This window comes from Saccostrea echinata, unplaced genomic scaffold (assembly GCF_033153115.1).
Source record: "Saccostrea echinata isolate AGI-Se365-2 ecotype Australia unplaced genomic scaffold, CSIRO_AGI_Sech_v1 ptg000054l, whole genome shotgun sequence".
In the NCBI taxonomy this organism is placed as follows: domain Eukaryota; kingdom Metazoa; phylum Mollusca; class Bivalvia; order Ostreida; family Ostreidae; genus Saccostrea; species Saccostrea echinata.
This window is the reverse complement of record NW_026889803.1, coordinates 40,844,377-41,088,137: the sequence shown is the minus strand read 5'-3', so window position 1 is coordinate 41,088,137 and position 243,761 is coordinate 40,844,377. Positions and strand designations below refer to the sequence as shown.

General features: G+C 34.2%; 6 protein-coding genes and 1 pseudogene across 6 annotated transcripts; 4 read left to right on the top strand and 3 right to left on the bottom strand.

Annotated features, from left to right (window-relative positions):
* The first annotated feature begins 34,156 nt into the window (after window positions 1-34,156).
* On the top strand, window positions 34,157-40,901 carry LOC133171985 (uncharacterized). The gene is made up of 3 exons (XM_061306778.1): window positions 34,157-34,353; window positions 35,400-35,743; window positions 39,890-40,901. Exons 1-3 carry the CDS (start codon window positions 34,211-34,213, stop codon window positions 40,294-40,296), a joined length of 894 nt encoding a protein of 297 aa, XP_061162762.1. The 5' UTR covers window positions 34,157-34,210; the 3' UTR covers window positions 40,297-40,901.
* Window positions 40,902-49,949: 9,048 nt separating this feature from the next.
* LOC133204879 (uncharacterized) lies at window positions 49,950-52,291 on the top strand. Its single transcript, XM_061340623.1, has 4 exons — window positions 49,950-49,986; window positions 51,353-51,563; window positions 51,690-52,037; window positions 52,199-52,291. Exons 1-4 carry the CDS (start codon window positions 49,950-49,952, stop codon window positions 52,281-52,283), a joined length of 681 nt encoding a protein of 226 aa, XP_061196607.1. The 3' UTR covers window positions 52,284-52,291.
* Window positions 52,292-54,404: 2,113 nt separating this feature from the next.
* Window positions 54,405-175,655, bottom strand: LOC133171988 (uncharacterized). Its single transcript, XM_061306781.1, has 256 exons — window positions 175,494-175,655; window positions 172,237-172,327; window positions 171,044-171,077; window positions 170,613-170,745; window positions 170,460-170,520; window positions 170,240-170,346; window positions 170,067-170,149; window positions 169,886-169,944; window positions 169,050-169,171; window positions 168,778-168,868; window positions 168,540-168,648; window positions 168,268-168,442; window positions 167,761-167,950; window positions 167,339-167,547; window positions 166,763-166,881; window positions 166,441-166,637; window positions 166,209-166,354; window positions 165,851-166,027; window positions 165,329-165,487; window positions 164,946-165,088; window positions 164,740-164,810; window positions 164,474-164,634; window positions 164,086-164,252; window positions 163,790-163,979; window positions 163,483-163,635; window positions 163,086-163,262; window positions 162,460-162,607; window positions 162,265-162,375; window positions 161,809-161,960; window positions 161,513-161,651; window positions 158,614-158,832; window positions 158,349-158,418; window positions 158,009-158,172; window positions 157,746-157,873; window positions 157,486-157,627; window positions 157,079-157,318; window positions 156,901-156,943; window positions 156,639-156,790; window positions 156,368-156,459; window positions 156,233-156,278; window positions 155,707-155,958; window positions 155,300-155,354; window positions 155,049-155,218; window positions 154,728-154,901; window positions 154,277-154,492; window positions 154,093-154,138; window positions 153,847-153,995; window positions 152,805-152,978; window positions 152,336-152,551; window positions 152,171-152,213; window positions 151,864-152,024; window positions 151,413-151,589; window positions 150,979-151,188; window positions 150,822-150,864; window positions 150,456-150,619; window positions 149,760-149,933; window positions 149,241-149,523; window positions 148,756-148,919; window positions 148,441-148,602; window positions 148,108-148,326; window positions 147,744-147,786; window positions 147,487-147,644; window positions 146,353-146,541; window positions 145,728-145,952; window positions 145,543-145,585; window positions 145,263-145,420; window positions 144,780-144,953; window positions 144,259-144,468; window positions 143,966-144,008; window positions 142,244-142,413; window positions 141,811-141,990; window positions 140,991-141,212; window positions 140,845-140,887; window positions 139,009-139,169; window positions 136,672-136,851; window positions 136,187-136,442; window positions 135,922-136,091; window positions 135,534-135,707; window positions 135,179-135,428; window positions 134,705-134,865; window positions 134,404-134,574; window positions 132,811-133,063; window positions 132,294-132,460; window positions 131,974-132,147; window positions 131,543-131,804; window positions 131,201-131,364; window positions 130,818-130,991; window positions 130,395-130,656; window positions 130,132-130,304; window positions 129,868-130,050; window positions 129,349-129,604; window positions 128,970-129,133; window positions 128,365-128,538; window positions 127,979-128,231; window positions 127,618-127,781; window positions 127,210-127,386; window positions 126,731-126,992; window positions 126,361-126,530; window positions 125,848-126,021; window positions 125,393-125,651; window positions 125,094-125,257; window positions 124,138-124,314; window positions 123,776-123,988; window positions 123,596-123,638; window positions 123,348-123,511; window positions 122,999-123,169; window positions 122,616-122,880; window positions 122,360-122,523; window positions 122,077-122,247; window positions 121,653-121,871; window positions 121,509-121,551; window positions 121,042-121,214; window positions 120,439-120,612; window positions 120,011-120,220; window positions 119,856-119,898; window positions 118,249-118,412; window positions 116,903-117,076; window positions 116,378-116,593; window positions 116,238-116,280; window positions 115,926-116,089; window positions 115,667-115,837; window positions 115,192-115,404; window positions 114,966-115,008; window positions 114,657-114,820; window positions 114,288-114,458; window positions 113,676-113,894; window positions 113,505-113,547; window positions 113,176-113,333; window positions 112,710-112,883; window positions 112,340-112,549; window positions 112,108-112,150; window positions 111,848-112,020; window positions 111,556-111,735; window positions 110,890-111,096; window positions 110,761-110,803; window positions 110,512-110,666; window positions 110,182-110,391; window positions 109,807-110,034; window positions 109,659-109,701; window positions 109,387-109,544; window positions 108,983-109,150; window positions 108,541-108,753; window positions 108,382-108,424; window positions 108,055-108,209; window positions 107,523-107,711; window positions 106,783-106,995; window positions 103,850-103,892; window positions 103,492-103,652; window positions 103,083-103,259; window positions 102,595-102,804; window positions 102,407-102,449; window positions 101,638-101,792; window positions 101,274-101,483; window positions 100,890-101,117; window positions 100,713-100,755; window positions 100,452-100,609; window positions 100,097-100,264; window positions 99,590-99,802; window positions 99,434-99,476; window positions 99,186-99,343; window positions 98,897-99,085; window positions 98,573-98,785; window positions 98,052-98,094; window positions 97,707-97,867; window positions 97,403-97,579; window positions 96,353-96,574; window positions 96,154-96,196; window positions 95,852-96,003; window positions 95,543-95,713; window positions 95,180-95,392; window positions 95,055-95,097; window positions 94,710-94,864; window positions 94,415-94,597; window positions 94,082-94,300; window positions 93,872-93,914; window positions 93,586-93,746; window positions 93,237-93,413; window positions 92,852-93,070; window positions 92,674-92,716; window positions 92,376-92,530; window positions 92,044-92,226; window positions 91,336-91,551; window positions 91,074-91,116; window positions 90,762-90,925; window positions 89,415-89,591; window positions 88,886-89,110; window positions 86,633-86,675; window positions 86,377-86,531; window positions 86,208-86,267; window positions 85,877-86,086; window positions 85,508-85,724; window positions 85,208-85,310; window positions 84,901-85,054; window positions 84,425-84,654; window positions 83,973-84,138; window positions 83,623-83,848; window positions 83,316-83,523; window positions 82,951-83,148; window positions 82,425-82,728; window positions 81,320-81,558; window positions 80,765-80,954; window positions 80,379-80,597; window positions 80,027-80,212; window positions 79,659-79,839; window positions 79,372-79,538; window positions 79,076-79,203; window positions 78,675-78,927; window positions 78,241-78,412; window positions 77,794-78,034; window positions 77,553-77,670; window positions 77,291-77,463; window positions 76,976-77,135; window positions 76,411-76,605; window positions 75,870-76,121; window positions 75,572-75,731; window positions 75,131-75,366; window positions 74,891-75,021; window positions 74,507-74,660; window positions 74,164-74,385; window positions 73,468-73,561; window positions 73,260-73,377; window positions 72,868-73,016; window positions 72,600-72,733; window positions 72,206-72,478; window positions 71,643-71,933; window positions 71,320-71,471; window positions 71,084-71,225; window positions 70,843-70,946; window positions 70,423-70,629; window positions 69,905-70,079; window positions 69,405-69,688; window positions 69,065-69,217; window positions 68,707-68,923; window positions 68,451-68,614; window positions 67,933-68,241; window positions 67,475-67,643; window positions 67,036-67,247; window positions 65,745-65,931; window positions 63,292-63,459; window positions 61,641-62,045; window positions 61,258-61,408; window positions 60,959-61,101; window positions 60,589-60,686; window positions 60,269-60,443; window positions 59,940-60,051; window positions 59,621-59,828; window positions 59,214-59,417; window positions 58,815-59,037; window positions 58,262-58,565; window positions 58,141-58,161; window positions 57,883-57,956; window positions 57,724-57,764; window positions 57,097-57,129; window positions 56,474-56,512; window positions 56,333-56,356; window positions 54,405-55,394 (listed from the first exon to the last, which is right to left on the bottom strand). The coding sequence occupies exons 1-256, from the start codon at window positions 175,653-175,655 to the stop codon at window positions 54,663-54,665; spliced, it is 41,712 nt and encodes a 13,903-aa protein (XP_061162765.1). The 3' UTR covers window positions 54,405-54,662.
* A 4,989-nt stretch (window positions 175,656-180,644) lies between these two features.
* Window positions 180,645-183,649, bottom strand: LOC133205410 (uncharacterized). Its single transcript, XM_061341221.1, has 3 exons — window positions 183,587-183,649; window positions 183,266-183,395; window positions 180,645-181,139 (listed from the first exon to the last, which is right to left on the bottom strand). The coding sequence occupies exons 2-3, from the start codon at window positions 183,362-183,364 to the stop codon at window positions 180,765-180,767; spliced, it is 474 nt and encodes a 157-aa protein (XP_061197205.1). The 5' UTR covers window positions 183,365-183,395; window positions 183,587-183,649; the 3' UTR covers window positions 180,645-180,764.
* Window positions 183,650-188,635: 4,986 nt separating this feature from the next.
* Window positions 188,636-191,333, top strand: LOC133205409 (uncharacterized; annotated as a pseudogene).
* On the top strand, window positions 191,196-192,486 carry LOC133204878 (uncharacterized). Its single transcript, XM_061340622.1, has 3 exons — window positions 191,196-191,358; window positions 191,488-191,616; window positions 191,717-192,486. The coding sequence occupies exons 1-3, from the start codon at window positions 191,196-191,198 to the stop codon at window positions 192,484-192,486; spliced, it is 1,062 nt and encodes a 353-aa protein (XP_061196606.1).
* Window positions 192,487-205,523: 13,037 nt separating this feature from the next.
* Window positions 205,524-214,453, bottom strand: LOC133171886 (fibropellin-1-like). Its single transcript, XM_061306677.1, has 5 exons — window positions 214,364-214,453; window positions 207,030-207,138; window positions 206,852-206,947; window positions 205,869-205,985; window positions 205,524-205,785 (listed from the first exon to the last, which is right to left on the bottom strand). The coding sequence occupies exons 2-5, from the start codon at window positions 207,127-207,129 to the stop codon at window positions 205,718-205,720; spliced, it is 381 nt and encodes a 126-aa protein (XP_061162661.1). The 5' UTR covers window positions 207,130-207,138; window positions 214,364-214,453; the 3' UTR covers window positions 205,524-205,717.
* Between the last annotated feature and the right edge of the window lie 29,308 nt (window positions 214,454-243,761).

Here is a 243,761-nt window from a genome sequence, read left to right as displayed (position 1 = left end):
GGCGTTCGCTTCGTGATCGGGAGGCCCGGGTTCGATTCTCGTTCGCCGCGCTGTGTCAAACCTAAGACGTAAACATAGGTAGTGACTGTTCTTTCGCCAAGCGCCCGGCACTAGAAGTGAAAGTCACGGGTCTTTCGGATGAGACTTTAAAAACCGAGGTCCCGTTGGCACGATAAAGAGCCCTCACTGCTCAATGGCCCCGAGTGCCGAGTAAAGGTCCTTCACCGGCAAATGGTGACGTCACTATATGAGTGAAAAATTATCGAATGGGACGTTAAACAACATACAACCAACCAACCATTCGGCCTAGTGAAGCCGAAATTTTCTGGGGGGGGGGGGGGGGTGAACTTCGGTATGTTGGAAACTTCTACACTTTTGACACCATGTTTGGATGGCTTGGTTCATTAAATATTACTCCGAGTTCAAACAAACATGTTTATTCAATATGGCGCTTAAACTACACAAGAAAGTTCACATCAACTCGTACATTAAAAGGTTATACATCAACTGGATAGTTTGCACGATAATATATTTTCTAAATTTGAGGAAATTTGATTGTCAGGGCTCGAAATAATTGATGGCCCGCTGGTCTGGGGCCAGTAAAATCTTAATCCATGCTAGTACATTGTTAAAAGCATGTGCCCTTTGGGTCAGTTTTTTTATGCACATCAGAATCATAGGCACTCCTCAGCTTAATTCTAAAAAATATATATCTACTATACTATAAACATAACAAGGCATGAAACTAGCCTCCATGTTGGATTCCGCTTAGGGGCACTTTCTGACTTCTGAATTTCTCGCCCAAGTCGGACTTTTCTCAGACATCGGAAGCTGTCATTTATTGAAAGCAAATCAAATCAGGTTGAATCTTGCAGTACGTTCGTCGCATATCACGCGTTTTCTCACATTTCTCTGCAAACCCGGCCTTCAACTCGACATTTAGCTATATCGACGACGTATTGTCAATTAACAATGGTTATTTCTATTCTCATGTCGATACGATATATCCCGATGAGCTTTAAACAAGAGATACCACAGATTCTGACACATCTGTTTCATATTTATGTATTTTACTAGAAAAAGACGTTAATGGGAATCTAACAGCCAAGCTTTATGATAAACGTGATGACTTCAACTTTTTAATCGTCAACTTCCCTTACTTATGCAGCAATATACCTTCATCACCTGCATACGGGGTTTATATCTCTCGGTTGATTCGATACGCAAGAGCATGCTTTACGTATGAACAATTTCTAAAACGAGATAAGTTATTGACAAACAAGTTGATGAAACAAGAATATCCGCAGTCTCATTTTGTAAGTTCTGTGGTCGATACAATGACCTTGTCAGCAGCAAATATAATTTATCATTAAATCAAATGCTGAGTTACGTTTTTCATACTAATTGCGAGGCCATTATTTATACACTGAATTGTCGACGGATTTTTCCGTTATTTCCCGATCATGACAAGGAGCACACGGCGGGTGTGAGCGGTCTGCAGGGGATTCTCACTCCTCCATGGCACCTGACCCCACCTCTGATGTTTTAGAGGTCCATGTTTGCTCTGCTTCAAAATTTGTATTGTTTAATGGACTTTTGAGCTTGAATACTTCATGTTCTTATATCTCATCAAAACAATAAAAAATAATAACGCCTTATTTCCTCCTTTTCTAACACAACCCCAAGCAGATTGGCCGCTGCTGTGGCCAATAAGATAATGAGTTTCTGGTTAGAACGAAGGCGCGAAAGAGAGATGGTACAGAACAGATCTACCTGATATTGTGCGGACTGTGCAATCGCCTTGTTTGTCGGATTCGCTTGCTGCAGAGTGGCAATGGTCTCTTGATTGTATATGAAGGATTTCTGGTACCTATAAACAATTTCTTTCATTTTTGAAAGAATAGGACGTAAAACAACATACAATCAATTATTCAATTTTTTTGACGGTCACGGTACCTCAGTCGGTAGAGTGCTCGCTTCGTGATCGATAAATAATGGGTAACAACTGTTCCTTCACCAAGCGCTCGGCACTTTGAAGTGAAAGTTGCGGGTCCTTCGGATAAGACTTTAAAAACCGAGGCCCCGTGTCACAGTAAGCGTTAACCCGATAAAGAACCCTCACTGCTCAATGGCCCTAAGTGCCGAGTAAAGGTTTAAAGAAGATGGGCGAACAAGGCGAGCGAAGTGCCTATAGTGCGACAAACATGAAGGTGAAAAATTAATTATAACAAAATTTTCTTTGATATTTCACCTAACACTAAAGTATACTTTATATAAAATCTCCAAATTTTGCAGATCTCACAAAGATTGAAATTATTTGCCTATGAAATAGCATAAGGGCAAGGATCAGCTATTTGTAAATAATAACGGCCGTCACAGTGAAAAAAATTGTGTCAATATTTTTACACTTTTTGTAGTTGAAAACATCTATATTTACATCTTCCTTCATGAATTTAAAAAGAAAAGATAGTTGCGTTTTTATTTTTTAAGAAAATCGCATCCAAATACAGGTGATCAAAAAGTGACGGGCGTTATGTTGACACAGTTAATGCGAATTTTGAAGGTTTTTTCGCCCTTCTTGAAACGTTAAAAAAACCACCACATGCATGAATCTGACCACACTTTCACTTGGAATGAATTATACACCTTTTTATGACCTATCTGTAAAATAAATAAGGCACAATTAATCGTGACGGAGGTGACGTCAAATTCTCTTGCTGTAGCATTTTCATCATTCTTACTTTCTGCAAAGAAATCGTGTTTTCGGTGTTTTTTTCACTACATGAGGAAATAAAACTAGTTTTTCATTTTAAAAAAGCAGAATAAGGTACATTACTTCTTCCTTTAACTATTTTTTATCCTGTTTAATAAACGGATGTTATATTTGACCTTTTGACAAAAATGGATTTTACAAATTGACAAACTAAGGTTTGCTAGTTACGGAGGTTACATTGACGCTGATTTTTAAAGTATCTCGTAAGTTTTCTTAAGAATACACATGATTTCATACATGCAATGAAGTTTGTGTGTCAAATATCTACATCCAAACATTCTGCTAATACTATAATTAAAACTACTGCAAGTACTTTCATGAGTTTTTTAAGCACTGTGACGGATGTTGCAATATAACGTCCGTTACGGTTTTTCATGATAGTTACATTTTAACTCTCTACGGGCTTTGTAATTTTTATTTAGTAAATTTATTATTTGTTCTTCATTAATCAGTTTACATACAACTGAAGTTTACTGATAAAATTTTATCTTTAATAACATAATAAGAAAAAAAATTGGTATCAGCACAGATTAAGAATAGTCAAATCATAACAGGCAATCATCCAAGAAAATCAATAAGGAACTGGTAGCATGGCATCTGAAAAGAAAATAAATAATTTTTTTAAAAAGCAAAACAGCGAAAAATATGTCCATAAAATTTCTATGTTACATAATCGAATCATTGTGCTTCAGAAGTTAAGGTTTGACATTGTTTTCTGTCAAACTGTCACATCCGTATATTTTATGTTAGTCAAAATATAACTGCCGAACTCTATGATCGTAATAGTTCTAGAAAAATGCTTAACATTTGTGTCAAACAATAACAATTATAGATTTCAACACATTGGAGAACAAGGCTTGTCCATTTTATCATTAAATATTATATAAATCTTATTTAGTTATTAGCATGACGCCTGTTATCTACTAAGAAATGTTGACCGACAATACAAACTCATCCACTTTGCCTCCTTTTTTTGTATCATGGTCACTTTTGATGACGTATTCTGCAAATGTGTGGTAAAACTAATAGAAAAAACGAACTGGTTCTATATATCTCATATGCAAGTCATTTTACGCCCTAGATTACGGACGTTACGAATTTGACCGACACCTGTGTACCTTTGCTAAATTTGCGATAATTTAGTATTTAAATCCTTTACGCAGACGTTGTTGGAAAGTTAAACCTAACATAAAATATTCGTATATTTTCTATACAGTTACATACATTTCAATGTTTAAAGTCAACCCATCATGTTGACCGACACTCATAACGTCCGTTATACATATTCAAGGCTATTTTTCTCGGGCTACTGATAACCAATTGTAATTATTTTTATCTATAATTGTAAGGTAAACATCTATCTTTTAGAATAGTCATACATAAAAAAGTATTATTTTAAGTTTTTTTTTTTAAATGCATTTTTGACACATAGGTTGGGAAATCTCTTATAAGCATGCGCAAAAGTTGGACAATTTTACACAAATTCGGTAATATTAATTTTATTTCTTAAAATAAAAAGATTAAATTGTTCATTCTTTCTCTTTTATATTACAGAAGTATAAATACAACTTTCTGAATTGCAAAAAATACATATTCTTCTTGATTTCAATTTCAAAAGTGACGGCCGTTATTATTTACAAATAGCTGATCCTTGCCCATACACACACTAAAAAGGGCAAAAAGGATAATTTTCTCATACTTTAACACAAATTTTCGATATGAGTGAGTCTTCGCTCCATTGTGTTGAAAGTTTATCCTCAAAGTTTGCGTAAAAAATATACATTTTCTGGTTAACAAAAACATGGAGCAAAGACCCACTATGCCTTAAAAATACACTTTGATGACACAACATTCGCATCATCCGAGAAATACTTGAAGTCCATTTAGTCGAGGGTCATATCACAAACATGATTTAAATGCCACCATTCATCAGGATCTGTATAGCGTAGTGGTTATCGTGTTAGTCTCAAAGGAAAATGATACTCAGGATTTATATTGCTAGGGTTCGAACCCCACGAATACCACATGATTTTTAATAACAGAATAATTTTTGCCGAAAAAGTTCGAATCTCGGCCGCGACTGACCTAAGTCGATAAAAAGTAGGTAGCAACTGTTCCTTTGCGAGGCACTTTGAAGTGAAGGTTGCGAGTCCTTTGGATGAGACCTTAAAAAGCGGGGCCTCGTGTCACGGTAGGCGTTGGCACGATAAAGATCCCTCACTGCTCAATGACCCTGAATGCCGAGTAAAGGTCTAAATTTGAAGCCCTTCACCGACATATGGTGACGTCTTTATAAGAGTGAAAAATTCTCGAATGGGACGTAAAACAACATACAATCAATCAATCATGTATTTACAATCAATCAATCTTTTTGCTGCAGTTGTTGATCTTTGATGATTTATGATGTCCTTGTATTTTTTTCCTTGGCAGGTGTTAGGGCATTTTCTAATTTGTATTTGGTTCTGTTGTTAGAAGGCACACCTGTTAAAGACATATTGAAGATGTTTAGGGGAGATACATGCTTGCTATGAGAGGTTAACCAGGATATCTTTTTCCTGCACCAGTGATATCTCCTATATGTTATGTAATCTTTTGTGTTTTTGTACGTTATATTGCATAATGGATTTGAATATTTAAAACCTGTACATTAAGTAACCTGTAACCCTACATTAAGTTGACAAAACTGTCAATTCTTAACTTAATCGACATTTTTTCATCTTAATGTACTATTACAGGTAACTTAATGTACAGGTTTTAAATATTCAAATCTATCATGCTATATAAATGTTAAAAGGAAGAAATATACATAAAATGAAATTATTTTCTGGAGTTCAACAGTAATGAAAATAAGCAAATTAATTTTTAATTTAACATGTTTTAAACACAACTACACATAAATTGTATGTTGTTTTACGTCACATTCGAGAATGTTTCACTCATGTTGAGACGTCACCATATACCGATGAAGGGCTTCAAATTTTGACCTTTGAGGGATCTTAATCGTGCCAACGCTTGCCGTGACACGGGACCTCGGGTTTTAAGGTCTCATCCGAAAGACCCGAAACTTTCGCTTCAAAGTGTCGAGCGCATGGCGAAGGAACAGTTGCTACCCATTTTTTATCGACTTAGGTCAGTCGCGGCCGAGATTCCAACTCACGACCTCCCGATCACGGAGCGAGCCAATTACGCATAAATATCAAACAGTTGTATAATATATCATCTTTGGAGATGACAAATCCAATGCAAAAAACGCATGATATCCTGATGCATAATAATTTCACAACATGCACATCCAGAAGGTTTTTTTATTTATAAACAAGCGTCTAATCCTTTTCACAAAATTTGTACATGCTAGATCCATTCCATGAATATTTTAAATATATATCCAACAACAATTCAAAATTTAAAAGAGTTTTCTCTGAAATTAGCTGTTCGTCAATCCCAGCTTTATACAAGCGGGTCGCTGCTGTTGCTCTCAAAGAGTGATTCGCATAGTGCCCCTTAAATCTTACTCGTTCACAAAGATTTGCAATAGTTTTCGTCAAAACTTGAACGCCGACTGGAGAATCTGCATACCAGGTTTCGGCTTGTGCGTACTTCAGAGCATTTACCATTCTTCAGCCAGTATTTTGAGTTAGAAATATACTTTCTCCATCCGATGAGGACATCTTCACTCATAAAGCTTTACATGGGAAGTAGTACTAAATCAAGTGAGCTGTCATTCAAATCTACAAAAATACATGTTAGATACCAATGTTTGATTTTTCATGTGTATGTGAATTTTTTACCGAGAGAAATGCGACCCATTTGAAGTTTTAAAATAAATCTGCAAAATCGATTGAAAATTCCGGAAAACTTGAAACCGTTATAGGTTTTAGCCGTTACGGTGAAAAAGCTAGCATCCGGTTTGACCAAAACAGCCTACCTCTGCATTGATCAAGTATAGTAGATAGATAAACCACAAATAATTTATATGAAAACGATGTTTTATTTTTAAGGAAATTCATAGGCCATATAAGGAACTTTCTGACTCAAGCTCTTTATCTGGCCATGTCAATTAATGTCAGATGTTCATTCACACCTAAATATACACGCGTAGCTGCTGTAGTCCACAAAGAATGGTTTGAGAAGAAGCCTTGAAACCCTGCCATCCTACACAACTTGGCAACAGTGTGCTGCAATGGGTGAATACTGACGGGGGCGTCGTCATACTATGTTTCTGGTGTGAAAAATTTCCATAGAAGCATATAAAAGGCTGATGACTTCCCGTCCTTGGGTCTGTTAAGAAAAAGGTTTTAAAGTTATTATAATACATACAGTGTCCAGACAAACTGAAGTTTTTGATTTTTGCGTCATTTCCGAATGTATGCCCATAGACTTCAATGTAAAATTCAAGGTGAAATTTATTTGATAATAATCAAAATTTTGTAAATTCCTTTGGTGGAGTATTTTTATTTAATAACACCTTCAAATGCTACCATGATTAAAAATATCGGACCATTCATTTATTAGATACAAAATATGGTTGTTATACATTGAATACCTTAAAGATGAATTTATAAATATATGCATGTAAATATTATAAATGGACTACAGTGTAGGTATACATAGTGTACTGATAATTTACCATGTTTACATATATTTTTCGTATTTTATCTTGCTAACGGTTCAAACAAAAAGGTTGAATATTCAACTTCATGCAGATAAAGTCAGTGATTTGGTCGTTCATAATGCAGAAAATCCAGTTTGCATACATTTTAGTAAGATTAACGTAAACAGCTGATCAGCCATTGTCGCATATGACGTATCATGGTCACGTGATCGCTATCTAATTAACTTGGATTTTTAACTGAGGGTTTTTTATTTTAATCAATAATGTTTGATTACCGCGTTATCTCCACAATAAAAACACGAATTTTATAAACTATGATCATAAGGGACATAATACACTTTTAAATTCAAGTAATTGAGAAACATGGGACAAGTCCTTTAAAGGTTACCTGAGATTAATAAAGTTTTGTACAGGTATACAATGCATCTATCTGGGCTTCTTAGATTTTCTTAAGAATTAACAAATAAGCTCGAGTAAAACAAATTAAACACGACGAAAAAACAAGTATCACTAAAAGTTGACATGAAAAGTTTATCTCCTATAGAACTATTTAATTAACATGTCAGACAAACAGTATTATCATCCTTTCGAATTATTGGGCAAATGAGGCAATCTGATAAACATATGATATGATAAACATATGATAAACAATCTGAGCACATATGATAAACTTCATATGAATCTCTAGAAGCAGCACATAAACTTTCCAAAATACTCCATAATCTGGAAAGTGGTTCCGTTGTTTTAAAAAATTTTCGACTGAATATTTGCTCGCCTTTCTCGATACCTTATGATGTCCCGATAGGGCCATTTGAAAAAAAGTGTAACAGCGCGTAATTAGTAACAACGCACCGTCGCGTTGAGAACAACGCGCTTGCATGTTGTCACTTCGCGCTGGCGCGTGTTATTAAGGCACTGTTACACTTTTGCCAACGGCCCTATCAGAACAACATATAGCACCTTTCTCAAATTGTTTTTCCTTTTCCAGCAAAGGACTGATAATGAAATCAGGATACATGTCCAAGATTTTTGGCTTGAGAGTTTTGTCACTAGAGTACCTAGAAAAATAGGGACGACAAAATTGTCTCAAATCCTCATCGAATATTTCTCCTTTGAAATCGCTTTTAATATCAAACCTTCATAAACTTCCTTGGTTTTACATGTTACACATTGGTTTGTTCTAGAGCTACTTTCGATTTCTCTACTTCCTGTGACGAATTTAATGGATTCCGAGCCAGACTTCTGGGAATTCTGAGTAGATGCTCTAGAATCATTTGCTATCTGAATTTGGAAAACCTCTTCCTTTAAATTAGTTTCAAAACAGAATTTAATATAAAAATATATTAATTGTACCTACTATTTCAACTTGTTGAAAACATAAGTATTTTCTGCTGCGTAGAATAAACATGTTCAAGTTTCTAACTCTTTTTACTTAAACACCTGTTTGCCTTAAAAACTAAACTACATATATTAAACATGCCTTGTACATGGAATGCTATTATTGACACATCTCAATTATCACTTGAGTATAAATATATTATTAAATTTGTAATTTCTACAATGATTGGTTTTTTTCATTATGAATAAAAAATTTTAATTTGCACCTTATAATTTTTTTTTATTTTTAAACATGTAATAAATCTTATATTTTTATAACATTTAATTAATATATAAATAATAAGTATTGAAAAATAATTATTAAACCAAAAAATACATAGTTGTCAATTATTTTTCATTGTCTTCAGATTTTTTTTATCAAAAAGGACACTGACTTGTCTAAACATCAGACGATATATTGGTACCATTTGAGAAAATTCATCAAAACAAACTTTTACTTTTAATTCATTATCGTGCAAGTAAAATGAAAAAAAACACGAAGAAAACAAGCCAAACAGGACAGGTAATACCATACCACTACCATAATACACCTATCTAGATGTGTTAACTACGATGGTTTCTTAGAATAAAGAAAAATACATATCAAGTTTCAACTTTAGGGGGTGGGTGGGTTATTAGTTTAATGTTTTTATATGTACGTCACAATTTATAGTACGTACAAAGAAATATACCGCAGTGTTTTGTGATTACTAAAAAATGACTCATTAGTATGAGAAAAGATCTCGTAGACACGAGAAAATTATATTATCTCATAATTACGAGTAAATTATCTTGTAACTATGAGAAAATTATCTTGTAACCTCGAGAAAAAACATTTGGGTATAGAACCGAGTTGCACAAACTACGCAGCCTATTTAGGACCTATCTTTTGAATTCTATATAACGAACTGTCGAATTTGTTAAAACGACAAGTTCGACAATTTGGGCCTACAGAAAAGTGATTATGAATTCGATATAACGAATTGTCGAATTCGTTTTTAAAAAATTTAATTTGTTACGGGTCCAAAACTATATAAAAAAAAATAATGCAATCTTTAAATAATCTTCTTTACACCTGGACAACAAGCAGTCAAATTGTTGGCATGATTGTAATAAGCACTGAGCCACAAAATTCATGGCCGCAGGGTCACGGGTTCTGAGATAGGATGGGGCTCTACGTAGTCATCATATAGTAAAAATGCATTATTTTTTGGAAAATCTTCTCTCCCCTGAGTTTTATTTTATTTATGTTAATGGATCCTTTACAGTGTTGCATTTTTCTTAGGTGACCATTAAGGCCATTGAGCCTCTTGTATATTTATTTAGAGAATGCTTTATGAAACTCATAATGTTATTAAATGCCATGCATAATTAATGTATTCTGTAAAACTGTGTAAAAGCATCATTATTAAAGACGAAAAACTAATATTTCGCCTTCCCAATCTCTGTTTTCTCCACCCTCAGCAGTTCAAATGTGTATATAATTTCTTTCCGACTAAGTCGTTTGGTTCGAATCTGCTTTGCTACATGTATGTACTTCTTCTTAATTTTAAGAGATTTTCCTGTAATGTAAGAGATTTTCCTGTAATTTATGAACATAAAAAAATCTTTCCTTCGGATGAAAACTGGAGCAATTCTTTCGTTTTTTTTTTATTATAAAAACTTTTTTGTGTATGTTGAGTTGCTTTTTATTGCATCTACTTTCTCCTTTGTGGTTTTTAGTTTTTCCAATTCCTTCCTGATTTTACCCTCACTCTTTCTTCCTGTCCTCTGTTGCTAATTATTAACTTGTTTTCTTGTCTTTCTTCTCCGAGCCTCTTCTTTTAAAATCTGTTTGTTTTCTGAAAAGTTCTTGTTTCTGTCTGTCTCTCTGCATAAAAATAATATTCATAATATGTTATTGTTATTTCGAATCATTACCTCTCAGCCAATCTTCTGTTTTGGTACACGTACATATAATACAACTTTCGATGCGATTCAAAGGTGATGTAGAAACCGCGTTCAATGTAAAATCTAGCTGTCTCATGAGTCTTTCAAGGCAGATGTTATTTGTATTACATGATTGGCATTCTTGTTATTCACTTCAACTAATATAAAATACTTCCCTCCAGTTAAAAAAATCGCTAAAGAGTTTAGTAACTTTGCTGTTTAAAAAATTACACAGATACTTTATAAAAACACATGTAAGATCATCATTTCGTGAAGTTTTCGGTAAAAAATCAAAAACGTCGTCATAAAAATAGACAATAAAAAAGTGAACTTTATTATTCAAAGCTAAAGAACAAGGTACGGTTTCAATACAAATCTTGCCCTGTGTTTTTCTTAAAAATGAAAGTGATGTAAAAAATTAAAACTCATGCTTTTTGAATTATTGAAATTCCATGCAGAAAGATCATACAAATCTTTTTTCTCACATGACCTTCCAAATACTAATTGTGACGTCATAAACTTGTGCATTTTCCCGTATTTTCTTAAAAAGTTGCAGAAGACACCAATTTTCAATGGAATTTTCTTTCAGATAACATTGTCCACAGGCATCGCCCACAAAGATTTTGAGATATGTGATTTTTCAAAGAATTTTAAACAACATATCTAAAAATTAACGTGGGCGACGGCTGTGGACACTATTTTCTTAAAGAAAATAACCCTTGAAATGGGTCATTTTGAGGCTTTTTCTAATTAAAATAGAGAAATGCATCAAATTAATGACGTCATATATCCAGAATGGTACTCCATCATTCTATATTCTTTCCTGATTTATTACAGTCATATACTCAACTAATATTTAAGCCAGTTTCAAAACTTTTTGAAAACATTAAATTTTTAGGGCACAATAAAGCTAAAACCATACCTTCTTCTTTGAATTTTCTATAAAGAAAATGTCTCTGAAATAGGGAACCCATATCTTAAATGTTTCCAATTTCTGTTGCTTTTAAAAATTAGGTTCTGTGATGATTTTGCATAAAATCCTAAGTGATCTTAATAGAGTTAAAAATGTTTTGTTCTGCAAACATAATACAATAAATTCTGAATAAAAGTGTAAGAACTTTTCAAAGAATAAATATACTGTAATATAAGGTTGTGCATAAAAAATATCTGCAGCATTATAAAACATGGCATCTTTAATGTTGACAATGGGAATGTTTGGAACACAATGGTTTTTCATGTAAACTTGTGATACTTTGGAATTACCTGTCCCATATTTTTGTCCCCCGCTTTCACTGAAAGTGGGGGATATTAATTTGGGTCTGTCTGTCCGTCCGTCCGTCTGTATTTCTGTCTGTCTGTAACACTTTCGTTTCCTCGCGATATCTCGAGAACCCTTTGAGCTTTCGCAATGAAATTTTGCATAGCAACTCCCTATGGCCTAAAGAAGAACCCTATTGATTTTGAGGTCAAAGGTCAAGGTCATAAATTCTGTCTGTTTTAACACTATCGTTTCCGCGCGATATCTAGAATCCTTTGAGCTTTTGCAATGAAATTCTACATAACAACTCCCCCTAAGGAAGACCCCTATAGATTTTGAGGTCAAAGTTCAAGGTCGTAAATTCATACATTCCGTCTGTATGTAACACTTTCGTTTCTGGGCGATATCTCAAGAAGCTTTTGCAATGAAATTTTATACTATAACTCCTTTATGGCCTCTCTCGCCCCTCTCAAAGTGTCCCGCCCCGTTTATTTGTTATTATTGTATTAAAAGTCGTTTGGCACTGTTTTACCAATGGGGCATTTGGAGAGTTATTACGTATAATACAAGTTGTCGGCGGACTTTATATTCTCTTTACATCTAAAAGAACAGTTTAGTAAAGGCTAAATTAGACACCCATGTATTGTGTAAAATTTTGACAATATCGAACGTGAATATAAACATTATATGTGACCTAATGTTTACGTTTGCATTTAATTTGCTGTACGATCAAGTGACTCCGTGGTCTAGGGGTATGATTCTTGCTTAGCAAGTGAGAGGTCCCGGGTTCAAATCCCGGACGATCCTTTTTTTTTTTTTAATTTTTTTTTGATTTACTAAATGATAGTATTCAACATGTGAAATGAAAAAAGTTAGGCTTCTGGCTTGTACAAACTCATAAAATCATTATTACAGTGTGATATAAATATTCTATATTAAAGGAATCTTTTATACACATATTAAAGAATAAGCAATAAAATCTTTATATCCATATTGGCATTTTTTAAATTTGCATCAATATACATGTATACATTTAATAATTATACAAATCCGGGGGAGTGGGGGGGGGAGTTCCCCCCGAACTGGGTACAGTCCACTAATTGTTTTCCCATAGGCGGCAATGTTAACGTTTCTTCACATAGCAATGTCCCTAATTTTCGTTCAGCAGTGAGTGACCCCTCAAATCAAAGCAAATCAAGTTGTCTTTCCTTGGTTAAAATCTCGAGGTGGCATGTCAGATTCGTTTTCCGGCAAAATGCGTCTGTCTGCGTTAACCTCTGAAAATGAAAGTGAAAGTAGGGGAATTCCAGACTTCTCACTGGTGTTATAATACATAAAATAATTCTGCTGATCTTATTGATAAATTACATCTGCCAAGCTTTTTTGCAAGGGAACATACTCCTTATCATTAAGTATGAGGCTCAGTTTAATACATTATCACAGTTTTTTTTATTCAGGTCTGCAAATTAAGGAACTTGTAATTTTTTCTGCACTACTTTCTTCCCCTACCAATTCTAAAAATAATTAGAGGTATGTACCCAACTGCGCATGCTCTTCTTTTTTCCCTAAGCGGGGGACACAAATTCTCTGAATTAGCTTGTTTAAAATGATTTATTTCCATTCTAATATGCATGCATCGTCTGGAATTAAAATTCGTATTAAATTCATTTAAATAATTGATTGATTAAGATTGTTTGTATGTTGTTTTACGTCCCATTCGAGAATTTTTCACTCATATAGAGACGTCAACATATACCGGTGAAGGATTCAAATTAAGACCTTTACTCGGCACACACCTCCATTGAGCAGTGAATTATCTTTATCGTGCCAACGCCTGCCATGACTCAGGGCCACAGTTTTTTAAGGTCTCAACCGAAGGACCCCCGCAACTCTCACTTCTCATTTCTTAGTGCCAAGCGCTTGGAGAGGGAGCAGTTATTGCCTATTTTCATTGACTTAGGTCAGTCGCGGCCGGGTCTCAAACCCAGGACCTTCCGATCAGGGAGCGAGCGCTCTACCGAATGAGTTACCGTGACGGTCTCATTACGTACAATCAGCAGAATTTGATAAAACGGGACATTTCATTCTGAGTACTCATTTACACTTACTGTAGGCATTCAATGACAAAAACAAATGCAAAAATTCCTGACACAAGACGAGGAAGAAAAATTGCTCCAGTATGACCATATCGATCTTGCATAGCTGTGGAAGGAATTCAGAGTAAATCTATGTCATTGAGAAAAGCTGCAAAACATTCAATGTTCCAAAATCCACAATAAATGACAAAATTATACGAAAAAGTGACATAGAATCAAGCATAGGAAGAGGACCATCTCTCCCTGAAAAGAAATTGAAGGGAAAATCGTAGAAAAAAAGTGGTAGAGCCATCAAAACGGGAGATGTGGATTTTGCAAAACTTTTTCAGAGAACAGCCCTATTATATAAACGTATAAGGGTTTCGGCTTTCAGAAACGGGGGATAGTGGTGGATGGAGTTTAAAAAGAGGCACCCAGTGATAACAATTAGAAAGCCGGAAAAACTAGGAAATGTTCGGCCTAGGAAGATAAACCAAACTGTTGTTAACAAATATATGGCAGATTTGAGTAAAAAAAATGCTGAGCTGAATCTTGAAAATAAATCCCATTTTATTTGAAATTGCGACGAAACGGGCAAGCAGTTTCAACATAACCCTATTAAAGTAATTGCTGAAAAGGGTCCAGAAATGTTGTTATCAGAGTGTCGGAAAACCGAACTAATATTACTATCATGGCTTGTGTTAATAATGCAGGGGGAAAATTGGTACCCATGATCATCGTAAATGGCAAAACATCAGCGTCCCTACATGGGTTGAATGTCACGGAGGCTCCAACTGGTACTAGTACCATTTTTGCATATGAAGAAAATGGCAGGATTAATAAGGAGTTAGGCGAAAATGGATTAGAGAGGTTTGTTTAAATTGTGGTTCAGAGCGCCCCCAGCTTTCGATACTAGAAGGCCATTCTTCTCATCAAAGTCTAAAGTTGCTAGAATTAGCTTTACACGAGAGAATTGAGATATTATGCTTACCACCACATACAACAGGTTGGGACCAATCTCCCAAATGGGATGAAATATCCTAAACGGGTTATTATGACCCAAACGGGCTATAAGAAAATATCCCGTACAGGGTATAGACCGCAGTATTTTTTATCTGACAAAAGAGAGAACAGTTTCCGCAAGATGCCCATTACAGCGGTAAAAAATAACATTTCTAACTTGTAGTCTAAATGAAAATTTATATGGTTTTCATCCCTAATTATCAGCGTAAGTTATTTTTCTATAAGACGAACCACGTGTTGTGCAAAATGACCTTCACATGTATCATGAAAACTGGCCTTAATGTCCCTATATTAAAATAAGTGGTTGTGATTTTCTTCAACAATCAACCTTGGAAGACATCTTGAAACAATGAGTTCTCGCGATATCAAATTAAACAATCAGAAAATGATTATGATCTTTTGTGTGCTTCAATTTTGGAGTGAATGTATGGAGCACCATAAGAGCTTACATTGTGAATAAAGGAATATAAAATGTACCTATTTGACGTATTTTGGACATTTACCCTCCCATTAAATAAATATTTAAATTTTGTGCATAATTTGTAAACTATTTCATATATCCAATTTACATTTAAAATGAATATTTTTTTAGAGAGAAAACGCAAAAGTCGAAATTTTTAGAATAGTCAGGAAAGAAGAGGAAGTCTGTAACCTCAAAAAGTTAGGTCAAAGAGAGTGTCATACACATTCTGTTAAATAAAAGAACACTATAGATATTTGAATATGTTTTTATGCATGTATTTGCGCACCATACAACCTGGATAGAATTTAAAAAACAGTATCTAATTGGATAGGATTTGATCACATGATTATGCACTGTTCCATATGGCAGACAATGATAAGTTTTTCGACAAATAAGATTACCTGAGGTATTTTTTTAACTTTAAAAAATATTGAAACTGAAATTCCTATCGTAAATTAACAAGAGACATACAGTCCACCTGCTCTACCTTTATTTACGCAACGTTTCAGGGTGTGACAGCGTACATTTCAGTTGTCTTTTGTATATTAAGATTCCAATGTGCAATCTTGATCCCTTGCAATGAAGCGTATTTTGGAATTTCTTGTAAAAAATTTAAAATCAAAATTTACATAACCTGTTTGGGATATTTACATATAGCCTGTTTGGGTTATAATAACCCGTTTGGGATATTTTATCCCATTTGGGAGATTGGTCCCAACCTGTACAAGTCATGCTCTTCAGCCTCTTGATCGGTCTGTTTTTGCCCCATTCAATACTACCCACGACCGTTCACGGTAGCTCAGTCGGTAGAGCGCTCGCTCCGTGGTCGGGAGGTCGGGAGTTCGAATCTCGGCCGCGACTGACCTAAGTCGATAAAAAATGGGTAGCAGCTGTTCCTTCGATATGCGCTCGGCACTTAGAAGTGAAAGTTGCGGGTCCTTCGGATGAGACCTTAAAAACCGAGGCCCCATGTCACGGCAGGCGTTGGCACGATAAAGATCCCTCACTGCTCAATGGCCCTAAGTGCCGATAAAGGTAAAAATTTGAAGCCCTTCACCGGTATATGGTGACGTCTCTATATGAGTGAAAAATCGAATTGGACCTAAAACAACATATAATCAATCAATCAATCATTATTCATATACAGCGGACAGGCTAGCTTAAAATGTAATTCTTCTTTTGAAATTGAAGTACAGTAACGAAACTCTTTCACACCTAGGAAGAATTTCATTTTTACCATACATTAATTTTTCTTTCGTATCTGCTTGTTTCTACCCGTAAGCAATGCTAACTAATTCTGAATTTGTGAGAATTACCCGAATGTCCCGGTTTTTCAAATTCAGATATTTTTTTTCAAAATCGGATTACCTTTATACTTAAAATATGTACTTATTTACCACATCCTTGCAAAAAGCAGGCACGGATATGTTCCCAAGAGTTTAAAAATTATTGTGTTATTGGTTTTTTGTACAATTTAAATTTCTTTTCACTTATTTTTTGCAAAGTGACAAATTCACCGTGTACAGGAGCACATATGGGGTTTCGGTTACGTATCATACTTTGGGGTTTCAACTCCGAAGCGGCGTTTTCTTGCATGAGGCAAGTGTATTTGTAAAAATCCTTTGCTAATGAATTCTTAGGGGGCAAACGACATGTGCACGCGTTGTTTTGTTTGTTTGTTGTTTAACGTCCCTCTCGAGAATTTTTCACTCAAATGGAGACGCCACCACTTGCCGGTGGAGAGCTGCAAATTTTGAACTATGCTCGGCACTCAGGGCCATTGAGCAGTGAGGGATCTTTTTCGTGCCAGCACCTACCCACGGGACCTCGGTTTATACGGTCTCATCCGAAGGACCGGTCTCCACGTCCCACAGTGGGATTCGAACCCGCGACGTAAGGATCTCCTTACTCCGCGCGACTCTAGAGCAGACGCTCTTACCACTGCGCCACGCGGGCGACTGTGCAAGTTGTAAGAATGTATTAGCTTCCAATTTAGTGCAATAGCCTGTTTGAAAGTGTTATGGATTGTGCTAACACTCCTGGACAGTACAGCCGGCTAAGAAAAGTTACGGCTTCGCTGACAGTCTCCGCGTTTTATTTAAAAAACACACAGACGTTTTAAACCCTATTTAAGGGTGATAGATGAGAAATGATACAGAAAAAAACAATATATGTAAAAAAAAAAATTCTTTTATCAATCTTAATTTCTGTTAAAAATGTAAACGTCTGTGGCCAAATTCTGATGTGCTAAACGGGATATCAACTCAAGGGTTTTTTGTATGTTGTAATCCCAGTTTTCTCTTTAAGAATATGGATTCCTAGTCCATCCATCATGAAGATGTAGAAGGTTGAAGGTTTGTTTGTCACCTGTGAGCAAAGACATACAAATATTAATCCTCGCTCAAGAGGCACGTTGCTTCTCATACACAAGTAAATAATTTTCCCTGTAGCACAGTTGGAAAGGAGTTTTCGATGCTGTATTTGTTATTTCGCACGAGATGCATGAACCGCATACAATTATGCTTTGTTTCAAATGCGGGGATTCGTTTTCCTCTCTTGCGTACTTAAACAATCATATGCGAAACTCCCACTAGGAGAAAAAGATTACATGTCAACTTTGTGTCCATAAATTTAAAGACAATTACGCATTAAACAGACACATGAGATTTCATGAATCAGCAAAGCAGTGTTTGACATGTTTTGGTTACTTTAAAAATTTGGAGGAGCACATGAAAACATTCAAGAGTGATAAAAGACCAAAAACAGTTCAATGTGATATTTGTAACAAGTTCTTCCTTTCCAAACTCTATTTAAGACAACATATGAAAAATAAGCATCATCCAAAAACTCCACGCTTGTCTTTGTGGTAAAAGGTATAAATATAAATGTTCTTTTAGAAGACACCAGAAAAACTGTGATTTGACTGCAAATCTTGAATTACCAGTAGACTGCAATTGTTCATAAATAGTGAAGTGTGTTATTGATCTTTTTTTATTCTACTGATGTGTTGACTCCCTTGTAACTCATGTGACATATTTTTTCGTAGCTTTATGTTGCCTTTGTAATATTTTAGTTTGCGTGCAAAGTTTGCTGATAAATGTTTTGTCTATCATTCTCTAGCTCATTTTTGTCTTCACAATATTATCTCAAAATTATCTTAAGGTAGGCTTCCTCTCAAATAATTTAGGCAATTACTTCAATATTGCTTTATGCCTCGACTCATATACCTTGTTTTATAGTCTGCTAAGTAAGTTATTGTTTTGATGTACCACTACTAGAAGAAAAGATACACTCTTAGATATTTTATTTGTCATTTCATGCCAATATTTGATCACTTTCATTAAATTTTATAAGAATTTTTTGTCGTGTTTAATCAATCGAGTATATATGGAACCATACCCAAACTTTACTCTGGATTGATTGATTGATTGTGTATTGTTTTACGTCCCATTCGAGAATTTTTCACTCATATAGAGACGTCACCATATACCGGTGAAGGGCTTCAAATTTTGACCTTTACTCGGCACTCAGGGCCATTGAGCAGTGAGGGATCTTTATCGTGCCAACGCCTGCCGTGACACGGGGCCTCGGTTTTTAAGGTCTCATCCGAAGGACCCGCAACTTTCACTTCAAAGTGCCGAGCGCATGGCGAAGGAACAGTTGCTACCTATTTTTTATCGACTTAGGTCTGTCGCGGCCGAGATTCGAACTCACGACCTCCCGATCACGGAGCGAGCGCTCTACCAACTGAGCTACCGTGAACGGTAACTTTACTCTGGATGATTTTACATGAATAAATAGCAAATTTAACAATCCATATACATATAATACATCTGCTAAAATAAAACATCCCAAAGCTTTAAGTAATGTTTATTTAGCATGCACACGTGCAGGAAAGTTTTATGCTACATTTTCACTCATCTGTTATTACTATTCCAAGTCTTTTAGTGGGAAGAACATTTGATTCGTTCTTGTCTCAAAATTGTCTCATGAATGCTCTAGAAGAGCTCTCTGGAAGGTTCAAAAGGTCCTGAAATAGCTTCAAATTTTATGCACAGCCTTGATTTTTTGCTTTCCTTTGTGTCAAAATGGTGATCTCTGTAATATTGATTTAATAAGAAAAATGTGATTAATCAAATAATATGATGTGCATAACAGTAATTTGATACAGAAATACTGACCTTGGCACGATACTAGAAGGCGTCTGTAGTTCATATAAACAAGTTTCAGACCCAATATTATCGGATTCTCCTTTATGGCGGGAAACACGAAGTCAACCAAATGCAGAGGAATTATTGTAAGACAATCAATTATATTGGTCGTTTTCCGCATTGCAAACGCGCGCACGTGGATGCATGTGCATGATTATCTGGATAAATTCCACTTGATTTGGATGTGCGCATGTTAAATCTTCTACAATATAAAGGATGCAAACGAAGTACTATGATTAAACCATTAACAAGGACAATAAAACTGTATAAAGATATATTACCTTTGTGGATTTGACTTGCAGGTCATAATTTCAACAGCATTTGATATAAGCCTTGGGAAATTTCTTGCTTTGATGGATACCTGGGGATTTTGCTACATAGCTTGCAGCTAGTTAGAATAATCTAACTGTTTCTCGGGACAAGCCCTCACCACAGTTAGAATACGTCCCATATACTTGCAATGTAGCAAATCGGAGTGGATCCACTCCGAAATGATTTCGAAGAATACAAAAGGAGTTGCACTGAAAATAACTACCAAATTAATCATATCAAACCTTTTTGAGATTGTGTATGCCTTTTATCCTAAAAAATAATCCATATAAATACGAAAATCCAACTCATTTTCTCAACGTTTCTTCCTCGCTTCAAATTTAATGCTATGTTGACATTCGGAACTCTCTGGATTGTTCATAGAAAATGCACAGAGTTCGAGTTATCGCCCGTGTTTATTTTGCAACATTGCCAATACACGGAACGAATTCTATCGTTAAACCGGGTCCGTAGGACAATATCATTTTAACGATAGAACGTTCCATCTAAACTTGCAGCATTCCGACTATGGTTTCTGCTGCAAGACTTCCTACTGAGTGAATATTGTACGAATATGTTAATGCATGCATTTGTATTTTATTGTCAATATCTATTAGAATCCCTTCAAATGTCACACATGGCACACCCTTGAAATAAATTGTATTGGGAGGAAAAGGGGAAAATCGACATCATCAAGCAGGTATTTTCGGAAAGTAAGCTTTTTTATCCTATCAGCTGGAGTATAACAGGCATCATACCAATCTATTTTTAATAAAATTTGCCTCCTGGATGTATCCCTTTTCATATACATCTTTGCACTTCATAAGAAAAGTGAGTGCGTGCATTAGGGACGCTTTGCTTATCAACGATATCATCGACAAGCGGCACGAACAAAGCTGTCTCACCTAACATTGCACAGACTTTCCGTGCAACTTCAAGGATATTTTTTAACACGTCCTGACTCGAAGGTGAGTTAGATTGTGTTAACAGTCAAGACTTGCACAACAGTGTACCAATATTCTTTAGGCGCTCCGGATAGGAATACCAAAATGGAATTTTTTCATGTAATCCCTCTATTGAGGTTGATTTGAATGGAGCATTCAAGTTCCCTTTCTTCAAAAATATGTTGACGAAAAGCTGCACATAAAGTCATTTATGGGTATGATTTCTTTTTTATATACACTGCAATACAAGAATTCTTAGAGATACCACACACACACACACACACACAAAGACCAGGGGCCACATTGCTCACCGGAGCACTGGCTAGGAAAAAGCAGAAGTCAGTTCAATCTTGAAAAGTTTAAATATAAAAGTGGTTCCGGGGAGGGGGGATTTGATAGATTGATTGATTGTATGTTGTTTAACGTCCCTCTGGAGAAATTTTCACTCATATGGAGACGCCACCACTTGCCGGTGGAGAGCTGCAAGTTTTGTCCTATACTCGGCACTTACGGCCATTGATCAGTGAGGGGCCTTTTTGTGCCAGCACCTACTGCGACACGGGGCCTCGGTTTATACGGTCTCATCCGAAGGACCGGTCTCCACGTCCCACAGTGGGATTCGAACCCGCGATGTAAGGATCAACTCCTTCATTCGCGACTCTAGAGCAGACGCTCTAACCACTGCGCCACGCGGGCGACGAGGGGGGATTTGAACTAACTTGAATCTATACTTCATGGGGATGCTTTTGAATTAATATAACACCTAAAAACTTAAGAAGAAAATTTTCATTGCTGTATCCTTTGTATGCCTTTGTATAACTATGATCCCCTGTTATTACCCCTCTATTCTCCTGGGGGGGAGGGGGTCATGATTTAAACAAAACTTGAGAATGCTTCCATTTAAATATGACTTATCATAGCTTTGCTGTCGCAGATAAGTTAAGGCTAGGTATTATAGGCATTTCTATGCAAATAAAAAAATTAAAATACCTAAGGACTATATCAATTATACAGAGAAAGTTAAAACTTCTTGTCTAATACATACTTGGTACCCACGACATGAGATAGCCAGTACACATTATGACGTCATATGATGTCATTGTTCTTTACTACACAAGATTATAATGGGCATCAACAAAAATGCTTCGGCGCAAGGGCATTCTCTATTTCATTTAACTGAAATAAGGTATAATTAGAAGCAAAATATTCCAAAGATTGCTGGTATTGCTGCACAAATATCAACAGCTTAGTTGTATAATTTCTACAGACGAATTTCACATTTACGGAAGTTATTTCCCTTTGCGGGGTCAATCTGGTGTCAACCGGCGTAAGACACTGTTTTCCCTCTATAACATTAGCAACTTTTTGGGGCAATATCTCGCAAATTAAATCTGTTTGAATATGTTTATTGTGTTTTTTATGTTGCCCCATATTAAGGGTTTGGTTTTGTGTGCAGCCAAGTGAGACTCACTATAAATAAAAACCTTAATATCTCAAAAATTAAGCCTTGCTAACACTTGAAATCTGGTCCATGTCATCTTCATAATGAAAACAATCTCTGGGTATATGCAGCTTAATTGACACTTGCAGCAGTTTGCAGCTATGAAGTGCACAATACACCTGCAGGACTGCGCAGCCACAGGTTTTAGTAGTGCACCAAAAAATCCAAAAAAATATGAAGTAGTTAAACCAATTAAGTGGCTACAACTATTTGTGAAGAATATTGTTTTAAATGTAAACTCACTACAATAGGTACATTTCTTTAAATGCATATTTGTTAGTTAAACAAGAAAATGTTAGCCATGAAAGTAGTCCCAACCACATGGCAATGTGTTAAAAATAGAATTAAAGAGACTCACTGTTGATCTAAAAATAGCACTTTATATGAAAGCCCAGATGTATCTAAAGTATTACTCTATGGTGTGTACAAAACACAGGGAAATTAATGTCAGAAAAATAATTTTCTTCTTAAAAAATATGCCAAATGAGATGTTAAAAATCTGCAGGGGTAATGAAAGTGTGCAATTAAATAAGAGGCCTGGCCCATAACGTTCACTTGAGTCACCTTGGTGTTCTTCAGATTTCTAAGACATTCTTACCCCCCTTAATTCTCATAAAAACAAATTTGAGCCAATATTGTGGCCCCACCCTGGGGTCATAAGGCCATGTCTAATCCAAAACTGATTCAACAACATGAGGATATTTCATTATCAATATGCCTAACATGGCTTATATGTTTTCTGAAGTTTTTTTTCCACATGTATACATGCATTTCCCAATTTATATATAAAATTTGATTTCAAATTTATTTGAAGAAGAAAAAAATTGGAAAAAAAAAATAAAAATAGGGAATATTTTAATATTATTATAATATTAGGTCTGGCCAATGATTTAGACCAACTTGAATCTTCACTTCTTGAGGATGCTTGCATTAAATTATGAGTAAATCATTACCTCGTTGTTCATTAAAGGACAATTTTTTCCTATCTATTCCCATGTAAAACTTTGATACCCCTATTTTAGGGTTAAGTTTATATGGATGACAGATGGACAGACACCAGAGACTCTTTGATCAGAAAAGTTCAATAGAGCCTCTGCTCAGATGAGCTAAAATGACTAAAATGTCTTTGATTATTGTAAAAAAAGTCACCAAGAAGAACAAAAGAAAAGGATGATAAATGAACTTTTTTAAATTCTTAATCACTTCCAGGATATTATATTTCTATTATCATGTTAATCAGCATATGCAAGTTTGACCAATTTTTGTGAAAGTTTATTTAAAGGTATAAGGTATAATTTTATAAATAAGCTTCAATTCTAACAATATAACTCTAAATAACTCTCTAAGATATTCGAGACCTGTGTTCTAAGCATGGGATTCACAAGAGTGACTTTAAAACATTTTCTGCATTTAATGCACTTAACAATAAATTAGATAAAAAATTATTATAATATCCTATATCAAGATCCCAAAATGTTCTTCATTGTAAACTCGGGGAAAGGTAAAATATGTATTTTTGTTTGTGGTCATCATATGTTCTTTTTCAATGATGTTTGGAAAGTTCAATGCATTTGTACATAACCATGAGATCAGAAATATTAACTTTCTCAAATCATATCGTATGAAACTAAATCACAGTCTTCACATGTTGCTGATATTTTCTTCAACACTGCTTTCCAAAAGATTAACTGTTGAGACAAACCAACATGGACCAAAACCTCTGTCATTTGAATAATCTCCTTAACTTTGAAATCTGTAAAATATTAAATATAAATAATTTATAACATACATGTACCACCAAAAAACCAATACTGTCGATCACTCTCAAAGAAGGAACTTGAATTGAAAGTGAAATCTTTACATCATGACTAAGTAAAAAGTATGCAAAGATAGACATGTATATTTCAGGGTCAAAGGCTACACAGCCCTCAGCAATGATGGTCACATCGTAAATGTTGGTCAACACTGATTGTTACATTGAATATATCTCATTTTAATTTATGACTGTGTAGATCAGAGTAGTTCAATCTATATAGAGATGAATGAGGTCAACCATAAATAAGATCAAGGTAAACCCAAGTGATGGTCATGTCATCCTGCCTTGGGAAGTAGATGAAACAAGCATATATTAAGATCATAATTAAATAAAGCAAACAAGTATCGGTACAAAATCTAAAGGTTAAATGACAAGGTAAGGTTTTGATGACAGAATTTTAAAAACCTGATATGATGACATGTGTGTTAGAAAGCTACAAGAAGATGATCAGAAACAGTTCCTTCCAAAAGAGATTGAAGTTTTCAATTATTTAAAAATATCCTCTGATGCAACTTTTCTTTTTTCAGTCACTGTTAACCTAACATTTGTTGTATATCGTTAAAGTCAACTTCAATATAAACGATTATTTTTATTGGTTTATAACGTGACATCACACATAAGGTTTGATTATTCATGATTACGATACTTTATTCATTCAAGCAGCCACGGGTAGGAGAAAGCTGAAAGCGGACTCCAACCATGGCTTGATACAATGTGATGGACACATACACAAATTCACTTTTAAACAAGATCTTTCTTTTCATTCAACCGCATATATATTTCTCATCATAAAAATTGTACATTCTTTCATTCTGTACACATAGAATAACATCTGAATCCAATCATACAAAATGAAAATGACTAGTCAGCTCACTGTGATTATAACACCTACCTTATACTCTTATACACGTGTATTAAATTAAAAGAATCATTTCATTGTGATATAAAACTCACCTTACAGTGGAGGTTCTTGGGAGGGCTCCAACACAGGTATCACATGAAATGCAGAAATTAGCAGTCCAGAGAAAATATCTGAGCAGTGTTCTTTTTTGTGAAACAAGGCATTCTGTAAACATGGTAAACATAGTTATAATAAATTTTAGGGAAAGAGTTCAAAAAACAATTCTTTTAAATCTAGTCATAGATATTAATATTAGTCTTTGTTGAAGGGTGTCAGTATTTTAACTGAATTGTATTTATTTCCTGAAACTGTGTCCAATAAAACTTTTTTTTCTCTGAGACTTTATAAGATTAGAGTTTTGCTTCAATCTCGAGAACATCAATAAATGCGATTTTGAATTTGATTATTGTTTGTTGTCTTCATATTTCATTGAAAGTCCCTTCCATTTTTTTGTTTAAGCATTGTAACCTCAATGTGTCAAACTATCAGATTCTATTTTTTTTAATTGGTCCCATCAGGATAGAAATAACAAAGTTTGCCTGTACCATTAAATGCAGGTCCTCAAAAAAAAAAAAATAAATAAATAAATAAATAAATAAATAAATAACTTTTGAGATAAAGATGTGGCTGCATATACATTCATTTTTTTCTTCTATTTTATAGAAAAATCTTAGAGGTTTCTACAAGAATAATATGGTATTTATGGATCAATATGAAGACTTAACCCTTAGTAATTTTTCAATTTTGCTACACTCTTCATTTGATGAACAATTTACATACCAAGCAATAACCAACATAGCCAAATTTAGTTGACATCATTGAAAATTTTTATCATTTAATTTACTTTTCCCCATGAGAACTACTTATATTGCACTAATATAATCTGCAAGTTAGAATGACCAAGTCCAAAATGATGTTTTGTATACATACTACATGTATGTATAAAATAATGTGAATATTATTTATATATATGTAAATAATTAATAATACTTGCATCTCTTTTACAAAAAGTAAAACAAAAAAGCAATAAAATTTGAATAACAAAATTTTGATTTACAAATAACACAACTGATTTACCATATATATATGTACTACGTAGAGCCACATCACTTAGCCGTCATTGGACATTTAACTTGGTGTTTCTGAGGCTCAATGAAGGATCTTACACAAAAATCGCTCATTAATGAAAACAAAATTTAGTTATTTACTCCACTCATAATTTTTGAAACCCTGTTTTTAAATGAACTATGTTTTGATACAATGTCGAATACTTTTAGTATTTTGAAACATAGTAACATTTATTAGAGGAACTTTATATATACCAAATTGTGGTCTGCAAGAAACACGTGGAAATTCTCGGATCCTTCGTATAACGTTTAACCTGTTTAAAATTAATGTGCATCAGATCGCAGGCGTTGTCATACTCAAAATGTATTACTGATACTAGGAGTTATATTATTTATCTGAGATAAGGCTCATAATTCACAATAAACACAACAGATCGACTTACCAGCTCCTACTTTCACTTTAGCCGAATATCGCATGACAGACCTCAAATATAAACTACGTAGAGTGAATATAGTTCTTAATTTTCGTGCAATATTTTCCAATATTATAGGACATTGTCCTACATCTGTATGATTGATATGCTTATTTAATAAAAAGTAATTAATAGCCTTACCTGCAAAAGAAATAACAGACGTTAACTTCAGTCGGAACTGCTAAAACTGGGCGCGTATTAATTTGTCTGGTCTATTGTAAAATCAAAGACGGAGCATTCCCTGATATGATGTAAACATCGATGTTACTTTTATAATAAATAATATTAAACATTTCGATCGATACATTCTAATAGCTGGAGAAGTTTTACGGGATATCTCTCTAACTGCTTTGTGTAATTGGGGTACTAGAGACATCAGATAACAGAAATAGTCAGTAGGTTTCAATACCGGAATGGCAGCCCACAGATTTCGCATGGCGGACATGCCTAGTTGATGAAAAACATACAGTTATGGAAAAAGTACGCACAGAATTGCTAGAAACGAAATAAGTTGCACCCATGACGTTCAACTATCTGCAATTATACAACAAATGTCGTGTAATTGATTTGTTAGACCTGTAGCTGTGCAGTTCTGCAAGTGTAATATGCACATTATTGCTGCAAGACACTGCAAGTGACAACCAAACTGTATACATGTCAAGACAGCTTTCCCATGGTAGGTGTCATAGGTCAGTTTTCAAGAGTAAGCAAGAAGTATTTATTAAGATATTGAGATTTTTATTTCATACGAGTTTCACTTGGATGAACACAAAACCGAACCCTTAAGGTAATTCAGGAACAGGTCAAAATTGTCCGATTCCGTTTGAAGATTGAAAATATTTAACAGGTAAGTTACAAAAGACAGTTTTAATTTGAATCAGAGTAAAAATGTACAGTCCAGTATAAGTTTCCTCAAATTCAGATCAAATGAGAAAATACCTAGGATTTGTGCAGCAGTTTCATAAATCTATAGAATATCCTCCTTAGCATTTACCATTATACAATTTTTATGTAAAATTAAATAGGGTAATCCCTTTCGCCGAAGCCGTTTTGTTGATGTGTTTTATTACCTCCAGTAGATACGAACAATGACGTCAAATTATGACGTCATATATGTACTGGCTATAACATACGGTGGGTACTAAGTATGCATAAGAAAATAATTCGAAACTCTCTGAATAATAAATATACCTCTTATTCGTTTTTATTAGCTCATTTGCATAGAAACGCCTATACCTATCCTTAACTCACATGCGAAGATTTTTAAAGATTTTTTCCCTATGTATTCCTAAGAAAAACTTTGACCGCCCATTGTGGCCCCACCTACCCTTGGGGGTCATGATTTGAACAAATTTAAACCTACACTACCTGGGGATGCTTCCATATAAATATGACCAATCATGGTTTTGCTGTTCTTGAGAAGAAGATTTTTAAAGATTTCCTATGTAAAACTTTGATCGCCCATTGTGGCCCCACTCTATCCCTGGTGGTCATGATTTGAACAAACTTGAATCTAAAACTTGAATCTACACTAACTTGGATGCTTCCATATAAATATGACCAATCATGGATTTGCTGCTCTTGAGAAGATTTTTATGCCCCCGGATCGACTGAAAGATCCCGAGGGTATATTGTTTTTGTCCTGTCTGTCTGTCTGTTTGTCTTTCTGTCTGTTGTCAACTTTAACCTAGCCCATAACTATTGCGCTGTCAAGGGTAAGGCTTTAATATTTGACATGAGTGTTCATTATGACAAGACGTTTCATTGGTACAGAAATTTTTGATCATGTGACCTCAGCTGTGACCTTTGACCTACATTTGAAAAAAATTTAACATTGGCCATAACTATTGGACCGTAGTCTACGTCCCACTCCAGAATTGTGTTACCATCGAGGGCATAGTGTTTCACAAACACATCTTGTTAAAGATTTTTCCTATATATTACTATGTAAAAATTTGATCTCCCATTTTGGCCCCACCCTACCACCGGGGGTCAAGATTTGAACAAACTTGAATCTACACTCCCTGGGGATGTTTCGATATAAATATGACCAATCATGGCTTTGCTGCTCTTGAGAAGATTTTAAAGATTTTTTCCTCTATATTACTATGTAAAAATTTGATCCCCCATTGTGGCTCTACCCTACCCCAAGGGGTATGTAAAGGTTTCCTATAAGTTTCAACTTTTTTTGACCCAGTGGTTCTTGAGAAGATTTTTATTTGTTTGTTTGTTTATTGTTGAACGTCTTTTTCGGGAATTTTTCACTCATATGGAGAATCCACCACTTGCCGGTGGAGAGCTGCAAATTTTACCTATACTCGGCACTTAGGGCCATTGAGCAAAGGGGGATCTTTTTCCTGCCAGCACCTACTGCTACACAGGACCTCGGTTTATACGGTCTCATCCGTCTTCTTCGTCGTCGTCTTTGTCGCACGCGTAGCACAGTGGTTAGAGCGTTCGTTCTAGAGTCGCGGAGTAAAGAGTTGATCCTTACGTCGAGAATTCGAATCCCACTGTGGGACGTAGAGACCAGTCCTTCGGATGAGACCGTATAAACCGAGGTCCCATGTCGCAGTATGTGCTGGCACGAAAAAGATCCCTTACTGCTCAATGGCCCTAAGTGCTGAGTATAGGTCTAAATTTGCAGCTCTCCACTGACAAGTGATGGCGTCTCCATATGAGTGAAAAATTCTCAAGAGGGAGGTTAAACAATAAACAAACAAACAAAAAACACATCTGTAACTTCTAAAAGGGATGGTTTTGATATATTTGTTTATGACTCCTTGTACAGTATATCACTTCCACCATCACAATCTGAAATAATTATCCCATTGCATGAAATGTCATTTTTAATGTTAAGCGCAATCATTTCCGCGGACAAAACTTGTAGATCTATCATTATTTCTGGTTGCTTGGCAAGTTGACTGATAACAGTTTCTGGAACCCAGTAAGTCTGAAGTTCAGTCTCCAATGAGTTCTCTTCGTCGGATGTTTCATTTTCATCTTTGTTATTGTCCTTTTTCTTTCTAGTATTTCTTTTCCAATCTTCTTTTTTCCATGGTGTCTGTATTGCATCATTCTTGCAACTTCAAGTCCTCATTTTGATAACTTTTGAACATTTACCTGACACAGAGGGCCTTCCGAGGTATTGAAATTTATCATGCCTATTTTTTGAACTGATATATTATTGTAAGGGCCTTTCCATCAGTACATTGTGACATCATCTGGATCCATTGTCCATCTGTTGATAAACTCAATACACGGATACCATTCTCATGGCACTTCTCTGCAATTACATAGTTTGTCTCGTAATGATATGCTAATAAATGAGTCACGCAACAGATGTTGCAGTTGAACCACAGTACATCAAACAAAAGTCAACAATTTGGCACGAACTGCATGAGACAAAGTGCTCACTATACCGGCAGCACCCTTCATTCTGCTATTGGTTTACGGGGATTAAAACAACAAAGATTGCATATCAGGATTATTATTTTTTTTTTTTTTTGAAAATGGGGGAATCTTTTACTGAAGAGAATTGATTGTATGTTGTTTTACGTCCCATTCGAGAATTTTTTTTGACCTTTACTTGGCACTCAGGGCCATTGAGCAGTGAGGGATCTTTATCGTGCCAACGCCTGCCGTGACACGGGGCCTCGGGTTTTTCAGGTCTCATCCGAAGGACCCGCAACTTTCACTTAAGTGCCGAGCGCATGGCGAAGGAACAATTGCTACCCATTTTTTATTTTTTATCGACTTAGGTCACTCACGACCTCCCGATCACGGAGCGAGCGCTTACTGAAGAGGAAAGGAAAAGATTAGATTATGGAAATGAACACGAGAAAGATGAATTGGTAAAGTTTTGCCCACATATTTTCCTAATCCAATTTTTATAAAAGAAGGCTGCTACATCATAACTGGCAATCAAACTGATGTACTTGGAGTTGTATCATCGGATAGTAGCATTGGAGAGGTGCAGAGAAACGAAAAAGGCGCGACTGAGAAAATCGGAAAGATATATGCTGAAGAGGTAAAATGCCCATATCCTTCAAAAGATCGCCTGCCTGTACATTATACTTTACCACAATACTATGTCTGCCAGTGTTTCGCAGAAATGCATACCTTGAACACAGACTGTCTGCTCTATGTCTCATATTTAATGGAATCTTCCACTGTTTTTAAAATGCTGTTTGATGCACACCTGTGGAATGAAATCAAAAAATGTAGCCAACGAAATTAATGATGTATCGGAATCATCAACATCTTGTAATGCGCTTTTCACAAATATGTAGCAGGAGTCCCTCTAGTTGTCGCCAGCCATTTTCTAAGTCATTCCATTCCCATTCTGCCTCTCAGCAATCTCTCTGCAGTCCTTCAACCGAGAACCAAGAATTTTAACAGCTTCTTTCAAATTTATTACCAGTGTTTTCTTTAATGACTCATTAAGTGACAAAATTTCCTCCAGTCCATTCCTTCATTATAAAGATCACAAGTTGATCTAAGAACATTGCTTGCAAATCTAAATAAAACTTTTTTTTCCTAAAGTTAGATCATTTTCAAATGTAAACATATCTACGTCTCCGCACTTTGCATCAATACCAGAAGAAACCCTTTTGACATCTGCACAAAGCATAAACTCTTTGTCTTTCCCAGACTTAAAAATGATCAAAAAAGGCAATAATACTCCAGGTTGTATGGATTTTGGAATTTCAATATCGCCAATGTTGAAATTCGAGATAGTATCCATGCTGGGAACAGCAAAATTGATACAAACTGATGAATTTGAATCAGTGTCGTTTTTCATCCTACTTATAAAATAAAGAAAGCGTCCAGGAAAAAACCTGTATCCAGCTTTCCGAAAAGTTTTAGAGACACTTGAATATTTTATGAAGGAATTGTCTTTTAATGATAAAAAGTGAACAGTATCTAGCACAGTCTCAGGGAAATTTTTTAAAGAGTGAACTGATTTCTCCATATCCAGAAAAGTACTGATGTCATTGTCTAAATTGTGTTCCTTTTAATATAGAATCATAAAGTCTTTAATGTTCTCTTTAAAAACTTTTTCAAAGGGAGACATCGCCGAAGGCAATAGAGAGTCTTTTTTCCACTGATTTCAACCCAAAACACACCATGGGAGACACACACATCTTGCTCTCTTCGGAGTTCTCACTTTTACTGGTGTAAGTAAAGGCCCCCTTAAATAAAATGCGCAGTTTAATATACCGTTTCTATCTTGTCTCTTTCATTTAGGCTTTGAAAGCCAACGATTACCTTTTTTCTAACCATTGTGTCCTTTAATCACCTGAAAGGATAAAGAAAATTGAAAAAAGCTCCTGAGTTGAAACCCCCTTTGCTAACAAACTTCGAAACCCCTTTTAGTTTAGGCACATCAGAATTTGGCCACAAAAGTTTACATTTCTAACAGAAATTAAGATTGTTAAAAGAAAAAAATGTTTACATATATTGTTTTTGTATCATTATCTATCATCCTTAAAAAGTTTTTTTTTAAATAAAAATCAGAGATTGTCAGAGAAACCGTAACTTTTCTGAGCCGGCTGAACTGTCCAGGAGTGTTAGCAAAATCCAGAACACTTTCAAACAGACTATTGCACTAAATTGGAAGCTAATACATTCTTTCAAACCGTGCACTTGTCGTTTGCCCCCTAAGAATTTATTAGCAAAGAGTTTTTACAAATATACCTGCCTCATGCAAGAAAACACCGCTTCGGAGTTGAAACCCAATATGATACGTAACTGAAACTCCATAATTGTGCCCCTATACACGGTGAAATTTAATATGTAATTTTTCACTGCAGAATGATATATTGGAGTACCAATCACTGTTAATGGTGTTAGACTGCTTGCACTCAAAGCTGTCTCTAATATAGGTTAAAAGGTGTGTGTTCTAGTCTATACCAGTACATAAACATTTGCTTTAGCATATCAATATATACATGTACACAAAAGTTAAAATTAAATGTTTTAATTTAACTTTATTTTACATGATTTACTTTATTTATTTTCAACTAATAGTACCTTTCCTTTGGGTGTTAGAAAATATAGTTATACACACGCTGAGTATATATATATATATATATATATATATATATATATATATATATATATATATATATATATATATAGGAAAACAGAGACTTGAATTAGCAGGGACTTCAAAATGACTGAAATATACAAGACTGAGGTGGTTCGGGAGGGTTGAGGTTCAGTTCTAATCATCAGGGCTGCCTTTCAACAGAGCTGCTTTTCCACAGAGTTTGCACGGCTTTATTAAATTTCTTGGATTGCCGTGGAATATCAGGAATATTCAATGAAAATATGTCACGGCGACCAAAGCGTTTCAACGGAGCACCCGCGGCGTGCTACTGCAGTATTACCGACTGTAATCCCGCTGAGTGCTCATAACTTGCTAGGTGTTGTCACTTCGCGTTCACGGCGTACACAGTTATTTTATTTGCGCTGACTGCGTGGAGAAGACGTTCTTTCGACAAAGTGACATCTCAAAGGACTCCGAGAGGTCTCTGTGCAAACGCCGTCGACTGTACCACTATGTCAATACTGCGATTATTTGCGTACATAAGCGCTGATGGAGACCTTACCACGCTGTACTGGTGACCCTACGGCGTATCTACTGCGTGTTTATCTGAACGCACACAGCCATGGCGCGTATTTTGTGCAGGCACAAAGTGCGCGCCATTGCATGGCGTTCTAGGCGATCCCATCGAGTTCTTGCTGCGCTGTCGTAGACTCTACTGCACTTAACTCGGCGTTTTGCTTTTGTCACTGATACTGCGGAATCGCTGTAGGGACGCAGCCCTGTTGCGACGGGGTTTTTCCTACCTTCTGAGAGAACAATATATACATTGTAAATTTAGACTTTAATTTCAAAGATCATTGCTATCTAGTCGTAAAGTATCAAGTCTTTGCTCGAGCTTCTCTAAGTACATGTACATAAAATTATTCTAGGGGGACACTTGTCTCCACTGCGTTTTATTGGCCAGTGGAAGTCGTATTAGAACAGTTGATAGAATAACGCTTTTAGCAGAGTGAAAATGCACATATAATTAAAAACAACATTAAAAAAAGAGAGAAAAAATTATACTGGTAAATAACAGCTGACCATTTTGAGTACGTGTATATTATCTTGTAATTACGAGAACCTTTCTCGTAATTACGAGATTTTTTTCTAAATGATTACGAGATAATAATCTCCTAATTACGAGATAGAAGAGTGTTATTTATTTTCTCTTATTTGATACTTAAAGGTTTTTTTCTTAGATTGAGTAAAAAAAAATAATTCTTCCGCCTTCCGATTTTAATGTCCTTTCCACATCATTCATCAGATAAGTATCCGCACTAACATTTCACTTAGTACGCCGATCCTTCTACTTCGATAAGAAGGAAAAATAAATCCTCGTTATTAATAGACCTGTAAAACGGCGGAGAAGGAAGTTATCAAAATGACCATCAAAAGTCTGGCTCTACTCGTCTGTGTATTCCGTGCGTTTGGAAGTAACTGGTTGTCAATTGACCATGATCAGTGTTACTCCAGCAACGCTGAGTTCAAAACTCTTATCGACAAAAACCGGCACCAACTCATAAGGTAACGCTTTCCAATTTAACCCACGAGAAATGAAATGAAATATATTTTCCCTTATTGATTAAACTGGAACTTACATGTATGTCTAAGGTGCTGCTATCAACTACAGGTACTTGCCAGAGGTACAAGTTGGTTGGAAATTCCAGTGGATTCGTAAATTGTATATGGATAGGGTCATTTTATGCACTAAGTGAATCTACAAATTGTAGCTCATTGGTTTAAATTTCAATTTTTCTTTCAATGATTTGAAGTGGAAAAAGGTTTTTTAACTGTTGTAGACCTAAGTAAAGTATATCACTGAATATATTTACATAGGTGAAACATTCTAATGAATATCATGTATCGTTAATGCACAGTCACAAGATATACATTTAGGTTGATGTTCCCTGTTTAGCAGAAATGAATGGGTAAACTTAACTTTGAATGTCCGATATGTATTTTTGTCCCCCGCTTTCACTGAAAGTGGGGGATATTAATTTGGGTCTGTCTGTCCGTCCGTCCGTCTGTATTTCTGTCTGTCTGTAACACTTTCGTTTCCGCGCGATATCTCGAGAACCCTTTGAGCTTTCGCAATGAAATTTTGCATAGCAACTCCCTATGGCCTAAAGAAGAATTCTATTGATTTTGAGGTCAAAAGGTCAAGGTAATAAATTCTGTCTGTTTTAACACTTTCGTTTCCGCGCGGTATCTCGCGAATTTGTTTGAGACGTAAAACATTGAAAATATATTTTATTTCGAACAGGTATATTTTGACAAGCAAAAAACTTTCCAAATATATGATTCATGTAGTTTTAAAATATTTGGAAAATTTAGTATAAGGAGTATGGTATATCTGTTTATTTATTATTATTTGGTTCTGTGTTTTTGCTCATTTCATCCGGAATCTAATACTATTTTACTAGTATTATTAGTATTTTAATTAGGAAATATAAATCGACTTTTGAATTCTGAAATGCTCAAAGGTGATGTTGGCTTTGCATTAAACTGCGTTTGTGAAAATGATTCTTTTATCTTAAAAAAAGTAAATAACATTGTTTTTCCTTATTCAGATACAATGAAAAAATCGCCGAATTACAAAACGAAACAGCGTCGAAAATCAACACTGAAGATGTAGCTATGGTGCAAGCCAATGCAAAAAGATTGGAGGAAATTCAGAATAAAGCAAAGAATTCCCTTCTAAGTAAGCGAAAAAAGACAAGTGAGCAGAAGGAACAGTTAGGGAAACTGTCCCAGCAGATGGAATCATTGACCGGAAATATCAGCAGATTAGAGAGAGTGATGTCTGCCAGATCTGTGGCACAGTTCAAACGTGAGGAAAGAGTTAAAGGTCTTCTGAATCAGATTAGAGCAGTGCGCCAAAACAACACAAATCTAGGGCTAATGATTTTAAGAGGTAAAAATCATTTAAGGATTTTTTTTATCGACTAAGTAATGCCTAATTTAACATAATGTAATCCTCTAAAATTAGAAAATAAAATTGTAATATATCTATCCACTGTATTGTGTAAATTTTCGCCTCCGTTTTATATTCGCTCCTTTCGCTCTGGACACGTGGGCGAATATAAGACGGGGCGAATTCAAAGAAAACAGTAGAACTGTGACTGGGCGAATTCAAAACGGGGCAAAATTGTTTGCGAGTGTGAAAGGGCGAAAATAACACGGGGCGAAAATAACCCTGTATACAGTATTTCATCTCTCTCTCTCTTTGTATCTGAGTTCAGTTCAGGATGTTTATTGAGTATTACAGGCCTAAGTACAATCAATAAAATGATGTACCTATAATACATATACAGATCAGGCTCACTAATTAAAACTTAAACAGTGTGGGAACACATCAATTATGATTCATCAATTGTCACATATTACATTTTCAATGAACTTTTTCCTCGCTTTAGGGAATATAGCAGAGAATTATAGAGAAATATCATTACTGAATGTTATTAGTAAAATTTTCACAAAAATATTGAATAAAAGCTTGACATGTTAGACAAAATACGGAGGAGTGTTGTTTGAACGACAATCTGGTTTTAGACAGGCGCGCTCTATTATTGATAATTGCTTTGTTCTCCATGCGTGTTTACAGAAATACATAAGTAAAGTAAAGGTAGAAATATTGCTTCTTCATGGATTTCTCAAAAGCTTTTGACTGTGTACAACATAGTGGTTTATTGTATACATTATTGAAGCAAGGGGTCGGTACAAAAATTTTATTGATTTTAAAGTCAATATATTCCCAATAATATCATGTATTGGAAATCAAAAAGCCATATACATGTGCATTGACGAGGCTTCTCCTAATATTATGCAATTACTTTTTGCAGATGATGTTGTAAATTTTGCAGATACAGTTATCAATTTACAAAATCAAATTAAAGTATTAGAAAAAAATTGAGAATTTTTTTTTTTTTTTTTTGATGGAAAAGAAATTTATTTAAATTCTCCCATTTTACAAATATCTAGGATTATATTTTGCAATTCCCTAAGATAACATAAATCTTTGTAGCTGAAATTCATAAATGTTCAGATCCTCTTCTGCATCTGTTTTCCTGTAAGTATTTAATGCACAGTTTTTTCTTGCCTTGGATTCTTCACAGTCTTTATCCAACCATTTAGGCTGGTCAAGTTGTACGGGTTTCTTTACCCACATACTGTGATATATGTTTATCTGTCATTAACTGTACAGCATTGTTCTCATTGCTATTTCTTAAACTTGTATCTAAGGAACATAAACATTCTTCTACATAATCCGAGTCAAAGTCTTCAATAAAGCCTGATCTTTTTTCATCCTTCCATCAAAATCTTTCAATGTCAGTTCCACTTGGTTCTTTATTTTTGTTCACTAATTTTTTGGATGCTTTAGGGATGCAAATCATCGGAAAATGGTCCAATACATCTAATTCTTTCACTATAAAATCTTTCAAAAAGGAAAATAACTCGGCAGACAAAAAAGACAAACAAGCTAATTCAGAGAATTCGTATCCCCCGCTTAGGGAAAAAAAGAAGAGCATGCGCAGTTCGGGGGGGGGGGATAGGGGGTCACACTGCCCCCTGTATTTGTAGAATTATTAAATGTATATATGTATATTGAAGCAAACTTAAAATATGCCAATATGGATATAAAGATTTCATTGCTTCTTCTTTAATATGTGTATAGAAGATATTTATTTTTAACTGTAGGAGTAGCGTTTTGAAAAATTGTTTACAGACAGACAGACAGACGGACGGACGACGGACACCTTACTATCGCATAAGCTCTTTTGATCTCTGACCAGGAGAGCTAAAAAACGGGGCGGGACACTTTGAGAGGGGTGAGAGAGGCCACAGGGAGTTATGGTATAAAATTTCATTGCAAAAGCTTCTTGAGATATCGCCCGGAAACAAAAGTGTTACACACAGACGTAATGTATAAATTTACGACCTTGAACTCTGACCTTTTGACCTCAAAATCAATAGAGGTCTTCCTTAGGCCACAGGGAGTTGTTATGTAAAATTTCATTGCAAAAGCTCAAAGGATTCTCGAGATATCGCGTGGAAACGAAAGTGTTAAAACAGACAGAATTTACGACCTTGAACTCTGACCTTTTGACCTCAAAATCAATAGAGGTCTTCCTTAGACCACAGGGAGTTGTTATGTAAAATTTCATTGCAAAAGCTCAAAGGGTTCTCGAGATATCGCGTGGAAACGAAAGTGTTAAAACAGACAGAATTTATGACCTTGACCTTTTGACCTCAAAATCAATAGGGTTCTTCTTTAGGCCATAGGGAGTTGCTATGCAAAATTTCATTGCGAAAGCTCAAAGGGTTCTTGTATTTTTTACCCATTTTTATTGTCCCCCGCTTTCACTGAAAGTGGGGGATATTAATTTGGGTCTGTCTGTCCGTCCGTCCGTCTGTATTTCTGTCTGTCTGTAACACTTTCGTTTCCGCGCGATATCTCGAGAACCCTTTGAGCTTTCGCAATGAAATTTTGCATAGCAACTCCCTATCGCCTAAAGAAGAACCCTATTGATTTTGAGGTCAAAAGGTCGAAGGTCAAGGTCATAACTTCATAAATTCCGTCTGTTTTAACACTTTCGTTTCCGCGCGATATCTCGCGAATTCTTTGAGCTTTTCTAATGAAATTTTACATGACAACACCCTGTGGCCTAAGGAAGACCTCTATAAATTTTGAGGTCAAAAGGTCAAAGTTCAAGGTCATAAATTCATAAATTCCGTCTGTGTGTAACACTTTTGTTTCCGGGCCATATCTCAAGAAGCTTTTGAGCTTTTGCAATGAAATTTTATTCCATAACTCCCTATAGCCTCTCTCGCCCCTCTCGAAGTGTCCCACCCCTATACAGAAAATGATAAATATCCTACGGACCCGGGTTAACGATAGAATGCGTTTCGTGTATTGTCAATGTAGCAGAAGAAAATACGGGAGATAACTCTAACTCAGTTCATTTACTATGAAAATCCCGAGAGTTCCAAATGTCAACATGGTGTGCAAATTTGAAGCGAGTAAAAAACGTTGGTGACAAAGTGTTGAATTCTTCCATAATATGGATTAAATTTTTAGATGAAAGGTATTTACAGTCTCAAAAAGGTTTGTTATGATTAATTTGACTGTTATTTTCAATGCAACTTCATTAATTTTCTCCAAAATCGTTTCGGAGCGATTCTGCAATTTTCTGCTACATTACGGGTATATGGGGGCATTCTAACTGTGGTGAGGGTCATCCCGAGACACAGTTAGATTATTCTAACTACGCACCCCGTTTTTTATTTTATTTATTTATTGTATTAAAAGTCGTTTAGCACAGGGCATGTGGAGTGTTATTACGTATAATACAGGTTGTCGGCGGACTTTATATTCTAATTACATATATTAGAACTGTTTAGTAAAGGCTAAATTAGACACCATGTATTGATTAAAATTTTGACAATATCGAACGTGAAAATAAACATTATATGTGACTTAATGTTTGCATTTAATTTATTGTATATTCAAGTGCCTCTGTGGTCTAGTGGTATGATGCTCGCTTATGAAAAGAGAGGCCCGGGTTCAATCCCCGGACGATTCTCTCTCTTTTTTTTTAAATGTTTTTTTTTCTTTTTTTTTGGATTTACTAAATGATACTATTCAACATGTGAAATGAAAAAGTTATGATGTCTGGCGTGTACAAACTCATAAAATCATTATTACAGTGTGATAAATATTCTGTATATATTAAAAAGAATCTTCTATGTACACATATTAAAGAATAGGCAATCAAATCTTTAAATCCATATTGGCTTTTTTTAAATTTAAATTTGCTTCAATATACATGTATACATTTAATAATTCTACAAATACATGGGGGCAGTGTGACCCCCTCCTCCCCCCCCCCCCCCCCCCCCGAACAGCGCATGCTCTTCTTTTTTCCCTAAGCGGGGGACACAAATTCTCTGAATTAGCTTGTTTTTACAAAATTTCAATTTCTCGATCTTACATAATTTGCGATCTCTTGTGAAGTTCTTTTATATATATATATATATAATTTCATTTTATCCAATTCAGAATCAAATCTACAAACGTCAGCAGGCTTCACAATTCAAACAAATAGTGAAATGACTCTACAGGATCGAGAAATGCTGGTTTTTCCAACCATTCTTTACAGGAGTGAAGATGGACTCGATGTCTCGAGCTCGATTCTAACGACCACTTACTCCGGTGTTTACTTATTTCACATCACTGTCTGCTCCCAGGGCCCGGGTTTAATAGCCAGGGCGGTGGTTTGCAAGAACTACAGTCACCGTTGGGTAGGGTTTGCCTACGCTGAGGACAGTAATAACTCGGAATGTGGAAGCAACACGGTGGTGGTTCAGGTACGGAAAGGAGACAGATTCTGGGTGCGATCACACAAAAAGTCGTATTTCTCCTCTGGAAGTAGCTTTAGTGCTTCATTGGTTCACAGAACTGAGTGAAACATTCCAGGATGTGAACGAAATATCTGCCTAAACTAAATACATATTTGTTGTGTAATCGCCGAGAGTGTCAGCAAGAAAATTTATAGTTTTCTAGTTGAATTTTAGGAAACTTTTCAACGATCTTGCGATTAGGACAATCTGTTAAAGTTTATATAGTGTCGTTCCGCTTGAATATATTCCTTTTAGGGTAAGAAAGCGAGGCTGACACTAGCTGCAACGGAACGGGACGAAGAAATGAGAATGCTGATGTACAACCGCTCTCTTGCAATTGTCTCCCTCTCTTTGGAAGTCAGATAATCAGTTTTTTTAGAGAGTGAATGACCTTATCAGAATACCATTTATAACAATTGTTTTTTTTTTCATTTATGTAGCATTGATTTGAAAAAGTGTAAAACAAAGATTAACCTCTTAATTATGAAAAAGAGAGTCATCAATGATGTACTGGAGTATATTGTCTCTTTTAACAAAAGTCTCCGGTGAAATTGTGGCTCTAGATATACTGGTTGTACCTTAAATCATTCTTGGAAGGAATGTGAACATGGACCTGTAACATTTTTTTTTATTAAGTATCTCTCCTTTTAAATTAAAGTCAAATGTAAGGCTCTCGTGTTTATATATGACTAATAGGAGGAGACCATTACAGCTATCAAGTCTATTTGTAAGTGAGATAATGACTCAGTTCTAACATTTATAAGAGTTCTAACATTTATAGTGTCCTTGACTCATTAGTGCGTGGTCTTTAAATTATGAGATGTTATCTTGTTAATGTTTTCCAACTATTAATGCCTTGTTAATGTCTCCCACGTATTAATGAAGTTTCAGCTAAGCTTACATCTTACAAACACAATCGCCTTGCTGACTATCATCATGGACGGAGGGAGGAATAGATATACATGTTTAAGACATGGGACCCCCCTAAAAGGGGGGCGGAACCGAAGACATAGGAAATTCCCATCGGTATTTTATAAAAATCAAATTCAATGTTTGAAGGTTTTTGATGCAATTTATCTACCGGGGTACAAAAAAAAACCCATCAAGATTACTCCTTGGGTTAAAACGAAGGGGAATACTGTTATTGAGCGGTTTTAACAAGGCTTGCATAAATCTAATAAAACCTGACAATCAGTAATTTTCCGTGAAACCTATATTAACAACTAATATAACGAGAAAGTCGACACGAAAATGTAATTTGAAGTGCAATATTTTTTCTTGTTAAAGTTAGTCAAACGTGGTCTAGTTGTATTTTTACTCACATTTAGAAGATCGATATATTTTTCAATAAAATAACAGGGAAACCTATATTCAAATGTAAAGATTGTGCACATAGAAATGGCCAATTTTGCCAGTCTTTTGATATAAACATGTATATTATAGCCCAATACTTTCAATCTAAATCAAAATATAGAATACTGTATAAATTTTCCATCAAGTATTTATTGATATTAACTGATATATGAGATAAAAATTCGCTAGGATTGACTTTAATTTTCCTTTCTTATTGATACATTGATGTAAGCTCAAATGTGTGTTCAGCAGCTCCATGTATAAATGAAAACGTAAACGTCAGCGGGCTATATAATTTTTGTCTGCAATGGTAACAACCGTTAATTATGTTTATTAATATTAACAGAGAGACATTTTATTGTTTATATTTAATCGTTTAAAGTAAGTTTAAGTACGTAAATCGGTGCATCGTGTTATACACTGTATTTCATTATAAAAAATGGAATAAACATTATCCATGAAACTCTTAGTCTATATACAATTGTATCTTCTAGACCTGCACCCCAGTCAAGAAAAAACGGTTCTAACTACAGTTAAGCGTTAATTGATTGATTAAAAGAGGTTTTCATAACAAAATTGAGGAATATTAAGTGGAGTATATATAATACCATGAGACTGATTTCATGAATTTATACTATTTGAAATTATTCAATACTTCTTATCAGCTATTTCATGTTATATATTTGCGTGAGTCCTCCCACGCACCATTTAGTAAATGGCGTCGAAGGTCACCTGCAGTACTGTCTTGTCATCTCGATTAACTAGTATTTTGTTAACAAGTACTAGAAATAATACTCTAGCTTTGTCTATCTGTCACACTATCTTGTAAATTTTGACTTTATTGGGTGACAGTAAATAAAAAATTTACATTTGTCATGTTGTAAATTTTGTATTAACTGCCACCAGGTAAATTCAAAATTTACAACATGACATTTCTCAAACTATTCTTACATTTTAAAAGCAGAAGAGTAGCAAATCTATCTTTCGAAATAGAACAGAACAGAACAGAACATTTATTTTCTAATTTAGAGCCCATAACAGACAAGTTTGAAATTATTACAATAATAAAGAAAAGATATGCCAATGGATAGTATAACAATTTGTAAATGACATTGCTCATTTCAACAATAATATTGCACTATTTCAGTTAAAGGGAATACTATATATAAAAGTGTATGGCTACTACTACATGTTATCATTTATGAATTTGCCCACAGAATTAAGAGTTTCTTTGTCTTCAGTATTGAGTAACCAAAAAAGTTTTTGTTCATCGTCTAATGCAGAGAAATTTGGAAATTTACTTTTAATTGACTGGAAAATTTCTTTTCTTTGATGATCATATTTTTTACGTGTTATCAAAAAATGAGTTTCATTATCTACACTGTTAGAATTACATCTATTGCATAATCGATCTTCTCGAGGGATGTTGGTCAATCTTCCCACTTCAATTTGCAATCTGTGACAAGAAATTCTTAATTTACATAGAGATTTTCTGTGATGAAAATTTTTAACTACTGATAAATAATTCTCATAACCCCAATTTTGTTTGAGTTTTACATATGTGCTTAATTTACCATCGCTATAACTTTGTTGACTTGTATACCAATTTTTTTTTTTTTTTTTTTTTTTTTTTTTTTTTACATAATAATCTAATAAGGTTTTATGACAGAGTGACTTAAATTTATGCTTCCCATAACAAATTACTTCATCTTTGATAATCAGTATATTTCTTAATTTCTGTATAAATGCCAACAATGAATTCTTGCCATGTACAAGAAGTTTTTTACTACATTCATATGCATCTTTAAGTAAAGGAAATTCTATGGACAAATTTTCAAATCTATACCAACATTTGATTAACAATTTGACAATATCATAATGCAGGGGGAACCTTCCCAATTCAGACAATACTGCAAAATTTGTACTTTTCTTATGAACACCTAGAATATATTTACAGAATTTAAGGTGTATTCTTTCACAAAGTAGATTTCTGAAACAGTCTTCAACTTTTGGCATTTTAGGAATCTTTTAGTATTGATATTACTTTTACCACACACCTCTGCATTATACAAAAGAATTGGTTCAATAGTAGAGTCAAATATATGTATACTCGTTTTAATCCAAGGATTCAAATTAATAAAATCATTTCTCAATTTATAATATGCTTTTAACGCCTTTTTATAAAGCTCTGATCTTGCTACATGAAAACTTCCAGATCCAGTTAGGTGGACTCCAAGATATTTGTACCTAGATACACAGTCTATCCTATTATTTTGAAACATTAGTTTTTGCGTAAAATTACGACCAGCTTTATTAAAGATCATGACTTTAGTTTTTTTGAATGTTTACCTTTAAACACCAATCAGAGCAATACTTTTCAAGTTTAGAAAGTCTTACTTGTATACTTTTAGCTGATGATGATAAAATAACAATGTCATCTGCATACATTAAACAGATAACAGTTTTTGTCTGAAGTGATACTTCATCATACATGAATCTAAATATGATGGAAAATCATTTATAAATATTTTAAATAAAGAAGGGCTCAAGTTATCCCTTTGACGGACACCTATAGCAATTGGAAATGGATCCGAGAAGAACCTTCCAATTATCACACATGTCTGACTATTCTTATATATATTACTTATAATATTATAAAATTTAGATCCAACATTCATGTGAAGTAATTTGAGCTTTAATCCTGTGTGGATAACGCTGTCAAACAACTGAAACAACTATTAAAGAGCTTATGTATACAAGAGAGTAATTAGGACTGACTATGTTTTAACATATCATTAGATATCAAATCAAGCCCCTTGGCTTTTCCATATTTTAAATTTGCTATTGCATCTACAATTTCCTTATATGAAATCTTGAAATCCAGTTCATTAAAGGATGGATTTTTCTCCATGTTAGCCAAAATTAAATCTAGCTCTTGTATCCTTGATTTAAAAGAGTTATCACAAACAGAATGAAGATTGCGAAAATGATTTACCCACCTTTCAGAATCTATGTTTGCGGCAGAATTGTCTTTATTATCATCTTTTAGGTCATTAATTAATTTCCAATATTGTTTTGGTTGTTTATTTTGAAGTGCATCAAGTTGATTTAGAATGAAGTTTTGGAAATTTTTACGCTTAAATTTTCTTAATTTATTGTACTCTCTAAGAAGTCTATAGTAATGATTCTTAACAACTGGATCCTTTGGAAATATGCTATAAATTTTTCCATGCGCAATCAATCTACGGCGCATTGTTTGCAAGTCTGAATCAAACCACTTTTTATTTTTGTGCTTTTTAATATTCTTACTTTTATGACCTGGCTTATTTAATGACATGTTAGCAACAGTTATGATAATGTCATTGAATTCTTCTGCCTTTTTCTCGATATCAGTGTAAGTAGATTCTGTAATAAAAGAATCCAAAAAAGACTTGATTTTTTCTTGTATCCTATCTGAACTTAGAGCCATTTGAAATTTAATAGGGGAATCTAAATTCCATTTAAAATTTTGAGGGGCGGGACGCAAGGTTCTGGCATTAGTAGCATTTGAATTAATTTCCTGAAATTTTGCTAAAACTTCCCATGATATTTTACAGTGATAACCAGAAAGAGTTGGGATAAAATTCGATACCCTAAAATATAGAATTTGTTTAACTAAGTGTTCACTTGCAACAAGGTAGTCAACTGTGCTTTGACCATGTGTGTTAAAACATGTGTAATCACAAAAATATCCCCCATACATCTACCATTAATAATTCTCAAATGATTACTAATACAAAAATCAATCAATTCTTTACCTCTTTCATTTAAAATGACATCACGATTACTACGTTTACAAAAATTATCATCAACCTTACATGTTTTACAAAGAGGAAGGTACCTTACATCATCATGTTCTATAAAATCATCTGATGAAGCAGTGCGTGCATTCATATCCCCACAAATCATAATTTCCCCCTTATTCTTAAACTTATTAACATCTTTCTCAATAATTTCAATAACATCATAATTTAACTTTTGAAAGTAAGTTGAATTGGAATGTGGAATGTAACATGCACAAAGATAAATATCATTTTGAAGATTAAAAAACCCTTTTTCTATCTTAATCCACTGAAAATCTTTCTGGGTACCTGGTAATAACTTAATATGTTCCTTAATACAGTTTTTACGAAAAATGCCCATTCCCCCATAAAATCTTCCATTTGCAGACATGTCCCTATATACAGGGAAGTATGTAAAACCATCAATAAAAAGATTGGTATTTTACCCAACATGTGTTTCACTTAATATAATAATATCATAGTTTTTCACCTCCTTCGAAAATAATTTGTCATTTAGTTTATTCTCACCCTGTGTAAAAATCCCTCCAACATTCCAATAACAAATTTTTATGCTATTTTTATACATATACTTGTCCATTTTGGACCCTTAACTGTATTCTACTGTGATAAAAATACAAATAAAGAAAATTAATAAAGTTATAATTTTAAGGTTCACCAGTTTCAGATCTATAGAACAACTTTGAATTACATTTAATCACCCTTGTGTTGATGGCCCTTTCCATGTTCAACGAAAATAGTTCGGACTTTTTCTAATTATCGTCCTGGTACTGATGATTCCAGCTTAAACTGCTCCTATAGTAATTGTTACGGTTAATCGCCTGGAAATGCTTTTCCTGGTTGTTGTAGCTCGACCTATTTCGATACTTATTTGTATATCCCTTGGAGTTGTTGCCGATTTTTAATACGGTGTGTATTGCTCTCTTCATGTTGGACGCTAATATGGATGTTCCCTTCGGAGACAGGTGAAATTTGTCATTGGTATTCAGTAGTTCGATTGTAGGTAGGTGTCCATGCCACATGTTTTCGTTGTCAGGAATATGAACTCCAGGATACTCCATGTAGTCTCTCTTTATTATCCCATCCAGGATCTCACAGTTTGCCTTGTGTAAGGAGTTGTCTTCTCTTGGTATGGTTAGAGATATATGATGGTGTGAACGTCTTTCCACTTAAGTTCAATAACCTCAACCACCCCTTGTAGTTTCTCGGCACATTTTTCAGGACTAATATTTCTAACATCATTTGTTAGAGAGTGAAGAACTACTACATCAGGTATGCACGAAGAGTTAATGATAACATTCTTTGTTTCATCCAGAGTAAAAGCTGTTACTTTAGTAACGTTTACGTCTGATGTAAGTTTATCCTCTTTTATGCCATTCACGTTAGAAGTACCTATTAACAGGGCCATTGGTTTTTTAGCTCACCTGAGCCAAAGGCTCAAGTGAGCTTTTCTGATCACTTTTTGTCCGTCGTCCGTCTGTCCGTCCGTCCGTCTGTAAACTTTTCACATTTTCGACTTCTTCTCAAGAACCACTGGGCCAAATTCAACCAAACTTGCCACAAAGTATCATTGGGTGAAGGGGATTCAAGTTTGTTCAAATGAAAGGCCACGCCCTCTTTCGAGGGGAGATAATTAGGAATTAGTGAAAAAATAATGGCATCATTTAAAAATCTTCTTCTCAAGAACCACTGGGCCAGGAAAGATGAAACTTATGTGGAAACATCCTCAGGTAGTGTAAATTCAAGTTTGTTCAAATCATGACCCCCAGGGGTAGGGTGGGGCCACAATGGGGGATCAAAGTTTTACAAAGAAATATATATAGGAAAATATCTTTAAAAATCTTCTTCTTTAGAACAGCAAAGCCATGATTGGTCATATTTATATGGAAGCATCCTCAGGTAGTGTAGATTCAAGTTTGTTCAAATCATGACCCCCGGGGGTAGGGTGGGGCCACAATGAGGGATCAAAGTTTTACATAGAAATATATAGGAAAAAATATTTTTAAAAATCTTCTTCTTAAGAACAGCAAAGCCATGATTGGTCATATTTATATGGAAGCATCCTCAGGTAGTGCAGATTCAAGTTTGTTCAAATCATGACCCCCGGGGGTAGGGTGGGGCCACAATGAGGGATCAAAGTTTTACATAGAAATATATAGGAAAAAATATTTTTAAAAATCTTCTTCTTAAGAACAGCAAAGCCATGATTGGTCATATTTATATGGAAGCATCCTCAGGTAGTGCAGATTCAAGTTTGTTCAAATCATGACCCCCGGGGGTAGGGTGGGGCCACAATGAGGGATCAAAGTTTTACATAGAAATATATAGGAAAATATCTTTAAAAATCTTCTTCTTTAGAACAGCAAAGCCATGATTGGTCATATTTATATGGAAGCATCCTCAGGTAGTGCAGATTCAAGTTTGTTCAAATCATGACCCCCGGGGGTACGGTGGGGCCACAATGAGGGATCAAAGTTTTACATAGAAATATATAGGAAAATATCTTTAAAAATCTTCTTCTTTAGAACAGCAAAGCCATGATTGGTCATATTTATATGGAGGCATCCTCAGGTAGTTTAGGTTCAAGTTTGTTCAAATCATGACCCCCGGGGGTAGGGTGGGGCCACAATGGGGGATCAAATTTTTACATAGAAATATATAGGAAAATATCTTTAAAAATCTTCTTCTTAAGAACAGCAAAGCCATGATTGGTCATATTTATATGGAAGCATCCTCAGGTAGTGCAGATTCAAGTTTGTTCAAATCATGACCCCCGGGGGTACGGTGGGGCCACAATGAGGGATCAAAGTTTTACATAGAAATATATAGGAAAATATCTTTAAAAATCTTCTTCTTTAGAACAGCAAAGCCATGATTGGTCATATTTATATGGAGGCATCCTCAGGTAGTTTAGGTTCAAGTTTGTTCAAATCATGACCCCCGGGGGTAGGGTGGGGCCACAATGGGGGATCAAATTTTTACATAGAAATATATAGGAAAATATCTTTAAAAATCTTCTTCTTTAGAACAGCAAAGCCATGATTGGTCATATTTATATGGAAGCATCCTCAGGTAGTGCAGATTCAAGTTTGTTCAAATCATGACCCCCGGGGGTAAGGTGGGGCCACAATGGGGGATCAAAGTTTTACATAGAAATATATAGGAAAATATTTAAAAAAATCTTCTTCTTAAGAACAGAAAAGCCATGATTGGTCATATTTATATGGAAGCATCCTCAGGTAGTGCAGATTAAAATTTATTCAAATCATGACCCCCGGGGGTAGGGTGGGGCCACAATGGGGGATCAAAGTTTTACATAGAAATATACAGGAAAAAATCTTTTTCTCAAGAACAGAAAAGCCATGATTAGTAAAATTGATATGGAGGCATCCTTGGGTAGTGTAGAATGAAATTTGTTCAAATGAGAGACCCCGGGGGTAGGGTGGGGCCACAATGGGGGATCAAATGTTTACAAATGAATATATGGGAAAAAATCTTCTGCTCATGAACAGCAGTGCCATTTGTTATATTGATATGAAAGCATCATCAGGTAGTTTAAGATTCAACCCCCCCCCCCCCCCCCCGGTTAACTTTTCAATTCTTAACTGATTTTTGCTTTTCTTCCCCTAGCCAATGTGCTCAGGTGAGCGATGTGGCCCATGGGCCTCTTGTTATTCTTCCCAGCATTGACTACCAGGTCTGTCATCTCTTTTGCCCTGCTGGTTTCAGTGTCCTTTCCACCACTCATGAACATGCTAGAGAGCTGAGATTTAAGGGACAAAATTTCATTGAACTGGTTATCAACATTTGTTCTTAGTGATTTATTTTCATCCATGAGTTGATCATTTTCCTCATTTTTTGTGTTAAGTTTTTCAGACAAGTGTTCATTTTCATGTTTCAAATTCTTGACTTCTCTTCTCAATGTCTCATCCATGGTGTTGTTTCTTGCTTTTTCTGCTTTCAGCAGGGATTCCAATCTCGCATTTTCTACTGTTAAGTTGTATTTATCTGTGCGTGTCTGATATAATTGTTTTTCAATATCAGCTATACGAGACTGAAGTTTATCTGAGTTTGTGTCATTGGTCTGCTTATCCTTCAAAGATTTCATTGTATTGAACTGGGTCTGCAAAGAATATGATTGACCTGTATATGTGCAATTAGGTTTCAGAGTTTTCACTCTCATCTTAGGGCAAATCGGGTGGGGATGGGGGTGGGCGTTTCTCAAAAATCTGGTTTCCAGAAGTCCTCTTACATCGATATCTTAAGCTTTAAGTTTTAATTTGTCATCTCAACCAAAATATTCTTTGCACATATACATACACGTACATTACGTTATTATTTTTCTAAGATTATTGTAGAAAAATACCAAAATTCGTAAAGGAAAAATATCGTGTTTTCCTTTTTCCTATCATCACAATTTTCCAGTAATAAGGACAAGGTTTTGTTCTTAAGATAAAAGGTCAAGGGTTATATTATATGCTCCGTGATAACCAATTGTGCGGCTATCTCATCTCCTGCTTAGATATCATGTATTTTTTTGCAGTCACAATTCTCGTCCCAGCTGGTAAGTTTGAACATATATCCACAAGATTCTCTTGTATAATAGTGAAATATTAATTGTACAAAGCTGTTTTGATTACGTATGTCGTGTACAGAATTTGAAACCGAACCTACAGAATTTGTACACTTATGGTAGCTTCAAATGCGCCTCGTTTTTATCTTCATTTCACTTGGTATAACTTGGTAGATTTAAATCTACTGCTAAATATTTATGTTATGTATTGTTTTGTATTCTCGAGGCCCTGCCTATATACTTTTAAAATCTTAGCATTTAGAAGGATCCTATCAATTGAAGATTGAAATCTTGGAGGAAACAGAAATTTCGTATGCTTGTCTTGAAAATTTTCAAGGCCTGGTCTACTCCTAATTTCAGCAACCAGGGTGATTTTTAAGTCCATTCATTTTTATGCGGTTAAAGCGATCTGTCCTAAAAATAAAAATCTGAATGATACAATTTGTAATATTAAAATATTCTTAAATTACACCAAGATAAAGTAACTGAATACAGTGATTTCTGTTCGCTAATCCTACATCATATTTGAACATATTTTATCCTGCATGCCCATTGAAGAAATGTGGTTGGTACATGTACCCCATTATACAACTACTTGTACTAGTAGAATATCAAGTTGGGAAAATACGGACCAAAATAGCTTTAGCGACTCGGATTAAATTTTGCTTCCCTTAGGGGAAAAACCAGGAAACTTTAGAATAGAATCCAATTTTTTGCTCTCTGTTTTTATGCCTGGGTAACCCGGTTGGACAATGCATGAGCATGTGTTAAATTTCAAAATGCGCAAGGAATTTTTTGACACTAAAATATGCAACAACGAACTTTACATCTATAACTAGTATTCAAAGTGTATGTTAGCAGGCAAATGGGTGTGCACATTGCAAGGTAGCAAATTAATTTCTGCGTTTTCAATTTCTGCTGTTGCATTATATCGCAAAAATTGTTTACGGGATAGGAACACCAGATTTTAAGAATTTGGTAAAACACTGCCATGTTTACGTTTTATATATTCATTTAAAGACATTTTGATCAGAGGTGCATGAGAACTGGTACTAAGCTCTACTATCTTGTAGTCTTAGTAAACTATTTTTCAAATCCTTTTTATTTCATACATTCGTGAGCTTAATTCTTTTACTTTTTTAGAATATAGAGTAAGAAGTTATGAAATAACATTAAACCAGGTTGACTGACATAAGCACCACTTATCAGTTTTTTACGTATAAAATATTTGAATTAATAATGAAGATTTTACGATTGTAATTTTTGCGGATTTGTCCCATCCGCAAAAATTGAACAACCGCAGAAAATACCAGTTATACGATATTTCTATCAGTAGCAGTAACTCAATGTATTGTAGTCATTTTGGCCAAGGCGCCTGGTCATGATCATGGACATAACCATGGTTACGTGACAGACAATCCGTTACATATCAACAACGAGATCCAAGATCTCAACATTCACTTTGGAACTCACTTCTGTCTTGATCTTTTGGTGGTTGACTGTCATCTTCACAATACAACTAACGATGAACAGATCTGCGGGACAGACGGTCACACATATGCGAATCAGTAAGCAAAATTCTTACCGATATATTTTTCTTTTTTTTCACCAAAAATCCATAACAATAAAATATTAATTTTCTAAACATTATTGTAAAGGTAAATCTAAATAAATTAAAACTGGCATATTTGCAGCTGCGAATTTGCTCACGCCATGTGCATGTTCTCTCATCTGCGAGTAAAGAGCCATGGTCCTTGCAATAGTGCAACCCGACCACCAACAACTGTGGCTTCTGGATCAACCATGCCACCAGCCACTACCTCGATGCCACCAGCCACTACCATGATGCCCACAGACACCACAACAATCATGACAAACGCCCCAACAGTGGAAATGACTACACCAGCGATGTCCACAACCACAACACAGAGCCAAGAGACAGTGCTTTTCCAACAAGTTTTCTGTAGAAACAAAGATTTTATCCATTGTCCAACAACCGTAACACCAACCTGTGCTTCAAATGGCATGATGTTCAACAGCGGGTAAAACTGGGGTTTTTTATTTTCCAAATTACTTAATGAAATAAAAGCTATCAAAAGTCAAAAATTAATAATTAAAGACGAACATCATATTAAAGTTCATTCAATATATATCTTTATCTATCTGTCTGTCTATCTATCTCACACAGATGTGTTTATTTCAGATGCGAATTCTCCAAGGCCAAATGTGCTGATATTACGCTGACTCAGGTTGATGTTAGCATGTGTTCAACTCCAGTTGTTGGATAAAGACATAAAAAATGCTTATATCAACTTCTGTTTAGTATATACATAAACATGCAGAAAGATCTTCATTTTAAACGCGTAAATTAGGTAAATCTCCACAAGAACCAAACCACCCTTTCTTGTTGTTGTCAAAAGGTGTTTATTAGGTTCCAAACAAATAGACAGTTTTAACGTGAATTCTATATTTAACATATGGGTGTACCATCATCTTATATAGAATATGATCCATATACGATCTTTGGTCAAGAACAAAGTATGTTAACGGCCGAATTTGGCCCCTTATTTGATATTAAAATAAAGTTAACATTGCGATACACTAGGGCTGGGTATCGGTTGGGAATTTCGTATTGCGATATTTGGAACTGTATTGCGATATGTATTGCAATATTTTTAATAACAGTTAAAATGCTGTTATCTTATTTTATTAACCTCCATTTATGAACAGTGTATAAAACTTTTATATATATCTAGTAACAAAACGTTTTTGTTGATTTCATTACAATTTGGCAACGAAATGCAACCATGCAACAGATACCTTTACAGTTTAGTACTGTTTGGCAAGATTGAAAACGTTTCTGACATCTTAAATTTTATAATTCACTTTATAAATCTAAAGCACAAGCATTTTGCCGGTATATCGGTACTGAAAAAACGTATTGCAATACGATATTTTTCGTCAACGAATCGCAATATACCGGAATATCGATATCATTGCTCAGCCCTACGATACACTGAGGGTAACAAAGTGGAAGATTTTACAGAATTTCGTCAATTCTGACGGAATTTCTTCAAATCAGATACATTTTACCTCTAAAAACATATAGCTCAAGCTTGCCTATCTGAGATTTTCAATGACATATACAAATACATCACTATTGTATATATCTAATACTGTTTAATGAAATATATAAATCTGGTAGATAGACAAGCATGTGCTCTGTGTTTTCTGAAACAAAATGTGATTTAAAATTGAATAATTTAATTTTGTTTGTATTCCAGCCTCTGATTGGTTAATATCCAAAAAGGAACACAAATTATTTCTGTATAACCTGGTTTGGTATGGGACCCCCCCCCCCCCCCCCCCCCTGACAACCAGCTGAATCATCTGTATCCATACAATCCTCTCATTTCCAGTCCTCGGGATCCATGGAAAATTCCAGATTTAATAAATGTACCTTTAACTTCAAACAATAATTCGATCTTACCACATTTAAACAAACAACAAGGCTGCTTGGCCTATGTATCAGTTTTTACCTCCCCTCGATTCCCATCACTTCCGTTACTAAGACTGTATTATTGAGCGGCAAATTTGAACTAATAAAAAGCAACGAAATTTTACACCCATAGTTATTTAATGATTTTAAAATTAAATCATAAGGAATGACTCTAATTCTTGGCCAAATTATTCAAGTATAACCTGGTTTGGGTCAGATTACGCTGTTTTATAATCCGCTTCGCGGATAATTACACCCATGGGAGAGGTGGAATTTCTCTTGTAACATTATATTTGTTATAGGTTGCTATAAAGTATACAATGAAAAAAATAAGTATTTCTTGATTTTAACATTTTTTTAATTAGGATACTGTAACACTTTTACATTTTTGGGATTGTGTAATTTAATAGTAAAAAGACAGTTTTTTTTTTTTAATTTCACTTAAATTAAAGGTCACAGTGACCTTGAAATAGGTCGTGACACACCTACTACCTAAGATGCATAAACTGGCCAAGTTTGATGATTCTAATAGTTTTCTAGTTATGAGCCAGACAGGATTTTTCCATATTTGACCATAGCATCTTAATTAAAGGTCAGAACGACCTACTTTTAGTTCGCGACACACCTTCTACCCAATAAGTATCAGCTGACAAAGTTTGATAATCCTAGGCCTAACAGTATTAAAGTTATGAGCCGGACACGAGAAAAGCTAACAGACAGACAGACGGACGGACATGAACGCCATAACATAATACATCCCATCTAAAGACGGGCGTATAAAAATCAATATTTTTCAATGGAACTATATGTACTGTTCCACAAATTCAATCAAAAAGAAACATTTATTTTAACTTCCTTCATCTTTAATAAAAATTCAGCCTTGAATATGAATAAAACAAAAACAGAACAGTATAAATTTAATAAAAGATTGCAAATATTTACTTATAAGATTTATATATTTGGCTTTGTTCTAGGAAATGTGTTAATGACTTCATCATGATAAAAAAATATCACTGTTCAGTCAAAACAAATTCTAGTGTCCTTCACTTATTAATGAAAAAGCATAAGAGAATAATAATATTCATCAAAATAAACATAATAATGTTAAAAATTCAAATAACAATCACAGTGTTAATTTTTTTGGCACAAACATAAATAAAAAGAAATATCACAGTTCACTCTCAATGTTCACACTATCGTTGAAGTTGTTTTGTCGATTGTGGTTGGACTGTTGAAGGTGAAGGGCATCAGAATTGGGTGTGCTTGTCATATTGGCCTCAAATCCATTACTTCTGTCACTATCTAGCATTGGGTGAACCTTCTGAAATTTGGAGTCCCCATTCTTTGTTGTTCTTGTGTGATGGGTTGGTGGTTGGGCCTTACTGAATAAGGACAAATCGTATGCCATGTCTGAAGACGCTTTCCCATCAACTGAGCTTGGATGGATTTTGGCATATCCTGCTTCAGGGCCAGCAGTGTTTTTTCTAGGTACCACATCTCCATTCTGTTGATTTCCTGCTTCAAACATTTTGGCTGTGTCTCTCTGGATCTGGGTGGGTGGGGTATGTCTGCCTGCCTTGTACTCATCCTCCAGATGGTGATCATCCTTGTTACCAATCTTTCTCTTTCTCCTCTTCTTTTTCTTCTTTCCACTATTCTCCATCAGCTGGTATGGGGGAGGTGGATAGTATGGTGATGATTTATCTAGGTTTAAAGCAGGCAAGACTCGACCACGCTTACCAGTGGTCAACACAGGAGGGATGTTCTTGGGTAGTTTGTCTCCTTCATATTTGGTAGGTACAAGTGGTTCAAAGGTAGATTTAGTGTGTCTCTCATGGTAAACCCGGTCTTCATCGGGATCATAATTTGGCTCTACATCCAGAACTGGGTTGTGATAGCCCTGCAATGTGTTATTGAATACTTCATTGTCTCTTGTTCATTTCACCACAAATAATATTCAAACTTCATTTATTGCATTTACATTATTATATATGTATGATTACTTAAGAAAGTGTATGGTAGATTGACAAAATCCAGTTAGTAATAATACCAACCAATCCCTCATGACAGCAAGGCTTTGCACATGCAATGATTTTGTTGATCATTGTAATGTTCAGAAGATCCGCTACTTGCTGAATAGGGGGTTTGAAATTAAAAACCTCTGGGTAGTATTAATCTATGATGTCATTGTGAAATTACATTTTTTTTAAATTTACAGAAAAAAGGTCAATCTGAGATGAACACGTTTGGATATTGCTAGCTCCTTTGTGCCTAATTACAATTAATTTTTAGTCCCTGAAACAATCTTTTACCCCATTTTTCCATTCTTTCAGGATACACTCTCTGCTCACCATTTAATTTTCATACTCACTGACTTATTAGCCTTCTCCATTCAATCTCACTTCTCTTAACATTCTAAGGGGATAGTAGCTGAACATTGCAGAGATTGTATTTAAGTGTAACTGAGTACTAGCATATTCCAGAAGGCAGTTTTTCCCCAGTAATATGAGGCAAAATTAATGATATGTATTCTGTCACACAATGTACATTAAGTCAGTGCAAGGAGTTAGTATTTCCTTCAGCTACTGTTAATACTTCTCCCCTGACAGTTTTTATACAAAATATCAAATGAGTAGTTCCAATCTTTGTTAAATTTTTATGATTAAGATGCACTTTAAATTTTACAATTCAACGAAGCATTAACTCAAAAGCGCAAGTCATGCAGCTGTTTTGAATGATAAGAGGTAGATGCTTATACATGTAGTATATAGCAAGGACATAAATATGACCAATATAACCACCACCCAAAATTACAAGCTGTATACAAATGACTCGTACCCTATACATCTCATCGATTGCTTCCTGTAACACCAAAGGTACACAATTTGAGGTCAAGCAATGACTTTGAGAATTTTTTAATGTAAAATTGTAAATCTTAAAACCTTAATTTCATTTTTTAGAATAAGTACCATTTCTCACCTTTTTGGAAGGAATGTTATCAAATTCTCCTGTGAAATCCTATTGTGTAAAATAATTTTCAAAATCTAAATCATTATAGTTATGTGTAAAGCAAATTGTCATCTTCACTTTTTCATTCTTTCTACATCAGAGAATTTATAAATGAAAAAAATTATTAACTAACTCATATACTTGAAAGTTTACAGATAAGGATTTCTTTCTACTTAATCTTTATATAGTAAATTCATAGGAAATTTGATGCAAATAATGGATGAAAGCAGACAGAAAAATATACAATGATAATGCATATAATTGTACAAATGGAAGAATAAAACTGAAGAGACACTTCTACACTAATGCTATGAATAGATGAACAAACTGAAGAGACACTTAAACAGCTATATATAAAGATCACTTTGTTCACAAGAAGCTGGCACTCTTGATAAACAGAGAAGAGGGAATGATACAAGTATTTATAAACAGATGAACCAAACACCAAGTGACCTCAACAGAATGTGAGACAAGGTACTTGAGACTCAAGTACAGAATGCAGGATTGTTTAATAAGTACAAGTGAATCAAGTAGAGCAATTACAATATGACAGACAACATAAACTTGGACACTTTAATGTGACAAATATTTACCCTGTTGAAATTGGGATTCTTAAAGTACTCAATCTGTATGTAAAGAAATAAAATGATGGTGAATATTAAATGCATACAAAATATAAATCCATGCAATTATAATATCCAGTAAGAAAAAAAAAGGTAACACATGAAACTTTGACGAGATAGCTACCACTCAGTTCTTTAATTATGACCCCCCCCCCCCCCCCCCAAGCAGTCATCTTGAAATTCAGATTACTTTTAAGAAGTTGCAAGTTTTCTCCAGCTTCTTAGAGAAACATTTTAATTTCATTTGATAACTTTGTATTCAAATCTTCAAGAGAAAACAGTTGACAAATTCTATTTAGATGTGGTGGAAATCTTGCAATTTTAATTATAACTAAATAAAATCATGACTACGGATTCACTAAAGAATATTTAGCTTTATTTATTTATAAGACAGCTGCTTTTTTTAGCACACAACATTTCTGACAAAAAAAGTCAAACTTGTAAAGAGCTTATGTCGAGACACAAAACAACCCACCTTGTTTTAAAAGTGGATGTTCTTTATTTTAATCAAGTTTCATGTGTTCTTAGTTTTCAAAAATAAAAGGTATTGTCATGCACATGCTGTTAAAAGCAAACTGAAGCAAACAAATGACTTACATCAGCAGAAGCACCATCATCAAATGACCAGGGCTTCTCATCTGAAAACAAGAAACAAAAACTCAAACAGCAGGGATCAAATGGTGCAACTGTTGGTTTCCTTAGAATCTTTAGTAAATTAATAAAATGAGATTTAATCTAAATGTCTAAGTGATTTACCAAGTAAACTCTCTTCATCATCGCTGACACTAGAAGCTGACCCAGTCATGGAAGATGTGGATCCAAAATGGCTACTACAAACATATACCAAACACATGGATATTAATATTCATTATGTAAATCATGTACTGACATTGCATCCATATAAGATGAACTAAATTAAGATTTAACAAAATCAATTATCAACATCTGAAGAGTTTATAAGATCTAATACGTGTTTTTATTACATTATGTACTGTCAAAGATATGTATACTCACTCTGTTTCATAGTCAAGAGGACTGTAAAAAAATGAATAAAGAATTTGGGTTACAATAATAATTCACAAAAATTTTAATAAATGTACAAGGCTTTTACATATTAAAACCACAGAATTCTTACCTGCGCTTAAACTTCAGCCTGTAAACGGCAGTAATTATGAAAATAATGAGCAGAATCACAGCCAGGACAATAATGGCGATGAGCCAGAGCTCAAACTCACAGTGGGGATTGTCCAGAGGGCAGGCACACTCATAGTAATTCTCATTGTTGAAGCAGACATAGGGAGAGATACATGGATTACTTAGACACTCGTTAATGTCTTCAGCACAATACTTGCCCTGCCATCCTCCCGCACACACACAGCTGTAATATGCATCAAAACTGTGGCTACGGTGGGTGTCCTCACATGAATAGATACCAGTTGCTGATAATGTAAAATAATACATACATGTAATTCACTTGCAAGAAATTTATTACACATCATACATGTAGGTGTGTAAGAAATTCATAATCTGACATTGACAAAACATCTCAATTGTCACACATTTCTTTCTTTAATTTGATAAAATATTTTTTTAATCTGTTTGAGAAGATATTGTTGGAAATATTATTGAAGTAATTGTAAAGCAATTTTTCAAACATTTTTGAATGTACAGTATATTTATGTGCTAACGTTTGCACTGTGCCCTGTTGTGACAAGGTGACTCCATAATGGCAAATTGTAATGAAATAGGTAGGGAGGTTCCATTGGATGAGTCCTCAAAATACATCCTGGCAGTAAAATTTCCAAACACATTCATTGGCTGTCTGAAGGTCACATTGAAGGTCAGCCAGGACAAAAGTGACTCATTCCGAGGGAGTGTTTCATAGAAATTCTGGCAAGGCATCATATTAACCTAAATTTAATTAATGTACATGTGAAAAAATATGAAAGTCCCAACTCTTCTGAAGCAAAAGTATGGCCAAAGTTAAATATGAAGAATGAAAATATTTCAAATATGCTGCTAAGAAAATTCACTTTTTAAGCTTCACTACCAATACATCATCGTTTTCACTGAAACTTCAGGCCTACCTCAATTTTCTCAGCATGGTCACAGCTTTGCAGTAGTTGGGGCACATCTCTGTTGAGGGCTGACAGTGTGAGTGTTCCATTGGAAGGCTGGAGTAATTTGATGTCGACAATGTCTGAAATCTCCTGGTCATATGCTCCTATAACAGCACTCCAAGTGGGGCTCCATCTGTCCTTATTGAAGTCATTCTTAGCCTCCAGTAAAATCTACCAAGAAAAAAAATCATATAAGAAATCAAATACATATATTGTAATGCTCCTTTTCAAATGATTTGCATAATCTTCCAGAATATTATGACTAAAGTAGGAATTTTCAAAGAATATCAATTTTATCTGAAACAGAGCCTGAAAAACATTCAAAAACTTATGTTGGGTACTTCAGATATTTTGTAAGCAGCTTAGAGTCCTACCACAATTGGTTCAGTGGGATCTGCATTTTGTATCAGCTGTCCATTTCTAGACACAAACATTTTGGGAGGGTCATTGACTTCCTGTATAGTGATGTACACAGTTGTTGAGGTGTTCTTGGGGATAATCTCTGAGAACTGCTGCACTTCGTACATGGTAAAATTGACCATTTGTAAGCCAGAACAATCGTGGCATGGTTTGAATGACAAACTGCAAGAAAGAATCACAGCATTCAGAACAAAGTTAAACCTGTATCAGATTTGTTTTATGACCCATAAAGCTTCATATAAAAATTCCTTAGAAAATGATGTAGATACATACAAGCCCTCTGTTGTAAGGTTTACATCTCCAAGTTCAAACTCCTCTTCATGAAGTTGGAATTTGATAAGATCTCCCTCGTCATCAGTAGCCACCAGCTGGTATTGAAGTGTTCCTGTTTTAAAAATCAGTATTTCAAATTTCAATTAAATACCCTTTATCAAATTCATAAATTCTGCCAGTGATATTAAACAAGGAATGAATAATTCCATTTGATACACTACCATCAATTTAAGTAAATGTTACAAATTCATGAAGTCTGGCCATGTAGAATTTCATCCTTTTATTTTTTTAATGTATGATAATGAATTTTAGCTAACACAGCAGCTTACCAGAGTCTTCCTCTATGGAGATTTGATCCGTGCTATTCAGTCTTGGTGGGGAGTTGTATATGGCAGCATCTCCCACTGGTATGATGAACATAGTTTCCCGTTCAAATGTCCCATTAATGTTGGTAGGGCTTGGTGCTGTGTCATTGGCAGTGGCATTGTAGTAGGTATCACACACCTGTATTTGTCAAGGGTAAAAATTTTTTTTAATATGCGATTTGTGCAGAAAAGAAAGAACCAACACATGGTAGTTGACAGCATAAAAATATTACAATGATTATTTAGACAATGCAATGGAAAACTTTTACAAAGCAGCTGAATACCTTCACTGACATAGTCTGTGTGGCTGCATCATAAACTTCTTGTTGATCAGCAGTGAGGTGCCTGCAGGTCCTACTGCTCAACTCCCAGTACTGCATCACTGTCAAACAATTTATGAATATGCATGAGTAGTACATACAGTCAAACTTGATTACCTCAAATTTAGTGGAGCCAAGAGATATACTGAGGGTAAAATACATAAAGGAAATGTAGTTGCAAATTCCAATTCTCTCCACATAACCACAGTATTTGAGATATAGATGTTTGAGATACCAAAGTTCAATTGTAGTATTGTAAATACAGTAAATATTCTCTTCTTGATTTTAAAATTTCCTTTGTTAACTTGACCAAATTCAATACACCAGTGCTTACCAGGGTTCCAGTGTATCAGCATTGTTCTATTTCCTGAGGTTGTTTTCCCCACCTCATCATGGTATGTAATTATTATAGGACTAGGCATGGGAAGATTTCCTACCACCACCATTGAGAAGGCTGTGTAGTTCTCAAAGTTCACTCTGGAACAATTTATATTTTCCAAAACTTGAATATCAAAATACCAGCAAAAGAATTTTTATCCAGTGACTAACACTTAACCTCCATATACATGTATCTAGAAGGAACGTTTCACTATATTCAGTTTATTTGTCAGATGGTAAGGATTACATGTGTACCTGTTGACCAAAAGCCTCTGTAACTTATCCTGAGTTGTAGCTGGATTCTCAATGTAGGATACAAAGTTTGTGGAGGCATCTGACCCGTAGGTTGCTGTGATTTCAGACTCTCCCAGGGGTGTCAGTACTATGGTGGTGCCTGGTTTCAAGCCTAGAAATCATACAGAAGTTATTTGTTACAAGCTTTCTATAACTTACTTTCATTTAAATAACAGATCTGAAATAGAGCATCTTTTAATTGTTTATGTGACAAAATCTGACTTTAACATCAAGGAATAGTCATTTAAACTAACAAAAATAGATCTTTTAGGGATAGAGTGAATCAGGTACTCAAGTGGATACATATCCTATTCAGTTAAATATATTATTTTATTTACACATACCACTGGGTGTCTTGATATTGAGGTCTCCAATGGATCTCTTCCTTCTCCTGGAAGTGACAGTAATATCCTGAGAGATAGCTCCACCAGTTGGAGAATCTTCAATAATAGATCTAGCATTGGTAATTACAATGCATCCACCTGTCACATTTTTACACAACATGGCTGCACTGCAGAGTCTCATATTGAGGAACATTATCTTTCCCACTGGCATGCGGAATAAGTTCCCAGTGGAGTTACCACTGGAGGAGCTGACTTGTCCTCTTCTGAGCTCAGACAGCTGTCGAATCTGTTGTCCGTTTATCCACAGGTTACCATTTCTAATTTCTGCAGATCCAGAATCATTGAGAGCCACCCATGTACAAGGTAAGATGTCATCTGTTGTGGGTGTGGATCCAAGACAAACATCTGTTCAAGAAACAAACAAGATCAAATTCTTCACTTTTTTCTGGAATTTTGTGCTTTAATAAGTACTCATGACAGTAGTATATTCCAATGTTTCCTTTTTTTAACTTGACCTATTTTTATGCCCCGGGATCGAAAGATCCCGGGGGTATATTGTTTTTGTCTTGTCTGTCTGTTTGTCCGTTTGTCTGTTCAACTTTAACCTTGCCCATAACTTTTGATTGGTTGGAGCTATGACTTTCATATTTCACATGTGTATTCCTTGTGACAAGACCTTTCTTTGGGTACCATCATATTTTACCTTTTGACCTTGACCTTGGAGTTTGACCCACTTTTGCAAAATTTTATGAGACTTTAACCTTGGCCATAACTTCTGAACAGTTGGTGCTTGGGGTTTCAAACTTCACATGTGTATTCTTTGTGACAAGGCCTTCCTCTGGATACCAACAACTTTGACCTTTTGACCTTGGGGTTTGACCTACTTTTGAAAAACTTTAACCTTGGCCATACTTCACATATGTAATCCTTGTGACAAGACCTTCCTTTGGATACCAACCACTTTGACCCTTTGACCTTGACCTAGGAGTTTCACCTTCTTTTGAAAAACTTTAACCTTGGCCATAACTTTTGAATGGTTGGTGCTAGGGCTTTCATACTTCACATATGTATTCCTTGTGACAAGATCTTCCTTTGGATACCAACCACTTTGACCTTGACCTTGACTTTTATTTAAAAAACTTTAACCTTCGCCATAACTTTTGAACAGTTGTATCTAGGTCTTTCAAATTTCACAGGTGTATTCCTCGAGACAAGACCTTTCTTTGGGTATCAACATTTTTTATCTTTTGGCCTGGATTTTGACTTGCATTTGAAGAAACTTTAACCTTCACCATAAGCTGCTACGGGGGCATCAGTGTTTCACAAACACATCTTGTTTAAAGTCTTTATATAGTTCAAAAATTTTAATCAAAGTTACAGTTGAGAAAAAATTGTTACAACTTTGTTAAGAAAAAAACTGACTAAAAAATACAGCAAGTACTACATGGGGTGAGAAAATATATATCTGGTCAGACACTTTATTTACAAGTGTGCATTTTGTTGGCTCTGCTACCCTAGAAAAATCTTACTTAAGAAACAAGTCTCAAACAAAGAAATACATGTATAAGATTAGAAAGAGTACTATTATGAACAGACATTAGTTTAAAGTAAAATTTGTAGTATGATTGATCTGCATATATAATATGTATACCATATCTGTCAACTGCTGGGTCATTGGATTTGGTGAATGATACACCAGCCTTTTCTCCATCATCTTGTTTGTAAGATTTCTGAGGATACACAGCTTGTGAGAAGTCCGTGACAAATAACAAGGTGGCATTTATGTCATCTATTGGAGGGATCAACAACACAGTCACACCTGTATGAAGCAATGAAACTAATTAGTTAAGGTTATGTTTTTGCCACTGATACATTAACCACAGCTGTTGCTTCAATAAACAACCAATTTTTTTTATATCGGTAACATTTACAAAAGGCACATGGGCTACACCACTCACCTTGGCTAGAGAAATCAGAAATTAGTTCATTATTGAGAAGTTAAAATATGTAAGTGCATGGTCTAAACCTACCCCACAGGCGGTCATGATTTGAACAAACTTGAATCTACATTAACTGAGGATGCTTCCATATTTGGCTTTAGAAGATTTTTAAAGAAATTTCCTATGAATTCCTATGTATAACTTTGATCCCCTGTTGTGGCCCCACCTTACCCCAGAAGGTCATGATTTGAACAAACTTGAATTTATACTACCTGAGAATGCTTCTGTATTAATATGACTAATCATGACTTTGCTGTTCTTGAGAAGAAGATTTTTAAAGATTTTTCCTATATACAGTCAAACTTGTCATAGCGGTCACCTTTATCCAGCGGTCACCTGTCCTATGCGGTCATTTTATTTCCTCCCAATGAATTTTCCTATATAATGCAACTCTATTAAGTGGTCACCTGCGTAACGCGGTCAGCGGTCATCAAATTTCATGTAAAATCGCCATTTTACCTCGTATATATCAGCCATTTTGTCCAATCACGTGACCAGATCTAAAGTCAGGTGACTATTTTTGTCACTAATGTAAATAATTGGTCGTGTATAGCAAGATCATGAAAAAAAATAATTGGCCTTATTAAAACCATTTAAAATATTGGACAATTTATTTATTTATTTAACAAAACTAAACAAGGGTGCTATAGTGATCGAAAAGGTTATCGGGAAAACGGACTTACGAGAATCTTAATCTTTTTGAATTGGAATCTGGTTAAAAAAATTCTGAATGATACACAAGGCATCCTGATATATTTATCTATTAATGGATACAATAATTAGGTGTTTCCTAATTATTAGTTCACGTTTGGCATGCCCAACTCCGATAGGTGTAAGATGCATGACAGGCCGTTTTTAACACATAGGAAACGTATTATTTGTAGAAACCCTAATTGACTCTTTTGTTTACTCAATGTGTTTTTTTCAACTAGGTAAGACTACCGTTAGAATTAGTCACGCTTCATTGGTCACAACACCTGTGAATTTGATATCAATTTGTATTGTGCACTGCTTTGATAAACTGAGAATATTATAACTTGTCTGTTTATTACGCTACTATTTACATACAATTATCAGGACTAACTAAACTTGTTTTCTCAGAGGCAGTTTAGATAAAAAATACATTATATTTTATTCATGGCACAACATGATATTAATGTAAACTTATAATAAAAGAAAGTTCTGTTGTTGTTTGGAGGGAGGATAATGCAGTGCCCTATTAGACTCAATATATTTTTTGTTGGAGTCATCAAATTTATCTTGAACTTAATCTTGAGTCTATTTAAATTAAAAAAAATATCTGAGACCATTGATGTTCAAAACACATCTTTCTTTTATATTCTATGATGTAGTGTTTCAAAACACAGAACTTACATAAACTGGAAAAGAATTTTTCTTGAAAAAAGATGAACCTCTTTTCAAAGGTCACCTCTCTATAAAGGTCACTTTTAATGGTTCCCGCAGTTGACTGCTTAATACAGGTTTGACTGTACTCCTATCTCCTTTGAGCCCCAAATATGCTGTGTTGTATATTTGGAGTCTGTTTTTACCATGCTTTTTAGTAATATAGTTGTGCAAAAGCCATGTCTGTGTCATGCATGCAGTCTAGCTCCAGGGGTCATGATTTGAACTCACTTAAATCTACACTATGTAATGAATCTTTCACTAAGTTTCATCTTTTATGGCATCTTGAGGAGGAGATTTTTAAAGATGTTAATATTAAATTTTCACTAATTCTTATTCATCTCCCCTTGAAAGAAGGGGCATGGCCCTTCATTTGAAAAAACTTGAATCCCCTTCACTCAAGGCTGCTCTGTGCCAAGTTTGGTTGAAATTGGCCATGCAAAACCTTTCAATCAGAAAAGTTCACTTGAGTCTTCAGCTCAGGTGAGCTAATAACACTTGTTTGAGATACAGAAGATTTGTGACTTATACATAGAAATGTATTGTTAATATTCAAATATCAAGTTGTTATTTCCAGTTCTATAAAATTGTTTTCTTCTGTCTGGTCCAATGGCACAGAGATATAAGTGTAAATAAGTATACTGTCACAACAATAAACTTCTTAATTTTCAGTACTGATAATCTAAAATTCATTAATTACCTTTTGTATCATTGTGAGTAGCTGATTGCCCTGCCCCATTGTGACAGATGATAGACACATAGTAGGTGTGGTTGTGTTGAAGCACACCCTCTAAACTGCTGTTGATTCCAGCTACATTCTGCCCAGTGGAGGTATATCCCTGGATGTCTGTGTCACCTGGAGAAGTTCCTATGGCCCACTCATATTCCTGTCAAATAAACTTCAGCATTACACAGTTAAAAAAAACATATCTCCTGCAATGCCATTTGGACAGCATAAAAACAAATATTTCTGTTTTATATTTTTTTATCTATTGTGAAATACTTACTACTAGGGATGTCAATGAGTAGTCGACTATTCGACTATCAGTTGAATGGACCGACGATCGAATAATGAAACGACATTCGAATATTATTATAATTAAATAAATGCAATAAAAGAGTACTAACAAGATGAAATTCTCATCACAAAATTGAGAAACTGTCTTTCCTCAGAGACAGTCGATAAGGTAATTTTTCTCAACAAAAAACGGTTGGTTTTCCATGTACGTTTAGAAAGTACAGTAATTACAAGTGCTTCTGAATCACTACTACGAGAAATGTTTGTCAGTAACAGCCTGTGTTGTTTTTATACTAAATTACCCACTAATATACTAGGGTTTGTTTGTAAAAATATTAATTGGACTTATCTTATACCATGTACCAATTATCTTTTGTTTTTTTAAGATTGCTCAAATGCAAGGAACAAACCATAGCTGTGACATGTTTAGACAGGTCGACAATTATTAAAACAATTCGCTTACATTTTAAACAGTTTACGGACATTTTGATACCGAGAGCAATTGATAATTCAATAAGCAGTATCTACCTGTTTAACAATTTCATAGGCACATGACGTGTAAATAGTGTGAGATTAACACCCCCTCTCCCAATTTATTTCATAATAAGCTTTAAAAAAATATCAGCTGGCAATTTTTTTTTTAATGCTTACTAAAATAAAAACTGACTGCATGTACAGACTGATTACTGCTTTCTATTGATGGGGAAATCATACATTTTGGAGAATTAAGAGAATTAGCTTTCCAGATTTATTTCATATAATCATGCTATCCACGCGTTAAGTTGCATTAATTTTGATGGTTCTTTTAAATATATTTCAGTAAAAGGATTTTTGAGTTATAAATACGTCATGTACCAGTGAAGTTTGAAATAATTTTTTTCTTCAGAAAATGTTCCGAATATTCAACTATCGTTGGAATAATGCAACTGAATAATCGACTAAGGAAAATAAATATTTTGACATCCCTACTTACTACTATATCACTTTCCTCATCATTACATTTCCAGATGGCTTTGATGGTACTGTTGGATTGCTGGTATCGTACAGGAGTACTCTCCCCTTGATCTACATCATAATAAATATCCAGACTCATCAGCTGTTGATCAAACTCTGGAGGAGTGGTGTCCACATAGAAACCATCTGATGATGACATGGTAGAGGCCCCTGACCCACTAGTGGCTCTCACTGATTGAAAAAAAGACATTTTTTGTGTATAAATATTTATGTACTTCAAAAAACATGTCAACTTTTCATTTAAGACTGTTTGCATCTATCATCTATCCATTATGCTTTATGATCAAATGTACAGATTCTGAAACTGTATTATGTAATTTATACATCTGACACATACTGTGTATATGAAACTATATCATAGTGATGTAACACAGTAAATTTTAATACTTTAAAGATACCTGTGAGATAGTATGTTGCCAGTTCATTTAAACCAGAATTATTTCTCTTGGCTGTTAAATTAAGATTGTCCAAGGAGAAAACCTTCAGAATGGTATCATCAGCACTGCAGGAGGCATTACAACTGTATTGGGAGCAGTCATTGATACAGGGGATGCATGGAAAATCAATCTGAAAGAAGCATATGACTCAATGTTACACTACAGAAGACTAAACTTTTTTTTTTCAATCATAGAACAGCTCTTAAAGCTCAATTAAGTTGACCCTGGACACCTTTGTGTGGCAATGCTTTACATGTAGGTACATATTGCAATTACTTTGGAAAATAATTTTAAAATATTTTTATTGCAGTAGAAGAGTGGTTCTATCATAAATTTCAATTCTTCTGGAAAATTTGGAGATCTGTTTTAGGAAGTTTGTAAAGAATTACATAATACTAAAATTATGCAAATAAAACTACCTCTCTGAATTCCTCCACATCACTGGATAATCTTGAGGACCCAATTCCTGCCTCATACTTGATAATGGGATTGGAATAGCCTCTGAACTGTTGTCCAGATCTACACAGTGTGCCAACAGGTGGAGGCATTTCCAGATCAGAAAATTCTGCATAAGCAGCCCATGGAGTGAAGGCATCAGGAACCGTTGGTAGAATGTTATCTTTTTTGAAGATGTGAACAAAAAGCAATGTATCTGTGGAGAGGTGGGGAATGTCACACAGCTGATTGATAAAGTCATCTTCCACATAGACAGACATGCACCATTGCAGCTAAATGGGCAAAAACACAATATCAACTCCAGTGACTGTCCCTTTTATCTGGTTATACATGTACATGAATCTGTGACTTTTTTCCCCAATTCTTTTCTACCTATATAGCTTAATGTTATACTTACACCATCTTTAAATAAAGAGTATTCTATTATTCTACTTTTTTTCATTTAGATAATTACATAGCTTACGTTCTGAATTTAACTTACCGCAGTGGCTTCCTCACTCCTTACTTCAAATTTAATGATGTAGGTTTTGTACACTTCACTAGGATCAAAGTTAACTTCAGTTTTTAGTCTAAATTTCTCTCTTGTGTCATTAAAATATCTACACCAGGACACAATATAGCCACTAGCATTTTGTGAAGGATTGGCTGAAAATGATATAAAATGAAGATGCTAAAGAATAATTTGACACAAAAAAATTTCAGCATTCAGTGTCTTGGAGCAGTGCATGAACATGTACCTGCATAAAGTTGAACTCCACAAGAATTTTGCATTGTGCTTGGTTTGTTTTGACCCAGGACACTAGTTCCTTTATCATTGACAACATTGAATGGAGAAGCAGTTGTGGGCTGAGTGATAGGAGCAGTTGTTGTAATCTGAGCTGGGAATGTCTCGTTACCAAAGTAGCCTTTCTCTCTCAAATACTGCTGACAATTACATTGCCCATTGTCACAGGTCTACAAAAAGAAAACACATGCTCCTCTTACGTTTAGAGTTGCTTTACTTTCAAAATTTAATCATTTGTATGCTACAAAATTTGAAGTGCCTTGAATGCAGTTCTACTTAAAATATGTTTTCAACAATATTTTTATACATACTGGTGGGATGGGATTTGCAAAGCAACAGGAACAAGCTTCAGTCATCAGTTGTTCTTCTTGATGTTTCATGGAAGCTAGACCTTCATCTGTGCTGTCCCAGAACAAGACCTCAGTTACCACATCTCCATCATGATCTGCTGCTCGAAGCTCAAGCTACACATAAAAAGAAGAAGTACATTCTTATAATCTGGGCAAAGTAAACTCACTTATGAAATAGTGAAAATTTTTAGTTACATTTTCAAATTAGAAATAATTCATTATTGCAGACACTGAGAATATAAAGAAAATACAGGTATTCTGAAATTACAAGTCAAGATTAAAAAACCGATGATGAGCATACTTTATAAGTGCCTCCGTTAAACATTTCTGCTGATCTGTACATGGCCCCAGCTCCTAGGATGTCCTTGTTTACTGTATCCCGTGTCAGTCCTAGCTTCAGCTTTACTTTATCCTCCACAGGGAAGTCCATGATGTAGATTGGGGAGTACTGGATCTTCCAGGTCTCTCCATCTGGATCCAGCATCCCCAGCTTGGTCAGCTTCTTCCAGTTTGGATCATTTCTGATAGAAATATTCTGATTTGGGCATGACAGTCCAGTGGGTTTGGCAAGATGCAAGAAAGACCCTGAAATACAGGGAAACTTTGATAGTAAACATGCAATTATAGGATATTTTGATAAATTATGTTAAATCTCAGGTTAAATTATCTCTGAACTCTTCATTTTTTTGGATTATAATGTGTTTGCAATTTTGAAATTTTGTCCCTTTGATCATCTATTAGTATTTGCACTACCATCTTCATCAATGCACAAAATGTACAAAATATCTTAAGATATCAAACCTGTGACTTTTGTGTTGTCATTCACCCATAAAATATCACTCTGAAAATCTCCTCCATCTTTGACCACACCACTGTTGGGGACAGTCTTGTCAATAAGGACTGGGGGAGACTGTAGCTCCACTGAGAGACCAGCACAGTTCTTCACTCTCATCTTAACATAGTAGGGAGTATTCTCCTAATAAATGACAACATATAGGACATACAGTCAACTTCTGTGTCTCAAACACTTATCACGTATGTTGAATACCAGTGATATATGAAAGAGAGTTGGGAATTCTAAACTAATACATATTCAACTTGATACATGTACCATAAAATCTAGATATCTTGAGATTTTCTGATCTCACCATGTTCCAGATATCAAGGTTTAACTCTGTGTTTTTACACTGAATTGCATGACTTTGCCTTCACAAATGCTAACAATAAATTTACCAATGCATTAAATATTAAAATACATGACATAATAATTCTTAGGATGTCACTTTTGAGAGTGTCACAGAAGTGACAGAATTCAGTACCTGGAGTTTTATATCCACAATATCATACGAGGTGTAGGTGTTGGATAATGTTATCCAGTCTGTGACACTGGTGGCTGTAGCGGTGTCCCCATTACAGGACGAATTCTTCCACAGTGACAACTCATATGTTGATATTCCAGACTCCAGGTCACTGAAGTTCATCCAGTTCACAGTGATACTGGTGTCCACAGTGGAGAAGGTAACAGGCTGGAAATAGAACCCGAGAATATATATACATAAATATGTATCATGTCTACAGGTGATATATGATTTTGATAGGTTTGATAACACACATACTGGTGTATTAAATTTAACATGTATTTTTTGAAACAGTATTTCTTTTGCATTCAAGTATCCTGCTAAATGAAGATGGTATGTTTGAAGAAAATTTTCAGATTTCTGCAATGGACAAAAACCTACCATGTCATAAAATGGACCTGTTTTCATCTTTCCCATTTCTGGTTCTGTGACATCAACAATGAATGCTGAGTAGGTACTGGCACACTGTCCAGAATTATCCGCAGCTGAAAAAAAAGAGATTTATACAACTATCAAAATTTTACAAAGGATAGGGGTTCATGCAAGATATTGAAAAAAATAAAGAAATCTAGCACATCACAAGTATTTCAACAGCTATCTTAATCAGAAATTTTGCCATTACCAATGACCCAGATGTAGTAGTTCTGTCCATGAACTAGGTCAAGTCCTGTAAGTTTGGCATATGTGTTTTGTCCCAGATTGGTCACATCTCTGGCTGAAAACAAGGCTTTTCTCTCACTCTCCGACAACGAACCTCCATCAATCTGTTGAACACATTAACAATCACACCAAATAAGAAGCAACTTATTTATTATTCCATAAAAATTTTTAGTTCAAGGTAATTTTTCTATAACTTACATATTCTTTACATTCTGTGCTGTTAGCATCTGTTGTGTTAGAAATGGCAACATAGTACATAAAGATTCCTAGGGCTGAGGAGAATCCATTATATTGAACATCTAGGGTGGCATTTGTGTGCACACAACTCCCAGGACTTGAAATGATTCCAACTGTAAGAAATCCATCAAAAGATGAGTATGCTTATTTCACATCTGCAAGTGACTAGGTTTTTTAGGTCAAGGTTCATACTCATACTGGCAGTGTAAATATTTTCTTTAATCTTAATACCTATTTCTTCAAAGAATAACTATTTACCTTTATGATGATAGATAAAGGATTACCTGTGATTCCTCCTCCGTCCCCCACAGTGAATCCATTAGAAGTCACCATAGTCTTGGAGAAAGATTTACTGTAAGCGATCACAGTAAAGTAGTAGGTAGCTGTGCCAGGAGTGAGATTCAAGTCGTAGAATTCTACGGTAGTGTTCGTCCCTACATTGGTATAAGGTACCACATCATAGCGGGTGTTGTTAAATCTTCTGTCAGTTCCTAAGGCTACTTCATAGTGAGCTATCTGTTGGCTTCTGTCTTGGGACTCCAGTTGGGATTGGTCAGCTTGAACACCAGGATTTCCTTTAACAGAGTTCAGAGTTGTAAAAAGACAAAAACCAATAGCAAATTGATCAGTCTAAACAGATCAGATATAATAAGTTTTCTTTTTAACAATGTTTTTATTGTTTAATTAACAAGAAAGCATGTACCTAACCCATCCTCCCCCCAAAAAATATTTTGTACCTATTCATTTTCAATAGATATCATGAATAATTTGTAATACATGAATATTACAATATCAATAGGTAAATATGTAAAAGAAAATAATTTTTGAAAATAACAATCAAGTTTACCACTGTTAACATCAATCTGCACAATAGCATCTGCTGGGAGACCAAATCCATTCCAGTTGGCTGATACAGTCCTAGGAGAAGGCAGAATGTTAAGATCAAAGCCTGCAATGCTACCATCATACACATTGCCAGGCAGGAGTGGTGTCCCTTGAATTGTGACTCCAGAGGATCTCCGTATGTACTGAAATCCAATAGAGTTAGTCACCCGAAGCAGATTAACATAGGTCTCACTGTTCACCAAAACCAATCCATCAATCAGTCCTGAGGTCTTCACTGAAAAAGATGTCTGGCTTATTAAAATTTCACTTTCAAGATGTGAATGATCACCATCACAGTATGTTATGCACATACGTTTGAATAAATTGCCCTTATATATGTTAGGCTTCAAACTTACATCCCATGTCCAAGAATGCAGAGATCACTTTTCCGTCCAGTCTCTCTATGGCCCATTCATACTTAGTGGCTGGACATGGATCTCCTGAAGTGTCCCATCCGGCCATTATGGTAGCTGGATCTGTCTGGATGTCTCTGGAGAAAGGAGAGGCACACAGTGATCAAGTATTACAGTCAGTAAGTATTGACAGGTATCAAGACAATCAAAAGATGACACAAGCATACACAAAACTATCTCAAATCAGATGATAAAAAAAAATTGAACTTACACATCTGAGTTGCCTCCCTCTACCAAATCCATGATTTCCACTGGAGACAGCGGTGTTCTTCCTTGACTGAGGTAAGACATGTAAACTCCATTGGAGGAGGAGACACTGGAAAGTCCTGCTGTGTTTACAGCCTTCACAGACACAAACAGCTGTATAGAGAAAGTCATATCAATATCAATAATAGATGTACACTGAAACATACATGTAACGGTATATAAAAAGCCTTCCCAGACACAAACAGATTTGAAATTTAAACATCAATGCTCTGTCATGTGAATACGCAAAATATCATGATTGCAGTATGATTAGTAGAGGATGAGAAACATTCTTTGATAGACATCATTGTCATTTTCTTTTTCATATAATATGAATTGTGTGATAGAAATACTCACCTGTCTCTGTCCATTAAGATTCAGATTTCCCACTGTGTAGTGTTTACTGTTCAGTGGAATGGGGATAAATGACTGGATCTGTCCCCCTCCAGGTGAGGTCCCCACTGCTATCTGATACCTAATAGAGAAAGTATAGTCTTTTTAGTACTAAGTTTTTAGAGAGGACAATTTTTATGCAGAACCACACCTAGTGAATACATGTACTTACTCTGCAATTCCTGATTCTGGATCTGAGAATGGCATCCAGGTCACTGACAGAGATGTTAAAGATTCTGTGCAAGTGGCATCCAAAGCATCACATTCTGTCCAAAGAAAAATGAATAAATAAATGATACAAAATATTTTGTGCAAAGGAACTTCACATACATAATCAAAATAAGAAATTTTCTGAAAATGTGTATTGTTTCACTTTAAATACTGTAAATCAATTTAAGTAAAACTTCTTCCAATCCAATACTGTAAATCAATTTAAGTAAAACTTCTTCCAATCCATATAACTGCCTTCAAAGAAGCTAATTTTTTGCATAAAAACAACAGGACAGTTTTTTTTGATTCCATAAATGTCATTTATTAAAAATGACGATAAAATCCAAGTTATAAAAATTACTGGGTGGCCAAAAACCAATATTTCCTGTAAACACATTATAGGTAAAACTGACCAAAATGAGTACATATTACGTAATTACAACAAACATAATACACTGAAATGACTCCAAAATATGATATCTACAACTTTCGTGGCCTGGATTTACTTGTAAAACACTCATCTTGAACTTTCATTTTTATTTAATTTTAAAAATTATGGATTTTCTCAGATGCAAAAATTAATTTAAAGTAGTCCTGAATAATAGTCAGTTGACAGTACTACAGTAATTTCCACACAGAAGTTGTGTCAAACACACACCTGCTTCAGTGGAACATTGTACACTATTTTGGGTGACAGTAGCATCATTATCTGTGAAGTCCAGTCTGTAAACTGTGTGAAGGTCCACTACTTTGCCCGTGACTGGAGGAGTGGTGTCCATGGTGATGGGAAGAGAGAAAGCACTGATCTCTAGACCAACAGTGTTCACAGCAGTCACTGTGATGTAGTAGATGGAGCTGTGGGTCAGCTGGGAAGTCACACCTACGTATCAAATAACTTTTCATTTCTTATCCCAAAACAACAGATGGGGTTATGTCATTTTTACAAGGCAAATATTTTTTTTTAAATTAGACATGTATTTTTATTTTGGAGTAGCACATACCAGTAATGGTGTACTTGGATGTATCAGCTGATAGAGTAATGCCAGACAACAGACTATCATCTCCCTGTGCTGATCCCATGGCTATGTGAAATTCTTTTATAGGAGACTCAGTATCAGAAAATCCTGACCAGCTACATTCTATGGACTGGTCAGGCTGCAAAAATGGACAGTATAGGTATATGTTACTTTTATCAAAATACATGCAGAGATAATAACATACCTATAAATATTGTGACCCTTTCTTTTACCACACTTACTATGGCAAATTATATTAAAAGTGACTTTTTAACATGTATCTACGTTTTCCTCACAAAAGGAAACAAAGATTTTAACCTAAATGATCAAAATAGCTTAGCTGTCACCTGACAGGATAGAATCACATACCTGGATAAATTCTGGACACACTACAGATCCTGTTTGGGGAATGCTCTCATCAATCACAATGGCACTGGTGGTTCTCTTGCTGATCAAACCCACACAGTTTTCTGCCCAGATACTTATGATATTTGGTTTACCTTAAAAATGTAGGATTTTTTAAGTGAAAAATTTTAAGACAAAAAAATTCACGAAAAATTTACATCCAAACAAAAGAAACTGAAAACAAGAAAGAAATGTGAGGATTACCCGTCTTCATGGCTGAGATTGAAGCCACATTCACTCCATTACTCATTACAGAAGAGATGTTTAGTTCTTTCTTAGGAGAAATATCATCAGCGTAGGGATACGTTCCGACAGCACACCAAGCCTTCACCACGTCTGACTCGGTGTCGTTATAGTGCCACTCTGCTGACACATGCTTCTCCGACATCTCATACACTGTATCATTGTCTGCTTCTTCTGACAGCCACTCATCTGCTAGTCTACATAAACATTTAGGGGGAGATTGTTAGTAGAACATTTGCTATTATTATGAAAAGATTTTTGTTATCACCAAAACAAATTGATCTTGATGATTAACTGTATAAGGACATACATGTATAATGTTGAAAAAAAATTTCACATATTAATTGTGTGGAGATTCAAGTACACAACATTTACTTTAAATACAATCATGTAATCTTTTACCTGTCTACTTGGATGACAGGAGGTGACTGGTCTACAGTAAATCCATCAGAACTTGTTTGTAGGATATTTCCATTGTTTGTCACTGCCCTGATGGTGGTGTAGTAGGTCTGGTTAGGTTTCAGTTCTAGGTTGACTTGGGCGTACCCTGAGCTTGCCAGACCTATAAAAATCAAATCAGATATTACTGTACAGCACAAGTTTGGAAAAAAGTTCAATTACTATAAACCAGTTTAGTAATATGTTTAATGCTTTTTTTCCTACAAAAATCAGAAAAATGTTTATCATCTCCAATACATACCATTTCCAGCTACATTGGTTTCTTCCATATGGACAATGTTATCTTCAGTAAAAGACAGCACATCTTGTTTTTCAGGTTCTGTTCCAATAGCCATCTCAAACTTCATGATGCCATGTAGGCTGCTCTCAAACCCAGTGAACTGTACGGTGACCGTGCTGGCATCCAACTGCTGGTCTATCTCAAACACTCCATCAGGATGCAAGGTTCCCGATACAATGTCCTCACTGCCCTCAGCTCCATCAAACACCACACCTACAGTAATCAGGAGTTTGTACCCCGTAAGTAAATTTATCAAACTTTGGTGTAAAAAGGCTCTTATGAACTGCAATGAATCTATGACTAAATATTTCTCCTCTCTCTCTCTCATCTCTGATTTTTACATACCATTGGCGTTTTTAAAAACTTTCATGTTTTTCAAGAAATCAAACATGACATATATTCATTCCAGTATTTTCATGATCTTCTTTAAACATCTTCCGCTTTGTCTTAATAATGTAAATAATCTGTAATCTCTGTTCAGATCTCCAGGACCTTTTATTACCTGCTTTATCTCCCTGTGTAATGTAGACTGGGGTGGCTGTGGTGGTTGAAATCCTTCCCACACCATTTTCTGACCTTAAGGACACATAATACACTGGCTGATTTAGGGTCTGGTCAGTCAAAGAGAGGCTAAGACCGTCTATGTAGCGACTCTGTACAAGGCCCACTGATGTCCAGCTAAGGATATCACTCCCCCCTACAAAACAACAACTGTCTGTTAGTTAACACAAGTATTTATACTTAAAAAATACTATAATGAAACCAACTTTTATTTGCATGCAAAATATATCCTGAAATTTTGCTACCTTATTTTACATTTTACTTGCAAATATTTCTTTTACAAACCATTTAATTGGGTATCATGAATGTAGAATATTAACTCAGTTATGAAAATAAGTAGCAAATGATTTCAAACTGACCAGCTGTGAATAAAAGTTGTCACAAGGGTTTACAGTAAACAAAATTACATTCAAGTCATTTTATTGGGTTTGCTGTTCATTTTAAGCATCTTTAATTTCATAACTCAAGAGTCAAGATGACAATGTAACTGTGTCTAATGTAATGACCTGGTGTGGTGCCAACTGCTAGCTGATGATTAACAAGTCCAGACTGATGGTCCACAACATCCCAGGCAGTCATGATCCCCTGTCTGTCAGACTGGTACACATAGCCATTGACCCATTCCTCTGCTATTTCTGCCATCACACCTACCCTCAGCCAGTGGATCTACCATACAAAAGTGACTTGTAGCACCTCCACCTTCTGGCTTAATATTTCATTGTCCATAATTCTCAAGAAATTTATTCCTAATTACACATCAATAGTATTCCAATGAGCACTGGAATTCATATAAAAAAATCTTGCATACATGTGGAACTTACAATGGGTGGGGTAGTGTCTATGAGTACTCCATTGGTCTCAAAGGAAGACATGTACCCTGCATTGTTGACAGCTGCCACCCGTACACTGTACAGGGCTCCCTGCTTCAGAGTCAGACCAGTCCAGCTGTAGCTGGTCAAGGAACCATTGACGATTGTGTTCCAGGTAAAGGTTACTAAGAAATTGACAGTGTAAATTTAGACCATAGTAATTTTGGTGAAAGACTCAATTTGCTTGTTTCATGATGATGGAGTATTTGCTTACCTGGGTAGACCTTCATCCTTGTTCCATGGTATAACTCATAAATCTGTATCTGGAACTGCTTGATACCTGATTCTTTGTCTTCGAATTTAAATTTCACATGAAGACGATCTGTCACATCCTTTAATATCAAGATTGATAATATTCGGTACAGATAAAGGGCTTGTTGGTTTTCAGGGTCATGTGTGTATCAGCTAATGTATAATACAAAGTGATATCACCTTAAATGCAGTAGTTTTCATACCTGGTACATAATGTCTGAGTTTCCCAGACCATCCCACAAGTATTCTAGTTCTGGGGGACTAAGATCCACCACAAATCCATCTGTTTCCTGTGACACAGAATTCAATGCTCCATTGGTGACCTTCAGCTCTGTCTTTACTCTGTCCTTGTGCTCCAGTTCAAAGTTCAGCCAGGTTACACTTGAGGAAGTGTTACTGAAGGTGGACCAATTTCTCAGCAATTCATAGCTTGTTCCCAGATTCCTGAAATACATATGCAATATTTTCGAGTAGTAAAACCTCATAAATGCTGAGTTTGGTATCTATTTAAAACAATTATTGAAATTTTATATATACAACCTGTACAAATAGTATTTAATTTTATTAGCATTAAACAATTTTTGTTTGCTTTTATGAATTACCAAAGGTATAAAATATTGATATATTCAACATTCTACTCTAGATTATACCTGGCCCTGTACACTTGTACTTGGTAATTCTTAATAGAGGACTCTGGGTCAGAATATCCCCTCCACTGGACCTCCACCTTGGCTCTGCTGGTGGTATACTGTACATCAGTAAATGTGGCATCCTTACCGTCTACCACCTCACCTGTCACAGGGTTAGTGGTGTCCACAAGAACTGAAATTAAGTCACAACATACTAAATAATCTGCAGTTATGTGTGCATTTAGTATTTAACTAAATTCTTTGCAAATTCTTCATTTATGACCCACAAAAGTATAGAAAATTCTTACAAAAGTTTATCAAAATTAGAATTTAAAAGCTGTTTACAATAAATACCTCCAGTTTGAATGCATTATTGTGCCATTATATTCCCTCACTTTTTGTGCAGGGATAAAGAAAGGTTGAGGGGATATTACCCTGTTATAATACAGACATACCCCCATCTGATGAGGCAGACACATTGAGCTGTTTGTTTGCACTGTTGAAAGCCTGCACAGTAACTTGGTATATCCTTCCATGCTGTAGCTGGTTTCCAGCTCTGAGGCTGAAGCAGGCAGAACTAGTGTTCTTGGAGAACTGGGTGTCGTTGACAACTTTTGTTGTGGTACCACTGTCTGCTGTCCAGACACTCACTACATACAGGGCAATACCTGACTCTGCATCACTAAATCCCTCCCAGTTGCCACAAATCTAAAACAAACAATGTCATCAATATACACATGTATTATATTTCCTTTATAAACCATATCAAAATGCAAAAGTAATTTAGGCATTCATGTAGAGCTCATATTGAAAATTTATTTGTTTATTTGATTATTTTTAGAAAGACTAGTGTTACCTTGTCCTTCTCTTTGGTAAACATTAAATCCTGCTGTGGTGTTTCTCCATCATACACTCTGCCTGGTACAGGGGCTGATCTGTCAACAATGATGGAGGCTTGGGCTACTCCTATACTTCTCAAATCCACTAGAATCAGATAGATCTTATATTCACACATTTTTATATGGAAGAACAAACATATACACAGGTACAATACAATGCCTAAAATAAGCTACTGACTTATTATTGTGTAACCAACTAGGAATTTTATGATCCAAGCTTTGCACGTACATTTAAGAAGATTGTATAGCTTACCATTATTAACAGCTTTAATTTTGACAAAGATTTCCTTTCCGTCAGTCATCTGGTGTATATATGATATGTTTGGAGAGTAGTCAATCTGTGTCCATGCCAGTTCATCACAGTCTCTGGGGGTGTGTCCAAGACATAAGTCATTTCTACTTAATCCAGAGTGGGGATCACTACACAAAAGAAACAACTTTTACTTGTAGTTACTTATAGTGAAAATTACAACTTATTTCATCCTAGATTATTATCATAATTCAAAAATTTTATAAGATACACATGAATGATAAACTCACGAGGAGTTGTGTGACAGTGTGAGGTTGAATGTCTGTTCATCGTACTGGACATTGAAGATTTCATACACAACAGGAGGTGAATTGTCTATTGTGTAGGCTGTGGAGTGACAGACAGATGTTCCCAGGGGACCTCCATACCCCACTTTGTTAATGGCCCTCACTGTGATGTAGTATTTTCCATCTGTAAAACGATTCTTCACATTATGCTTCACTTTCACATGTTTAAGAATTATTTTTTGTTGCTATAGAAGAATGAACTTAATGTCTTCACTTTCCAAGGGGGTACAGTTTTCTAGATTTAACCCAAGGACAACATACTGTTTTTTCACTTTCTAAGAAGTTTTAATCCACAGACAAGGTAATTTTACCTGGCAGCACTGTGTAAGGTGCTGGTATGGGGGTCATGATGACACTGTAAGTCCACTGGGAGGAGTCCAGGAGGTGACCGTGGGGGTCGTGGAATTTGTACACAGTATCATCACAGTGACTCAAACCAACTGCTACAGCGTATCCAAGCAAGCCTGTTTCATTGTCATGAATCCCATCCCAGTTTGCTATGAAACATGAATATATTGATAAATCAACCTCTCTAGAATCCAATTTTTTCCCCATCTTTACTTGCACTTAAAGCATGTTAGAAAACATTTTAATGATTTTTCTTTTCCAATATTCTATGATAATCTTCTTTCTTGGTGATATACATGATTGCATGTAACTTACCGGATATGTATTGGTTGGCTCTGGTATAGAGAAGATCTGTTTTGAACTCATGTCCATTGTAGACAGTTTCTGAGCCCGGTCCATCCACAATGACCCTGTGGTTTTTAGTGTTGGGATTCACTCCTTGACAATAAAGTCTCTGCCAGTTATCTCGGTCTGAGGGTATCAATGTAGTACATGCTAGGGTCTCTGTTGTATCACTGGTTACTCTGATTTGCCCTGAAACCAAATTCATACATGTAATTATCCCAACTTCACATTATGGTGTTTAAAAACTAGGATGTTAATCTCTTACAAATATTCTTCAAATAGAAAAACTGTTGCCAGTTTGGTGGTAATCATTGCATGTGGTATATATATATCAGTGGCTTAAAACTAATAGTTACATGATGTTGGAGTTGGTGGGGTGAAATCAGTCAGGATAGGTTCAGAGCTTAGAATGTTGGTAAAACCCAAGGAGTTGACCACTTCAAAATTGAAGAAGTACAGTTGGTTGTGGATTAGGTTCAGGTTGGTATACTCAAATCCTCTGTTTGATCCAACTCCCAGCTTTTCGTAGTGCATGTACAAGCCATCCTTTAATATGAAATGAATTTTTTGAAACGCTGATTTTTAAGTTGTCAGTTACCTAATCTTCTACTGTATACAGAGAAATTTGTGCCTCTTATGGCTTCAATGCAAGAGGGTTGATTTAAAATGGGACAAAAGTTAAAGAAGACAGCACTATATGTTAACTGCAACTGTGTCTAGGCAATTTAAAACTGAACAAAATTTTTAGAAGGGTGAAAGGGCATAAATAACCTTGTATGCAGTATTCAAATTTAATACCCAAGCAACTACCATAAGCACTGAAAACACATTAAAGGTGGTAAGGGCCTACTAAATGATTTATAAAGCAAACAAAGAGTGTTTGATAAACATTCAGCTTCCATCCTACTTACCACTGATGTTTTGTAGTCTTGTCCTTCAATTACCTCCAGAAGTTCACAGTGTCCGCTGCTTCCAAAATCATAGTTAAAACTGAGGCACTTTGTCACATGCATGCCATTACAGATAGTTGCACACTCCCCAACTGTGGCTATCTTTGAGTGAGAGGCACTAACAATACCTGAGCCAACCAAGCGTGCTATCTTCCCAGCAGAAAACAACTTCATAACCTTTTCATGTGTAGGGTCATTTCCTATCAATGCAGATAAATTTTTAGTACAACACTGTAAATCAACTATCATTTGTGACAACTTGTCATTTAGAAATCCATCCATGACTACTGACTGAGAAAACATTCTATGTAAAAAAAAAACCAAAAAAACCAAAAAAAAACAAGAAGTCTGTGAGCCAATGCTCACTAATAATACCCTCACTCTGATATGAATACACAAGTTCAGTTATGAACAAACATAGTGATAATCAGGAAATTGACATCAGATTAGTACAAAAATGTATCCCACCATATGTCTTGCCTAAACAAAGATTGTGCTAAAATTTCAAGCATCTGTGATGAGTAGTTGCTGAGAAAACTACGACCAAAATTTGTTATGTATGGTACGGACAGACGCACGGATAAACAGGAAGTTGACATCGGATTAGTACAAAAATGAATCCCACCATATGGCATGCCTAAACAAAGAGTGTGTTAAAATTTCAAGCACCTGCGATAAGTAGTTGCTGAGAAAACTGCGACCAAAATTTATGTATGATACGGACAGACGCAGGGATAAACAGGAAGTTGACATCGAATTCTTACAAAAATGAATCCCACCATATGGCATGCCTAAACAAAGATTGTGCTAAAATTTCAAGCATCGGCAATGAGTAGTTGCTGAGAAAACTGCGACCGAAATTTGTTACGGACAGACAGACACACAGACGGACGGACAGACAGACAGACAGACACACAAGGGTAAAACAGTATACCCCCCTCTCCTCCGGAGCGGGGGTATAAAAAAGGTTCATGGCACAAAATATTTGCAAGTAACAGAAGGTCTCAAATCTCATGGATACTTCATGCACATGAATAAAAGTTGGTTTCTCACACCACAAACGTACCAACATTATAATTGACCACATTTTCCTGTAGGTTGACATTGGTCCAGCCCACAATCTGACTTCCATCTTTTCCTGTTCCATACCCCACAGCTACTCTACTCTCAGTGATGGGGGAGTCTTCGTACACGGTGACTGTGGCCTTGAGTACATTGGGGTTACTGGTGGATCTGAAGGCCAAACCCATTCTTCCTCCTGGCAGTGTGACATCATATGTTGCTAAGGAACAGATTGCTGTTGCCGTTTCTCCTGCCTGATTTGTGACGTACACAGAGAAGTAGAGAGGCACCCCAGAGGGACTCAACACCTATAAATATCATAAAGGCACATTTTACTGAATGCCCTTCAAGTTCCACAGAAAACATAAATTTAAATTTCACTTGCTTGTTATACACTCATTAATATTAATTCTTTTCAAGTCACTGTGAATTTTTTTTAGATATACTTCTTCATCATAATTTGATAACAGAATAGAATCTGTATTGTGTGATATTTTGAATTAGATGTATAATTTGGTCAATTTGCATACATCATTCAACATGGTGGAGAAACCTCCAAGTTCCTTTCCTGATATGACATCTTTCCCTCCAGGAACTGTCCCAATGTCTAGAGTCATGTTAATGTCACTCAGATCATCCCCAGCATCCAGAAACACTCTAAACATCGGCTCCTTGTAATCCCGCCCTGGCTCCTGGATCACACCACATCTATCCTCGCTGGTAGAATTCTAAAGTAAAACCAAGCCAAAAGTTTTTTTTTCATAAAATCAAATACCAATTACCAGCCACAGTTAAAGATTTAAAGTATATCCTAAATGAAACAATTAAAAATTGTAAACTTGATAATAAATTGCCCAGAGGAAAATTTCCTAGAAAGTAAATAAATCAATGATACCCCAAAGCTCCTGATTTCTGGGGGTGTGTGATCTTGTTCCTGTTTCTTCAGGTCTATCACCAGCCTCTGTATCGTGGGAGACTTGTAATCCCACAACCTGGACCTAAACAATTCTTTCTGGAACTGTGTGAACCCAAGATCAACATCCATCACAACCTTCGCTTGAAGTGTCAGCTTTACAGGTTTTAGATTCAGGTACATTTGAACTCTGTAAACACCATGAAAATATAGTAAAACACTTAAAGAATTTAAATGACAAAAAATATAATAACAGGGGGAAAAATAATTTGAAAGAATGATGTCTTACCCTACTTCCAGTGGAAATTTATTAAAGCTAAGTTCAGCTGTTGAAGGGAATCTGACGTCTATCATGCTACCCTCTAATTTCAGAGTCCCATGCAGGAAATTCCCGACGGAGAGTTCCCCTGACACCACTACTGATCCATAAGGATCTACTTTTGCACTACCTGTCATGTCCATGACCTTCACTCCAGCAGTAAAAGTGGATCCAAGGTTTCCTGTTGCACTGAATCCTAAACAAGGCAGACATTTACAATTAACTTCAGAAGCAACATGATTTTGCAATTTTATAATCATTCAGCAAAAGATACATAGACAATACAATTATTTTCATGATTTCTATGATAAACAATTTACCAAAGTTCATTCTGATGAGGCCTCCAACAAAGAACATTTTGTTGTATGAGAAGACATTGACAGTTTGTCGGGGGAAATCCTTGGTTTCTGACAGCTCTAAGTCAAACTTCTTGAAAATACTATCTGTACTGCTACTTATATTTAGCCTGCTATTGAAGTCAGAATACTGCAAGATATAAACATTTCTGATTAAAAGTTGTGACACCTAGTTTATGTTAATCTATCTTTAGTTAGTAATAAATAATTATATTCTGAAGCCTTCTGGATCATGGTTATTTAAGTTGTTACTGCATTAATATGATCTTTTTCATGTATATAACATTTGTATACACAAGAATGTGAGTACATTTATATAGACTCTATCGAAAATAAAAATATTGTATGCCTCACAAGTTAATGTAAAATACCAGGTCAAATTTAAGAGCAGGTTCTACACAGGTACATGAACTTACCAAAGCTTTCGCCAAATCTTTCAGTTGAGATAACAGTTGGGAAACTTGAGAAGAATTCATATTTTTAATGTTCAATATAGCCTCCAGGTCTCCTATGGTCATACAAGCTAACTTCTTACTCAGCAGTTTTGTTCCCACTGCATTCAGACCCTGTCCCACCACATATATACCACCATCTTTTGCTGCTGCTGAAGTTGGTCCTGTACCAATGAGTTTCTCAATGGAATCAGCTGAAAAAGGGTAATTGCATGTGTTCAATAAAATAATTCAACATTTCATAAAACAAGTTCCATAATTACAAAAATAGTTCAGTGTACGATAAATAATTCAAATCAATATTAGGCCACATTTTGTTAATACATTAAATATATTTACAGTAGTTTACCTTTTACTCAGCAGTCTGTGATGGTTCAAAATACTTATTGTCATTCTTAAAAATAGAGAAATTTAAGCAATAAACACATGCAGGTTAGTACCTCCTTGAACAGTTGAGTTTTCTGTTATATTATTCAGAACTGGCAAAGTCAGAGGGTTGTTCATTCCTAGTGAGATTATTTGGGTCTTTATGCTGGCTTTAGCATCATCATTTGAAATAAAGGTACTGGCCATATTTGTCGATCTCTTTGATTTCTGAAAAGCATTTTACAAAATAATTCATACTACAGTCATAAACTACTACTTTGCCATCATACTTCATCATATTTTCTTTTATGCTGATCAAAGTTAAGTTTTAAAAGTATCTTGAAACTTTCGTATCGATTAATTCATAACGATTCCATTTACAGCATAATTCTGGCAGAGAACTCGGAAATCCTCAATGTCTTCATTAGTTGCCCCACTCTGCAGCAATGTTCTCACTCCAGCCTTGAAGTCTGATGGATCAAGTCTGTAAATTTAAACACATATATACATGTACATCTTTATCTGTGATATTATAATCTATACAATTTTCTAATAATTAGCTATCCCATTAAAGTTTCTAAGTTCAATAGCTTTACAAAATGCAAGAGACCTTTATGAATCTCAATAATTGTTATCTTCTTGCTGTTTTATTCAAGTTCTCAAATATTTTGATCAACTTACTGTGATAAATTGACTGATCGTCGTTTTCTCCTTCTTGTGGTACATGTTGGTGTATCTATGTCAGTGTTATCATCTATAACATTATAAGTTATTGTAGGGGTACCATGTATTGTCAGAGAGGCAGTGATTTCATGGGTATCATTGATTTTATTCTTGGAGTAACTCAGACTAAATGTGGGTGTACCGGTATTCCCAATAACCTCTGTTGCTGAAACACCTGTAATAATTAACACAGGTAAAACAATTAAGACAAAAATTATTCCTTTATAATGAATTGAATGTCCCTCTAGCATGAATGTTTTTTATATTTCTTGGTATATAAAAAAAAAAATATGTATATCAAAATATGCATAATGAATTAAATCGTACCATCTGTTAGAGATGACAATGCTTTGTTATATGTATTTCTCTCAATTTCATATTCAATGCTGTTACTTCCACAGTTGATGCGAATCTTGAAGAAGATATTTTTAGAACCCAAATCAAAGTTTGTATTAAAGCAGCACTGAATTCCAGAACAATCTGCCAGAATGCCACAATTTGAGGAACCATCAGTTGGAAGGTTGAAGTTCGGACAACCTTTTTAATAGAGGAAAAAAGATGTACAGCTGTTATATAAACCCACAGATTATCTTCTTAAGAAAGTTATACCGTATGTATCTGTAACTTAAATTTCAATTGTTTATTCTAAGTTTCTTACCTGTATTATCATAGGTAAACGGTGTACATTGTGTCTGCTTCCAAAGTCCAAATGATACTCCTAAAGGAATCCATCAATTTTTTTAAGAAATACTTTGTACATAATTTCTCCTGATTTTCAATCTCAAATGTTTTTATATTATTTTAGATTCTAGAAAATATGTAAATACCTGGCAAGTATTGTGCTGGAGGGGGTGGGGTGCAGCTTTGGTAGCCCAGCTCATAGTTCATGGCAACATCTGTACAAGAACTAGCATCATAACACAAACTGACTTTGCCCTGGACTGAAAATTCTGATGTTGCAGGGTTGTGTGAGACTTTGTAGCTAAAAAATACATGTGTATAAGATTCAGATATTTTTTTTTTTCTATAATATTACTGGATACAAATTCATTCATTAGCAGCCTCATTCTGTTTTTAACTTACCCCCACTTCACTACACCATGTATTTGAATTTCTTCATCTGTCCCTATATATTTAAACAAATATAAAAATGTGAAAGATCTTTAAGAATCAATCTAAACAAAAGTAGTCTGGTGTGTGAAGCTGTATGAGAATCACAAACAAAATTTGTATACTCAACATCCGATACTGTAATCTGACATAAATTTGCACACTCAAAAATTAATGCAATCTTCCACATTAACTGATTAGTGAAATTATGAAGCCTCTATACATGCATGTATGCAGTTTTATTCATACATTAGTGTGTACTTAAGTTAGCAGACAAGGAGTAGGTAGTCACTACTTAGAAAAATAAGGTGCTAAAATATGATAACCACTAAAATGAGTATGTTTTTTTTTTTTTAGTAAATCATAAAATCAATAATGAATAGGATACAACCCTCTCCAAATTTGTCTAATATGAAAACTTTGCAAGAAAGCAGAATTTATATGATATAAACTTATTAAATCATATCCATTGTTATACTGTTGTTGCTAAATTTCTAGTAGTAGAAGTAATTATATAGTCAATACAATTCTAAACAGATAGCAGGGATGGGCACGATTACTGAAAAATGTAATCGATTAACATTCGATTACTTAGAGGAATTTTGTGTAATCGATTATTAATCGATTACACTCATTTTTGTCCTGTAATCGATTACTTTGGAAGATGTAATCGATTAATAATCGATTACTTCCAACTTTTTATCCCTTCAAATATCAAAGCAATATTTAAATGGTAAATGTTGATGTTATCCTCTGAAGTTTGAATGTGTTCCTGCAGTTTCAGTGCACATTCTTTTAAGATTTTATTCTGGCTAACATTCTCACTAAATGCCCAAATGAGGGATTCTCTACCATGGAAAGTGGAGACATGATTCCTAAATAAAATATGCCAAGGAATTACATGTAATTATTCCTTTCAACCTTGGATCTGAACCTCCGTATTTATTGACTTGTTGCAAAAATTATTTAATATTTTATTGTGAATTACTTCATTAGAAGTATTAGGGCTGCCCGTATGTTGACAGTACACATTAAACATTCCTGTACGTGTCTTTTTCAAAAAAAAATAAGTAAATTATATACCTCTTAGTAATAAACATGTAAATTAAATGTGTCTCTAAGCAATTAAACTAACAGCACAGTTTCATTCTGAATTGAAATAAGTGTTTTGAGAGCTATTAATTGTTTTAATAATATTGTTTGTCTTCAATGGAATGAGAGTTAAACACTAGGTAGTTCATAGTTTACACCTCATTATCTGCAAGTCAGGGAGGTCTCAGTCAATTAATTAGCCAATTAAAATAAGCGAACATAGTGACACACTCCCTCTCTTACGGACACTTATAACCTCTCACTGATATAAAAGCAACCTTACAATTTTGAATGAAAACATGAGAATGATTTTGCAAATTTTAAAGTTACTAAAACACAAGTTTGAAGTTGTTCAAACATTTTCAGATATGAATAAGTATTTCCATCTTCTTTTTTTTCCCAGTACAATGTAGTTTATTTACCAAATTATTTATATTTAATACAGCACTTAAATCTGTTTTTGCTATTTATAATTTTCTATTACAAGACAAAGTTTTTCAACTTCTGAAATATGAAAAAGGACATGCAGCAAGAGGACAGTGGATCAAATGTAAAATGCACACGAAAAATCTGACAGTGTATATTTTATTAATAAATGGTTGAAATACACTTCTGAATTATTTAATACTAGACCAGAAGGTCTATAATGCATATTTTATCGAGAACATTACTAAACTTATGATAATAAAAGTAAGGAAATCCAAACATTACACTAGGTGGTTTATAATATATTTGATATTTATGTGTGACTGACTGGAAATGATTCTCCAAAATAACACCCATTTATGTATAAAATAATCGAAAGTAATCGAAAAAGTAATTATTACATTGAAAATTTTAGCTGTAATCGATTAAATTACGATTACAAGTAATCGAAAATCTCTTCGATTACAGATCACTGTCGATTACTTGAAAAAAAGTAATCATTACAATCGATTACGATTACCCCATCCCTGACAGATAGTACAAATTATAGCAACATGAAGTGATTTTCAAAATATAACAAAACAGTTATACATGTATACAGAAGTAAAACCAAGCTAGAAATTTTTATGTAGTTGAAGTACAATAATTTTTATTATTTCAAGGATTCAAATATTCTAATTCTAATTGCAATGTGTTGCATATAATTACCCCAAACATAATTGAATAGCTGATCTTCTGTCTTTGCAACTTGATTTCCAACCACTGAATTCATCTTGTAAGTACAGGTGTTCATCTTTAGCTCCACTTTGGTGTGCCGTTTGACTGGTTCAATATAAACACAGCATGTGACATGCTCACATGACGCTGGAATATGACACCTCACTTTATTCTGATGAGAAGTATCCGTCAGCGATGCTGTGCTTGTTGCACAATCTGAAATCAACAAACAGGTCCAGTATATACATGTATATACACAGTTGAACTTCTGTATCTTAAACATTGATATACCATGGATACATGTATTCAAAGAGAGTTGGAAATCCCAACTACTACATTTCCTTTTATGATTTTAACCTCAATATCACGAATCCTGAAAAATCTCAAATATTTTTCTCATCCCCATTGAGTTTGAACTAACAAGGTTCATCTTTAATGTATTTGTGAATCTGAGACTGTATCAAGTAGAATATTCATTGAATTTCACTTCCCAATGCTTTTACTGTAAAGTTTGCAATACCATTTTTCCATCCGTTTGTTGCAGAGCCGTAAGTGGCATCAGACAGGGTACACTGGTCTGTGTTGTACATAAAGTGGTCCAGTCCCAGCTCTATATACAGACTGTCTGCCTGGGCTTCTGTGATGGATGCCACATCAGCAATGGACCGAGCAGTCATCCAGTTGGTCAAAGTAAAGGCTGAAAACAATTTAAAATGGAATAATTACATTTGATACTTTGATACAACAGCTTAGAGCCTTTCTCAGTTTAAACTAGAACTGTCCAAAAGGGACAAATACCCCCCGCTGGGTTTTTCAGAGGTGCCAAATCACTAATATTTTATGGATCTAAGAGGTGTTCACAATTTTCTTATTAACATTTAGAGTGAAAAAATAATTGCTCATTATATTTTTTTAATGAATGAAACCAAGGAACAACATAATAAAACATCATACCAATACATTGCAATTACATTGTTTTTTAATACATCGAAAAAATAAATTGCAACTATCTGTCATCTTTTTGAGACATGACATTCTGCAAATTGATTGTTGAAAAAAAATCAATTAATTACAAAATCAAATTAATCTTGATAGCTTTCTATCAAATTCATTTTAAAAATGAAAGGCTGGTCATCCGGTAACTATGTACTATGACAGACAATAAATTACAATTAAGAGAATTAAAGAACAGAGCTGATCTTTAAATTCCCAGGAGATATAGATAACACATGCTTGATCAGAGATGCCCTAACAACTTCCCACACTGAACTCATTAATTTATCTTTAACTGGATGATGTCCACTCATTACTCCCAAGGGACAAATGGATTTACATTATCTGCTGTGTAATGTAAAAACTGTTTTTAATACTTGGTGATATATTTTGTATATGAATAGTTTTAAGCTGTAGTTCACATTTTTGTACAGATGTTCTAGATTCTATGTCTCAAACCTTAGAAATAAACCCAAAATGACTAAGTCAATAAAAATGAAAAGAAAAAAACCCCTGTAAAATGCAGAAAAATTATCAAATAATGTTGAAAATACCAGGTGCACATCTTCATATGGTGAATAATAAGTGTACAAATTTTCAGACAAATCTATGCAATAGTTTCTGAGAAACGCTCTGGACAAAATCTTGTCTACAGACAGACGGACATGGTGATTCCAATATACCCCCCCCCCCCCAAACTTCGTTTGCGGGGGGTATAATTAAGGTCTGCAGTTAAACAGGTTTATAGTATGCTCACATGAAGTGAGTTTGGCAATTCTCCAAGGTTCAGTACATTTATGTTTTAATGTATAACATTTTACTTAGTATATTTCCAACCTTGACAAATCTAAAATGTTCATACAAATGCTATTACCAGGGTTTAGAAGTCCATCTTTGTAAGTGCAAGTTTCCATGGGGAATTCTGTGTCACTATATATGGTAAAGCTCTCAGCACATGCAGAACCATCCTCATAACATACATGAACAGACATGTCTACTTTGTATTTATTATTGGCTGTGTCCTCTGTGATCTTGTACCTAGGATACAATGGTCACATTCTTTGTATCATTTTTAATATCTACATATTAATTTTTAGTCATATCAGATATAAATTTTGTAGCTTTTAACTTCTTAAAAGGAAGGGGTGCAGATTTCTCAATCAATATCAGGATTCAACATTCTTACCTCACTTCAAACATGCCTTTCAGAGACATTTTCTGTTCCACACCTAAATCAAAGATTGTAATTCTGAATTGATCATTCTTTTTAAAGTAATAATAAATGTAATAAACATTCACATTTTAATGGGTTTCTTGCATTTGCAGGTCACACAATTTTGTCGTGAAAGTGATAAGTCAAATTTCATTACTCAGCATTCATCAATTAAGATAACATAAATATTGAACTGCTCTCCCATATTCTTTTTTAAAAAAGAAACATAACACACCAAATGTAAAGTTGTGTAGATACTGATTGACTGTAATCTTTTCTACTCTGACGTCCAGGTAGTTTCCACACTGACTGAAGTCAAGGGACACTTCTACAGATTGACCAGTCAGTCGAGCAACATCCACACAACAGGTGGCAGCAGAGCAGCTGGAAGGATTGTAGCATGTAATGGCCTCTCCTGTCAAGTTCCTTAATGTGGGGGGACTGGTGCAATCTAATGTTGGAGAAAATTTGAATTCTGGTGATGCATTTATATCCAAAGAATGTATATCTATTTATCTATATGTATCTTCAGTTGGAAATCGGTATCTCGAACACTGATATCTCAATCACTATATACGGATATGTCGAGTGATTTTGCAGTCCCAATTGCTTATTCCTTAAGTATTTTACCCTGGATATCTCAAAGCTTCGAATATCTCGAAGTATTTTCTGGTTCCCATTGGGTTCGAGATAACAAGGTTTAACTGTATTAAAATCTATTAATACAATGATTGACATCATTGCGACATAAAATAAGCACTCATCAAGTATTGAATGTCTTTGTCTTCAATGAAATGACTTGTAATGTTCAAATATAAATGGAGTTACACGATGTTATTACACTAAGCTGTCCCTCTTCTGATTTCTTAATATCAAAAGTTTAAACATTCAAGTTTGAGATAAAAAAAAACATTAGCAGTTTCCTGCTGAATATCTTTTGTACCAGAATTCCATCCATCTGATCCAGCTGCTGTGTAAATTGCATCTGTTGTTCTACTGCAGGATGGTGACTTCATCATGTTTTCTATCCCATGATCCTCTAGGAGTTCCGACCTTAAGAAGCTAGACAATGGGTTCAGGGTAGAACTCTGACCACGATTTGTTAACCAAGTTGACAAACTGAATCCTTGAAACAAAAAAAAAATAAACATATTCTAATTCAAATATACAATCATATACAATTAAAAGTTTTATTCAAAAAGCTTTCTGCAAGGATGGTGTTTTTTAAAGAAAAAATTAAAGCATATCAGAGAAAAAGACTGGACTAATCTGTACCCTGAAGTCCGACAGTCCAGTCACATATAGGTTGTACAATCTCAGAGTTCTGCAGGACATTCTCACTAACAATGCAGGTGCCCCCTTCAAAGCAAGCTTGAAGTTGGAGGTTTGCCGTATACTTCTTCTGTGCTATCAAATCCACTAGATCCATCCTAGAAGTGTACAGGTGTAAATTTATGTATTCAGGTGTAATTTACAATCATAAGTGGATACACAAAGAGTGCAACTTTATAAATATATAGGCCTCCTTATTTGCATTTCAAATCCAATATTTTATAAAAAGTTGAAGACTTACTTCCATTTGACAACCCCATTCAAACTGAACTGTTTTGATGTCCCTGAAAAGTAAAGTGCAAATATATAAATTTATTTCTTCATTTACAGTGTGCTATATACTGTACATTTACTCGTTCAGAAGCTTGTACATTCTATTGGAGAAACAATGAAAGACATTTGTAAGGCATTAAACCTACCCCACATATAATCAAGAAGATCCATTGAATCTTTCAATTTCTCTATCTGAGCTTCTACTTTATATCCACAGAAATTAATTTTTGTTTTGATCTCTACATGGCGTTTGACTGGTGCCAAGAACATACAACAGGAGATCTCATCACAAGAGGAAGAAATGTGACAGCGGACTTCTGCAGGATTGGAAATGGTTCCCAGTGCTGTAGGTGGAGTAGCACATTCTAGGGAAATCAAAGAAAATGAATTGTTTGTACTGAATTTTATTTTTTTCAAACAGTAATTTAAGGAAGGGCTCAGAAATAAATCTGGCTTTGTCTATCAGTCTAATTTCAATGTCTTCAAACATTGACAGCCTCATTCAATGGAAAACAATTTTATTTTAATTACCTATATTCCAGCCACTTGTAGCAGGACCATAGACAGAATCAGAGAGAGTACACTGGTCTGTTTTGTACATAAAGTGGTCCAGTCCCAACTCCATATACAGACTGTCTGCCTGAACATCTGTGATGGACACCACATCAGCAATGGATCGGGCAGTCATCCAGTTGGTTAGAGAGAAGGCTAAGAGGGAAAAAAAAAAATTCTGTATCATAAAATGTCACTGGAAGATATACGTTTGTGATTTATATCAAATACTATATAGTAACTACCAAAAAACAACATAATTCACCCATTAGCAATACACAATATGTCACTGCATCACATGTTTATTACATCCCATAAAAAAGAGTACCTGGATTCAGGAATCCTCCAGTGTAGTTGCATGTTTTCATGCTGAACCTTGTGTTGGAGAAGATATTGTAAGTCTGACTACAGGATCCTGAGTTGTAACAGGCAGATACAGAAAAAGTAAAGCTGTACTGTCTGTTTTCTTTATCAGTAGAGATGGCCGTACTGGAAATGAAATACAAAAGAACATTTATTCTATAATATAGGTCTTATACATGTATAATAAGGCATAAATATCAATGTCAGGTGCAAAAAAAATCTTATACTCCTGTTATAAGTTACACACTCACCTGGCTTTAAACATCCCCTTCAAGCCTACTGTGTATGTGGTACCTAAAATCAAAATTTGCAAACTCTTAAAACAGGTTTCTTTTATATAAACATGAACATGTAGATTCTACAGTCTAGATGTTAATCTCCAATTCCTCAACCACGTTAAGCAAGTCTACAAAACTTCGAATTAGATTTTCACTGAAAATCAAATGAGTTTTAATACATACCATTCAAACCAATATCTGATATGTACATTCTGACTGGCACTCTCTCTAGAGTAACATCTATGTAGTTAGAACACTCGTTGAAATCTAGTTCCACTTCCAGGGGTCGTCCGTTGAACCTGTTAATTTCCATACAACACGTGGTTGCAGTACAGGAGGCAGGGTTGTAGCAGTTAATGGCCAAAGCACTCATATCTGTCAATACTGGGGCTGGGGAACATTCTACAATAAAATATAAAATTCACTTAGCATGAAACAATGAAAGCAACCATCAATGGTGACAAAGATATAAATGTCCAGTTGGTTAGTATGGATGCTTCAATTGATTAAACATACCTGATACCCAACCATTGACAGGAGTGGTAGAGGTATAAATAGCATCTGTCCTGCTACAGGCTGGCTGCTTCATCATATTGGCTATCCCATGTTCCTCTGTGACCAGCATCTGTAGGTGCTGAGGCAGGGGTGTCAGAGTTGGTGAGTACCCTCTTGTATCAATATAGTTGTTCACAGAGAAAGCTGATCAAATATAATCAAAAGTTCCTTTTGATGAGTAAAAGCTGCTTGTACCATTACATTTTTGATATGTTTAAGACTTTTTACATAAACAGAATTTACAAGAATAACTCACTCATTGCAGTTGATCTTTCACAGTCTCTCTTGGGTAGCACTGTGTCTTTTAAGACAGATGCCACAACAGCACAAGCAGAGGCACTCTCAAAGCAAACGCTTACATCCAAATTCAGTTTGTACTTATTTTGTGCTTGTAGCTCATAGAAACTTCCTCTGCAATCAAGAACAGTTAAAATGACTCTTTGTCACACATAGGTAATACTTTATTAAATCATAACATTCACTTTTCTTAACAGTCAGATTTGGTACATCTTACTTGTAATTGTATAAAATTATTATACATGTATAAAAATTATGAATATTCTGCAATAATGAAAACCAAACCAGCACAAATTCTACTTACTCTATTCCAAGCATGCCTTTCAAGAAAAACCTCAAAGTACTTCCTACAATAGACATGGCTAATGACAGCAAATGTTTCAATGCAAATTCCATCAATTCATAACCAAAATATAGACAGAGACCTACCCTGTGTATAGTTATAAAGGTCCACACTAATTCTCAGCTTCTCCAGGTAGATAGTCATCAGGAAGGAGCAGGGGTCTATACTGACCTTGACATTGAGGGAGTGACTGAGGAGTGAAGGGGACAGACAGCAGTCCACACCTGTACAGGTACTATCCAGTTGACACACTACAGGTTTAGAGCTGATGTCAGGCAAAGATACAGATGATGTGCATGCTGCAAAAAAGTAACAACATAGCTTTTTATAAAATGAATATCTGTTACTTCAATATATAATTTTTTTTATTTTTTGCATATTTTTCTCAAATTTTAAGGTAAATCTAACTAGCAATGCAAGCATTATTAACTTCATCTTTCTTTTTTCACCTTTGGTCCACCCATTTGATGGTGTGACATAGATGCCTGTGGAGGGATTACAAGCTGTGGTTGTAAGGTATTGCAGGGTGTCCATTTCTGTCATCAGCTCAGCAGTGTGAGCAGCATTCAGAGGAGATGAGTAGCCTTTACTTGTCCTCCAAGCAGAAGCAGAGAAGCCACCTTTAAAAGAGCAAGATGTACATATCTCAGTCCTATTGACCCACATACAAAAGAAATCTGACAACATAAAAAAGATGTCTATGACATCTTAAACTTTCAAATAATGATGGTTTGACATACTAAATACCACCACTTTACCTTTGATACCAGCTGTCCAGTTACATGATTCCTTGGGGAAAACTGTTTTACCAAAGACTGTCTCTTCATGACAACTGCTGGCCTCAAAGCAGGTGCTGATTGTAAAATCAGCCACATACACATGCTGGGAAGGCACATCCACAAGCTTGGCTCTGATGATAAATAAATGGCATGGGCATTTACTTCTGAAGCTTCTTTTAAATTATGAATTATTTGAGAGTTAAAACAATTACAAAACCATATCTTTCATTTTTGAATTCTAATTAATTATGTACAGAGAAGATTACTAAATTAATACTTACTTCCATTTGATTACACCATGTAAGCTAAATTCTTTATCTGTATCTGAAGAATTGGGAAGAAAATGATTCACATCACTTTTCAAGCACATGATATTGCAACAATGAATAATTTACACTATAAGAATACATCTTGCTTTCATGCAGGGAAATTCCCTTAGGGCATACAACATTACTGATAGACATCTTTGATGGCACTCACCCCAGCTGTAGCTCATCAGATCTGTGGAAACTTGAAGTTTATCAATGGCTCCTGTCATGGTATGGTTACAGACATCAATCTGTATGTCTACTCTGGCATGTCTCTTGACTTCAGCCATGTACACGCAACAGGAAACATAATCACAGCTAGACTTAAGGTGACAGCGTACCTTAGTCTTGTCATTAATACTACCCAGTGTGGATGTGGGAATAGAGGGGCAATCTGTGAAAGAAGGTGGCAGTGTTTTTTTTTTTTTTAAATTCATAAAATAGCATTCTGAAACGTTGTTTTAAACATTTCATTGAACAAGAGCATACTATTAGGACAAGAAGTCTCTGTCAGATCGGAATTTAAGTAGTTCTTCTGGCCCCAGGATCATAAAACATTTAGTCTTAAGTCAAATTTTCAATCACCTATAAGATCTTTATTATCAACTTCATTTCTAAATTTGCAGAAACAGTGTAACAGCATTTTAGTGATGCAAAGTTGATAAATATTGGACTGTTCGACTTCTATGACATTTCAGCACAACAAAAAGATTTAAGATGTTTCATGATCCCAGGGCCTGGTGTTTTATTTACTTAAACAAAGTTTAATTGAAATTGGAAGACTCAGAAAGGAGTAGTTTTTAAAGAACTTTGACTGATTAATCTGCTTTTAGTAAGCATGACAACATGATTCATTAACTGGTAAACACAATTATGTATCTTGGTGTATTTTACATGTACTTTATATGGACCATTTTATTGAAATCAGATTAATCCTTTGCGAGTAGCATTTTTAAAAAAATTTTCAAACACCTTGACAGACAACAGACACTTTCCCAAATAAATGCATTAGTTTGTCTGCATGGTCTCTGAACCATAGAGTTGAAAGTAATTAAGCCTTCTTCTTTTAAAATGTTAAAACAAAAAAACTCTCCTTCATTAATAAGAAATAAATTTGCTAAAATTTAAATATTCTCCGACAACCTTCATAATTCAACAACTCTTTAGGCTTTGACTTTATAGTTTTTCTAATAGTAACAATGAAATCAATTTTTATAATTACCACTTCTCCATCCTCCTGTAGCAGGACCATAGACAGAATCAGAGAGAGTACACTGGTCTGTTTTGTACATGAAGTGGTCCAGTCCCAGTTCTATATACAGACTGTCTGCCTGGGCTTCTGTGATGGATGCCACATCAGCAATGGACCGGGCAGTCATCCAGTTAGACAAAGAAAAGGCTAAAAGAAACAACAGATGAGTTTAGTAACTAACACTTAAGACCTGAATGGTTTTGCAATCTGGTTAAATCGGTTTTAGTGAAAATTTTCTCATTAAAACACAATTTGGGAAAAAAACATGGCTCACTTGAATCTAGAAATCCTTCATTATATGTACAGGTCTTCATTTCAAATGGAGTCCGTTGAAATATGACATAGGTCTGTTCACATGTCCCAGGTTCATAGCATGCCTGCATCTCAAAGTCTAATAAAATCTCCTTATTCTCTTCATCTTTTGTTACATTGTACCTACAAAAAAATAACATACACTTGTACATAAGACATGACTTTGAAAATATATTAACATTTAAACTTGATTTGGTGCAAGATGGTGCAATTCAAAGGACATGAATAAATTACAGGACTGGTTTATTAACCTATACATTGACAATACTGTAATGATACTGTATAATAATACTGTAATGTATCTTACTTGAGCTTGAACATTCCTTTTAGGGAAACAGTGTGTTCTGTGCCTACAAAATCATTGAAAATTGATTAATAGATCTACATTTCTTGTATGTTTCAATGCAAATTCATACAATAAAACAGGGTTACAGTGAACACACATAATGAATTCAATCGTATAGAAAAGTTATTGTTATTCCCTGTGGTTTTAAAACATACATGTATCATAAACTTAATGGTTATGACTAATAATGTTTATAAGGAATCATAATTGGTTGTCCCTAGCACGTCACTATAAGCATGTTTTAATGTACTTCTTAACAAAAAATATTATTCTTTGGCATTAATCCTGACATATTTTTATTAATATACTATTTATCAGACTATGCTAATGGGTATCCTGTCAACAGCAATGTCCAAATATATTTTACATAAAGAAAACCTGTCAGATATGGTTAAACCCGTATACAGTGATGGTCTGACAGTTGTCAGTACATGTACTGTGTGATGGGTTTCTTATTGGTGGTGGTGTAAAAAAATACTTACTGTACTGAAATCCAGTCAGATACTGTTTGATCGGTATCCTGTCAATGGTAATGTCCAGATAATTACCACAGTGACTATATTCCATAGATACTTCCATTAAACGTCCCCCAAATCGTTCAAGTGTGAGGCAACAGGAAAGAGCAGTGCAAGACTCCGGGTTGAAACAGTTTATAGTTGAAAGGAGGTTAGTTAACACTGTTGTTGACCTACACCCTGAAGTAAAATATACATATTGAATGTCACTGATCATGTCTTTTGAATAAAAATCTTATTTCACAGTTATGCAATCTTCCCCTTTCACTATATATCTGTTTTCAATCTTACTTTTTATCCAACCATTAAGTGCAAGGAAGCTATCATATCTTGAATCTGAACCATTTCTAAGGCATGTGGTATCTTTCAGCATATTAGCTATCCCATGATCCTCCAGCACAAGACTTTGCAAGTGGTCTGGTAGTGGATTGGGGTTACCACTCACTCCTTGTTCAGTCAGCCATGTTGCCAGAGAAAAACCTGTGAATTAAATTGAGCAGAAACCATAAAATTTTTCTTTAATACAAAACTACAATGTATTTCTCTTTATTGATGAGGTTTTTCCTTAACGACACTCTACCTTCCAGTCCAGTCGTCCAATTACAAGTCCCCTTCGGAAGCTTGGTGTTCTGAAACACTGATATGGAGACATCACAGGTTGATCCACTCTCAAAGCACACGCTGACATCAAGACTGATCAAATACTTATTCTGAGATTCCAGGTCATCTAGTGTTAAACTAAAATCAAGATATAATACATTGATACCTTTTCCTACATATACATGTGCAATATTTTCAAGGACAATTAATTTCATTTTTTTTTCTTACGTCATTCTGATCATGCCCATTAACTGGTATGTGGTAGCGGTGCCTAAAAAACAGGAAGAGATGCTTGGTACATACATGTTTGTCGAACATTTCTGGTTTGGGAATATGCATAAGAAGTAAAACTGCAAAGACTATAGGATTAGTAAAATAACTTACTGTAATTAAATGTCAGGAGGTCAATCTCTATCTGATACCTCTCCATGTGTACTGTCATGATGTAGGCACATGGATCGAGGACCAGTTTAATGTTAAGGTTCCTGCTGATCTTGGTGACCCTGATACAACAATCCACAGCCAAGCAGGAATTGGTCAAATGACAGGCCACAGGGTCAGAGGTCAAACTGGGGATATTCTCTGCTGCTGTGCAGGCTAATTAATTCAGAAACAAAGTATTATCTGTATATACAAAATATTTACAAATAGTTCAATAAACGCTTTCTTTTCTTAATCATCCAAGAAACACAGTTCAATGTCATGAATCAAAATTCCTTAGTGACCAAAAGTTGAGACTTTGTAATAAATGTACACAGGCATTGACTGTACAAAAAAACTGAACATGGCTGAAATATTTCTTACTGATTTTAAAAAAACCCTGAACATTCCATCAATCAATATAAACAGCTATTACATGTGTATGATTTTATTTCATGATCAGAAGCTTACTGTCATTCCATCCATTAGTGGCTCCTGAGTATATCCCTGTGGAGGCATCACACGCAGGATCCAGTAAGTATCTCCCCACCTTCATGTATGCCATCATTTCTGCCGTCTCTGAGTCTGACAGGGGGGATAGGTAGCCTTTGGACATCATCCAGTTTGCAGAGGAAAAACCTGGATAATCAGTGACAATATTCTTTGAGTAAATTAAGAAACATTTCCAATTTTCCAAAATGCTTTTCTTCTCCTTTATAAATTAGAGTCATTTAAATATAATACTGAAAAATTCAATCTCTAACAAAAGAAAAGTAGGTTATATACAACAACCATAAATTCATAAACCAATTTTGTTTGACCTGACCTGGAACATAAAATCCCTCTGCCCAGCTACAAGGTTGCTTGGGAAGCACCATGTTCTTCAGTAGGACATAACTGGCCTCGCAGGTGTTCTCGGTACAGATGCTGATGTTGACAGATACCAGGTATGCTCTGTCATCTGTTAGGTCCTCTATGCTGTACCTGTGTTATGTCAAACAATGATATTATGTTATATCATAATTGTATCAACATTGGTGAAAAGCTAAATAATCATTCACTTAAAGATTTAAAATGAAATACATACATTACTCGTAGTATTCCTGTCATGAAGAAATTGTCTGTTGTACCTGCACAACAGAGAGTTTATAAAATAATTCAAAATAGTGTATCACAAACACAAATGAATAGCAATTAACATAGTATACTCTTCATCCCTAAAGAATGACATTATAACATTATAAAACAGAATTTTCCTTAGTACCAAATGTGTATCTGTCCAGTGACTGATTGAAGTAGAAGTTGTCTATCCCCACCCTCAAGATGTAGTTACAGGGATCTATGTTGATGTAGAAGTTAAAGGAGCGAGATAGAGACGTGGCCTCTACACAGCAGTCAACAGCCGTACACAGGGAAGGGAGATAACAGGTCACCTTGTCTGCTGTGGTGGTGGTCATGTGGTGACCACTGAAGTCCACTGACAACTGACACACTGCAAGAGAAATACATTTCAACAATGGATGATTGCATTTATAATTATTAAATAATCTAAGGAAGAATAATGAACCCCATTTCTTAAAAACAAAACAAAAAAAACATCAAAATGTATGTCTAGTGTTAATGATATAAAACAAAGTGTAATTCCTACACTGAGAGTAAGTTGTAGAATCAGTATTGAATCCAATATTAACGGCCCCACTCCTGGAGTCTATGTATAGTCCTGATCCCCTGGCACAGGCTGTGGGTTTCAGGTACTGAGCCATTCCAAGTTCTTCAAACAACATTGTCTGTGCCCAACTGGGAAGGGGGTTAGCTGGGATCAAACCTTTGCCAGTCTTCCATGCATTCAATGAGAAAGCTACAAATAGATGTACATTTTCTGAATTAATGAACCATTAATATTATTTAAAGAATTAATTTAATGTACAGACTTGAATTAAATATAGACTGAAACTGATTTCATTCCTGTTTTTTTTAAAGAAATATGGCACCTTAACAGTGTGAACCCTTACCTGGTGTGCTTTCCCAAGAGCAGAGGACTTTGGGAAGAAGAGTATCACTCAGTATGATAAAACTTAGATAACAGGCTCCAGTCGTCTCAAAACAGAAACTCAAGTTCATGTTCACAAGGTATTTTCTCTCGCCATACATGTCCTTAACAGAGTAGCTGTAAGGAACAGGTTTGATATTAAATTATATTTATTTTCACATGAAACATAAATTGTGTAATGAGTTACAAATGTGGAGGTGAAACTATGGATGGCACACTTTTTTTCCTACAATTTCTGACCCCTACATCATGGATGTGTACTATACATAGGGCATAAACATGACATACTTTAATTTTCAAGTGTCAAACTTGACTTAAACATCCGATTCCAATTCCATACCAATACTAATGCTACAACTGACATTTTAGCTGTTGCATTCATCAAAAATTATAAATATCAATTTAAGAATATTCCTAAAGATTGTTTTAAAAATCTGCTTCTTTCCTTTCCATCATGACATTACGGTAGTGGAAACTTGATTAAGCAATATATTCTTTAATTTTCTTTTATACCAATACATTATATACTTTAATACCAGTACTTTGAATAAAATATTTTTTTTTGTACTTTGAATAAAATATTTTATGTTTTTCATTCATAATAGAAGCACTATCAAAGGACCAAAGAAAATTGTCCATAAGAAGAAAATACACAATTTATAGAAGTGGGGTATATACAAACATTACAGTAAAAAACCTTAAAGAGGACATGAAAAGTTCTATCTACTTACTCCAGTCTGGCTACTCCATTCAACCAATGATTTTCTTGCTTTCCTGTATAATATGTTTAATCATTAGAACTGTATAATCTTATGGAGGGAAAAATCCCTCTAAGTATTCTATTTTAAAGCTTAAGATCAATATATTTTAAAGTGTGAACATGTCTTCACACTTCAATCACTTTATAAATTTTTTGTACCCCAGCTGTATCCAGTCAGAGTAATCTCCCTTGTCATGCGCTCTATGCTGACAGTGAGTAAGAAGTTACATGGATCCAGGGTGACCGAGGTTCTAAAGGTTCTCTGTAGGAAGCCGATATCCGTGCAGCATTCTAGAGAAGTACAATCTGCCTTCAGGTGACACACGCTATCAGTTATGGTGGGCAGAACTGGTACATTGCTGGCACATGCTAAAAGGTAAGACGAGGAAAGCGTTAACTAGACACACACCAATATTTCTTTAAATGTAAAGAAAAAAATGCCTTACACATTCACGATATATGACCCAATATTTATACGCATTTAAAGATTTACATGTATCTACAAGTACATGTGTATACACTGAATTTAATTCCACATGCCATTTATTCTGTGCTATAACAATCTATTTGCAAAATGCACATTCTTTGTCAATTAAAGATACTATTTCATATTTGTCTGAATATCTCAATATTGTAATTAGACTCACCTTTGGTCCAGCCATTGACAGTGCCATTGTAGATTCTGTCTGATGAGGAACACTTTTCAGCTGCTGTCATAAAATGATCCAAACCGAGCTCCATAAACAGGTCATCTGCCTGAGCCTCTGTCAGATCATTCACGCTGGCTATAGATCTAGATGTCATCCAAGTGTTCAGAGAGAAACCTGCAACATATTTTAAAAGTATATCTTTAAAAGTGTCCTCGATATTTCTCTCGTGTTTCATTCAGGGGTTTCAGAAGAAACCTGCCATTAATTTCTCCATATTATTTGGGTTTTTTTTTTCTTAAAACATTCAGATCAACGGTTTTATCCAGAACTTTGCAACAAAACAAAACAAAAATCATTATTTGTGACTTGAACATAAATGACATGCATCATTCTTTTTAAGACTTACCAGGTACTAGGAAGTCATATTTGTAACTACATGTCACCATGTCATATTGAAAGCTGCTGAATATTGTAAATGTCTCATCACATGAGCCTGCTTCATAACAGACAGCAAACGCCAAGTCAACATAATACTTCTTGTTGATCACATCCTCTGTGATATTGTATCTGCAACATTTGTTTAAAAATAAGTTACCCAGTAAGCTAAAATTCCTGTTTATCCACAAAATATATATATGCAAGTAGGATCACATGATTTTTAAATGCCTGGCCCTTTATTTAGCATTTAGGGCAATGAATGGGCTAGTATACTAAATAATAAATTTACTGGGTAGTAAAAGCAAATTGGTAATGGTCATACTCACTGCATTTCAAACATTCCTTTCAGAGAAGTTTTCTGCAGTATTCCTGCAATAGAATTTTATTTTAAATTGATTGTCACTTACCATGTAAAACAATAAATATTCAACAAATTTTATATCAATGAAACTATTGTTTGCATACAAATACATGTATATACTGAAATACTGCATGCATGCATAATCTAATAGAATTGGTAAATGTACTTTCAAAATGCTCTTATCCATGGGGTTATAATTTAGAATTACAATTTTTGCCCATGGGTAGGAAACTTATGCATATTTCTTTGATTGCCATTGTACAGTCCCTGAAACGTTCTACTTTCCCACTTGAACGGTGAGCGAACGCTGAACGAACGGTGAACGAACGCTGAACGAACGCAGAGCGAACGGTGAGTGAACGATGTGTGAACGCTGAACGCAACTTGGTGAACGATGTGTGAACGGTGAACGGTGAGCGAACGCAGAACGCGAACGGAGCGCAAACGCGAGCGCAAAGTGAACGGTGAACGAACGGTGAACGCAAGATGAACGATTTATTCGGAATGCCTCTGATCTTTTCCTTGCATTGAAACTATTCTATTGTGTTCTAATGCTTGGTGCTAAAAAAATAAATAAATAATAAATAAATAAACAAATCAATGAAAATTGTCCTAAGAAAGATGATACATGCACATTAAGTAAAATTATTAATTTAAGTTTCTTGCAATATTTTCTGCACGTATGTACGATGTTTAAATTCAACTTTTTAATAACACGATTTTTATCGCTGTAAAACATTGTAATTGTTACCGAACGCTGTAGTATAACAGATGAAATTAATCCAGTTGTAAAATAAATATGTTTATTCTTATTTGATATATAAAACCATTACAAATAATGTGGATTTTAGAAGAGAAAACTACGGACTTATAGAATGAATTACAACGGCTGTAACAACCATACGAGGGATTCCGTGTAAAATAATGAGAAAAAAATTTTTACAAAGGTATGTGGACCTATTGCATAAATACACTCGTATTTTAAAATCTTTATGCAATAATATATTTATGTGTCAGTTTTATTTTTTATGTTGATTTATTGAGCGGACTTCTACATGTATCTGTAGACATTTCCCGGCCGTGATTATACTCGGACAAGATGATACAAAGAGGCAATCATATTATTTGTTATATATTAAATTTTCACAACTTGATATTTAAGTAATATGTTGGCATAGTTTTTATTAAACAGACAAATGAGAGAGAGAGAGAGAGAGAGAGATTCGGTTTTAGCCCCCCCCCCTCTCCTAAAATGTTTGCACCTTTATCAAACAAAAAATCAAATTCTTTTCTAAATATATCAGGCAGTGAAAGTATCGATTTTTTATCAACAAATCCATTTGTTTTACAGTCATAATCGGTTTTTATTTTCCTGCTTCATGTTCACACGAAGTCCACGTGCTTGACCTGTCAATCAAAATCATTCGACACTGTGCAGGTGTGAAAGTCTCGTCACACCGAAGGCAAAGTGTTAGTATTTCCAAGAAGTTTTAACATTTTTTCTTATCATTTCTAGATCTGATTCCAACATTTCTAAAAAAAAAAAATAAAATAAAATAAATAAATAAATAAATAAATAAAATACATTGGGAAGAAACACTTGGAATGATTAAGCCGCTTGAATTTGAAACATACTCCCTGCCAATTTCAAATACATGTATCACCGCCGGCACATGTATATTTTGAACTACTATTGTTTAATGAATTTGTTTAGATGCATGTTTGTTTTGAGACTGAAATTTTTGTGCTACAAAACACATTAACTTCTTTTGAAATGTTAACTAAAATGTACTGGAAATACTAAGTAACCGATTTAGGGGAAAAGGGGGGGGGGGGCTCTTAATAATATCGAATGACAAACATAAAGTTACGGTGAAAAATATCATTACCGGAGAATCACCTTGGTTATATAAATGATAATCATGTTATAAAGGCATTTCTCTCTCTCTAATTAAAGACTTTATATATATAAAGTAGAAAAAAATTCTTTAATGTATTACATTTTAAACAAATATTTTTTTTAACCACACTATCAATTTAATTCGCTCTAAAGATATTTAATTAACTGGATATCCGCAGTACTGTTTATCATTCTCAGAACAAGTTCTAACATGTATTTCTGTATTATTTGAAAAAAATGTGATAGAAATAAATATTTTCGTATTTTTGTTGCAGGTGGTAAATTAATTGACTTCGATTACTATCTATCCATTTACGATTTGTCGTCTTTAACATAAAAGCAAAATGTTGCAGTACTTGAAGTATCAGTATTTTGACCGTATTTAGATTTAATTTTTCAGCATCGTTCTACATCGGTACATATTGACAACATTGATTTTCCACATAAATTTTATAAATAACCTAACAGATAAGTTACAATAATAAAAATAAATATTGTAGATAATTTTTTTCCCATGAAATAATGATTCTTTAAACACTGTATGTTATTTATTAAATTCAAAACCTGTAAATCCTTACTTAAAAAAGATAAGTCCTTTCACTTCGGAGTTCCGAATGACACTGAAGACTGAACGATAAGTGAACGCTGAACGCAAGGTGAACGCAAAGTGAGCGAACGAAGAGCGAACGGTGAACGCTTTGTGAACGGTGAACGCGAGCGCACGGTGAACGCTGAACGCAAAACTGTGAACGGAGAGCGAACGGTGAACGCACGGTGAACGAACGGTGAACGCACGCTGAACGAACGGTGAACGAACGGTGAGCGAACGGAAAAATGGGAAAGTAGAACGTTTCAGGGACTGTATGTCTTACATGCACTTTAAGTACACAGTGACAAAACTCCATGGAAAATTTGTGACTGCATACATAAAGTAAATTAATCCCATGTGGAAAAAAGTAGGTCTACAGTATTCTAATTCTGGACTGTATTTTTTTTACCATATTTAAAGTCATTGAGGAGAAATGAGGTGGTGATCTTCTCCACTGTCACATCCAGGTAGTTCCCACACTGGTTGAAATCCATGGCTACCTCTAGGGACCTCTGGTTAAATCTGGCCACCTCCACACAACAGCTGACACTGGTGCAGGAATCCAGCATATAACAAGTTATGTCCCCTGACAGTGTTGGGAGTGAAAGGGATGAGGTACAATCTATAAAACATCAAGATTAATGACAGGAGAGTTTATATGATTCTATTTTGAGAAGTCTTAATTTTTCATTATGGTTACTTTATAAAGATATGGTTAAACTTGGGTATCTTCAACCTCAGTATTTCAAATACAGTCACAGTAAAACATGCTTTTAATGAAGTGACAAGTTTGCTTCTTTATAAAAGTAATTTTTTGTTATTACATGTATCTTCGTTAAGTTTACTTAATATTTTAAAGCCAAAGGGAATGAAAATCACTTCACTGTAAGCTTCAATTCATTATAAGAATGTTTGCTATAAGTGAGTTTTACTGTATATGTAGAAAATCCCAACCACTTTTTCTTTATGTATTTTAACTTCAGTTTCTCTAGAATCCTTGGATATCTAGGATCCATCAAGTTCTAGATAACAAGGTTTGACTGTGGTAATATGTACATTCAGGTCACACATCAATAAAAAACTGTTATGTACATTACATTTTTGTTCTACATGTACATTGTACCAGTGAAGATGAATGGTATAACTTACCAGAATTCCATCCATCCACTGTGGTATTTGTAGTAGTGTATTTTGCATCCGTTGTTCTGCTACACTGAGTCTCCTTCATCATGTTAGCTATCCCATGATCCTCCAGCAGCAGACTCTGTAGATGGTCAGGAAGTGGGTTTGTGGTGTTGTGCACATTTAGATCACTCAACCACTTTGTAACTGACATGCCTACAGTCATACAATATAATGCACTTGAAACTATGCATAAAGCAATGAAGACCTCATCTGCATAAAAAAACAGCATAAAATATATTATTATACATGTATGCTGTTTTGATTTCCCTCATGGTTTTTTTTTAACATATTCTCAACAAATTATGTTCTTGCTCTGTGTTAATTCATGGTTCCTTCTAATGATTATTCATTAAAGGTATGCAGATTTTATTACATTATTATTTTCCCATTTTCATTCCAATGTATAAATGTTGAAAAATGCAACAAACTGAGGCAGTACACAGTAATGCTGTAAATTTGGAAACATTTTGAATTTAAATTCTGAATTATGGTTTACCTTGAAGACCAGCAGACCAATCACATGACCTCTTTGGTAATTTGGTGTTATTCAGCACAGATACACTGACATCACAAGACCCACTGTCAAAGCACACCTTGACATCCAGATTTAGCAGGAAATTGTTCTGTGATCTCAGATCATCTACTTTAAGACTGCATGCAGGACAAAATAAAATTAATGCAACTCATATAAACATAAAAAAGTAATATCTTATTTGGATTGCAAAAACATATTTTATGAATGAATCTGCAAATCCACGTCAATCTCACTAAATACACTGTACAACATTTCTTTTTTAAAGCATGTGCAAGAAATGAGACTTGCCTCATTTTCAAGAATCCAAGTAGAGAATATTCTTTAACTGTGCCTGATAACAGAAGAAAAAAATGTTGATATACATGTATGCAGTTAACAAGACAAAAACCTAGCAATGCTGGATCTACTGTACTGATACAAGAGAAAAGTCATGTGTCTATTGGTTACCTTTGGTGTAGGTCAACAAATCTAGTTTAATTTGGAATCTCTCCAGTTCAACTTTCAGCATATGGGAACAAGGATCCAAGGTCACTTTGACATTGAGGTTTCTGCTGATCCTAGTGATCTGGATACAACAGTCTACAGCAGTACAAGTAGAATCCAGATAACAGACCACTGGTGTGGAAGTCAGATTTGTCAAGGACACTGGAGAGAAGCAACCTGCAAAAGACAAATATTAACATCCATATGAAAATACATGGATGTGGAAATCACATGTAACTACCCAGTAAGTCACATTAATCATTTCCCTATCATCCAACATGAACTTTTTCATTTCACACTTTTTTCACATTTCACATTGTTTCACCTTTACATGCTTCTCTATTATCTCTTTTTCAAGTATATGTAAAATATGTCAATGACTTTCTTTTCAGTGAGACTTCTATACCTTTAACCCATCCATTTTGGGAATTTTTAAATCTTCCTGATGAAGGACTGCACTGATCCTTCAGGAGATATGGACCAACTCCAATTGTCTTCATCAGCTCTGCTGTCTGCGAGTCTGTCAGTGGGCTGCTGTAACCATTACTGCTCATCCAATCTGACACAACAAACCCTGTAACAAAACAATTCAAGTTTCTTAAAGTTTATCAACAGCACTCCTATTACTATCAACTCCTTCACAAAATTAATTTTTAATAAAAATTCTTTTAATTGTTCTGAATGTTTTCTACAACATTCAGCAAGATGCTGTATACCAACCAAATGCTTTTTGCTTCTTGAAAGAAAAATGATTACTAATAACCAAAACTGCATAATACTGTAGAATAAGATTTATATGTAGTAACATACCAGCATCAACGAATCCTGGACTCCATGAACACACTTGTTTTGGTAGCAACATGTCTTTGAAGATGGTGTAATTAGCTTCACATCCACTCTCTGTACATACACTCAGTTTCAGGTTTAGCAAGTACATTCTCTCATCTACTAAATTATTTATGGTGTATCTGAAGAAAACAAAGTATATCATCATTCAATTAAATGTAAAAATCAAACATAAACTAATTTAAATCTGCTCATCAAAAGCCTTTGCAGGTCATAGTTGTAGTTTGTGTAAATACCTAAGCTGCAAGATTCCTGCCATTGAGAACAGCCTTTCTTCTCCTGCACCAAAACAATAACAGTATACAAATTTTAGCTTCTGAACAAAACAGATTTGCAAGAGTTGTACACACATTATTCTCATGAAAGATTGAAATAAAAGCTTACCAAATGTGTATCTGTCCAGAGACTGATTAAAGTAGAAGTTGTCTATCCCCACCCTCAGGATGTAGTTACAGGGATCTATGTTGATGTAGAAGTTAAAGGAGCGAGATACAGATGTGACCTCTACACAACAGTCCACAGCCGTACACAGGGAGGGGAGATAACAGGTCACCTTGTCTGCTGTGGTGGTGGTCATGTGGTGACCACTGAAGTCCACTGACAACTGACACACTGTAAAAATAAAAAAAATTCTACTGAAAAACAAAGCTCAAAGAATGAAATTCTGGTCAAGCTGTTAATAGTTTGTAACATTTATAGTACTGTAAACACCATTACCAACTATGGACTTTGGAGCAATTACACTATAATTCAACTTACACTGTGAATAAGTGCTTGCATCTGTATTAAAGCCAATGTCTACTCCTGAGACTCTGGAGCTTGTGTAAAGCCCTGTTCCCCTTACACACTGTGTACTGTACAGATACTGGGCAATGTCCAGCTCTTCATACATCAGAGACTCTGGCCAGCCAGTCATTGGGGCACCTGCTGGCACTCCATTACTGGACCTCCAGTCACTCAGAGAGAAACCTAGAAACCAACATTGAGAATTTTGGGGGTTCCAACTTTATCACTGCTTATATGGGTTATCGATTCCAAAAATTTCAAATGGTACAACAAAATAAGTAAGTTTAAATCTTTTTTTCAGACCTGCTCTGGAATTCCAGCTACATGCTGTCTTCGGAAGAAGTGTGTCTTCAAACACTTTAACCATTTTGTAACAAGCTGCTCCTGATTCAAAGCAAAAACTCAGGTTCATGTTGACTAGGAATAATCTTTCTCCATACATGTCATCCACAGTAAAGCTAAAAGGAGAAAAAAATTGTAACAGTGTAGCTGTCAAATATTTTCCTATACATTATACTATGTCAAAAGTTAACACTTTCTTCCAAAACTTACTCTACTCTGATCATCCCTGCAAGCCAGAAATGTTCTTGAACACCTGAAAATATAAATACAAAGTAAAGTTAAAGCAGGGTTAGATTCTGTTGAATACCCAATCATAAAATTATTTATAATTCTACCCACCCCACTGATAGCCTGAGAGTGAAATGTTCCTGCTGAAGGTCTCAATGCCCACCATTATCACAAAGTTACAGGGGTCAATGTTGAGGAAGGTTCTGAAGGCTCTCTGTAGGAAATCTATCTCTGTACAGCACTCAGAGAATGTACATTCCGACGTCAGATGACATACACTACCAGTCACATTACCAGTGTTCACACTTCTGGAGCATACTGAAAATAATTCTCATTCTACATAAATCTTACCTTTAAAAGTGTATAATGTATGCATGAAGTAAAAACTTTTTTGTTTTTCTTTTACTCGATAAATTAATTGACATCCTAAATGCTCTCTGCATACTGTAAATCTCTAAGACTTCCTTTTTTGCATAGCAGCAATATATTTGTAAATATATTTTCAAGTTATTAGGAATTACATGTACTGTCACTAGATACTTTTTATTCGATATGGATGAAATCTTATAAAATTTTTGCGAGGAGACAAAGTCCTTAAATACAGTGATATTTATATATCAATATGACATATTAAGAGGAAAAAGTGCAAAATGGATTAAGAGGAAAAAGTGCAAAATGGGAAGACATATCATTTGGGCTACAAAAAATCAATAAGACTAATGCCAAATAATTAAATAAAGTATGCTATAAACATCTCAGAGTCCTTAGCCATCTTACAAGAGCTCCAGCCATTGAGAGCTGAGCTGTACACTCCTTTAGATCCACTACATGCTGGTGTCTGTAGGTACTGGGATACTGACATCTCATGTAACAGCTGGGAAATCAGGTGCTCTTGTTGTTGTAACTCTGAAGTATCTGCAAGACCATTATCTGACAGCCAGCTTGTCAGGGAAAATCCTGCAAAGGATATCAATGACAAAAAAAAATGTCCTGAAGTTTCATCATTCATGGGCCTGACAATGACATATTTTTATGCTAACTATATGCCAAACAATAAATATCTCTTTACCAGTATGTTTGAATGCTGCCTTCCAGACACAGTCAGTTTTGGGGAGGATTGTCCTGTTGAATACTGTGTAAGATTCGGAGGATTCACACTGTGGAGGGGATGTCTCAAAACAGGACTTGATCTCCAGAGTAATCAAATAAGCATTCTCCTCCAGCAAGTCATCCAACATGTAGCTATTGGAGATAATTCCAAATATAATTCATATAAAAAGGTTATTGAATGCAGAATAAAAACATAAATTATAATGGCATATTACTTACTCTACTCTGTATATTCCAAATAACCATAAATGCTGCTCCACTCCTGGAAATATTACGGTAGACAAATAAGAACCAAGATTTAACTTATTGCGCAATGAAAACAAGAAAGTAAAAGAGGCCTGATTTGGATTCCTTGATAAATTGTTTCCTCTACAATAGCCACATATGATCTTTTATGCATAAAGTACTATCTTTGACAATCAATTACATTACAAAGTTTTGTTTCTCATACCCCACTGGAAGTTGTCCAGTGTATGGTTGTAGAAAAGTTGTTCAATTTGTATGCTGAGACTGCTGGTACATGAGTCAATGTTCATGAAAACTTCAAAGGTTCTTTGTAGAGTGGAGGAAGATGCACAACACTGAACACCAGTACAAGAGGTCAGCAGGTTACAGCTCAGGTCAGAGGTCAGGGTTAACAATGTCACATTTACTGCACAGGCTGGAAATAGCATTGTTTATAATATGATGAAATAGGATGAAATTCTGCAAATGCTTAGCATTACATGCATGTATAACAGGATTATACTAGATAGACTGGTAAAATAAAATACAAGAAACAGTAGATTCACTTTCTGCCCTGTTGTTAACAAGTGACTTACAACTAGTCCACCCATCCACAGCCCCAGCATACAATCCAGCAGTTCTGTCACAGCTTGGTTCCTTTAGATACCCAGCTATTCCTGTCTCATCCATCAGTCTCAGAAGGTAATTACTGGGGATAGGTCCTGTCCCAGGGAGGGATCTGTCTGTCCTCCACTTGGTCAAAGAGAAGTCTAAGCAAGAGATGATACAAGTAAACAGTGCATCGAATTGAACATTTCCATATAAACATTTTACTCTGTCAAGTTAAAGCTCTAGTATCAAATACAGTCAAACTTCATTATCTTGAACTTGATAGGTCAAAGAAAAAACTTTGAGATATCCAAGGTTTAGAGATATTGAGGGTAAAATACATTGAGAAAAAGAGGTTTGGACTTCCAAATGACTTCAATAATCTTTGGTATTCAAGATATGGATGTTCAAGACATTGAAGTTCAACTGTATGTAAGTAAGAAATGCTTTTACTTTTGATGAGATAGTCCATGGACCAGTCACAGACAGGTTTGGACAGCAGTGAGTTTGTGAGGATGACATGGTTGACTCCACAGTCTGATTCGTAACACTGACTGACGTTCAGACTCAACAGGTATTGTCTCGAGTTGTACAGGTTCTCCAGAGTGAAACTAAAGGGAAATATAAAGTCAGACTGACAGAATTATCAATACTTACAGAAAAGATAGCAGCAGCCTCAAGGCTCTTTCCGATTAACAGAATTGTAATGTCATTACTACTGAGCACAAGGATTTTAATTTCTAATCAATTAATACAGATAACAACAATAAAAAATATTTTACCTGATAACATACACCCCATACAGATCCACCCTCTCAAGATCCCCTAAAAACAAATTAATTCAATTTTATTGTACATTAATTATCTTTTGCATAGTTACTCATAATTATGAATATGTACATGTACACTGTAACCAAAATGTAAAATGACACAGCATAGATAAATTAACAAACCCCAAGTGTAATTCAACAGGGAAATGTCAGTGGCCATCTTCTCTATTCTCAGTTTCAGACTGAAGGTGCAGGGATCCATTGATGCCCTGACCTCTATGTCTGTCCTTGTGATGGTGTCCTCCATACAGCAGGTCAAGGTCGTACAATTCAATGCCAGGTGACAGTTGATGTTATCAGCAGAGGTGAACTGACTGATTCCTGTTGCTGAAGAGCCACAATCTGAAACGTAAGTAAACCTACTGAAAATTTAACTATAGACATCTGGCACCCTACCCAAAGATGTAGTTAAAGGTCTAAGTTCATTGTAATAAAGTCTGTAAAACAATATTTTATGAAAGGAGTATTAAAAGGCTAAATATCAAAGCCTGTCTCTTACAGTTCAAAGATGTGTCAGTAATTCAAAACTGATGCTGTTCAAAGAAATTTGTAGGTCAAGTTGGTTTGTAGGCCAACTAGACTATAAGTCTAATAGTCTGTAAAAGGTCTTTTTACAAGCAATGTAAATACTTAATACCAAAGCTATAAATCTTATCCATCAAAGAATATGGGGCGACACATTTTCCATTAAAAAGCAAAAAATTAATACAATTTCTGATACTGAAACATCCTTACCATTTTTCCAGTAGTCTATGTGGGGGTTGTACAGTGAGGACTGCCTAGAACAATGAGTGTCCAGGAAGTACCTGGACAGTCCCAGGTCCTCCTGTAGAACCACTATCTGTGCTGTTGTCAATGTAGTGCCATTTGCTCCATTGTCCTGTTTCCAAACAGTCAGGGAAAAGTCTAAAATGATAAGGGCAAAATCTATTACTGTGACTCAGAAAAGTTGACATCACCTATTAAACTTTCCATTTATCATAATTTTTTTGTATTGTTTACATGTATGAATTTTGATTATACATGTATCATTACACCTGACATACGCAGATCTTAAAGTTGCCAATGAAAGATTCTAATTCTAAGGACAAGTGTTTGGCTTACTTGGATCCAGGAACCCTTTGTATTTGGGACAAGATCTTTTCTTCAGGACTGTCTGTTTAAAGACTTCTACATCCAGAGAACAAGCAGAAGCAGACTCAAAGCACAGACTGATGTTAAGATCCACTATATACATGCCATCACTCTCCAAGTCATAGATGGAATACCTGAAGTATACAAAAATAACAGTTACTCAACCTTTTTTTATTTGCGTCACATACATTTAAACTCAGTGCCAAGTGCCATTTTTCAATTAAATATTCATGAAATTACATCAGTAATGTCCATTCAAAAAAAACAACAAAAACTTACATCATTCTGACAACATTCTTCAGGTAAAAATGTTGTATCTCATCTAAAATCATAGAATATACATGTAGTTTAAAACATCCAGTTCTTATTTCAGTGAAAAAATACAAACATTTAAGAGGCAACAATACTTTAAGAAGCAAACATAAGATCTAGATCAAGTTCAGATGTTGTATTCATTGTTTTTATTATAATTATATGAATTCAGATAAAAGCATCGATAACATACCAAACTTGAAATCCAGCAGAGAAAAAGTGTGCACAAAGTTCTCAATTCCCAGTGTGAGCTGGTGGCTACAGGGGTCCAGATCTAGGACAGTGGTAAATGACCGTCCCAGTGGTGTGGTGGCATCTACACAGCACTGCACCGTGGTACAGGAGGACGGAATGTGGCACACAATGCCGGATGGCAGAGGGTCTGTTGTTACTGATGTACCACATTCTGTAAAGAATTTTCGAGAAAAGAAATAAACACAGGACTAAAGATAAGGCATTGGAAGGGCCATGTTAAGACCCTTATTTGCAATGGATAAAACAAAAGTTTACCTAAGAAAACTAAAAGTAATTATGCCTTTGATTTTCACTTGGTTCTGATGCTAGTGACTAAAATGAGTAAACAGGTATGTTCTTTATGTTTTCTGAAGCATAATGTATTTTAAAATCAACAAGAATAATATAATGCTTTTCAACAACAAAAGACTTGCCTTTGTTCCAACCATCAACAAGACCAGAATAGACACCTGTGCCAGAGCTACATGAGGTCTCATTCATGTACATGGCTATATCCAGATCCTTCAGGAGTTTCCTGGCAGCATAATTAGGCAGAGTTCCTCCAGGGAGACCATTATCAGACAACCAAGTCGTCAAGGAAAATCCTACATAGTAAACACTGAAGCTTTAAAACAGAACAGATTTTTCTTTACTTCTCATGATTTATCCTCAGAAAAATCTTTTAATAAATACCCGAGATGTGAAAATCTGTGGACTTGTAGTTACAGGTGGGTTTGGGAAACCGCACATCAATCAATATAATGTCTGTAAAAACACAACTACTGGGTTCATAGCATACAGAGACATCAGCACTCATCATATACTCCCCTACTCCACTCAGGTCATAGATGATATAGCTGTAATTCAACAAAACATTACATTAATCTAGCATGAGAAAAACTGGTGTACGAAATTTCAAAATTGGAAAGTTAGTGAGATGATGATAGCAATGAAAGAGCTGTACAAATGACTTTCAATTCAGTCCATTAATATTGCAAAAGATACCTTATTTTGTATACCCCAGAAAGTACATAGCTTTGCATTTTTCCTGAAATGAAGGAATTTTCCAGTTATAAACTTGATCAACTAAAACATAAATTAAACAATTTTTCACCTGAAGGTGTAAAATTGTGAGACCAACTTACTGAATGGGAAATTAAGCAGTGAGAACTGAGCCGTGTATTCCTCAATGCCCATCTTTAGGACATGGTTACAAACATCGAGGTCAATGTACCAGGTGAAGGTCTTATCCATATCTGGGTCATCTGTACAGCAGGAGATGGCAGTACATGTAGATTGTACCACACAGTAGGTCTTCTTCTGAAGATTGTAGGGCAGTCCTGGTACATTACAGGGTGGCTCTGTTTAAAACAAAGATAGTTCACACTTTGCAACTTAATGGTTAAAACTAAACACATACACAACTACTGTAGATTAAATACAAACCCCACTATTCAAAGAAATCCCAAAAACCTTCTTTCAGTTAAATAAATAAATTCAACAAAATAACATTAAAATGTTTATTGTGATTTTACCTAGATTTACAAAAAGTGACTAAACAATGATTACAGAAGAATGAAAAATATGAAAAAATTTTAATATACACAATTCAAATATATAAAATATACAACTGATATTATCTCATTTTACAAGACCAACTTCATATATACCCTGTACAAATCCAATGTATGTAGGAGAATATGGGGGTTGTGGCCTCTGACAAGTTGTAGATTTACGATACCTCCATAGGTCTAACAGGTCCATTACTCTCGCTACAGCATACTCTGGCAGGGGGTCACTGACAGAGAAATTGTTACTGGATTTCCAAGAGCTTAAAGAAAACCCTGTAAAAAAGAAAAAAATTGTACAAGCCAAGTGAGATCCCTTCATTTGGCCTCTTTAAGCTTCCACAATATACTGTAAACCAACTATTATTCGCAACTTCTTTTATTTGCAATTCTTCAGTTAAGAATCCATCTGCAACTATTAATTTTCACAAAATTCTACATAAATACAAAGGTTAATAATTTGTTCGCGACGATAAATATTTGCAAGCAAAAGAAGGTCGTTAAATTCGCTAATATTTCTCGCTCGCGATATAAAAGTTGGTTTACAGTAATATGAATATTAAAGAAAAATCAATTACTTAAAAAGTATCATTAATTTCAGATGGAGAAAGCTGAAACATCTATTAGATCAATGGCATTGGAAAGAAGAGCATTTTTCTGTAATCTTTTCATTCAAGGAAGACATTTTCTAAAATATTGAGTTGATATGGTGTTCACAACATTGTCAATACCTGTCACTAACCTTGACCTAGATATCTTAACTTTGACCCTAAAATCAAGTTTCTTCTAACTGGTAATTTAGTAAATGCAACTATACCAAAAGACTAACACAAGGTACTTCCTGCACTGTGTACCCAATATTTTTCATGACTATCAGTACCTTTACTTTGATCTTTGATTTTTTGACTCTATAATCAAATGACTTTATCCTCTGGCTACCAAGATTCTCTGTAACAAATATGGGACTGAAGAGTCAAATAGTACCTTTTAAATTTTGAATTTTGACCTTTTGGCCTTAAACCATGAGGATTATTTCTCAAGCTTCCTTTCTATTTGCAGTAAGTATAAAACTGCATGTTTTTTTTTTTGTAATGTGTCAACAACAGTGGTTAAGAAGGACAAATAGGCCAGTTACTGTATCCTCTTGCAGCTGAAAATGTCAGAATTTTTAAAATGAAATAGATACTGTGGAATCATTTAAATTCGTGGGGGTCAATGTTCGTGGGCAAGCAAAATTTTATTGATTCGTGGGGATGTAATTTTGTGGGCAGCTCGTTTATTTGGTAGATTTAATTAATTAGTACGTTGACAAAATAATTGTTCGTGGCGATGTAAATTCGTGGGTAAGGGTCACCCACGAAATCCACGAACATTGATCCCCCACGAACAATGATGATTCCACAGTAACATGTAAAAACCAATGCATCCAATATTTATGCAATTCTTACCACTAGGTAAAGCCTGGGCCCAGTTGCAGTGTCTGAAGGCTAGAAGGCTGTTACTAAACACAGTCTGGTTGCTGATTTCACAAGGTCCACCACTATTTAAACAAATGCTGACCTTCAAGTTTGCTATGTACATCTGGTCACTCCAAAGGGTCTCCACATCAAAGCTACATAACAATTAGATACATGTACGTTACATATACATTTGTACAATATAAATGTATCTTAATAACCTCCATTTATTTTAGTCAGTTATATATATATATATATATATATATATATATATATATATATATATATATATATATATATATATATATATATACAGGTAAACTTCGTTATCTCGACATCCACGGGACCATTGGAAAATGTCGAGATATCAGAGGTGTCGAAATATCAGAGTTGAGACTTGACGTCCAAGATTTCACTGCATAGCAAAAGACTTCAATATACATGTAGACTGTAGCTCAACATATTTCAGAATTCCCTCCATTTTTATTAAAAATCTAAGAAGTTATTTTAAAATTCTTGTTTATAATTTAACGTGTTCTTTATCAAAATCTTTCTAAATCACAAAGTTTCAGCACAAAGTTACAGCATTCGCGTGTAACTTTCCTTTTCGTCAGAACAGGATACGAAAGGCGCTCTATAAACTTCGAACCATATAAAGTTGACATCCGATATACGGAAAAAAAATTAAATACGGATTATTTTTTTTCTTATTTCTTTCAGGAAGAATGTACCTTAAAATTCATTTTTTAAAAAGAGATTTGTGTATCTTTGTGTATCTAAACTGACGTAGTGTTGTTTCAAATGAATGAATTACGGCTGATTCGGTCAATCGTGTCGTTAATTGGATTGTTTCCTGTTGAATACATTTTAACTACAAAATATCATTAAAACATCTTTTAATTCCTTAGTTTGAATTATTCAGTGTGTTTGTTATTCATTTTAATTTAGTTACCTTTTTCAAATTTAAAAGTTATGTTAGGTTTCGATAAAAATAACCGTCTGTCCATTTACGCAGAATCGTGTAGATTTAGCAGTGATATTACCCAAGCTGAACATTAAGCAATAAACTTCTCAAAGACGCCGAGGGGCTTAGGATTCACCTACAAACAGTCTATAGAATTAATTAAGCAGCATGCAGTCAAAACATGGGTGTGAAAGGTGTGAAATTTTGACGACGTCGAGATACCTGGAGTCGTCCATGCGTGACGAGCGATCCTATCTGACAAACAGTTAGATTCAGTAGAGCAGAAAATTGCCGATGTCGACACATACCAGGTAAATTTTGCTCTTGGGACTGTGTATATACGTCGAGATAACCCGGGTTGTGGACATTACCGAGGTCGACATATCAGAGTTTTTGCAAATCATTTATATAGTAAATACTGCCGGGACCGCGAAAGGACGTCGACATATCCCAGGTTGTCGACATATCCGATGTCGAGATACCGAAGTTTACCTGTGTATATATATATATATATATATATATATATATATATATATATATATATATATATATATATATATATATATATATATATATATATATATATATAGTCAATTTTTAAATAAATAGTTTTGAAAATAAAAGAATCACTTACTCCATTCCTACTATGCCCTGTAACCATATGCTCTTGGTCAAACCTAGAAGTATAGGGCATTTAGGATTACATAAAAACTGATTTTTAATCTGTAAAAATGTTTTGTCAAGTACAGCACAGAAAACAAGTCATCATCATTTAGAAGACATCTTTACCTGTTGATAAATTTCTCTGGGTCTCTGTAAACCTCCAGCTATCAATGCCTACAGTGATCTTGGATATACATGGGTCAATGTCCAAGAATGTTTTGAATGTCCTGCCCAGTTTGGTACTGGACACACAGCAGTCCACTCCTGTACAGATGTCAGGAAGATGACAGGACATTGTACTAGGAAGTGTGGGAAGGTCTGTACTGGTAGAGCAAGCTGTACATAGAAATACATTGTAACTCATTAGGTGAAAGTTCAAACTATCCATATCATTAAGAAACTAAACAAAATTAGCAAAATCCCTAGGATATTAAGCATCTTAAAACATAACATAATCTCCATCATTGAAATAACTTCCATCATTCATTGAATCTTTAAGATATTTTCTTTGATGACTTCTGGACTTTAAATCCCAACAGACTAGCACCCCTTACTTGTGTTCCACCTGTCTGGGTTAGCTGGAATGTAGGGGGCACCTGCTACATCACAGTCAGGGTCCTTGTAATAAGCCGTTTGGAGGTACTTCATCAGGTTCTGTTGTGTGACAGTGGACAGGGGTGTGCTGTCAGTGTAGCTATTGGTAGTTAACCAATTAGTTAATGAGAAATCTGTAAAAATAACAAAGTCTGTCATAAAAAATGTAAGAAATGTTTAAAAATTTACATTAATCTTGTGATTTCATATCATGCATCCTTCTCATGTTACAAACAAAAGTGTCTATGTGATAACCGAAATTCCTCCCAAACACATTCAAACAAGGTAAAGCACTTAGGGCATTCATCCTGACATCAACAGTTTTGTATTGTTTCATATTTTTTGACTGTACATTGAATTTATACCTTCAACAACTATTCCTTTCAAAATCCCACCAGTATGTAGGCATAACCCAGCCTGGTGTTACAGTTGCTTAATACAGCTTTTGTGGGTTGCAATTACAGAAAAGTCTCTATTCATGCAACTTTGTTTGCAAGGGAATATTACTCTTGTGCAACATGACATAAGAGTGTTCTCGAAATCTAGTTAAAAACATTTGTTACCTGACTGAATGAACTCAGCTTTCCAGTCACACTCATGCAGGCCTGTGTATTTTGGCAGTCTGACATTGGTAAAGAGGGGATAACTCTGACAACTGCTTGGTCCTTCCCAGCAGGCAGTGATGGAGGAACTGATCAGGAATGTGTTCTCACTCTCAAGATTCTCCAGGTTAAAACTAAACAGGTAAGGGTAAGGAATGCAATTTTAAGATTGCTTATGACAAAATATATTTCTGTATGATTACATATTACAGTAAAACATGCTTATGAAGTGCCAGGGATGGACAATTTTGCTTTGTTATAAACATTAAGTTCATAATATATCTTAAAGCCACATAGAATGAAAATCTCATTGCTGTAAGCATCAATTCATCATAAGCGTGTTTGCTATAAGTATGTTTTACTGTAGTATGGTTGGTAGAAACTGAGTTTCTGAAATTTATATTAAACACACATGTCGACTATCATACCTTAGTTTTACAACATTACTGACATCCAGAACCTGTGTGGTGCCTACAACAATAAAAAGATCACATTAATTGTAAATAATTTCAGATCAGGATCATTAAACTTTGATAATTTTATGCTGCAATTTTATGCTGCAAAAGTCATACCCCAGTGTTGATACTGGCTGATCTTAATCTGCTGTGTGTATTTATCCATTGTGATGGTCATCTTGTCCTCACAGTGACTCAGTTCTAATGACAAGGTCAGATGTCTGGACAGGGGCTCTGTCTGGACACAACAGGTGAGGGAAGTACAGGTGGGGCCCAGGTTACAGGTGATGGGGCCATCAATATAAGGTAGAGATCCAAATACAGGGATTGGGCAATCTGCATGAATGCCAAAAGGGTAAGTACATAAATACATCAATACATAATAAATCTGTTGCTTTGAAAAAAGTATTTTCCTAATAGAACTCAAAATGAAACCATAGCCATATCTTTAAAAATTGCAGAGGGTGATAAGTTTTATATTATGTGTATTAAATTCTCAATTAAACAATGGGAAGAGTCTACTGGATTAGCAGTATTTTACCATTTTTCCATCCATTTGTGGAGTTAGCAAATATTCCTATTGTTCTGTTACAGATAGATGTGGCATTCTGTAGATAACCATACAGTCCTAGTTCTTCCTCTAGCTTAGCAATGCTGAACCCCTCCATGGCTGTGTAGCCTTTCTCTCTCTTCCAGTCAGTGAAGGTGAAATCTATACAGGTTACATTTTATTAAGCATTTATCCTTCTAAAAATTACCTTACTCTGAAACTTGTAACTCATTTGAAATCTCACAACACATTCTGCAGGCATAATCTTTCTTACTTGTTATTGGGGTTCCGATGTTGAAGTCACAAGTCTGTCTGGGCAATAAAGCATTGGTGAAAATAACTTGCTCCTGTTCACAAACTGATCCATCTTCAAAGCATATACTGAATGTCAAACTAACTCTAAACTGGTTTGCTCCTGGTAAATCTGTTACCATAAACCTATGAAGGAATAACATGTTATTATGCATGACCTTGCATTTAACTCTACAGTGGACTTAAATTGCATAGAATTTAAAATAAAAATGACTAACTTCATTCTCAAAACACCCTTCATCCAAAATTCATGCCAAACATCAAATTCAAAATCAAGTAAAACTGTTGGCTTCATCACGAAACTGTCCATTCCATAGCTAATCATCCAATCACAATTATCCAAGTCAAAATAAAAGTTCAGTGGCCGAGAATCAAATTTGTCAACTTCAATGCAGCATTCTATCTTGGTACAGGTAGATGTTATGTGACAGTTCATATTGGAGGCCAAAGATGGTAAAAAGGATGATAGATCCACAGGACATGCTGTAAGAACAGGAAATAATACTTCCATTGATATCTGGACAAGAAATGTTAGTTTCAGTCTCACAATTTCTTTCTCCCAATAAAACTACATGCACATTACATGTACTGCATTACTCACCACTCTTCCAGCCATTGGTTCCAGGTGTGTACTTGTCGTCACTCCTGTTACAACTGGGAGTATCCAGGTGACTAGAAATTCCCAGGTAATTGTACAGGTAAGCAAGGTCATTTCCCTGGAGGTTGTTCTGGTCAAGGCCATTGGTGGTGGCATAAGTGCTCAGTGAGAATCCTAAGAAACATGAATTTAAATTAAATTTGTAGCATATTTCATTGACACATAAAAGAACTAATAAATTAATAAATATTTAAAAAGCAGTAACCCTTAGATAAGATCAGGATACTAAAACTGCACAAAGACAAGATCATATTTATACAGGATAATTAAGACACAATTAAAAGTATCTTGCCTGGGTGTTCAAATGTCATGTTTCCAGGACAAGGTCTTTTTGGAAGCATTTTGTTCTTAAATAATTGGGCTTCAAATTCACATGGTTCATATGATTCCCAGCACATGGATAGCTTTAAATCCACCAAGTAGAAGTTTTCTGCATACAGGTCATAGAGTGTGTAACTAAAACAAAAAACAGCATTCTCATTTTTGTTCCTTATCAAATTTCCATCAAATCACAAACTTCTGTAATAAAAATCCACTTACTCAAGTCTGACAACACTGTTGAGATAAAACTGTGATGGTCTCTCTATAATACAATTGTAATGATATTACATGAAAGCTTCACTTGAAATGCATTGTCAGTACATAATGATAGAATATGTTTATAAACTTAAATATGTCTCCACAAATTTAAAGTTTATAGTGCAACTGTCTACATCTTACCCCATTGAATTTCAGAGTAAGGAATCTGCACTGTTAAGTCTTCTATCTGTAGATTCAACATTCTTGTGCATCTGTTGAAGTCAAAGACAATCTCAAAAGTTGAGTTAGTGAAGTCTGAATCCACACAACAAGAGACTTTATTACAGGTACTGTCCAGGTTACAGGTCAAAGGGTAGGAGGTCAAGGTCAGCATATCATCCACTGTTGTACAATCTACAATATAATGTTTTAAAGACTTTAAAACATTATTTCCTTTTAAATCATACATGTAAATTCTCTCATTTTTTGTATACATGATATTTTGATTAACAATTCAATTTGTATAGAACAACCTAGCAAATTCCAGCTCATTGATGACCTACCATTAATCCAACCCTTGCCATCAGGAGAAGAATATACTGATTCATTTCTGCTACAAGATGGTGTCTTTTTGTAGGCTATTATGGAAAGTTTCTCAAACAGCTCACTGACATGATAGGGCTGAAGAACAGAGCCAGCTATTACTGACTTCTCTGTCAGCCACTGAGACAGGGAGAAATCTAAAACAAAAAAAAAGAATATTATACATTTATTGCATGATCATGAGGGAAATATGAAGATTTACTTAGCCAAGAAAAATCACATTCCCCAAGGGCTTCGACCGAGGGGAATAAGATATTTCTTGGCTGAATAAATCTTCATGTTTCCCGAACATTCATGCCATGAATTGGTTATTATACCGAAACAAGCAGAAACTTTAAAAGTAAACATAAACTCTCCAATTTGGCACCGCTCTTAAATTCACTTTCAATTTTAACGTAATGTTACTGAAACAATTTACAGAAGTCCAACACCAATTTTGTGACGTGAATCAGGTTATTGTGATGTCTACTACTCTCGGGAGTTTTCGTTCAACGAACGATAACTATTGAGGGAAAATGCACTAGGTCTCCGAAGAGGTTGAATATGATGAAAAGCATGACGACGACAGGGAAATATGAAATTTGATGGCCCTGTCACGTGATATTCTAGAACCAATCAGATAACGCGTTGTATAGAATAATCATTATGAGGTATAATAATAATATTAAATATCCACCTATTGCAGGGCAGCATATATAAAATCTTATATGCAATAATATCAAAGATGCTCATTGTTCTTTTCTATAGACATGCTTGTCTTAACTCTTAGTGTTGAATAAGAAATAAGAGTTTGAATACTTTTCATTGTCTAGAACAATAACAATATCCTGAAATCATGAGTACTTAAAGTTCATACAAATTTAATGTAATTGATGGAAGAAAAGAAAAGAATTAAAAGATCCTTTCAATTCAATACCTCTAAATGCATATGTTGTATTCCACATTCTATTCATCTTTGGTATCAGAGCATTGGTCAAAATGGGAAGATTTAATTCACAGTCTCCTCCATCCACAAAACAGGCCTGGGCAGTCATGGACACATCAAACATGTTACCATCCACTAGATCACTCACCTTGTATCTGCAATATTTCAGTGGATAATGCATGATACAAACTCATTAAAATGGGTACACCTAATCAGTCCATCAATTGTCTTAATCTTTTGGTTTTTATCCATGTATATGAATCAAATTGAACAAAATCTGTTTAACTTACAGTAATTTGTAAACTCCTTTAACACTCAGGATTTCCTGTGTCCCAAAGTTGTACCCAATCAGAGACTGTCTCCTTGAAATCTTTTCTACATGTGTCCTCATCTCACTGTAGGACTGGTCTAAGGACAGCTGTACCTCAAAGGTCCTGTTCAGGAGGGGGACAAGGACACAACATGTGATGTTGGTACAGGAGGGGGACACAATACAGAGGGCACGGTCAGTCACAGCAGACAGGGAAGTCCGTACACTAGGTGGACAGTCTGAAATGTATAATAATTCTATAAATTTTCACGAAGGAAATGCAATGGATATAAATCTTACTGAGACACAACTATTTCATAAAGAATATGGAATGCAACAAACATAACTGATCTCAGTGAAATTACATCAACAAAGCAATGATGGTAAATGTCTTTGGAAAATTTTTTTTGTTTTAAATTGTCAAGGTTTTCTTACACTGGGTCCATTTGGATGCCACATCACTGTACTGGTCACTTGTCCAGGAGCAGGATGGCTCGAGCTGAAACTGAGCCAGAGAGAGGTCAGACATTAGGTTGTCCACAACAGGGCTGTCTAGAGGCTGGGTATAGGACAATCCCTGACCAGCCAACCAGCTAGAGATGTTGAAGCCTGCAATAAATGTGAGAAGTGACAAACTCCCAGAAACTTAAAGTTGTTTTTGCAAAATTAAATCACTGTTACTTACTAACTTCAAATGAAAACTGTCTACATCATTATAGATAGTATGTAATATCATGGTTTATTAGCAGTTAGATTGTCACTTTAATATTAAAATGTCTGAATTATAAATTAAAATATAGAAAATGAATGTACATGTTGATGAAAAATTCCTTTTTTCTTCTACATTACATGTATATGGAAAAACTATTTCCTAGTTAATAAAGCATAAACAATCATACAGTATTTCTTCAGTTAACTCTTCAAAATTAATGCTTTATGATGACTTACCTGGAGTGACAAAGCCAGGATCCCCACTACAGTTTGGTTTTGGGAGGTAGTAGTTTTTCAGGACAATGATAGACAGGTCACAGTTATCTACCTTGCTGGCTTCCAGGCACACCTCTACCTTCATATCAATCAGGATGTACCCCTCTATGTACAGATCGTACAAAGTGAATCTAAATAATAAAGAAAACATTTTATCCTAGTCATTACTTCTTTCTTAATCAAAATATACTAAAAAAGATGGGCAGTGCAAAGATTACTCATGTTTGATACAAGGTTATTGGGGGAACTGTGACAAAAGAAAGGGAATATTAACATCATATTATAGTAAATATACATGTTTGCAAAAATATTGCATGCACTATAAACTTACTTCATTCTGACCACCCCAAACATCCATATTTCTTCCTGCTGTCCCCACTCATAGTCAAACAGGTCTTTTGAAAAGGTGAGTTTCTCAATGCCCACAGTCATCTTATAATTACAGGGGTCCACCTCCAGTCTGGTGATAAAGGTGGTGCTGAGGGAAGCCACATCTATACAACACTGGAGACCACCACAGGAGGAGTCAATATGACAGGTGATAGGCTGGCCAGACAGAGATGGCAGGGCTGACTTGAGGGATTGGGTACACTCTGTAGAAAAAAAAAGACATGCGTGCTCTCTTATTCAGAATGACTTACATTGTCAATCTTATCAGTTATCACATTCCTGAATATCAAAAACAAAGAGAATGATGGACTTTCTCAATGAACACAAACTTAACTTTTACACTGAATATAAAATCAGAGATCTGTATACTGGTGTTTGGTACAACAAGAAATTTGATAGATTATTTTTTTCTTCTCTCACCATTATTCCAATCATCCACTGCAGGAGTAAATGGTGCTTTGGTATCACTACATTTCTTGTCCTTCCCCAGAATAAATGATGACAGTCCAAGGTCATCCATTAGCTCTGCCAGGAAATTGTCAGACAGACCTGTCCCTGTGATTTTTCTCTCCTCTTTCCATGCAGTGAAGGAGAACGCTGGTGTACAACAAAAATTTTAAGCAATTTCAATTTCTATCCAATGACATCCATGGATCATGAACATGATATTTCTGAACAAAATTAATTTCTGTTTATAATGAACAGTAAAGTAGCTGCTATTTAAATTAAGATTCTCAATGAAAAAGATTGCTAAGAAAGAAATGACACTTCCTGAAGCCCATAAATAAGACATTTGTTTAATGAATGCTTCAATAAACATGTACTTACTTGGATGAAGGAAGTCTGTGGTCCAGTCACACACCTTCTTTGGAAGCTTAGTGTTTGAGAACACAGGGATTTCTAACAGGCAGGGTTTACTGCTCTCAAAACAGATCTTCAGACTGACATTCACCTGGAACTTGTTCTCATTGGGGAAATCATTTATGGAGTACCTAGTCAAAATATACATATTGTATAAATATCGACTAACACTTCAAAACACTTTTTTGATAGAAACATTTAAAGGAGTTCACTGTTAAAAACAGCCCTTTCAAAACTTTTATCAAAGATGGCAAGTATACCAGTTATCTGCCTCAGATAACATCTTTGTAGGTATCATCATTGCATGACAATAAAGGAAATGACTTACTGTAGCCTGACAACTCCATTTAACATGACAGTCTGGGTAGTGCCATAGACATAAGAGTGTAGACTGGTATTGACTATCATCTTCTCTATACCTACGGCCAGTTTGTAGTTACAGTGATCGATGATGAGGAAACTGTGCAGAGATCTACGGATAAATCCCACGTCTGAGCAGCACCTTACACCCGTACAGAAGTCAAAAACATGACAGGTGGTGTTCAAGGCAATGGGACTCAGGGCCACATACTCATCACAGGCTGAAATTAGTAAAATCTTATATAAATGAGACTGGTTTGTAAAATTCTTATTCAAATTGAGCAGCTGGAACCAAGTTATATTCAGTCTGAGTTGTCATAGAAAAAATTATTTACAAAGTTATTTATGAATCACCTTTGTTCCATCCATCAGTGTTTGGGTAAAATGGAATAGATTTCCTGTTGCAACTAGTGTCAGTTAGAAATGGTGCAATGTCCAGGTCATGCAGCAGCTCTGATACAACATAGTTAGGTAGATCAGCTGAATCTGTGTAACCCTTAGTCAACAGCCAGGACTCCAGAGAGAAACCTATCAAATACATGTACATTTATTACATATTTGTCTTGGCATACCTTTTTCTTAAAAAATACAAGTTCCATATCTTTAGTCAGATCATTTTGAGATAGCAAAAGAGAAAATATAAAAATGCTCAAATTACCACATACTATTAAGGTCCTTTACGATAAGAAACAAGGGCAAGAAGAAGAGGGAATGACATTAAAAAGGCAACAATGCAAAGCATCCACAATGCAATAATATGATGGCAATACTGATCTTGCCCTTCCCATTTCCTCGTATTGTAGCACCTTCTCCTTTTCTACAATGCTCCCATGTGTTCCTACACTTAAGCACTGTCACTATTGCTATACCTCTGTTACCCTCACATTGTCAAGCCTCATTTTCTGCCTAAATGGAGAGGTTATGAAGGAGCAAGTGGTCTTATCATAATACTTTATTACCATCAATAGCAAAGCCTCTTGTCCAGTTGCATGTAGGTTTGTTGAGACGATGTTCGTCAAATACCTCTACATGTACCTCACAGGGCCCACTGGAGTTCAGACATATGCTCAAGTTGAATCTAACTCCATACACATTTTCACTCACCAAGTCTGTGATAATGTAGCTATGAAATGAAGATTAAGACCATTACTGATTGAATTAAAGGTCCACTAAATAACTGATTTGTTATTTACCGAGGCTTGTGATTTACATCTGGAGTCTCACTGACACTTAAAACAGTTACTATACATGAATAGCAATAATGTTCAAGAAAACCAGGCATTACAAGAAACACAAACTGGCACAGAACAAATTCACAATCCATAAAAAATAACTTACTCAAGATTGATCAAGCCAAGAAGAGACACATGCATAGAGGTTCCAAACTGATAGTCGACCAGTGTATCATTCCATTGGAGCTTTTCTATACCTACTGTCACCTTACTGCTACAGGTGTCCAGGTAGATATAGGCATCAAACATTTCCTGTAGTGCGTCAGATCTCAAACAACAGTGTACATCTATACAGGATGAGGAGATGGAACAGCGCACCTTGTCACCAAGGGGAGACAAACCTTCAGTTGTTGTGTTACAGCCTAACATGACAGAATACAACAGAATATAATTGCTATTCAAAGGATATATAAAGTTTTAATGGTGAATGAAAAACTGTTGATGTATATATTTGAGTACTCTCTCTAATTTGATTTAAGCATATTTTATCATGAATGAAACATAAAAGGATTGGACAGCAGGCACTGCCTATATAATTCCTCTCCATAAGTACTCTCTCTGTTATCATACAGAAAGACAGATGGAGAAAAAAATCATTCATAAGTAGAGAAGAACAGAGAATTACCATCAGTCCACCCATCAGCATTGGCACCAGAGAAGGTTGGAGAAGTCCAGTCACACCTGTCTGAGGGTTCCCTCACAAAAGATGCCACCCCCAGGTCCTGTAGTAAGAGCTTCACATTGTGTACATCCAGTGGTCCACTGCCAGTTATGCCATGTTGAGATTTCCATGTGGCAAGGGAAAATCCTAAATACATGTGTATCATATGAATAAAACAATCTTTATGCAGTACTTGTCACCTGGTGGGTGAATTATTGTGATACTGACCTGAATCTAAGAAGTCCTTTTTCCTGTTGCAGTCTTCTTTGTTTAAAAGTGAATCCTTGAACACAGAAACTACAGTGTCACATGGCTGTGCAGCCTCAAAGCAGATACTCATGTTCACATTGACCAGGTACTGACCATGTTTCCCTCCAAATGACAAGTCAACTATCACGAAACTGCAAAAAAAGAGTAGTATTTAATGAAGGAAAAAAAAAACTATGTGGATAACAAGAAAATTTGTAATGAATATTATCAAGTTAACTTACTCAATGACTACGAATCCATAAAGATCAAACTGTTCATGTTCTCCAAACTTGTAACCATACAGACTCTGATTGAATCGTAAATTCTCTATTCCCACTTGCAGTGTTTGGTTACAGGGGTTAACCTCTACATAGGCTTCCACAGAAAGACTTAGTCTGGGCACACTAATACAACACTTCACTCCTGTACAAGTCTTAGAAAGGATGCACGTGGACAAACTGCTGTTCATCAGTGGTCTGTTTGTTCCCTCATCATTTGGACACACTGAAATAGAATATAACACACTTTTAGCATATATTTCTTCTTCTGGTACATGATTTGTATCAAAGTTTTTGTGTAAATCCTAAATGAACAATGGACCATTTAAATATAAAAATATGTATCTACTGTTGTGGCTTGCATCATATATCTTCAACACAACTTACATGACCTCCAACCCTGATAAGAGTTTTCATAGTCCCCAGTCATTCCATTACATGAAGGAGACTTCATGTACTTTGAGACTCCGAGAGTGCTGAGAAGACTCGCTACATCACTATGCTGTAGGACAGTGGTACCTGTTAGTCCATGAGAACTCTGCCAGCTGGTGTAGGAGAAGCCTGATTGGGTAAAAAGATTGATTTTAATGACACACTTTGTAATCACATTCTTTTAACAAGGAACATGAAAATAAGTGAAAATATCATATAATCTAAATTAATTACCTAAACTTTTTTGAAGTGCCGTAAATTAAACAGAAGATTACACTGACTTTTTAGTATCAAGTTGATTCCTTTTAGTCATATCCTAATAGAGATTTTTTTCTTACCCAGTTCTATAAATCCTGTGTACCAGGCACACTGTGGTTTTGTAACCAGATAGTTTTTGAGGATAGGTATGACCTGTTGACAGGCTTGACCATCATCAAAGCAGGCACTGACCTTCAGGTCAATCAGAAACTGTCTCTGTCCTGTCAAGTCTGTCACCTTGTATCTGAAGGTCAATTAAGGTACATGTTAACTGATAAAGACCAACTTAATTACAACTGTAATACAAACACTATTATTCATAAGTTGCAAATTTTAATATCAGAATTTTTCTTTGGTATATTTACTGCTCTGTATACTTAAAATAACATCAATGTATTTTGTTAAGTAAAAAATTTGCTTACTCTAAAATGAAGATCTGGCCAATAGTGAATGTTTGAGTGACTCCATACTCAAAGTTGACCAGTGATCTTTGATAGTGAAAATCTTCAATGCCAATATTTAGAGTGTGAGAACAAGGATCAACACTAAAATCATAACCCAAAGTTCTTCCAATTGTTAATATCTCTGAACAGCAGAGGAAATCCTGGCAAGAGGCACCAATTCTACAGTTTGTGTTGGATAGGTTCAGCAGAAAAGGGTTAATATTTTCAGTACAACCAGAATCTGTAGCAAAAATTTCATGCATAATATAAGATTAAGCCTAAATTTTCATAAATACAAATTTATTAAGACCCAGGCTTATTATCTAATCATTTAAGAAATGTTGATCACACCTTTTCTAACGACTAAGTCCAATTTTTAAAATGTGTATCTTTAGGAATGGGAACCCTACCTTTCACAAATCCTGAGGGCAGGGCACCAGTGAATGAGGATCTATCACATGCAGTCTCATTGAAGTATGTCTCTATTCCCAAATGCTCAAGAAATTGCAGGGAAACTTCTGAGGACAATGCTGAGGTAGATGGAGGAAGTCCTCGAGTGATCAGGAAATTTGTGAAGTTGAAACCTGAAAAATTCATTTACCTTGTAAGTATGTTACTTCTTTGATACAAAACATGAATGAACAAAGAAACTTTAACTACCGGTGCATGTATAATTGTACACACTTTCAACATACAAAATAAATTAAGCACTGCCTTGCTATCAGCAAACCTTTTATTGGGTAGGACACATTTTTGAAATCACAGTCAAGAATGGGAATATCAACATCAGTCATTACAGGGAAGTTGAGGTAACATGCTGCTGATGTTTCCAAACAAACACTGATGTTCAGATTAAATCTGTACTTGTTCTCCAAGGTCACATGATCTATTTTGTACCTGAAATATTATCACTCAATTTAAGGTTTACCAAATGCTTCTTTTTTTTAAATATCAAAATAAGAACATTTTTAAAAAGAAATAGCCTTCTGCCACGCGTAACATTTGATAAATTGCAATTGTTCCTTATAAAAATTTTTTTTTATCTTGAACAATTTTTTAAAAAATTTAACACAATATAACAAATTATATTTGCTTGAATTTCATTTTGATTTCCATCTTCTCATAGAAAACTTTCTAATCTGAGAAATATTCCATTTGCATGAGGGAAGCGTTATTCACCTTTACATAATTTCAAAAACACTTGCACTTACTAAGAATTTGAATTAAATTAAAATGTGCATGCTCACCTCAATCTCAACACATTTCCAAGAGTGTACGTTTGCCAAACAGAGAAGTGAAACTCATGGAGTCCAATAGACGACTGCTGTTTCTCAATTTTCAAGAGCAGTTTTCCTTGGCATCTGTCTAGCTTGACCTCTGTCTGAAAGGTCATCCCCAGCATCGCCGCATCTGTACAACAGGTGACCCCTGAGCAGTAGGAAGTCAGCATACAGGAAGTGTGGATGGGAAGAGCTGGTAGTGACACTGGTTGAGAGCATTCTGTAAAATATTTCTGACACCATGAAAACATTTTCTTATAAGGTTTAATGCAATTAAGGATTGGGCAGTGGGCACATTGCTTACATTAGGTCTCTCCTAGACATACATATTAATAAATCAAACTAGAACTGTCCAAAAGGGACAAATACCCCCCGCTGGGTTTTTCAGAGGTGCCACATCACTAATATTTTATGGATCTACGAGGTTTTTAATTTACAATTTTCTGATTAACATTTAGAGTGAAAAAATAATTGCTCATTATATTTTTTTTAATGAATGAAACCAAGGAACAACCTAATAAAACATCAATACCAATACTTTGTAATTACATTGTTTTTTTTAATAGATTGAAAAAATAAATTGCAACTATCTGTCATCTTTTTGAGACATGACATTCTGCAAATTGATTGTTGAAAAAAAAATCAATTAATTACAAAATCAAATCAATCTTGATAACTTTATATCAGATTCATTTTAAAAATGAATGGCTGTCACCAGTAACTATGTACTATGACAGACAATAAATTACAATTAAGAGAATTAAAGAACAGAGATCTTTAAATTCCCAGGAGATATAGATAACACATGCTTGATAAGAGATGCCCTAACAACTTCCCACACTGAACTCATTAATTTATCTCTAACTGGATGATGTCCACTCATTACTGCCAAGGGACAAATGGATTTACACTATCTGCTGTGTAACGTAAAAATTGTTCTTAATACGTGGTGATTTTTTTTGTTTTAATGAATAGTTTTAAGCTGTAGTTCACATTTTTGTACAGATGTTCTAGATTCTGTGTCTCAAACCTTAGAAATAAACTCAAAATGACTAAGTCAATAAAATTAAACAAATTAAAAAAAAACCCTGTAAAATGCAGAAAAATTATCAAATAATGTTGAAAATACCAGGTGTACATCTTCATATGGTAAATAATGAGTGTACAAATTTTTATACAATTCTATGAAATAGTCTTTGAGAAAAGGTCAGGACAAAACCACATAATAAAAATGAAAAAAAAAACACCTGTAAAATGCAGAAAAATTATTCAATCATGATGAAAATACCAGGTGCACACCTTCATATGGTGAATAATAAGTGTACAAATTTTCAGACAAATCTATGCAACAGTTTCTGAGAAATGCTCTGGACAAAATCTTGTCTACAGACAGACGAACATGGTGATTCCAATATACCCCCCTAAACTTCGTTTGCGGGGGGTATAATAAACTTTTAACATTTGTTTTAGTGTGTAGTTTACCCAAAATGTTCTGAAACATTATATCCAAATTTCTCAAAATTCAAAATAAACTAATCACAATATCCAAAAGCATATTACTAGACAAATCCCAATTGTTCTGGTCCACAATGTAGGAGCTTCTGTTACAAGAGGGGTTCATCAGTAGAGCTGACAGCTTGAGGTCCATTTTGAGGTGCTCCACAACCCACTCCTCTAAAGCACCTTCAGCTGAAATCTGGCTGTCATTTAACCACCGAGTCAATGAAAAACCTTAATAGAATAAAAATAATTTTTTTAGTAATTTAATTATCATACTTCTGGAAAAGCATAACATATTTTTAATAAGAAAAAATCAAAAATCTTACACAATTTACATTACAGTAAAAAGTATATACTGTACCATTTATGGCAAACTGATCTTGGGTGCAGTTCACTTTGGAAAACCTGGCATTTTCTAGGAGTCTGATGTCTTTCTGACAGGCCATTCCCTGAACATAGCAAAGTTTCAGCCTCATATATATGGCATACTGGTTCAGTGATATCAGGTCATCTATATTGAATCTGTAATGTAGGGGAATCATCATTACTACTCTAATTATGCCAACTAAAAGAAGTTCATAACATCTCAATAAGCCTTCAACTTTTAAACAATGGCATTCTTTGCACTAAGCAAGACCCCCTACAATGCTCCTCCAATACAAAGTTTTGTCTTTTGGAATTAAACATTTCAGAGATCTGCACAATTTGACACTTTTCTACACTCTGACACCTTGACATTGTCTAAATAACCTTTGCTCAGGTATGATTTAATGAGAAAGCACACTAGATTTTATAATCACTTTAATGCAATGAAGTAGATAACTTGATAACTCACTCCAATATAAGGACCCCAAAGAGCCTGATGATATGAGTGGTTCCATCAGCATAGTCCAGTAAAGGTAGGGTGAAGGTCCTCCTCTCTAGTGTGACCAGCAGCTTCTGGTCACAGGTCAAGATCTGAACTGACATCTGGTAAGACCTGCCAGTCACATCATCATCTAAACAGCAGCTGACTGTGGTACAGTTACTGTCTATGTAACAGTTTGTGTCATTCTCCCACAGTTCTACTGGAACAGCCAGGCAGCCTATGAGAAAAGCACAAGTTAAATTGTATATTATTTTCCCTATCTAAAAATTTTCTTATTTCAGTACACTAGGAAAAAAAAAAGCACAACATTATCAAAACTTACCTGGTTCCACATTCCATCCAGGGGTAGTATCTGGCTGATAGAAGGAACTGTTTCTGTCACAAGTTAGACTGACAAACTCCTCCATCCCTAGCTGTCTCATCAGAGAGTTAGTCTGATCACCATTTAGAGGTATGGTATAACCTTTGCTGGTTAGCCAGGTTCCCAGACTGAACCCTAAAAAAGAAATGCAGATTGTAAATAGTGATCTGTCCTTCAACATGACAATAATGTATTTACACAATGAGCATTGGTTTATTGTTCTTTTGCTTTGTTGCATGTAGGTCTTCAGTCTTATTCATTTCGGTACATAATATCAACTACAAAACAAATTTCATCATTTCAGGATATATTCTGAGAGACATACTCATACATGTAACAAATAACTCACCAGGATTTTCATACTCCAAAGCATAATCACAGGTCTGTTTGGGAAGCACTGCATTTTTCAGAATAACCTTCGAGTACACACAGTTACTAGGCTCAGAGGATTCCAGACAAAGACTCAAGTTCAAGCTCACAACATAAGTTCTTGACAATGGGAAATTCTCAATTAAAAAGCTGAAAAAGAAAAGAGTTAAGGATTTTTCACAAGTATGTCTTTTTTATTTCAATTTCAAAATCACTGCTGCATGGATGACAACATGAGCACATACTCAATTCTTATGATTCCTTGCAGTGTAAAGTTATCCAGCTTGCCAAACTGGTAGTTGTACAGAGTCATATTGTGTTGGTACTTCTCAATGTTCAAACTGAGTACAGAGGAACAGGGATCCATTAGGAGCTGGATGTTGACAGAATGGTTAGCCAGGAAGCTGACATCCACACAACAGTCAATGCTGGAACACTCTGACAAGATTCTACAGGAGACGGACGGGGATAGAGGGGCTGGAGTGGAGGCTTCTCTACACTCTGAATCATATAACGTTCAACATTGTATCACACCTTGTGTCTCATACTGGATTTCTATTTGACTTAAGAAATTTTGATTAATCTCTGAAAATGTTTTTCTGCACAAAAAAATCCTGAATATTAATTGAAATTACAACTGACAAATATTATAAAGAGTGTCGGTAGAAATGACTGTCAAATGACTGTCCAGTAAAATGGAAGTTCATGTAAACAGTACAATCATACACACCATTGTTCCAGCCATTCTCCTGACCGGACCTGTAATCACTGCTGGACCTGCTACACTGGGTGGCATTCTCTAGATAATAAGAGAGTCCTGTCACTGTCTCCAGCTGTCGGGCATCGGACTGGGTGAGGTCTACTCCAGAAGACAATCCTTTACCTCTCAACCAGGACTTCAATGAAAAGTCTGTAAAAGTAAACAAGAGGCCCAAGGTCCTTAACGGTCACCTGAGTATAATACAACAATTTAGAAGTTAAATACACTGATAGATGAAGCATTGTTGCCCTAGCCCCTCCCCCCCCCCCCTCAAGAACCCCCAAAACTGAGGCCATATATTTAAAAATTTTGGAAGAGGCATCCTTGTCTATCATAATCATGCACTTAGTTTGTTTAAATAATCTCCAGTAGCAGAGAAGAAGTTTTTCAAAGAATCAATGCATTTTCACTATATAATCAATAGAGCCCCGCCCTAACACCAGAACCCCTGACCCTGGGGCCATGAAATTCACAATTTTTGAAAAGGCATCCCTATGCATTTAAATAGTCTCCAGTAGCAGAGAAGAAGATTTTCACCGAATCAATGCATTTTCACTATATAATCAATATAGCCCCACCCTAACACCAGAACCCCTGACCCTGGGGCCATGAAATTCACAATTTTTGAAAAGGCATCCTTATGCATCATAACCATGCACTTAGTTTGTTTAAATAATACCCAGGAGCAGAGAAGAAGATTTTCAAAAAATTAAAGCATTTTCACTATATAATCAATAGAGCCCCGCCCTAACACCAGAACCCCTGACCCAGGGGCCATGGCTTTCACAATTCTGGAAGAGGCCCACCTCCTCATCATAACTACGTACTTAGTTACTTTATTAAATACCCAGGAGCAAAGAAGAAGATTTTCAAAGAATTAATGCATTTTCACTATATAATTTATAGAGCCCCGCCCTAACACCAGAACCCCTGACCCTGGGGCCATGAATTTCACAATTTTGGAAGAGGCACTCTTGCTCATCATAACTATGTACTTAGTTCCTTTATTTAATACCCAGGAGCAGAGAAGAAGATTTTCAAAGAATTAATGCATTTTCACTATATAATCAATACAGCCCCGCCCTAACACCAGAACCCCTGACCCTGGGGCCATGAATTTCACAATTTTGGAAGAGGCACTCTTGCTCATCATAACTATGTACTTAGTTCCTTTATTTAATACCCAGGAGCAGAGAAGAAGATTTTCAAAGAATTAATGCATTTTCACTATATAATCAATACAGCCCCGCCCTAACACCAGAACCCCTGACCCTGGGGCCATGAATTTCACAATTTTGGAAGAGGCACTCTTGCTCATCATAACTATGTACATAGTTCCTTTATTTAATACCCAGGAGCAGAGAAGAAGATTTTCAAAGAATTTATGCACTTTCACTATATGATCTATATAGCCCCACCCTGGGGCCAGAACCCCTGACCCTGGGGCCATGAATTTCACAATTTTGGAAGAGGCACTCTTGCTCATCATAACTATGTACTTAGTTCCTTTATTTAATACCCAGGAGCAGAGAAGAAGATTTTCAAAGAATTAATGCATTTTCACTATATAATCAATACAGCCCCGCCCTAACACCAGAACCCCTGACCCTGGGACCATGAATTTCACAATTTTGGAAGAGGCACTCTTGCTCATCATAACTATGTACTTAGTAACTTTATTTAATACCCAGGAGCAGAGAAGAAGATTTTCAAAGAATTTATGCACTTTCACTATATGATCTATATAGCCCCACCCTGGGGCCAGAACCCCTGACCCTGGGGCCATGAATTTCACAATTTTGGTAGAGGGCTCAATGCTTATTACAATGATGCCAACAGTTTGACTGCTTCATGTCCGGGAGTAAAGAAGAAGATTTTTAAAGATTGCATTATTTTTGGTGGTTTTAGCCCCACCCCTCAGGCCCCAGGGGGGCAGGGACCATGAAATTCACAATTTTTGTTCCCCTTCACTCATAGATGCTATATACCAAATTTGGTTGAAATTGGTTGAGCGGTTCTAGAGAAGAAGTTAAAAATGTTCAAAAGTTAACGCACGACGGACGATGACGGACAAAAACAGATAGCAATAGGTCACCTGAGTGACTCAGGTGACCTAATAAAATATCATATCTTTCAAGGTCTCTCATCTACTTTTCTGGAAAGAAATTCACATTCCAACTTTACTGATATTTGCAGATTTTTGAATTTTTTTAAGACACCATATATGCAAGATTGCAAGTTTATTTTAAAACAAATTAAAAGAACTGCAAACATTATCTACTACAATGGAAAATGAGTACACTATACCTGTAAAGAATCCCGTTCCCCATTCACAAGTTGTTTTTGGCACCTTAAAGTTTGTCAAGAGGGTGATGGTGTCTACAGCACAATAGGTCTGCTCATAGCAAATGCGAACATTTGCAGTTATTTGGTAGCTTTTTTCTGTTGTCAAGTCTTCTATGGTAAATCTACACAAAGGTTACCAGAATATGCAAGTTTCAAGATTATCTCCCTTAGTGTGCTCTTTCTTTATGAAGGGAAGTTTTGTTTCAGAGTAAACCGGCAGGTTGGACAGGTTATAAATAATGGAAACATTACATCATCAATATGCCGGTCTATCATAACTGATTGTTGGGATGCACTCTTCAACTCAAATACTACAGAATATAAGTAAAGGCATCAATTTCTTTTTATACCAATAATATTAGAACAAAAGCAAATATCATAAGACTTATCAAACGACGGAAGAGATATGGATCTCTAAAAAATACACATGCATCTTATCATTGCACTTTGGCATTCTGAATGACACACTGACTATTTCCCTTATTATAATTTCAAAGAGCCCACTAACTTTATAGAAAAGGTTTGTACAATCAAAGGAAGCGACTTTTTCACAAAGACTATGACGGTTCTTTTGTTTCGAAGTATCCTAAATGACTGTAGATTTTGTAAGACATGTTTCGTAGAGCTCATTAAAATCACCAAAATCATCACTGCATGACATTATCATCTTTCTATAACATTAAATGAATTTTAAAAGCCCCTAGCCATCGTTCATTTATTTATGCATGTTTGTTTACATCAACAGCCTGTCCCACTTCCATGCTGATGTGGATACTTTTTGCGCCTCTATCATTGGAGAGTTACAATCTTGAAACTTCATGGATTTATCAGCCTATTTTGGGAAATGCCATTTTTGGGGAATTGGGAAAAAATTATCGGCTTTTTGATGAAATTGGGAAAAATTAAAAATGTTGCTTAAATCATGTATTCAGGTGTAATTCATTTAACATTTCAGCATGAACTCTAATTTGGGCAACCAAACAGACAATATATATGATCCAACTTCATACAAGATCAATTATGAATAACAGACTAATAAAAGTAAAATTGACTTCAATGAGTATAAAGTGTTTATACAACTTAGGGTAGTACATGTGCGTATGAGATTCCAATTTAGGTCATTACAGAATCTGTTTCTGGAGAATATATAAATCTCCTGCAAGTATACATTTTCTCAAAGTCCTCTCTTAATATGTATTAATGCATTGAAAATATATTTTTCTATTTGAAATAATGCCTACAGACCTTTCCATACACTCGTAGATCAATTGAGTAGGTAGAAATAACTTAATAAATCTATATAATTACACAATATCACCATTTTCAGAAAAACGGAGGAAATTCGGATTAAAAGTTGGCGATGTTTTTACAGTGTTTTTAAACATGTGTTATGACTGTAGCTTTGCTTAATGACTTAAATAGATGAATATTACAGACAATCTGACAATTTTCCTTGTGTTTTTCCAAGATAATTAAATACAAAAGCATTGTTCACCAATTGGGAAAAAATACTGCCAAATTGGGAAAAACTGAACTCATTTTCAATTGGGAATGGGGCCGAATTTCGGCCCCTGAGAAGGTACTGATAAATCCCTGAACTTGCATATTAATTTTATTCATAAAACAAAAAACACCTCAAAGCGGAGCATTCCATCCAATATTATTTCATTTAAAGAACACAGCTTTTTTCATACACATGTAATGAATTTGCTTATATGGTTGATGAATTTTTTTTAGATTAAAATATTTCAACAATGAAATACCAGTATTATTAAAATTAACATAATGTTTACTTACTCAAATCTCAAGACACTCATAATCCATCTCTTCTCATTAACTCCTGTTAAAAATCAATAACTACATGACTATGCCAAAGAACATCATTTAAAATGGAATTAAAGATGCTGTTATCAACTATTTCATGGTTACTAAAGACATCATACCAAATGTGTAATTGGTGAGAGGGATTTCAATGAAGAGTTTCTCTAGTTGGATAGTGACCAGATGATTACAGTCATCTAGTCTGATGCCCACAGTGAAGTGGTGGTGTAGAATGTGTTGGTCTAATATACAGCAGCTAAATCCTGTACAGTAGGAGGGAATCTGACACCGTGCATGTGAAGGAAGGGTGGGGAAGACAGTAGAGGACAGGTCCTTTGGGCATTCTGAAATAAGGAACAAATGCAGGAAATTAATCATTTGAGAGGGAATGCCAGCAAGTCACAAAGTATGGAAATGAATTCCATTCTTATAGTGTCTAGCATGACCTTCAGTGACCAATATTTACCTTGGTCACAAGAGTCATATCACAACAATCTTAAACCAACCAATAATAAATTAGCTGAACTGCAATAATGATCATAAATAATGATCATTAATTATCATAATAAAAGTTCTAATATGTAAATGCCAAGTGCTACATATCTAGATATACTGACTTCTTATACAGCCACAATGCATCATATTTTGGAAACAAATACCTCAGTGACAAAATTTGAAGTCAAATGAAAATGTACATGCCTGAATAAATATACATATACAAGTATGAACATGTATTATTCCAAGAGATTGAAAAACAACTAAATTCAAGTGAGATATGAAATGATAAGTAAGGATGCCATACATGTAACTGCTGCAATCTTGAACACACTCTTAGCTAGTTTGAAACATTTGTGCAACTTTGGTGTGTGAGATTTTGAAAGCAGAATATAATTTACATATTTTGAAGACCTGGATAAAAGAATCAAAGCTAACAGGATTTACCATTATTCCATCCATACGGGTTGGTTGGTTTGTAGGTATTCATGTCAAAGGAGCAAGGACTTGTCTTTATGTAGGATCTGATTCCCAAATCATCCAGCAACTTGTTCCACTTCTCTGGGGTCAACTCATAGTTTGGAGGTGAGATGAAGTTGTCTGAATACCACTTAGCAATCCTGAAACCTAAATTAAAGGTTTTAATTATTGCTTCTGCTTATGTAGCATTACAAATGGGTTAAAATTAGAATGCTTACTATAGTATCGTGTTATGATTGGAATATTTATATATTTTTAAGTATTTGTACTAATAACTTGCACTGAACCAATAACTCTATATGAAACTATATACATGTACTGGAATATTTTTTCATTATTATTAAGCCAACTAAAAATAACAAATAACCTTCAAATTAATCAATTCTCTGTAAACACATACCTGGCTGTGAGAAGCCAGCCTCCCAGTCACAAATGCGCATAGGAAGCAGGGTGTAGGAGAAAATGTCTGCTGAATATAGACAGAGGTTGTCATCCGAGGCCTCAAAGCAAACTTTCACAGTCAAGGACACATTATATAGCCTGGGCACTGGCAGGTCTGTAACCATGTACCTGTAAAAAGGACGCCAAACACTCTTGAATAATTCAATGTATCCTTTCTTGACCAAATTTTATCAGGATGACTGTATCTACCAAAAGTGACAATTATTTGACTTTGGATGGTCCCCAGAATATACTTTCTGTGCAATAATTTCATTGTTTGCCCCTTAATATAATGAACTGCATTTTTCTCCCCTTTTTAATACTTGGCAATACCTAACATATACTAGCAAAATTGTCAAATAAATACAGACCAAATTTTGAACTGTAACTTCTATGTGATCACATCACTAATTAAAGTAGTAAATTATTAGCCTTAAATCCAACGTTCATGAAAAATAAATCAAGTCTTCATGCAGCTTGTGTTATTACTTTAAGTACAGTACTTTATAGTCAGTATGTTACAATCTAGTCATTAATTTTGACATTTATCATGTTATGATTATTATTTACAGGGTTTTTTTTCTGTCTCTCATTTGCTGTTTATAAAGTGTAATCTAGTAAACATGGTTTTTGCTGTTGTTTTCTTTACATGTTGTTTCTGGTATTTCTCTTTTAATAGGGGATATGGCCTTTCATTTGAAAGAATCCGTACCTTTCATTAGACTTTAATCCCCTTAATCATCCAAACTTTGTAAGTATGGGTAAAATTGGCCCAAAAGTTCTAAAGAAGAAGTTGGAAAATGTAAAAAGTTTACATACACACATACATGCATAAATGGTGCACAAACTTTCATAAGAAACACTCACTTTAGCCTACAGCTCTGGTGAGTAACATTATACAGAAAATTATTTAACAGTTAAAAAAAAAAAAACCCAGGAACATATCCTTAAAATTAAAAGCACAAAGCATTTTACAAAAGTGACATGCAAAAATTCAGTTACCTATGGAGGCCTGTACTGTTAAATGAATGAATTAATAACTAAACTGGTATAAGCATATCAATGTACTAGTATATCACTTTCCCTGTTTAAAATGCATATGCACATAGCATGAAAACTTTACATCCCACATATTGATGGAAAAAACATGCACTCATCATTTCATTATTTCTCTTGATTTCTTTCTTAGAATTGTAATATACAAATGTATTTATTTAAGGAATAACTGTCTAAATTTTTGGATTCATGATGTGATCAATCGAGTGGCTTGCCTGATAATTTGCATAAACGCCGAAGGCGTTTATGCATAAAATTATCACACAAGCCAATCGATTGATCATCGTCATGAATCCAAAAAATCTGACAGTTATTCCTTATATTTACATGCTCCTGATTCTGCAAATTCCCGTGCTAATAGCCCCGCTTCTGTCTCTATTTGTCCCGCCCCGCACGTGATTTTTTTTAACCGCGCCTATCGATGAACCAGTAGATTAATGTAGAAATAAAGTATTTTTACAATTTGTAATTTTATCTCGGACAAAGACATTGGAAATGTAAATATAAGGACATGTATTCATTTTGTGCATGCCACCAGGATTGAAAAACAAAGTGGATTGACAGGTACTGCAATGGTAGTTCTGACGAATATCCAACTTTAAACCAGAAAAATAGCATTACTTACATGACCCGTACAATTCCATTCAGATACAGTTCATTTGTTGTACCTAAAATATCAAATAACATTATACTACTGATTTACTATTGACATGAAAATAGTATTAAAAATAACGTAATGAACTTTATTTTTAGTAACACAAGCATATTATATATATATATATATATATATATATATATATATATATATATATATATATATATATATATATATATATATATATATATATATATATATATATATATACATGTATATATATATATATTGTAAGCAATTAGATATGGAGTAGCCTCCCTTACCCATGGTAATGGTGGCCAGACTGACATTAAAGCTGAACTTCTCGATTCCTACTTGTATGGTCTCAGTACAGGGATCAAGTGACATGGTAACCTCAAATGACTGTTGGAGAAATCCCACCTCAGCACAACAGCTGACAGCAGAGCAAGAATCCTTAATCACACAGTTTACAGGCTCTGTCATGGGGGGTGTATCAACTACCAACTGGCACTCTGAAAAGTTTTAAATTTGAATTTATCTTCTCAGAGTGGTACTTGCAAACATACCAGTTACCACATCACCTTACAACTTTGAAATGATTTAAGGTACAAACTGTCAGCCAAGTGAAGAAGCATTAAAAATGCAATGCTTTATATTAGTGTAATGCTTACATCAGTGCAATGCTTTAAAATAGTGTAAGTTTTACAATAGTGTGATAATTTACAACTGTGTAATACTTTACACTTTATACTTTTGAATTTTGATTTACTTGAACTTTACTAGTCATTATTTTACAATTCAATATTTCAGTACTTTCTGATACCTGATTTCCACCCATTCTGTGAGGGGTTATACATAGCCCCTGACCTCTGACAGCCCACATCCTGCATGAAGTGACCCACTCCTAGAGTTTCCAGGAGTTTCCTAGCTTCCAGTGTTGTCAGATTGGAGCCTGGAGTCAGTCCATTGGAGTTATACCATTGTGTGAGAGAAAATGCTGGAAAATAAATGTAAGTCCTGTTTATTTATAACTGCTTCTTAATGTCTTTATAGTTCAATAAATCACATTCTTCTATGCTAAAGCAGTTTAGATGTGTCTGTATAAGATACAATTCATATAGTACATCCCATGAAAAAGCAATTTCATTATGCTATAAAATCTCGTGGGATTCTATTCAGTGCAAAACATATCCTTATTTCAAATGATTTGCAAAAAATATGAAACAACTTTTGAATTGTCAGTATAAAATCCAGTGACTAGTAAAAACTCTCACCGACCACATTGTGTCACACGATAATGACTTACCTGGGTCTTTGTAAGGAAGATTTCTTTGACATGAAGGAGCAGGTACATGTTTATTGTTAAACACAATTATCTCCCTTGTACAGGCATTGGTCTCGAAACACAGTTTCAGCTTCAGATAGAAAGACACAGTACTGGAACTTACCAAGTCTATCTTAAACCTGACCAAAAAAAATGAACATGGTTATGTTTTGTCTCTTGGGCAGAGGAATAAACTATTATGGCATCACAAATGTATGAATCTTTCAGGTGAAGATATATTCTGGAACTGATTTGTACTCACTCAATTTGAATCAAGTCAGACATTCTGAAATAATCCATTATGCCTGCAGCAAAGAAAAAAATTCAAGAAAATGTTTATCTTGTGAAAATTACAAACAAAATCACAACAACAACAAAAAAAATGAAGATTTATACATTTTTTTAATAATGTCTCTGAATAAGCATGAGTATAATACAATGCAATACCATATGAGTATGAAAACAAGGCTTTCTTTTCTTCCAGTTTTTCTACACTGATTTCCAGGATCTGCTGACAGAGATCTAAATCCAGGGAGAACCGGATGTTCTGTTGAAGTGGATCCTCCACATCCAGACAGCACTCCACGGCTGTACACTTAGACTTCAGGTAACAGTTCATTCTGTCAGCTAGCAGGGAGCTCATCACCAGCAAATTCAGATTACATCCACCGTCTGAAATCATAAAGAGTTTGATTAGCGTTGAACAGTTTTATAATAAACTTAAAAACCAACAATAAATACCTCTTCACTTTTCAAAAATATAACTAATATTTTCTTTTCATATACTCTGATATCATTGTGGGGGATCAATAATCATGACATTCATGGGTCACCCTTATCCACAAATTTACATTCCCATGAACAATAACTGTTCACTTGTTTCAATGAATCTTCTGTTTTCATGTTTTTTACCCACAAAATTTCCTCCCCACAAACCAGTAAAATTTTGGTTGCCAATGACCACTGAGCTCCACAAATTAAAATGATTACACAATTTACTGCATCAATCAACATAAATTTCTTACTTCAATTAATTCATAGATAAAAACTTTTCCTGCCAAGACTCACTGACCTATTTTCCATCCTGACAGACCTGGGGTTTCAGGTTTGTAGGTTGCTGATGACCTGTCACACCTATTTGGGGCAGAGTTCAGGTAATCTGTGACCCCCAGGGACTCCTTCAGAAGGGATAACTGTGTGGGATACAGGGTGGTGCCTGCAGTCAGGGACAGATTACCATACCAGTTGCTCAGCGAGAAACCTAGAGATAGAAGCATACAGTTCATTGAAGTGCAGAATAGAAACCAAGATTATCCACTGATATTAATCTTATAAAAATTTTACTTGCATATTGCTTTACATTTTTGTGTACACAACTTAAAGATGTACAGTTGGCTTTGTTATCTCCAAAACAGTTATCTTGAGTACCAGGAACATGCTGGTGACATTAGAGTCCCTTTTAAATTTTTACTTCTGAAAGCAGGGTTAGAAACTCCCTAAAATTACAACTCGCAGATAATTGCGAGTACCAAGAAAGTGAACTCGCAATTTTATAAGACTACTCGCAATTTTCATAAAAAGTTAAACTTATATAAATTAAATACATGTAACTTAAGGAAAAAGTAACTACTGTACAATACACAAAATACAACTACAGTGTGACTTTTATTTAAATTACTGATTTAAATCAAAAGCATTGTGTTCTGTCATATTATATAATTTTGCTACAGTTTCAATGCAAAAAAATCAACTCGCAAGTTTTTGCGAGTTACCTAATTTTTAACTCGCAATTTGGGAATTCTAACTCGCGTTTTGCGAGTTGTGTATAGTGAATTTCGAACCCTGTGAAAGATGCATTTTGATTGTAACAACACAATTTCAAGGAAATGTGATATCAGAACTTCTATGCTCATTTGCATATTCTGACCCCCCCCCCCCAAGATTAATATAAAGTTGAACTTCATTATCTTGAATACCAGAGATAAGTCAAAGTAATTTGGCAGTCCAGACCACTTTTCCTTTATGTTTTTCAACATTGTTGACACAAATCCTCAGATATCTCAAAATTTAATATCAGTCCCATCAAATTCAAAATAACGAGGTTTGGCTGTACATCTCTTTGGTACTTAATTATGTACCTGTAAAATAATTCTCCTATAAAATTGAGTCATAGAACTGACTGCTACTGTAGTTGATCTGATCTTACTTGTCTGAGGTTTGGACCAGTCACATGATGCTGAGGGTAGATATGCATCTTGTAGGATGACAGTGTCCATGTAACATGCACCACTAGCCTCCATACATACACTGAGGTTCAGGTTTACAAAGAATCGCTCTGCTCCTTCAAATCTCTCCACTTGGTAGCTAATGCATACAAAATAAAATTATCAACCATAACTTGTGAATCAATTTCTACCGGGAAAATTTACATTTCTTTCACATTGAAATCAAACAACATTTTACCTTAGTGCTATCAAACTTTCCATCTGAACACTCTCTGTTGTTCCTAAATTTAAAGAAAACCATTTTACCTGGTATACATGTATATGTATCTGTTTACTATAATTACTCTAATTCCAATACCATTGTACAATTTATTCTACATGCGAGTATATAAAAAGAAGTATAATTTTATTTTTACTATTATATTTATTATATTTGTTAGCATTTGTTCTTCTACAAAATTAAACTTTCTGAATTTTAACCAAGGGTTCCCTTTAAATTCTGCACACTGTAAGTTCTACTTGAATATTATGTGAAAATAGTATTTTCACATCCACTATCCATCCTTTACGGTCATATTAATTCATCTGGAGCAAGTATTTACCATATGTGTAGTTCAGTAGATTAATAGTAGTCTTGTAATTCTCTATCCCAACAGTCATTTTGTGATTACAAGGATCAATGTCAATGTAAGCTTCAAAATTCCTGGCCACTGGACCTACACCGACACAGCACCTAACCTTGGTACACTTGGAGGATATTCTACAGAGGATGGGCTGTGAGGATAGGTCAGTCTTCATGTATAAAGATGACCTTGGACAATCTGAAATCAATGAATAAATCTACCTTACATTTTCTGCATGCAGCTTGCATGGTGGTATACAAAAGCATGGTTTTCTGCTAATATAACCTAGAGGGGAGAAATGGAATTGCTCACCATCAACCCAACCTGCCAAGGATAAGGAAGAAACTGTGCTACATTGGGAGGGATTAAGATAACCAAGAACTCCCAAGTATTCCATCAGCAAATCTGAATCAAACTGAGACAGTGAAGCAGAAGTTATTCCCCTTGACAGTTTCCACTGGTTCAAGGAAAAATCTGTTATATAAAACAAATACGAGATTTTAGCTATCATAGCAAATATTTACAACACAATGTTAAATGCATTTCTTACAAAGAACTCCAATGTCAATATGAAAATAAAATATTTAATGAGTTAATATAGGTTTCATCACAGATCTGATAACCTACTTGGAATGCTTGGTGGAGCGCTGTAGTTACAGACACCTTTGGATAGTCTTCTCCTGTTAAATATTTGAGCATCTGTCATACAGGCTCCAGCAGTCTCATAGCACAGACTTAGGTTCAGGTTTACCAAGTACTGATTTTCTGATGTAAGATCCCAAATGGTGAACCTACAATATAATGGACATTGACAGGATTTATATGATCATCATATAAAGATTTCTGTATTTTTTAAGTTTTCAATAAATAACGAGATGTGTTTGTGAAACACTGATCCTCCATATGGCATGGCCAACATAAAGTTTTCCTAAAGTAGGTCAAACTCCAAAATCAAGGTCATGAGGTAAAAATTGTTGCTACCCAAGGAATTATATGTGCAGTAATGAAGCCCTTGCACCAACCATTAAAAAGTTATGACCAAGGTTTAAGTTTTGTGGCCAAACAGACAGACCAAAAACTACATGCCCCTGGATCTTTTTGAAAGCTCTTACCTCATTCTAACAACATTAAACAAGCGAACATCCCTCTCTACTCCAAATGTAAAATCTTTCAAGTTGAATGTGAATTGGAGTTTATCTATTCCAAAGCTGATTTTAAAGTTACAAGGATCAATGTCCAGGTAGATGTGGAAATTATGGGAGAGGGGTGTAGATTCCACACAACAGTCTATCCCAGTGCACGAGTTCTTGATTTGACACACCATGTTACTGGAAAGAACCGTAGCCTGAGATGGAATGGCATCCTCTGTTGGTTGAGTAATAGTCTGTGTGCAATCTGTAATTTATGCACTTTTTTAATTATACTTTGCAAGCAATAGCTGGTTAACTGTTTCAACAATTATTTTCTTGCTGAGCAAGTTATCTACATAACAAATCTAGTCAACAATTTACTCACACTATTGTGGCTAATAAATGAAATTTAATTTTTTTATTTATATATAATTGATGTTCGCTATTTTTTTTCTCATCCAATTAATCTTAAATGTTAGCTGTTTACTAATAGTAAATCACCATTTTTAATTCCATTAGAGTTTGGGATGTATCTAGAGTCTGTCAGTGAACACTGGGTTGTATCCATATGGTTAGGAAGCCCAAGTGTTTCCTTCAGTCTCTCCAACACAAGTCCAGTTATTTGAGATGGGTTAGCCACTGAGTTCTCAGCCATGAAAGCAGTCAAAGAAAAATCTGTCAAGTACATTATATAAACTAGAAATATGTCCATAGGACATGAATGTCCCGCCGAGGATATATTAGTAATGCAACATTTTAACACAAATTGAGAAAAGTGAGGTCAAGGTCAAAGGAAAGGTCAAGGTGAAAAAATATTGATGCAGTTAAATAGCTTACATCAGTATGTATCAGCACATGAAGTTTGACACTAATTTAAGAAAAGTGAGGTCAAGGTCAAAGGAAAGGTCAAGGTAAAAAATTGTTGATGCAGTTGAAAAGGTTACATCAATATGTATTAGCATATGAAGTTTGATAAAAATATTATGGTTTCTTTAAAACTATTCATGGCGGGGCATAAATATAGCTAACTTAAAGGTAAATAACTAAATGTATATGGAAACTGTATAATAGAATTTGCCAGCTTAAAATCTGCCTTTACAAAAATGTGCTCAGAAAATATACAAAATATAAACATGTATATGAGACAGAAATAAAAATAAAAAACCCACCAGGCATTTAAATTTAAGCTGTACTTACTTGTTTGGATAAAGCTAGTGGGCCAGTTGCAGTTTGTCTTGGGAAATTTGACCCTATCCACCACATTGACGTCCACCACACATTCTCCTCCCTCCTCTAGACATACAGCCAGGTCTACAGATACAGCATAGGCATTCTCCCCAATCAGATTCCACACACTGTACCTGTATATACAAATAACCACAACTCTAATCTGCAGAGCGGCCTTGAACTCCACTGAATAGATATTGATAATTGTTTTCTACATCCATGTGCTCATGAAGAACTATGACACCAATTTGTTCATCTGCTACAAGCATTTGTAAAAAATGCTGTTAGAATGCTTTTAAATTGTTTTAGCTCATGAAAAAATAAAAATGATCTTACCAGAATTTGAACACTCCCATGATCACCATCTCTTTTTTCACTCCTGAAAGTTGCACAGAATGTTACAAAATACAGGTGAATCCAGCAAATCAAAATATCATCCCTTCCTCCCCAACAACTATGAAAATATTTCAATGTTAAGATGAATATTACTTACCAAATTCGAAATCTTTCAGTGCCTCAGTCCTTGTTAACCTTTCAACTCCAAATGTGACCTTTTGATTGCAGAAATCTAGGTCAAGGACAACTTCAAATGCCTGCTCCAACTTCTCTACCTCCACACAACAAATGATGGATGTACAAGAGCTGTTTACAAAACAACTGACCGTATCTCTGATCTCCAGAACGGCAATTGTTGCAGGACACACTAAAATACCATACATGTAATTATACTGAAGGAGCATGCAAAATTCAGAATACACAAATTATTTTTCACATTTATTTCTTCATTTTCAAAAATAAACTGCATTGAACATGCATTATGTTCAACTGTAAATGTTGCCAAAAAATAAATAAATAAACTATGCAAAAATGGATTTTTAGAAATAAAAAAACAAAATTAATATATTCAGAGGACCACGTGTAAATTACCAGCGGACCATCCTTCAGTGGTTAGTTTGTTACTGCTGTAAGGTGTCTCTGCTCTGTCACATGACTTTTCTTTCATGAAGAGTCCGATACCCAGCGTATTTAGCAGCTGATCAGACATAGCCTTTGACAAACTTCCTTCCAGTCCTCGAGAAGCCATCCAGTTAGTCAAAGAAAATCCTAAACATTAGTAGAGAGAATTAAACATAACTATAAAATTGTCACTTTTCCCAAGCTTCAATGGATGCATAAATAATTTGTACATCTTTAGCCAATATCAATGAAGATATTACTTTGAAATACTGTAAGCTTATTTATATCAAAGCTTGACAAGTTTTCCCATCACAAAATTCAAATATGTTACTTACTTATAACACATATACTGTAACCAAATATTTCCTTTTTTGCAAAAACATATATGCTAAATTTGAAAATTTTAAAACATTTTTTGGACCTGTTAATTTAGCTGGCATGGTGAGGTTACATTGCAGGATAGGAATCATGACATTTCTCAGGACAGCGACATTCATATCACAGGAGTCAGGCTCCAGACACACAGCCACTGACATGTCCAATACATACTTGTCTGAGAGGGTAAGTCTGTCTATAGTGTATCTATATCAAAAATCAATCATCTATTTATTTTGTGCCTTTTTCATTAATATAAGATTGTTTAAAGACTGGTAGAAAATCAAAAATAAAGGACATCAAATAGACATTGCAAGACAATACTTAGAGCAATGAGAAAGAGATTAGCCTACCTCATTTTAATTATGTTGCTGATGCTTTCAACATTATCTGATCCTGAAGAAGACAGAAAATTCAATAAGACGTACTATTCATTTTTCTTTTATAACAAACAATGGTCAACATTTTCTAAATTACGACAATTCATTTAATAGTAACAAAGAAATTATAAAATGTACCCCAAGGAAAGCTGAGAATATTTTTGGTGAAGTTTTTCTTCTCAATTCCACCCATAATGACATAGTTACACTGGTCTAGGTTTAGGAAAAAATGCAGTTTGATGTTGAAGTAGGCATACTCCACACAGCAATCCACTCGACTACAATCAGCTGACAGCGTACATTTCACAGCAGCACTGGAGATAGCAGTAGGCACAACAAAGGCTACACCACACACTGGAATGGAAATTCAAACTCACAGTTTATATAGACAGGAATTCTATGTAAAGTTTCAAGAAATGACATTTATTCAAAACTAGAGATTAATCTGCTTGAGAAAAATCATCAAAATTATTTTCAGTTGTCACTCATAAGCATATTCAACAAATCTGAAGTAGAAATTTTCAAGCTTATTTAATTGAAAAAAAAAAACAATTTATTTTACAATATCATCTTTCTTTCTTTTTTTTTTTATTCACAATGTACATACTGTTGTTCCAGCCATTGGTTGTTGAAGTGTAGGGGCTCTGTGTGGGGTCACAGGGAGTTGTCAGTCTGTAGGCATCAATACCCAGTTGTTGTATCAGAAAACCTTTCTCTATATCTGTAATCTGAGCTTTAGAGGGAATACCCATCTCAGCCATCCAAGTAGTCAAAGAGAAATCTACAGATACCAAAAAGATCTCAAATGCTGCATTCACAATACCAAGACAATTTTTTTTTTACATTGTACAAATATTGGTCAGACTTATTTCTGTGTAGTATCTGTTTCCCTAAATTGTTTGGTATCTAGTCATCATTCTAAACATATGTGGTATGTTGGCATGAGTGTGCCCCTGACTTCCAGTATAAAACTTAATTTCATTATCAGAAACTCTTGGATATCTTTCAAATTATAGATAGTCGAATCATGTTTGAATATCCAGGCTTGATTCAAATACTGGTCACCAGTCATTTATATAAATCAACATAATAATAGAGTTTAAATGTATATTAACTATCCTTTATATTCACTCGAATACATACGCAGTTATAGTCAACACTTATTATCTTATACTCAAAGGGCCGAGAAAAAAAAAAATCGAAATATTGGATGGTTCAAAGCATTAAGGTTACAATATACAGTTTAACCTTGTTATCTAGAACTCAATGGGACCAAGAGAAAACTTTGAGATATCCAAGGATTCAAGATATTGAGGGTAAATTACTTAAAGAATAAGCAGTTGAGACTTCCAAATCACTTCAACATATCAATGGTACTCGTGATATCAGTGTTCGAGGTACCAAAGTTCAACTGTATAAGGAAAATGTGGTTGGGACTTCCAACACACTTCGACATAGCCATAGTATTTGAGATATCAATGTTCAAGATTCTGAAGTTCAAGTATTACATAAATCATCAGTCCAGAGTATAAACAGTTGCAATCAGTTCAAAATAATATTCTTGTAAGAAACAGCTGCATACCTTGAAAATATTTTTATCTTGTGAGTAGAGTTGGTTAACGGAAAAAGGCCATTGAGGAATAACTTACTTTGGGTGGATATTCCAGTTGTTGAAGATTGTAGACGTGTATTCTGGAAGACAGGAATGTCTATGGCACACTGCCCTGACCCTTCTAAACATGCATACACATTGGCATTGAAGATGTAGTCTGTGTCAGATATTTTTGAAATGCTGAATCTGTGCAAGAAAATTCATATCCACAGTTACATGAACCTAAATAGAACTTAAATAAATGTATGTCTAGTATGAAGCAGATTTTCTATTTATATCTTACCTTAATTTAATGAGGTCACCAGCTGCAGAGATCGTCTTTTCTTGTCCTGGAAAAAAAGTTTCCATCCATCTTACATTTACGCAAATGACTACTCAATTTCCATCAATTTGAAAAAGTCAACATTCTTAACTGCAAGACATGCATTTTTAAATGCAAAACATTTAATACAACAATTAACCCTTACCCCAAGTGTAATCTGCTATTTTCACAGTTCTTTGCACATTTTCCATGCCATACCGGATCTCCAACTTTTCTAAATCCAGGAAGACGAAGGACCGAAGCCCAAGTCCGAGTGTTGGGAGATCAGCACAGCAGTCAATACCCGTACAGTAGTCTGGGATGTAGCATGTCATAGGGTCAGGCACCTTGGCGGGCAGGGAATTAATGGTTCGGGGGCACACTGAAAATGAAAATTACATTGATTTTTTTCCACACTAATACCAGAAGTCTATACAAATTATACTTTTTCCATTGGTTTCACTGATATTTACCAGAGCAACAGGATAATATAAAACATCACTACCAATGGCACCATGCAAAAGATTGATACTAAATAAAGACTTGAATAAAGATTCAGGAAAAACGTGCATTAGAGCATTTCTAACTGTACATTTAATATTCCAAAAAATTATCACCATTGTGGTATCCCATTAGAGATGGACTGTAGGGACTTCTTGTCCTGTCACACTTCTGGCTGCTGAAGAACTGGGTCAGATTTAGCTGTTCTAACAACATGGCAAGTGCCCCTGAGTCAAGCTGCTCTATAAGGCTCACATTGACACTTTGTGCCCAATTTTGCAAGGTAAATGCTATTGAAAGATGAAGGTATACATTTCATTCTTAAAAAAAAAAAAGTTATAACAAATTATCTGCTCTTCATGGACACATATATACATGTATATACTAGGTGCTATACTGAAATACATGTAAAAGTCTTTTGGTTGTATAAAACTTACTGTTGAAGTTGACTAGAGATCTGGACTGACAGACAGGAATATCCACTTGTTTCATGAAATGAAGTTCACTGGTTGGAATACAGAAAACTTGACCATCCAAATTCAGACAAATTTTCAATTTAACATCCACAGTATATCCCTGGTTAACACCCTTCTGTGCTATTGAGTATCTAAAAGAATAATTCAATTTAATGCATTGAAGTTACATTGTATGACAATAAGGCTATATTTAACATAAAGACCTTCCTTACATTACTTGTACAGGTGCTGGACTCCCTGTTCCTAAGCTTATTGTCTTTGTTGTTCCTAAAAATACGTTCATTCATGTTTAAACTGTATTTGAGAACACATGTAGCAACATACTTGTACATACATATACCAGGTAGGCAACAATTCATGGGCAGTACTTAAAATGTGATTCAAACATTAACAAATCTGTATATTCCACATCAAATACATGTAATTATAAACATCTTAATTTGACATTAAGGAGTCTGTGGTTTAAAAATATTCAGTAAAATTTTCTCCTTGAATTTATTATTTGACTCTTTATGAATTGTATACAATGGTATTTATCAATGCAGAATGTTTTGATTTTTTAAGTCATTAAATTTCATACCATTTTCCCACTTCCCTTAAATAAAAAAAGTATCCCTACCAAATTCATACTCCAGAAATGTTGACTTCAGCAGAGTGAGACCCCCTAATCCGATGTCTATACTGAAGTCACAGGGATCCACTATGAACCAAAAGGAGAAGTTTTTAGCTGTAACAATGTCTCCCAAAGGAAGTTTGAAGACCAGGTCCAGACAGCACTGGACACCATAGCATCCCCGGGGCAGCTGGCAGGTCACCATGTCTTGGACAGTGGCAGGCAGATTACTGTCCACATCAAGTGTATTGGTGCATCCTAATGTCAACAGAATGGTTAAATTAATTTCATAGAGGCAAAGTGAACCAAAAAGCTGTGACAAACAATTTGACAAATCAAACAAATATACAGTAATTCTTGTTGAGTAATTTATTGAGCTCTATATAACACATTTATAATGACTTTGCAAAGGGTTTGTATATATAGAATATATCTAATAAAAGAAAACATTAAAAAATAAAGCATATTTATATTATCAATATACAAGTCTGCACGCACTTTCAAATGAAAGGTTAAAAGACATTTCACTTACCTGCTGGTGCTGTTGGTAAGGTGCACGTCTCACTTTTTATCACATGCTGCAAGAAACAAGGGGGAAAATTACAAATAATTTTACATAAAAAAGAATACAACCATGAATGCACAAGAATATTTTGCAAATACTTACTTGTATGTTAAATTTCTTCAGTACAAGTTCAAAGGCTTCAGTTGTCATTTTGCCTCCAATGGAATTGAGCAAGCCATTTATTGTTCCATCTCCTGTAAAAGAATTAATTATTGTTGTACAATTATTTCTACCAGTTTTTTTATGGTCAATAAAAATGTTTTTCCTAAGTTTTTATTCTCAGTTCACATGTGACTCAGTTTCAAATCTGTCTGCCTGTTGTGGACAATCTTTGATAACAATACACATAAAAAATGACACATAAATGAATTACCTGGGAGAACAAAGTCTCCACAAGATGGCACTGGCATTTCAAAATCCTCCAGGAAAAATCCATTTATAATACATCCAGACGAGACTGGACAAACAATCAGCCCCAAATCCAGGATATACACCCCTCTTACAACATCACGATCTAGTGTATACCTTCAAGAGCAAAATATTGGATAAAAACTCCTGCATGAAGCTTATTTTTCCTGGCCATAAATCTTCTCATTCAGAAGACTAAAGAAAATAAACTGCTAACAGATACTTACTTGATCTTCACGTTTGGGGAAATTTGAATGATCTTTTCAGAGCCTGAAACCAATACAAAGTCATTTGAATCAATACAAGTTTAGATACATATTTTTGACATATACATGTACAAAGATACCAAAAAATGATAATTTTAATTAATTTCAATATCTTTTGAATAGGATTATAGGTACTTACCCCAGCTGTAAGACAGCAAAATTCTAGTCAAAATTCTTCTTTCAAATTCGACTTTCAGCAAAAAGCTACATGGTTCCACATCAAATGTAGTCTTGAAAGATTTGGAGTATATTTTGCTACTGAGATTTAGAGCAATGTCTGCACAAGTTTCAATTCTTAAGCAATCAGGGTCAATGGAATAGTGAATAATGCCGTCAATGGTCGAGTTCCTGATTGTGGGAAGCGTTGCATTAGAACATGCTGAAATATGGAAAATACTTTACAACTCAAGTGTACATACAATACACAAATTTCATAATTAATTTCCATGGGCTGTACTATATCTGAGTGAAGCCTTTCAAAATATATATCCACAACATAATTTACTGTATTATATTAAATGGATTTATAATTTCAGTGTGGCATACCATAATTATCCTGGGTAAGCCTGGAAATTAATTCATTTCTAGTTCCATTTGGTGACAAATTCCTGGCTTCCAAAGCTGATCTGAGCTGACCATCTGTCATAATGCGAGGTCTAGGACATGGGCCTGTTTCATAAATCATGTTCTGAAGAGAAGAAGGCAAGAAATTTCATGTTTTTTTTAACTAATGGCAAACCATATGCACATTTACTATATTTTCTTCACAACCAAATATTTTTTTTACACAAGTCTTTCATAATCACTTTTGTCAATCCCAATTCTTGTAGGTACTCAGCATCAGTATCTGTTATGGCTTTTTTGGCTAATGTTTTACCAGACTGCTTAATGTTTCTCCATGATGCCTCTCTCTTTAACAAATTCTGGTAATCCACTGCAACATATTTTCAAACTTTAAATATAACTTACATAATCCTTGGAATTTCAAAATTACATTCATAGTCAATTAAACAACTAACACAAATAGGAAAGAAGTAGTTTAAAACTTTTTTATGCTTTTCACATTTACCATCAGGCCAAATAAATGATCCATCTGGAAGACAGTCAGGATTTCTGAAGATGGCTCTGTCCAAAAGTGTCACATAGCTAGGGCAATAATCAGGATTACTCCTACTACACATCCCAGCTGCTAATGTGACCAAGGTGGCATTATCTCCCTTGAACACACTATACCTAAGAAGAAAAGTAAAATTTAATCTCATGACTGAATTTCTGGACCTTTTTTTGAACATATACAAGAAAAAAAGTATAGAATATTAAGCTCTTAATTGCCTTTTCAACCTTGCAAAGAGTATAACAAAATTAAGATATTCACAATCCTTCAGTATGTCACTTGAAAAGCTACTCACCTCAGCTTTACTGATACTCCTCCAAGGAATGCATCTAATGTGTCATTCACAATGATATCCCCTTCTACACCTAAATTTAACAAAACAAAAAGAATTGCAACATTTTTTTCTCGCTCTCTCTCTGATAAAACTCACAATTAAAAAAAATGAAGAACTTAAATTAACAAGAACCTATCTATAGAATATACCTGCTATATGTGTATAAATATTATTTACACAAATAGAAGTTAAAATGTTAAAGTGATTTTGTTGGTTTTAAATTTACCATCAAAGTCCGTACTAGACAGGTCAAACTGGTATGAATTCATTCCTACACCCATGTAGAGTTTGACTGGAGAAGAACAGTGGTCCATGTTTACCCAGACCTTGTATGTCCTAGTCAAGAAAGATAACTCCAGACTGACGCAGCACTCCACTCCTAAGCAGTTTCTGTCATATGTACAGTACACATCTCTTGGCATAGTGAAAGCCAGCAATGGACAATCTGTACAAAACACAAGAGGCCCAAGGGCCTTAACGGTCACCTGAGTATGATAAAACAATTTCAAGGATGCATAGAGTATAAAATGAACCGAAAGGTGAAGCTTTGTTGCCCAAAAGCAAGAAAAATAGGGTGATCATGATCAACAAAATAATTGGTCTTAATATTCATTAACAGTTCATAAATTAGGTTCTAATCTGTTCCCCATTTATCACTTTCACTATACAGTATATTAACAAATTATCAATGCTTCTGTACTATTTTAATCCTTTGTTGAAATCTCTTACATTGGCATCTCTTGGTCTTTGATGAATATTTAATAAGACAAGTTATTTTTGTCTCATTTTTATTTATCTACTACTTACAAGTCTATCTGATCATTAAAACTATGAAAGTACTTCTTGTATTATACAATAAAAGTTTTTGCATAATTCTCTATTTACCTTTCAAGTACATTATTTACAGTGATAAATTATCAAAAGTAAATGGCAAAGGGGAATAACTCCTCTCAGTAGAATACAAACTAATAGAGCCCTGGCCAGCACCAGAACACTTGACCAAATGGTCCAGATGTTCAAAAATCTGGTAAAAATTCCCTTCCCTATAAAAACTTTTACTCTGTTTGCCTCAGATATGCCCAGGTGCGGAGAAGATTTTTAAATAAATAATGCATTTTTACTACAGATTCACTATATTATCAATAGAGCCCCCCCCCCCCCCCCCAACCCCCAAAACACCAGAGCTTCTGACCCTGGGACCATATGTTTGCTCATCATCACTTTGTTTATCTGCTTAACACTAAGGAGCAAACAGGATTATTTAATAGAATTAATGCATTTTCACTAAATTATCAAGAGCCCCACCCTCACACCAGCATATCTGACCCAGGGGTCATGAAATTCACTACTCTGGAAGAAGCACACTTGCTCATCATAACTATACACTTAGCTTCTTTAACCAGAAGAAGAAAAGAATATTTTCAAAGAAATTTTGCTTTTTCACTTTATAATCAATAGAAGCCCCCCCCCCCCCCCCTTTCACCAGAACCCTTAAACCTGGGGTCATAAAATTCACAATTTTGGAAGAGGCATCCTTGTGTATCATAACAATGTACTTTAGCCTGTTTAAGCAATACCCAGGGGCAGAGAAGAAGATTTTCAAAGAAATAATTCACCTTCACTATAGGATCTATATAGCCCCGCCCTAGCACCAGAACTCCTGTCCCCGGGGCCATGAATTTCACAATTTTGGAAGAGGCGTCCTTGATTATCATAACAATGTACTTAGTTTGTTTAAATAATACCCAGGTGCAGAGAAAAAGATTTTTAAAGAATTAAAACATTTTCACTTTATAATAATCAATAGAGCCCCGCCCTAACACCAGAACCCCTGATCCAGGGGCCACGAATTTCACAATTTTGAAAGAGGCATCCTTGATTATCATAACTATGTATTTAATGTGTTTCAATAATACCCAGGAGTAGAGAAGAAGATTTTCAAAGGATTAATGCATTTTCACTATATAATCAATAGAGCCCCACCCTAACACCAGAACCCCTGACCCAGGGGCCATGAAATTCACAATTTTGAAAGAGGCACTCTTGCTCATCATAACTATGTACTTAGTTACTGAATTTAATACCCAGGAGCAGAGAAGAAGATTTTCAATGAATTAATGCATTTTCACTATATAATCAATAGAGCCCTGCCCTAACACCAGAACCCCTGCTTCTGGGGCCATGAATTTCACAATTTTGAAAGAGGCACTCTTACTCATTATAACTATATACTTAGTTAGTTTATTTAATACCCAGGAGCAGAGAAGAAGATTTTCAATGAATTAATGCATTTTCACTATATAATCAATAGAGCCCCACCCTAACACCAGAACCCCTGCCCCTGGGGCCATGAATTTCACAATTTTGGTAGAAGTACTCTTACTCATCATAACTATATACTTAGTTAGTTTATTTAATACCCAGGAGCAGAGAAGAAGATTTCCAAAGAACTAATGCATTTTCACTATATAATCAATAGAGCCCCGCCCTAACACCAGAACCCCTGCCCCTGGGGCCATGAATTTCACAATTTTGGAAGAGTCACTCTTACTCATCATAACTATATACTTAGTTAGTTTATTTAATACCCAGGAGCAGAGAAGAAGATTTTCAAAGAAATAATGCACTTTCACTATATGATCTATATAGCCCCGCCCTAGCACCAGAACCCCTGACCCTGGGGCCATGAATTTCACAATTTTGGTAGAGGACTCAATGCTTATCACAATGATGCCAACAGTTTGACTGCTTGATGTCCAGGAGTAAAGAAGAAGATTTTTAAAGATTGCATTAATTTTGGTGGTTTTAGCCCCACCCCTCAGGCCCCAGGGGGGCAGGGACCATGAAATTCACAATTTTTGTTCCCCTTCACCCATAAATGCTATATGCCAAATTTAGTTGAAATTGGTTGAGCGGTTTCAGAGAAGAAGCTAAAAATGTTCAAATGTTAACGCACATCGCACGACGCACGTCGCACGCCGACGGACGAAAACGGATAGCAATAGGTCACCTGAGTGACTCAGGTGACCTAAAAATGGATGCTTTTGAATGGTAATGCTAACCTTTTAAAAAAGACAAAATTCAAATAAAATTGACATTTGTTACTGGTTTAAGTTCGTCCAGACCTAGATACTGGGTCATCAGGCGAGTGACCATGTCCTCTCTGGAGCCAGAGGTATTTTTTCCTTGTTGTACAAGTTCCATAAATAGCTGGTCCTCTGTCATCTCACTAGGATTGCGACAGGGTTTGTTGTTTATCATATCCTGGGAATATACATAAAAGACGACTACAATACCACATATAAAAATGTCATTTTACAATGTACTTCAAATTTTCATCTGAAAGTGAGATATTTTCTAGAGAATTATTTCACTATAATCATTGATACATATCAAAGAGTTTCCCTTTTGTTTTCAGCACCTTAATGCTTGTTACAACTCCTCTCAATGCTTCTTTACTGGTAGTCATGTTGAACTTATCCAGGAACTCTATTATGGTTCCAAACTTCAGTCTTCTCAAGTTGTACTTTTGTAGAAAAGTGTCAGCCTTCAAAAGCAGTGTGGAAAACATTCCTGAAAGGCCAAAAATACTATAATATTACCATTTTCAATAGTATATGATTCTTGAGAAACAGTAGTAAGTGTAAAATTTTATGTATATGTTAAAATGTTTTATGGTATAAACTGATGGCCAAATTGTGCTTCCAATATACATGTATATCACAAATGACAAGAATAAGTGTGTCAGAATTTGTCAAAATGGTTCCTGGGGAACATGAAAGTTTGCATCATTGTGTCAGAATTTGTCAAAATGGTTGCCTGGGAAACTTGTAAGTTTGCATCATTTTAGATCTAAAGTTTTTGGCCATGCACTTACCTGATTTACTGTTTGAAGGAGATGTGGAACATGTGTCCTCCCCTGAATCCACATCATTCCCAACAACCCCAACTTTACTCTTAACCACCGAGTAAAAACTCTGACCATCTCCTTAAAAAATAAAATCCTAAGCTACATTCATGATAAAAACTACAATAAAGGTCAGACTAACAGGGACACTTATATACACGTTACCTTTGATAGACTGTGTGTCATCCGGATCATAAGATGTGGGGGGAGCAGATGGAAAGGTTAGATTGGCCACATTCTCCATAACAGGGTCATTGTCCTTGACAGACTGACCACTGGTCCCCACTATCACTCCAGCAGCCACTGTGTTAGTCTGAGAAGAAAAGATTACATCAACTGTACACAGATCCTTTTATCACTAAATTCATTAAACATGTATTGTAGTTTATGTCAATAAAGCTACAGGTACTGCCATTTTAAATACTTGTAATACAGTAAAAAATGCTTATATAGAAGTTTGGGTTTTATGGATCATGGATATCGGCCTGGATAGCTCAGTGTTTAGAGCACCTGACTAGTAATACAGGGGTCCCAGGTTCGACTCCTGGTCCAGCCATATATTTTCTTCATGCATTTCTCCTTTCCTACTACACTTAAATGGAACACACTTATAATGAATTAACTCTTACACCCATGTGGTTTTCATTTCCTGTGGCTTTAAATCATATGTGAACATAATGGATATAACAAATTATGTTTATAGCGAAGCAAAATCGCAGTCCCTGGCACTTCGTTATAAACATGTTTTACTATATCAAGTTAATTAAGATCTCTCTCTCTCTCCCCCGTACCTTGAACACCAGTTTGTAATCATCACACTGCTGTACCCAGGAAGGCAGAGTGGGATAGGCCTTCTCTAGGAAGCGAGTTGGATCAACATATGATGCTCCCACTTTCTTAAAGGACAAGTGAATGTGGTCCTCACAATGAGTACTGTTGACTGTTCCTAGTACTTGGCCACCAATAACCTAAATGATGTCAATCATTCCAAAAGACTCAAATACTTAAGACCCCAATGCTTAAAGACCAACATACCATGAATTTATTCAATTGATAAATACTAATTTTTTTTACTGCCAATGAAAATAAAGAGACAAAATATAGTACTAGTATTATTCTTGTACATGAATTTTAATGTCAGCTCTTATAATTTACAATGGAATTAATCATTCTGTATGGAAGACTTACAGCTCTGCTGTCATCCACAGATATAGTACTGTTGGGCTCTATATTTGACATGTAAATAACAATGTCCTTCAGGGAGCCTTCTGATGGAACCAGAACCACTGTATTACCACCCACAGATTCAAGAGACACTGTGCCAGGAAACGGGGCCACCACCTGTTTTGGAAATTAATAATCCTAAATTACATCTGGAAAAGCTTTCACCTATTTAAAAAACACTCAGTTCACAACAATTCAAACTAAATATAATTCATATTTAACATGTCCACTTTGCTCCGTGTTATGGGTCTCTTTTAGTTAATCAACTTACATATTCTCCATTTGAAATAGACAAATCAAGTCCTATGTGGTTATACTCCTCTACCCCCATTTTGTCCAGTGTAGATGGATAAAGTCCATTCCCAGTACAACCTTGTCCACTCAGTCTTATCTGTCCTGGGAAATCTCGGTGTGTTCTTGCTCCAAATATAGACTCCACTTTTGCTCTTGCTGTCTCATAACTGAAAGTGGTCAAGAAACAAATCATTTGGAGGTATCAATGACACACAACAAAAACTGACTTTAACAGCAAATTAGTATACAAAGAGAGGACAAGATGACACATACCCTGTGTTGAGGACATTGTTGGCCTTTTTGGCCAGCTTCACCATGCTGAATACCCTGAAGTATCTGTATAGAAATCTATCTCCTACCCCATCCAAGATTTCTAGTGTATCTAGCAAATCTTTGATCACTGACATTAAGTTATCCAGAACCTCTTGTTTCATGGAAACCTTGAAAAAACAAACATCTGTACATTTATCCTGTCTGTAAATGAATGATAATGACACCATTTTTTTTTTAAAAACACTCGATGCAATAATAAATACATCTACAAAATTAATAAAACCACATGTACATTTTTCTCTTACCATTATCTCAGGTTAATAAATCAATAATGAAGATCTGTTTCTTAGATAAAATTTCATGTAATAGTGAGAGAAAATAGTCTTACAGTGCTATGCCTGGCTTGGCTAAACATTTTTATTTGGTCTTCCCCTGTTGTCTCATTTAACCAGGCAGATCCAGCCAGGGTCATAGAGGAATTAGCAAAAACAGCCAAGTCACGAAACTCAGATAGGAGATTACTCAGGTCAAACCAATAAGGCTTTTCCTCTGAAAATATCAAGAAGTTTTTCGTACACATATTTAGAATGGTTTAAGTCTGAGAGTTAAACCTGTAAAATCAAAATCTGCTTAAATTGCAATAGAACCACAAACCTCTCTTAAACAAACAGGATTCTTGAAGATAATCAACTGCAGCCACCAGTTTTTCAACAGCTTTCCCAATCCTAAACAAATAGAAAGCATCACACTGTTTTATCATCTTAAAAATTTGATAAACTGCCTGTTGTATGAACTAGAAACTCTAAAAAAGATCTCTATATTATATACAAATATAGCAGGTCAACTGATACAGTACTTACGATACAACTCCGTTTCCTATTGACATTATAGCTGTTTTTGGATCCCTGGGTATTTGGGTCAGACCACCCAGGACATCCAATAAAGCATCATACAGAAACTTGGTCTGCTGAGGGAGCATCAACTGAACAGTCTCCTCCACTTCCTACAGTAGCAGCATAGATCTATATACACTGTTCTCTATATACATGTACCTGTATATCTCTATAACAAATTGTACTGTTTTTTCATATAAAATTATACTTTATGCAATTTTGCTTCATGACCAAATATTTTGTACATGTACATCACTTATTAAGCTACATGTACATATTTAGTCCATTTACAAAGTGTGTGACAGAAAGTTTAAAACCTGTAAACTGATGATGTGCAATTTGAGACTTACATTTCTGAAGCCAATGATATGAGAACTTATATCATTTAAAACTCTTGTGATTCTGTCAATGAAGTGGTGAGCAGGTATAAAGCCTGGGGGAAGGTCATTTGGGTCATATTGTCCAACTTTGTCCATAGCCCCTGTTGTGCTGTTTATCAATGTGGATACCTGAAAAGACAAGTATGTAGTTACCAATAATTTCTATAGAAATTCTACGACCAAGTTCTGTCAGCCAACAAATATTCATGACAACTTTTATTAATAACTTGAAAGTTCAAATCCATCTGCTACTATGTGTATAAATTTTCATAACTGAAAACACCCTCTCCATAAATACTCAATAAATGGTTAGCCCTGGGAAATATTGAAAACAGAAGGTTACAAAATTCTTGAGATATTTCATGCAGGCAAATAAAAGTTGGTTTTCGGTGATTTATCATTTGTTGACTGTTTTGTGAGATCAAGACATGATAACAAAGAGTACAATTACTAAATTTCTTCTGTCAATTTTGTACCTCTTCTTATGCATACCTTGTCTGAGAGATTTTCCAGTGCATCCATGAGATGACTGACGGTAGCCTTCATACTGTAGTTCCCAGTGATTACATCTAAGAACAGGTTAATTCCTGCTGTCAGCGAGTTAGCTACAACAGCCACATCTCTATCATAGGACTTGGCATATTGTTCAATATTTCTCATCTCATTACCCTGTCAGAAATAAACATCAGCTTTACGATCATGTTCCCCAAATCGTTTACAATCTTTTGATCTAGCTGACCTTATACAGTACCAAAACACTGGAAATTTCATGCTTCATTTTATTTGATCTAAGAAAAAAATAGTAATTAAATTCAACATAAAGGGCAACATAAAAGATACAACAAAGAACCTTCAAAATGTTGATGTTGTATGTGGACCCTCCTTTGAAACAGATCCTGGCTACAAAGAAATCCATGTTCACTCCAATATTTCCCAAGTGAATTCTGGCATATGATTCATCATGCACTTCTAAAGACATCTCACTTGTGAGAGGGGCTAAAAACGCAAACAAAAAGATTGCCTTTAATACACATTTTGTTCTTTTTCTATTTTTCAAAAAGCATAGTTGAAAAGCAGTTTACCAATTTTCAAATCCAATGTGTTCTTCAGTACAACTCCAAAAGAGGCTCCTACATCAGGGGAACCTATCATTTTCCTCCAGTCCACATTGGTGGCATGTATTTTGAATCTTTTGTTAGGGGAGGAGCGTTTGGTCCTGATGTGATTATCAGAAAAATCCAGCAGCTCTATACCTACATTATACGGGTCACTGTCATCTCTGTAAAGCATAAAAACAAGTGGATTTTTAAAATTGTAAACCTATTGTTCCTTCATAATTTCTTAAAAATTGGCTGAAAGTCATAATTCTTTACAGCTCATTTTATCCAACTAAAGTAGACCTACCTTCCATTTATTGGAGCAATCATCTTGCCATGAGGATGAGCCATGTACAACAGAGATGCTTCATATTGAACTTCCTGGTTTTCATCATGCAATGCAGAATGCAGCAAGACTTCTGAAGCCTGAAATTGAATTTGAGTTTGAGTTTAAATATTCACATAAATAGGAGTTGTATCTTGCCATTTTTTTAAAAAATAAATCAAGAACAAGCCTTCATCTGAAAATAATTATACAAACTCAGACTTGAAAAAACACCTCAATTTTGAATTTATTCATAACCACATCAAAAAGTTAAAAATTACATTAATTTTTGAACATTTCTAAAACAACAACCTACTAAAGTTTGAATTTATTCAATGCAAATGTTCCAGAGATATATAGGTTTAATACTCATTGCATTTGGACACTGTAGGTAACTTACCTTGAATGAGAGCTATAACATACGACTTAGGTCCAAGGCAACAACAAACAAGTGGTGCAAAGGTTTAGCTTGTACAAAATTTTACAACAGATTGAAGATAGAAAGCTTTAGATGTGGACAAAATGTCCAAGAATTAAAAGGAAAACCCCATCATTTACCTGTTTGTGATCATATTTTCTTAGAGCATGACAAGCTGCTCTTTTGACCCACGGGGAGTTTGAGCTGTTGATGTGGGACACGATGTAATGGTAGGAATGATCCAATCCAGCATTTCCCAGAGTCTCTAGAAGAATTACTTTATGTTGATCATAAATCGATCGTACAGCCTCAGACATCAGGGATCTCTTCTTGCGGTATTCCCAGGGATCTGAAATTAAACAGAAAGCAAATGTAATTTCTATTCAATGGTTTCATTAACTTTCTCAGCTAATTATTAAAGTCATTTGAGGTTTACCTTTCCAGAGCGTTCCAAATAATTTTTATTTGTATTAATGGCCCACAACCTCTCATTTTCTATACTTATTTTATAACATTCCATTAATTTACTTCGGATTTTTACCAAACAATAAGCTAGACTGACCATGCATCCCAAGTTGATCATGAATTCTGTCAATGATGCTATGTGCCCTGTCTTCCTGTCCTTCTCGTCTCAGCCTCTGACATACTGCACCTAGTGTCAACATCAGACGGCTGTGTACATCTCCACTGTACAGGGTCTCGGGGTATTTATTTCTTCTGAATACCACTTCTTCTAGTGTCTTCAGTAACACCTTCAAAACATCACAAAACCTTTGGTCATGTTCCACAAATACATGGCACACATAAAGAAAATCTGAATGAATGATAAAATAGAGTGCATATGGATGTGACTAAAAATTATGCTTTTGAACAAAAAATTTGACTGAAGAAATAGAAGTGTTAGCAAAAATCTGGAAGCTATTTTCCTGTTTCAAGATGAAATTTTAGAGAATAAATAATAACATTTAAGTTTGTATCCAAAATGTTGAAATTCTTATTTTTATGGATAATTATCATTATGCTAACCATTGAGTAAAGTTTTGATTTAATGAATGGTGTTGAGAAGTACCTCATTGGGTGCTGCATCATCTGCTATAATGTGGGTTAGCATCCTCTTTATTAGGTCTGAATTTGGTTCTGGGTTTTTCAGTATTTTTAAAGCAAACTGTTTTTGTGTCCATTTTGTTCCTAAGACTCCAAATGCATCAAGGATATATCCTGACACCTCTTTTTCCACAGCATTTCTTTTCATGGTAAAAATTTTTTCAAAGTCAATTTATGATACATCATTTTTATAAAACAAAGTAATCTAACAGCGAGTGATTCTAACGAATAACTTACTGCTTATTATAGGAAAAGAAGTGCTGATCTGCTAAGTGGCTAAGACCATCCTCTGATAGCTGTTTCAGAATCTTGACAATATTTTGAAAGCACCCTCCAAAGATAGTGGCTAAAAGTTAACATTTATTTCTGTCAGTAATTTTGCAATCATTTGGATATTTTTCTGCTTTGTTAGATCTACATGCAAAGAAATACAACACAAAAAGTTATCTTTGAAACCAGCCTTTTGATCTCTTACCTTCTGTTTGATGTTGCAAACAGGTTACATTTCCATATATTTCTTCTTTTGCTTTTGAGATATTTTTATAGGTTCCCGGCCTTTCTTCCCTCTGCTGTCAAGAAATTATCCAATTGACTTGTTAAAAATTGAATCCATTTCTTGAAATATTATAAGAGAAAATACATAGATCATTTAAATTCTTAAGCTGAGTTCAATGCTTCTGATTTCAATAGTTTTCATATTTTTAGAAATTCACTTCTTGTTCTATCATAATTGCTCAGTGATACAACCTGCTGGGTTTCCAGTCCAGCAGTGACCAACTGTCTTGGTGGTCTTTTCCACTTCTCTTTCACAAGTTCTCTGTCTATGAATATTAGTCCACCCTGACTTGTATAGCTCATCTCAGGGGTGGCTGCAATGAATTCATTAAGAATTTTAGTATTTGCAAAGCAGATCGAAACAAAATAATATCTCTCCTAAATTATGAAAGCTAAATAGAGTAATTTTTGAAGTTCTTTTTCCAGAATTATTCATAAAAACACTGAGTAGTAAAAAGAAAAAAAAGAAGCAGCATTGCTGCTTAATTGAAGCATACAGATTGAATGATTACTGTATATACTTGCCTATAAGTCGGTGTTTTGGGAGTTAAATTTTGGTCCAAGATTCTGTGTTCGACTTATAGGCAAGTCATAGAAAGATGGGTATTTTTCTCAACGATGAAAGGTAGTATTTTATAAGCAATCCCGCCAATTATCGTTGACCAAAGTCTTTATATATTAAATCATTTATGTATTTTAAAATTACATGGATTACTGCGTAAAATACAAGTATTTATAAATTCTAATAGCTTTATTTTTATCTAAAGTGTGTGTTACTTATTTTTTAATGATTTAAAATTAAATATTGACGTCATTTTTAAGAAATATTCATTGAAACAAAGTTAAAACATGGGAGCATTGATTTGAAATTGTCAACCAATTCTGGCAAAAATTTGTACCGACTTATAAGCAGGTCAATGGCAAATCCTTCCAAAATAACTGCAAAAAATACAACTGACTTATAGGTGGACCGACTTATATGCGAGTATATACGGTAAGTTGTAAAGTAAAGTTTAAGATATGTATACCTATAGTTCCAAGTTTACTCATTGATGGAATGTTCCTCATCCCAGTGTATGGATCAAACCTGTAAGTTTGAAAATGTATTATTAATACATATAAAATACTGTTAGATTTTCTTCAAGACAGCAATTCAATCAAAATATCTACAATATTCCAGACATATCAGACAAGTGCGCTCAAACATACCCTGGTGGTGATTTGGGTGACTTAAAATCTTCAATGATGTCCACCTTATGTATAGTTTTAAGTGAGTCATGATAATAGAGCACCTGAAAAAATAATCAATTACACAAATAAAATACAAGAAGATACTTGTCGAACTTTGTAACAAAATAATAAAGAGCAAAATTAAGTGTTACCTTCTCATAGTTAGCCCTGGCATTCTTAACGGGATGACCATGTCTGATCTTCTTGAACTTCAGACCTGTGTCTGACTTTGATACGTTGTATGTAGCATTATGCTCACCTTGAAACAAAGCATTGATAACGTCAAAATGATACTACACGTACTACAAAAACCTTTATTTTGGCAACTTTCTATAAAAATTTTACATCAGTTTTTTTTTATTCAATAGTTACCTTCTTGGCCTTTTTCTGTGACACTATACGTAAAGAAATCTTTCTGAACAATCCCTGGCACCTATAAAAAATGACTAAAAGATTAGTAAATGAGCACCAAACACAAAAATTACATGAATGGAAAGGAATTTTTTCAACATGAAAGAAATTTACCTCATTTCTGTCATGCAGTCTGGATGCAAACAAAGCAGCAAAGCCTTTCTTTGTAGAAATAACTTCAGGATCTTCATTAGCTGCATGGTACACCTGAGTTATCTCCCCACTTCCAGAGATGATGAAGGAGAACCTACAAATTCAATAAAGAGTAGCATCTAAAAAAATATTTGTAATAGATTTCCTCACAAGGCAGGCAAATGCGATAAAGTTCAAGGTTAACCAGCTAAACTAAAGCTACAGTAGCTCTGGAACAGAAAACTTAAGCACAATTCCGAAAGAAAATACTCAATTTAGTGAATGCACACGTATGTAAACAGCTTTCAAAGAAGGATATCAAAATGTAACTAGTCTGTTTCAGAGAGATAAATTAAGGACAAACAGTGACAAAGGAAGTTCATACTAAGCTAATCCATTCACAAAACTCTTACCATTTTGAAAAATCCAAGTCTGCTCCATGGATATCTACAAAGTAAGATTTTACATTATTAGTCCCCTTCCGGTGAAACCGGAGGGGTTTATAGGTTTCCTCTGAGTCTGTCCATCCGTCTGTTGGTCTGTCTGTCCCTCTGTCTGTCTGTCCCACTTGGTTTTCCGCACTTTTTTTCTAAACGCTTGCAGATATTGAGCTGATTTTTGGCATGTGAGTGTATCTTGATGAGTTACAGATCAAGTTTACATTTCGTTTTGCTTCAGTGCTTTTTGACGGAATTACGACCTTTTGAATTTTTCAGGGTTTTCCGCAATTTTTTTCAAAGTGCTTGCAGATATTGAGCTGATTTTTGGTATGTGACTTTACCTTGATGAATTATAGACCAAGTTTGCATTTCGTTCTGCTTCATTGATTTTTGACGGAATTATGGCATTTTCAATTTTTAACGGGAACCAGATTACACTTGCCGGTAGGGGACTAGTATTGCTAATGCAATACTCACAGAATGCTTGTTATATTTACATTACAAGTGTATTTTGCATATAAAATGTGTGGAAATCTATGGCATTCAAAACACCATAACCCGGACAGGGGGTCAAAAGGTTAAAGCATGCGTTTTATTTTGACGTCACAAATGTCAAATGCCATGGAAGTGTAACGTCATAAGTGAAAATCAAAAATCATGCTCACATTGAACAGACACTGTTGAATTGGCTCTTCCATTAACTGTAACTTACTTGGAGGATAATAAAGGGATTTTTAAATATAAATCACATTTTCAGTCAATGCAAGGAGTTTAAAAATGTAAATATAAGCTATGAATCATTATTTTTTGAAAGATATAGTCTCACAACTGCAACGGTGTGTGCAAACAAATTTTCATAACGCGCTAATGCGCGTTACTCAATTTGTTTGCACAGGATCCAGTTTTTCTTTCAAAAAGGCACTTACATAGTACATGTACATGTATGTAATGGCTAGAAGCATTAAAAGTGCACACATTCACATTTTGTCAATTTATAAATATTCATTCAATACATGTATATCTTTTTATATAAACTTGAATACCTAGTCGCATTCATTCAGTTCAACGCATAATTCATCGTCTTTAATATTTTTTTTTTACTGTATGAAAAAAAAGTTCTTTTTATCAAATAAAAATGAATCCTTTTACTGGTATAAGAAGCCTACTTGGATCTTTGGCAGATGAGAAGTGGAAGGCGTGTACTTTCAGAGCAAGCTCTTGGCCAGCATTTGTTTGTCCGACATTGATGTAACCGACCTAAAAAAAAAGTTGTGCTGATATGTTAGTTTTTTACTGAGAGATTTATTACCGGTAATTAACCATATAAAGTTATCTTTGAAGAAAAACTTTATACTATCAAAGAATGCTTATTGGCAAGTTTGGCTGACTGGGATTCAGTTCACCAAAAAATGAATGAGGATACACTTTTTTTTAAAAAAAAGCCTACAGCAGGGTTTAACATTAACTAAAATATTCACTTATTATTATTCTATAATGGTTAAAAAAAAAAAACTTGTAATATCGGACAAGTGTGACTGAAGAATGACTTGTCCAATCACATAATGAACTGGACACAGACAATCCAACAAACATTATTTTTATACCTTTAAAAATCGGTTCCTATATACATCTATACTTAAAAAAGTCTAACGTTTCCAATGTTTTACTGAGCGGTCATAAAAAAAAATCAATGTTTGACCGCAGATTGAGATATTGGACCTGTCGGTGAGATATTGGACCGCTTACGTCACATTGTGGGCATGATCAGTTAAATCTTATTTGCATTCGTTGGTGTTTGACAGTGATGGAACTGAACGAATTTAACTGCAGTACAAGATACATGTATGTGAAAAAAAATTAAAAGGTATAACAAAACATTTATTGACTGTGTTCTCGGGAAAAAAAAGTGTTTCGTTGACCCTCAAACCAAACCGTTTTCCTTTGGCCTAACAGCCTCAGTCAAAGTTTGAATCTTGGGTCCAACAAAATGCATGTTGCCCTAGAACCCAGTCAATAAATGTATGATGTTGAGTCCTGTACAGGAAATGACCAAACACTCGTGTACATGTCATGGGCTCAAATCTTCTACAGTGACTTCAACATGTGAAATGGTAAAATGGATATATGTTGACATTCTCAAAATAACAAAATCATGTCCTGATTTTAACCAGTGATATCAGTAGCATAACAACTATGTTTCAGTCTTCTGTAACAACCCCTGTTTGAGACAACTGCTTCAACAGCTGTTCAAAATGGATCTCAACAAAGTCTTCCTAGTACATTGTACATGTAGGCCCTAGTACATGCTTTGTCAAAATACAGTCCACCCCCTTCCCTTAAGAGGAAATCTTGGATCCACCCACTTCTTTTGGTACTGAATTTGAGTAGTCCAACCCACACTACAAATGTTGTGTGCCTTTTGAGGGATAAACCAAAAGGTCAAAAGGGAAAGAAACATTTTTCCTCCTTATGTTAACAAACATTTGGGCATGCTCCAATGAATCCACTGAATGTACTACATCTTTTATGTTTTTTTTCTTCCTTTCGATGTATGGGCAGCCCCACCCTGAGGCAATCAAAATATAAGATGCAAAGATTTTTTTTCCAGTCAAAAAAGCTACTGGGCCAAGGAAGATAATTAACTTTTGAAAAGTGTGGATTCAACTTATATTCTGTAGCAGAGACTGAAGTGCAAGTTCTATGAACATGATGAATGAATGTTAAACAAAAGATTTCTAAATCCCTCGTAAACTCGGTATTGTCTTTCTGAAAACACTTTCCTGGCACGTAAAATATCAAAATCGTGAAAAAAGCCTGGAAACGTCAGATATTTCGGCTAAAATAACATATGTTTGATCAGAGACATATATGGTACGTAAAGACGAAAGAAAACATACAGGCTGATATATGTTAAGAGATCGAGTCTGATTAAGAGAAAGATTTTAAACAGAAAAAGACAAGAATTTTGCTTGGTAAAACAACAGGTTCTTACCGATCAACGCTAACATAACATGTACATGTGACCCTTGTTTTGTAAACATTGCAGCATGACTATATATTTCCCGCGCTGAATCTAACAATTTCATTGGATGCTGACATTGGCATGTGCGCGGATCAAAATGCGCGTGTTTTCATATGACTAACACCGTTCAAAGAAAAGCGCTTAATTTTTCAAACGCATGCACATTAATTATTGAAAATAAACGGATCGATTCTTATACATATTTCTTTATTGCGTGCCGGATTAATCAGTTAATTAAGTACGAGGAAGCGATGAATACCAGCAAGTAATATTGATTGAAAGACAACTTAAAAGAGCAAAATTGGATAATTGTAATACAAGAAATTATCGTTTATAAATCATGGCCGTAGGAACCGGAAGGGGGGGGGCACGGGGGGGCATACCCCCAATAATTTTGCCGATATACCGATTACAATAGTAAACATAGATATTATATACTTGTGCCCCCTCAATAAAAACGTCTGATGACCCTATTTTTTTTTTTTTTTTTTTTTTTTTTGCTTGTCAAGGAATTTTCGGTATATGATGACTCTTTTTTTTTTTTAATTTTTTTTATATTTTTTTGCTTGTCAGGAAATTTTTGGTAGTGCCCCCTCAACTGTCAACTGAAAATGTATGGCTGTACCCCCCCCCCCCCCCAAAAAAAAACAAAAAAAAACTTGAATTTCTTCCTAAGTGCCTGCAAATATGAATTACCTGTTATTCATTATTCATGTCTCTGCTATTACCAAGGGTGCACCCCCCCTTTTTTTAGTAAAGTACGTTCCGACTCAAAAATTTAAAAAAAAAAACTTTCCCAAACACGAAAGCACTATTTTCTGGGTTGAACAGCTGTTGAAACATCACATCGACAAGCAGGCTGACGAAAATCATGCTGCTTACGAGTGAGCTTTCCTGAGTTATAAAATTATTAATAATAAGTAACCAAAAAAGTGACGTTGGACTCCCTCTAGGCCTAGGAAACACGGACCTCTCTAAGCTGGCATCACCGATCACGAGGTATCGGCGTTTCCTGGGGGTGGGGTGGGGGTTGTCCAAAGTCAAGATAATCTTTTGTCACTTTACAATATAAATTTAATAGCTCTGAAAACTTAGGTGGGGTTGGACCCCCCCCCCCCCTGAAAATTGAATCAATGTACTAAGCCAGATTCTGTATACAATATATCGCTGAAATCAGACGAGTCATAGATTGTTAGATTGTGTGCATGTTGCATTAATTTTGTTATGAAATGCTTGAATATTTAAAATTCTTGGTATCGTTGTTCATGACTATATTCCATAGTGGCAATGAATATGAATGAATTGAATCCTGATTGATATATCTCTGTACCAATGGCATGGGCTTGCATCATAAAATTTTAATATTTCAATCCAGAACTTTATGTCTTTGTAAAAAATTACCTTTGCATTGACAAGGAACTTTCCGAGTTCTTTGACATGCGAATATCCATTAAAACTGTACACATATTCATATCCTGGTTTGAAGTCAATAAATTTCCTATTCGCATCTATTCCGCTTATCAAGAAACACACAAGGAAAAGAACGGAAAATTGTCCGTCCATTTTCCATAAAATTTTGAATTGTTCATTAAATCATTGCGTATATCGCATTGAAGTCCAAACTCAAGTTGGGTAGTTTTATAACAAGACGAGACTTAAGACATTTAAAACAATGGGGCCTCAATATATTGATAAATCAGATAGCACGAAGATTCAATTCGCTGACAATGGATCCAAGATTAACGGATAACAGAGAATTAAATGCATGTTGAATGATAAGAAGTGTTTGCATATGTATCAAATGTTATCAAAAACATCTTTAAATTAAAACAATTTATATTTTGAAAAGCATACTAGACAGGTATTCATATTCAATAAAAGCTCGGTAGGTCTTCGATTCAATTGAAAAAAAAAAATCTTGGCACACTTCATCGTTGCTGCTACATTTTTCATGTACATAAAGCGTAAACAATGTACAAATCGTGGGGTATTTGCTTTCAGTTTAATTTTTATTTTCAAAGCGAAATATTATACTATACGAGGGGTTATCAAAAAGTTCGTGGACTAGCGTCATAAAATTAAAACCGCTGTATGTACATCAAAGAATTTTTAAATATTTAATAAGCATCATCTTTTCTATCTATGTAATTAACTATAAATCATAAGTTTAATTTTTTTTACTTAAATTGTTGATGTTTTTGTAAGCAATGGTATGACCAGGCGACACTATCTCGAAGATAATGTTTTTTTTTCTACCTGAGTGTAACTGAGAAAAAAAACTTCTTTGATATGAGTATTTATCATCCAAAAATCCCGTTAATTCACTCATGTAGTATGACACAAATGTTCGGTAAAATTTGCAATTTTTACCTCATTCTGTAAGATGAATGAAATTTTATCGTAAATTTTATATGGAGTGTCCAAACAATTAAGGGCTTGTAATGACGTCCAAAAGGGGGAGAGGTTTCTTTTTCCAACATTCTATAAAGTTTCAACCCTGGAAAAACTGGCACAAACCGTTGAAATGTTTAAACGGGCTACAAAGAAATAAAATCCATCCAAAATATTTATTTTTAAATTCCAAAAAAGATTCAGAGAGATGAGAGATACACAGTTAATGTCGATTTGTAGTCAGGGTGTTCAAAGTTAGTTTTTTGTCTCTAGACATATGTTCTCCCCCCGTGAAACACAAAAAGCTTTGGTATGAATTTGTAAAATGACAGTCCATATTACCTGTAAAAAGAAATTTTGTTTCACGGGGGGGGGGGGGGGGGTTTAAAAATATTTTCTGTTTTCCGTTGATTTCTATAGTGAAAAACACAAGTTTTACAAAAAATATAGAGTTATCTCTCTTTGTTTTCCCAAAGAAGTAATGTTTTATGAAAATTCATATAAATATCTATATGATTATGAAAAATCATTCAAATGTGTTAACTTTTTGAAAATTGACTTGGAGGTGGGCGGGAAAACAATACTATCGTTCGCAGCTCTTATGCTGGCATGATCAAGTGAGGAGCTTTCACAAGTATAGATCCATTTAATTTTTTATACATTGAAATCAGCTCTTCATGACATTGTAAAGTCATATATACAAGACGGTTTCAAGTCTTTACTTAACTCCAGGGAATCTCATCAAGATATATGTATGAGGTAGGTGGAGCGGACATTGAGAAAGAATGACGTTGTCGGACGGCATAAAACTAAACGGCGACAGCGCGCCGGGAATCACATAATGACTTTTTTATTTTATGATAAATTGGCAAATTATTAACATAACAAACTAAAATTTTCAACACTTTTTTAAACTTTTGTTGTTATATGTCCCTGTTAAATTGTGATAGCACAGACTACATAGTATTAATTTTATCGCATCAGTCCACGGGGTGTCAGTTTTAAGAACTACCACTGGGTACTGTGAAGTCTATGACACCAGGTATAATTGTTATTTATGCTTGTTTCGTTCTTTGTACTCTTTTAGATAAACAATGTGGAGTTGAACTGACTCTTTTAAAATAAAAACAAAATTAGGAGTGAATTTTGTTTATTTTCCCGTTTAATTATAATCAACAATGTGCTTTGATTGCTAAATGTTGTATTTTGTTAACCATTATTGACTTATCTGAAAAAACTTAAACAAGCAAGCAAAATAAAAAAAATTGTGTGGGGTGGGGGTGGGGATGGGGGTTAGGTTTAAACTTCCTTTTACAACTAAATTTTATTATTTAACTTTGCTACCGCGAAAAGTGCAACTATACAGTACATAAGAATCCATTATTTTGCAGATTTCTTATGTATTATATACAGTTGCATTTTTATCAACACAAAAAGTAGTAAAATAATTTTTGGAAAAAGGAAATGAAGACTTGTTAGACATACGACAGGGAAGTATTTACAAATTTTACAGTATCATCTTTTAAAATCGAACAGTGTTGCACTGAAAACCCCATCTCGCTTGATAAATATGACTGGTTTTACGAATACTTGATTGACTAAGATGACTCAGTGTTATTTTATCATTCTTTAAAAGTATAACCTATGAAATTGTTTGCAAACAGAACTGACTCCTGGCTAAGAAGACGAAATTGAATTTGTGACAAAAGAAAAAATGCATGGTGCATAAATAGAAAGGATTCGGATCGCCTGTGTCTGTGTGTGTGTTTGTAGGTTGGGGGTGTTAATCCTCCCATGCAGACTGATTTTACTCACAGTTATACGTATTTATTTTCAGTCGCTTCAACCACTAAACCATTTTCAACCAATTTTGACATATATCAATGGGTGAAGGGATACAAAAATTGTGAATTTCATGGCCCCTACTCCCCTGGGGCATGATGGGTTGGGCTAAAACAATCATAATTAGTACCATGTTTTAAAAATCTTCTTTACTCAATGACATCGACTGTTAGCATGATTGTAATAAACATTGAGCCCTTTACCAAAATTTTGAAATGCATCGCCTCAGGGTGAGGGCTTTTGGAGTTAGGGTGAAGATCTAGTAATCATATAGTGAAAATGCATAAACTCTTGAAAAAATCTTCGAATCCTCTATGCCTGTATTTTTAGCAGATAAACTAGGTGCATGGTTATGATAAGCAGGGGTGCCTCTTCCACAATTATGAAATTCGTAGCCCCAGGGACAGGGGTTCTGTTGGAAAGGGCTCTATTGATTATATAGTGAAACTGCATTATTTTTTTTTTGAAAATCGTCTTCTCTGCTCCTGGGTATTAAGCAAACTTAATGCATAGTTAGGATGAGCAAGGGGCCTCTTTCAAAATTGTGAATTTTATGGCCCCTGGGCAGGGGTCCTAGTGTTAGGGCAGGGCTATATTGGGCTCCATAGATTATATTGTGAAAATATATTAATTCTTGGTAATCTTCTTCTCTGCTCCTGGGTATTTAGCAGAAAATTAAGTGCATGGTTTTGATGAGCAAGTGTGCCTTTCCCAAAATTGCGAATTTCATGGCCCCTGGGTCAGGGGTTCTGGCCCCAAAACCATAAACTGAGAACAGACTTAACTCAAAATTTGAAATCAATATAACGTTTGAAATAATTGTGATAATGGAATAAAATTTTCATCATATATTTGAACTTGAATATAATACAAACCTGCAAATTTTTAGGCAAATATGTTAAATAAAACTCAAGATATTCAAAATCAAAATTTTGTCTTAAGTCTGTTCTCAGTTTATGGTCTTGAGGCCTGGAGTTATGGCGGGGCTCTATTGATTTTATAGTGAAAATGCATCTCTTTAAAAATCTTCTCTGCTCTTGGGCCTCTAGGAGGCAAACAGAGTACAAAGTTGTAATAAGCAAGGTTTTTTTTTTGCCGAAAATCTTGACCATTTTGGTCATTAGTACTGCTGCTGGTCAGGGCTCTATTAATTTGTATTCTACCGAGAGAAGTTATTCCCCTTTGCTATTCCCTATGATAATTAATCACTGAATAATGTAATTGAAAGGTCAATTGAATAAGAGAATTAAACAAGAATTTTTAGGTCACCTAAGTCACTCAGGTGACCTATTACTATCTGTTTTCGTCCGTCGTCGTCTGTCGTCAGTCACCCGTTAACATTTGAACATTTTCAGTTTTTTCTCTGGAACTGCTCAAACAATTTTGGCAAATAGCATATATGAGTGAAGCGCACAAAAATAATGAATTTCATGGTCTCTGTCCCCTGTGGCCTGAGGGTGGGGCTAAAAGCATCAAAATCAACGCAATTTTTAAAAAGCTTCTTTTTTACTCCTGGACATCAAGCAAGCAAACTTTTGGCATGGTTGTAATAAGCATTGACCCCTCTACCAAAATTATGAAATTCATGTTCCCAGGATCAGGTGTTCAGGAGATAGAGTGGGACTTTATTGTTCATATAGTGAAAATTCGTAAATTCTATAAAAAAGCTTTAGATCTTCGATTTTTCTCCCCCAATATATTTTGCAGACAACATAAGTGCATGAATACGATGGATAAGAGAGCTTCTAAAATTATGAAACCCGTGGCCCCTGGGTCAGGGGTTCTGTTGTTAGGGCGGGGCTTTGTTGATTATATAGTGAAATGCATTAATTCTTTAAAAATCTTCTTCTCTGCTCGTAGGTATTTGGCAGAGTATTGAGCAAGGGTGTTATTTTTTTTAAACCTTTGTGGAATTCTTGACCAGAGTCAGGGGTTCTGGTGCTGTGCATATCTCTATTAATCATGTAGGAAAATTTGTTTTCGAGTTTGAGAGAAGTTATTCCCCCTTTTTTACTCAGCTGTGATTTAATGTAGTTTATAGGGCAGAATCACACGAGAATTTTTTTGATGAATAATATAAAAAGTGCTCATTTAGACCCATTTTTTTACCGTACGGTTACCCAAGGAGAGGGAGTGGTCTTAGTGGTACTGGTGTTATTTACCTGGAGAGCCCTAATACTCAAGATGACAAAAAATCATATACACATTGCACCACACAGGAAGTCTGTCATTGGTAATCAGGGTCAACTTTACACACGTTTGTCTAATTTTTTCGAGTGAAACCAAATAATTTATATACTTTAATATAAATTTGGTGAACTAAACACTTTTATCGATATCTTAGGTAAATCATACATAAAGAAATATCATATATATTTGAAATCAAAAGCATCCAGGTCGACGTCACCACTGGAAATGGCTGAGAACAAAATAGTCTCATCACACGTTTTGATAAGCTGAAATGAAGACGTTGATCGCCGTGAGAACGGATACAAAAAACAAAATGACTGATTTGATTCTGCTTCTGAGTAGCCACTTCCACACCCACCATATTTCTTCTGTATGGTTTTTATCTCGCGGAATCATGGTTAACAAGCTCAACAGCAGAAGTATGACAACTTGCAAGGCGATGGATGTTGATATCAAACCAATGACTGCTGTTTGATATTCGTAAGCATTGTTGGACTGAGCGCTGCGCAACTGGGTGGCGTTGGCTGACAACAATGAAATGTTGACCAAACCTTGAGAGTAAATGCCTTTGGAAAACTTAGTTACTTCAGTAATCCCAGGTCCAAGATCCACCGAATCGAAAGTCTGCGAAGAAATAAATGATATTTCTTATTAATAAAAGAGAATATTAGAGAAGATCTACCCACAACTTTAGAAATCACATCAAAACCCGTTTTTTTAGTTAACTGCACCAAGTACATGTTCCTCTCATTATATACATTAATGAGAAATGATTCCTGTTCCCATCCCGAAAAGGACTTTTTATTTAGTGAATATATGCCTACAACCATGTATGACACGGAAAGAAACCCGAGAGATAAACAAATCACGGCTTTTAATTCCGAAAGTCCCGTTTTACAAAAGAATTTACGATTAAGACCAAAATGTTATTTTCCGAATAACATTCTATTTTGCTTTAATTAGAAAAGGTTTTTCATCTTTTTAAAAAGAATTTAGGAAGATATTTTTAAGTGCAAGCAATTTATAACAGAAATCAATGATTCTGAAAATTTTAATATCAACTTAAGTTTTTGGTCTTAGTCATATAAGTTCTTTTGTAAAACGGGCACATGATCACTATTTCATATTAATGAGAAAATATCCATAAAGTCAGGAAAAAACACGCGTCGACAATCTGAACCTGAAGAAAAACCTGAAGATAAATAAAAGGTTGCAAAGGACAGAGAAATGAAAAAAAAAACAACAAAAGCCAACAGCAACAAGCATTCTGAGAGTATTGCATTAGCAATACTAGTCCCCTCCCGGCAAGTGTAATCTGGTTCCCGTTAAAAATTGAAAATGCCATAATTTCCCAAGACAAATCGGAAAATTCATATATTCAGTATATACTTACAGACAGTCTATTATTATTCCCCTACCAGTGAAACCGGAGGGGACTATAGATTTCCTCTAAGTCTGTCCGTCCGTCTGTCTATCTGTCAGTCTGTCCCTCTGTCTGTCTGTCAGTCTGTCCCACTTGGTTTTCCACACTTTTTTTCTAAACGCTTGCAGATATTGTGCTGATTTTTGGTATGTGAGTGTATCTTGATGAGTTACAGATCAGCTTTGCATTTTGTTCTGCTGCAATGATTTTTGGCAGGGTTACGACCTTTTCAATTTTTCAGGGGTTTCCGCAATTTTTTTCTAAACGCTTGCAGATATTGAGCTGATTTTTGGTAAGTGACTTTACGTTGATGAGTTATAGATCAAGCTTGCATTTCATTCCGCTTCATTGATTTTTGACGGAATTATGGCATTTTCAATTTTTAGCGGGAACCAGATTACACTTGCCGGTAGGGGACTAGTATTGCTAATGCAATACGCTCAGAATGTTTGTTTTTAATAAAGGCAACTGGACTGAGTTGATTTATAAAGAATGCACCAGTCAGGTATAACATTACAAAAGAGTGTTCGACAAAAGCCTTTATAAAGTGTTAGAATCTCTGACTTGATTCAATACACTTGCCGGTAGGGGACTAGTATTGCTAATGCAATACGCTCAGAATGTTTGTTTTTAATAAAAGCAACTGGACTGAGTTGATTTATAAAGAATGCACCAGTCAGGTATAACATTACAAAAGAGTGTTCGACAAAAGCCTTTATAAAGTGTTAGAATCTCTGACTTGATTCAAATCATCGAATAAAAAATAAGTTTACAAAAGTGAGTTCGATACTCGCCTAAATAGAATATATGGAATTACTTGGTCGCAAAATATTCAACCTCTGCATGATCCATGGCCAGCAACTTAAATGTCTGATTACTTCCCGTTTGTGAAATTTGTTGTGAGTTATGGTTAAAACTGTTAAAATAAAGCATACATATGTTTTTTTTTTAATTCTACTATTTATCATGAAAATTACTCTCCTCGTTCAAAAATTCTGATAGCAATTGTACTTGCTTTAATTCGTTAGTATGACATTGTCGCAGCTAGATTCATCCATTCACGGACACAGTCATTATTTGCACCATTAACAAAATGGGGGAAATGTTCTATGAAAAAAAAACATGGTGTCGCAAATAAATTCTTAGCTTAATAAAGATTTACAATGCATTCAAAAGCGATACATGGACATGAAAGTGCTATGTATGCAGATCTTCTACTTACGTGAGTAAATTAGTCAAGATATGCATTTATGAATATGTGTATAAATTGTCGCCGTATGAAAGTGGTACAATGTGATAGAAAAAAAATTAGTTCGAATGCTTATACCTGTATTTTTTCTGGGGTGTGTACTACTTTCACCTCATTTGTTTCAACTTCCTCTCTGAACTCAGATACAACGAGGTTTACTCTACTCTCTGAAGCCATTCGAACACTTTGCTCGATAATTTGATTGTTCCTTTAATAAGAAATAACTCTCTGTTAAGAGAGAAAACATTCAAAATGATACATATAAATCACCGTGTATGTAAAATCTATAATAAAAATTAAAACGAATGAATAGAAGATCGTTCTCCTGTTCATTGTGTTAATTAACACTCTAAAGATTTCACCGACAATATATTGTCTTTGGGAATATAAGATACTTACGTTTAAGTTATTTTTCAACAGATGGTATAATGCCTAAATAATTCCTTAATCCTGTAAATAAAGTCAAATTTTACTTGAAAAAATCCCTTGATTTTTTAATACACACACCTTCCTTGTTTACATACAACAAAAGTAATCTGAATATCACATACTTACTTAGAGAACTACTCACAGACTTACACTTAACAGGGGCCCATGAACCTCAATACTGACTGAGTCGCATTGCTTTTTTGTCCCTTTCCAACCCAATCTAAGCTGAACGAAATTATTTTATTACTCTTATTCCAGTACAGAATTTGGACCTTTATTCAATTCTCGTTCTGCTCCTGTGGTTCAAGCTTTGTTAGCGATTTTCAAGAATTGTGATTTTTACCTTCTGTAAGTTGGATTTCACTTTTTGGCTGCATCCAGGCTCTGTGCCAATTGTAAGAGCAAATTTTACTAACAGTTTGTTCCTGACTAGTTGGTTATATTTTTTGTTATTAAGTAAATCTACTCTGATTTTGCTATTTTCTAGTTAACTGTACTTCAAGGGAACATGACACTCAATTTGCATAAATCTGCATCCAATATAATTCAGCATGGAAAAATTCAACTGAAATGACAGAAATAAAGACATATAGAAATATTCCAAGAACTTCGGTCAATATAAATCATTTCACTCATGAGAGCTAAAAGGAAATTTAAGATAACTGCTAAGATTTTGTTTCCTGTCGCCAAAATGAAACATCCGGACATGATTTAAGTCATAGTTCAAGATTCACACATATAAAGTTTTTATTTCCGACTCGTGAGTTCAATTTTTTTTTGTCAATAAAATGTGACGATAACAAAAAGAAATTCAACTCAAAATATCTAATAATGATCAGTAGAAATTGAAAACACAGGACGTCGGAGCAGGTGCTATGCAGAAGTATCCATGTTGACCTGTCACACCCATCTTTAGACCTTCTTTAGGGAAACGGAGTATTATGTAGAAAGATCAGTATGATGCAATAACCTTACGATTTATATGAAAAAGTTGAGCAGCATATTTTCAACAAGGTCATTTTTACTACCAAAGACTGTCTATTTTAAAGGAGATATTTGATTTCGCAGTATCATCATTTATTTGCCAGTAACTCTGGCCTCGGTAAAGAAATTCATGAGCATGGTTTTACGCAACAGTGAAAGATTCATATTTATATTCTGGATGTAAATTTTATATATATATACACATAGAGAGAGAGAGAGAGAGAATTCTACGAGAAATGCTTTTTTATTACAAGTCAAGCTCTGGGTTGTAAAATTGATTATTTTTTTTTTTTTTAAAAGGGAATCTAATCAATAAAAGTTACTACTGAAGTCATATCTAGTATTTTCTCAAAGAATGGACGAAATATTATTCGTGTCATTTTATTTTGATTATAATTTTTACTTACATTTTTATCATTTACATTTCATTGACAGAGAAAGATTTTTCATTAGCATCTATTCAATTGCTCACTCGCTATAATCAAAGATTCGCAGGTTCAAGTAAACTAACATGAGAACATAAAATGAAAATAAAATAAAAGAATTTAAGAATTTAAAATAAAATGAAAGCTTTTAAAGCTAAAAACATTTGGGCTCTTTGCCATTTTGCACAATGGTTCAATATTTATGGTGGCATATTTATGCCATCATTTGTTAGATGTTTATGTCGACTTGTCAGATATTAAGGTCGACGTGACACTTATTCATGTGTATTAAAATTTAACAATGAAAACGTGTCCATGGCACAGTCTGTGTCATCCAGTTGACGACATTTTAATTCTTTCATGTCAACATAAAGATCTGACAAGTCGACATAAAAATCTGACAAGTCAGCTTAACTTTCTAACAAGTCGTTAAAATTATCTGACAAATCGACATAACATTTCACAAGTTGACTTAATTAAATCAACTTGTTAGATAATTATGTTGACTTGTCAGATAATTATCTTGTCTTGTCCGAAAATTATGTCGATTTGTCAGAAAATTATTGTCGATTTGTCAGATAATTATGTTAACTTGTCTTATGATGCCAAGTAATTGTCCGTTAGTGGCATTAACGTGCTTTTATAACAAGAATCTGCGTTCAAAGTCATGATCTTACTGGTCTATCCAAAGAACAATTTAAAGATACATTGAACTCACTGCTACCCATATACGATTCGAAAGTGCGATTCTTAAGAACTTAGCATCCCGTTTGATCAAAATGCGTACAAAACTTTTAAAAAGTGATATATATATATTACTTGAAATAGAAGAGACATAATACAAAATACACAATAAAATAAATAAATGAATATAGTAAAAGTATCTAAAGAGACTTTAAGATTGACTACTTATTTCTGCATCTCAGATTCAATCATTCTATGTACAATATTAATGATGCAATACAACGCTTGATGACAATTTTAATGATTCCTCATTTAAATGATAAACATTTATACCTTTCAACTCCATTTTTCATATTTTTTTCTGCCAGTGATCTCGAATTTTACCAATGACCATGGGCCATGGTTATGACTCACCTTCCGTCATGTCATTTTGTTGAAGCATTGAATTCCTTTTTTTTTCATGATAAAGTTATGAATCAAACACGAATTATTCAATGTTTTTGACAGTGACCTTGAACTTGTCGAAATGACCTTGAATCAAGATCAGGACTTACTTCAGGTCATAAAAGCTTTGTGTCGAATGTAAGCTTCTAATGTTTCTCAGTTACGAAGTTATTGTTAAAAACGATTGCATGGATGGACATACTGAAGGTCAGATGGACAAGTTGATTTCTGTAATTCCCCCCTCCCCCTAAAAAGCACTTTTAGTTTCCGGAAAATTTTATCATTTACTCATTGTACTTAAAAACATTGCATAGTTTAAAAAAAAAATCGACATGATTATATTAGAAACTGTATCAAAATTTACGATTGGCTATGACAATAAAAGCCAGATTTAAGGTCTGAAGGAGTTCAGTGCAATATTTTTTTTTTAAGATGGTTTCCCTGACAACGGAATTTAAACAACAAACCAATTTAAAATATATTTCTTAGTAATACTGTCACCTAAATACTTCCCAGCGTATAAATATGACATTTACTATAGACAGATGCTACCACAATAAAAAAAAAAGTTAAATGACAATAAAAGTCAGCTTTTCAGGTCTGAAGGTATATATTTTGAAGATCGATTCCATGGCAACGGAACAGCTTATCAATTTAAAATATTTTTTTTTGAGTAACACGAGTAACACACTTGATAAACACTTCCCATAGTAAATAAACACATTGTCTGAATTGGGGCCAGAAATGGCCCAAACCATATCAAGTTCTTTCCAGACTTACTTTGGCAAACATTATTCAATCAATCTATAGGAACATAATATATCTATTTCAATATAGTGCTGATTTCTGAAAAAATGTGTTATTTATCCTTAATACAAATAAAATGTGCATGTTCTAATTAGAGAACATTCTCCTATTTAGAAGCATGGAGGTCACCACTGGAAATGGCTAAGAACAAAGTATCCTCGTCACATGTTTTGGTACGATGAAATGAAGACGTTGACCGCCGTGAGAACGGATACAAAGAACAAAATGACTGATTTGATTCGGCTTCTGAGTAACCACTTCCGCACCCACCATATTTCTTCTGTATGACTTTTATCTCGAGGAACCATGGTTAACAAGCTCAGCAGCAGAAGTATGAGAATTTGTAAGGCGATAGAAGTTGATAGTTGGAATGTCCAAATAACTCTATCTCACTTCCATTCTCAATGACCGTGTAGTGTAGAGCAGCGCCGCGAGAATTCCATCGGCATCGAAAGCAAGCTTTTTGACTTGCCTAGATAGCCGAGCGGTCTAGCGCGCTGTTCCTGTACTGCTAGGAGACAGATTCCGTAGGTCGAGAGTTCAACCCCGGGCTGGGGCGGAAGTGGGTATCCTTATAAAAGTGAATTTCTTTGTGCTTTATATATATATATATATATATATATTAGGGATGTCAAATCGGTCAATATTTGATAATCGGTTACTCGGACGATTTTCCGATCGAGTACCCGGGTACTCGGAAAAAGTGTGTATACATGTAAAAGTTTGAGACCTGTTTACCACATCGATGTTTTCTTTTGTTTATAACATGTTATAATGCATGTTCATGCACATAAACATCGAGCCCAACGAAAACGATTTTTTGGTGTACTTAATTTATGTATCAAACAAACTCAAAAGACATGATCAATTAATACACCAATAATTACAAATGCTTCACAGTTCTTATTTATGAAGACAATTTGGTCAACGGAAGAGAAGGACGCAACTTTGTAATGATTAGACCAGCGGAAGAGAATATCTTTGGGAATGGACTCAGTCGTGATCGCGAGTCGTATATTATTTACGTTTGCAAATGTTTTCTTTGTGATAACTCTGAAAGTTAAGTATGTTAATTTCTCGATATTTACAACTCCACCCGTTATGCATAAATTATCCCACGTTTCCAACTGCCGTTGATGCCCTGGTATGCACAGCAAACTAAAAAGTGATTCCTTTAATATATGGTTGTTTCCACCCTATACGCTAAATTGACTATGCGCATGCAGGTGCCTTTTAAGGAAAGGCCATAGTTTTTCGCTTCCGGTTTTAAATTTTATACACCGACTCTAGACTTCCGGTTATGACTCGGCTTTGGCGCAAAACATTCAGTCTGGTCATTTATCATAAATTTCGTGTGATTATATAAAAATACAAGAATGCCCCGGTCTAAAAAAGGAACGTTCGTGAAAGCTTCGTTCCTCCGGAGACTTGAGGGTCTAAGGAGAGCAAGAGAAGCCCGTGCGTTAAAAGGTAAACAGGGTAAGTGTCTGTATTGATAATTATTGTGTAAGCGTTCTGCTATGGACTGTTGGAATATGTAGCAAAAGATTCAATCATTTATTGTGTAAATATTAGATGTTGAAAATGATGGCCTATGCTTGGAGAATGATTCTTCCCCTGTTCTACGAAGTGTTGAGTGTCAAAGTGCAGAAAGTTCATGGCGTTTTGGAAGACGAATTGTTGAACTTGGCACTCTTGTAGATAATCTGAAAAGAGGTTGCGCCATGTGTGGGAATGCACTTCAGCTTGTTAACACTATAGGTGAAAGGAAATTTGGACTAGGGCAGGTATTTATTATTTTTTATAATATTGTCAATGACTTTGTATTTCAAAGATTTGTTTTTAAAGATGTTGTATACCTTTTACATTAATTTTTGACCAAATGCAGGTTCTTCAGATAAAATGCACACATTCCACCTGTGCCCATGTTAATGACATACCCACGGGCAGTAAGCATAGGGTTAAAGCAGATATGAAGCAATATGCTTGGGATGTCAACACAAAACTTGCTGCAGGTATAAATCAAAAATTTTATTTTGTAAATAAGCAGATAAAAATAAATTATTTCCAGTTATACAAAAGTTTTCATCTGAAAGAACTATTTTGTTTTCATTTTATTTCTGGGATATCTTAGGTATGCTAAATGGTGGTTATGGAATAACTCATGTAAATGCATTACTGGCTGCACTGAATATCCCAGGGATCACAAACAGGAGTCTAAAAAGCAGAGAAAGAGAGGTTGGGGAACACCTAGAGGAAATGGCAGGGCAGAGTTGTAACAAAGTTCTTCAAGAAGAAATGAAACTGTAATTTTATATACCAAATATTGATATTTAAATTTTGCTTTGTATTTACATGTTATTTGTTAATATTTGCACATTTGTGTTAATTACTTTGTAGGAGTGATGGAGACATCACTGTGTCTTTTGATGGTGCCTGGCAGAAGAGAGGTACTGGTAGAGGATACAATAGTCTTACTGGTATGCCCTGGTGATAATGTTACATGTTTTGATTCTCCCTCCTCAAGAAGGATTGAGATTTCTTATAGAGTAACATATTTTAATACACATACATGTAGTTATGTACTAGCAGTATTTACCTTGTTACAGGTCATGCATCTCTAGTAGGAGAAAAAAACTAAAAAGATAGTAAGTTTCTCTTCGAAGAGTAAAAAATGCAGAATCTGCTCAGCTGCATCAGGTAAAGGAGTTCCACCCAGAAAACACAACTGCCGAAGGAATTGGCATGGATCGGCAAAGGCAATGGAGCCAGCCATGGCCTGTGAAATGCTGAGTGCAATCCAAGATGAAGGGTGCAAGGTAACTTTTCATTGAATGTTTGATTCTTATTAGAGCAATGCCAAATATGTCTGTAAAGTTGACTACATTATATATTAAAACTTTGCTGTTTTAATTAAAGTACATATTTCCAATGTATTTTACAGATAGGAACTTTAGTCATGGACAATGACTCAACAACTATTGCCCATGTAAAAGCCACTGTGGACCCAACCATCAACAAAAGAGCTGACAAAAACCACACAAAAAAAGGTTTCACAGGAGCTTTGATTGAGCTTGCCAATACTCACAAAGTTTTGAAAAATCAAAAACTTAGAGGTCACATTGAAAGGTTTGTGTTTTTGAAGTGTAATATTTCAGTAAAATATCCCTTGATCAACTGTGGTCCAACAAAAACCTTGTTAATTGTAAGTGCGATAGCTAATTATAAAATAAGTATCTTTTCCTTCTTTGTTTTAGATGTTTTACATATTGTGTACAGCAAAACAGGGGCAAGGCTAAAGAGCTTGAAATTGAACTTGGCAAAATTGTTCCACATTTATATGGTAAGTGTATCAATAAAAAAGTCATTACAAAATTAGGAATGAAGAGTGAAAATATTTTAACTACTTTTTTTTTTGAAGGTGAACACGAATACTGTGGAACTTGGTGCCAGAGTAAAAAGACTGACTATAAACCACGAAATTTGCCGTATGGAAAGCCTCTCTCCTGCACCTTACTTCGAGAAGCTTTAGAAGGTCTATTCAAAAAGTATTGCTGTAAGGCAGAAGAGCTAGCCATGATGGGGTCCACCCAAGTCAATGAGAATTTCAACCATATGGTCTCCACTAAAGCCCCCAAAAGATTGTAAGTACTTTGGTTTATTTCTCTTTGTTTAAAACAAAAATTCTAGGTATAATCTTTTAAATTGAGTCTGAAATATGAGATTCAAATTGCAAAAAAATGTGTTGTTAGGTTTTATGGAGGTTCAGAAAGTCTACATGCTAGACTCTCAGCCACTGTATGTCAAAAGAATATGGGTTATGGTTACATATCAGAGGTAGAAAAATGTGTTAAAAGTTTCAAGTTGATCATTTTTAAATTTGTTTTTCTCTACATTTATTGTTTGTTATGTTTTGTTTTCTTTCTTTTTTATAGCAAACCTAAGAAAGTTATGTTCACATGTGTTTAGTGTCCTAGAAGTTTATTTTGATTTTAATGGTTTTCCACAATAAATATTATAAACTATAAATACATGTAGCTTTTAAAAAAGATGTTTACAATCATGTTTATCTAAATAAACATGTACATAAAGTACATAAAGATATGGATTTACTAAGAAATTCACATTCAAAACTATAATCCCTGTTCTTATTAACCATTTGATTTGAATATGGAACACTCACAAAATTAAAAATTTACTGAAACATGAATTATATTTTACAGTTGAACAAGAAAATGGCATTGTCACCAGGCAATTTCACAATGAAACATACCATTAGACTTGCCAACAAGCTCAAACGGAAGCGTCTGATGCAGAGTTTACCCACCACAAAGAAACGTCGATTGGAATTAAAAGCTGCCAGGTTGTCTAAAGAAGCAGTGAGGAATGTACTAGAAGGTAGTGCTTCAGTTAAAACAGAATTGAATGTAATGTTTTACTTTGATTTATTGTGTATTTTTCACACCTTTAGAGAAGCCATTGCTAGTGGAATTTCAGTATTATTTACTTGAATTTTGTTTGTAACAGGTCAATCATATAAGTCAGATATTGGTCTTGAGGAGGATGTTGATCTTGATGACATTGATCCAGAGCCTCTTAGGATTTCTCCAGAGAACAGCTGCTTGATGTATTTTGATTTAGAAACTACTGGACTTAGTAAGATTTTTTTTTAGTTTACCTTTTCCCTACTAACAAATATAAATATTCTTTTATTTTCGAGTTTGGTATAAAATATAATTAATAATTTTGCTTTCAGGTAGAACATCTGACATCATACAGATTGCTGCAGTTTGTGAAGATAGGTCAATCAATGTTTATCTCAACCCCAGTGTACCAATCTGTAAAGAAGCATCGGCTGCAACAGGTCTCAGATATGACATGGGACAGCTCACTCTTCATGGAGAGCCTGTGCCTTCAACAGATCAAGTCAGAGGTTTGACCCAGTTTGTAGACTTTACAACAGATTGTGCTTCAAAACCAGTCATTGTGGGCCATAATATTCAAAACTTTGATCTTCCAATTCTTCAATATCACTTGCAGCGACATGGTCTACTTAAACGATTTGATGAAAATGTTTTAGGTTTTTTGGATACATACAAACTTGCACAGAAAGTGTTTGACAAGAAAACAATGGGAAATTTTAAACAAGAAACATTGGTCAGATTGTGTTTAGGGAAAAGTTACGATGCACACAATGCTCTAGCTGATGTTTGTAGTTTACGAGAACTGTACGAGTCAAATTTAGCATTCAGATGTGAATCTTCAGATATATTTAATATGAATTATTATAATGTCAAGTCCTCACTAATTCCATTGATACAAAGCAAAGTAATTTCTACACTGATCTCTAAAAGGCTTACAGCTAACAATCTAAGCTTAAACAAGCTAAAACTCATACATAAGCGTGACCCCCATTGTGGGATTCAGACTGTCTTTAGTGAGGTTGTGTCTGGTTCAAAGACACCAAGAATTACGAAGTCTCAGAAGATCATTGGCAAAGTTGTGGAGTATTTGAACTTTTGTTAGTTCACATCATAAGTATTTTCATTCAACAAAATTATTTGTTTATGAGCTATACTTGCTAGAATCTACATGTATGTTTGTTACACTACATTTATTCTCTTTATATGTATTAGATTATAAATTGTTAAGAATGTGTACTTGTATGTAAAAAAAAATTGTGAAAAAAGGAAGGGGTTGCCCCCCCCCCCCCCCCACCACCACCACCCTACCCCTTATGTTCTAAGTGTCTAGAAGGACCAAAATTTCAGTATTTTTTAATATTCCATTTGTATTTCATTCTAAGACTGTATTTGTTTGTTACATTTTGATATTTTTCACAGTGTGTAAAATATAACTGTAAAACATGCTATTACCAAAGTGGGGGTAGGGGTATTCGAGATATGATTTAATAAAATATCTCTGGTCTACTGTGATAAAATATGTTTTTTTGTTAACCTTAGATATAATTTTAGATATTTTTAAAGAAAAAATGGCATGTTAACAATATAAATTTTGGGACTTTTGAAAATAATGATATTTTGTGATTTTTTTTTCTGATGGATTTGAGCAGTATAAATGTTAAATGTGCATGTTTTCAATTGAATATCTCGAAAAATTCTCTTTGTAGTTAATTATCTATTAGATTTAATGAATTATAGCACAATACAGTGTGCTTTGGTGCATATTTGAATAAAATATGAAATTATACATCCTTGTGTTAGAATTTGGCTGTTGAAGTTGGGGGTATATGTGCTCTATAGCACATAGTATGAAAATAAGCGTGCAAAGGTATGTGTAATATGGGTTTTTTTGTTGGCTCAAGAGTTGTTTAAGATATTTAAATGAAAAAATAAATTGTTTGACAGAAAATTCTGATAGTATTTACCTACCTTAACATTTTTTTAATCTTCAGTTATTTATAAATATTTCTTCACTTTTGAACAGTCTGGTGAATTGATAGCGGTATTTCTTTGTATGTCCGATTTCGCTTCCGTATGCTAATTGAATAATCATAGGATAATTAATAGATCATAATTAAACGATTTTCATTGAAAACAAATAATGAAAGCCATCCAAAAATTAGGGTCACAAGAGGTGAGAACGGCTGTGTACAGTGTCCAGTGATTGGTCACAGTAATTACTGTATATATATACATGAACACAGCCACAGGCGATAACGGGTATTAACTGGTGTAGGTGACGGTAATTACTGTATAGACATGGACAATGCCTATTTAAATCACATTTTTTGATAAGTTTTTGATACATACATTATGCACTTTGAAATATGAAAAAAAATATACATCCGAGTAACCGAGTACCGATTTTAGTATTCGATACCCGGACGTTCGAGCGAGTACCCGGTTAACCGGGTACTCGTTGACATCCCTAATATATATATATATATATATATATATATATATATATATATATATATATATATATATATATATGCAGGGAAAAGATTCCTGTTTCTATCGCCGAAAAGGACTTTTTATTTTACTGAATATCTACCTGGAACCATGTTTGACAGGGAGAGAAATCTTAGAGATAAAAAGTCATAGGTATCTATCTGTTTTACATTTTCCTTAAAATGTTGTCCATTTACTCTAGCCTTTACGAAGATGTCTTTTTCTTGGCTAATTATATATTCCTACAAATAAAATACACAAGTTTAAGGAGATGTGGACATCAATGAAAGTGAGAGGGCACTATTCACTTAACGGAGTAGACAATAGACTGCTAAAGAATAATTGGAAGCATTCCAGATTGGTGATAACATGTTAACGCAAGTGAGAGTTTGAAGCATTTAAAAGTTATAAAATTACAATCCCAGTGATATAACACTAACAGTTTTTAATACCAAAAGTCCAGATCACAATTAATAATTAGTAAGTCAGAAAAAAAACACATCGACAATCTGAACCAGAAAAAGTTTGCAAACAGCAATAAACCCAAACTAATAAAACGGACAAATAAGAAAGAGTCCGGGAACAAGGAGAAGGGGGGAGGGTAAACAAAGGCTGTCACAGAATAATAAAAAAGAGTCCGGGAACAAGGAGATAGGGAGAAGGTGGGGGTAAATAATTGCTATCACAGAATAATGAAAACATGAACGTCCAGAAAATTCAACGTTTTCCAGTCCCAACAGATATTAAACCTCTCCACGATCCATGGCCAACAACTGAAGTATCTGATTACTTTCCGTTTGTGAACTTTGTAGTGATTTATGGTTAAGGTTGTTACATTTAAGAAACCATATCTTTTTCAATTGTTTTACTATTATAAACGTTTCTCAAATCATTCAAAAATTCTGATACAATTGTACTTGTTTTAATTCTTTAATATGACCTTGTCGCAGATTCATCCAATCATAGACACATTTAATCATTATTTGCATCCGTAACAAAATAGGGAAATGTTCAATGAAAAAGCCACGTAATCGTAAATACATTGTTAGGTAAATTAAGTAAATAAAGATTTACAATGCATTCACACGCGATACATAAAACTTCTATGTACGCATAACAGATCTACTACTCACGTGAGTCAATTACTCATAATACACAATTATGAATATGTGTGTAAATTGTCGCCATATGAAAGTGGAAACGGAAAAAAATTAGTTCGAATGCTTATACCTGTAATTTCTTTGGAGTGTGCACTACTTTCACCTCATTTGTTTCAACTTCCTCTCTGACCTCAGATAAAACGAGGTTTACTGTACTCTCTGAAGCCATTCGAACACTCTGCTAGATAACTTGATCGTTTTTAAATAAGAAACAACCCTCTGTTTAGAGAGAAAACAAATTAAAATTGATACATGTAAATTACCGAGTATGTAAAATCTTTAATCTTCAATAATTAATATGTCTCAAAATTTGTCCTGAATTGAATACTAAATTTGCTTGAATTTCATTATAATCTCAGTCTTATGTTCGAAAATTGTCCTTAAAAAGGGAAATAAATAAAAATAATAATGATAATAAAACAACAACAACAACAATTTAATGAATAAAGATCGTTATCCCATTCATTGTGTTAATTAACACTCGAAAAGCTAAATCGACAATAAAAACTGAACTGAATTTATTGATCTCTTCACAATTTTACAATTGTATAGCGAGATATAAATGTAAACTACAATGATGAAAAATAAAAACACATATATGGCATGCGTGAGTATGAGGATAGACAAATAGTACAATTATAGGTTTAGGTCTTTACTAGTTTGGGGAGCACGTTTAAGTAATTTTTTTTATAAATATACACAGTTTTCTTAAAAATGGCTGTTTATCTGAATTCATTATTTCTCTAAATGTAATTGTATTTTTGAATCGTAATTGTTTTTGTGTTAAACATTTATTTCTTTCACGTGTCATTGCCGTGCAATTTAATATGTAGTGGAATTCATCTCCTATTTCATTTAATTGACATTTCTTACATAGTCTAATCTCTCTTGGTTCATTTAACCAACGCCCAGTTTCAATTGGCAAATAATGATTACAAGTACGGAATTTGCAGAAATTTATGGCTTCTTTTCGTGATAGAATTTCTAAATATTTTTCAAATTTTAGTTCGTCTTTGTATATTCTATAATTTAGGGTCTTTGATAAATTTTGAACATCCGAATTCCATTTTTGTTTAAATTGATCTATTAAAGTTAGTTTTACTTTCGCTCTTAACCAATTTGGATTGAAGGCTTGACTGTTCCAAATATTTGAAAGTCCACAATCGTTTAAGATATTTAAGACATTATTTATCCAAGCAATCTTCTTAGTCTTTTGATTTACGGTATCACTTAATTTAAACAGCAGACTTGATATTTTTGTTTCTTTTCCAAGTTTAAGTTTACACCAATAGGAAATAATACGCGTTTGTATTTCAATGGACATGGGATGTCGACCGAGTTCACCATACACCATACAGTCCGGAGTAGATTGTTTAAGGTTAAGAAGTAATTTACAAAATTTTAGATGTACTCTGTCTACAATTGCATTGTTCGAAAATCCCCATACTTCACATCCGTACAACAATATAGGCTGAACAATTTTATCGAACAAGTCTAACTGACATCGTATTGATAGATTATGTAAGCGGCCTTTCTTAAGAATTTCAAATATTGCTTTGTTTGCTTTGTCAACTTGTTTCTGCTTTGCTTCCTTGAAAGAACCTGACGTACTAAATAAAATACCCAAATAATTAATTTCATTTACAACTTCAATCAGCTGTTCGCCATATTTAAACTCAGGCTTTTCTTTTTTCTTTCCTTTACTTATTATCAAAACTTTTGTTTTGTTAATATTAATCTTCAAATTCCATTTTCTGCAATATTTTTCAAAACAATTAATTTTTGCTTGTAAGTGCTCGGCAGATTCAGCTATCAATACGGTGTCATCGGCATATAATAGTGCAAATAATGTCAAATACACATTTAAATGTTGTTCAAACATAACAGATATAGTAGGTAAACCAATTGACATATTTTGTTGGAAAAAATTCTGCAGGTCATTTAGATAAATTGAAAATAAAAAAGATGACAAGTTTTCACCTTGTCTGACACCATTTTCACAATTAAAAAAATCAGTAACGTTATTATCATAGACTATCCTTGATTTGATTTGATTATACATATTCGTAATAACATTGTACATATTTCCATTAATATTGTTTGCACACAATTTAAACCAAAGAGCTTTTCGCCATACATTATCAAATGCTTTCTCACGGTCTATAAAAGCACAAAAAAGTTTTTTCTTATTTAGTTTCATTAATTCTGATATAATATGTATGGAAAATATATGATCAACAGTTGAATATTGTTTTCTAAAACCAGTTTGATTTTCCTGCAATATTTCATATTCGTTTGAAAAATCGTTTAATCTATCATTTAATATGGATGTAAAAAGTTTTCCAATACAGCTTAAAATTGTTATAGGTCTATAATTTTGCGGATTGTTTTTCTCTCCCTTGTTTTTATATATTGGAAGGATATTTCCTTCAAGCCAACATTCGGGTAATTTACCTGTTGAAAAAGCTAAATTAAACAATTTTTCGTAAAGTGGGAGCATAATTTGTATTGATGATTTTATATATTCATTTCTTATTTTATCCTCGCCTGAAGCTTTGTTGTTTTTTAATTTTTTTACAGCACTAAGTATTTCATCTTGCGAAATGTATTTGTTTAGATTATGATTCAATTCCTCTATTTCTAGTATTTTAATTTCATTATCTAGCATCTTTTCTATATTCTCTGGTATTTCAGGTGCCTTATTTAACTCACTGAAATAGTTAAATAATTTTTCAATATCTATTTGATCTGCATTTTTTTGTTTATTGTTTTTATTCAATATCTTCCAATATTGTCTGGGAGTTTTGAGTCGCATATTTTGTAACTTTTTACTCATTTCTTCACTATACTTATTTATTTCTCTGTCTAACACTTTTTTATAAGCCTTTTCTTTGTTTTTATAATTTTCTTTAGCATTTTGCGAACGTTTCCTGAAATAATAAACTTTGCTATTTCGGTATTTTTTTCCTCGCTTTATGACAAGCTGTAGAAAACCATGGCTTATTATTTTTATGAATGCTTTTAGCCGTTTTATTTTTGTTCACTTTAATTACTCCTAAAGCTTGTTTAGCTGCATTAATATAATTTTTATTTAGTTCATTTACAATATTGTTGACAATTTTCTCTGGGTTTTCACTGGAATTTATTGCTTGGTCTATGTCTGATATCATTTCTTCGACGCGATTTTTGTTGATAGCTTGAATAAAAGTATTTTCTTTCTCCGGATCCCATGGCTTTATCATTTCTAGATCAGTTGTAGAAACATTTGTTTTCATTTCGTTTATTAATTCGTGTTTATTTATACTTAAAACAAGGGGGTTATGTACGTCGGAGTACAGTGAACTATGCTCCAAAACTTGCATGTTTTCTATATAATTCCAAAAGCTGTAGTTACATATAAAATAATCTACAGTACTTGTGCTTTTACATGTTGGTTTTCCATTTATATTATCTCCAATTCGACCATTTACTATTAATAAATTGTTTGTCTTACAAAATTCTAATAACAATTTGCCATAGTAGTTTTGTATTTTATCAACATTATTACGCTCTACATGTTCTGATGTTAAATTAAATTCACTTTGTGATTCTTCAAAAATATCATTAAATTTGTCAGTGGTTTCGTATACAACAGGATGGATTTCAGATCCTGTTCCGGTCCTGGCATTAAAATCACCTGTTAAAATTAAGTGTTTGTCATTTTTTAACATGTTTTGTAGTTCAATTTCTAATAAACTAAATGCATCTTTACTGCTATATTTGGAGTTTTCTGGGGGAATATACACATTTCCAATTAAAATATTTTTATTTGTTTTTGAAATTTTTGTTGATAGTTCAAACCAAAGAACAAAATCGTTATCATTTTTGTGAATTACAATATTTTTACTGAATTCTTTCCTGTATGCCAATGCAATTCCCCCAGAACACTTTTTGCCTTGTTTACCTCTGTTTTTCAAATAAATTTCAAAACCATCTAAATAAAGTGTGTCTAAATCGTCAGTTTTAGTTTCCTGAAAACATAGTATGTCATAATTTTCAATAAAGTTTTGGAATTCTGGATATTTTAGTTTTTGTTTGATGCCGCAACAGTTCAAAGATAGGATCTTTAGTTTGCCACCAGACGGATAGTTCTCACAAGTGTCAACATGGTCCCCTGCGTGCCCCTATTTCCATTCCGGTGATGATGATACACGCCTTCTTTTGAAACCCTGGGCCCCCGGAGTTCGAACTGTCCCGTGTTTATCTTGCACAGATCCTGTGGTAGCTTCCATCTCTGCTTCGGTCGGATCGTATGGGTGCCCATTAACATATAAAATATCTCTCACTAACTTCACTCGTTCGCCATTCTGTCGCAGTTCTTTCATTACAGGGTATAGAGTTTTCCTGGCTTGTTCTATTTCATCTGGGTATTGCCTATTTATTTGGAAAGGTTTGTTTTTCAGTTTATACGCTGACTTCATGATAAAGTCCAATTCCCGTTGGTATATGAACTTTGCTACTATAGGTCGTGGCTTATTCTTGTGTTTCCTTCCAAATCGGTGTAAATTGGCAATTTCTATGTAATCTGTGATTCTGAGTTGTTGGAAGAAAAATTCTCTCAGCACCTCCTCGGTGTTTTCGCCTTCGACCTCCATTATGCCTGTGAAAATTAGATTACACTTCATTGAACGGCATCTCAGGTCTGTGATTTGTTCCGAAAGAAGTTCGTTTTTCTCTGTGATTTCTCTTACTTCTTTTTCTTTTTCAAATCTGTATTTACTGAAATCGTTTTCAATTTCTTCTATGCGAGACTTCATGTCTAGTACTTGTTTACTGGAATTCGACACATCTTCTTTTACGCCATCAAATATATTGCTTAACCCTTGGAGACTTTCTTGGAAATCATTGGATGTTTTGTTCATTTCATGGAGTTCCCTTTCTATGTACTGTACTTTTGCCGATAAACTCATGAATTTTTCGAACATTTCATCAACTCTTTGTAGTTTACTTTCTATGTTCGAAATTTTTTGTTCAAAATTTGTGTTTATTTGATTGAATCTTAGGTTCATAGTATTCCCCATGGATTTCATCAGGTTGTACAACTTTTCTATAGTGACTTCTCCACTTTCATATTGCTCTTGTAGTGTATCGCCATATAGTACCGACCTACATTCACCAATAATGTTCGACGTGTCCGACTCCATGTTTGTTTATACTGTTCACTCATGCATCACAGATTCACCTAACTTTTACCTGTGCTATTTATAGGACGGAATGGTAATCGTGTCTTCGTGCCTTTTATTGTTCACCGAATTGTTCAATTTTAGATCAGAAATACTAAAATAATACACAATATTTCGCCATTTAACTGCTCTATACTGTTTGTAAACACCTTAAATACCTTCTTTACGTATGTCCTGACTGTATTAATGCACTTTTTTGGATGAAATCTTGAATTTTTTTTCTCTTTGAAATGAAGCGGTGTTTCTCCAAACTCACGCATGCGCACCTCCTCAAACGACTTTGGGAATATATACGGTACTTACGTTTAAGTTATTTTCAAAATATGGTATAATGTTTAAATAATTTTTAATCCTGTAAATAGTCAGAAATACCCTGATATTTTAATACACACCTTTCTTGTTTACATACAAACAAATGTAATCTGAATATCACATACTTACTTAAAGATAACTACTCACATATCTACACGTAACAGAGGCTCATGAATCTCAATACTCACTAAGTCGCACTGCTTTGACCATTTTCGGCCAAATTTGAGCTGAATGACATTATTTTAACAATACTCGTATTCCAGTACAGAATTTGGACCTTTATTCAATTCTTGTTTTACTCCTGTGGTTCATGTTTTGCTAACGATTTTCAAGAATTGTTCTTATTTTTTTACCTTGTATTAATTGGATTTCACTTTTTGACTGCATCCAGGCTCTATGCCCATTGTAAGAGCAAATTGTTCTTACAATTTTTCCTGATTCTTGGTTATGTTTTTATGTTTTCCCGATCATGACAATGAGCATACGGCTTGTATGACTGGTCGGCAGGGGATGCTTACTCCTCCATGGCACCCGATCCCACCTCTGAATATTGAGGTCCGTGTTTGCTCTGCTCCAAATTTGTATCGTTTCATTGGACTTTCGAGATTGAATGCTGTTCGTTATCTTCATATTTCATGAATTTATTTTTATTTTGCTATTTTCTAGTTAACTATACTCCAAAGACAACATTAATATTGCTCTCAATTCGATTAAAACTGCATCCTATCTAATTCAGTATGAAAAATTCAATTGAAAAGACAGAAATACAGACATAACTTCGGTCAGAAAAGTTCATTTTACCCATCACATGTGAACTAAAAGGAAATTTAAGATAACTGCTAAAAATTTCTTTCCTGTCACCAAAATGAAACATCCGGATATGGTTTTGTCACAATTCAAGATTTACACAGATAAAGTTTCTTTTTTCCAACTTATAGGCTCTTTTTTAATCTATAAAATGTGATGATAACGAAGAGCAATCCAGCTCAAAAAGTGATAATACAAATTGAAAATACCAGACGTGGGATCAGGTGCCATGCAGAAGAATCCTTGTTATCAAATCACGCCCGGCTTAAACCCTTCTTCAAGTAAACGTAATATTGTACAGAAAAATCAGTACGAAAGCAAAAGCTTTTCAATTTCAATTTTAGTCGTTAGTTTTCTATCAATGTTTATATCTAGTGGTAAATCCAAAAACGAAACATATGTGTTAGATTCTGTCTGTGATATCTATTATTCAGAGGGAATCCTTCTGGATCCGTAATAAAAGACATCACAGATATCCCGGAAATATATCGAGGCAACGTGTGGAAAAAATGAAGAATTGTAAAAGGTCACCGATACATCTGAACGTTGAAATAAAGACCACAGCAAGAGATTACCTTTTTATGTCAAAGACTTCAAATAAATTATGCTAAAATACAAAAACTGCTTCAAATGCTTCAACTTATGTGAAAAAATTAGAATTAATGTTTTTCTAAAAAAAATATTTGATTTTACTTTTTTTTTTCTTTCTTTTTTTTTTTTTTATACAAAATAAGTTTCTAGATGATAGTCACAAGATATGTATTTATGTGACGTTAATGGATTGACATTTTTCATCGGGACTTGTCTAATGATCCTATTAAAGGTGCATAGACACAGATATGAAGTTTATATTTTCTCAAATTTTCTTTATACTATCACAACTTATATGTTGCTATAGCATTTCACACGAAAATAAAATTAAAAACTTATTTAATCTGGAAATTATTGAAACTAAGAATTTCGGGAGGCGTTTGATTAACACATCCTTGCACTTTCACAATTTTTAACTTTATCCTTAATACTTAAGAAAAGTAGCAATTTTGTTGTGTATTAATGAATAATATCACATCTATAATCCAGAAAATTCAGAGTAAAAATGTGCGAAAGCAAAACCCACTCACTTAAATATTGTCAGCCCGTGCTCAGTGTTGTGTAGTTGTGTACAGAGTTTAACAAATTGAATGCACCCGTGAAACATAAACTGTTTTTGTAAACAGGGCACGAGCTCTGTTGTTGTTAATGTTTGTGTTCAATCGTAAATCTCTGCACGCACCACTGACTGACAATACTGGTGAGAGGATTTTGCTTTCTACATTTCTACTCTGAAATTTCTGCATTATAGTTTTAATATTTTTCATTAATAAACTTCAAAATTGCTACTTTTCTAAAGTAATAAGGATAAAGTTAAAATTTGTGAAAGTGCAAGGATGTGTCTATCAAACGCGTCCAGAAATTCGAAGTTTCAATAACTTAAAAATGAAATAAGATTTTTATCAAATTTTCGTATGAAATACTACAGCAACATATAAGTCATAAAATTATACAGAAAATTTGAGTAAACATTAACTTCAAATCTGTGTCTAAGCACCTTTCACAAGAAATATATATATATATATATATATATATATATATATATATATATATATATATATATATATATATATATATATATATATATATATATATATAATGTGTGTGTGTGTGTGTGTGTGTGAGGGTGGGTGTGTGTGTGTATCAGGCTTTGGGCGAATTACATTGTAAAGTAATGCATTACATTACCATTACTTTAGCAAAGTAATGCATTACCATTAACATTACTTTTGGAGGTTTTCAAAAATAAAAATTCAAAACTTTGCAACGTACTACATACATCCCACCCCTTCAGAACTAAACATGATAAATTATATAATTCAAATTTAAAGTACTTGTATTTATTTCACTGTATATAATTAACTGTACATATCTTTTTATTATTCATAGGAAGTTTTCAATTGCTGATAAGATAAAAAGATGTACAATATGCAGTTTTCGTGTAATTATTGATGTCATAAAGCAATTTTAACTTTTGGGGCAATTTACTCCCTCCCCAAAACTGAAACTAAACTAAATAAGACATATTAAGATTATTTGGATCTAGTACCTTAAGTTATGATAGAAATTAAATGCATTGAAAAAACTTGTAAAAAGGGTCGGATAGTATGTACATTTTGCTCTTCGAAAAGTAGAAATGCCTGTCTCCTATTCCTTTTGGTGCAATGGATTTGTCATGATTAGCTTAAGCTAGACCAGCTCAATTAATGTTTCATAAACACAGTCAGAAGAAAGGGGCTGGTTTTTAGAATACTTCTCAAAACAAAACATTGTTTTAATTGTTACATAGCCGAAGAGGCATTGTTTTTTTTTCATGACACTCTATTCAAAAGGTGGCAATTATCAGTTAACAGTGTACATTAATTATGGTGTGTCTCATACCGGAAATATTTTCAAAGGATATTTATTTAAAAAAAAAACTCTTTAAAATATTCTGATCTAAAATAAGTACGAAAATTTAATATGTGGTACTTGTACTTTCAACAGAATAAAAATGTATTTAAGTAGATACAGAGAGTTTATTTAAATAGGTTTACTTTTTTCATTCATTCCTTTTATTAAAATAAATAAATCTAAACAATAATTTCCATGTCCAATTTCAATTTTTTAAAATAGGTATATACAAAATAATGCTTTGTAATGCTATGTAATACCAGCATTACTCTGGATTTGAAAAAGTAATGCATTACATTACCATTACATGTAATGCAATTTTTTGGCATTACACATTACTAGCATTACTTCGAGTTCAAGTAGTGCATTGCAATGCATTACCATTACCTTTAGCATAACCCCAAGCCTGATATATATAAGTGAATCTAATAAAAATTTCTTCTAAGTCATTTTCTGAAAGAATGGACGAAATATTATTCGTTTCATTTCATTTTGATTAATTTTTCATATATTTTCATTTCAGAAACACTGACATTGACTGGAAACAGTTTTTATTACAATCTATACCATTGCTTACTCTCTAAAATCAATGATTTGCAGCGTCAAGTTAACTAATCTGAGAACATAAAACTATGTAATAAGGAACTGTTGGCTGGAATTCTTTGTTTGATAGGTATTGCACGATTCAACTAGGATGTTTCTCAGAGACTTTTGTTTTTACGATTATATACATTTTTAGAGACTAATTTAGATGAAAGCTTTTAAGAGCTATTCACTGTAGGTAGAGGGTAAACATCAAATCGCTTTATGTTATTAAAACCATAGCAACCATTGCCAACCAATAAAAATATATCAAATTTCTTTCTTAGAATATGTTAAAAGGATCTTTGTTATTAGTTTCATTTCAACCTTTATTTGCTTTTTTTGGGGGGGAGGGGGGGAGTGTATGACTTGAATGAATGAAATTATTACTTTACAATACTTATTTCCCATAGTAACGTATGTAATAGTTGGTTACCCAAATATGGTTATCAAATTTAAATGTTCAAAAATGCTATTTCTTATCTTTATGGCATGTTGCCATAGTTACCATGACCCACAACAACAAATATTTACCTGATATAAGTTTATGGCATCGAAGACTTTTATAATAGAAAGTTTGGAGAGATTCTTGGACTACTTGTATGCTTGCCATGCTCCTATATATACAGGTCTAGGCGGTATAATCGATATTTTAATGTTTGAACTTTTTATTTGCATATGTACTTTTCCATTAAATGTAGGACCTGGTGTTTGAAAATTACTTGTGTTATCCTCCAAATCGGAGGATAACCTATCCCACAATGCAATGCAATTTTCCATATATGGTAAAAAATGGCCACCGTATTGATTTAGCTATCCTCCAAAATCGGAGTCCGCCCAGACCTGATATAAGATTTCGAGTAATTACGGAGAATGGTTCTTAAGATGCATTCGACCTTTTGCTTCTTTACCGTCCCATCTACCTCACTCACTTTTCCTAACTGTTGGAATTAAGTACGTTTTTTTTTGAAATATCAAACATTGATTTCTTTCTCTCAATCGCCCTTTGGAATTTCGAAACGATACATTCCTTCGTAATAATCTATAAATAAGTAAGCAAAACAATTAATTCCTGTATAAATTGCACTTCTTGCAACAAAATGCAGAGAAGACATCTTTATTTTGAACCTGATTAAGGGTCTTAAAAACAACAAATTACAAACAAGTAGTTTATAAACAATACAACTTTTAAAAAATCTCTCCCAGAATTTCAGTGTTAATTACATCCCGTCATATCAGTGAAGTTCTGAATCAGGGCTGGTGATGTTCCAGGGTGTTAGGAAAGTACGCCTGCCAGAACCATCAACAGGAAAAGAAGCAACGTGTTCACGTAAACGATGAATCCTGCAGCGGTAATAGAAATAACAAATCATAGTAAACAAAAAAAAGGGGTATTGAAGGTTTAAAGTTCGAAGGAAATTGGATACCTGAACTCTCTGATGGTAGGCATGGATTCCCTGCGTACCCTGAGGAGCAATCACAGTTACCGGAAGCTAAGCAGACTCCATGGTTGCACGCGGTATTATTTCCAGTGCAATTAAACGCTATAAATAAAACAGAATAAAAAAGGTATTCAAAATTATAAGCATTCTTAACATAAGATTCGTTGAAATCGATAATTTAAATACTTTTTTAGTCTATGAGTAATTCTGTATTTTCACAAAAAATCGTTTATAAAATACATGACTTTTAATGCAACATGGCATGTTTCCCTCTCTCTCATTTTATTTTATTTACTCATCATGTAGAATTAAATGTAAAAATATGAAAGTGATCAAGCTCATAAATCCACTAAAGAGTACGAAATTCGTAAACAGGGCAAAATCACGGACCCCTGGAACACTAGAGATGGGACCAGAGGTATAGGAGGATCAAGTAAGCATCCCCTGTCGACAGGCCACATCCGCCGTGAGTCCTGTATATTGATACCGGCCACATCCGCCGTGAGTCCTGTATATTGATACCGGCCACATCCGCCGTGAGTCCTGTATATTGATACCGGCCACATCCGCCGTGAGTCCTGTATATTGATCAGATAGACGGAGTAATCTGTTGTCAAAATTAGTGTAAAAAGTGACCCACCAATCGACCTGAATAATGCCAGACTAAATACGACCAAACGATAAGTTGTATTTGGGGAAAAAAAAGTCATTATAACGAAAATGCTGACTTTAAACGAAGTTGTTGAAATCCATGTTACTTCAACTTAATTTTCAGCGGCCAGTCTTGGTTTAAAACAATGATCGTACTAGGAACATATTTTTTGTATCGAATCAGTGGGGAGACATAATCAAAATAAGCCTGTGAAAGTGGAATAATCGATAGTGAAGATAATATTGCTAGAAATTGATCTATTATTTGGTTACATTACCAAAAGTAACACCTAATTGTGTTATTAAAATTTACTCACTTTCGCAAGTTGTTCCTTGATAATAATGGCTGCAATTGCATGTCGAATTATTACAGGTGCCTCCATTCAAACAATCATCGTTGTTGTTGCAAATAGCTAGTAATAAACAATTTGAATATAAAAGGTGGTAATAAAGGAAAGATAATTTTGTAGGCATTATAAAGACTGTTAAACTTACCAAATGCAGTCGGCAGAATCCAAAACGTCAAGACTACAGTTGTAAGACACAACAGCAAGAATTTAACATGGCGTTCCATTGCTAAATTATCTTCACTCATTAAAGTCTTCTGTTAAAAAGTTTGTGAAGTAAATTTCAAGGCAATTATGATTTTATAGCAATTTTAATTCTTTACCAAAAATAAATAAATGAATGAATAAATAAAACAAAACAAAGCATCAACAACAAACGACAACAGAAGCAAAAACAAACAAAAATAAATAGATAAACAAAACAAAAACAAAAACAAAGCATCCAAAAAAATCAATCAAATACAAAAAAAACAAAACAAACAAACAAACAAACAAACAAAAACAACAAAACAAACAAAAACAAAAACAAAGACAAAAACAAAAATTCAAAAACAAACAAAACATAAAAAAGAGTTCTTTTTTTTAATTTTTTAAACTTACAAGATATAAAATGTATATCACGAAAAAGTCATTGTTCCTTAATTATAATTGTGTTTTTAAACATTCACTTTTGCATGGTTTGAAGAAAAAATACTATTAACAAAATACCCTCCATTTCCGTATAAATTGCTTTAGCCATTAAAAAAGGCAGGTCAACAGTGTTATTTTTATGGAAGGTAGGTGATAATTTTATTCAATATCACATATTACAGTTTTTACAAAAAGTTAAGAATTCAGATAAAAGAATGACACTACTTTCCTTTCTCATCCAGTCGACTTATATTCATCTTTCCCGAGAAATAAAATAAAAATATATATTCGCCTTAAAGACTGCAGGTCATAATGAAAAAGATAATAAGAGGTAATCATGTTCAAATTCCAATAAAACAATATCATTTGAGAGCAGCTCCTGAAATCATGTGACATGAAGGACTAAAGATCCTCTGTCAATCTGACATACCCACCGTGAGCTCTTTATTTTGATCCGATAAACGGAATAATCCGTAATCAATCTATTAAGAAAATACTAACTCGACAATTTCTAGTAAAAAAAAATTTAGTTGTTAAAGTTCATAACGTCTTTCTTTAGTAAAAAATTGAATTATTAAACAGATGAGTAACGTCCTATTTCGAGTTCGGTGGGATATATCAAATGGAGGTATGAAATACGCCTTTTCTACACTTTATACAACAATTCTTCACGATAAATTAAAGAGCAAGCTTTTGACATCATAGACAACCGTTTTTTCAATAAAAAAAGGAACTCGTAAGTTTGCCTTATCACTCTAATTGTAATTAATTATAACATTATACTATACATGAACACACCAACTTAAAATAATATTTTGGAATATCACAAATAACACGGAGAGAAAGAGAGAGGATCCGCTAAAAATATTCCAAAATATATAATGAAAATAATGCACCTTTAACTTTTTAATATTGAATTATTACCATTCACCAAATTCCCCATCCTGGGGGCGTGTCCATTTATCCTTACTTAATGCATATATTAATTCATGATGACTTCAACCAAACCCTTGAGAGAGAGAGAGAGAGAGAGAGAGAGAGAGAGAGAGTATTAGCAATATTTAAATTGTGAGGGAGAAAAAATATGAGGCAAAGGAAGGGATTGAGGATCCATTGTGCCCTTGAGTGGGCTTTATCAGCAGTAGAGAATCTGGCATTACTAAAAGAAAAGATGGAAAATTGCTACGAAAATGAACTCAGAGGTTTGATTGATTAGTCTTGGGGCAGGAGTTTGGATCTTGAAATAAGTTATATTAAAAAATCACTTTCATTATAACTTTGACAGAACTGTAAGGTAGAGGTATAGTGATAGCTACATGTATATTACTGAGAACTGTTATTCAAATTAAGAGATTATCAGGCGAAATGTTGGAAACGTACTAGAAGAGAATGCACAAAGTTCATGTTAGCAAAAGAGCACAAACTAGTGATGGAGTGCACACAAAAGTTTTGAAGATATATCCCCCCTCATCAAAGCTAATTAGGAAATAAAGTTCGCGTTTTCGTTAATGATGCAGAATAACCTCCTCGGTCTCGAAATCTTCAGAAGCTTTTACATTTCAATCAACATTTCGAGACCGAGGAGGTATCCTGCATCATTCACGACAACAAGAACTTTATTTCTATTCTACTAACAGCTCTAAAAATAAAAAAACCAAAATCAGTTGTCGATTTTATTGCTAAATCAGTAAAATAATGGAGTATAAATGTTGTGGGGAGGTCTATGGAACAGACCCATTTAGCTATAAAAACCGACATTATGAGCTTCTTCAGGCAATACATATACATACAGTTTAGATGGCGGAAAACGAGAAATAGATATGGCCTAAATAAGTATTAAGTCAAAAATTCCTTTCAACTGTACAGTCTTGATATGTGTTTCTGATCTGGTAATTTTTGGATGACGTTAGTGATTTATTGGAGAATAATGTCCGCGGCATTTCTTTGACCTCGGCAATAACTCTAGTAGAATTCACAGTATTTTAGGCCAATGGGTTTTATGACAGACTCAGAATTTAAGGAGTGCTTGGAGAAAGCGAAAGAAACTCAACTGTTCGTCTTCCAATACTGTATATATATATATATATATATATATATATATATATATATATATATATATATATATATATATATATATATATATATATATATATATATATTTACTTGGAACGGAGGGAGGTAGATTGCTTGCTTGGGTCGGATTCGAAAATTAAAATCCTGAGTAATAAATTCCGATTGATGAGGGTCTATTATGATATTTTTTTTACATTGTTTATAGAAATGAAAAAGGACAGCTAATGCTAAATGATGGCATTTCCTTATTCATTTATCGTAATTGCAAAGAATCTCTTCTGTGTCTGCATTTTCTGATGAATAATGTTGGTCATTGCTGAAATTTTCATGAAAGTTTCTAGTCTTTAAATGACTGTTAAGTGATACACGTATTATAATGTTCATTGTTTACCTGTTTTGACTGCAAACATGCTCCAAGCAACACAAAGCTTATAAAGTTTTAGATGGACCGAATTTGATTTGAATTATAAATATTTATTATTACACAAACTGAAAGCCATGTTTAAGTATCATATTATTTGAAACACATTCATTATTTATTGTAAGTGAGTCAAAAATATTGAATTTCATGCATATTAAACATTATTAAATTCTGTAATTCGAGGTAAAGCTCAATGATTTTTATGTCAAATTGTCAAATTACTATAGATTTTTGTCTGCAGGCGTCCTATTCGTACACAAAGAAGTAAACCATGTTACCAGAATATTTTAGCGGGCTTGTTATTTGACTATTCAATGTTCTTTTTTTTTGTATTGTTAACAAATTACAATGACGAACATGCACACATGTATATCTTTATGATTATTTTCATTTTCTTAAATATCCAGATCATGTACCAGGTTTTTTTTCTGTTCCTTCCCCCTTTAATGTGCATAGAAAAGAGTAGCATCAGGACTGCTGCATGAAAATAAAACAAATTATATATGTTCGTTACAAAAATTATATTTAATCATTAAACAAATTCAAATCAAATGTTAGTACTATTTTTCTCATACCAGATTAGAGATCTCAGTATTTTGGAATGTTTGTGCTCCAATAAATTTAAGAATTATCGTTTCATTTGACACATGTTTTTGTGTTTCGATCAGACATTTGACCCACAGAATAGAATAATTTTTTATTTCATCAATAAAGTTATACTGGGAATACTTTAAAAATAAAATAATGTAATTATCATAATATTTCACGTTTTCATTAGGATTTTCTATTAAATATGAAGTAAATATTGTCAAAAATTGAATTTTAAAGGTCAATTTTGGAAACATTATGAAGATAACTTTAAAAAAAAAACTGTTTTAAAATTGACAAATTACAATTCAGTATTCAAAATGATCAACATTAAGAACAAATTAGAATAAAGAAGAAAATTTCATTGTAATAAGTGTGATTTTCTTCTAATTCTAGTCTATTAAACGAAAAAGTTTTGCAATATTCAGTGAGTGTTTTCAGAGAAATACCACTGAGATTTTCAGAATGTTATAAAATAATAAGCAATTGCTACAGAACTAGACGTGTCTTCAGTGACAAATGAAGACGGAATTAATGCCAGAGTTTAGTGTATAAGAATGTACATTTTCTAAAATGCTGAATACAAGTATGTATCTTTTACACATTATAAGTGTATTTGTTCAAAGTTTCATTTTTTTTTTATTCCTGAACTCGGTCGGTATTTGCATAAAATATGCATATTTCATTGATTAAATTACAAAGTTTTGAAATACAATACATATAAACATTAGCTAAGCATATAATAACAGGTACCCGGAATCTTATTGTGTTCAATATATGTCTGTAAAATTTCATAATTTTTGACACCTTATTTCGATCGTCTCAAGCAACGGTCCGGAATCCGCTTCTAACTCTCTCCTAGAATGGGAGAGTGTTGTACATTTTGGTCTGGTTTACGACAATGGGTGGACTCAAGCTCGAGATATGCGTTAAACATACATACATCGTTGATTAAATTGCTAAGTTTTGAAGAAAAATACACAAAATAAAAGACATGTAGGTAATGCAACACTTGGTATATGATCTCTTGATATTATCACTTCTGTAATGATAATGTATGATTTTTCAGCCAATCAATACATTTGTTGTTATTGCGTGCTATTTGATAGAAAATGGTATGAAATTACAAATATACAGTGTATTAGTTTCTCAATCATGGATTGTTCAATGTAAAAAGAAGCACTTTCCTATTAAGTATGCATAAAACAAAGCCAACGAAAGTATACAGCAAAACTTTCCTGCACACATCAAGGCTTGTTTCTATTGTCTTTTATTAATTTCCAATCTGAAGTCGAAAATGATTACATGAAAATTAATTTGCCATGTGATTATTTTCAACTTCAGATCGAAAATTAATGAACGACACAGAGTTGTATGTCACTATCTCTGAAAAAAGCTTTTAAGCTAGTAAAAATTACAGAAAAAAGTATAAATTAAACACCATTGTTTCAGAATGAAACAAAGCTTTCGCAAAATAAACAAATAAATAAAACATTTATAAAAATATAGATTCAATATCATGCCTGGTTTGCATAGTTATATATATTTTATATATACAGTGTATATATCATATATATTTTACAGAGTAGTTCCGGATAGTGAGGATAAAATGGATATCTTTGTATTGTGAATTTCTCTGTGCTTTCTGTCACATTTCCTGACGATAGTTATTGTGAAAAATATGGTACACTTTGTGTTGTGTTTTATTTCGAGTTCACTCGGATATATCGAGTCGACATTTGAATGGAAGTAATTATTGTTAATTGATAAAACGTCGTAGATATATCTGAATGTCGAGTTGAAGTGTTTTCTTCTTTTCGTGTAGAAGTTTTTGAATAAATTCTGCTTCATAGAAATATAAAAACATGTCTACGATACAACACAAATGTAATGTAATGCAATGTAAACAATACATATAGTGAGCAGGAAAAAAAACGGACCCAATGAAACACAAGAGATGGGATCGGGTGCCTAGGAGGAGTATGCATCTCCTGCCGATCGGTCATATCCGCGTCAGCCCTCTGTATTAATCAGGTTAATGGTGCAACCAGTAGTCAAAATCAGAGTCAAAATGGCAGAAAAATTGATAAGAACATATCAGTAAAAATAAGACCCAACGATAGGTTGTATTTGCAATCAAGTCCTAATATCGATCATACAATTTGCAATATGCCACTTTCAAAGAGATTGTTGAAAGCTCTGTAACATTAACTTATTGATCAATAGCCTGTCTTGGTTAAAAAATTGATCGTACTCAGAACATGGTCTTGCGTATCGAATCATTTGGTAGATATACTAAGTAAACGCTACATATAGATGATATAGAATATCGCTACATAATCAGGGAAAGCTGACAAGGAATAGGCTAAAATCATCACGTTTGTCAAATTGTTTGGCTGTTAATTGGCCATTAACTTCTTTAATCAATTAAATCTCCAAATTTGAAGCAAATATATAACGGACACTGTGGTGTCTTTAATTTTGAGAATCGATTCGATACATGAAAGAAAATAACTACGTCGATTCATCTTAATGTCGAATTGAACGCCACAACAACAGCTTTTGAGTAAATTTTGCTTCCTTTATAGAATATAAAATCATGTCAGCTAACAAAGGAGCACAATTAGTGCCCAACGAAATTTTAACAGATTGTTGGGATACTTGGTCTGAAAAGACTGCATACACGTTGTCAATGAGGAGGGCCAGTATTTTTTTAAACTATCAATTTCAAAGTACTTGTATATAGAATCAGAATGATTTTTAACAAACTTTACAAATGTCCAATCATAAGACCTGAACATTTTCGAGTCCATTTTTATTGAAGAAGCAGGTGTCCATGATTAAAAATATATATATATATAATGAATAGTTATATAAAGCGTAGAAAAACCATACGGTTTGATGCCATTGATTTTAGAACACAATACGTCTGAAGTTTCTCTTTAAGGACATACGCAACGTACCTTACCTACTGATAATTTTTCAAGATATTCTTAATTTAAGATTATAGTGCCATCGGATGTTCGTAGACAAAAAATCAGCATGCATTACCAGGGGTTTTGAAAAGATAACAATTGATGAAAATTCCTGTATAATTCAAAGAAAAATATACAAAAATTACTTAACATGTATTCTAGATGTTTTGTTTATCCAAACTTGTTTTAGAAGAAGTGTACACTAGCATATATAGACATTAAAATGTAGCACATAGTTCCTTTAAGTATTGGAACTCTTCAGCTTCTGGGGAAAAGACAATCAAGTTCAAACTACGTTGCCTATGTCCTTAACAACAGTTAATATTTTTGTGTGGAGTAAAGATAGTGGCTTTGTTGATCATTTATTCGAGCCTGTAATGTACATTTGTTTGTAAGGATTTTTATGAAGATTTAGAATTCAGTATATGTTTAGGTTTACAGTATGAATTTATTCGTAAATAGTGGTGCAAAAACCAGTAAAGAATATCAAGATTTTTCGTATTTAATATCGATATGAAAAATATCAAACTCTATCCAGTTGTCTAAGTAATATGGCTTTTTGTCTGGATTTATTTCACATAATTAAAATATTATCTCTTCCACTGACATACCCTAACAAAAATAAACATGGAAAGCACCTTTGATTTACTTTTCATACACTAGAATCAGACGAACAAAACAAAGATAAAAATAATTCCCTTAAAAAATTTGAAATATATTAATAGCACTAGGAATGGAAATTATATAAGATTTGTTTTAAAAAAAACAGTACTGCATACCTGTTTAGACACTTACCTTCCAATACTAGTCTAATTTACAGACGGCGAAGCTTTTTCTTCGAATTATGATTTTCTGCGCAGACTCAATGTAGGTTGCACCTGCACCTTTCAATATATGTGATCGATGTAGTTAGGACGCTACTTTGGTTGCTTGACTTTACATCAATCCTTTTTTTATTTGATGCTATGAAAACAATCACATCTAAAAGAAATGAATATAAATAAATTTACGGGTAAGAAGCGATTTTACCGAGCTTCTCATGGTCAGACGAGTTGCACAGCAATGGTTCTTCCGACAACTGTAAACTATATTTGAGAGCAAATATTATTTCTTATGATAAAATATGGCGATAACGAACAGTATTCAAGCTCAGAATCCATTAAAACAATACAAATCGGGAGCAGAGCAAACACGGACCTCCAAAAACATCAGACGTGGGATCAGGTAACACAGAGGAGTGAGCTTCCCTGCTTACCGGTCACACCCGCCGTGTGCTCCTTGTCATAATTATTTTTATCTATGTAAATGTTCCATAATAAAAACCACAAGAATTCTAACCATCTTAAACCAACATGAAATAAACCAACATGAAATAAATTAGGTGAAATTTAAGACAAATGAATTTAATTGAATCTGTATAAATAGAGATAAAATAAATCGACTCTTTTAAATTTTATGATTTCCATCTGATATAGTCAGGTAATTGAATTGATTAAGTTTCGAAAAAATGTCACATTTACGTATGAGTGTGACATTAACATTTGCTAATGTTTTGTCAATCTAACTGTAACATAGTGACTCCGATTTGATTTCCAGGAAAATGTAACAGTAACTAGTAATTAAGGTAGTAAATACGCTGGAAAGATTTGATTCCCTAAATTTAAAAAAAGGTAATGGTGTTGTATAGTGAAACTTACCCCATAGTCAAACTTCCCCTGAAAGACCTGCTTTATAGTGAGTCCCTCCCCCTCTCGGAAGACTGAATACTGTATATAGTTAGCCTTCTTCCTTTTCCGGGGCAATCTCACTATATAGCCTTCCTGGGACTCACTATTTAGCTAGTCTTTTTTTTTGGGGGGGGGGGGGTGTCACTATGTGTGAAGTCTCACTATATGACACCTGCCACGTTTCAGTTTACTGAATAGGTGTCGATACAAACAATAACTAAAGGCATGCGATTTACACCGGCACCAAGGGACTTTAGTTAGATTTTCTTAAATCAATAAAAGATTTTAATGAATTATTATATAGATTCAAAATGCGCATTCGTGAAACATAATCAAATAATTGTCTTTATTATGCTGAAATTTTAAAAGTAATCCTTTATAAAATGCACTATTCTCAAACCATTTTTTTAAAAGTTTGGCTTGCAAGAATAATTATACAAAATAAAAATTGAATTTGATTCAGCTTTTAGCACACTTGCTAGTTTTTCAGGATAAACTTTCCCTCTTGGAAGATAGTTTAACACAATTAACATTGATCAAGGCAAAATTTAGCAAAGCGTCCTTAAAACGTAACCTAAATTTTCATTTCACAAATCTTTCTTCATAGGACAAGGTATGGTAAAGGCCTAATTGGCCCCTTATTTGAAATATAAATCAAAATGCTGATATAATTGTGATACATGTAGTTTGCAATTAAGAACTTGAAATGACACTTATTTTCTTACCAGGATTGATTGTAATTCAAATCATACAGGGAGCGCTGGGCCACAAGAAGGTGACAAAGTGGAACATTTATCATTTAAAAACAGAGAAATACATTGTTTTTACACTGGCATTTTCTTTCTGGAACAACAGTGCACAAATGCAAATGGAAGTGCAAAAGTGAAAAAAAAATGTACTTAGTACTTTTTGCAACTGTATGATTTGAAAATTGAACTGACATAGTAGCATTCACAAGTAATATTATGGTTTAAAAACTGGATGTTTCTATTTTGAGCAATTTGTTTACTTTGTACAGTTTAATGTGTAAAGCTTTTTACTTTACCATTCATAACGTAAATATTGTTTGTGCTTAATTATTTGAATTATTTGTATTTTGTGACTTGCCTGATCTGATAGTGTATCGAAAACTTCTACATGAAAAAGAGAAAACACTTGCTGTGGTCTCAACTCGACATTTCGATATAACGACGACGTATTATCAATTAACAATAGTTACTTCCATTCATATGTCGACTCGATATATCCCAGTGAGCTTGAAATAAAAGATACCACAGATTCTGAAACATTTGTTTCGTGTTAAGATATTTTACTAAAAAAAGTTAATGGTAACCTAACAACAAAGCTTTATATAAACGTGATGACTTCAACTTTTCAATCGTCAACTTCCCTTACTTATGTAGCAATATACCCTTATCACCTGCATATGGGGTTTATGTCTCTCAGTTGAATCGATACGCAAGAGCATGCTCTTCGTATGAACAATTTCTAAAACGAGGCAAGCTATTGACAAATAAGTTGATGAAACAAGGATATCAATAGTCTCGTTTGAAGTCATCATTTCGCAAGTTTTACGGTCGATATAATGACCTTGTCAGCACATACAACCTATCATTGAGTCAAATGCTGACTGACGTTTTTCATACTAATTGTTTGGCCATTATTTATACACTAAACTATCTATGGATTTTTCTGGGGGGGTTTTCCGATCATGACAAGGAACACACGGCGGGTGTGACCGGTCGGCAGGGGATGCTCACTACTCCATGGCAGCTGATGCCACCTCTAAATTTTTGAGGTCCGTGTTTGCTCTGCTCCAAATTTGTATCGTTTCACTGGACTTTCGAGATTGAATACTGTTTGTTATCTTCATATCTCATCTCAACTTAAAAATGGTTATACACTAAAATTTAAGTTAAAAATTTGTATACTGTACTGAACATTTATAATATAAGAGGGCAAATTTTAAAATTTTATTATGTCCAGTAAATTTTACATAAAAAGGAAAATTTGATTTGAATTGTTATTAAACAAAGTGTTCGATAATGAAATTTCTTTCAGAAAAGAATTGGTAAAATAACATGATTGTGTTATTCAACGCCTATAAATGTTGATCATATATCAACTAGATATGCTTTTTTATCTGCTTTATTTTGTTTGTGAATTTTTCGATAAAGCTTTCACAAGCAGTGAGGCATTTGAAAAAATCAACAGATAAAATGATGGAAGGGGTTGGGAAGTGCCATAAATTAAATTAAAAATTTCTCTGAGATAAAACAAAGCTTGACTTTTCAATTCAATCCTGTGTCAAGAACACAGAAAAGAAAATTCATAAAATCATATGAAATACTCTTTTTTTTTTAGAGAGAGAGAGAGAGAGAGAGAGAGAGAGAGAGAGAATACATTTATTTTTGTTATTTATGTGCAATGTTTACGTTACATTTAACATAATCTTGGTAATTAGGTAATGATGAAATGTTTTACATTCTTACCTTCTAGATACTAGTAATGTGTGTTTCTTTGACCTGATAAATACTGAATCAAATAATGAAGTTTTTTTAGGAATATTGTTTTTCTTTAGCTTATTCCAGATTTGAAAATCTTGTTAAATAAAAACAAAATGATTTCTTTCAAATTAAAATTATGGCTATTTTGTTTATACTATTAATCAAATCAAAGACTCCACGTTCCTTTTACAAATGTGCTTAAACTTTTTTCAATAAATGTTTATAGTTAACAAAATTTGATGTGTGTTATCTTAATTGTGTTATATAATTTTTTAAAATTCTTTTGGTATCTAATTATGGTCCATCGACATCACTTAAGTACCAGTCCATATAAAAATCAGACAAAAGGTGATACATGAAGGTTCTCAGAATTTGATGATTTTCCACACACAGATTTCTCTTGTACTATGATCCATGTATGTAAAATAAAAAATGTTTTAGTTCATGGTTACTATGGAAACCTGGCAAAAGAAATTTCCCTAGCAACCGGCCAATTTTTCCATGTGGTAGGACAAAAAGTCACCCATCTTTTAAGACTTGAAATGAAATGTAAATATGAATAAAATTATTCCTCTTCACTAGCATAAAAAAGATACACATTTTAAGTGTTTTAACAACCCAACACGAAGATATCAGATTTAAAGTTAGTTCTGTAATAGACATTGGAAGATGTACATGTTTTGCATTTTTTGCTGATTCAGCATTTTTCTTGATTTTGGCAATATTCAAGGTCAAATTAAAATTTGCATCTAAAAATTTCAACTTTTGCATGTATTTCACATAAAAGTACAGGAATGTCTCTGATGAAATCCGAATTCAAACACGTGGGATTTTTGAAAATAAGTGTTCGTTGCCTAGCAACAATAATAGATGTTTTGATAAATAAATAGTGAATAATTGTGCAGTGTTACATAGCAAACTTGTATAAATTGTTATATTAGAGTACTAGAAACAAATTTTAAAGTGATAGAACATAAATCAGACTTCTTAGCAAATTAAAGACTATTGTACAGTTATTTATCTCCATGGCAACAGCAAATTCCCCATAGCAACAAGGCCGCAAAGCTTAATTTTGGCAGATATTCAAGTACAGTGGTAAGAAATGTTTCAAATTTAGTCCTAAAATTGCAGTTTAGCAAAATTAAAAATGTATTACGGACCTCATAAAAGTATTTTTGTTACGCAGCTCTGTTAAGGCTGCATAAAGGGGGCGGGGCCTAATTTATACGGGAAACGTTTACTGTGACATCACACAAATATAGCAATTCCTCACAATAACAGAAAATGAAATAATTTGCGATTCTAAACTGCATAAGAGTAATGAACTACATCAAAACTTACCACTGCATTCATTTTTGTCGCTAGTTAAATCCCATACAGCAAGATATAAACAAGTCACTGATCGCAATGCACTTGTCGACATGACGTCATCATGGTAAAATCTGACGCATTTAATGTGCAGTGAGAGGCGGATCAAGTAATTTTTTCACAGTGAAAAATGCATTTTATTATTAAACAGAATATTATTTGCAAATCTTAGGTAGACCATTAATACAAATCTGAAACGTTTGTTGAGTGTCATTATTTAAAAACTATCGAGAGAATGTATTGAATTAATTCTACCGTGTTTTTGTCTACAGGGTGTGCATGTTTCACGCCGAGGTGCCTCATTAAATCACCTTTTCGCAAGGGCATACACTTAATAGATCTTGACCATTTTTTGAATATATATAACAGACATATTCCTTAACTTGAAAAGTGCTGCTGCTTTCCTGAAATCGAGAGCATTACTTAATTAATACATAAAATACTTGATAAAGGTCACAGATATTTCGACATAAGCCAGATGACTTGAAATTTAAACTATTAAAATGCGAATTCTATTTAAAGCAGCAGCACTTTCCATAAACTACAGGTTATGTAGAAACAATTTATTACTTAAATTTTTAATTTTAACTAGGGTATGCCCTTGCGATATTGAAATTTGTTTGTGACCTACATACAGTACACATTATATGCATTTATCACGTGACCGTCAAATAACGTGACCAAACCAAATTCAGTACAGAGCGAGGTATACAATGTTATTTCAAATAATATTTAAAGTCATGTGAAAATAAAGTACCTTTCCAAAAATAATTCAGTTTAAAAAGGTATGTATTTATGAACGTTTATATTCTGTCGATTTCTTCGAAGTACGCCTTAACACTGCTGCGTACATAAATTTCCCATGGAAACGATTTTGAGAACATAACAACCACTTGATTTCACTTAGTGTTTGAAAGATTTAAATTACTTTGACCTTTATATATGAGCAGGAGAATACATAGTCACAGAATTTCTTCAAACATATATATGCTATCAAAGAATTTGAAACCATTAACTCACATAAGGCAAATATTTGTTGCTGTGTAACATGGTTACCATGGCAACGTGCCCTAAATTTTGAAGAAAAAAAAACAAACATGTATGAACATGTTAAGAGTCCCATTATTAGTGTTTACAGCAATTCAGAAAAGTGACAATGACTGTGTGTAAAAGTCAAAAACTAGCTGTCTTGTATGCAAATGGACAATGTAATTTTGGTCTAATGAAAGTATTTATGTATTAACATATCCCATGGCAACAATTTTGAATGCATACATGTAACAACTTAGATATATCTGATGAAGAGTTAAAGCATTTTTTATATAACCATTGTCTTGGAGAAGAGTAATGGCACACAAATTGTAGATGGAATTCGATGTACTCATCTCAAATATTCACTAGAGGAATACATTGTGCAATCATAATTTAAACTTTGAGATGACACATTTTTGCTATGAAATTTTTAACTCATTTTTTACGTTAGAAGAAAAAATATTATCACTCTAATGACAATTATCAATGATCTGTATGAGAAATATAATAAACTGTGACATGTTTTCACCATATTTTCTAAAAGGGAAAAAAACAAGATGTGTTTGTGAAACACTGATGCCCCCGTATGGCAGCTTATAGCAAAGATGAAAGTTTCTCAAATGCAAGTCAAACTCCAAGGTCAAGAGATCAAAAACGTTGTTACCAAAAAAAAAAGGACTTGTGTCAATGGATATATCTGATAAATATGAAAGCCTAAACACCAACCGTTCAAAAGTTATGGGCAAAGTTAATGTTTTCTAAAAGTGGGTCAAACTCCAAGGTCAAGGTCAAAAAGTCGAAACTAATGGTACGCAGGGGATGGCTTTGTCATAAGAAATACACGTGCAAAATATAGAAGCCCTAGCACCAACTGTTCGAAAGTTATGGCGAAGATTTAAGTTTTTCAAAAGTAGGTCAAACTCTAAGCTGAAGGTCAAAAGGTCGAAAATGTTTACACCCATGGAAAGTTCTTGTCAAGATGAATACACATGTGAAATATGAAACCATTAGCACCAACTGTTCAAAAGTTATGGCCAAGGTTAAAGTTGGGTAAATTTTGCAAAAGTGGGTCAAAATTCAAGGTCAAGAGGTAAAATAAGTTGGTACCCAAAGGAAGGTCTTTTCACAAGGGATACACATGTGAAATATAAAAGCCATAGCTCCAACCAATCAAAATATATAGGCAAGGTTAAAGTTTTTTGCGGACAGACAGACAGTGGATGGACAGGACAAAAACTATATACATGTACCCCCGAATATTCGATTACGGGTCGGGGCATAAAAATTAGAGACATCATATATATTGGTCTATCAAAAGCTTTCAATTAGATGGTGTTCATGCCATCCACATACAATATGACCATCCGTTATTAAATGCAAATTATCTCTTCATCCATTTAAAATACAAACCTGACATTTGAACATATTTACAAGGAAGCTCTATTCCTTATTTACAATAAAGGTTAATGTCATATTAAAAGATCAAAGGTCAAATACTGTGATGTCCTTTACTGGTTGTTTTAATTTTTTTGGCATTGATTTTTTTTTTAATCGACAAAATATCTTAAACCGCTAATTCAATTGTCCTCATTTTGACACATTTTAATCTGTTTGTTTGTTTCTTTATTATTTAACGTCCCTCTAGAGAATTTTTCACTCATATGGAGACGCCACCACTTTCCGGTGGAGGGCTGCAAATTTATACCTATACTCGGCACTCAGGGTCATTGAGCAGTAGGTCGGTTTTTACGGTCTCATCCAAAGGACCGGTCTCCACATACTGCAGTGGATTCGAACCCTCAATGTAAGGATCAGCTCCTCTATAGCAGATCGATGCTCTAACCACTGAGCCACGCGGGTGACCATTTTAATCTGGGTTCCATTTCAATCATTCTGTTGTTGTTTTTTTTTTCTTAAAAATTGAATAATTTTTTTTCTCTTAAGAGAACTTAAAGTGTAGTAAATGTACATGCGAATTTTCAATTCCTAGGCTATGTACTGTATACAGGGAAATTTTAGCCCCCATTTTATTTTCGCCCCTTTCACCCTTGTCGCAAGTGGGAGAATTTAAATCGGAACGAATTCAAAGAAAACACCATTATCTCTTAAACAGAACTTTATTTGGGCGAATTCAGAACTGGGCAAAATTGTTTAAAGATGTGAAAGGGCGAAAATAATCCTGTATACAGTATGTTCTATTTTTACATCACATTTTACTAAAATATACTGGTATCAATATCTTTTACTGAACTTCAGTAACAAAAAGGTTACCTTTATAAACAGCATCACACAATTGCAATAGGTTTATTTGATAATCTTTAAAACAATAAACTTTTCCAAATCAAATGACTGATTTCAAGTCTTCTTATAGGAGTCAGATAGGTCATATTTTCAACTATAAGGGCAAAGAAAATGGCTTAATTCCTTCCATATGCAGGGATATTTTGTACACTAGAAAAAATTGAATTTGAGGAAAAAAATTGACCTATCTATTGTCTACTACCTTAAAGACTGCAAATTTATTTTTTTCTTTCTACTAGCAATGCTGATTATAAAAAACCATGTTTATGTCCAGGTAAATTGTTCAATAACCTAGAAGTAAACTTTCAAAAGGCTTTACAGTGTACCAAAAATGTTCACTTTAAAAGATGGTTTATTTCTTTGTAAATGCAATATCTAATGTAAATTGATACATATCAACATTTATTCAAAATATGGAATAAAACTTTTTTTTAAATTAATTTTTTCCGAAGGTAGGGGTTTTTAATTGATCTGGCTTTTTTTCTGTTCGACGCATAAAGTTATCTCCCTTGTGGTACTCTTTTAATAAGGATCAGAAAAATTTAAGTGGTCGTGGAGAGAATATTTATTGTTTTGCTTTATTTTTACATTTGCCAATGTTTTTCCTTATATAACAATACTAATTAAATTGAAATTAAATTTTCAATAACATGCAGTTGCTCACATGATCAGACTTTCTTGCGTTTGGAAAGTAAATTGCATGAGTTTTTTGGAAAGTTCCGATTTTGACGTCACATGACGTCGTAGGTACGTTATGTTGCAAAGTCTAAATAGTGCCTATATTTCTTTGTAACACGAATAAAAAGGTAAAACATAAATATAAGAAATAAAATATCATTTTTCAGAGTTTCATTGGGTTATGACATGAAGTCGGTACGTGATCAAATCTACTATAACGCCCTTCGGGCGTTATAAAATTTGATCACGTGACCGACTTCATGTCATACTCCAATGAAACTCTAAAAATGATATCTTATTTCTTAAGTATTCCCATTCCTTTCTAATCATCACCTGTAAACAGCTTGTGTCAAATTATACACCAATCAAATAGAAATACATCCCTGCCTCCAGAAAAAAACCAACATACAGCAAATCACTTTTTTACCAACAACTCAAAAACTCGCATTGCTGCTATTGGCACACACTCAAATCATCATTCAGTTTACGAGTTCCGAAAAATAAACATAAAGCTGAAAGTATTCATCAAGTGCATAACACAAATTATTTAAGTTCAAAGTAATTCTTTTTAAAACAAATACTCAATATTTTTAGTGAGGTAGGTACTAGTATTTGCCTCACTTGCCTCAATGGTTATACGGCCTTGATTATAAGGTAATCTAGTGACTTTTTACAAGATCTTAGTTACAGACATAAGGAGTTTTTATCATGCACTAAGTATGAGGAGTATAATTATTGTGCTTGCTCATGTATTCATTAGACGGATGTAAATCCTATTGGAATATAGCATAGTGGTGGAGAACTCGCTTCGTGGTTTGGAGGTCCTGGGTTCAAATCTTGTCCCTGGCGCCATGTCAAACCTAAGACATTAACAAAGGTAGTTCCCTCGATAAGTCCAGCATAAGAGTTAAATGTCACGGGTCTTTTGGATAAGATCTTTTAAATTAAAACAGAGACTGCATATCATGTTAGGCATTCAGGCAAAAAAGATCCCCCCAAAGCAGAGCTGTCTTCCTTTAAATGATGAATGGATTCAGATTTTTAACTACTTTGAATAATTAAACAAAAAAAAAAAATGACTACGTAAACAAAAGTGACTAATTAAACAAAAACATTACACGTAGTTACCACTTACGATGTAAAGACTATATTTTAGACTTTATCTCTACATAGGTGGTAGCCATGGCTTCACTTGGAATATGTTTTATATGCTTAACCGCACAATGTTTACTATGATTACATCATGTATGAGTTACATGACAAAATTCAATTGCCAATGGCAAGAGAAACAACAACAAAAAACTCACTTTGCATAAATAGGTTATTATTATAGCAATGTCATTCTTAAAAGTAAATGCCCTTTTGTAATGATAACACAGCAATGTTGCTTAGGTTTAATTTTAATAAAAAAAATCCCATCTAGTGATAAGATGTGGAGAATAGAATCTACGAACGGTAAAACAGCAAAGTGGCACACAATTTGTTGCATAGGTTTCATTTTAATAACAAAAAATCCATCAAGTGATTAGATATGGAGAATCGAATCAACGAAATTAAATCTTTTAGACCCTATTAACGCAAAGAGCACAAAAATAGGTCCTATTTTGGTTATGATACCGAAAAGAAAAAATGTTAAATTTTCCTAAATACATGTATCTTAGTAGTATTGTACCGTATGTTATACATGTAGTTTATTAGTTATTATTAGCTTCAGTTAAAGATTGTGTAGGGCCAGAACTGAAAGCCAGGGTTATTGTTAATACTTTATATATGTATATTAATTTAAAATAAAAAAAAACCCAACTAAATATTTAATTTTTTAAAGACTTTTTATACATTTTTCCCCATATATTTTCCATGATACATGTATTACATGTAATACATAGCAACGCTCTATATTTAGAGTAAGTTCCGAACTTTTTAAAATGTGGATATTTTGACCACACCATTGCCTATAAATTTGCATTCCACTTATTTAGAATTTAATCTTATTGAAAAAATATCAACAGATTAAAAACTTGCAGAGAGTTAATTAGAAATTACTTTTCAATATTATTTCCAAAGCAACCCTTGTCGATCAAATCTATCTTCTTATTTTTGTTGAAATATCCTAATCATAATTGCTTTTATTTTTGAATGTTTAACCAAACAAAGAAATATTAAGAAATTATTGCTTTTTATACTTTGTGTCCAAGGTAACAAGACAGCAAGTTTTTTTTTTACTTATGGACACAGTCATTGCCACTTTTCTGAATTGCTGTAAACATTAATAATGGGACTCTAAACATGTTCATAAATGTTATTTTTCAAACTTTAGAGCATGTAGCCATGGTAACCATGTAACATAGCAACACATCTTTGCCTCATATGAATTGAAGGTATCCAAAATTACATTGTCAATTTGCATACAAGACAGTTAGTTTTTGACTTTTATACACAGTCATTGTCACTTTTCTGAATTGCTGTAAACATTAATAATGGGACTCTGAACATGTTCATACATGTTTTTTTTTTTTTTTTTTTTCAAAATTTAGGGCACGTTGCCATGGTAACCATGTTACATAGCAACAAATATTTGCCTTATGTGAGTTAATGGTTTCAAATTCTTTGATAGCATATACATGTTTGAAGAAATTCTGTGACTATGTATTCTCCTGCTCATATATAAAGGTCAAAGTAATTGCAGAGAATGAATCTTTCAAACACTCAGTGAAATCAAGTGGTTGTTATGTTCTCAAAATCGTTTCCATGGGAAATTTATGTAACAAAAATACTTTTATGAGGTCCGTAATACATTTTTAATTTTGCTAAACTGCAATTTTAGGACTAAATTTGAAACATTTCTTACCACTGTACTTGAATATCTGCCAAAATTAAGTTTTGCGGCCTTGTTGCTATGGGGAATTTGCTGTTGCCATGGAGATAAATAACTGTACAATAGTCTTTAATTTGCTAAGAAGTCTGATTTATGTTCTATCACTTTAAAATTTGTTTCTAGTACTCTAATATAACAATTTATACAAGTTTGCTATGTAACACTGCACAATTATTCACTTTTTATTTATCAAAACATCCATTATTGTTGCTAGGCAACGAACACTTATTTTCAAAAAACCCACGTGATTGAATTCGGATTTCATCAGAGACATTCCTGTACTTTTATGTGAAATACATGCAAAAGTTGAAATTTTTAGATGCAAATTTTAATTTGACCTTGAATATTGCCAAAATCAAGAAAAATGCTGAATCAGCAAAAAATGCAAAACATGTACATCTTCCAATGTCTATTACAGAACTAACTTTAAATCTGATATCTTCGTGTTGGGTTGTTAAAACACTTAAAATGTGTATCTTTTTTATGCTAGTGAAGAGGAATAATTTTATTCATATTTACATTTCATTTCAAGTCTTAAAAGATGGGTGACTTTTTGTCCTACCACATGGAAAAATTGGCCGGTTGCTAGGGAAATTTCTTTTGCCAGGTTTCCATAGTAACCATGAACTAAAACATTTTTTATTTTACATACATGGATCATAGTGCAAGAGAAATCTGTGTGTGGAAAATCATCAAATTCTGAGAACCTTCATGTATCACTTTTATACACATTTTGTCTGATTTTTATATGGACTGGTACTTAAATATCTTGATGTAAAATTAACTTTCTAACCGCATTCATTTCGATGAGGTCAACATAACATAGGATGAAGCATGTAACTCAAATTGTGATTTTTAATGACTATACACGTTCATGTTTCAAATGACATATAAAAAGTTAGTTTTAATTCACTTTTTTTTACTTTTCCACAGGCTGTACATTGATATTTTGATTGTAATTTACTCCATACATATACATATACAACTATACATGGAATTGTATAAGTATCTACACTTGTGATGCAACTAATTTAAAACTCTTCTTATTTTTTTTTAATCAATAAATAAGGTGCTTGATGTGTAAGGTTAAAAAAATAAGTTAAAAAATATTTTAATCGATGAGAAATAATCATTTTATTTTGATCTTAGAAAGGTAGACTTAAAAACATTATTTTTGCGAATATCAATATACTGGTAAATACTTTTCGATACTGGAAATTAAAAAGTATATGTTTGGATTCATTTTTTAAGCTGAATTATGGAAGAACTATGCGGGGTTTAGAATCCCAATGGCACATACTGTTACTGCCATTTCCATCATATATCTTCGTTGCATCGTCACAAAGAATTTTTCCATATCACTTGTAATCCTTCTGACAACGAAACAAATGAACTTTAAACAGAATACATAACACCAGACATAAGATCAGGTGCCTAGGAGGAGTAAGCATCCCCTGTTACCACCCACCGTGTGCCCTCTGTATTGATCTAGTAATAGAGTAATCTGTAGTCAAAATTAGCAAATATCAACCTAACTCGACCCAAATATAGGCTATAGATGCACACAAGATCATTATATATACCAAGTCTAGAATTTGCAAAATGCTGACTTTAAATGATGTAGTTGAAAACACTATAACATCAACTTATTTGTCAATAGCTCCTTGGTTTTAAGAATCTATAACAAAGAGTAATGATATATCATTCATAAATGAAAAATTATGAGATATTTTCTCATCATAAAAAAATTCTCTTTTGAGGAGGTAATATTGACCGTTGTATCTTCAAGTGAAACTCGAAAAACGTTCAAAGTACATTTTAATGAAGATTTATTGATAAAATATACATATGAAAGAATTATAGTACATATAATTTAAAGTTTATAATAAAGTGATTCAACTGAATGTCGTTTAGCTTAAAACTGTAAATGTTCACAAATACATAAATGCGTAGAACAATACAGAAACAGAAGAGAAAAAAATATTTCAATGATGAATGACATAATCACTAAAATTGTTATGTTGCAAAGTGACAGGTTAACAACTTTGTCAATCGAACAAATTTAGCGATACCCAGTGAAGGCTATGTTAAGTGTAAGAAATGTATCCATATAAAAACAGAAATATTTTTTGTACAAGAAATGAGGATTTAAATTAATGTTTCATATACTAAAAGTATTTCATCAATGAATAATGAGAATATTAATATAAGGCATCTTTATAATCATGTGACTCAAGCAGGACAAAGATGTCATTTGAGAGCTGTAATCATGTATACAGACGTAAATAAAAGCACATCGTCATCAGCAACAACCCCAATATAGAAATGCCGGAAAAGCGACTGATGTTTGATATATATCTCACGGAAGTCTTCACTCTTGTAGTACCCACCGAGATCTAGAAACGCATGAATCACACCTCCATCACATTGCAACTTGTAAACATGAATATCATTGAATATTTGGATATCATTGGATATTTGATGCATGTTTTGATGATTAATATACATTAGATTTAAATAAAATATTATGCACCGAAGAAAAGAATGTTGAAGAATGAATACTACCAAGTTTTAAAAGTAATATTTAAAAAACAATATATGCAAATATAATTTAGGTTTTAGTATGACTGTAGTATCAAGAGGTACCGGGTAATAAGAAGACAATTTTCTATGATCGATCTCTATGAACGCTAATGGAGTATCTTTTTGTATTTCTATTGAACAAATACCCTGTTTATCTTTGAGATACTTCTAAAAATATTCAACAAACATTTCAGTGCAATTGAGGGGGGTGGTAATATTCTGTAATATAACAAAAGAAGATCGGCAAACAATGCGAGCGAAATGCATATGGTGCGACAAATATGAAGGTGAAAAATTAAATCTCAATTATAACAGAATTTTCTTTAATATTTTATCTAACACTAAAGTATACTTTATGTAAAATCTTCATAATGTGTAAAAATCTCACAAAGATTGAAATTATTTGTCTATGAAATACCATACACACACCAAAGAGGGCAAAAAGGATCATTCTCTAACATGATAACACAATTTTTCCATATACGTGGGTCTTCGCTCCATTTTTTTTTAAAGTTTATCTTCAAGGTGTGCGTAAAATTATAAGTTTTTGGTTAACAAAACCATGGAGCAAAGACCTACTATATATGTACATTAAAAATGTACATTTATAACACATCATTCTTATATTCTGAGGAATACCTGAAGTTATTTAGTCAAGGTCATATCACAAAAATGATTTAAATGCCATGATTTGTCAGGAGTTGTGTAGCGAAGTGGTTAGCGTATTAGTCTCAAAAGAAAATTTTCAGAAGAAAAGTTTTGTTTGTCATTATTTCATAAATTTCAATAATAAGAACTTTACTCTGAATACTAAATTGATAAACTGAGTGACATAAAAAAAAAGTATCACTTTGGACAACCTGAAAACTTATTAAAAACAGAAAGTGGGGTAAAGAAGGAATGTGTATGTTTAAAAAACATTAACAGTGAGAAAAATAATGGAATTTATTTAGAAGAATAAAAACTGAAAAACTGATAAATTAGTTTGGAATCATCCAAGGAAGAAGAAAAGATGACTTCTTGTAAATTTGATTCCTATAAGGTCGTGAGTTCGACTGACCTTAGTCGATAAAAAATATGTAGCAACTGTTCCTTTGCCAAGCGCTCGGCACTTTGAAGTGAAAGTTGCGGATGAGACCTCCAAAAGCGAGGCCCCTTGTCACGGCAGGCGTTGGCACGATAAAGATTCCCCACTGCTCAATGGCCTGAGTGCCGAGTAAACGTCAAAATTTGAAGCCCTTCACCGGTATATGCTGACGTCTCTATATGAGCGAAAAATTCTCGAATGGGACGTAAAACAACATACAATCGATCAACAATCATATAACACAAAAAACACATCGACGTGAAATAGTTCGAACACACGTCTAATAGTCCTGAGAAAAAAAAATCAAGGATTAGGGCCTTATTAACTGATTTTTTAACGTCGAACTTTCTTTATCTCTAAAATATAATCACTTCAGATACGATTACGCGCAGAAGAGGAGAACGTTCTTCAGAGGAACAAAACAAAAATGATACTCTGATAAGAGCGATCATTTTAAATGACATAAATGTTTATTATTCCTTTACAAATTTGTCAGGTAAAAACGTGTCTTTTGTCCAATTTTGCCCCCCAAGCTATGATATAATTGTTTAATCTTACTAATAAAATATACTTCTTTTAGATAATCATAAAAGTTAAAGCAGCATTTTATATGAGTGAGCAGAAGGTTTATTTACCTAATTAGGCTGTCTTATATCTGTCCCTAGTAGAGGTTTAACTGAATTGGAGTGCCTTCGGAGATGTTCGTTAAGATGAACTTACATGTAGTTTTAACAGCTTCGAAATGCAAGTAAGCCTAGCATGCATAATCTCAAGATTTTCTATAAATATTAATATATTGCTTAAATTTAAAATTTTTCGTAAAGTACATTCATTTTAGTACAAATACTAACATAGGAATCTAAGTAACCAATCAGCCGTAAAGCTGCGAGCTTTTATAGGGTAATGATAGCTACTGAATGCTTAAATGAGCAGCCCTTTATACCTTCATATACATGTATATAACTACATCGTTTATACCATCAACGAACCAAATATGTTAGAGTTGAGTTGAAAGAAAAACCAAAAATAAAGTTTTGAGGAACGATTTCACGAGCAAAAACCAAATCTGGAAATCGGAAAAGCGACAGAGAGTACACGATTTACATTGAAGACATTTCTTAAGCCGGAAGAGTAGGCAAACGCCCAGCATCTTGAAATCTTACCAAGTTTTTTATTGAAGATTTCTGATGAGTGACTCTTGAAGACTTTTATGTCATGTTCAAGTGTATAGAGATTGTGATGATGAAAAGACCATATTATGATCAAAGAAACGTTATCTAAAGCAGAAACAGTGGCACATGTACAATTTCTGATAAATTAGCACAGAATTATGATCACAGGTTATTTTTGTGAATTGCTCTTATAACACCAAAACACAGCTAGGTTAAAGGATCCCCAAAAAATTTAAAAATCGAAAATCAACAACATGTATGTAGCAGTGTATAATATTTTTAATATTTTCCAAAAACTCTACCTTAGTCCCTAAAACAATTGTATTACTTCAGATACCTCTGTTAATGTACAAATACATGTATTAACAATGGAAAAATAACTGAATTTCTGCGAAATCAACGTCAATGTAAATTGTTTAAACATTGGATTAGTTTAGGTTAGAAGAGATTTATGTTGATAGACATTATTCGGATTTATACACGTTGCTGCAAAAATGAAACTGTTTCCGATAACAGCAAATGAGGTATATGTACTCAACTTGAATAAAAAAAAAAAAAACAAAAAAAAAAAAACAAAAAAAACAAAAAAACAAACAGACAAACAAACAAAAAAAACCCAAAACAAGTCAACAAATTAACAAAACAAGAAAAAAGTAAAACGTGCATTTATAAGGCCCAGGAAAGCGTTCTCTTCAAACAAAGAAAAAAAGTAAAACAAGTAAAATGTGCATTTATAAGGTCCAGGAAGACTTTCTTAGCAAAGCGTATGCTTAATTCAAGTCGTTCCGAGTCTGGATTGATCTAAGTAAAGATGAACTGACAGCACTGACAGTTTCAGAAAGCAGGTAGAAGCTGACAGTGTTACCTGCATAGAATTCCTCTCAAGTATTTATACATTGTTTAAAATTAAGTTCGTCATACGTATGTACAGTTTTAGTACAAATACTAACAGAGGAACTTAGCTCTAGTATCAGGTATCCGGAAAGTTGTGATCCAGCTTTTAAATGGACAATGATGTCCACTGAATGTTTGCGACGAGCTGCTTTTTATACGTTTATGGACACAAGTACGTCATTTCCATCCACAAACCAAATATGGTATTGTCGGAAGAGAAATGTTTGAGGAACCACGTCAGCAGCACAAACAAAACAGATGTTGCATCGGAAGAGCGACGGAACATACATCAACTTTAAGGGAAGACAAATTGTCAGGCCGGAAGAAGGAGAAAAGACCTTTAATCTTGAATTATAAAATATAGCATATAATGTTGCAGCTTGTGTAGGGACATAAAACATAAAAACAATTCACAAAAATGATATTTTAAAATTGTAAAAATAGGGATTACGGAACTTTTATGATGTCGACCAAATCAGAAAAGAAAGTAAAAAAAAAATCACTCCCTCTTATCGTTTTTAATACATATAATTATATGACTAATAATGCATTTTCTGAAAGAGAAAAAAACTTGCCAGCAACTTACAAATTCAGATGGATGTTTTAGGGGGAGTAAAAGAACAAACAGCATGGTCTATCAATAAACTTTTGTTTGCTTGTTTGTACTTTTTTTCACATAAGCCAATTTTCCCAAAAGCAATTTAGACGTTATAAAATTTGTATTAACAAAAATTATTTGCAATAAAGCACAGAATAGTCATAAAATTTATTTACAATAATAAAGCACAGACCAGAGGGTCGAAAAAGTGAATTGCACTTAAACTTTAAAAACAAAATACTTACACACCTTTGCATATTTTGCACTTAAAATTACAAAACAAAAATAAATGCTGTGAAAATGTATCCAAAAAGAAGTCATTGCAGGCTTACTTGTTCTCTGCAGAAGCATGTTTGAATTTAAGACTCTTTTGAAGGTTTTATTTTTTTTTTATTTATTTATTTATATTTTTCTTTGTTTGTTTGTTTATTTATTTATTTATTTTTTACAATTTTAGGGTATATGACAGTTAAATATTAAAATTATTATTCACTTATTAAAGAGTCAAATAAAAGAAAATAAGTAAATATTCATAGATCAAAGTAAAAGAAGCTTTAACAAAATATATTTTAAAAAATTATCTCCAAATAGATATGACCTAATGAATTTAACATAGAATCATATTGGCAAAGTATCATTTTCATAAATTTGAAAGAAAAAAAAATTCCAAGAAATTCATATAAAGATATTTTTCTATAATTTGATAAATTAAAAAATGCGTAGCTCACATTGCAAGTTTGACAGATTTTTCAAGGGCAGATAACACGTAATTATGTAAGGAATGAATTTAAAAGCTACCCAATTTATACGGTATAAAGTGGGTCGGGGCAGTTTACGCTTTATAAACTGCGAAGCGGTTTATAAAAAAGCGTAAACTGTTCCAACCCACTTTATACCGTATAAATAGGGTAGCTATTAAATTCATTCCTTACAATTTGATTTTCATTCATTCATTTTAGAAAAAAGATGACTGCCCTTAAAAGATGACTCCAAATTGTACAAAATTTAAATGTAATGTCAGGCGGATCGATACGTTTTTGACGCAAGTCGTTGTGACATAGGCAATTCAATTTATACGATATAAAGTAAATTTTTTATCCAATTAAATGGCGCGTTACAATCAGAATTAAATTGTTACTGAATATTACCTAAGGATTCTGTCCATACAGTCTATATAGTTCATGATGTTCGTTTTTATCATTTTAAACTCATTTATGTAAATCATATATACCGAAAAAAATGGACATTTTCCCTTTATCGACATGCATTTAATACCTTAAACTGTATTTGGTTTTCACAAGTTCATGCCATATATTTATTAAATTTTTTACTTATTTAGTAAATATATTTAAGCATTTCTTATCCTTGATCCTTTCCCTCTCTCCTCCCCGCACAGAGATACGCCTTTCTCCAGAATATGATTAATCTTATTTATGAGAGAGAGAGAGAGAGAGAAATGCATCAACACACACAAAAAAAAATCAAAATAAACAAAAAAGAAGAAAAATTATTTTTAAAAAAATACAGAATTTAAAATATACTGAGCTTTTAACTTGGAAAAATATGTAAACCCTGCATTTTTGATTATACAATCTTATGCATTCATGTATTGATCGTGATAATTTGGTTCAAACACCATTTTGTTCAATATATTTATAAAAATGTATACCGAATGGAATTGAGCAGCTTACTAGGAATAATTGAGTCCTTTCCCAAGATCAGGGTCATACAACAATCAATATATATAAATATGCAGAAAATGATTTTTAAAAATGAGAAAGAGAGAAGGACAAATATACATGTCCCATCTGACAAAGCAAGTAACAACATAGCCTCTGTGTGTAAGTCTCATTGTTTAAATTGCGTTTCAAAGAACTTGAACTAAATTCTACAAGTGGTTTTCAAACTTATACTCATAGTTCCTTTCCAAGCAGGAAATTCTTAAGAACCATATGCTAGTTTTAAATACATGAATTTTTAATACTAGTATTCCGAACAACCAAATTGAATTCGAAGTACCATATTAGACTGGATTCCTAAACATCATTTATATCCTTACAAAGATACAAAGCGGTTTCTAGTAAATCTTCTACCAAGCCTCTTTCTTTACTCCCCACTAAAATATTAACAGAAGTGAAGGAGAAACTTCAGGAGTACTGCACAACAACAAATTGGAGAAGTTGTGTTTATCAAAAGGGGATACATAAAAACTACAGGATTTTAAGAAAATTAAAAAAGGTTACCAAAATAAATAGCATATAAATAATATACTGTACCAATTTTGATACACCAATTTTGATCGAAAAATTATGTCTCTTTAGTGATGCTCAAGCCGAGACATAAAAGAATCATGAATAAAGGGGCCCCAAAGACTGGAGCCAAATACGTCGAAGGATCAGAGCTTTGCATGAGGGAGATAATCCTTAATATTGATATAAATTTCTAAATTTTACCACAGCAATTAAATATATATCCGTATTTTCAAGCTAGTACCGAAGTACTTAGCTACTGGGCTGTAGAGACCATCGGGGACTAACAGTCCACCAGCAAAGGCCTCGACCCGTAAAACCCACTACTTTTTCACAATTTATACAACTATGCCCCACGATAAATTAAAGACCAGGCTTTCTGTCATTATAGACAACTACTTTTGCAATAAAATGGAATTTGTTTATTTGCATACCTTATAACTGGTCATCTGCAAACATTCTGATTAAACACACAAGAAGTGATAATAAAAAGATGCTTCAGTTTTCCTTGACAATATCTATGTAGTTATTGAAGACCAGATCTTCCAATAATTTGTTGGTATTCCCAAGGATACTGAATGTGTCCCGCTATTTGTAATCTTATGAAGCAGAATTTATTCAAAATATTCTAAATGAAAAGAAGTTTCTTGCTGTGGCCTTCAATTCGACTTATAGAAATACCGACGACGTTTAACTCAATTACAATGTCCATTTTCATTTCTACGTTGATTCGATATAGTCTATTGAACTCAAAAAACATACCACAGAGTCTAACACATCTGTTTTATATTTGGATATTTTACTAGAGAAAGACATTGATGGCAAACTACATAGTAAAACTTTTCATCGTCAACTTCCCTTATTCATGTAACAAATTTACCATTATCGCCTGCCTTTGAGTTTTTTGTCTTCCAGTTGATTCGTTTACACAAGAGCATATTCTACGTACTAACAATTTCTAATATGATACAGGCTATTGACAATAAAAGTGATAGGATATCGCAAAGTGTTAATATTTGTCTATCAACAGAGGTACCTAAAAAGATAACACCTTGTATTTTGTTTAACAAGATTTTTTTTAACGATTTGAACCACGTTAAAATGATCCGGGAGGAGGGATGGAAGAAGGGGGGAGAAAAAGTTTGAGTCAAACCACATAAAAAATTACTACAACTAAAACGCGATGCATCACGTGAATAAATTTATGTACATGTATTCCAAGACATTAAACAGTTTTACTTGCTTCAATTTAAAATTGACGATCAAATGCATATGATTACCAGTTTAGTTTAACAAAAAATTTAATTATGATATTAAAAGTTTAAAACAATATGTGAATGGACAGTAAGAACGCTGCCTATATCAACCGACCTTTTCCCGATGAACAATATTACAAATTAAGGACAGATATTACAAACAAACTTTTTTTCAAAAATCAGGAAAAATGTGTATAAATAAGTAAAATGAATAAGTTAAGCAGCAATACTTTTCGTTCAAAGTTTCTCAATGATGCAATATAAAGTGATAAGAAATCGTATTGATGAATATGAGATGGCAAAAGGGAAGAAATTTGAATATCATAAAAAGTCTACAATTTCTTGATATTTAAGATATTTGATATTTGCAACCAAAATAAGTCTAAAAATATATACCAATTCATGCATCTATATTTTGTTTGTAGCATGTATCCTAAAGAAGGAAACTGAAGACAGGGTTTATATATTTTTTGTAAATCTACACCATTACATTTACATGTTAACATGATAAAAATAGGAAATGTAAGTACTTGTAAACGGTTGTCTGTGGTTTCCTGGTAAATATATACATGTATACAAAAGTTCACTTCCCATATTGCTTAGATAGGTTGAACTAAAGATTGTAATATCGTTGTTGAAAAAAAGTAGATCTGATTGGAAAAACCACTTAGATGCAGACGTGGGGAGAGGGAGCAATTTAAAAGCAAGACAATTCAGATCAGGTTTATGTAGGTTGAAATAAAGTGTGAAGTGTAAATTGTGCATAAGTTTATTTTTCCGTGGTCACTTACCCAGTGACTGCTCAGCGCTATTACGGTAAAAAAAATGGGTAAAATGAATTTTTTGCTTAGGAAAAAAGAGAGCCTAAGTTAGCCTTAATGAGGTTTTCGTACCCAAAATGCGAAAGACGCTAATGTATAAAATATATAAATTGTAATATAGGTAAGTAGGTAAGCTTTTTCTATGTGTTTGCAAAAGAAGTATATTAGGTATACTGAGGATCGGAAAAGGAATAAATTTAGATAGTTTGAAATTGTTACAAAGTCTAGAACTTCTTACACCATTGTAAAATGCTATGACTTAAAATTCATACCGTTTTTCTAACAGGCACGGCCATAGCAGCCCGCCTGATTATGAATGACTGCATTGTTCTAAATTTCCAATTTCCCCTTTCCTACAGTCCCCATAGAAATAGGGCCGTACAAAGTATATATACCCTTAAATTACTTTGTTCTTTGCCCTTGTCTCCTGTTTTGCAATTAAATATCATTGAAAATATATCAAACTACCGGTATTTGTGAGAAAAATTTGAATACTGAAATTGAATACATGTGTCTTTCACTTATATTTACTATTTTTCAATTTAACAATTACATGCATATACTGCACAGCATATATTACACATAACATTTACAGAGCCATTTTGAAAATATACGTTTGGCAATGAATTTTAAATCGGGTGTCAAAAATTGCTTGCTTTGAAGCATAGAGGAGCTTGCATCTAATACCTTGAGGGAAACAAAGCCGATTAAACACGCCGAAAAATAGTTACAATGCTACACATAATATTTTTCAAAGGTCCTATTAAAAAAAAATATATTACCACAACATAGTGATAGAGAATGTTAAAGAATTTAAATATTTAGGCGTTGTATTTTCTTGCTGATGTTTTTGTTTTAACTGACAATAACAACAACTTTAAGAACAAAGTAAAAAAAAAACCAAAATACGACAAAGATAGAAAAATTAGACAAATTGCTAGTTGACAGTCAGTTTTAACCTTTTTTGATAAACCTGTTGTATCAGTCTTATTATATCGCTCTGAAGTATGGAGCTATAAAAATCTTGATGGTATCAAACGTTTATACTTTTAAAAATTATTAAAGCATGTATATTGGTTTGAAAGATCTACGACAGCGTACATAGTCTATGGCAAAACAGAGTTTTCTCCCTTGTATATCTCGGTGCATGTATATTGTAGAATGATCTTTTACTAAGTCAAACTTTTTAAGGCCTGCAAATAAAATTTTGAATGTGTTATACTTTATTATGATGGAAATTTAACAGACCCATGCTTAAATTACAAACAGAAAATTTGTAATATGTGTGGTATATCAAAAATATTGAACGAACATGGCGAACATTTACAGAATCTTTAAAAGAAAGTTTGGATTTGAAAATTACATTGAAAAGTTATCTCCCAGAATTAGAAAAATACTTTAAAATTTCGTACTGCATATCATCATCTATCAGGAGAAAATGGTAGATGGTATGGTGAAGGACTTTGATGCTCAAATTGCTGATAAATTTATTATATATTAGAATGTAAAGTTTTAGTTAATATAGATAAGATTATCTGAGTGATCATAATTCTCATAAACTCAATGTTTTTAAATTTATGGAACTAATGGCTACCAAAACGAAAAAAAAGAGAGAAAAGTAGATGTATGTTTACCCTAGAATTTATTATGCTCTCTATCCTCCTTTATTTTTTTTCCTTATTTTTATTGATTTTTTTGGTCATGTTTTTGTATTGTATATATGTACCCCTGACCAGTTAGTAAAAATGCATATATTTTAGTGACATTGTACCCCATGTAACAATATTTTTTTTGCGCGAATAAATTGAACTTGAGATCTTTATAAATATTGTCGAATAGGGTCATACACTGCAGCGGATATTGTCCGAATTGACATCAACAAACTAAATAGATTAGAGCATACTTATACATAAATATATTGCAACACCAGGCAACACACACATACACAATACAATTCAACATTTCGAAGGTATTAATGAAGAAAAAAGGACAACGGATGAAAAAATTGCCGAAAGAAAGTACTGTAACAATGAAAAGATAAAAAGAATAAATGAAAATGATATCAAACGAACGGCCACAAACAACTCAAAACAAAATAGCTACTGCAAATAAATAAAGTATAAATAAATGCAATCAACTCAAGGATATGAAAAAGAACAAAGTGCAATGCAATGAAAAACTGCCTGCTTTTATAATGTCAGAAGAGTATGACGTCAGATGGATTGTTTTGAACACAGGAAACTTGTTTCACAAGAAAAGTTACGCCAGGAAATTGTTTTGAAATTTGTGGTTTAGAGTTGTGTATAAATACCATCTGTTTTCGGGTCACTTGAAATCGGTTCATTGACACTATTCTAGAGACTTAAACATTGTAGAACATGTCTTCTAGCCATGGAGGTGGACACCAAGGTGGGCATGGTCATGGAAAAGGAGGCGGTGGTGGTGGTGGTGGTGATCGCCAAGGAAAAACTTTAAATCATTTATTAGCCACAGCAAAACAGCTGAAAGATGAGGACAATGATAACGAGCTCTTTTGGATTGCTATAATCAATCTAATACAATACTTTATTAACCAGCACCGCCAGCACCAACATCATTAGTAGAGCAGGTAAATCTTCGAAAGAATGCAAAAATTGAATACTTTCACATACAATTTTCCTTTGTGAATGCAGTTTTTGTTATACAATAAAAAAATGTTGTAATATTTTACAGTAAACTTTTTTTTCAGGTGACGGATCTGATAAAGACAGAGCCTCTCGCTACCCAGTTCTTTCATTTTTGTTTTACTTTTATTGTACACGAATATTTAAATGATTGCTATCCTTCACTACAGGGTTAGCTTGTATCTTATATTTTAATAGCTACGAAATAAAGTCGGTATATTGATCAATATACAGCTGAGAGAAAGAGAGAAAAAGAGAAAGGAATTTAAGCTTAAAAACTATATGATAAAAGAAATCATCAGACAAATACAAATGTGCGATTTACTGATTTTATTTGAAAATTTCAATAAGTACACGATTATATTTTAGTTTTCAAATATAAATCAGTAAACGACACGTGTTAATTGAGCATCCTTTCGTTTTGTCACTTATTATGCTCAGTTGGGTAGTTCATAGAATTGCTTTATCCTATATGCATAACTATGTTAAGTAATGTGTATGGTCCTTGTGTCTTCCTCTTCTTTCAACTAAAGTCCAGCTGGACACATCGTCACTGGTGATGTAAGTATAGTTTAAAATGACCACCTTAAACTATCATGCATTTTAAAAGGTCGTAAATTTAGGGAGCTAAGATCTTTCAAATGGCGACAGAAATTCATTTACATAGGGCTCACAGCGGGTGTGATCAGTCAACAGGGGATGTTTACTCCTCCTAGGCACCTGATCCGGAGGTCCGTGTTCGCAAAATGCGAACTAACCTTCCCTTTTCAGTAGACCGAAAGTGATAAAATAATTAGAAAGACTACATGAACGTTTTGCTTTGGTTCCAGCTGACAAATCTTGTAACGATGTTTGTAAGAGACATTATTTCAACTGCATTTTAGAAGAACTCAATTTTAATTCCAGGTCTGGTAATCCAACCTATACACAGGGTTTCCTTTCAAAAGATGAAAATCTTCAAAATCACCTTTCAGTTTTAAATACTTTTAACATTTCAATCATGGAAGTGAGTTTGATTTACCGTACCAATACTGGATTCCAAAACTTAAAAAAAAAATCATTACAAACAAAGATATATATCGCAAAGTCCAGTTAATGTTCAACCAAGCCCCTATCCTTACTCCTCACCAAAATATTAACAGCTGTGAAGGAGAAACTTCAGACGTATTGTAGTTCATATTCAAGAAGTTTTGTAAATCAAAGGTGGATTCTAAAAAAAAAAACTCCAAAGAACTTTTGCAAAATTTAAAATTTCGAAAATTTTCAAACATCAAAACATATGACTTTTTTGCGCTTTATAAACCATTCCTCACGACAAATAAAAGAACAGGCTTTTTGATTCATAGACAACTGCTTCCTTAATAAAAATGGAAATTTTCAAATTTTCACATCTAGTTAATGGTCACCTACAAAATTAATTTAAAAAACATTCTGATTCTATATATATTCATACAAGTTTTATGAAGTTGACTGGAGTACCTCAATATAGTCTTTGGAGACCGGGGGCCTGTTATAAAAAAAAGAACTTACGACTAAAACCCAAACTTAATTCTTTTTACATTCATTTGAAAATGGTTTTAATATTTTAAAAAATAATTTATAAATTCCGGGGGGGGGGGGGGTCATATTTCAACGTTGAATATCGAGACTAAGGCCTAATGAGTTCAGACCCTAGTCCAATGAAAATTGAGATGTATCGATGAATTATCATCATATTAAACCGGGTCAAAATTCAACAGCATAAAATCAAATATAAAAATGAATTGACGTTCACAATTATGCGATTTATTCATTTAAAAATTTACACTTGTGTTTTCGTTTGGATTAATATTTCACCACTGCATATTAATTCAATTTCAGTCCTTTTTTATTTATTCATCAGTAGGTGTCTAATTCATAATACAAAATTTGTTGACGTTATACATGTCAAACGACTGCCAAAACATATGAAATGAAATCGGAAATGACAACGGCATATGGTCTTATTTAAATACCTATAAATCTGAAATTTAGTAATTTTTTTCCTTGGAGTGAAATAACCGATAAGGAAGTAACTAGCAGCCCTTTTCTCTACAGTTTGTAAGTTGAATTACGGTTGGATACACAGATTCAATTTTTCAACCAAAATAAAAAAAAAATTGAAGACCGATCTCAATTTTTTAATAGCAATACAAATTTGTGAACAGGCCATAAAACATGGACCTCCGGAAACTCCAGAGATTGAATCCGTTGACTAGGAGGAGTAAGCTCCCTTTGTAGTCCGGTCACACCTACCTTAAAACCCCATATATTTATAAGGTAGACGGAGTAATTTCGTATAAAACAGTGGACTAACAATTGGTGTGAAAAATGCCAGCAATAATATGACCCAATGATAGGTTGTATTTGCAAACAATGTTATTATAACGACCATAAAATTTTCGAAATGCTGACTTTAAATGGGGTTATTGAAATTCCTGTGACATCTTCCTTTTTTCAGTAGCCTGCCTCGATGTGAAAATTGATCGTACTCACAGCATGTTCTTGCTTATCGAATAAGTTAAGAGACACAAACACCATATGCAGGCGATAGTGGAATATTACTACGAAAATAAAAGTTGGTTTTACAACACTATATACAGCCATTCCCCACGATAAACTAAAGACAAGGCCATTTGACATTATAGAAAATTGTTTCTTTAATAAGAATGGAACTCACTAATTTTCATATCTTGTCATTCTCTGATTCTACACACAATTAAACCCTAAAGTTGATATTTAAAAGATGCTTAAGTTCCACATTGACAACATCTATGTAGTCTTTGGAGATCAGGTTTTCCAATAATTTGTCGGAATTCCCATGAGTACCAAATGTGCTCAACCATTAGCAGATCTATTTATTTTTGCATTCTTATGAAGCATTTTTTTTAAAAAAAACTTTAATTTACAGTCTCTCTTGCTGTGGCCTTCAATTTGACATCTAGATAATATTGATGACGTTTTATCAATTAACAATACTGATTTTCATTTATACATAAGTCGCCCGCGTGGTGCAGTGGTTAGAGCGTTTGCTCTAGAGTCGCGGTCTAAGGAGTTGATCCTTACGTCGCGAGTTCGAATCCACTGCGGGACGTGGAGATCGGTCCTTCGGATAAGACCGTATAAACCGAGGTCCCGTGTCGCAGTAGGTGTTGGCACGAAAAAGTTCCCTCACTGCTCAATGACTCTGAGTGCCGAGCATAGGTATAAATTTGCAGCCCTCCACTGGCAAGTGGTGGCATCTCCATATGAGTGAAAAATTCTCAAGAGGGACGTTAAACAACAAACAAACAAACAAAACATGTATACATAGATTTGATGTATCCAATTGAACTCGAAATAAAAGAAATGTTGCCGAGTCTTGTAATTCTGCTTCATATTTGGATATTTTACTGGACAAAGACATCGATGGCAAACTAACCAAAAAACATGACGATAAATGTGGTGACTTCAACTTTTCTATCGTCAACTTCCCTTATTTATATAGCAATATACTATTATCACCTGCTTATGGGGTTTATGTCTCCTTGTCGATTGTATAAGCATAAGTATGTTCTTTGTATGAATAATTCCTAAAAACAGGGAGGGCTACCGACAAATTAGTTGATGATACAAAGGTATCTTCAATCTCATTTAAAGTCAACATTTCGCAAATTCTATGGTCGATAGAATGACCTTGTTTACAAATACAATCTGTCATTGGGTCGAATGTTCATTGACGTTTTTCATATAAATTTTTGGGCCATTTTTATCATACCGAATTGACTACGGATTTCTCCAATTACCGATCATGACAAAGGGCACTCGGAGGGTGTGACCCGTCGAGAGGAGATGCTTACTTGACATCATATCCTACCTCCGATGTTTTCAGAAGTCTGTGTTTGTTTTGTTCACAATTTGTATTGTTTTATTGGACTTTTCAGCATAATTATTGTTCGTTATCTTCACATTTTGTGGAAAAGTTGAAGTTATCTCGTTTGTTCTACATTTTAGTTATTAGTTGGCTATTACCGTATATTGACAGTAAACCCAAATATTAAACAGATGTGACAGACTCTGTGGTGTCATTTATTTCGAAATCACTGGGGTATATCGAGTAGGCAAATGAATGAAAATAACAACTGTAGAGTTGAAGGCCACAGCAAGAAATTTTTGTTCTCGTGTAAAAGTTTTTGAATAAATTTTGCTTCACGAGAATACAAAAAAATATGCTAATAATGAGCACAGTTAGTGCCCAACGAAGCCCAACAGTTTGTTGGAAGACAAGGTCACCAAAGACTACACAAATATTTAAGAGGAACTCCAGCATCTTTTCGATATCAACCTCAGAGTGCAATGACCAATCAGGAGATACAAAAATTTCC

Excerpts from the sequence above, each read along its gene's own strand:
- LOC133171985 (XM_061306778.1), top strand. The coding sequence starts at position 34,211 with ATGACCATCAAAAGTCTGGCTCTACTCGTCTGTGTATTCCGTGCGTTT. Across the intron at positions 34,354-35,399 it reads AACCGGCACCAACTCATAAG|ATACAATGAAAAAATCGCCG; the intron begins GTAACGCTTTCC and ends TTCCTTATTCAG. Across the intron at positions 35,744-39,889 it reads AGGGCTAATGATTTTAAGAG|AATCAAATCTACAAACGTCA; the intron begins GTAAAAATCATT and ends TATCCAATTCAG.
- LOC133204879 (XM_061340623.1), top strand. The coding sequence starts at position 49,950 with ATGTATTTTTTTGCAGTCACAATTCTCGTCCCAGCTG. Across the intron at positions 49,987-51,352 it reads CACAATTCTCGTCCCAGCTG|TCATTTTGGCCAAGGCGCCT; the intron begins GTAAGTTTGAAC and ends AATGTATTGTAG. Across the intron at positions 51,564-51,689 it reads GGTCACACATATGCGAATCA|CTGCGAATTTGCTCACGCCA; the intron begins GTAAGCAAAATT and ends GCATATTTGCAG.
- LOC133171988 (XM_061306781.1), bottom strand. The coding sequence starts at position 175,655 with ATGGACGGACAATTTTCCGTTCTTTTCCTTGTGTGTTTCTTGATAAGC. Across the intron at positions 123,639-123,775 it reads TTACTCTGAAATTCAATGGG|AGAGACCATCACAGTTTTAT; the intron begins GTAAGATGTAGA and ends ATTGTATTATAG. Across the intron at positions 117,077-118,248 it reads GGCCCAGGCTTTACCTAGTG|GGTTTTCTTTAAGCTCTTGG; the intron begins GTAAGAATTGCA and ends TCTTTTTTACAG.
- LOC133205410 (XM_061341221.1), bottom strand. The coding sequence starts at position 183,364 with ATGGCTTCAGAGAGTAGAGTAAACCTCGTTGTATCTGAGTTCAGAGAG. Across the intron at positions 181,140-183,265 it reads ACACCCCAGAAAAAATACAG|ACTTTCGATTCGGTGGATCT; the intron begins GTATAAGCATTC and ends ATTTCTTCGCAG.
- LOC133204878 (XM_061340622.1), top strand. The coding sequence starts at position 191,196 with ATGGCATTGTCACCAGGCAATTTCACAATGAAACATACCATTAGACTT. Across the intron at positions 191,359-191,487 it reads AGTGAGGAATGTACTAGAAG|GTCAATCATATAAGTCAGAT; the intron begins GTAGTGCTTCAG and ends TGTTTGTAACAG. Across the intron at positions 191,617-191,716 it reads TTTAGAAACTACTGGACTTA|GTAGAACATCTGACATCATA; the intron begins GTAAGATTTTTT and ends TTTTGCTTTCAG.
- LOC133171886 (XM_061306677.1), bottom strand. The coding sequence starts at position 207,129 with ATGAGTGAAGATAATTTAGCAATGGAACGCCATGTTAAATTCTTGCTG. Across the intron at positions 206,948-207,029 it reads GATTCTGCCGACTGCATTTG|CTATTTGCAACAACAACGAT; the intron begins GTAAGTTTAACA and ends GTTTATTACTAG. Across the intron at positions 205,786-205,868 it reads CCTACCATCAGAGAGTTCAG|GATTCATCGTTTACGTGAAC; the intron begins GTATCCAATTTC and ends TTACCGCTGCAG.